The following is a 220,915-nucleotide window of genomic DNA, read 5'->3' as shown; positions in this document are numbered from 1 at the left end:
AAGCCCCGCCATTCTAACAAACCTCCCTGGATTTATTCAGGCAGCGTGTGTGATTAGAGGAGTGTATGGGAGGTCTGCAGTTTGATCCTGGAAGACAGTGGCAGCACAAAAATTAATATCTGTCCTAGGTATCGAGGAGGCGGGAAAGGCTACTGAAAATGGATGGTACTGTGCTCTTTCAACATGAACAGAAGGAAACAGGCATATCAGACACAATCAGGGCCAGTCTATGTGTCGGAACTGTTCCCTTGACAGTGAGAAGTTTCACTGGACCTTGTCACCAGAGAGCAAAGGAAGGGTCATCTGAGGCTCCTGACTGCTGCACGATAGGGATGCCAGCCTCCAGGTGGGTCCTGCGGATTACTTGGAACTGCAGTTCATCTCCAGACTACAGAAATGTTTCCCTGGAGAAAAATGGATGCTTTGGAGGGTGGATTTTATGGCCATGTGCCGTCTTTGAGGTCCCTCTCCTCCCCAGTTTCCACCCCAAATCTCCAGGAGTTTTCCAACCTGGAGCTGACAACCTGTCCCTGTCTCAACCATTGTCCATTGGTGACCAGGGGGATCTTGGCAAGCCTACTCCTCAATGCACTTCATGGCTTGCTTCTGAGTGCTGAAATACAGCCTGTTTGAGCCGTTAACCCTGTTTTGCGCTCTGATCTGTAGGATCAGAGGTTCAGGATTCAAGTCTAGGTCATGCACACCTCACCAGTCACACAGGTCACCCAGGACAATTTCTCAGAGCCACAAGTAAGCTTTGAACCATCCATGTAGCAGTTTCAATGTAATGAGAGCCAGCTTGGTGTACTGGTTAGGAGTGGCAGCTTCTAATCTGCCAAGCTGGGTTTGGTTCCCCACTACTCCACATACAACCAGCTGGGTGACCTTGGACTAGTCACAGCCCTGATGGTGCTGTTCTCTCAGAGGAATACTGTTAGAGCTCTCTTGTAGAGACTATTTGCCAAATTCGGTCTCTGTTGTTGCTATTGGGCACACCCTGGCAGGAGAAGGGTCCGAAAGGTCAGTCTCTGGAAAATCACCAGAACAACCTGTTTTTCTACAATGAGCTGATCTCAAGAAAATTCCATGCAAAGTCCTTTAGTACACAGCATCTTAAAATCTGACAGCAATGGAATGTGTACATAGCTATAAGCTTTGGCAGACTATTATGTCCTTTGACATGTGCGGTAAAGTTTCTATTGATCTGTAAACTGAATAAAATACTAGCTGCTCAAAGAAAGCGAGGGAGAGCTAGCACTGTCTGTCTTTACTTCCCTCTCTCATCCCCACTTACCTCACAGGGTGTCTGATGTAGGAAGAGGAAGGATAGATAATTGTAAGCCACTTTGAAATGCCTTTGGAGAGGGAAAAGCGGGGTATAAAGACAACTGTTCTTCTAAAACAACTGCTTCCAGTTGTAGTTATATCAGCCTCAAGAGACAGTCTATCACCTACCTTTGAGGAACAAGCCATTATCCCTGTTTTGACATCCGGTATGCTGCCAGCACCAGCAGGCATTCTTTACTTTTCAGCCTTCACTCAAGAAAAGTCCTTGGTACTGTTTTATAGTCTGTGTGGGTATATTCCTAAAAGACAGCAAAGCATTGATGTTTGAAAGATGCAGTAATATTCAGTAGCTCAGGAGCCACAGCAACTCTTTGACATGCTACCTGTGGTTCTTCTGAGCATCATTCTCCAAGGTGGCCCTGTTCAGAATACTTGTCAAAGTCATTGTATAGTGGGGCTCCTTGTTGGCAGGTGATTCCCACCTTGAAATAGCCACTGCTGGAAGGACTGGAGTATGGATAACCTATAAACCTTCCTGAGGTGTGGGTCTCATGCCAGGCATGGAAGTTAAGGGCCTGCCCCCTCCAGCCACCACACCTTTCCTCTATGGCCTTTGAAACCTCATTGTAGTAACTGTGCAACTGCCAGGAGAAGAGTAATCTTACCATACAGGAGAATCAAACCACCACCTTCCAGGCCACAGCAGATTGGTGGTAGCTTCACTCTCCTTTCTCCATGGCCAGCTTGGTCTCTTCCAGCATCTTGACCATCTCACTCCATCACCTGAGCTGCTGTGCCTCATGAGTAGACAGTGAGAAGGCAGTGAGGAAGATAAAGGGCACACAAGCTTTTGTGGGGTGGGGTGAGTCATAATATTATCAGCTGGCTCAGGACAGGAGTAGGCTTCTGCAGTTCTTGCTTTCAGTTGTACTGTGAGCCTTGTGTCAGGGAAAGGGAGAGAAAACAGCAAGGTAAGGTGAAAGCACACCAGCTCAACTATGCCGGTGTGCTCTCAGAGACATTCTGGTATGAATTTTGCTAGCGATGGTATCTTTTATATATTTGTATGTGTGCATTTGATGGGCTGCTGTAGAGGTCACACAGTAATCATGGAGCTCTTTTGGTTGATGGTAATCATGAATGTGGCTCTTTCCACAAGCCACTGAGTACAGAACACTGGATTGACCTTCTATGTTTATTTTACTTCATTTATAGCCTGCCTTTCTCACTGAGCAGTCTTGGCCCAAAGAGGAATGTATAGCAGGTAGAGTTCCCAAAACCACACAGAAAGAGACTGCAGGATAATAATACTCGCATGCCTTCCTTAAAACTTTCGCTAGCGTGGGACCCTACTTTAAAGGGGGGAGAAACAACTTATAATAGCTCTCAGCTTTCCGCAAGGCCTGTAAAACAGAGCTCTTCCACCAGGTCTATGGTTGAGGTCAGTGCTCGTGCTAGTAGAAGATCATATGGGCCTCCCCCCTGGAAGACCAGATTCCATGCCAGTCCATTGGTGTGGTTGGTTGTCACACCCCTCTCCTAGCCACCCCGGTTGTTAATGGGGGCTGTCAAGATAGATTGTTACCATTCTGCCATATGATTTTTGTATTTTTCTGTAATTTTACATGTTTTTAGGGGGGGTCATAATTGGGGATTTTATTATTGTTCTGAGTTTTGTATGTAACCTGCCACAAGCCAGCCTCTTTGGGAGTAGCAGGCAATAAATCCAACAACAACAATAATAAATCTGTTAGCAACTAATTATATCAGTGGTATATCCCAGAAAATTTTTTGCAAGTCAGAACTTGCAAAGAGCTTGCATCAAAATGGATACATTAAACATTTTTTGACATTTTTTATACTTCCTCCACAGATTACAATTTGTAGAAGAGTTGGTTTTTATATCCTGCTTTTCACTACCCAAAGGAGTCTCAAAGTGGCTTACAATCACCTTCTCTTCCTCTCCCCACAGCAGTCACCCCATGAGGTAGGTGGGGCTCAGAGAGCTCTGATAGAACTGCTCTGTGATAACAGAACTATCAGGACTGTGAGTAGCTCAAGATCACACTACTAGCTGCGTGTGGAGTGGGGAATCAAACCTAGGGGCTTTTCGCACGCCTTCAAAATCGCACAATGGTTGCCAATTGAAAACGCTACTGATTTGCCGTTATGCACAACGTCGTTGACAATCTGCCACACACCTGAAAACGATCTGCAAAAAGCGCTTCCTTGTAGCGCTTTCAGGGAAATCCCCAAAAGTGGATTCACCCTCCGGAAAGCGATACACTCCTGCAACCAATCTGCAACACTAGCGAAAAAGACCTGTGCGTTAACATTGTTGCGGTTTCTACAAAGTCCCTCCCCCTGGTTCTCTCCTCTGATCTTCCGGCGAAGCGATCGCCATTTTTTTTTCTCCGAGCGAGTGGGGATAAACGCACCAGCGAGCCTCTTTCAGTTTAGAGGCTTCCCCGGCTTCAGTCCCTCCCCTTCAGTCACTAAGCACAAAGAACAGAGAAGCCCGTTTGCTGATGTATTTTCCCTTTATTTTTTACACATTCATTCAGCCGAAAATCGGGCCCGTGAGAGGGGGGGGGGGTTTCACTCGGAGGGAGCGTGGCAACGAATAAATGACAGCTCAAACACACCAGGCAGCTGGATGGGTCTCTCCGTTGCAACTAATCAACACAGATTCGTTGCAATGGGTCTGGTTTTTTTTTAAAAAAACTTTCTTAAAGGGAAAAGGGCTGTTTGGAAGCATGCTAACGGCTGCCCATTGGATTTTCAGCCGAAAATCGGGCCCGTGAGAGGGGGGGGGATTTTTTTTTTTTCACTCGGAGGGAGCGTGGCAACGAATAAATGACAGCTCAAACACACCAGGCAGCTGGATGGGTCTCTCCGTTGCAACGAATCAACACACTAGCGAAACACTAGCGAACAACACTAGCGAAACAACACTAGCGAAAAAGACCTGTGCGTTAACATTGTTGCGGTTTCTACAAAGTCCCTCCCCCTGGTTCTCTCCTCTGATCTTCCGGCGAAGCGATCGCCATTTTTTTTTCTCCGAGCGAGCAGGGATAAACGCACCAGCGAGCCTCTGTTTAGAGGCTTCCCCGGCTTCAGTCCCTCCCCTTCAGTCACTAAGCACAAACAAGAGAAGCCCGTTTGCTGATGTATTTTCCCTTTATTTTTTACACATTCATTCATCCGAAAATCGGGCCCGTGAGAGGGGGGGGTTTCACTCTGAGGGAGCGTGGCAACGAATAAATGACAGCTCAAACACACCAGGCAGCTGGATGGGTCTCTCCGTTGCAACGAATCAACACAGATTCGTTGCAATGGGTCTGGTTTTTTTTTTAAAAAACTTTCTAAAAGGGAAAGGGGCAGTTTGGGAGCATGCTAACGGCTGCCCATTGGCTGCTTGACGGCCAGGGGCGGGACGAGCTTGGCAAGAGCGCTTCCTTTCTAGCGATTTTTGCCGAGACCGGAAGCCTGTGGGAAACGCTACAAAATGCAACTGGATTCCACTACAAAGGCAGGTATGCATAACGACGAATTCCACTATTTTAAATGGCGATTTTTCATTCAGCAACCAATTTGCTACAAAGATCCCGGTGTGAAAAGCCCCCTAGTTTTCTGGATTAGAGGCCACTGCTCTTAACCACTATGCCACACTAGCTTTTGTAAGCAGGGATCCCAGCCTCCAGGTGGGACCTAAGGATCCCTCAGAATTACAACTCATTTGCAGACTAAAGAGATCAGTTATCCTGAAAAAAAAATCATGCTTCAGTAGGTGGACTGTGTGGCAGTGTAACTCACAAAGGTCCCTGTTCTCCTCAATTCCATTCCCAAATCTCCAGGAGTTTCCCAACCTGGACCTGGCAACCCTGTTTCCTGTAGTCCCTGGATACAGGAATGATTATCAGACTAATTTAAATCTGTAATCAAGTTATGTTCTACCTTTCTTTGCTGGGTCCCTGATGCTGGCTGCATCACCTTCGAACTCCTATTGATATGGAACTTTTGTATCACAATAGAACAATCTGATTGATTTTCAAACACCTCTCTTGTTCCCTGTGGTTTTCATAAGTCATACAACCACATCTGTTATCATTCCTGGTTGGTTCATTTCTGTTTTTTTTTTTAACAGTTCTGTGATAAGGTCCTTCCTTATTTCCTATATCCAAAATCAATATTGCAGAATACAATGCAAATGCAAAACAGGAAAGCTTGGGTTCAAATGTTGTTTCCTGCTCTATCCATAAAGCACAGAGGATACTATTTCTAGTTCTTCTTCAAGAAATCTTATATCTTCTGTATTCTACTATGATCAGCAAGTTAGCAGTTTTCACCATTAAGAGAGAGACAATTTGTCTTTTGTTCCCGACTGGGAACTGAAAGATAGAGAAAGGAAATCTTCACAACCTTGAAGAAGGGCAACTTTCTTAATCAATAGCCAACCATGTGCTGAGCTTACTGTTAGACAGATCCCTTACCTGCAGGAGTCAGGCAGAAATGAAACAAGGTAAACAAATACCTTGTACAATGAGGTCCACCAAATTTCTTTAGCATTTTCAAGAAAATGTAAGCAGGAGTAAAGTTCTTAGGAAAGAAGCAGCACCTTGGAAATGGATAATCACTTGGAATATACCTTCTTATTCAACATGGTGCCCAACCTACAAGATATTTTTGGTCAACAGCTTATATGTAGATTTTTAAAACTTCTAAACAGTAGGTATTATATTATTACAGAAGACATGTCCAGAGTATCATTCTCTCAGGCCATTCTGACTAAGGAAGACAAATACCTATCTATCCATCATACAAACGTTGACTGTTTAGACCGTTGATTCATGTGACCCAGTGCTATCTGTTCTGATACGCAAGATCGCTCAAAGATTTCCTGTACAATCTTACTTAACCCTGGTACCTGAGAAGAAGATGCCACAGACTGGACTTGGAAAATAACATGTGCACAATACCACTGGGGTAGTCTTAAATTATAAAATTAATTTGCATAATTTTGTCATATGATAATATACAAAATCTCTAGATGCTTCTTCTTCAACACCACTGAAACATGTTTGAATTCCTCAAGAGGATTTTAATACTTTTAGTTCAACTTCCTTCCCTTTAAACGGCTGGTCAGAACTTCCTGGTAGAGTTATTTGAGACTGGTTGAGTCAATGGATAATTTTTACAGAACTGGATACAAACCAATGAACAAGATAATATATTTCTCCATTTCCCTTAGGTTTCCCCATTTAATGACCCAGGAGTTACGTTTTTTATTTTTCTTGCTTGCTTTTTTCCACAATTATAAATTGCTGAAGAAGATGTACCACATCCTTGAAAGTTCAAGTTTGTGTCAGCAAAGCCAAGTACAATGATAATCACCTTCCAGTACTCCTTTTCAAACAAGTTATTTTCCCCCAGGAGACCCGTCAGTGCTATTTTATACACAAGAAAAGTAATTAGTGGAATGTTTATGCTAACTTTTATTCCTTCAGAAAAGCAAACTCTGCCTTCTGGGTTACCCAAAGCCACATTGTGTCATTTGGCAGCATGCCACAGTGTGCCAACAGCAATCTCATAATTGTTAGTAATTTCCCCCTCCCCTTTGAATCTATTCATTTTATGACACCTTGATGACCTGCAGCATCCTAAGCTTCTTGCAGAAGGAAATAACATTCCTGGCTGTGAATAGGACACACCAGCAACTTCTGAAAATGCAGGCAATGCTTTCACTGGTGGCTGGAATCGGTCGAGTGGACCCCATTTCTTTCAAATTATTGCTCTGAATAAAATACAGTCTCACTTCACTAAAGCAACTTCACATAGTCAGTTTTCAGTCACAGTTATTTATTATGTGCCCCTGCCTATGGGTGGGTGGGGGAGGAGTGGTGGCTAAGGAGGATATCATTTTAACATTTGGCCTGAGCTGCAAATCTATTATGAGTGTATGCTTTGTAGTTCAACCTCTGCTGGTATTAAATCATATTAATAAGGGCTACTAAGTCACATGGCCTCTGTCCTGTTCACTTGGTTGAACAGCAAAATATTCTATTTTGCTCAGAAGGAAAATCTCCCTAACCCAAGTTGGCCATCTGCAAAGTGCAACAGTATGTACTTCAAGAGGTTGACTCATCATGTTGTGTTTTTTTGTCTTATTTCAGGAACATGTTCAATCACCAAGGGTTATCCTCTGAAGTATTACAGGGTATCTGTTGTTGAAAACTGGAAAGAAACATGTTTAGGTTTAATTTTTAGCAACTGTAAGTAGATGTGTCCTTACACAGATGGGAGAATTCCAATGAACCTTTTTAGTTCTTTTAAATAGCACCAACTTTGTTTTCCTTTGGGGCTCTCCAAAGAATCTATTCCAAGAGTTTCCTGAAAGTCCAAACGTTTCTAGACAGCATTGTCCAGTTTACCTCTATGGCTCATTTTATGCTCTGTTTGATTATGATGTCAGGACTAAAGTATAGTTTCCACACTATATTAGTTTTGACCTTTAATATGTTAACACTTGATGTACTCGCTCCTATATTCCCAATAGCTTTCTGGCCTTATGCTCACTGTGACAGTAACCCTGCATCTGTACTGTACTCTACTATTTCAACCTGAAGAGAGGGACAATGTATTTTTTAAATCATGGCACACAGAAGATGTCAGAAAAGGGATGTAACTTAGCATTCAATCATGTGATCTCCACCTGCTGTCTTAAATGCTATGACAAACACACTTCCTCATGAGAAACAGGGTCCTGTGATGGCCCCAAGCCACATGGAGGCAAGAAAGTATAAAATTGGTGGGCGTTTTCTTAAATCCAGGCTTCGGTTATACAGGCATGGAGCAAAATGGCCACAATTCTTGAGGGTCTGTTTTCTAATAAATATTCACCTGAAAGAAAGATTCAAATATGAGAAGACCTCCGTGTATGGAATGACACCATTAATCCAGGAAATACTTTCCTTGGTCACACTCAAGGATGGTAAAGGAGCCTCACGGTGTTAAAATTGAATTCTGGTTCAGCAGCAGTCCAGAACCTGCACAGAGGAAACTACAACACAAACGACACAAAGCAAAAATACACGTTCTCTATTTCTTAAACCACAAACAAACGAGAACATCCTGAGACTGATGCTCTCTTCTGTGCTTTGAAAATGATCAAAGAGACTTTTATGATACTAACTTACCTCTTGGGGAGAAATGTCCTTTTCTGTTGTTTTCCCATAAACAAGCTTTGTGAAAGAAATCTTTTCGTTCCAGTACACACAAAATGAAGCCAGATCTGACTCTGACAAGTTGAGTTACATAACCAAGTCAACAAGGAAGTTTCCAGTTCCTTTGGAAGCAACACTTTGTGCTAGAGGAGTTCTACGACATACTATGCAGCAGAAGTCAAGTTGATGGTAGAAACTGTTTTATGTATGGAAAAAGGCCTTATTTTATGCATCTTCCATTCCCGTGTAATATCCCTCTATATAACTTTGCTGCTATTGGCAAGGAAGGGTCTATTTCAGGGATAGTCAAACTGTGGCCCTCCAGATGTCCATGGACTACAATTCCCGTGAGCCCCTGCCAGCAAATGCCCCTGGTTATTATGTGAAAAGCCCTGTCAGACTGAAGGAGTCCAATACTTTCCTACATTACTGCTTCCCATTGTTCCAGCTCTTCATCCCTGTGTCGCACACACACCTTGGGCTCCCATCATCTCCGAGGAGCTACTTTCTCTCATCCTAATCTCTTCAGACACGATTGGCTTATTGGTTCCAAATGTTATATAACCCTTATTCACAATACAAATGCAGCACTCATTACAAGCAATAACACCATTAAACTAAGAGGCTTTCCGCACTCCTTCAAAATCGCATAATGGTTGCCAATTGAAAACGCTGCTGATTTGCCGTTATGCACAACGTCGTTGACAATCTGCCACACACCTGAAACCGATCCGCAAAAAGCGCTTCCTTGTAGCACTTTCAGGGAAATCCCCAAAAGTGGATTCACACTCCGGAAAGCGCTACACTCCTGCAACCAATCTGCAACACTAGCGGGAAAGTTCTGTGCGTTACCATTGTTGTGGTTTCTACAAAGTCCCTCCTCCTGGCTCTCTCCTCTGATCTTCCGGCGAAGCGATCGCCATATTTTTTTCTCCGAGCGAGCGGAGATCAACGCACCGGCAAGCCTCCGTTTAGCCAGTGAGGCTTCCCCGGCTGCAGTCCCTCCCCAGAGCTGTTTACAGTCACTAAGCACAAACAACAGAGAAGCCCATTTGCTGATTTATTTTCCCTTTATTTTTCACACTGTTTTCGGCCAAAAATCGCGCCCGTGAGGGGGGAGGGAATTTTTTTTTCACTCGGGGGGAGCGTGGCAACGATGAAACGGCAGCTCAAACACACCTGCCAGCTGGATGGGTCTCTCCATTGCAACAAAGCAACGCATATTCGTTGCAACGGGTGTTTTTTTTTTAAACCTTTCTTAAAGGGAAAGGGGCTGTTTGGGAGCATGCTAACGGCCGCCCATTGGCTGCTTGACGGCCAGGGGCGGGACGAGCTCGGCAATAGCGCTTCCTTTCTAGCGATTTTTGCCGAGACTGGAACCCTGTGGGAAACGATAGAAACGCAACTGGATTCCACTACAAAGGCAAGTATGCATAACGACGAATTCCACTATTTTAAATGGCGGTTTTTCGTTCAGCAAACAATTTGCTACAAGGATCCCGGTGCGGAAAGCCCCTAAAAGTTAGAAACCAGCAGTTTAAGAATCAGTGAAAGCAGCTATGAGGTTATTCATAAAAGGAACATTGAGAGAAAGAATAAGAAAAGAGTTAGAGCTAGTTTCTGCTAGTAGTTTAACAAACCCTGGAAATGCTGTTTAACCAATGCAGAATATTACAGCCCTGCTTAAAGCTCAGGGTCAGAGTTTGGGGCTGCTGTGTGGCACTGTTGAGGGATGCACAAACAGCCTACATAGTACCTTTCACCAGCTTTGTTTGGCACATGTTAGCTATTGTTGTTGTTGTTAGTTGCAAAGTCGTGTCTGACCCATCGTGATCCCATGGACAATGATCCTCCAGGCCTTCCTGTCCTCTACCATTCCTCGAAGTCCATTTAAGTTCACACCTACTGCTTTAGTGACTCCATCTAGCCACCTCATTCTCTGTCGCCCCCTTCTTCTTTATGTTAGCTATGGCCTCTCTCAGATAAGGATTCTTTTATCATAGTCTCATTATGACCAGACAAGATTACTTTAATGTGTTATGTATCAAGCTGCCTTTGAAAGTCTTCTGAAACATCAGATCTTCAACTAGACTAGAACATGAAGGCGATTGTTAAAAGGGACTTGGCATTGTGCTCACAGATCTTCACAGGCATTCTGTTTGTTTCTGGACACAGTGTTGCTGCTAAAGGTGTTGTAAAACGGTCTAGGATCAGGCTTGCTAAAGAGTTGTCTTCTCTCATATGAACCTCTGCCCACTGAGACTGCAATCAAAGGCCCCTTTGCTTTCAAATTTAAATGGGTGATTACTCCAGATAGGGCCTTTTCTGCATTTGGATTCTACTTGACATCCCATCCTAATGCAGATCTCCAAGCAGATTTTGAAACAATAAGGTATTTGCCTGTGTTAAATGCTGTCATCACTTTTGACTTAAGGCAAGCCTATAACTTAATGACCTCCAAAACATTCTTTCGTTAGCAGCCTTGCTCAGGTCTTGCAGACTAAGGATTGCAGCTTCTTTGATTGAATCAATCCATTTCTGTTACTTTCAACCTTTCCTAGCATTATTGTATTTTCCAGCAAGTCACATCTTTGCATAATGTGTCCCAAGTATGATAGCCTGTGTTTAGCCATTCTAGGGAGAGTTCAGATTTTGTTTGACCTGGAACCCACTTTGTCAATTGGGCAGTCTACAGTATCTATAAAAATTTCTGCCAACACCATAGGAATCCACTTTCTTCCCGTCCAACTTGGCACAGTGGTCTCAAGGTAAAGTTATTGTAAAGCATTCTACATGGTTCTGCTCTTAAAGTCAGTTCAGAAACACCAGTTAGTACAAAACACCACAACTTGGTTGCTCTGAGGAACTAGGCAGAACATGCATGCACCCATTCTGCAGTCACTCCAGTTGATACTGACCAGTTACTGGGTTCAGTTCAATCCTTGGCCTTGGTGCAGGACCGTGTATGCTACTTGTTCTGCTATATGAGCCTTACTGATCTAAGGAAAACCTTCTGAAGGTACCAGTCTGAAAATGGGTAAGATCATCGTTATACGTGCATTATCTGTAATGGTCCCACCTTGTAGAATGCCTGAGGAGAACAGAATGGCCTTTACACTTCTATCAGATTGCAGAATCTTCAAAACAAAAATGTTCTGGAGGGCATTTTTGAAAAGGATGAGAACTTTAGTATAATGGAGCAGCTCAAGAATGTGCATTCATAAAGCACTGTAGACCAGTGTTTATTGATATCTCCCTTGCTTTTACCTTTTTATCTTTTTCTATCTTTGTAATCCACTTTCAGCATTATGGCATGTAATGCCTTTGACAGTGTTTGTTTGCATTGTTTTGTCATTCTTTAACCCTAGTCCTGTTGCAGTGCTTACTGGATGTTCTACGTGGTTTAAATATTAAAATTAGATTTGTAATCTACTTTCAGTCTCATTGAGAACATTGGCTTTTAAATGAATGAAGAAATAAAGAGCTGTTGTTTTTCCAGGCTGTGAGGTCGTAGTCTGGTAGTTTTAGTCCCTGATGTTTCACCAGTAACCGTGGTAGCATCTTCAGAGGTAGGACATGGCAAGAGGGAATCTCTCCATGCCGCACCAACCAGTTGACTCCAACCAAGAAAGCCTTTGACAATTTAATAAATAAATGCCTCAGTCATGTTCAGCATTCAAGAGAATGCCATTAGGTATGGGAAAATACTGAAGCAGCCTTTTTGGTAGGCACCCACTGTATTTCAGACTGCAGAAACGCATGGAAAAGAACCTGTGGAAATGACTTTAGTAGTCCAGGCAGTTTTGTTTCATTCAGGGATGGGTTTGCCTGAAGACATCTTGGAGGTACCTTATAAAATCTGTTTACTCAAGCTTTTGGTGATGAAGATTTGTTTTCTTTTTATGTGTTGTAAGCAACTATGAATGCTCTTTGGGGCAGAAAGACAGAATACAATTTTAATAAATAAATATAATGATCTATATAATAACTAGGAAGATGCTGAGCAAAACATCTTCAGGTCCTGAAGATGATTGATTTTATACAATTCTTCAAGCAAACAGAACTTCTTGTAATTTATTATTGATAATTTAGCAACATTATTTCCCTTAATTTACAAGAAAGCAGAGTCATTACCTTTCGCCTGCTTTATTAAAATCAAGTATAAATATTAAAGACTTACATGCTTGATGGTGCTTTGTTAAAATCATGAATCCTAATGTTCTGAAGCATGAACATTTCAAACAATAAAAAAATTAAAGTAGTAATAATCTATAGAAAAGAAATAAACAGGGTTTTACTGTAAAAATAGAAGTAACTTGATACTCTATACTCCAGGTTCCCTTAGATTAGCTAAGATGCTATGTCAAGATAAGGTAAATGCATATTATGTACATTCTACAGGAATTAGCTTTAGAAGGGCCTTATGTATTTCAATAAGCCACATTTGAACACAACATCTAATTATGAGTGTTGCTGCCAGTGGAAAGTGGAATGTGAAGAGCATTTGTGAATCAAGCTGCATCCTAAAATATTCAATAGTAAATCAACTATAGCACTGTTCAGATGAAAGTCTGGAGAATGAGACCGTGGAATTTATTCTACATACTGGCCCTGCCTCTCACCAAAGTCCATACACTTATGGGTTCTTCTGTGTAGAATAGGCTTTCTCAACCAGGGTTTTGTGAAACCTTGGGGTTTCTTGACAGCCTTGGAAGGCTTTTCCAAATGAGTGGGAGTTAATTTTATATATTTAAAAAATATATTAAACATTTAGCCGTGACATGGCCATATATGGTCATGTCAACCTGTTTCCCTTCCCCCTCCCAAAATGGCCAGTGATGGGCCTCGAGGGGGTGGGAAGGAGAGAGGCTCCAGGTGGGCGTATACAGAGCTATGCTTCCCAGCAGTATTCTGCACAATCACACCACTTCTGGGATTTCTTGATGGCTGAAGAATGTTTCAGGGGTTTCTCAAAGGTAAAATAATTGAGAAAGACTGGTGTAGAATCTCCATGTGTACATGCTGCACAGTCTTTCTCTATGTGATCTCTACCCTGCATTTTTGCAGAGTAGAGAAAGTACATACAGAGCATGTACGCATCCAACTTGTAGGCATTGTACAGAAGAGGCCATCAGCTAAGGAGATCAGTGGCAAAAGAAGGAGACTAAATTCCATTCTCTTCTCGTCCTCATGCATTAATTGTTGACTGCACTAGTTTTTTTCTACTGGCAAGATATATGCTTAATAGAGATGCCAGCTTCCTCGTGGTAGACCCTGGGGATCTCCCAGAATTACAGCTGATCTCCAGACTACAAAGATCAATAGCACAATGTTTTGTAGGGTGAGCTCCATGGCATTGTATACCATTGAGGTCACTGTCTTCCCCTGGCTCCATCCTCCAAATTTCCAGAAATTTCCTATTGATTTCAGGAAGATATCAGAAAGGATTACAGGCTCAAAGTTCCCTTTGCCAAATCTTCTGTTGTAAGTAGGGTTACTACCTCTGGGATGGAAAATTGGGGGGTGGAGCCTGAGGAGGGTGGGGCTTGGGGATAGGAGGTGCTTCAGTGAAGTCTACCTCTCAAATTTTCTCCTCTGTCACTTGGGGACCAGCTGTAATCCCAAGAGATCTCTAGCTACCACCTGGAAGTTGGCAATCCTAGTTGTAGCCCCCAAGCCATCTCTTAGGCCCATTCCGCACAAGAATCAATGTGGCCAATTGCTTATACTAAGCAATTCCAGAATTTAAAATAGTGGAATTCGGCGTTATGCAGACCTGCCTTTGTAGTTGAATTCAGTAGTGTTGCAATCGTTTCCCACAGGTTTCCGGTCTCGCCAAAAATCACTAGAAAGGAAGCGATTTTTTCTGTGCTTTGTCCCGCCCCTGGCTGTCACTCAAATGAACAGCCAATGGGCGGCCGTTATCATGCTCCCGAAAAGCCCCTTTCTCTTTAAGAAAGGTTTTAAAAAAAACACACACACACATTGCAACGAATCTGCATTGATTTGTTGCAATGGAGAGACCCATCTAGCTGGCAGATGGTGTATTCATCGTTGCCATGCTCCCCCGAGTGAAAAAAAAATCCCTCCCCCCTGGTGCATGGGTGCGATTTTCGGCTGAAAATAAAGGGAACTTGCAAACTGGGCTGTGTTGTGCTTGGTGACTTAAAGCAGCTCTGTGGAGGGACTGCAGCCGGAGAAGCCTCGCTGGGTGAATTAAGGCTCGCCGGTTCGTTGCTCTCGCTCGCTCCGAGAAAGACTCATCTAAAGGGGGCCATTGCTGCTGTGGGGGAGGAACGCCGACAGGGACCTGTGCGGAATGGACCTTAATAAAGTCCACTACCAAATTCAGTGGCATCTGGGTTTGGTCCAAGAGTAGCAGATATATCATGATATGGCAAAACTCCTTTTTACCCCTTCTCTGTAAATGATAGCATCGGGATAACATCATACAATAGAAAGTATGAAATATTAAGTGACTTGCTTCTAAATTACACTAATAAACGTAATGGGCAGTTAAGGTAGGCATAAGAATAAAACTGTGTGAAGAAGAAGAGTTGGTTCTCTACCCAAAGGAGTCTCAAAGCGGCTTACCTTTCCTCTCCCCACAACAGACACCCTGTGAGGTAGGAGAGGCTGAGAGAGCCCTGATATTACTGCTCGGTTAGAACAGCTTTATCAGTGCTGTGGTGAGCTCAAGGTCACCCAGCTGGTTGCATGTCAGGAAGGAGTGGGGAATCAAACCCAGCTCGCCAGATTAGAAGTCCGCGCACTCCTAACCACTATACCAAGCTGGCTCTCTGAAGAGCTGAACTCAAACAGACAGCACATTTCCAACAAATGGTGGCATTTTAGCACAAGGCTGTCATTCAGAAGGCTTTCTCTGGAACTTTTCGTTTCTTGAAACTGCGAAGTTCCTAAGCAGTTCGACTGCAGTAAATGACCCCATTCCATTCTCTGTTTTTTGCCCTCCTTCTAGAAACCAGACTATGCTCCGTACTCTTCATCATGATGAAAAGCATCCAAGAAGCACTCTCTTGATGCTGCCCTCCTCTAAGGAGGGCAAACTTTCCCGTGTTCATTTCCTTTTTGTATCCATCTGTTGTTTTGCTGACAGTTTGTATTCTCTGTTTTTTGCTATTGGTTTTATATATTCATTTGTGCTGTATATGCATACTGTAACATTTTTAAATGCAGTCTGTATAATATGGGTATATCCAATGCACATCATTTAGAGGTATAACATAAATTTGTAGATGTATTTTATAGGGGAAATTGATGCAAGGAAACAACATAGCAAAAACAAGTTTCATGGGTTTAAACAACAGAAGGGAAAAGCAAAATCAGAATAGGCATGATTTAGAATGCAAAACCCTCCATGCCTGTGGTAATCAATTGCCACCACAGAAAAGCTCTGTAATTTATTCAGTATCCATAAACTTCCACACAATCTCATAACAGACAATGTCTCTACATTCACTAGTGATGAATTCAAAATGTTCCTGATAATCCATGGGATCAAACATATGACTTCAGACCCATACCAGACAGGCCCACAAATGAATTAGTGGAATGGCTGGTGCAGGTTATGAAAACCACACTAAAGATCATCGCAGAACAAACCTTATAAACAAAACTATTCCATTTTCTTGCTATATATTGAACAATACCTTATAATACTACTGGAAGATCCTTGTCTGAAATGATGTTTCATATACCTATTCATGCCTAATGGGACTTGCTCACACTCAATATACACAGTTGAATCGTTCAGAAAAGCAATCCATGGTAAAGAGTTATGGCAGAAGCCACCCATCCCGGGCCTTATGTTCAGTTCACCCTGTGTGAGTCAAGAATTTTTTAAAAGGAAAACCAAGTGGCTTACACAATTGCTCTCTTACACAATCTGGTTGGTTGGGATAGTTATAAAGCACTACGTAGACCATCTCTTGTCTCTTGAGGGAGCCAAGAAGACCTAGATACTCTTGTAGTCCTACCAGGACAGCTTGGTTCTTAATGCTGAGGTGACTAGTGGGAGAAATGATGTACCTGAGGTGGAATCTCCTACAACCATCAAAACTTCAACTGTATCAGAGTCATATGATGGGAAAATGAATTACCCATGTGATGGTCCTGTCTATCCTGATTCTGTAACTATTCCAGAATTATTTGAGTCAGTACAAGCCACAGCAGTGCTGAAATCACCTTTCAGATCAAAGAGACTCAGGACATGACCTGTTGGATTGGGCTTGCAGATAGCATCAGCCAAGGAAACCTGGGCAGAGTCTTCCCATCATCTGCTGACTGCTGAGATCAGGTAGTCCATCCCATATCTCAGGTTAATTGTTCATTCTGTTTGTTCAAATTGCTTGATTTATTGTTAGTTTTTTTGGGAAAGTGATGTGGTAACCTAAGGGTTAATCACTTGCTATGTAGGAGATATATCAGACTGTTGGAGGTGAGATTAAAGCATTATTTAATGCTTTGAATTAAATTGTTTCCTACCAGGAGGCTGCATCTGATCTCTGTTCTACCTACCTATTTATGGCCCTGCCAACTCTTCTGTCTATATGTCTATACATTGCTCCACCCCAAATCATCCTGAATTTTTGGGAGAACTCAAATCCCACAATATAGACATTCTATGAATGTATAGCTGCTGTTTTAATCTGTCATTACTTATTTAAATTAATTTTAAGTGTAAGTTTAATCTATTTTATATTTTGATATATGCACCTCTCTGAGCCATCTCCTGGGAGGGTAGTCTAAAAATCTAATCTACGAAAAATCTAATAACTAAACTGTTCTGTTGCAAGCTATACAGTATACAACAGTATACAGTTGCAAGCCAGTAAACAACACTGCCCCATCTTCTGGTTCTTCCACTGGTGCTCTGCATCTAATCTCCTATCTTTCAGTCTGAAATGTTAGTTGTTGAAAGGTTTTGTATCTTCTAAGGCTTTAGATGCCTACCTCCCACCACAGCTTTATGGATATCATCGAATAAAATGCAGAAATATGACTAAAAGGCTGTGTTGTTTAAAATCCTAGCCTAAAATGTGTAATCTAGTCACCATTTGGAAAGGGCTTTGAACCACAGATGTGAAGATCATGTAAAATAATTTTAGAAAGCAATTTCTGTTTCAAAGCAGTCAAGGTTCACAGGGGTCTTTAGGTGAGAAGAGAAGAGAGACAATTAGCCTAACATGAGGCTCAGAACCTTTTCGGATTCCTTTTAATCCCAGATAAAGCTGAACAGTTTTCACTCTCTTTACTTTATAGATGGCTGAGTTTGCTCAGCTGGAGTTTGATTTATATTGGACATTGGGGCACTCTACTCAAGAGCCTGATAATCTTTCAAAAGCGCTTTAGCTTATCAGCTTTGCTGGCAATTACAGATATTTTGCCTTTCAAGAAGCAAATACTCTGGCGTGGTTGGAATGTATGCACAATTATTAAAGTTGACTTCTGTAAGGAAACTAGCAGTGTGGATATCAAAGAATAATATCAAAGTCTGTTCTTTTGAGTTAGACCAACTGAGGCTAATACAAGCTCCTCTACAGGCACAGCCTGCATGCAGACAGTCTGTTGATTCAATGCTCATTGCAAAGCTATATTACTGTTTATTAATTATGAGTTTGGGGTATTATTGTAGTTTGCAATTTACTAGTTAACACAAAGAAGAAGAAAAGCAGTCCATATATCAAGAAGTTTACAATCTAAATTTTGACAAGATGGGTAGGCAACAGCAAAAGGGAAATGAGGAAAGACACTCCGTAGCCAGGGAGAACTAAAATGTATGCAAGCAGTGCTACATAGTTAGGGTCACTCTAGATCAGGGGTAGTCAAACTGCGGCCCTCCAGATGTCCATGGACTACAATTCCCAGGAGCCCCCTGCCAGCATTCGCTGGCAGGGGGCTCCTGGGAATTGTAGTTCATGGACATCTGGAGGGCCGCAGTTTGACTACCCCTGCTCTAGATGTTAAGGAGAGGCCCATATTAATTCCATTCTTTGAAGTAGGTTTCTTCCAGCATGGTTATGTGTGGTAATACTTCAAACAATGAAACACACAGAGGTGTGGTGGGTGAAGGACAGGAATGTATGTTTGCTAAAAAAAACAAAAAACAAAAACTGAAGCACACCTTATTTCCAGTCATTTTGACTAGGGTCTTTAAGTGGCAGAAAAAAATTAAAGATCCTTCTGAAGAACAGCTGAGGATATTTCTGTATCAATATTTACTTGCTTAATAATATTCCTATGACATTGAATGGAAGTAATCAAAGTAAGAATACAGTATTTAATGAAAACAATGTATTACGTAAAAGAAGGGGAACAAAATGTGGTAGAGCCAGTGTGGTGTGGTAGTTAAGAGTTAGTTTGATCCCCCACTCCTCCACATGCAGCCAGCTGGGTGACCTTGGTTGATCACAGTTCTCAGAGCTTTCTCAGCCCCAACTACTTCACAGGGTGTCTGATGTAAAGAGGTGATTGTAAATTACTCCTTTGGGTAGTGAAAAGTGGGACATAAAAACAAATCTTTCCTGTACCATTAATTCCTAAAAGACTACAGAAAATTCCTTGGTAAGGTTAGGGAGGTCTATGATTAGGGTTGAGAACAAACCAGAAAAATGCAGCTTATGCTGGTTTCAGCTGTGGAGGCTACAATCCAAACTGGTTTATGATTCATGGCCCCACAAACCCTGTTGAAAGGGACTGCAGAAAGCCTAAACAATAGTCAGTCATTTTAGGAGTTTTCACATGAAACAGAAAGTAATCCCTTATAGCAGTGGTCCCCAACCTGTGGGCCGCGACCCGGTGCCGGGCCGCGAAGGCCATGGCGCTGGGCCGCGGCTCCCTCTCCCCGCCCCCCCTGCAGTAAAAAACTTCCCAGGCCGCAAGCTTGCGGCCCGGGAAGATTCTTACTGAGGGAGGGCGGGGAGAGGGAATCAGGGCCGCGCCGCGCAATGCGCATGTGCGGCCAGGCCGCGCATGTGCACACGCGCCATGCGCGGGCGAATCGTGCATGTGTGGCACTTTTGCACATGCGCGAAAGTGCCGCGCATGCGCGGTCCACAGATGCGCGATGCGCGGCCATGGCCGCGCGTACGCGATACACGGGCAGGGCAGTTGCCCTGCCGGTCCCCAGCCTCAGAAAGGTTGGGGACCACTGCCTTAGAGTTAACCCCTGCTTTCTGCTCTGTCTATTAACTGTCATGAACTGCTTTAAAAATTCATGGACATTTGTGACAGTAGACCAATCACTAACTTCAGTTCACAAACCACAAACCTGGCCAAATTCATGACAATTTTTTCTTCATGGCATTGTTTGTGCCCACCCCTCTCTATCATCATCATCATCATCATCATCATCATCATCATCATCATCATCATCATCATATTTATTTCCCGCCACTCCCTAACCAGCTTTTGTCTGTCACTGTCAAATAGCTTAATCAGATTGCTGTGTAGCTGATAGTGCTGAGTTCCTACATTTCCCATGCCAAGGTTCTGTCAAGAGCATTGATTCATAATCTTGCAGTATGTTACTTTGATCTAGGTTTAAAGTGTGGCCTAGCACCTTAGCAAGTATGAATCATCTACACTGATTTCAGTGGAGTTATGCCATGTTACACTCACTGGAGTTATGTCTTATATTTTCATTTTACCTTAGAACATCTCTAATTGGGCTTTGATTAATCAGGCACTGTCCCTACTGCTCAGATATTTTAACCAATATATTTGTCCCTAGATAAGCAAAAAAATATTCCTTCAATTCTGCAGAACTTTTGTGTAGAAAATATAAGGAGTGTTATAGATTGCAAGAGTATCTATTGCCAGGTAAAGAAGCTGGTTGCAACCTTGTGCATGGACAGCAAAAATGCCCTGACCTCAGAATATGGAAGTCTAAAAAGGAAGTGCCCATGAGCTTCATGCTTTGGTCTAGTTCAGAGAGTACACAGTTCCCTAATCAGTGGAAACAATATTGTTATTTAGTTGGATAGATGTGTAAATTCTGACAGGATGAACTGTGGTCTAATAAAGATCCTGTTTTGATCTGCCTGGATTTCCATTGGAATTCCATTTTTGTGGTGCCATTTTATGTAGCCTAAATCTCTTTAGACATTGTTTCAAAACAGCATTAGCAATGATTAGCAAATAAAAAAAATGTGATCCAGAGTATGTTCACATCTGTGCTCTGAAATGAAAGTTAACATGGGCATGACAGCACATCATAGTAAATTCTGCCTTTATAATGAGCAGTATATACTGCCCCATTTTGACTCCAAAGAATGACAAGCAACACCAACCTTTCCTTATTGGATCATGTGGGAGCTGGAATCATTAACGGGGATGTAGCCCAAGATGCAGGCACTGAAAGGTAAAGCAGCTCAGATTAATAGCTTGAAAATGACCAGGAACTGATGTGAACACTACTTTAATTAGTGTCACTATTCATATTTGAAGCTGGGATCGATAATAGCACTGCAAATTGTCTTGAGTAATAGGGTGGCTTATGAACCCAGAGCAATAAGGTGTCTACATTTTCTGTCACCTCCCTTATTAATGCAGAAATTCTTAAAAGGCTGCTAGAGAGCCAATGCAAATGCGGATAACCTTCAGCAACCTCTCCCCCCCCCCCCTTGCCTTTTACACTGATTTTCAGTTGTGGAGCACTTTCATACAAATGAAATATAGGCAAGTTGACAGACTTCACTTGTAAAGGCTTAGAAGTGCTATACAGACAAGTGCAGGACTGTGAAGGGTTAATTTTTCATAGAAACAGAGGGCCATTCCGCACCAGGATCCATGTAGCAAATTGTTTGATGAACGAAAAATCGCCATTTTAAATAGTGGAATTCGGCGTAACGCATACCTGCCTTTGTAGTGGAATCCAGTTGCATTTCTATCGTTTCCTACAGGGTTCCGGTCTCGGCAAAAATCGCTAGAAAGGAAGCGCTATTGCTGAGCTGTGTCCCGCCCCTGGCCATCAAGCAGCCAATGGGCGGCCGTTATCATGCTCCCAAACAGCCCCTTTCCCTTTAAGGAAGGTTTAAAAAAAAAAAAAAAACACCGTTGCAACGAATATGCGTTGATTTGTTGCAACGGAGAGACCCATCCAGCTAGCAGGTGATGTTTGAGCTGCCGTTTCATCATTGCCACGCTCCCCCCGAGTGAAAAAAAAATCCCCCCCCCTCACGGGTGCGATTTTCGGCCGAAAACAGTGTGAAAAATAAAGTGAAAATAAACCAGCAAACGGGCCTCTGCGATGCTTGTGCTTGGTGACTTTAAACAGAGGGACTGCAGCCGGGGAAGCCTCACTGGGTAAACGAAGACTTGCCAGTGCGTTGATCTCCACTCGCTCGGAGAAAAAAAAATGGCGATCGCTTCGCCGGAAGATCAGAGGAGAGAGCCAGGGGGAGGGACTTTGCAGAAACCGCAACAATGGTAATGCACAGAACTTTCCCGCTAGTGTTGCAGATTGGTTGCAGGAGTGTAACGCTTTCCGGAGGGTGAATCCACATTTTGGGATTGCCCTGAAAGTGCTACAACGAAGCGCTTTTTGCGGACCGGTTTCAGGAGTGTTGCAGATTTTCAATGACGTTGTGTATAACGGCAAAACTGTAGCGATTTCAATTAGTAACCATTGTGCTATTTTGGACGAATGCGGAACGGCCCAGAGAGATTGACAGGCTGCTCCAAGAACAAAATTTGAGTCCAATGGCGTCTTTAAGACCAACAAAGATTTATTTAAGGCATGAGTTTTTGTGTGTATGCACACTTCCTCAGACAATGGAGCAGGGACAATCAGAGTACAGGTATAAGGACTGATTGGTTACCATCAGCTAAACAGAGAATGGATGCTGAGGAGAATGCAGTTTAATGAAGAAGTATAAAAAGAATTGGGTTTTTTCTACTCAAAGGAATCTCAATCATCTTCCCTTCCTCTTCCCACAACAGACACCCAGTAAGGTAGGTGAGGCTGAGAGAGCTCTGAGAGAAACAAGGGAACCCTGGTGGCTTCATGTGGAGGAGTGGGGAATCATACCTGTTTTGCCAGATTAGAGGCCACCGCTCTTAACTACCACACTATGCTGGCTCTTTCAGCCTTATCTTAGAAGAGTCAAGTACTGACAGTTTTGGAATTCAGCCCCAACTGAGAGTAGTTCAGCACAGACAGGAAAACTGGAGACAGTTGTCAAAGACAAGTGAGTACATAGATGAAGACTCCCATTTGGGACAAGGAAAAGGGATAGATCTTCTAGTTAGAGGAACTTTTCCCTACCAAGACCGTTTATGCACTGGGAACTTCACTGCCCCAGCTCCTGTGCAGGAACATGAATCGGGTGCAGATGAGGCCCACCAGGCCAAATGCTCCCCCGTGTGGGTGTAGGAAGAGGTGGGGCAACCTGCCACGACTAAAACTCCAGCCTGCAGTGCATAAACAATCCAAGTCAGACAGGGAGTTAGCTCAGCAGAGTGCAGAGATCCTTGGACCAGTGTAGTTAGAAACTGGCTTTTGAGATAAGAATCAGTTAAAAACTCAAGCTGAGTACTGGTGTTTCAAGAGGAATGTTTGGGTACTGGAAAGAGTTTACAAGCCTCCTGGAAACCGAAAGGATCAGAGAGTATTCAAAGTGTGCTACATTGTTTGGAAAACATTTAAACAAAGGGCTCTAACACAAAGATTTTAGGTGACTCTGAATAGCATAAGAAACTCTCAGTTTGAAACATAAGTCTGTGCATGTACTGATTTTACCTCAAACTATTGAGTCACCTCCATGATTTCATCTGACTTTTCCCCTCTTGTTGTTGTTGTTGTTAGGTGCGAAGTCATGTCCGACCCATCGTGACCCTATGGACAATGATCCTCCAGGCCTTCCTGTCCTCTACCATTCCCCAGAGTCCATTTAAATTTGTACCAACTGCTTCAGTGACTCCATCTAGCCACCTCATTCTCTGTCGTCCCCTTCTTCTTTTGCCCTCAATTGCTCCCAGCATTAGGCTCTTCTCCAGGGAATCCTTCCTTCTCATAAAGTGGCCAAAGTATTTTAGTTTCATCTTCAGGATCTGGCCTTCTAAAGAGCAGTCAGGGCTGATCTCCTCTAGGACTGACCGGTTTGTTCACCTTGCAGTCCAAGGGACTCGCAAGAGTCTTCTCCAGCACCAGAGTTCAAAAGCCTCAATTCTTTGACGCTCTGCCTTCTTTATGGTCCAACTTTCACAGCCATACATTGCAACTGGGAAGACAATAGCCTTGACTAGACGCACTTTTGTTGGCAGGGTGATGTCTCAGCTTTTTAGGATGCTGTCTAGATTTGCCATACCTTTCCTCCCTAGAAGCAAGTGTCTTTTAATTTCTTTGCTGCAGTCCCCATCTGCAGTGATCTTGGAGCCCAGGAAAATAAAATCTGTCACTACCTCCATTTCTTCCCCATGTATTAGCCAGGATTTGAGACGGCTGGATGCCATGATATTCGTTTTCTTGATGTTGAGTTTCAAGCCAACTTTTGCACTCTCCTCCTTCACCCGCATCAAGAGGCTCTTTAGTTCCTCTTAGCTTTCTGCCATTAGAGTGGTATCATCTGCATATCTGAGGTTGTTGATATTTCTCCCTGCAATCTTGATCCCAATTTGTGACTCATCTAACCTCACCTTTCTCATGATGTGCTCCACATACAAGTTAAATAGGCAAGGCGACAGTATACAGCCTTGCCGAACTCCTTTCTCAATTTTGAACCAATCAGTAATTCCATGCCCGGTTCTCACTGTTGCTTCTTGACCTGCATATAGGTTTCTGAAGAGACAGATAAGATGCTCTGGTATTTAAAGATTAAAGATGCTCTTTAAGAACTTGCCACAATTTGTTGTGTTCCACACAATCAAAGGCTTTAGAATAGTCAATGAAGCAGACGTAAATGTTTTTCTGGAACTCCCTAGCTTTCTCCATGATCCAGCGTATGTTGGCAATTTGATCTCTAGTTCCTCTGCCTCTTCAAAATCCTGCCTGTACTTCTGGAAGTTCTCAGTCCACTTATTGCTGCAGCCTAGCTTGTAGGATTTTGAGCATAACTTTGCTAGCATGAGAAATGAGTGGAATGGTGCGGTAGTTTGAACAATATTTGGCATTGCCCTTCTTTGGGATTGGAATGTAAACTGACCTTTTCCAATCCTGTGGCCACTGTTGAGTTTTCCAAATTTGCTGGAATATTGAGGGCCTTTTCGCACGGGGATCTTTGTTGCAAATTGTTTGCGGAATGAAAAATCGCCATTTAAAATAGTGGAATTCGTCGTTATGCATACCTGCCTTTGTAGTGGAATCAGTTGCGTTTTTTAGCGTTTCCCACAGGCTTCCGGTCTCGGCAGAAATCGCTAGAAAGGAAGCGCTATTCCCAAGCTCGTCCCGCCCCTGGCCGTCAAGCAGCCAATGGGCAGCCGTTAGCATGCTCCCAAACAGCCCCTTTCCCTTTAAGAAAGGTTTTTTTAAAAAAAAACAGACCCATAGCAACGAATCTAGGTAGATTCGTTGCAACGGAGAGACCCATCCAGCTGCCTAATGTGAGCTGTCGTTTGATCGTATGATCGTTGGCACGCTGCCTCGAGTGATAAAAAAAAAATCCCCCCCCCCTCTCACGGGCCCGATTTTCGGCTGAATTAATGTGTAAAAAATAAAGGGACTTTATTTCAGCAAACGGGCTTTTATGTGGTTTGTGCTTAGTGACTAAAGGTAAAGGACTGAATCCAGGGAAGCCTCTAAACAGAAAGAGGCTCGCTGGTGCGTTTATCCCCGCTCGCTCGGAGAAAAAGAAATGGCGATCGCTTCGCCGGAAGTTTGGAGGACAGGCTCAGGAGGAGGGACTTTGAAGAACCCGCAACAATGGTAACGCACAGGTCTTTAGCGCTAGTGTTGCAGATTGGTTGCAGGAGTGTATCGCTATCCGGAGGGTGAATCCACTTTTGGGGATTTCCCTGAAAGCGCTACAACGAAGCGCTTTTTGCTGATTGGTTTCAGGAGTGTTGCAGATTGTGTACGACGTCGTGCGTTATGGCAAATCAATAGCGTTACCAATTGGCATCCATTGTGCGATTTTGAAGCCGTGCAAAAAGCCCCTGAGTGTAGCACTTATACTGCATCGTCTTTTAAGATTTTGAATAGTTCAACTGGAATGTTGTCACCGCCACTAGCTTTATGGTTGCTCAGACTTCTTAAGGCCCATTTGACTTCACATCCCAGGATGTCTGGCTCCAGGTCAGTAACTACCCCATCGTGGTTATCAGGGATGTTAAGCTCACTCTTGTATAGTTCTTCTGTATAATTTTTCCACCTTTTAAAAGTCTCTTCTGCTTCTGTGAGGTCCCTACCATTTCGGTCCTTTATCATGGACATCTTTGCATGAAACGTTCTCTTCATATCTCCAATTTTCTTTAAGAGATCTCTGGTCCTCCCTATTCTATTGTTTTCTTCTATTTGTTTGCACTGTGCATTTAAGAAGGCATTCTTATCTCTTCTAGCTTTTCTCTGGAATTCTGCATTCAATTGGGTGTATCTTTCTATTTCTCCCTTGCCTTTCACTTCCCTTCTCTCCTCAGCTATTTGTAAAGCTTCCTCAGACAGCCATTTTGCTTTCTTGTATTTTGTTTTTCTTTGGGATGGTTTTAGTTGCTACCTCTTGTACAATGTTGCGAACCTCTGTTCAAAGTTATTCAGGCATTCTGTCTATCAGATCTAATTCCTTAAATCTGTTTGTCACCTCTACTGTATATTCGTCAGGGATATGATTTAGTTCATACCTGAGTGGCCTAGTGCTTTTCCCTACTTTCTTCAATTTAAGCCTAAATTTTGCAACAAGAAGCTGATGGTCAGAACCACAATCGGCTCCTGGTCTTGTTTTTACTGACTGTATAGAACTTCTCCATCTTTGGCTGCAGAGCAGATAGTCAATCTGATTTCTGTGTTGACCGTCTGGTATGTCCATGTGTAGAGTCGTCTCTTGGGTTGTTGGAAAAGAGTGTTTGCTATGACCATTGCATTCTCTTGACAAAATTCTACCAGCCTGTGCCCTGCTTCATTTTGTACTCCAAGGCCAAACTTGCCTGTTATCCTGGTTATCTTTTGGCTTCCTACTTTAGCATTCCAATCCCCCATGATGATAAGCGGATCATTTTTTGGTGTTTCCCCTCTGTGTTAAATAAAATATTTTGTCAATTTTCAATAAAAAACATCTTGCATACCATTTGAGTTAAAAGGGGTTTCCAATCCTTCCCTCAGGTTCCTGGGCTTAGAAAACAGCCAAAATATTAAACTGTGACAGGGTGAGATAGCCAGAGTTTTCAGAATATAAGGAAACATATTACTAGGGCAGCTCAGTCAGACAGGGAAATAAAAATGGAGGTAAAATCTTGTCCCTAAGGAAAGGAGAGACATGGGGGGGGGGGATGTCATAGCAAGCTATCATCTTGTCATGGCAGAAACCCTGCTGTGTCACAGAGTGCTGCTTCCCATTATAAACTACTCAGACATGGTGTCAAGAAACATCAGGCCCTTTTAAAGGAATGAATTACACAGCGACTCTCTTAATTTAATATGTTGAACAACATGGTCTCCATTCTGAATTTCTCAGTATACTAACTCAATTGATGGCTGATGAGTGAGGAGAAGAGTTTATGATGACATTTTATTACAGTCACATTTCATCTTTAGTTAGTTAGCTGGTGTTTGATTAAGTGCACCAGTCAATAAAGTCAGCATGTCAGAAAAGTTTCGGGAACACCACTGTTTTCTGAGCAAAGACCGAGATGGGCAGGGCAGTCCTGAGCTGCCATATTCAAGAGAAATCAGTGACTTTAGGGTTGCCAAGTACAGGTTGAGAAATTCCTAGAGATCTTGTGGGTGGAGTCTGGGGAGGGCAGGATTTGAGGTTCGATGCCATAGAGTCCAAAGCCGCCATTTTCTTCAGGGGAACCGATCCGTATTGTCTGGAGATCACTTGTAATTCCTACATGACTTCAAAGAGCTAGGTATGTTGTACAGTCCCCTTTTTGGTCAATTTTTTAAAGGTCACACTATGGCAACCTACAACTAGCAAAGAAAGAATAATTCCTCAATTTTACATACCTGCCAGGCAAACTTTTATTCCAAAAGTTGACTATTAGCTTCCATAACGCCAACATGTCCAAAATGGTCTGCAGAATGCCATACCAAGGGGGTCTTGGGATTTCATTTATGACTGAGATGGTTTTGGGTCTCTGAGGCCCAATTCTGTGTATCAAGGCATCTATGTAGCTGCTCCTACAAAAGAGCTCTCATTATATTTGCAACACTAAATTGGCTTAACGAATAGATTAATCAGCTAACCTGTGGTGCAATACGTTAAAGGAACACACATAATTTGGTACTAGTGATTGTAAAAAAATGAAATCAGATAGAAGACATTAAAGGTTGGCCTCTCTTTCTTCCAGCATTAAAAAAATTAAGTCGAAAGTTACCTTACACTTACTTTGTCTCAAAAAGTAACCTAAATTTACTATTGGTAATATGAAAATGTTTTTGAATTTAATTTGATAAACAAAGACAGATAATGAATAAAGAAAACTTCACTTAATTTATTGAGAGCCAGGATATTAATTACTTTGTTATCTTTGAGCTTCCCTAGATTTTTGCTTCTTTTAATAATCAAAAACACAATCTGCATCTCACTTGTAAGCTCAGTCAAGCCATGTGCAATTAACCAGGTATAGAAATTAGGTAGTGAAGAAGAAGAAGAAGAGTTGGTTCTTATATGCCACTTTTTTTCTACCCAAAGGACTATCAAAGCAGCTTACCCCCCACAACAGACACCCACCTCACAGGACTGAGAGAGCCTTGATGTCACTGCTCAGTCAGAACAGCTTTATCAGTGCTGTGGAGAGCCCAAGGTCACTCAGTTGGCTGCATGTGGGGGAGTACAGAATCAAACCCAACACGCCAGATTAGAAGTCTGCACTCCTAACCACTACACCAAACTGGCACTGCTGTTTGACCACACTTGTAGAGATATAATGTCAAGGCAGGGAGGTGTCAAATCAAGCCTCTGCTCTACATTATATTTCATTTTCTCAGAGGTCTTGAATGTCTAGTATGGACTGGCTGGGGAGAGTTTGGTTAGTATTTGATTTAGGCATACATCCAGAAAAGATACAGGTGACCACATTCTCAGGATGAAGTGTTGCCCTCAGGCCTTTTCTCCACAGCTGAATTCCTCTCCTGAGGTGAGAAGTAGGACCTCATAAGCCAGAATTCTGGCTCCTCCTCACTGTGAAGAGACTCTGAGCCTTCCTTCAAAGGCTAGGAAATGTCAAAAGAAACCAGGTCATTTTTCTCACCTTGGGAAATGTGCCTGTCCCCTGACTTAGACTGCACTGGCCCAGAGCCAAAAGCCTTGCCTCAGCAACCATATGGAAACTACAGAATACCCCAAACAGCTCTGATCTCAGTAATGTAAGGTTGTATCTTGACTTCTTATCAGTCCCTTCCAGAGAGATGGAGATTGAACATATACACACCCCAGCAAGTCTACCTAACCCTCTCATTTAGCCTTCAGTCTACCCTTGTAGAGTTCTACTGCTGTCCTATATCTAGGGTTGTCATGTTCCCTCTGGTCACCAGCAGTACAATGAAATAGAGTCCACCCTCCAAAGCACCCAAGGGAACTGATGTCTGTAGCCTGGAGATAAGCCATTATTTCTGGGCATCCCCTGGTCTTATCTGGAGACTGGCATCCCTACCTATATCTAGCCTAAGCCCTCTTGCTGAAGAGGCCTCATCTTGACTGTCTATGCTGTGGACTTCAGCTTAGAGCATGACAAAGGTGCTCTGGTGAACAAAACCCGGCAGGAGGGAGAACAGCCAATTCCTAGACCCTACGTAATCAAAGGGAGCTTGGACAGGCTGCTGGGAAGATGTGTGACGACCTGCAGCTCTCCAAATCAGCTTTTAGCTTTCAGTCGAGTCTGTTTTGTTAATAGTTTTTGATATTTCCTGGGAAAGCTGATGTGCAACCACAGATAACAGAATAAGGCTCTGAAAAGCTTCTTGCCACTGAAGAATTCTGTTAATGAAAGCATTTGTCTACTGCACACAAAGGCATGCTTCCTCATAGGTTTTCTTGAGAGACTGAAGCTCACACAGTACAATGCGCCTGCCAACAAAGTGAACTCCAGTGGGTTGGTGAACAGTAAAACGAATGGCTTCAGCTCCTTCTGTCTTTATAACGGCTTTTCATATCCCTCTGCCAAAGTAGCAAGCATGGCATGGTTGAGTGAGCAAGTGCATCATATTTTGCCTGGCAAACTGCAGAGCAAAAGACAGCTCAATGTTCCAGATGATGACAAAAATGGGCGCTATAACTCAACTGCCATGAAAGATCAGCCACAAGAATGGAATTGTGTCTGAAGTGCCCACAACAGCAAAGGACAGTTTGTGATACAGGAAATGGACTAGACGTCTGGCCCCAACACCCCTGTTTAGCCAGCCTTGCTTTTCCTTCGTCAGTTGGAATGTGCCATATTTGCCAAATAGATACTTCATTATCATGGACTAAGATTGCCCATCAATTTTATTTGATGCTCCCAAGTTGGTGGAACAGAGGGAAAGCTCCTTTTACACTATTTTTTCCCCATACATAATTTTGCAAACTATTATTATGTAGCTCCTTAGCTATCTTTTTTTCTAAATGGAAAAGTACCAGATTCCTCAGACTAGCCTCATAGGAACGGTGCTCCAAGATTTGGTGATGACTTGAAAAATTCATTTTGTCTGGGCCTCAGTGTAGTTTTAAATAATTTCCTGTCATCTTGGATGGATTTGACTCTCTTCGTTCTCACTTTTAACTTTCTTTGTCTAGCCCCCTCAATTTTGTGAAGTGAAATCTATATCTGACAGCTTCTGTGTGAGCATAAGCAAAAATCCAGCAAGAAAGTCTCAAGGTATAAATTAGTTCAGAGCTCATCCGTAGTCCATCATTGCGTACTGGGCATGTATTTTATTAATATATTTGTACCCTACTTTTTACCCAATGGGACACAAAGCAACTTGCAATTAAAAAGATGAATACAATAGGAAAAAAGCATAACATGGTGGAGGAGAGGAAGCTTCATAGTACACAGTAGAGTCTCTCTCTCAACAGATTTATTTCTCTCTGAGCAGATTTTTCTCCTGGGTCTATGATGCTGCTGAAATATGCAAGATCTTTACCATGCATGATCCAAAAAGATATGAAGAATATCCTACAGGAGGCATCAGAGAAGATGTGTGTTTAGCATAGTTAGATTAGTAACTTTCTGATAATTTTCAAATAGTCTCTTGTGGCGCAGAGTGGTAAGGCAGCCGCCTGAAAGCTTTGCTCATGAGGTTGGGAGTTCGATCCCAGCAGCCAACTTTCTGATAATTTTCAAATAGCCTCTTGTGGCGCAGAGTGGTAAGGCAGCCGCCTGAAAGCTTTGCTCATGAGGTTGGGAGTTCGATCCCAGCAGCCGGCTCAAGGTTGACTCAGCCTTCCATCCTTCCGAGGTCGGTAAAATGAGTACCCAGCTTGCTGCTGGGGGGTAAACGGTCATGACTGGGGAAGGCACTGGCAAACCACCCCGTATTGAGTCTGCCATGTAAACGCTAGAGGGCGTCACCCCAAGGGTCAGACATGACTCGGTGCTTGCACAGGGGATACCTTTACCTTTACCTTTACCTTTATGTCTGGATTAGCTCAATTGGAGACTTCCCACTCCTTTGAGCATATTTCCTCCCTGCTTGCCTCCAGAGCAGACTGAATGAAAACAACTGTCAGCACCCAGTCCCCAATAAATAGACTCTTGTTTGAAGAAATCTCTTTATTGAAAGGTTTAATGGATCAGGAGCATGATATTCTTTGCCAAAACTAAAGTGAACACAGCCCGCCTGCCTATCTGACTGCCCAAGAACCCACTCCCCAGGAACCATTTGATGTACAATATGCCAGGTGCTATAACTCAATGTTTCCATGCTACAAGCCTTCTAACGTGAAGTGATAAAGCTAACTAGCCAAGACATAGGTGCCCCTGCCACCCAAGATAAGGAAATAACCAGGAGAACCAAAGGTGGCTCTTTGCAAATTTGCTGCAAACTTCCCCAGGGCTGAAAAGTTAAAACAACAGAATCCATAAGAAGTTTCCCAACAGACCCCATTCCTTGGTCAAGCACAGCAAAGCACAGCAAAATGATGACAGCAAATAGAAGTCACATGAGCACATGAATAAATCCAATACAGATAGCAGCAACACAGATCATGGCAATATGTGACTATAGGATTTTAACAACAACCAGAACAGTTAAACAAATAGGACTATTTCTCTCCTCTTTCTCTCCAAAGTTTGTTTCTCTTCTTAATAAAACTCTTTTATCCTTTTAAGCAGTCTTGTGTTTTGCCCCTCTGTATATATTTAGATGCTGCCAACAGATACAAGCCACAAGCTGCTAAGATGAGACCTTTGTATTTGGGGTTTGTGATCAAGAACTTCAGTTTCTAGGCCTACCAAGCCAGAAGAAGAAACAAAGCCATTCAGATTTTCCCTAGCTGCTGCTAGAGCTAGCAGGCTCTTCCCCCTCTTTTTCCTAGAGAAATGACCATTTCCAAATAAACTGAATCTAAGTGAGGTTAGAGAGACAGAAATTTTATAGCACTTGAGGGGGGCAACATATCTCTCTCGTATTCCAAGCATTCAGGGCCAAGATGAGTATCCCAATTCACACAGATTTGTTATTTAGATGCAAGTTTTTAGTCTGAAAGCTTTTCTGAGTGTAATTTTGGAGCTCAGCACTATGTATCTTATCCAACTCCCCACCTCAAAGCTGACAAAGTTGGTAGCTACTTTGGCCTATATCTCTGCTAAAATGTTTAAATTAAAATTATCTTCTGTACATTCTCTGCCTCATCTATTTGACTAGCTGAGATTTTTGTGGGTAAACGGAGCCAGAAGGCAGATGCGGGAATCATGGCTTTGGAATTTTCTACTCCCCAGCTACTTGATCTGGGATTTAATAAAGCTTTTGTTCTAATAAAAATGGCCTTAAGATATAAGATTGCCCCAAGGCATGAAGAGAGTTATTTAAACCCAATTTGATTGTTACTCTGCATTTTGTTTGTATGTATTCTTGTATTTATCAAATGGTATAAATATTTTAAATGTTGTTTTAATGTTTAAAATGCTTTTATGCATGGATGTACACTGCCTTGGGGACCCCATGTGGATGGAAAGGCTGCACAGAAATCTTTTAATGAATAAATGCGAGGCTTCTATTTCATTTGAGAATGGCTCATAATCTTTCTGTTAATCTGCTTGTTAATGTAAATTCTGGAGGCTACTGGCTTGTTTAGCATGGAGGATGAATTTTGTATTTTTTTTTAACTCTGTACTTTCTATAACCTCCTATTGTTGAAATGTTAGGTGGGATTTGGGGTTTGTGTGGCTCTTGAAGCTATCCTGTTTCCAGGGGTGGTCTGCAGATTGTAGTCCCACCAGTTAACACGGCATCCCAAGGGGACTGCTGTTGGGGGGGGGCGTCCTCATTCTCAGAAGAAGGCAGGATCATGCTGATTAAGATTCTCACTGGCCCTTTCAGCCCAATCAACCTGCAGACAAATCCACAGCTGAAGCTGAAGACAAAGTACTGCAGCAAATAGGGATGCCAGCCCCAAAGTGGGACCTGGGGATCCCCTGAAATTACAGCTCATCTCCAGATTCCAGTGGTCAGTTCTCCTGGAGCAAATGGATGATTTGGAGGCTGCACTCTGTGGTATTGGACTCCATTGAGGTCCTTGTCCTCTCCAGGCTCCACCTCCAAATCACCAGGAGTTTTCCAGCCTCCATTTGAAACCCTACCCTCTGATTCCTTGCCAGTGGACTGAGGGGATCTGCACACGTGCACAAACACACAAACACAGCAGGGAAGCATCTGCCACAGAGAAACACACACAAAGAAAGCTAGGAGCCCTCCTTGGTTTCCCGGATGTCAGCATTACTCTCCCCTCAGCGTGAAGAGGGTCCTGTGCTGTTCTGAGACTCTGCTTTATATGGGGCCTCCAAACCAACTTCCCTATGCCCTGAACATGCCAAGAACCTGTATGTCTGCATGCTCCCTGTATGTTCACTGTATGTTGCAGATGTTTTGGTAGGATGGACTGGAACAAATCCTTACGAGGTCTGATCTGGACTTCCCTGCTGCTCTGGTGCTAGTTTCTGGATGGTACAGCTCTGTTGAAATGAACTGGTGACCTTCAGGCCCAAACTATCTGCCTATTTATCTCTTGCTTGGCAGTAAGACACTGTACTTTCCAGAAGGTCAAGATGACCCTGTATTGACTTTGTGCTTTAGGAAGCCCAGAAATGCATGAATGTCTCTTAACTCGACTGTGCTTCAAACAATACAGAGGCCCAGCTCAGAAATAGCAAGGAAATGGCTCTATGCTGGGGAAAGGTGGCCCTACACTGCAGGGTTGGTTTTCTCATCTGTCATAAAAGTCTATGAACAGTATATGCACCTGTTACTAAATGGAATAAAAAAGACAGGTGAGAGCAAGGAAGGGGTTGGGAAATGATCTTCTCTAGGACCGATTATGCATGGCAGTGGCTGCACCGGGCTGCTGCTGGTTCCTAGTAGAGAGGCAGCATGCTCCGCTGCTTCCCAAGTATGCACAACTCCGGGGTAGGAAAGGTCCACCGCACCTCACAGTGGCGGCAGCAGCAGGGGGATTAGGGGGGCACAGGGATCCCACCGTGGGATGCAGATGTAGACATGCCCTGTTTGGCTCCACAGCACAGCCAAGCCAAACAGGGTGTTTTGTGTCCTTGCAAGGACACGGTAGGTTCCCTTATGCAGAGGCCTGCCCCAGCTGGGCATCTGCTGGCCACCGTGGCAAGACAGATAACACGGAAGAATCCGCATTCTCTTGCTGCAGGCCATCCCTGATTTGGGCCAGGGCTGGGAGGGGGCCGGGATGGTGGCGATGGCATGCATACACAGGGATTAGCACTGCTGCCCTGTCACCGCCAGCCTGGCCTTTCTGCCCCATGCATAATTGGTCTAGGTGACCTTTTTGTGTAAGGAGAATGGTTTCTGTTTCCATGAGTCATGAAAGTGAATGAAGCTGGGAGACAGGAGGACTTCAGGGTGGGCAGTCTGGCTGGATCTGACATTTGTGAGGAACCAGTCCTCTGAGTCTTCATCACCCAAAGAAAACCGGTGACAGGCTTGGGTCTTTGGCCGACACTCTCAGGTTAAGCCACCCTACACCATGCTAGTACCACCAAGTGATCACACAAGCATCCTAAGCCTTTATTTTGGAAGAGATTCCCTAAAAACCAAATAGTGGTCAGCCTAAGGGACCATAGGGTCTATTGCATGGTTCCCCTCAACTTGTTTAAAGAAGCCATTATTATAAACCTACTTTTGCAGGACTTTTGAGTCATCAGATTATTTGAAATAATAAAACAAAATAAATACTGACAGCCTTCATTTGCTGCACCTTGTCTCCTGTTTGTTTCATACAGTATGTTTTGTCCTGACCAATGCTGGCTTAGAAAACATTACATACCAGTATGAATGCAAGGGAGTGACTGCTAAGGGCCAAGTAACAATACAGGTGAATGAGGAAGATTAGTTGCATAAATGCCCAGCACTGCACACTTAATGTGACTCTCTACAACTTGTTCCAGGGAAATGAACAAAGGGGAGAATAACAAGGTTGGGTACTTTAAAAAAAACCCCAAACAAACCAATACCCATGTTGAATTATAACAGCTCAGTGTCAGAGAGCACAAGGTGTGAAAGTGGGGGTGGGGAATGGAAGGAAATTAAATGCTTGACCCAGAGCTGGATTTTGACCAGAATGTAAAAATGCCTGTTATACAAGCTGCAATTAGGTCCAGGCTGCCACAGAAGTATTACAGGGCTCTGCTATTACTTCCTGCTTGTTGAAGAAAGCCAGAAAATGTAATCATTCCCCGAAGGAACAAAAGAACCATTATATTTTGGGCAGATCCTCCATCTTTTAATGCGCCCTGAGAAATGAAGACTAAGAGAAAAGCCTTTTGCAATCATGAGCTGAGCTGTGCAGTTATGGTTTTTGACTGAGAACATGAACAGTCTTGCTGGATCACACCAATGATCCATCTCATTCAGCATCCTGTCTCACACAGTGGCCAACCAATTTCTCTGGACAGCCAGCAGCAGGGCATAGAGGCCTTCCCTGATGCTTTCTTCTTGCTCTGGGATTCAGAGTTTTAGTGTCTCTGAATATGGAGGTTCCCCTCAGTCACCATAGCTAGTAGCCATTGACAGGCTTATCTCCCATAAATCTATCTAATACCCTTTTAAAGCAGTTTATTCCTGTTGCCATCCCAACATCCTCTGGCAGCAAATTCCATGGGCTTTTCTGCATGGATATAGTGAAATGCTTACCTTGTACAGATGCTATATTCTGGCCGCTCCACATGACGTTGCGAACCTCCCGCATATGGCCAGCAAACTCCTTGCTATATCCGTAAAGTAGATTCACCAAACCTTCCCCCAGCGGTCAACCAGCAGGCCACCAGCAAAAGAAAGGTATGGAGGTGAAAGGTATTGAGTTTCAGGCAGACTCGCCTGAAACTCAACCCCTCCAAGACGGAGGTCCTGTGGCTGGGTAGAAGGGGGCAGGATCAGGAAGCACTTCTCCCATGCCTAGATGGGGTGCAATTAACACCAGCACCAGAAACCAGAAACTTGGGTGTGACCTTTGATGCCTCCCTTTCCATGGAGGCTCGGGTCACGAAAGTAGCCTGAATGGAGTTCTTTCATCTGTGCCAAGCACGGCTACTAGCGTCCTACCTGCCTTCCGAACATTTGGCGACAGTGATCCATGTGATGGTCACTTCCAAACTAGACTACTGTAACTCGCTCTATGCGGGCCTACCCTTGGTTTTGACCCAGAAATCGCAGCTAGTACAGAACGTGGCTGCAAGGGTCCTCACTGGAACATCCTGGGGGGCACATATTCAGCCGGTGCTACACCATCTGCACTGGTTACCAGTCTGCTTCCCGATCAAGTTTAAGGTTCTGGTTTTAACCTTTAAGGTTATATGCGGCCTGGGACCACTTATCTGCTTATGATCCCTACAGGGCTCTTCACTCTGTGGGTATGAATTTACTGGTGGTCCTGGGCCCACCATACCCCTGGCCTCAACCAGGGCCAGGGCTTTTTTAGCCCTGGCCCCAGCCTGGTGGAACGAGCTCCCGGAATAGCTACAGACCCTGCAGGATTTGTCAGCTTTCTGCAGGGCCTGCAAGACAGAGCTCTTCTGCCAGGCATATGGTTGAGGCCAGGGCGACTCCCGGCGCTGTCAGCTGTGGATCTCTAGCTGAAACCAACTAAGTCCCTCACTTCCAGATAGAGAATAATAGATCTTTGCTGGACGGGGGGTGAGGGGAGTGCGTTATATATTTAGGGGCTTTACGCACCGGGATCTTTGTAGCAAATTGGTCACTGAATGAAAAATCGCCATTTAAAATAGTGGAATTCGTCGTTATGCATACCTGCCTTTGTAGTGGAATCTAGTTGCGTTTTGTAGCGTTTCCCACAGGCTTCCGGTCTTGGCAGAAATCGCTAGAAAGGAAGCGCTATTGCCGAGCTCGTCCCGCCCCTGGCCGTCAAGCAGCCAATGGGCAGCCGTTAGCATGCTCCCAAACAGCCCCTTTCCCTTTAAGAAAGGTTTTTTTTTAGAAAATACCGGCCCATTGCAACGAATCTGTGTTAATTCGTTGCAACGGAGAGACCCATCCAGCTGCCTGGTGTGTTTGAGCTGTCGTTTGATCGTTGCCACGCTCCCTCCGAGTGAAAAAAAAATCCCCCCCCCTCTCACGGGCCCGATTTTCGGCTGAATGAATGTGTAAAAAATAAAGGGAAAATACATCAGCAAACGGGCTTCTCTGTTCTTTGTGCTTAGTGACTGAAGGGGAGGGACTGAAGCCGGGGAAGCCTCTAAACTGAAAGAGGCTCGCTGGTGCGTTTATCCCTGCTCGCTCGGAGAAAAAAAAATGGCGATCGCTTCGCCGGAAGATCAGAGAAGAGAGCCAGGGGGAGGGACTTTGTAGAAACCGCAACAATGTTAACGCACAGGTCTTTTTCGCTAGTGTTGCAGATTGGTTGCAGGAGTGTATCGCTTTCCGGAGGGTGAATCCACTTTTGGGGATTTCCCTGAAAGCGCTACAAGGAAGCGCTTTTTGCAGATTGGTTTCAGGTGTGTGGCAGATTGTCGACGACGTTGTGCATAACAGCAAATCAGTAGCGTTTTCAATTGGCAACCAGGTCAGTAGGGCTGCCAAGGGGGGTGAGAACAGAGGCTTGGACAGGCTGTGCCAGCCCTTTTCACCCCAAGGCTCTCCTAACTGCCATGTCCAACTGCAAATGGCCTCAGAACCCTGACAGAGCTGGCCGGAGGCTGCAGAGTGCTCCCCCTCCCACCCTCCAGGCCTGCTGCGAAGGAACCTCTGACAAGCCCTGACTGAGGGAAGGAGGCCTTTCCAAGAGCAACGCAGGGGAGCCTGAGGGCCTTCCTTTTGAGGGGGGGGACTTTCCCCTTCTGCCAAACAGTTGCCTGACAGAGAGGCCACAGAAAAGCCCCTTCTCACTTAAAATACTGCTCTGGCCGGGGGTTAGACACAGCCAAGCCATGTGTCTTTTTCTTTGCAACTCTGCAGATATGAGGCCACTGCACAGCGTTATTCTGCAGAGGAAGCTGTTTTGTCTCCTGTTTCATCTTCACAACAACCCTGTGCAGTAGGCCTCAAGTCTTTCAATTCAACAACAACTTGTGTGGGAAGCCTTAAATGATTCTTCTCTACCACAACCCTGTCCAAAGTAGCCCTTTCTGCCTGGGGAGCTGATCTTTATACTCTGCAGGTGAGCTGTAATTCCAGGAGCTCTCCACGTCCCACGTGGAGGTTGGCTACCCCTGGGTTGGAAATATTCCTGGAGGTTTGTAGGTGGGACTTCAAAATCGTACAATGCCTCAAAGTCTGGCCTTCAAAGGAGCCATTTTTGCCTGCAGTTGGGAGGGAGTGGTGCAGGAGTGTCCCTCCTGGCCTATGGGTTATGGCCAGCCCTTATCAGCAACTGTTTGTATTCTGGGACACAGACAGGCAGACCAGCATCAGTCCTGTGAGTCTGGAAAGTGCAGGAAGATCTAAATAAATATTTACAGCCTGAAACTAAATAGAGAACAAGTAAATGTCTGGAGACACATCATAACTGAAATAGTAACTGGCAAATAACCTTGGCCTGGCAAATAAAAAAACAGTATTAAAAACCATACTAAGGTCAAGACTGCTGTGCACAGACAGTCTTCCTCTTAGGGTTGCCAGCTTCCCTGTGAGGCTCGCTACCCCATCTCCCTCATGGGGAGTCTGCTATGGGGAGAGAAGGGGAAGACGATTGGAAAATGCTTTGAGACACCTGAGGGGTCACTGCGGCCCATTCCCAGTTCTCTCAGATCTCTCACAACCCTACATACCTCACAGGTTGACTATTGTGGAGAGACAAATGGAAAAGGTGTTTGTAAACCGCTTTGAGACTCCTTTGGGTAGTAAGCAATAGGGTACAAAAATCCGTTCTTCTAAGAAGCAACCATGAAAGAAGCATGTGGGCACATAACATTTTACCAACAGTGAAAATATGGGAGACAGAAGGAACAGGGTGGACACCTGTGTACTGTGACTACTCTATGTGTATTAGGGCAGAGGGGCATTTCGGTGAATGTGACCTAATTCACACAAGAAGGGAAATGATGCAGAACTGGGGGGAATTGGTTGCCATGTAATCTTCCCCTAAGAAGAGTCTCCAGTCTGATTTTAACATATCTGAGGACATGGCTCTGGAAAGCTCATCTGTAACCACTATGCAACAATTCCCAAAGGTCGGTCCTCTCCCACACTCAACGAACATTCCACACCACAGGTTCTTGACACCCATATCTCCACATCCATGCCCTCATTTGCCACCATGCCACCACAACCTCCCACACAACACACACATGCCCTTACAGACTGGACAACTCCTCCCCTTCCTCTTACCACTGCCAAGCTCTAGCACCCATTGTCTCCTTGGAGACAATGGGCTTTGCCCCTAGTAATTTTATAAAGCTCTATCACTGTATAAAGCTCTAACAGAGTTTGCCTTTTTCACTGTTGCAGCACACTGAGGTGACACTTTCACTTTCACTATGATGACCATAGGATCTTTTCCCTTCTCAGTCTCAACAAGTTCAGACCCCTTCACTTGAAGTTGGGATTTTTTTTGTCCTGATATGCATCTTACACTTACCAGCATTGAATTTCATTTGCCACATCATCACCTACACATTCAGTTTGTGGAGGTCCTACTGAAGTACTTCACATTTCGCCTTTGATTTTACAATCCTGAATAATTCGGTGTCATCTGCAAACACTACACATTGCTAGTTCTAGATCACTGATGAATACATTAAATAGTACCAATCTAATACTGGGACCCCATTGCTTACTTCCCTCCATTGTGAGAACTGTCCATTGATTCTTACTCTTTGCTTCCTGCCATTGAACCAGTCTTTAATCCATAAAATAATCCATGACTACTAAATTTACTCAGGAGTCTTTGGTGAGGTACCGTGTCAAAAGTCCACTATTTACATGCTTGTTCACTTTCTGAAAGAACTCCAGAAGGTTGGTGAGGAAAGACTTCCTGTTGTAGAAGCCATGCTGATTTTCCTTCAACAAAGGAAAATCCATCCATATGCCTAACAATTCTATCTTTGATAACAATTTCTACTAATTTGTCTAGGGCAGACATTATAGACTGCCTGGCCTGTATAATTTCCTGCATTCCCTCTAGATCCCTCTTTTTAAAAAGTGGTATAACATTTGCTACTCTCCAGTCTTCTGGTACTTTCCAGGCTTCTGGTACAGCAGCTGAATTTAGTGATAGTAAATCAACTATATCATATCTGAAATCAGAGTCCAGAGTCATATCTGAGTTTCTTAAGGACTCTCGTATATGCCATCTAGACCTGGAGGACTATTTCTCTTTATTTCTCCAACAGGTTTAGAACATTATCTGGTCACCTCAATCTGACTCAGTTCTTCAGACTCTGTTCCTGTAAATAGGGGCTGTAGGATGGGTGCTGTTAAATCTGTGGGTTTGAAGGAAGCCAGGACCACTGGAAGTTCAATCAGTTCTTTATTAGGACCTCAACATGGTGGTAAAAGAGGCAGAACTGAACTGAGAATGCTTTGTCTGAATGCTTTTAGCAACCTGCAGAACTCAGAGAGCTCCAACAGGGCCTGCAGCTCTTCAAGGAGCTCATTCCATCAGGTAGGGGCCAGGACCAAAAAGGCCCTGGCCCTGGTTGAGGCCAGCCATGCCTCCTGGGGTCCTGGGATCATCAGCAGATTCTTACCCACTGAGTGAAGTGCCCTGCGGGGGGGCATAAGGAGACAGGCGGTCCCTCAAGTTTGCTGGATGCAGGTGACACCAAATTGGGAGGAGTAGTGAACACCCCGTAAGATAGAAATAGACTTCAACAAGATCTGAACATGTTGGAAAACTGGGGAAATGAGAACAAGATGCAATCCATTAAGGAGAAGTGCAGAGTTCCACATCTGGGTCACAAAAATGAGAAACATGCATACTGGATGGGAGATACACTTCTGGGTAGCAGTGTGTGTGAATGTGATCTTGGGGTACTTGTGGTCTGTAAGCTAAATATGAGCAGACAGAGTGATGCTGCGATAAAGAAGACCATTGCAGTCAGTCTTGGACTGTATCAACAGACGCATCACATCAAAATCACAAGATGTAATATTCCCACTATATTCCACATTGGTCAGACCACACCTGGAGTACTGTGTGCAGTTCTGGGGGCCTCACTTCAAAAAGCATATTGACAAAATTGAGAGGGTGCAGAGGAGAGCAACGATGATCTGGAGCCTGGGGACCAAGCCCACAAGGTAAGGCTGAGGGACTTGGGAATGTTCAGCCTGGAGAGGAGGAGGTTGAGAGGGGATATGATTGCTGCCTTTAAGTATTTGAAAGGTTATCACTTAGGGGAGGACAGGAAATGGTTCCTGTTGGCAGCAGAGGACAGGACCCACAGTAATGGGTGTAAACTATGTGTTGAATGCTATCAGCTAGATATCAGAGGGAAAATTTCACCATCAGATTAGTTCAGCAGTGAAATCGATTGCCTAAGCAGGTGGTTAGCTCCCCCTCACTGACAGTTTTCAAGCAGTGGCTGGTCAGATACTTGTCCTGGGTGCATTCGGCTGATCCTACATTGAGCTGGGGGTTAGACTAGGTGGCCTGTATGGCCTCTTGCAACTCTATGGCTCTATGATTATATTGTTCCAGTCCTGTATATTTTACCTCCCCTTCTGCCTCCCAAAGTCCAACCAGTTTGCTCGTGTTAACTGGGCTTTGTTTATGCATCCTTGCCCCGCTTCAGGGAAGCTGCACTTTTAATCTGGTAAATTCTCAGCATTTGCCAGCATGATAAATGCTGCTGACCGATGAATATGACCAAATGTTCAGGTGCAAATATAGCACACACATTATCAAGCAAGTCAGCAAACTGTGAACATTCATCAACTGTGGCTACTCAGCCAGCAACTATGCAAATGCACCTCATTTTGAATTGCAAACAAATCTTTAAGGTGATTGTATGAGGTGCTCCATCTTGATAGTAAATTGGAATTGCAAACAAGGAAAATCTGAAGTTTTTTATACCACTTCAGGGAATACCAAGGGCCATTCCACACCCGTTAAATGTTGTGAAATGTTTACCTTATGAAACCGCTACATTTTTGGTGTTTTGCATGACGTTGCCAACTTCCAGTGTCCAAGCTGCAAACCAGTAACTACATTCTCCATTTTAAAGCACTAGCTGGGGAATCGCATAAAGTGGATTCCCCCAATTAAAAAGTGCAAGCTAGAGAAGAGCAACCAGCAGGCCACATGCTAAAGAAATGTGTGGAGATGAAGAAGTGTGATCTCTGACTCCAATGTCCCGCCTTTGCACCCTCCTCCCTCTCCCTTCTCCCAGGGACATTTTTTAAATCAAACTGCCTGGAGCAATGAATAGGTATTGAATCATGCAGACAGAGCAAAAAATGTTTAAAAAATCCCCACAGTTTAAAGTTTTCTCTTTAAAGTTTTCTCCCCCCCCCCCAATCAGGAATGATTCTTTCCATGCCCCCCACAAATCAAAGGACTCGAATCACTAGGGACCCAATCCAGCGTCCCGGGCTTCAGCGCCCATGAAAGTCTATGGTTCCATAGACTATAATGGGAATTTTGGCATTCCTGCCTTTCCTGGGCCCTGGGGGGGGGAGGTTGAGGTTTGAGGTAGAACCTCCAAACATCTAAGGTAGCTCTGGGAGGATCTTACCTAACTCCCCCTAAATTTCAGAATTATTGGTCCAAGGAGTCTACTTCTAGAGGCTCCCGAAGAGGGTGCCCCCATCCCACCATTATATCCAATGGAGAGTCTGTCCCATAGCACAGTGGTCCCCAACCTGCGGGCCGCGGCCCGGCGCCGGGCCGCAAAGGCCATGGCGCCGGGCCGCGGCTCCCTCTCCCCGCCCCCCCCCCGCAGTAAAAAACTTCCCAGGCCGCAAGTTTGCGGCCCGGGAAGCTACTTACTGCGGGAGGGCGGGGAGAGGGAATCAGGGCCGGGCCGCGCCCGTGCAGGCCGCGCCCGCTCGGCCCGATCCGCGGGTGCGGCCCGCGGGTGCGGCCGGGCGCGGCTCGCGGGCGCGGCTCGCGGCCGCGGCCCGAAGCATGGCCGTGGCCCGCGCGGGCGCGGTCCCTGCGGGCGCGACCCAATACCCTGCCGGTCCCCAGCCTAATAAAGGTTGGGGACCACTGCCATAGCATACAATGGAGGGATGGGGCACCCTTTTCGGGTGTCCCTAGACGTGGACCCCTTGGACCAATCATTCTGAAATTTGGAGGGGAGTCAGGGAAGAGCCCCCTGCAGCTACCCTGAAGGTTTGAAAGCTCTACCTCAAACCCCAACACCCACAGGGCCTGGGAAAGGTGGGAATGCTGAAATTCCCAGGGCCATTTCGCACTCATCCAAAATAGCACAATGGTTACAAATCGAAATCTCTACAGTTTTGCCATTATGCACAACATCGTTGACAATCTGCAACACTCCTGAGACCGATCCGCAAAAAGCGCTTCATTGTAGCGCTTTCAGGGAAATCCCAAAAAGTGGATTCACCCTCCAGAAAGTGCTACACACTTGCAACCAATCAGCAACACTAGCGAAAAAGTTCTGTGCGTTACCATTGTTGCGGTTTATGCAAAATCCCGCCCCCTAGCTCTCTCCTCTGATCTTCCGGCGAAGCGATTGCCATTTTTTTTTCTCCGAGCAAGGGGAGATAAATGCACCGGCAAGCCTTCGTTTACCCAGCGAGGCTTCCCTGGCTGCAGAGCTGTTTTAAGTCACTAAGCACGAAACAACACACAGCCCCGTTTGCTGGTTTATTTTCCCTTCATTTTTTACTGTATTTTCGGCCGAAAATCACGCCCGTGCCGGGGGGGGGTATATTTTTTTCACTCGGGGGGAGCGTGGCAACGATGAAACGGAAGCTCAAACACCATCTGCTACCTAGATGGGTCTCTCCGTTGCAACGAATCAACGCAGATGCAACGTGTGTGTTTTTTTTAAACTTCCTTAAAGGGAAAGGGGCCTTTTGGGATCATGATAACGGCCGCCCATTGGCTGCTTGACGGCCAGGGGCGGGACGAGCTCGGCAATATTGCTTCCTGGCTAGCGATTTTTGCAGAGACCGGAAACCTGTGGGAAACGATAGAAACGCAACTGGATTCCACTACAAAGCCAGGTATGCATAACGATGAATTCCACTATTTAAAATGGCGTTTTTTCGTCCCACAACCAATTTGCCACATAGATCCTGGTACGGAATGGCCCCCATTATAGAATATGGAAGAAGGGGATTGGCTGCCTGGATTGATTGACAGGTGAAATAGAGTAGTGTATAAGGCACGTGGATCTCTTCTGCCATTTCCAGCAATACATGTGATGGGTAAAGAGCGCGAAACGGGAGCAAATGAGGTGAGACAGCAGAAAATGTGAGGAATGGCTGGGAAGTGAGATAACAACTAGAGCTTTGCCATTCAGCTGGCAAAATGCTGTTTTTACTGATGTGCAGAAATGCCTCAAATCAGTCTTGGTTTCTTGCTGAAACCAATGACATCGATTAGCTTTTTATAGTATGATTAGCTTCCATTCTGATATTAAGGAATCCCGCTCAAGCAGTCCCATTGGAAATTCATGTATATAGGTTTGAGTGTTCTTTTGCTTCTCTCCAGCCAGCCAGACCCCACTAATCCAGGCAATATGTGAAGCAGCTGTAAGTTTTAACTAGTCAGCAAACTGACATACGAACTTACATACGAACACAGCTGACATGGGTGAATTTTAAGATGTGAGTCATTGTTGATGTTATTTTGTAAAAAACTACCTGCAAGGTGATTGCCTCTTCGCTTTGACAGGTTTGGTCCACATTACCTTTGTGACCTAAGAGCCTGGAAAATATGGAATTGTGTAAGAATTTGTTTGAGTCAGGCTGTTTCTGATGCGGTTGCTATTATTTCAGTTAGCCCGGTGTGGGCCTGTCCTTGTCCTTGTCCATGCTGTACATGGCTTGATAACGTACCACTTGCCACTCACTATGTGAGGTCTGATCATCTGAGCTTATTAATGGGGAGGGGGAAACTTGTGCTTGACATGGAGCAAGATGATAAAGCTGTCAGTGGTGTTTGATCGATGCTAGCTTTTCACTCATGCAAATCATCACTTGAGCAATCAGTGTGCATCAGATAATCACAGCACATGAGAATTCCTTCTCAGTTCATATTATCTTTAAAAACAAAGCAAAAGATTGCCTAGTTCAATGCAGCCCTAAACTGGGGGGGGGGGGAGCTATGCTCTAGAATGGGAGAAGCATAATGCAAATAGCCTGAGGTTTTCAGGAAACAAAAAGGGGAAAGATGAGGCGTCTCTGCCCTATTAAAAAAGACGATGAAAAGGACTTCATTAGTATATCAGATTAGGTCAAAGGAACTGGGCAATAGAAATTACAAAACAAATGACAGAGTCAAATTCAGGTTATATCTCGTTACAAAAACTCTAGCTGGATTTTTCTGTATCAGAATTAAAACATGTAGAAAGATGTCGTCCTGAGAGGGTGGCAGGGCATCTGCTCTGCTATCTCTGAAGCCTGACAGGGGTCAATTGTGCAAGCAATTGGCAGAAAAGAGGATGGGTACGCAAACCCCACCTCACCTTTCTACCCAGGAAGTTCTTGGGGCCGTCTCCAATCCTTTAGGGAGTATATCTCCCTGGATTATAGGCTGTCAGCGTTCCAGGTCCAGAGGACGACTGCCATTTTCTACCTCGGACTTTCTTTTCTTTCTTTAATCTTAAAGTATCTGCTTCAACCCTACATGATGATTTACCACAAATGAACGCTTTGAACTGAGGGGAGGACATCGGCTGAGTTCCAAAACATCATTTACTGCAAGTATCTCTCGTTTTTTTTTTCTTCGTCTTTCTTCCTGCATCAAAGCCCTTTGTTTCCCCCCTCCTCTTACTCTGCTCTGCCTGAAGCCACCTCGTTATGAGGCAGGCTAATTCTCCTAACTAAGCAGAAGAAGGACTCAAATCAACTCGAATTAATTGGCAAAAGCTCTTATTGTAATTGTTTTGGTTTTCGAAGATAAGAAGATAAGAGCTGTGAATGGGAAAATCTCACGAGAACTCTGTGCCAGTACGAGAATCTCTGCCTTAACTGAGTTCAATACGTCACATGCCTGTGCCGGAACATTAGAGGATAAAACAGAGGACCTCTACTGGCCACTTGTAAAACTGTTTGAGGCCGGGTTTTTTTAAAGTCAAAATCATGTCTATGTTAAAAAGATTGGCTCATCTAATAGAGATACAAACCCAAGATTACAAAGTATTCTTAGATGGATTGATCAAAAATATCTCCAAGGAGATCCAAGATGGCAAGGAAGAAGTCTTCAATAGGAATGATGGATTAATAACAGTGACTGATGACAGCTTTAAACAAGGTGGAAAACCAACAGCAGAAGAGAAATCTGAAATTCATATCTTCAAGGAGATCCAAGATGCCAAGGAAGACGTCTTTAACAGGAATAATGGATCAATAACAGTGGCTGATGACAGCTCTAAACAAGGTGGAAAACCAACAGTAGAAGAGAAATCTGAAATTCTGGAGACGGAAAATGGGATGCCGGAGTTCTGCAGCCCAGATAAGGACACCCTTTTTAAAAAGACATACAGCCATCTCAAAGCAACAGTGTACAAAAATCAATCAAAAGAAATATGGATCTGCAGTGAAAGTAACCGATTTAAAGGATCTCTCTGGGGAAAAAATTGTATTGATACTGGAGTCCAGGAGGTGCAACGGCCTCAAGATTTATCGATGCATATTCTGCGGGAAAGAGTACAACTGCACTTTCTACGCCAAAGGCCAATGGGACAGAATATAATTTTACGGGAACGACAAGATGTAGCAAGCCTCGAGATGAGACCCCCTTAAGAAGACCGAAAGCTCATATTGTTTTATGTTTAATGTTATACTGTATTCTATATTTCCATTTTTATGAAAAAGGGGAAGCAGTGTCTCTTTCTCTCTTGTTTTTTTTGTCTCTTTTCTTTTGTAGGCATATAGGTAATATAATCATTAGTGCTGAAAATGTAAAATGGGGTTCTCCCCCCTTATTTTTTTTTCTTCTATTAGTGTATTGTCCTAGGACTAAAGCCTACATTGACTTGTAGAAAATGTTTAATGTTAAGCTTTCAACTTAAATCTGAAAATATATCTGTTAGGATGGTTCTTAGAATGGGTCAAGCATAAATTGTTTTGTAGATGTATCAGAACCAAGGATAAGGAGAAGCTATAGAAGACTGAAAGCTTATATTGTTTTATGTTTAATGTTAAGCATCTAATCTAAACCTGGAAATCTTATTATTCTCTGTATTAACAACATATACTGTATTCTACATTGCTATTTTTATGAAAAAGGGGAAGCAGTGCCTTTTTTCTCTCTTGTTACTTTTTCTTAGTAGGCATATAGGTAATATAATCGTTAGCGTTGGAAATATAAAATGGGGCTTTCCCCCCTTATTATTTTTTTTTATTGGTGTATTGTTATAGGGCCAAAGCCCATATTGATCTGTAGAAAATGCAAAGCTCTCAACTTATACCTGTCAGGATGGCTCTTAGAATGGGTCAAGTATAAATGGTTTGTAGATGTATCTGTATTAAGGATAAGGAGAAATTATGAAATACTTTTGTAATTTTTTTTCTTTGTACATCTTTAAGGCAAAGCCCTACTTTCCTCTCCCTTCATCAGGGTATTGATACAGGGCCAAAACTCATACTGTGCTATAAGAAATGTTTAATGTTAAGCATCTAACTCAAACCTAGAAATATCTGCTAGGATAGCTCTTAGATTGTATCAAGCAGTTAATGTGAGGTCTACGATCTCTCAAGTAAGTTGACTAATAATAACTTTTCTTTTGTATATCTAAACAGGCCTTTTTTTTTTTTTAAATGTAGTGGAAATGTGGACGGCTCTTAGACTCATGGCTCTTAGAGTTTTGGGCAAAAGTTTATATCACTGTGGAGTCAATGTGGGGTCGTATATTCTCAAATGATGATTATATTTCTATCTTTATGAAAATAAAAAAAATCATTATATATATATATATAAAAAAAAAGAATTAAAACATGTATATTTGTAATCCTTCACCAAGGCAGCATTTGGTAACAAGCACTTTCAAAGTCTTCATCAGTGGCAAAGACCTCACAAGAACTCTAACAGACCCTGGAGTACATTTCAAACAGTAAACCCAAATTTCTCAAAAGTTGTGTCATAGAAACAATTTGGGATATATGCTTCTACTTAGGCTTTTTGACATAATGAAAGCAGGTCCCCCTTGGGAAAAGAGTTTTGCACAAGTGCAACCAATGGCCTGTAGGTATCTTCTATGACACAGCTTTTGAGAAATTTGGGCTTATTGTTTGAAATGCAGTTTTATGGGAGTGCAGCCAAGATGGCATCAAGGTAAGCTGGGCCAGAGTGAGCTTCTGCACCAGAGGAGGGCTGTTTGCAGCTGCAAGCGGCAGAGCCAGGGGAAATGCGCGAGCCCCCCACATTTCTCTTCCAATAATCTCCCTGGAGACATCAGAGGCTCCAAGACGATCCATGGAGGCTCAGCCTCTGGATCTCAGGCTCCCTGTGTGCCAAGCCCTGTCAATGCCCGCCAAATTTTAAAAAAAATACAGATTTACAGCTAGACATTGGTTTCATTCTGTGTGAGAAAATTAGCAGGTCTTTTCGACAGTACTGTCAGGAAATGTTATTTGAATTCTATCAGTAATGGACGCATTGATTGTTGGCAGTAATCAGACTGAACTTCTCTTAAGTCACAGAGAAGGGGAAGAGATGAAGCCTGGGACCTGATCTTCTGTTAGGTTCTTTGAATGGTGAGGTGTCAAAGAAGAGCAAAGGGCTGATGGAGACTGTTTAGGGCTTTAAAGGTAAGTACCAATATACTGAATCTGATTTAGTCCTCAACTTGGATCCAATGCAGTTGGGACAACATTGTTAGAATATGTTCTCTCTACTTGGTTTCAGTGAAGAGTCAGGCCACTGCATTTTGTATGAATTGGAGTTTCCGGATCAGATACAAGGACAGCCCTGTGTAGAGTGAGTTGCAAAAGTCCAGTCTGAAGGTGACCATTGCATGGATCACTGTGGCTATGTTGGATGCCGATAGATAGGGTGCTAGCTACCTTGCCTGATGTAGATGGTAAAACAGCTGGCAGGCTGTATTCTTGACCTGGCCTCCATAGATAATGAGGAATCCAGGGTCACGCCCAGGCTCTTGATGGTGGTTAAAGTTGTTAGTTGAACCCCATCAAGGGCTGGGTGTTGTAGTGCCTCATCTGGGGCACAAGACCTCCCTGTCAGCTGGATTCAGTTTCAGCCAGCTCTGATTGAACCAGTCCTTCACCACCTCTAGTCAACAGGTCAATACTCTCAGGGATGTTGATGATGGTCATCCATTAATAGATATATCTTGGTGTCACCCGCTTATTGGTGGCACCTAGCCCAAAACTTTGGATTAGCTGGGCAAAGAAGCAGATGTGGATGTTAAAAAACATTGGGGAGGGATTGCTCCCTGTGGGACCCCACAGGTTGGGGCATGCCACTGGGAGATACTCTTCCCTGCCACCACCCTCTGTCCCCAATCTTGGGGGTACACATCAGGAGACACTCAATGTGCCCCTCTTTCTTCTAGACCAAGAATCTCTGGCAAGAAAAAGTTCAGAACAAAGCAAACAGGCAGATTTCTCAAGGAAGACTTTTCCCAGAGCAGAGTACCATAGTTGAGGAGGCCTTCGATCTTCAGAATTGTCCAAATAATGTATTTCTTTAAAACATAATCAAATTTAATCAGATATACTGTTCAGCTGCACCATAAGTCAAAGACAAAAAAGAAAAGAAAATTGAATTTTTAGTTCTTCCCTTCAGATTTGTGTATATGACAGATTAGCAGCCCAGAGACACTAAGACACTTCAAGTGTATTACAGTTAAAGAAATTGGTTCATTATTTCCAGCTTGCTATATTTTGGATCTTTAAGTGTCTGTTCCACTCCAGTTCACTTCTTTGTCAGTTCTGTATGAATTGGAAACGTGACTTCTCTCCTGGGAATTATTTAATGCTTTGTTGGGGGAAAGGGGAATGCAGTTGAAGCAGCATGCCTGAAAAGTTGCAAAGTATCCTTAGTGCCTGATCTTTCATTCCTTTTCCATTGCATTCACTTAATGGGAAAATCATCTGTCCACAGCGCTCCACTTTCTTAATATATACAAATGAGGTAAGGTGTATATTTTGACTTGCAAATAATTATTAAAAAATTCGTTTGGGAAATGGGAAGCTCATTTCTGGAAAATTTGTAGGAAGTCACTTATAAGCTACCTCAAGAGATATAGTCCTTTGTGATGACTGAGGATGACCCACATCCATTATTTCCAATCCTGATATTTGGCCAGCAAGATGATCAGGTTAAAGGGCAGAGCTTAGTAAGCCAAATGGAACAGAACTGATCCTGACCACACCTTTTATCTTCTTTTTCCCTTGTGCTTTCAAAAGTGTATCTTGCTTTCCACTTTCCTCCATTACATTGGCTGTTGTTGGTTTTCTTAAAATACCCAAGTCTTCTAAATATTTAACTAGATAAATGTTTATCAGGGTAGCCAAGGTTTGCTGGGCACATACCATGACTACCCTGCCAAAAAGTAGTGTAAGGAGGACTGGTGAGTCCTTTTCTGCTTGTATCGTAAGCACATGAGAGCATTCAGAATCTATCCTAATCATCATTTTTCTGGTCCCAGTACAGGTATGCTGGATAGACCCCACTTTCACTATCTATCTACACATAAACACACACAGAGCCCCATTAGTGATGAAACTAAAATCTTTATTGCTAATAGCCACATAGGATCTCATGTGCAGATACCTAAATCTGTGAATTGGGCCCACAATAGCAGAAAGACATGGCGGGGGCGGGGGGAGGGGGTTAAATCTCACAAAACTCCAAAGTGTAGACTGAGCATGTGCAGAAAAAGGTACCTTCCTCCTTCAAGCAGTGAGGATACCGGGATTAGCTTGGATCAGTGGTGATCAAAGGAAGAAGCTGTAGTCAGTCCAGTTATGGAAACTGGGTACTAAGCCATATCTGATGCCAATTAGGAGGTGTCTGGCAGCCACAGAAGCCCTGATAATGGCAGCAGCAATTAGTGAAAGTGAATCATGGCAGCCGGACACTGGGAGCTGCTCCAGGCCCAATGCTTATGATGTGCAGGAACCCAGCAATAGCAATGATTGGGGCGGAAGAAACTGCAGCATAACTACCAGAGGCAAAAGCTGGAGAGGGAGAAGGAAGCTAAGCAGGGGAATTCCTAGCAAGTCTTTTTAACTATTCCACACCCCCCCCAAAAAAAGCTGTGTGCCTGTTAAGTTTTTCCTCCCTCTGATCTGCTCCCTCCCTGGATCCATAAGGGGAATCTGATGGGACCTCAGTCATAGGCAGCCAGAGATCACGCCCATATTCTTGTTTCAGAGGATGCATAGGGATGGAGGAGATTTGAAATTAGTTACAAGAAGTTGGGGTGGGGCACTTCTGTGAAATAGTGACAGAAAGAAACAGTGATAAGGTGGGGGGGGCAGGAAGACAAATAGAGAGTAATGGTTTGGGGGCAGAAAGAGAAAAATAGTGATTAGGGGCAGAAAGAGAGAGTGATGGAGTGGAAAGCAGAAAGAGAAAGGAAGTGACAGGTATGGGGGAGAGGTAGACAGAAAAAGAAAAGGGGTGGCAAGAGGGAGAAAGAGGGAGAGACAGGGACATAGGGGGGGACAAAGGTAGGGGTGGGGTGGCCATTCCCTCAAGTTTCTTGCGGGTGACCACTTTTTCTACTATATTTCTGAAAAATAGACCATACGGCAATAAGAGGTTTAAGCCACTATGCCAGTGAAATGAACCCCCTCCCATCTCCATGTCTAGGCCCTGATTTGTGGAACTGCATTTCCAACTGTAGATCATAAGCTGAAAATGTTTCATTAAAAATTTGTAAATGTCCTTTTTGTAATAGTTATAACTGGCATTTAAAGACTGTATTTCTGTTGTTAAGATAGGTGCATCAGCAATCATTCTTACAACAGCCCTGTAAGGTCTTATCAGTGATCTGTCAGTGGAACTAGCCACATTCATGGGCAGTTATATTCTGATTCCCAGAGCCATGAGGCAACATCAGGGGAAGGCCTCAGCCTCTATGTCCTGTTATTGGCCCTCCAGGGGAACTGGTTGGCCACAGTGCGAGAGAGGATGCTGGACTAGATGGACATCTGGTCTGATCCAGCAGGACTTTTATTATGTTGTCATGTGTGGCTTGTGAGTGCTGCCATCGATTTCTCCGGAGCACCTGCTACCTGGGGCCTAAGATGTGCCACAGAACTGTTTCCACTGCACCTTGGAGCCTGGGGGTGGGCAGCAGCAGGAGAGGAAGCATCCTCTGACCTACTCTTGTTTGGGTATAGATGCCCATGCACCCTTGAAAATTAACATCCAAGTAGAGGATTTACGAAGAGCTATTGAAATGCTTGATTTAATGCACATTGTTAATGCGGATTATTACCAAGTAAAATTAATTTTAATAAAACAGCAGGATGAAACATGATAAGGAAAGGCAATGTTCTTGCTTACTGAACCTTTCATATTTGATAGTTATTTGCTAGATAAGGAGTGGGAAACCAAGGCGATAATCTGTTAAATTAGTTACTTGCAAGTAAAAGCATTTAGTAATTCTTGTGAGCAATTCATTGTGATAGAACAGAGATTTCAGAAATCAGACATGGCAAGAAGTATTGGAAAAACCCATCTTGACTTTGTCAAAGCTCAAGGATTTCTTGAGCATTCCGCTAAGTAGTCCAAGGGCTGGCCTCTTGCCTCACAGAAAAGCCATCCCTTTTCTGATATGTGCTAAATCAAAACTTGAAAGGCAGGGCACAGCTTCCAGAAAGGTGCAAAGGTAGGGGTCTAAAATATCACAAACCGCCTAGCAACCACACATTCTAAATACTTTCCGACAATGGTTGAAATTACGATGACAGTACTCTTCACTGCTAATGATATAACAGGACACTTGAATTCTGTACACAATGCAAGTAATATAATATCCCAAACACAATATCTAGCAATGAATGTAAAAAATAATATTAAAGTTCACAAGGCACAAAATGTGATTTAAACAATTCCCGGGTGTCTACGGATGGCAGTCTAAGCAAGTTATACCCTTCCAAACCCATAGACTTCATCAGTAGGTATAAAAGGGCACAGCTGTGCTTCATATTGCACTGTGTGTGGCCAGGATTGGTTTCTGAATAAAATAGAGAGAGAAATGAGACAATCATTAATTTACAACACAATACAAGAAAACTTTTGAGTATTTCATTTTTCAGCATACTTTATATTTATACCTGCTTACGTTCAATATAAATCTTGCTCAGTACCCATGTTTCCTAACCATGGTTACTTGGGAGCTATTTATGTATTTTGCTGGAGCTTACTTTCAAGTAAGCATGCATTCAACGGCAGTCTTAACATTAGGAGACAGTGATGTTTTTCTAGAATGTTTTTATTTGAAATAGATCAGACAGGCTGCCTGCCACATTCTCAGTGGGTTTCCATTTGTAACCAGAGCACTTATGATTTCAATAAGGCTATAACAGATTCTCCCCCCCCTGCACACACACCAATTTATTGCAGCTTGATGAAACAACCTTGAACACCATAGCAAAGCTGGAATGTGGAGAGGTTTGTAGGGTGATTAAAAACAATGTTAAAGCTTCATAAAATGGGTACAATTAGATTTGGCCTGCTTTCCAACTCTGATTATGAAGAGGCCATTTCATTTATTCAGTCCTGCTGAAAATATATGCAACCTCTATTGCATTCAAGATGAGTGCTCCATTAGATGTAAAGTACATGGAGATCCAGCCTTAAAAAATGCAAAATAACGCTTACTGCATTATTGGTGGCAACTGTGTTTTCTTTTTTCTCCTGTTATTTGTACTTATGTTCAGCAGCTCTTAAGGAGAGTTTTCAGGTGGACAACCATGCTTAAAGACACAAGGCATGCATTAGAAACTGCTGTTGTGACTATTTGGTAATTCTAATATGTTATTATTTTATACAGCATTTATTTGACTTATTTAAAATGATGATAGTATATTGGAAAAGCAGTGAACAATGACAAGTTCAGTATATGGGAATCAACAGCAATCTTCTGCCTAAGCCCTAGTTCAACTCAAAAAGTACATTCAATTACATCTTCCTTAAAAATACTAGTCATTTGCCTCTGATTGGTTGCCACACAGAGCACATTGACTGACCTCAGGGGAACTTATTTCCGTGTACAAATACCTAGGATCCAGCTGCATATTCTACAAACTCACTTTAGAACACAGCTGTAGAACCTGAGCGATGGAGGAGCATAAGGAATTTACATTAGGATGCAAACTGACTAATACAATCCAATTTGGACCACCCCATCCTCTCCCAAAAGGCTATCTACACTTTGCCAAACATTGCAAGTCTTGTTGGCTTCAGGGGGAGAAACACAAATGTATTCCAGAAGCAACTTGGATGTTTCCAGATGTTTATGCATAACACTTATTTTGCAATACATCTTTGAATGATACATTAATCCTATCACTTTTCGGGCTTGATTTCAGTCATTGTGACCTCCAAGGTTACAATTCCCCAAGGACTCCTTACTGTTCCAAATAGTCTATACCTTGCTGAATTTAACGGTAGTTTGAAAAACTGCTGAGTCTCACAAGCACCAAAGTTCCCATAATTATCTATTTGCAGCATAGTGGTGCAGCGATGGGAGATAGATTCCAAGTATAGGAACATGATGATTTATCGTTCATTCCCTAGTGAGAGTTATGGCACAGGTCACTGTCAATACAACCAACTATACCAATAAACCACCTTTTCGATCACAGACAGCCTGTTATTTCATTATCCAGCAACATACAGGCCCCGCAGAACAAAGCCAGATTCCAGAACGAGATTACGTTTTGAGGGGAAGCAAAGATATTTGAGTTTATCAAATATGTGAAACCAAAGCTCCCAAATTTAGTATATTAAAAAACAATCTCTCCCTCCTCCTTCCCAGCTATCATATTTTGAAGACAATGTTTTGACAACAGTGGAATGCACCACTGTTTTTTAAAAATATCACAAATTAAAACATGGCATTTTAAAAGACCTATCTGGAACTGAGAGCATAAGAATTGCACTGCAGTCTATAGAGAGTGGCATGTCCATAATGCCGTATCTTGGCTATACATGGAAGGAACCAACTAATGCACACTGACACCACTACGTATCTGTGGTAATACTTTGCATTACCCAGAACACAATAGTAAAAGGAACAAAAGCAACCCAGCATAATTCAGTGATAGTTGGAAGAGCTTTCTCTGCAAATATGTTAGGGGGAGAATGTTTTATGGAGGTGCCCCTCCGTGCAGGAGTAGCCTGCTGTGGGACTAGTGTCCCACTAGTCAACACTGCACCCCAAGGAGAACTCACTTGCGGTTGCCTCTGTTGTGGTCATGGGTTCAGTCTTCACTCACAGGAGAAGGCAGGATCAGGCTCCACTGAAGGGATTCCCAGTGACCCTTGCTGTCCTGTAAACACAGAACCGAATTCACATTGGGACTACAATTCATTGAGCAACAATGGAATAGACAAAGCACTGAAGCAAACCTCCCTTCTCCCTGAGAAACAAGGGATCCCTTCCCAAGAGAGTCCCCTTTATCCCCATTTCCACAGAAGCAGAGAAGCCACAGAGAAACACACACAGACATACACACATGCACGCGCATACACACACACACACAAAGCTGGGTATACCTGTCCTATGGAGTGCTCCTTGGTGACTGAATTTCCCCAGAAGTTTGCTGGAAATGACTCCCCCTGTTCTCCAGGAGAAAGGTTCTTCCATGCCTGCTCTGTCTTTTATGGGAGTTCAGACCAACTTCCGCATACCTTCATTACATTAATGTAGTTTGTTGAGCACGTTTGGGTCTAGATGCTCTATGAGAGTTCCCAGTCTTTTGCAGGTGTTTGGGGGGGGGGATGAAAAGAGTAGAATAGACTCTTTTGGAATCCTGTTTCCTTTAGCACTGCTTGTTCCTCTGGGGGGCTGGTTTCTGGAGGGTCCCATCCATTGTAATGAATGGATAACCTTTGGGCTTGATAAGCCAGTCTACTTGCTATCTCTTGCTCTATCTAAAGGATACAATATGACACTCTTCTTGATAGAGGGCTAGGTTGACACTGCACTGACTTTTGTGCTGATTTGATACTTTGGGAAACCCAGAAAAGTCTGCTTGTTTCTCAGCATTGCTGTGCTTCAGACAGCAGAGGGGCCTAGCTAAGGCCTGGAGAATAGTTCAGAAACAGCAAAGAAATGCCTCTGAGCTTGTGTAAATTGGCCTTACACTGCAGGATTGATTTTAGAATCATAGAGTTGGAAGGGGCCATACATGCCATCTAGTCCAACCTCCTGCTCAGTGTAGGATCAACTTAAAGCATCCATGAAAAATATCTGTCCAGCTGCTGCTTGAAGACTGTCAATGAGGGAAAGCTGACCACCTTAGGCAGCTGATTCCACTGCTGAACTACTCTGACCTTTTTTTGTGTGATATCTAACTGGTGTCATTCTGCATGTAGTTTAAACCCATCACTGCAGGTCCTATCCTCTGCTGCCAACAGGAACTGTTCTCTGCCCTTTTCTGACAACTTTTCAAATACTTAGACAGCAATCAGGTTCCCTTTCAACCTCCTGTTTTCCAAGCTGAACATTCCCAAGTCTCTCAGCCTTTCCTCATAGAGCTTGGTCCCCTGGCCTCAGATCATCCTTGTTGCTCTCCTTTGCACCCTCTTAATTTTGTCGATGTCCTTTTTGAAATGAGGCCTCCAAAACTGCAAACACTACTCCAGGTGTGATCTGACCAGTGTGGTACACAGTCGGACGATGACATCTTGTGATTTTGTTGTGATGCCTCTATTGATACAGCCCAAGCTGCATTCTCCTTCTTTATAGCTGCATCACACTGTTTACTCATATTTAGCTTACAGTCCACAAGTACCCCAAGATCACGTTCACGAAAACACTGCTACCCAGAAGTGTATCTCATATCCAGTATGCTTCTCATTTTTTTTTTGACCCAGATGTAGAACTTATTGAATTGCACCTTGGTCTCATTTTGGAACTGTCCATAGAATTTGGACAACGCCAGACAGTCAACACAGAAATCAGATTGACTATGTGCTCTGCAGCCAAAAATGGAGAAGTTCTATAGAGTCAAGGCCAGGAGCCAATTTTGGTTCAGATCATTAGCTTTTTGTTGCAAAATGTAGGCTTAAATTGAAGAAAGTAGGGAAAAGCACTAGGCCACTCAAGTATGAACTAAATTATATCCCTGACGAATATACAGTAGAGGTGACAAATAGATTTAAGGAATTAGATCTGATAGACAGAGTGCCAGAAGAACTATGGATGGAGGTTTGCAACATTGTACAAGAGGTAGCAACTAAAACCACCCCAAAGAAAAAGAAATGCAAGAAAGCAAAATGGCTGTCTGATAAAGCTTTACAAATAGCTGAGGAGAGAAGGGAAGTGAAAAGCAAGGGAGAAAGTGAAAGTTACACCCAACTGAATGCAGAACTCCAGAGAATAACTAGAAGAGATAAGAATGTCTTCTTAAATGAAAAGTGAAAACAAATAGAAGAAAACAACAGAATAGGAAGGACCAGAGATCTCTTCAAGAAAATTGGAGATATAAAGAGAACATTTCATGCAAAGATGGTTAGGATAAAGGACCAAAATGGTAGGGACCTCACAGAAGCAGAAGAGATTTTAAAAAGGTGGCAAAATTATGCAGAAGGACTAAACGAGAGTGAGCTTAACATCCCTGATAACCACAGTGGGGTAGTCACTGAACTGGAGCCAGACATCCTGGAGTGTGAAGTCAAATGGGCCTTAGGAAGTCTGAGCAACAATAAAGCTAGTGGAGGTGACAACATTCCAGTTGAACTATTGAAAATCTTAAAAGACGATGCAGTAAAAGTGCTACACTCAATATGCCAGCAAATTTGGAAAACTCAGCAGTGGCCACAGGATTGGAAAAGGTCAGTTTACATTCCAATCCCAAAGAAGGGCAACGCCAAAGAATTTTCAAGCTACCGCATCATTCCACTCATTTCTTATGCTAGCAAAGTTGTTCAAAATCCTACAAGCTAGGCTCCAGCAAGACTGTGGACTGAGAACTTCCAGAAGCACAGGCAGGATTTCGAAGAGGCAGAGGAACTAGAGATCAAATTGCCAACATACACTGGATCATGGAGAAAGCTAGGGAGTTCCAGAAGAACATCTACTTCTGCTTCATTGACTCTGCTAAAGCCTTTGATTGTGTGGAACACAACAAACTGTGGCAAGTTCTTAAAGAGGTGGGAATACCAGAGTATCTTATCTGTCTCTTGAGAAACCTATATGCAGGTCAAGAAGCAACCATGAGAACCGGGCATGGAATCACTGATTGGTTCAAAATTGAGAAAGGAGTTCGGCAAGGATGTATACTGTCGCCTTGCCTATTTTACTTGTATGCGGAGCACATCATGAGAAAGGCGTGGTTAGATGAGTCACAAATTGGAATTAAGATTGCAGGGAGAAATATCAACAACCTCAGATATGCAGATGATACCACTCTAATGGCAGAAAGCGAAGAGGAACTAAAGAGCCTCTTGATGCAGGTGAAGAAAGAGAGTACAAAAGTTGGCTTGAAACTAGAGGATATCATGCCTGACTGCTCCTTAGAAGGACAGATCCTGAAGATGAAACTCAAATACTTTGGCCACCTCATGAGAAGGAAAGACTCCCTGGAGATGAGCCTAATGCTGGGAGCGCTTGAGGGCAAAAGAAGAAGGGGAAGACACAGAATGAGGTGGCTGGATGGAGTCACTGAAGCAGCCAGTGCGAACTTAAATGGACTCCGGGGAATGGTAGAGGACAGGAAGGCCTGGAGGATCATTGTCCATGGGGTTGTGATGGGTCAGACACGACTTCATACCTAACAACAACCACAACTCGTTTGTCCACTTTTCCAGATCTCATTGAACTCTGTCCCTATTTTCTTGTCTGTCATAATGTATGGGGAATTGTACATTGCCCAAATAGCAATCAGATGAGATTTCTGTTGATGGGGTAGGGGGGTGATCAAATATACTTCTGCAAACATGTACTCATTTGACAGGAAAACTCACAGGGCCAATACAAGAATACCAACTAGTCTGGTCCAAAGATCCCGGGCAAGAGGAAGCCACCAGAGAAAATCCATGGCCACAGAAGGATAGGAAGGTCTGAGGAATCATATCTCAGGAGAAACATTTTTAAACAAGATGTCAATCAGAGAAGATACAGCCGCATATTTACAGACGTTGTGGGAGGTTACATATTAAAGCTTACACATATGAAATCAGCTTCCCCACTGAATAGGGAATATCAAATACGTATGAGTTTATTGCTTATGCTTTTAGCTCCTTTTCAACTGTTGTTTCTTTATTTTGAAGAAGCATTAGGTAAGATTGTATTTTCACATTGCAACCTCGGCTACAACGGTTATTAAAAATACTGTGTACCGGTGAACGTTAAAGCACGGAGGCCAAGTCATTGCCACAATATTGCTGAAGCACAGCAAGCAAATGTTCAGGAAGCAGGTTGCATTTGGGAGCATGTCCTATTGACATGAATTGGTTATTTCTGAGCACTTGTAAAGGTTCCAGAGAGTGTTGTGGTTAGCCTAAAGGAACCTGGAGAGATTCTTGGATCATTATTTATTTACTTGTTATTGATTGATAGCATTTATAAGTCCCTTTTCTTCTAAAATAGGACTCAATAATTTGTAATTTATAAAAGCCACAAGATGCAGTACGTAAATAAAATCTCCAGGTCCCTGGCCACAGGTTCATAAAAAATGAGACAAAAATAATGGGAAGCCAGAGCAGAGATTCTAAAACTTGCTTATTGTACCTAACAATAAGTAAAAAAACCAAAGGAATTAAAATAACTTCATTACATGTTTTTTTTTTTCACTTCTCAAAACAATCTATATTCCCATCAGGTGATAAATGACTGGTCCCATGACAGGAGGGCTCATGTAGATGGATAGCCAGGAAAAGAGGCATCTCCCCTATCTTTTGCATAGCTGTGTTAGATGCTTGCAAAATGAAAACCGATACTGCCAGAGGATTTCTTAGCTAGCTCAAAATATATACCAATGTTATGGTGAGTTTGTAAGGAATGATGAAAGAGCACTTAATAGTGAGGTCATGAGCACACGCACATTTAAAGGAAGATGGCTTCTTTAGTGCTTGCCAGCTGCCTACTCCAAACTGTCAGACAGGAGCATTTTTGGCTAAATGTTGTTGTCTGTTGCTGTCCTGCTTGTCACTGGAACATGGCTCAGGTGGGGAGGGTTCAAAAGGCAGTTTGAGAACCGCCTCAGAAGAAGCAGAGCTGTTTTTTTGTACCCCGCTTGTTATTACTCAAAGGAGTCTCAAATCTCCTTGCAATCCTTCCTCTCCCCACAACAGACATCCTGTGAGGTAGGTGAGACAGAGAGCTCTGAGAGAACTGGGGCTAGCCCAAAGTCACCCAGGGGGCTGCATGTGGAAGAGGGGGGAATCAAACCCAGTTCTCCATATTAGAGGATGCCAGTTTGGTGTAATGGTTAGAGTGTGGACTTCTAATCTGCACTCCCCCACATGCAGCAGCCACTCCCCCACATGCAGCCTTGGGCTTGCCACAGCACTGATAAAGCTGTTCTGACCGAGCAGTGATATCAGGGCTCTCTGACCCTCACCCACCTCACAGGGTGTCTCTTGTGGGCAGAGGAAAGGGAAGGCGACTGTTAGCTGCTTTGAGCCTCCTTTGGGTAGAGAAAAGCGGCATATAAGAACCAACTCTTCTTCTTCATCTTTGCCATTACACCACGCTGACTGGGAGGTGAACAATTTTTATGCTTCTGGATTTTTTTCTTCCATTCTTTTAAAATATTGATTTCATTTTCACTGGTTTTAAGTGGGAACTGCCTGGTTTTGCTTGTAACATTGTTTCTTCCACTTAACTGGGGTGGAATCATCACTTTGTACCTCAGGTGCAAAGGATCCTACTGGCTGAAATTCAGTCATCCTTCATAGACCACCCAATTTGACAACCCAAGAAGCAAATAGTATATGCAAATAATATTTAGTACTAAATAGGTAAATGCTTATGTATTTATATCTGCTTATGTCTGTGGAAAGGAAATAGGGGTTCTGTTATTAATCCATAATGGAGCTTGTGTGAGGGAGACATAATTCTGGGCTCTCCCACACTGTATCTTTCTCCATTCTGGTGTTTCAGCATTTTCCCCCTAGCCTGGTTCTGGTAATAGATGTGAACTTGTTAAGCGAAATGCTCTGTCATCCCAAATTGCTCTAATTAAAAACTGGGGGAATCAGCTATGTGAAAAAGGGGGATAACTAGCAGGATCTGCTTTGCACAGTTTACGGGGTGATTAAGCCCTTCTGGAATCCAAGGCTGACAACAAATACTGTTTAAATTAATATTGTAGCTTTATTTACAGAATAAGACTTAGCAATTACACAAACACCTACAGCAGAAAGGAATAAGATAGGAAATGGCTAAGTTTGGGGAAGAGAACAGCAAGGTTCATACGATTATCTGTCTTGCACAGATGGAGAGTTGGGTGCGTTGAGAGAGGGGGTCAGCAACATGAATGAAACCAGCATCTGAGTCAGACGTCGCCAGAGGGGAGTAAGCACACTGGGAGCTCCAAGGAAAGATTTTGATACCCTTTCCTCAGCCAGATACGTGGTAAAAAGTCACATAGATAAAGTGGGCTTTGGACAAAGGATGTAGATGCCCCCTTTGATGTGGGTCCAAAAGATTGATTTATTTAGGATGTCCAGGATCAAAGTGATCAAAGAGAATGATCTGGGAAACTTGGGACCTGGTTTGATCTGGGTGACTATATAGAGCAATAAGGCTCTTGGCAAACTGCCATTAGGTTGGGTGGATAGGAAGGGGATTTCAGAGGTAAATTTCTTCTGAGATCTGCCAGTTTATTAGGAGGGGGAGTCAGGAAGGAGGATGCTTTTTGAAGTTGCCAGCACTGTACAAGTGTTTCCCACGGATGCAGGGATTCTGGGTTCATGAGGTCAGTTAGTCTTTACTTTACTGATGCTCTGCAGAGAAAGGTTGGCCTGACTTTCCTTATGTCTAGGCCAGAGCAACTGTCTAAAGTCCAGAGTCCAGAACCTTGACTGAAGAAGCACACAAGTGCTATTCTTGTCCCACAATGAGTCTGTTGTTACAGGGGCTGATCCAGGGTTTCTGGCACCATGGAATACAATCTAGAGGGTCTGGTTTTTACTTGTTATAATCCAGAGTCTGAAAGCACTGGTTACATTTCAGGGGGATGGTTGCACAGGTTACCAACTGATTTAGGAGAAAAATACTGAAAGCAATGGAGCAAGGTGAGGCAAGGTACAGGGGATGGCAAGATTTAGTTACTTTGACCTTATTTTGGTTAAAACAATAGGCAATCTCTTTACAGTTGAACAGTTGGCCTCTTCTAGTTTATTAACTACATTTTATTGTGGAAATGGCCTAGGGGAGTGGTAAAGGATTACAAGCCTCAAACCAGCTTCCTCCTCTGCTCAAATGACAAATGGAAGAAGGTTGCAAATGCTTGTTGAGATTTTTTTCACATCAAGCCATGTATCAAAGTTTGGTGACCAAAGGGAATAGTGTCTGGTGGGGAAGGGGGCTGTAGTGCTGAAACTGGTATAAATTGGCCCTTGTGCAATAACTTTTTAACAAACCAATAGAGTTTGTGTAGCAAATGGGGAAGAAGTGATTTTTACAGATTCCAATTGCAGACCTCCCATATCATGTTTCAGAGCCATTCAACGGTTCCTTTGACCTTTGAGGGTTGTTGGCAGGCTTAGGGGTCTGGAGGAAGTGGGGAAAGTCAGCAAATGTCTGCAAGATTCACTTAACATGCAAACTTTTAAATCCAACTCAGTTGCATATCCCAGTCTTTCACTTGCTGAGAAGCATGGGGTAGGCAAGTCAAGTTTTTATTTCTCTGAGGATTCTTTGGGCAACAAGAATGAACTATTGTAAATAGCAATAATCTCTATCCTGACATGGCACCTTTTAAAGTTTGATTCACTTTGTTGAGGCACTTTACTGTTGAACTCTTGATCACTTTGGTCTCTTACACCAGTGGTCCCCAACCTTTTTGAGGCTGGGGACCGGCAGGGCAACTGCCTGCCCGCGCATGCCATGCATGCGTGCCCGTGCCCACGCCTTGCGCATGTGTGCCCGGGCCGTGCACACGCACATGCGGCACGCGTGGCCGAAATCGTGCATGCGCGGCACTTTCGCGCATGCGCGATTTCAGCCATGCATGCGCAATGCGCGGGCACGGCCCTGATTCCCTCTCCCCCCCTCCCGCAGTAAGAAGCTTCCCAGGCCACAAGCTTGCGGCCTGGGAAGTTTTTTACTGTGGGGGGGCGGGGAGAGGGAGCCACGGCCCGGCGCCAAGGCCTTCGCGGCCCGACACCGGGCCGCAGCCCGCGGGTTGGGGACCACTGTCTTACACAGTAGATATTCTCAAAAGACATTTCATTTGGGGATCTGACACCAATGTAGGTAGAGAGAAATTTTCTTTCCAGATGTTTGATGGCTTTCTGTTCTCAACTGACATTATACAATCTAGTCATCTTTAATGTCGAAACCAGAAGTGCGGGTAGGTGTTTACATGAGGAGAAAGGGAGATATTCTCTGTTTATGTCTTCATCATGATCATGATGATTCTTTTCACTAAAATGATACTGCTGTAGTCCTCCTTGAAACATGCTAACAGGAGCCAGTTCTAGGAACAAATTAATTGGGTGAGTGGAAGTACCTTGTAATCAGACTTGCCAGCCAGCACACCCCATTCTGTTTTATACCATCTCAGTGGCCAAGCCTATTGCATTCAGGAAGACAAAAGGGGCCAGATTAGGGGGGTGCAATGGAAGAACTCTGCAGATGGCCTCCCCCTCCCCTAGGACCTGGAAAGGCTGCAGGGAGCTGTTATGGAACTCACCGGCAGGGGCAGCTCTCACGCAGCAGGGATCTGCAGCCTCCAAGCCTCAGAGGGAAGTGGGAGGAGGAGGGCTGGTCAGGGGTGGGGGACAGAAGGTGATTGGCTGGCTGCTGAACAGACAGGCAAGCTGGCTGGAGGAGGAGGAGGCACTCAGGGGTGGGACAGCAGGTGTTAAGTACACTTAAACCATGAGTCACGCTCCTCCTCCAAGGCCTTACCAGAAATATTAAGTGGAACAGATAAGATGCTCCTTCCTTAACATACCATGTTGAGAGGATAAGATGCTGCTCACCATTCTTTGGAGGAAAGGCTAATAATAATAAATGAAGAAGTCCTGTGTATAAATGATAGCTGCTGCATAGGTAGTCCTGCAAGAAAATGAAGTGGAGAATTTTTAAAAAATGTTTTGTGGATATCAGATAAGAGGAAGAAATCTACATTTCCATGCCACTAAAACTTTCGATAAAATCATTTCTAAAATATGAAATATGGAAACAGATAATGCTGCCGGATGTTTGAAAAGTTTTTTAGGTTAACAAAAGTCTTTGCAAATGAAAATCCTAAACTTCTTCATCTCAAAGCTGCTACCTTTATCCACAATGGGCATTTCTTGATATGAGGAAGCATTCCAGTACATCATGAAATAATATAGGAGAAATACCCCTGACCTGGATGGTCCAGGCTAACCTAATCCAATCAGATCTCAGAAGCTAAACAAGGTCAGTCCTGGTTAGCATTTAGATGGAAGATTACCAAAGAAGTCTTGGTTGCTACCCAGAGACCTTTTCCGCACTCAGGCTAGTGTGCTAGGCTGCTGCCAAGCGCTTGATCTGGGGAAGATTGTCACGGTTCTTCCCATTCACACATGGGGGAGCATTCTGGCCACTGCACCTCATCCGCCCCGGATTTGTGCAGCCTCACAGGAGTCAGGGTGGCAGGGGCACTTTTTTAAACGAACACAATACCATGTTCCTAAACAAGAAAATTGCCCCAGATGACTCCACCATGCTGCACAGTGTGGTGGAGCCACTTGGGGGCATTTCTTGTCCCTTCTGGAACACTGTGGGTGGGAGGGGCTGAGCTAGGACGGCCCGACTCTTCCCTTCCCCACAGCCCAGGGGGAACATAGGCCCCATCAGTGCCCAGGGCAAAAAAGGGAATGTGGAATTATTCATGTTCCTTTGCTGTGAGACAAACGAGGGCCTGAGTCAGGCCAGGCCTGGGATGGCGCCAACCTGGTGATGTCATATGGAACTGGAAATGTGCCCTGCCACTGGGTAAGCGATGAGTCATGGCAAATTCCTGGTGCGGAAATGGTTAGAGGTAGGCAACAGCAAACCACTTCTGAATGTCTCTTGCCTTGAAAACCCTACATGGTCACCATAAATTGGCTGTAACTTGATGGCACTTTCTGCCGGTGTAGAAGTATATGCTTTTGCAACAGAAAATATAAGCTCTCATAAACAGCGACAGTATTTTTGTCATACTGCTTCACTGCAATACAATCAGGCCACCAATTCCTATTGGAAATATCTAGGCTAGGACAATTTCAGTTTCACTGTAAGGGGCAGCATTTCACGAACATAGAACTACAGCGTCCAGTCACATGGGGAAGACATATTTTTACTTAGCTATGCTGTGAACTTTCACAAGAACAGGATCATCAGAGAAACTTACCTTTCACAATTAGATGTGAAGTGAGCTCCTGATCAGATCGGCTTCATGTTGGGCAGCTTCGTTTCCCCACAGCAGTCACTTATTCCACAAATCCGGTTGTTTCATTATCCACTGTTGTATTTCCAGCCTCTAAACCTCAAGACTGTATGCCCTGGCCATTAATTCTTTTGAAATAGGTGCTTTATCCTTATCCATTGTTGCTCCTCTTCTATATATTTATGAAACAGCCTAGGGGGTGGGACGTGTCCAGCTGTCCAAGTTGGAATAAAGCCAATCGGTGCAGCCAGCTTTGCCCTGATTGGACCTGCCCCTGCAGCTCCCACCTTCTGTCCCTGGAATCTAGCCTCTTTGCTCTCAGATGCCTCTGTGCCTGGAGCCAGCAGCAGGTAAGGGGAGAGGCTCTGGGCAAAGGATCATGGTGGAGGGCCTCCTAACAAGGGCCTCTTGGCCGGCTAGGCTGGGCTTGCTGATGAGGGCCTACCAGCCTGCTGACTGCTCATTAAGGACTGCTAAGGAGCTGCCCAGCCCCCACCTGCCTCATTTGATCTGGCTGCAGGCTGCCTCCCAAGGCCACCTTTAGCTGCCTGGCCAGGGACAGGGGAGGGGACCCTTTCAAGGCCTGTTCTTAGGAACAGGCTTTGAAGCTAGTGCTATAATGTTATTCTTACCATTACCATAATCCTGGATTCACTGTGGGCTAAAAAAATATGGATGTGTACTTCTGCTGAAATCTATAAATGTAGGTGCAGGCATTGGTGTGAAAAGACTGCGAAGGCACAGAGACACCCACTTCATAACAAGTCTCATAACAGATTGCCCTTTTAGCTATATCTTTTACAATTGCACTTGGCAATGGATGAATAGCAGTGGAAAGTGGCTGTTGCAAAAAGCATTACAGTCATGCAGCATAATTATGCAAAACGCATTACAGTCATGCAGCATAATTATGCAAAACATTCAAATTTGTCTGGGCACATCCCAGCAGCTTGCTGAATGATGGGATCCCTGCTCACAATCAGCAGGTTGAAAGCCTAGAGGAGGAGTGTTAAACATGCTCCCATTTTACATCAGGGGGAATCGTGGAACAGTGGGGAACTTTGGCTTGACTGTCCTGCCCATGTGCCTTTAACAACTTTATGAGTATAAACGAAGCAAGTGATACTTTACCTTTCAGCCAGTGATACAAGTGACTGCTTGACCTCCAAGCCATAAAAAGCTTTCCATGGCTGAGCTTCCAGCTGCTATGAGAGGAGCAAGGCTACTTAAAATGTTAAGAACTCTTGGGACAGGATAAAATTTATCCCATCTTCTCATTACATGGTAGTTGTGAGAAGAAGTCACAGGAAGACAACAAAAGGTAAGAATGTGAGCTATGAAAAGGCATAAGATCTGGGGGGAGGGGGAATTACATGCAGGGAGGGAATAGCCCCGTGTAGGCAACCCATCTGTGCTGTGACCACAAAGGGAGGAAGACCAGGCAGGAGTGGGATGGCCTAACCCACTACTGCCATCCCATTGCCAGGCCATATGCATAGGGCAAATCCCCACTGCTCAACCCTCATCTACCTTGGTATAGTGGTTAGGAGTGCGGAGTTCTAATCTGGCAAGCCGGGTTTGATTCCCCACTCCCCCACGTGCAGCCAGCTGGGTGATCTTGGGTTTGCCACAGCACTGATAAAGCTGTTCTGACCGAGCAGTAATATCAGGTCTCTCTCAGCCTCACCTACCTCACAAAATATCTGTTATGGGGAGAGGAAAGGGAAGGGGAATATAAGCTGCTTTGAGACTCCTTCAGGTAGAGAAAAGTAGCATATAAGAACCAACTCTTCTTCTTCTTCCACGTTACCAGCTGTATTCAGAAAGCAGCATTGCTGAGGACAGGGAGACACTTCCTTTGTGCATTTGTACTGTGCAGGGGGCATGGCAATTATATGAGGGGGGGGAGGCAGGGCCAGCATACTTGTGCCTATTCTCTTTACCTGTGCTGTGAGCCTACATGCAGAGGTCTCATCTGCACAGGAGTAGTGTGATGAACTTAATCTATCCTCTTTAGAAAGGAAGGAAGGATTGTAGGAAACTGCTTTCACTCTCCATAAGGAGCATTGGCTTATGTGCCTCCAGCACTCTTGTGGTTTAAAAGGAGTCTCCACCTACCATTTGTTTCACTTCAAGGGGAGTACAATGACAGAAATGCCTTTTAATCCAGTGATGGCCCCTGAGGAGGTTGGAAGGAGCAGGGAAAGAGTGATCCCACCACTAATCCAACCTAAAATAACTCTGCTCTACTCATAATCTGTTTCAATCAGAAAGGCAGCGTAATTCCCTGCGGGCAAAATCTTCAACCATCTGCAGGAAATGTCCATGGTTCTCTAATGACATCCACAAAAGGTCTCCCTTTCTCTTCAACCTCCCCATGCTGCAAGAAAGGCCTACCTGGCAGACCCTACTGTCCTGATCCTACATTTTGGTCCTACAAAAGCCACAATATGAGACTCTTGATCAAGAATCAATGGCATGGATTTTTATTTGCATACATAAATACTTCTGCAAAACAAGATACACAAGAAACAGGTTACAAATTGTACAAGTGTCTTAATCTGAGGTCTAAGTCTCAATCAGATCAGTTTTGTAAAAAATTCTTAATGTGTGATATTTACAAATTATATAAATAAATCCTTGGTTAATCCAAAAAGTTAACAGTTCTAAAAAAAGTCACCTTACTGGGTATACTAAAAATGCTCATTTATTGGTAACATCCCAGATCGACGTATAAAACATTTGCTTGAATACATTAAAAAGGAGATCATATAAAGAAATAACAAAATTATCGGTAAAAGTATAAACAAAAAAAACCCAAAATATATTTCTATATAAGTGTGTGTGTCTATATCTATGTAGAAATGCTTGATATTTGAGACTTTTAAAGGTATCTTCTGCAATGGATTTCAGAAGACTTTAGAAATATGTTCTACAGTATTTGTCTTGTGGAAAAAAGAAAGGACAGACAGCTTTAACCAGAAGAAAGAAATCCATGATGTTGCTCACAAATCACAGAGGAGCCCTTTTTCTTTTTAAAAAGAAAAAACAATCCCACAAGGTAGGACAGCACAAGAGTGTCCGTGGCGTGGCCAGCCACAAGCCTTGAACAACATTTAACTTCTGTAACTTACACACTATACACATCCTGCACTGGAACAACAACGGAAAAGAATAAAAATAAGGGGGGGGGGGGGAGGGGAGCAGAGAGGAGGGAGGGTGCAGATGGTTTTCCAATGACCTTGGACAAAATTAATGCTTTTCTCCATTTGTCTTCAATTTCAACATAAACACCATTAACAACTACACTTACTTATTCCATCAAATAACATATATGCCAGACAATCAGTACTGTATGTGGTGAATGTACAAGAAGAAGGAAACTATTCAATTTCCTAAACAGGCATACAGAAATATAAAGCCATATGGATTTTAAAAGTGCCAAGAATAACAGTTCAAGTTATTTTCCCTCTCCATCCCAAGTATAGCTTGGGCCTTAGAAGATATTAGATCTAGGGATTGTTGGCTCTATCACTGGGATCATGAGTCTCCCCTTTCGATGCTTTGGTGAGAATATCCATCCATTTCATTTGCTGCTCTTCATCCTCTGCACTGAAAAACATAGTTTGTTGGGAATGGCAGAGTTTGAAAACATACTTTGAGTCAAACTTCTCGCCAGAATGTGGAAAATCAACTTCATATCCTGGTAAGGGTATGCTGCGTGAAATTGGTCCATCCTGATAACCACCAAAAAGACAAAAAAGTAGAAATGAAAACAGAAGCATTCAAGAAACAAACCCATTTCAAAAGGAGAGTAACTATTTCACATCAATAGCAGTTCAATTCTTGAGGCCAATCAGGATACAAGTGATAATCCAAGAGCCAAATCCTGAGGTTACAAACTATGAAATTAGGATACAACTGGAGTTGGGGTATGTAAGCCTTGGGGAAGGCGTGATTTCTTTAAAGAGTAGTAACGTTCCCTTGCTAACTTCACCCCTCCCCCACCTCCCAGAAAATGAAAAGGGGGAGCATTTCAAAGAAAGCATAGCAATAGTAGCCAAACTGTGCCTTAGTTGACGTGTTCTGCAGTACTTCAGATTCTGTAGAGATTAAAAAAGAGCAACTAGTACTTGACACAAGAGAAGAAGTATCAACAGTTGGGCTCACAAAGCAACCTATTGTGTGCCGCCTGCAACATTATTAGCAGCTTTCTCCGCATCACTGCCATCACAGTGTGTCTCCTATGCATTTATTGGCTTCCCCCAAATGGTGATTTTCACCCCAGTCAGGGTAGCAAAGCCATTTTTCTGTATATCCTGTCAGTCAACATATTGCTCCTCTTTATCATTCCAGTATAAATGGCTATGACCTGACAACTGCTTTTATTTTGGTATTAATCATATCTGTTTCCAGTGAATGTGATGCAGCTCCAAAACTTTCTCAGCTTTTTTGCAAATTATACAGGTTTAATTAGAATTTCATGTTGTTTATATCTGCAAATGCTTTGTGGTATTTTTTGCTTTGGGGAGTGAATGTTTTCAAGATCAATAAGCCTTCTGAAATATTCATTTTGAAATCATGGCACTCTTAATATCTAGGCAAACAAATAATTACCATACCTTTATCCAGTTCAGAAGGAAGCAAGAAGCTTGCAAAGCATTTTCCAAAAAACAATACTGTTGAAGACTCTGGCAGCCTTTGCTAATTTTGGAAGATAGTAAGGACATTCTATTGTTGAAAGCAAACTTCTGATACCAAGACACACTGAGCACATGCACACCAAGTCAGACAATGAACCTGTCAAGGTCAGCATTGGCTAGTGTGTATGGAAGCAGCTCTCCAAGCTCTCAGGTAGAAGTCCTTCACTTTGCCTACTATCTGATCCTGGGGATGCCAGGAACTGAACCTGAGACCTTCTGCATGCAAAGCCAATGTTCTGCCTCTGAGCCATGGCTAATACATTCCCCTTAAATCTAGCAGCACCCTTCTCTCTTACAGCTGGAAAGAGTTCCTTATAGAATGAACTCAGAGGAGGCCACTCCACTGCTTCTGTATGAAGTATGAATTATAACGGATGCCGAGGGTACAGAAGAGCTTTTATGTGTGGCCTTGCACCACCCAGCTTCTAATTTAAACTCAGAAACTATGCTAGCATACCAGAGATCCACGTCCCATGCAGCACTGCAATCGTTAGCTAATGCTGCATAAGTAATGAAATTGCACATACAAAGGCTCAGCTTAAATGATGTTCTGCGTGTCTGGCCAAGTGGCACAGCTCAGTTTTACTGCCTGCAAGCAGGTGGGTTGAGTGAAATCTGAGTCACTGATCAGAAGACGTTCACAGCGGTGACTCAAGTGACGTACAGTGGGAAGCCTCTGCTAAGAGGAGGTCCTTGTGCCATGTCTCTGTATCCTGTGAATGACGGAGTGCTTCAATCACATATCAGGAGGAGATGGGAAGAATTACCAGCCCCCAGCAAAAGCTGATGGAAGGAGGAAAGGCTGCAGCAGTGATTCAGGCAGAAATGCAGGCAGCTTCCCTCTTGAGCTCACAGGAACCTCCAATGATTTAGTGGAACGGTAGCCATCCTCTCCGTACATTACTGCGCCCTGACACAGAATTGGGGGATTACTGTTCTAGCCCATTTCTCAACATGATCCATTTTTTATTGCCGTTTTATAGCCTGAGATTTTACCTGACTTCTTCCTTCAACGTATAAGACAAGTGGCTCAGACTTGGGAATGACGAGCCACACTTTACTCCACGCTTTCCCTTTTTCTTGGAAGAGGAACTGGCTGCTGAAGAGACTGTTCTCTGCTCCCAAAATGCTTTGTTTCTATTTTTTTTGTAAAAAACAAACAAACAAACAGATTCTGCTCATCATCCGCTACTGAAAGCACTCATACCTGTGTTATAGGTTCATGTCCCAGTCTTTTTTTCATGCACATTCCATGTACAAAAGTGTAATTACCAAAGCACACCGGAGATTTAATTATTAAATACTATGCAGATGATGCAACTAAATGCAAGTGCTGTGCTGCTGTCTTGTGGAGAATGTTTAGCTGGAATTCATCTCCCACAGTGTAAGCTGAGAATAGCAATTAAGATGACACAGCTTCTTTCACACTTAAAATAGGTTGAGAGGAGACTGAAAATTAACAAGGAAGCTGCTTCAGCACAAGTGAAAGGAGTCAGGGTGCAATGCTGCAAAGATAAGAGAAAATCTCTGGTTGTGGAGGGCAGAAGGGGGGGGTTGTGACACACACACATGCACAAATCAAAGTTAAACACAGCCAAAGCATGGTTCAAGGGGCCTGGCACAAACTGATTATGTCAGAATCCATACACTGACATGCTGGCATTGCCATCAATACTTTCTCTTTGTAAGCATATTACTATCATTAATTTTTAAGCAGACTCAAAATAATGGGGTCGTAGAAACTGAACACCTTCCTAGAAGCTGCCGATTCCTCTGTTTAGCTCAGCCTAGCATCCTGTGGGGAGCTAATACAGCCAACAACATAGTGGGAAGGAGTCCGCTCTTCTTTAGCTAATTAGCGGTGTCCTTTCAAACAGCTAATTCTCTACAGCAACTAGTTCTGTCCTTCCTCTTTTATGAAACTGACAGCCAGTAAAAGTAACAGAGGAATCCACAACAATTTCCTTTTTAAAATTTTCTGGATCTTGTTAATGTTTTAAAGCAAAAGGGAGGGAGAACGAATTTGTAGCTTTGGCATTCACATGGGCTGACACAATGTAGTTCTATCTGAACATAACAATGAGAAATAAATGAGAGGAGGGTCTGGTGGTGTTCTTGCTTCAATAATGACATCCACATGGAAGGAAGTAAATCTCATTGCCATTATATTGTTTCTTTCAACATTTTCCTCCCAACCCAGGTGATGACTCATGTCAGAGCCTAGGTGAGAGAATATACAATGTAAAGAAGAAAGTGGGGAGGGAACAGAGTTAGCTCACTGCTTTGAGTGTTCCCTTCTTTTTAAACAAAAAGACACATGAACTCAACTTACAGATGGTGTAATTCTTGAGCCTTTCTCTCTCCTATTGTGTGAGCATGCATATGTGTTAAAGTATCATGGAGATGGAGGACTTTAAACCTTTGCCTCTGTTTCATCATTCAGCATGAAAGGCATCCCTATCACCATAAGGCCTCCATAACACTCTCTGAAATGTCAGACAAGTGCAAAGTCTTTCTTCCTTGATAACCAGTAGATTTCCTATTGCTGGAGGAACAGAAATGAAATCTGAAGCTAAGCATCTGTCTCTCTTCCTCCCTCTGCCTTACATTACAATGTATTCAATACCTAGTAGAGAGTAAATCAGAAAATGAAATGGCTACTGTAAATTGGTCTTTTGCTTATACAAATCAGAAAGACTATTGAAAGCCACCAACAGAGTATAATGTTAGGCAGAAATTCAATCTTGTAATATACAGAAATGCCAACAAAACTGTTTGGCTGGAAGTTTGTTTGTTTGTTTGTTTATTTTGATTTCTATACTGCCCTCCCCTACGGCTCTGCTGAGTTAATTGTTTTGGCCGTGTCAGGCACTTACTGAGGGTAGTGTTCCTCTTGTTGCTCCTATGTGGAAAGCTGAAAGCATAATGTAAGCCACCAGAAGAACTGTCAGACTAGAGTTTTTCAGCAGCTCCCAATTGTCAAAATTAATTCTGTTCAGATTCAGAAACACAGTATTTACAAATGGGTGAAATATAGGTCAGATCTTGAGGAGTAAATTTAATACATAAATTTCATCCCTAGTTGAGGTGGGTGAGGCTGAGAGAGCCCTGATATCACTGCTCGGTCAGAACAGCTTTATCAGTGCTGTGGGGAGCCCATGGTCACCCAGCTGGTTGCATGTGGGGGAGTGCAGAATCAAACCCGGCATGCCAGATTAGAAGTCCGCACTCTTAACCACTACACCAAACTGGCTCTCTAGTAATAAAATAATTTTAGTAATTAAAAAATTTATTTTATTACTAAAATAAATACAAAATTAGATATACAATGTATGGTGTGTTGTAGAGTTAAGGAATGCTAGGTATCAATGCTTCCCCAGTAATTTAAAAGCTGTACAGTAAAAGAATGTAACACATTTTGCCATTAAAAATTCCACATGACCATCATAATAAAATCAAGAGGTTTTGAATGAGAGACAACTGTTACTCATAGATTCCATAAGAACAATTCTTGCAAACAGTACAATTCTTCAAGATCACACAGAGATCTTCTGCAAGCCCAAGTGTCTTATCTTAACATGAATCAGGGTGAGAACTGTATACCGCTCAGGAGAAAAGTTGTCATAGCCAAATTATCACTTATATAATATGAACGTATATATACCTTGCAGTCCCTTGCATCTGTTTTGTGGACAGGAGTGATATCTGTAGAGCTGACTAAATGCATCTGAGATGCTTTCTGCAGAAATGCCCTTATAATTATTAGAGGTTTCATGTATACTTCATTAAAATTAGTCTTCATTTGTCTTTGATGGAGTCAAGATTTCACTACCAGTGTTTAAATATAACAGTGAAAAAAATCCTTTTTGATAATATGCAACTAAGAAGGAAGGGTACTAAATCAATAATTTCCAAGAAAAATGGAACCAAAATTAAGAAAAGCTACAGTAAATTAAAATACTGGCCCTATTTGCATTAGGCTTTTGAATGACCTATCTCTAGAGATTCCATAGTCTCTAGTAGATTAGGAAAGTGGCAGACCCCTGAATATTTTTGAGTTCATAGAAATTAATTTCAGGAAAACATTACAAAAAGTAACCTTCTACCCTTCATCCTGGAGACATTTGCTTGGATGTAAATCCATAAGATTCAAATCAATTACCTCTTAGAACAGTGCCCATATCCCGATAAGACTTCATTTGTAAAACTCCCATGTACATTTTATATGAAACTCAAAGAGTTTAAAAAAGCTAACCCTATTAAAGATAAGTATTCCCCTTCTCTTGAATTTGAACAGCATGTAATCTATTCTCTGAAGTAAAGCCCTGGGTCACATTTCACTGCAAAGCTAAGCACTTAGGCTTTTAGGATTATTAAAAAAAAATCCTCCTGGTTTTTGACAATGGATTTCACAGTTACAGAAGTTAAATTTCACTATGCTGGTTTTCTGTAGATTATGATAGAACTGTACTAGAGCTATCTGTAGAATTATAAGAAGCGTGTTTCAGAAGAGAAAAGATCAGCAAAGCCTGATAAAAGCCATTTACTGATCCAACTAACCCAAGCATTTTGTTCATAGATATTCCATTCTAGGTGATTGTGGCCTCCACACTTTTTCCATTATAGGTAAGTCATTTTAGAAGAAGAAGAAGAAGAGTTGGTTCTTATATGCCACTTTTCTCTACCTGAAGGAGTCTCAAAGTGGCTTACAGTCGCCTTCCCTTTCCTGTCCCCACAACAGACACCCTGTGAGGTAGGTGAAGCTGAGAGAACCCTGATATTACTGCTCAGTCAGAACGGCTTTATCAGTGCTGTGGCAAGCCCAAGGTCACCCAGCCGGTTGCATTTGGGAGAACATGGAATCAAACTCAGCTCACCAGATTAGAAGTCCGTGCTCCTAACCACTACACCAAGCTGGCCACTTTTTGTCCCTATACCTCAGTTCCTCAGGAGCACGAAAGGGGCTGGAAATCCCCTACAAAAATGGCCTCCATATACCATATACTTCCCATCATTTCTCTAGAGACCCAGTTTGGTGTAGTGGTTAGGACTGCGGACTTCTAATGATGGATACTACTAATGTGAGAGATTGAGAAGAAACAGGAAATCAGTAGTGGCAGATGGTTACATAGCCACATTTGGAATGGGAAACAAAAGGTTTTTTCATGGTATTATAGAAAATCTGTACCACTGGGCTGCAGCTTTGACTCTGGAGGGAAAGTAAGAGAAGGAACTAAAAAGAAGGCTATCTGATGGCCAAGTAATCAAATGGTAATGCTACATGGGTTTGTGCAGCTAAATAAAAAGTATCTCTTTGTACTGTAGATTTATGTACTGTAGACTTGGAGATTTCTGAACAGGATTCAATTCCCATGAACTGCATGGGGTATTTACATTCACATATGGTCCCGGACATTACTATTAATAGTTTATTTATATTCTAGGCCATATGGAGATGGCTGTCACATGGACCACTGTGGCCAAGTGCTCTGGGACCAGGTAAGGCACTAGCAGCTTCACTTGGCAAGGGTGGAAAAACACCTATTGTGTCTACTCTAATGATCTGCATTTCCTTTGTAAGAGAGGCATCGAGGAACACTCCCAGAGTCCTGACAGTGGGTGCAGCTTTCAGTTACACACTGTCTGGGCTGAGTAATCTGGACCCTTCCTACCCAGCCACAGGATCTCCATCTTTGCAAGGTTCAGCTTCAGGCAGATTTGCTGGAGCCAATCTGTCACAGTTCCCAAACACCTGGCCAAAGATTCAGGTGAAGTAATTTGCAGGCTGTTCATTAACAGATAAACCTGGATATCATCCACATATTGATGACACCATAGCCCAGGGGTAGTCAACCTGTGGTCCTCCAGATGTTCATGGACTACAATTCCCATGAGCTATTAGAGCTAAGGGACCTCTAATTCATGGCAGTACAGGCAACTGATGCATAAAAAAAGGATCGTGAGAACTGGCTTTGAGTGGCCTTGGAAATAGTCCAGCAATCTCCGCACATCCTAGACCTTGAAGACTGTCTGGAAGTCAAAGCTGATACAGAAGGCTGCAACCAGAGTATTGACTGGAGGGGTTGTAGGGACCCTCTCACTCTGCCCTTGTTTATCTGACACTGGCTTCCAATTTATTTCTGGGCTCAATTCAAGGGGATGGTATTGACCTTTAAAGCTCTGTATGGCATAGGACCAACACACCTAAAAGAATTGTCTTCTCCTATACAAACCTACCTGCTCATTCTGGTTATCCTCAGAGGCCCTGTTTTGGTTGTATAGATCCAAGAAAAAGCCTTCTCTGTCGTGGCACCAAATTTGTTGTCTCCTTCTATTGTGTCTTTCACCAGAAGGTAAAGATATCTTCTTTTCCGCATCTGGCATATGCCAAATAATGAGTTTGGTCCCTCCTTCTAATTTTGTTTATTTGTTTTTAATTAAATTTTATGTTTTAATTCTATTTTAATTATCAAATGTTTTAATATCTTTATGTTTGCTCTCTTATGGACCCTGATTGGGTGGAAAGGAGGCATAAAACCCAACAGTGCCAATTGGGTCAAAATGGCTCTTAAAACAGACTGGCTATGGCCTCTTTTAATGGCTCACAGAGAAATAGTTCAATGCATGCCACCCTTTGGTAGATAACTTAATAAGTGATGAGGTACAAAAATACTAATATACATGAAATAAGAATTTCAAGTAGCCTTTAACCATGATTTTGCAAAGGCAGCCAACATGTGTGAAGTTGACTGACAAGACAGATATACCTCTATGTTCTTTTTCTTTTGCTCCCCTGCAGCTTCGCTGCCCAAGTTGTATGGGGTTGCTGACAGCAGCTGAAAGCAGTCTTTACACACCCGGTTGTGACGGCTATTATCAGCAAGTGGCTTAAACTCTGAGCACTTTGCACAGATAACCTGCATAAAAAGAGAGAATTGCTCATTCTTAAGTCAAAACTGAAACCTAAATCCCCTGATTGTTATAATATCTGCTTTACTGATTCATGGCAGGATGGAACTGAACAGAAGTATAAGAACTGCAGGACTAGTACCAAAGACATTTTTCCCTCCTCCTTTCACTAAATGGATCCACTTTTCTGTTCAGTTATGAAAGGCTTTGTGATTACAGTGGATTAAATATTTATTAAGTTTCCTGACCCATCGCAACCCCATGGGGTTGCGATGGGTCGGACATACTTCGCACCTAACAACAACAACAAGTTTCCTGAAAGCTCATTCAAAGCTAAATTTAAAATAGTCCCGTTTATGAAATGGTGTCTTTTGATGCTTTGTAAATATGAAATCACGTTTCTGTCAATCATAGTCATATATTCATCATCTCACAGACATACATGCACAGAGCCAGTCTGGCACTTCGGTCACTTGATTATGCTGACCCTTTTCCTATAAAGACATCAATACATATTTGCTGGTTTCAATGGGTAGCTGTGTTGGTCTGCAGTAAAACAATTAGATTCAGCTCCAATGGCACCTTAGAGGCAAATAAGATTTTGGGGGTATAAACTATTGAGAGTCGATGCTCCCTTCATCATACATGCAGCCAATAGAGCTGCAGTTGTTCATGGCAGATCATTTTATTCAAAGGAACAAAGATCCACCAGTGAATAAAACAGAGGTGAATGAATGTATGTATACGTAAAGAATTCCATGTGCACACTGGCAGGTGAACAACACTTCAGAATCAGAAGCATTTCCACTAAGGCATCCTGTTTTGTCATGATGCTAAGAATAGCAATCATGCTGATCCTGCTAGTTGGATTGCACTAGTAGCATGAAGGCAAGAAATAAAATTTGAATACAAATGCAAAGACACCAGCTGAATATTACTATTGTGCAAAAATAAAGGAATGCAAATACTGGCATTAAGCATGCTTGTTCACTGGTAAATATCTCTATATACTTAGATGACATGACACATATACAAGTGAAGCGCACAGGGCTGTCATTTAGCCATCTTTATCAACTCATTGGAGAACTGGCAGAAAGAAATGTCATTAACTGGGAGGCTAAAGAAGATAACTCAAGGGTAAGTAATCTACTGTCTTTCAAGTGCAGGAAATAAGGGAAGATATCCAGCAACATGATCAAAATAGAATAGGAGGGGAGTTTGTGGGCACATAGACACCAACCGAATTCTCTACTCATTCTGAGCCACTGGTATATATTTTTTTCCTTCCTTAGGGATTAAGTTAATTTAACTCTGTTCTCTGCTTGTTACTGGAGGCTGTGTGTCAGTCAAGGTAAAGGAATGGGGGAAAACTTGAGCATCAGGGAAAAGATGCTTAGAAAAAATGGGGAGTTTTGCTCATACCAAGCAAGAAAACCCTTCCTATGCCTTCACTGATGGTTGGTGGAAACTATGTGGAGAGAAAGACATCCTTTATTCTGCCTTGAGTCTCATTGACAAAGTTGGGCCATAAAGGAAGCAAATAATTAAAGCCCATCAAGAAAATGCACTTTTGCTGGAATATCAGTTTGACTATGCTACTTGGAATGATTTCCTGACAATATATTTATTTACTGTCTATCCCTCAAAATCTGGCCTCAGTCTAAACTACCAGATAGCTATGTAGCAACATAATGAATAGGAATTTTTGTTTCATTTTGTCATTTGTTAATAAATGAAAGAAACAACTGGTTGATTCTGACATAATGGCAAGCTATGGTTTGCTGGAAATCAAGAAGCAAATAACTGGCATATGACTTGGAGGGGAAGGGCATGAGAATATGAGGACTCCCCAGGTTTGTTCATGTAGCACCAAAGGGCAGTAGATGGGGAAATACACTGATACAGAATCATAGAGTTGGAAGGGGCCACACAGGCCATCTAGTCCAACCTCCTGCTCAGTGCAGAATCAGCCTAAAGCATCCAGGATAAGTATCTGTCCAGCCACTGCTATTGGAGCTATTGAAGATTGCTCCTGAAGGGGAGCTTGCCACCTCTTTATCCCCTGCTGCCAACATGAACCACTCCCTGCCCTCCTCTTAAACCATTTATGCACTGGGAACTTCACTGCCCAGCTCCCATGCAGGAGAACAAATTGGGGGCAGATGAAGCACACCAGGCCAAATGCTCCCCTGTGTGGGTGCAGGAAGTGGTGGGGCAACCTGCTACAACTAAAACTCCAGCCTACAGCCTGGCATGAAACTTCCAGTGCGTAAATGGTCTTAGTGACAACCTTCCAAATACTTTAAGAGAGCAATCATGACCCCTCTCAATCTCCTCTTCTTCAGGCTGAACATTTCCAAGTCCCTAAGCCTTTCCTCACAGGGCTTGGTTCCCTTGCCCCAAATTATTCCCATCATTCTCCTCTGCCCTCTCCACTTAGCCCATATCCTTTATATATACACATTGGGACCCTCATCTGTCTTACGCAAACAGGTAACATCTTCTTCTTGGCAGAAGTAAGCAGAGGATCCCTAGTTTGTTCCAAGTATAGTAACAACAATTCAGAAAAGACTGAGCTTTCGCCCCGATACTCACCGCCCCACATTGTTTGCAATGGTGACGCCTTTTGGTAATCGAATGAAAGCTTTCACTGCAGCTTTTACAAGCTTGCTTCTCCTTGTCTCTCTTTGATTTGGAAGATTTCCTGCAACATTCAGGCTGGAATTTTTAAAAAGTAAGCTGAGGTTAGACCAGATTACTGCAAATCAGTAAAGGGCAACTCGGGCCTTTTAAAAAAAGGAAATTTGGCCTCTGGGTGGCAGAGGTCTAACAAGTGCAAATGGTAGAGGTTCATGAAGATTACCAGAGGTACCTTGACCCAAGCTCTGCTAATAAACTTTGGCCCATAAAACTTTCATAGCCAAATGATCCTTGACACTTGGAAGGGAAGCTAGACAGCTATTAAATGCCCCTTAAGAATCGCTGAACTTGCTAAAACACTGCCTGGTAGCACAGACATTTTTAAAAGTCAATTTACATTCTCAACGTGTTCCTGCTATTCCAGATATGTGAGCTGCCTCCTCTACCTGAAGGCACCACCTTCTGTCCTAAACAGAGGTGGTTAGGAACCTAAAAAGTTGAGCAGCAGCGGGATAGGTATAAGTACAAAAAATTAAAATGCAAATATTTATTGCAATATATGTGCACATATAAAACTTACAAACATCACCGTGTGACTCTTTTGCACAAATCCAGACCAAATAAGCAAATGCATTTCAAACACCCCCAGGTCTTCTTCAGTAGTCTAATATTTCAATGCACTCATGTGATGTAATCGTAAGGTAGTAAACAGTATGAATGGAGTCTCCCATATTTGGATACTTTTTCATAATCCACACACACACACACACACACACACACACACATATATATATATATATACATATATATATATATATACCGTATTTGCCAGCGTATAAGGCGACTGGGCGTATAAGACGACCCCCCAACATTTTCACTCAAAATATGGACTTTGCCGCCGCCGTGAGCCCAGTGGGGAGGGGAGCTGCCGCCGCTCGCCGCCATGAGCCCAGTGAGGGGGGGCTGGCGCTGCCCGCCGCCCGCCGCCCGCAGCCTGCCGTGAGCCCAGTGGGGGGGAGCCGCTCGCCGCCGCTCGCCGCCGCTCGCCGCCGCTCGCCGCTCGCCGCTCGCCGCCGCTCGCCGCTCGCCGCCGCCGCTTGCCCAGTGGGGGGGGAGCTACCGCTGCCGCGGCTCGCCGCCGCTGCTCGCCGCCGCGGCTCGCCGCCGCTGCTCGCCCAGCTCGCCCAGCTCGCCGCCGCTCGCCGCCACTGTGAGCCCAGTGGGGGAGAGCTGCCGCCGCCTGCCGCCGCCGTGAGCTCAGTGTCGGGGGGGGAGCCGCCCGCCGCCCGCCGCCCGCCGCCGCATCCAGACTGAAGTGCACCCGGCGTATAAGACGGCCCCCCCACTTGGAGGCATGTTTTTGAGAGGGAAAAAGCCGTCTTATACGCCGGCAAATACGGTATGTGTGTGTGTGTGTATGTATATGTATATATGTGTATGTGTGTGTATATATTCGGGAAAGCCTTCAGGGCCATCAAGAAACCCCAGGGTTTCACAAAACCCTGGTTGAGAAAGCCTAATATAGCATGATGCGAGATGGGGCTCAGCATGGCAATGCAGTGGCGGACTGCAAAGAAGTGTATAAACACTTTGGCACAATTGGGGAGCCTTGTGATTCATCCAGTGTTGGGCCATCTGAACCTCTACCATACTCTGCAGGTGGTATAGAATTGTGTTTCTACCCTACCTTTCTCTATTCAAAGTGGCTTACAATCACATTTCCTTCCTCTTCATACAGGTGGCTCCTTGTAAGATAATTGGGGCTGAGAGAGATCTGAGAGAATTGTAACCATCCCAAGGTCACCTACTAGGCTTTATGTGGAGGAGTGGAGAGCTGCAGTTTAGAGGCTGCAGTTCTTAACCATTACACCAAGCTGGGTCTCTGTACCACATTGGTGAACCTCCCTCATACATCATGAAGGCTTGGCAAGGAGCAGCCTGGGCTGTGTGCCCGTGATGTCTCCAGGCTTGGAGCAAGGATAGTCTTGCCTGTAAAGTCAGGCATGTGCTAACAGAAGAGACCAATTGCCCACAGTATGTATGAGTTTGGACTGGGAGTTGGCCTGCAGGTCTCCTTTTGGATTGATGTAAAAAAAGCTGGCCTTTTATTATCTCAACTAAAGTTGTCAGCTCTCTTTATTCTGCATCTGCATGTAAAGAACAAACTGGTATTCCATTGACAGAAGTCCCTTGTGTGAGTGGGAAACTTCACCTGGATCTAACTCCATTACGAGCAAAGCAGCAATCTATAGCACTACTCAGATCTAAGCACTAAGCTCACTTGAGAAAGCAGCATCCATTCACATTAACATTTTTTCCTGCCCACCATGAGTGCGATAATTCTTCCCCCACTTCCATCCTCTGTGTTCAGTTCCAGAGAAAGGAGCACAGCCATTGAAGGGCTGTAACCCAGATCCTGGCCCCAGCAAGGTGGTGGGCCAGCAACTCATGGTCAACCATGTCAAATGCGGCCAACAGGTCAAGTATTATGAGGATGGTCAAACCATCCCGATCCAACTGGCACTGGAGATCATCCACCAAGGTTACCAGCACCATCTCCACCCCATTGCCAGGACGGAAGCCCGACTGGTCTGGATTAAGTGCCGTTAAGGAAAACAATCTAGCACAATGTAGGATTTTGCTGCTGGATCACTTAGGAAAAGTCAGAAACCACAATTGTGCCAGCAGTTTGCAATTTTACTTCTTCAGTGTTCCAAAAAGAGTGCTACGGTAGCTGTCACTAGTTTACTGCAAAATTACCTAAGCTGCCGTACAAGTCCTCTGCAGTGCCTGAAGTGCCTGAAAAGAACAGGGCAGAAAACCTGACAATGTTTCCCTATTAGTGATGAAATAAGATAATCTAAAAACAAGAGCAGAAGTTTGTGCACATTTCCCAGAAATGCATAGACATTCTCTCTAAGATGCTTCCAGTATTCAAAAGGCAGCTCATTAAATGGTGGTGGGACTTCCCAGGCATGCAGAAAAATAGTTAAATAGTAACTTTTAAAAACATAGGGCCCACAATGATGAGCAAACAAGCTCATTTCCCTCAGGGAATGTTGGCAGGATGCATAGAATCCAACATCTGAACACTGTGGGCCCTATGTTTTTAGAAGTTACCATTTAACTATTTTTCTGCATGCCTGGGAAGTCCCCCCACCATTTAATGAGCTGCCCCCCACAATTCCCATGACCCCCTGCCAGATGCTGAAGATGGGCAGTTGTACTAATAGTCGCCTAGCAACAGGGTAGCAACAGGGTACACCGTTTTTCCAGCTAAAGTTATATATATATATATCCCAATTTGTTAGCTATTTATTTAGTACCTTGGCGAGAAAGAGGAAGTCAGTCAGTTTCTACGAAGTGGCTTAGCTGCAGAAGTTTTAAGCAGAAGGGGCTACACTTTAACAGAATTCATAGTTGCCATTTAAGGGCTCTTGTCCAACATGTTAAAATAAATTATGCGGAAATACAGACCTTGATTTCAATTTCATTTGATATTTTTACTGTAATGTTCAAGAAGCATTATTTTCAACAGACAGACTGCAACTAAAGACACGAGCAATATTCGTTGTAATAGATGCACATAGTACTGGGAGGTTTTTTTTAAAGAAATGTTAATGAAGTCATACAACTGTAATGAAGGTTTTTCTTTGAACTGAAACTGTAAAAAAAGCTGCTGTTCTATTTAATGCTAGATTTTAAAGTCAACAAAACAGCCTCCCAAAAAGTGCTTCTTAAACACAAGATCTTAACAATTGTTGAAGCCATAGCCTGTGTGCTCAGCAAACTTTCCTCATTGCATCTAACGCAGTTCTGGCGCTTCTCCACATCAGCACAAGTAGTCACGTCTTAGTAAATCCCAAATGCGTAGATGGCTGAGAAAGAGCACAGACTAGTTCCCTTGTAAATGGATGGATCATTTGAAGTTGTTGCAAGAACTCTTGGTCAGGTGCCACAGTCCTGCCATCCCTCAGCTTGGGGCTGTCATGACTTTGAAGAAGAAGAAGAGTTGGTTCTTATATGCCGCTTTTCTCTGGAAGAGGCTCAAAGCGGCTTACAATCTCCGTCCCTTTCCTCTCCCCACAACAGACACCCTGTGAGGTGGGTGAGGCTGAGAGAGCCCTGATATCACTGCTCAGTTAGAACAGTTTTATCAGTGCCGTGGTGAGCCCAAGTTCACTCAGCTGGCTGCATGTAGGGGAGTGCAGAATCGAACCTGGCATGCCAGATTAGAAGTCCGCACTCCTAACCACTACACCAAACTGGCTTTCCCAAGGCAGCTGCAGTAGCAGCTCCAATTGCTTCTTGGCAGCTGAGTCATGCTCAGATTTGCCCAGAGCTTGCTAAGGGGCTAAAGGGAAATGGAGAATCCCAGAGAACCACACTCCATAATAGGATAGTACAGTGTGCTCTAAAACCAGACTTCAGAGGACAGGTTTGTTTCGTTTTGTACTGATTTTACATGTGAGCTCAATATTGAGGCCTTTTAGTGCTTTTAACCTTTAACCATAATTACATGAATTTTCATCTGTTATTATATTATTTCCAATTCTTCTAGGTAAAATACTTATAATCTGTTTATATTCATTTACCCTTTTGGGTCTGTGAGCTATATGTGCATCAGTAAGACTCATGCATATAGGCATACAGTGACAGCAGTTAATTCTTTTTTTAAAACAGCTTCCAAACATTTTCTGATGAAGTATTTATTCATTCACATTTGGTAATGTAGGAGTTTTCATTCATTGTTGACACTTTATCTGCATTTCTCTAGGTACATCTATATATGTTTAGATTTTTTTTAAAGCTTTAACTATGCAGCTTCCTCCTGCCTTCCCAGTCCCCTAAGGAATCATTCTGGCAGCATGCCCTGCAGATAACATACAGCATGGCTTATTTTCTCAAACTCTGTGCATAGGTTTTATTAAAATTATGACCTGTAAGGACCCCTGGAGTACATGCAAGTTGCTTGCTGAAGCCTGAAGCTTTCATATGCTATACTGTGAACAACATGCGCTAAATTGTATATAGGGCTGAAATGTCCAGTTAACTGTTTTGAAACCATCTGATTTGCTAAAAGATTTCCCTCAATTAATGAGGAAGCAGTTTTCAAAAAAATTCCTAGCTATCAAATCATAAATGCCATTCTTCCACACTGATATAGAAGTACTGTCCCTTCCAACATGGCACCTGCTGCAACAACAACAAAAAGCATCCTCTATTCTTCAGAAGGGTTGTTTTCATTCATATGAAAATATATGCAGGTTTAAGTAGTTGATAAAGTAACTGATTAACATTCGTATGCTTAATTGACCAACAGTTCATTAATCGAGTGGCAGCTCTGATCAACAGGATTATCAGGGATGGTAGAGCTGAAATAAATAAAAAGAGGTGCTTATCCTGTACTGACACGTGTTAAAACCAGCACTGCCTGCTCTGTCAGTCAGTCTCAAGAGTCTGAATAGACAAAGAAGAAATATGGATTGACATAGTTCTGAATTAAGATTTGCATGGCTTATGCTGGAAAATTCCATAGGGGAAAATATTGTGATTCCCTGCTACTAGTCAGAAAACCCATAGCACTTCTGATAATGCAAAGATTTCTAGTCAACTAGTGCAAGCAAGCTTATTTTCTTGTCTAGTCCTAAACTCAGTCCTGTGCAGGTTCAAATATACCCAGCAGTAACTGTTCACTTTTGCATTGGCTTTTAGGGACCTGCGTCCTTAAATGGCCAACATTTCATTCTTATTATTTACATATGCAACCTTGTTTCTCTGATGTTCTAGACAATTTTTGTTTTAGTACTTCTATGTACAAGACTCTTTTTTTGCTCTTTATCATCCCATACTATATCTATATACCTGTCCTGGTAAGTTCTCCCCTCCCCCTTTTCTTCCCTCCCCCTTTTCTTCAGTGAGGTGAGATGGCTGTGTGAGCTGTCTCTACTGTTATTTAGAAGTTTGTACTTTTAATATACCAATTTAAAAAAATCTTTAAAATACTTTCTTTTTCTGAGAGCAATATAGCCTGCACCAGTTCTAATATTCACAAAGGAAATATTAAAAATGTTATGTTAGGAAGGATCGCTTTCACTAACAGTTACAGGGCACAGCTCAAAGACAGAATGTCTGCTATAATACTTTAGTCTACAAATATAAGCCAATAGAATCAAGAATAGCTTAAAAACACTGATATTAAGTGGTGAGGTAGCCAAACATGACTCTCTGGCGTGACACCAAAGGCTCGAGAGCCCCACTGCCCAGTTTGGAACCCATTCTTTGTTCCAGGAAAGCGAGTAAGACTACTGACTGCTGAGGCTCATGGCTGCTACCTTGAAACATTGAAGGAGCTGGAGGACAGGTAAGTTGCAAAGCTAAAGATTCATCCTGTCCAACAATCTCCCACTATTCTCCACAGCTTCCATAGCCTCATATCAGCACCCAGGCAGCTGGCCAATCAGGAGAGCAAAACCATTACCACCAACACAGCCCTCCCAGGAAAAGAAAACAACAGAAAAAAAACCCACAATAGTGAGATGGTGTTGATTTTGTTCTTCTTTCTCTACAGCCAGTTCTTCTTTTCCAGGTGCCTTGACAACTTCACAGTCCCAGCAGAGTGACTATGCCCCTCACTCAAGATACACAAGGACCAGCTAAAGTGCAACAATTGTGGGGAGAGGCAAGCCTATGTTTTCAAATGTACTCTGGTAATTTAAAAGGTTACAGTTATATATTGCATATTAATATCTGTATTTTATATTGTATGTCTGTGCTTGGTGGAGGGACAGACAGGATACTTCCACAAACTGCCAATCCCTTAACATTGTAATATATGAAGGAACGCCTCTGAACTGTACATTCTATCACAAAGTAGTCTAGCATATGACATGGTCTGCAACAATGTTTTTCTCTCCTTAAAATGAAGCATTTCTGCATTTGTTTTAATGAGGCAATGATCTCGCAGCTACTTACCCCTCCAGATGTGCTGCTGCTACCATCTGTCCCTGGCATCGATTCCACTGAACTGGTGCTTGCTATCTAGGGGAAAGAGCCATAAGGAAACACTTCAGTATCGAGACAAGGAATTCCCTATCATATTAATTCAAGAAGAGAGCATTTTAATGGCACTCTTGAGATCATAGCTACGGTTTCTTGATGGCTGAGTCTTATGAGCCTTTGCCTTTCACAATTGCTGTGTCAGTAGAAAATGAAAACCCCTTGTCCAGCCCTGGCACACATAAGATATAATTAGCGTGGCCAGATCTGGGCTGAGAAATACCTGGGGGGCAGGGAGGAGCCTGGGAATAGTGGGGTTTAGGAAGGGGAGGGACCTCTGCAGGGTGTAATGTCACAGAGCCCACTGTTGCATAATCCTGAGTACACAACTGGCCAGCGTGTGGTCAGATCCCATCTGCTGGATCTGGTCAGTTTAATGGAAAACCGACCAGTAGCAATCACTGGTGGGAAGATCTTTTTTTCTTGTTTGTATATAAGTTGGGGTGTTGTAGGATTACCCTAGTTCAGTTTTGCCTCTCGTACCATCTGGAAGATACACAGGGCCCACAGTGTTCATATATTGGATTCTTCGTTACTCTTGTACCATCTAGCAGGAGTCATGATAAAGAGCTGAAATGAACTCCCGGGGCCCTGGTCTCTGAAACCCACCCTCCAAAGCAGCCATTTTCTCAAGAGGAACTGATTTTGTTTGGAGATCACTTTTAATAACAGGAGGTCTCCAGGCTGCACCTGGAAGTTGGCAATCATGTATATCAGTCAACTGGTATTACTATGACTGAACTAGTCACCACCTTATGTAGGTGCCATCAAATCACAGCCGATCTAAGGCAACCCCATCAACGGACTTTCAAAGCAAGTGAAAAGTAGAGGAGATTTGCCGTTGTCTTCTTCTGCGTTCCTTGATGGTCTCCTATCCAAATACTAACCATGCTTAACTTCCAAGATCTGCCAGGATTGGGCCATATCATGCCACCTTCCCTCCCAATCACTAATTAGTGCTCACAGTAACAGCAGACAGCTGGCATATATCATAGAATTGGCAGATATAACACATGGTAAACCAAATTTTCAAAAGACATTTAATTTACCATGGATGCTATCCTACACATCTAATATTTGCTAGTAACTTCATATTAGAAATTTAAGCAATAATATAGTCATTCCAAGTAGTTTACAGAAGACACACTGTAAACTGAACATTATTACATTGTTTGCCATCTTTCTACTAAGGAACCTGCTCCAGCATTTATCCCAACAAGCCCTCTCTAACAGATGTCTAGTCCTTTTCCTGCCTTTCCTTTATTATTAAGTTTGTATGACCAAAGGTCTTGAGCATATAGAGGCCTAGTTAAAAGATAATTTATCCAAGAATAAAATGAACATTAGAATTAAGGGAGGATTTGAACCTGGGTTAAAACAACCTTAGCAGACATATAACCTACAACCCAATATCATACCAATCACTGCTTATCTGCCAAAAGTTTTTAAACACTTGAAAATTAGTAATCATTTCTTTATAACACAACACCACAGCTGTCTCTCAGCAGCTCTCAAAATTAGAGATTGTGACCAAGATCTGTGCTTGATTACCCAATTTATCAGCAAAACAAGATAGCACAGTTCAAGTACAATTTAAACCCAAATTGAAAATGTGGATTTAAACAGAGGTGTTTAACCATAGAAATAATGATTAGTCAACACTTACCGATGAATCTGGGAGATGTTCATCTTCTTGAGAAAAAGAATTATTAAAAGCTCTAAATGTTTCACTATTCTGTTTATGTTTTTCAATTGTTGCTTGAAAGACCTGGAATGTAACATCGAGAGAGAGAGACATGTGTACATATACAATGTTTAACCAAAGCTAATTTAGAAGAAAGATCTATACTTGTCAAAAGTATCGATGGCAGAAAACATTCTTCAAGAGTGTTGTTTCTACAATATTAAGAATTTTTAAGAAAGGCTCACACTAGGTGAGTCTGTAAAACCAGTATCTTCTGCTGTAAATGAAGGCACACAGGGCCGAACCACACATGTTTGTCTTTTGACATGGTCAGACTGGATTCCCTGGAGCCAACCTATTTTCCCTGTAGTCATACAGCAACCTCAGAAAATGGCATTTTAAAGTCCCCAGGAACCCAATTAAGCTTGGGATGATGACATGAGAGGAGAGGAAGCTCCCGCATTCCCCTTCACCATTTCCCAGAGCCAAAATGCTTGGAGGTTGAATAATCTGCCTGTCTGCAACTCAAAGAGGACCCAGTTATCCCTCCCCAGTCATTCTGGCCCCGGAAAATGGTGTGAGAGAGAAAGCAGGAGTTCTCCTTCCTCCAGGTCAATGTTCTAAACCCAATCATGGTTTTGGGAACCTTAAAAATGCCATGTGAAAATCGTAAGGAGAGTCTGTTACCAGAGGGGAACATGTGGCATTTTTCTTCACTACCTTCCTTCAGTCTCCAGTGCTGCCTATATTGATGACAATGTATTCAAGATAAAATTAGCCATTGCCTGGCTAATGATTCTGTGATCTAGAAGAAGAGTTGGTTTTCATACGCCGCTTTTCACTGCATGAAGGAGTTCCAGAATGGCTTACAATCATCTTCCCTTCCTCTCCCCACAAGAGGTACCCTGTGAAGTAGGTGGGGCTGAGAGAGCCCTGACAGGACTGCTTGGTCAGAACAGCATTATCAGGGCTGTGATGAACCCAAAGTCATCCAGCTGGCTTCATGTGGAGGAGGAACAGGGAATCAAACCTGGCTCACCAGATTAGAAGCCGCCACTCTTAACTAAGGTGGCTCCCAACCTGGGAATATTTTCCCTGCTATATTTATTATTTATTTTTTACTTCATTTTATTATTTATCTACTTCCATTTATACCCCATTTTTTCTCCCCAAAACAGCTTACATCAATCTGTGAAGTCAGTGAGTAACATAGTTACTATATAATTATACTAACCTGAATCCATTCTTTCTTTTCATCTTCTGTCCTGTGAAGTCAAAATACACAGAGATAAATTTGCTTTGCTTTGCTTTCTTCAGCAAATCAACACACAGACATTATCATTTTTATGGTACTATATGACAAGTTGATATCTGCAATCTTATACAAAAACTTATACTCATTACATTGATTTCCACAATAAATTCAGAAATTAGTGGCTTGGTGTGCAAATTATTTTTAAAAACTGTATATAACGATTATTTTTACCTTAATAATATAAAATAATAAAATATAGCACAACAGATTCCTGTATCTACTGCTTATAAGTTACTTTATTAAAAATATATACACATATGTAGAATAAACTCTTTTTATACCTTGCTTGGAGTTCCAATGACCTCTTTTTCCCTGATATTGAAAATGTATGAGCCACATTTTGCTTGACAATTTCTTGAACCTGAAAAACCATTTCAATATTTTAGTTTGTAGGAAAAATTAATGTAAGTTATTTTTATGACTCCCACACAAGCTTAACACTCTCTAAATGAAGAATATTACAAAAATAATAATATGGTTACATGAAACAAGAAAAAAATTCAGAGCCTATATTTAAGGTACTGGGAGTAAAACATTTTTGCTACCTGCTGAACAACAGTTTTACTTACATTTCAGCCACAAAGTTCTTTGCAGTATAATATTACATACTCTTACCTGAAACTAATCCATTCTGAAATTGGTGGGACATCTCTAAGAACTGGGCTGCAGATCTCAAAAACACAGGCAAGAGCCATGCATATTCTCTATTTTTGTTCTAGATTATATCTACAGTAGGCTATGTTGAAGTCAGTTCAAAAATTTCACTTAGTTCAGAATTCAGTGCCAAAATTGCTTGTTAGGAAGAACTAAAGGCAGCAATATTACACTAGGTCTGAAAGTCCTTTACTCTCTACCTGTTTCCATTCTGAATCTGAGGTGCTGGTTTTCACCCATAAAGCCCTATATGGGTACTCCAACTAGCACCTACCCAATATACCCTGCCCAGAAACCACAATCGTAGTTTCAGGCCTGTTTTTCATTTGCCCCTGCCATAGCTACCTTCCAGCATGAGAGAGACAGCTATGAGTAACTGGGCTTTTTCAGTCGCAGCCTCATGATGATGGAATATCCTCTGTCATCCCATAGATCTGCTGCCAACAATGGCTTTCTTGGCACCATGACTAGACTTCAGATTTCAGCTGGTTTTTAATTGAGCAGTTGTCCCCATTTGCTGTTTGCTTTCTGCTGACACTATTAATTTGATTGCTGACTCTTTTCTGCTTTATGCTATGAATGTTCTTAATTTGTTCTTAATTTTTAGAATCTGGTTTTACTGGCTTTAATATGGGACAAAGGGATTGGCATAAACATAAAAATATCCAGTTCAGAGCTTGGGGAAGGCCCCAAACCAAACCCTGAACCAAGATAAAAGGCCCCCACCTGAAACAAGCCAGTCCACAAGTTCAGTTCCCCCTTTTCTCATGGCTGTGGCGAGCTGTGGTTGGGAGAAAGAAGGGGAAATCACCCAGAAGGGTTAAATGGGTGGTAGCCATTTAGCCTATCAATTTTGCTTCCCCCTCTTGTGTGTGTGTGTGTGGGGGGAGAGATGAAACCACCATGTTTAATGGCTTGCAGCCATTTTAAACTAACAGGTGGTGGGTCTGCTCATCAGCTGTGAGGATCAACCATTTCAACCTAACAGTGAGGCAGGTGTAATCATAAACTGTTCGGCTGAAATGTCTGGTGGCCAATTCACTAGTTTGTTTTGTTTCCCTCTGCTCCGAAGCAGGGGGAAGCAAAATTGATCAGTGAAATGGCTGCCAAACATTTTAGCCTTACATGTCAGCTGTGAACTCACACTGCTAAGCAATTCAGTTTAAATAGCACAAAACAGCTGAACTGGACAAAAGTCTGGTAAATGTTTTGGGAAGATGCCTTCCTTGAATATTGGTTGGGCATTCAGAACAAGCCCAAGTTGGTGCCAAATTTTGGCTCATGAGCCAGTTCATGTCCATGCCTATATGGGATTGTATTGTTAACTGAGTTTTTTCATTAGACTATCTTGTGAACTGCCTTGGACACTTTTGTTGAGAGGCAGTCTCCACATGTTTTAAATATATAAGAATTAAATGAAATGGTTTATGTCTTGCCTATGCCTGGAGAAGACTGTCCCAAGTCAGCACTAACATCTCTGCACCTTCCCACTGGCATCAAAGGTGTTTCAATGTCAATAAAGCAATTCACTGACTTGATTTTGCTGCTGTTATTTTTTTAAAACTGTTGACTGGGCATGTCAAACCCCCTCCCTTTCCTACAGTTCTGCCTACAACAGCAGTTCATTCTGCTTACTAGGTTGCCTTTGTTTTACCTTGTTCACATACTTAAGAGTGCTTGCTGTTCATCTGGGAAGGCTTCTGTGATAAAATCCATGGCGTAAACACCCATGAGCAAAAAAAAAAAAAAGAAAAAAAAAGGAGATCAAGTAACAAACCTGTAATCCTGCAATATCAATCTTCTCTCGAACACTGAACTTCTGGCCTATCAAACGCAGCTTGGGCACACAGTACAACACCATGCTGTTAAACTGTAATAGAAAATGCTAGTCATAAGAGGTATTCAGAAAATATATTAAATATTTAACCACAAAGCAGTATGACTTACAAGCATGCCAGGAATATAAAATCCAGTTACACTGATCTGTTCAATATGATTCTTTTTTAAAAGTACTCTACAAATCTGATAGAAGTTGAAAGTCATAGGTACTATTCTTTAAAAAAAATAATGTAGAGGGAAATTTACCAGGATCAGAATTGCTCTAAAATTATGGGGCAACTGGAGAAAAACCATACTGTCATCCTAAATCTTTTGCCCTTCTATGAACTGCAACTTCTCTCTGGACCTCAGCATATACAGAATAATTTTACATGTTTATCTAACACCCTAGCGTATTCTCTACTGCAGGTCTTGGCTGCTTCCACATAGAGAGCATTCTCACTGTCGTTTGCATTGCCATTATGAAGGTACACGTGGGCTTTTATCACCTTTTAACACTACTGCAAATTTCAAATTTCAAAAACCTTTAATGGCATAGGAACGATGATCCAAGTGCATAATAATAATCAGATATATTCAGACTACATGGAATAAATAGATATTTGTGATATAGTAATACGAAAACCTAAACATAGAAGAATGGATATTACAAGATAGTGTTAGAATATGAATTATAAATTAAATAAAACATTTATAAAATATGTAAAATAAAAATTAAAAGTTAGTTGCTAATAAAATCTACTAGAGGGAAAATCATTATACAGACACCATCCTAAAGGAAAATAGAAGTCAAGTTATTTCTTGGAGGTGTGAGTTTTGTCTTGCAGAACTGGGGCCAAAAATTCAGCAACTTCTCTGTTACAATGGGAAGCTTGTCTTTTGGTAAAAATTGAATATCCCTACCAGAAAAATGCACAGAATTAGTCAAGATTGGGTCAGTCAGTGACCGAACTCAGAAAATGATGGCAGTGCAATAAAATGTGCGGTACAGAATCAGACTCAGATGAGGAGAACTAGCACAATCTGTCCTCTAGATGAACACCTTTATATCTCCCTGATAGCACCACAGATGGACAAAATATTTAAACTGGCAAACATAAATGCCAGACAAAGATGGAGCTACTACAGCTTTCTATGCTCCTCCCCTCCAGCCCTGGAAGCTTAAAGGAAGCTGGCTTCAGGAAGTCAGTCCTTGGGGAAAGAATGGTACCACTGAGAGTGGAGCTTCTAGCATCTGCTGCTCCTCTCCTTCCCTTCAGATGACAGGGAGCCTTGTTCTGTTTGATAAGCTATTAAATTTGTTGAGTGGAGAAAGCAGGATAAAAGTACCCAAAATAATTATCTATTCTAGTTGTATCTTCAGAATTATTGTAAGGCATTCAGAAAATCCCATGAGTTGATAGGCTGGATATGAACATTTAAAATATATACATTGACCTTAAAACAACAGATATTCAGCCTAGGCAGCTATAATTTAATTCATATAATTTAGCCACTATAATTTAGATAATATCTGGTTAACAGAGGTTGTTTAGTACTTGGTACCATAAACACCAAGGGAAGAATAATTTAAAAATACCAACTTTGCTTTACTGCCCCCACCCCCAATGTCAAAGAACAGCAAGGTGACTGGGAGAACATGAAAAAGCTGCTTGATGAGAAGAATGTAGGTGAACTGGTCTTTGCCCGAGAGAACTCTGACCAGCAGGAAAACAAGTCTCTATGCCTTATTCCAAAGAAATCAAATGACTCACCAGAAATAGATATCTATCTTGAGCTGTGCCATTCTTTGCTGATAATTTCTGAATATGCCCCTCTTTAATCAATTCATTGGCTGGATTCACAATATCCTCTTCTCCTCCGAGCCGTTCATACACTTCTAACAGCTTATGCATCTTTTCCTGCAAACATAAAAGAAAATAATTCAGCTACCAGGTAGCCCCTGTCTCTTACAAAATAATCCAGTTAGTTCTTTTCTATTACACAGCACGCAAAGGCGGGGGGATGGGACATGAAGACAAATAAGCTTTAGTTATATAAAATGTTTCCAGCACTGTGCCTTCCAATTAGATAGGCAAGCAACCTTATTCCTAGGAATCAAAGAAGAGAGAGTGATCATTCGGCACTCCTAGCTATTGCAATAAAAGCAAAGTGCCTTACACTTCATGGAGATCTGATGCCCACACTTTGGGCCCAGCTTGGTGTAGTGACTAGGTGTGCTTACTTCTAATCTGGGGAGCTGGGTTTGATTCCCAGCTCCTCCTCCACATGCAGCGAGATGGGTGACCTTGGGCTTGCCAAGCACTGATAAAGCTGTTCTGATCAAGCAGTAATATAAGGGCTCTCTCAGGCCTATTATGCACGGCCACTGAAATGGCGGCATGGAGAACGCGGAGGAGGAAGAAGCAAAGCAAACCGCTTACGCACGGGATGGAATGCAACGGCGGCAAAACCCAGAGTATCCGATTATGCATGCGGCTACTCCAGAGTCGCTTCTGGTTGCACCCTGGTCCCGGGAAGCTCCATGTTCTTCCGCATCTCGCTAACACAGCTTTTTCGGCGGCATGCGTTAACTCTGCACCCGGTTGCCGCCTGCAACGTGCATAATTGGTGATTTTAGCTGCTGCCATTCCACCCCGAATGTGGACCTTCCACTCCGTGCATAATGGGCCTCAGCCTCACCCACCTCACAGGGTGTCTGTTGTGGGGAGAGGAAAGGGAAGGCAATTGTAAGTCACTCTGAGACTCCTTCGGGTAGAGAAAAGCAGCATATAAGAACCAACTTTTCTTTTTGTTCTGAATAAACAGAAGTCGCCCTATGAACAGCTGAACTCTGTGAATTTGTTCCACTGATAGTCGTGAAAACTCCCCTGGCACATGAGATGGCACAGAGATGGTTCAAGGTAATTTATCTTCTAAAGCAGGTCCAGTTGGATCCATGTGGTGATGATCCAGGTCAAGAAAATGAATGTGGAAGTTTATGTCCAAATTATGAAACTTATAATGTCACAGTATTGTATAATCATTAATGAGGGAATGTATGATAATCAGTGCATGAAATCCTTGGGCCCTTTGCTTCTGAATCATTCAGCTTTTTGTTTTCTCCCTTACTCCACGGAAATGACAATCTATAGTAACGACATGATGCCTAACTAATTTCAACTAAGGTATCAGGACTATTGTGCAAAATATAGATATTCCACTAAAGCAAACCAAAATGAACTCTGATACATATTTATCAAAAAACTCAATTCTGTTCAGCTTTATACACAATAAAATGTAGTTTATAATTCATTCTAACCTAAGGTATTTTCTCAGCACTAACCATTATTTCTTATTTTCTGTTTGTCAACAGATTTCATGTGTACAGGTACATTGTCTAGAATTTTGACGAATATGCAGGAATTGCTTTCCCCCAATTCTATATTATCTATCTAGCCCTTATCTAAATCTAAAGCATTAATAAAAGACAGAAAAACCAAACTTATAAAATGTCCCCTCAAAATTTTACTGATAACTTTAACCAACTTGATTTTGTGTATTAATAATGAATTACTCTGGCTGCTTAACCAACTGAGAGGCAGCCCTCTCAGATATATACTTATCAAAAAACTCTATTCTGTTCAGCTTTATACACAAATACATTACTTCTGGAATAACATGTATAAACATATTTCACTATCAGCTGATACCTGTACATTCAAAAAAGAAAAAAAGAACCTGTCACATGGGATCTCAGTACGGATAATCAAATCAGCTTTGAAATGTGGTAATGAGCCAAGCCGACAAAGGGAAAAAATCACAACTATTTCCCATAAAGAGCACTCACGAAATACATGGCTTGATTTTAAAATGCTTCCTTTATAATTTTCTTTAAAACCATAGAAACATTTTAAGAAGCAGAGGGGACTGTTACCAGATCGATAAGTCAGATTTAAACAAATAGATGAGGTGAAATTTGGCTTTGACCCGGAAACTACAACTGGTCCAAAATGCAACAGCCAGAGTCCTCACAGCAACACCATGGAGGGCTCACATCCGGCCTATTTTCTACCAGCGTCAATCGTTGACAGTTGAATTCCAGATCAGGCTAAAGGTTCTGGTAATTACCTTCAAGGCCATAGGCGGTCAGGGCCCAGTGTACCTGAAGGACCACCTCCCTGCCTATGCCTGCCAAAGAGCACTATGCTCTGCTGCCACCTAATGGGCTAATGATCCCTGTCCCAAAAGAAGCCCACCTGGCCTCAACCAGGGCCAGAGCCTTCTCTGTTCTGGCCCCCACCTGGTGGAATGAGCTCCCAGAGGAGATCAGGGCCCTGATGGAGCTAAAACAGTTCCACAATGCCTGCAAAAGGGAACTCTTCCACCAGGCATTTGGTTGATACCAGGCACAATGAACAACATTTACAGGGCTCCTGCCCCCCTCCCACTCCCCACCCCCCAGAAATCCATCAAAGCATTCTGTTGCTGGACATGTTGTATTATTACTGTTTAACTAGAAGATAAGCCCGCTGTAGGCTAAATACAGCGGGCGCTAGCAGCCTCTCCCCCCCGCCCCCCCGGAGGGCCATGTTCCCAGCTTCACCTGTTGGACTGCTGGACAAAGAGAAGGAGGCCTGCAGGAAGGAGGAGGAGCTGTGCAAGGGAGTGCGCATACGAATGCGAAGCAGGCGGCTTGATAGAAGCAGAAGGATTGCATGGGACGCGCAGCCGACTCACCCCCGTACCTCCGGGCCACTCGCACTGCCTGCCCTGACTCCCTCCTGCTCCCCGCCCCCCCCACACTGGTCCCAACATGCAGCACTCCGGGGCGCAATGCATGCTGGGGGTTGTAGTCACAATACTGCCAGCGGAGCCGAACAGGTGACTTGCGGAGGCAGGAGCAAAAGCCTTTGGGGGCCATGTCCGAGGCTGTGGGGAAGGCAAAGAAGCACAGCCGCCACGCTCCTGTGCCGTCCGTGAAGGCTTTGGGCGCCGGCTGACTTCTGGCTGTGTTGCAGACTTCGGGGAAGGGAAATGAGCATGGCCGCCATGCTCCTTTGCTGTTCCTGAAGGCTTTGGGCCCCGGCTGCCTTCCAGCCACACGGCAGGCTTCGGGCAAGGCAAAGAAGCACGGCTAGTGTGCTCCTGAGCCTTCCCCGAAGCCATGGGGCTCCAGCCACCTCCCAGGCTCGTTGCAAGGTTCAGGGAAGGCAAATGAGCACGGCCACCGCTCTCCTTTGCCATCCCTGAATGGCTTGGGCCCCGGCTGTCTCGCGGACGCATTCCTTTGCCCTTCCTGAAGCACGGTGGCCGCATTCCTTTGCCCTCCCTGAAGCCTTTGGCCCCTGCCCACCTCCCGGCCATAGCGAAAGCAAAGTAGCATGGGCGCCGCGCGGCAGCAAGTTGCAAGGGGGGATAGGCTCCCTGCCTGGCTCCGTCATCATTGGGGCCGTGGCCCAGCCAAAGGGGCAGTTCCTTTGGTTGGGGTGAGGCCTCTCCACCAGCCTAGCTCCCGCGCATCACCAGGGCTACCTTGCCCGTTGGCGGCCAGCACAAGGATGGCAGGTGTGGGACGACAGGGGATTACTTTGGAGGGTGGGCAGGTTAGGAGCCAGGCCTGGGGGGCGCAATCAGGGTGATGGCTGGGGGAATCGGCACTCCGCGGCGATGGCAAGTGGAAGGGGGGTTCGGGCGGCACGCCTTGCGCGCCATCCGATAAGGCAGCAAGGGGCAGACTGACACGCAGAGAGGGCAATTGGGAGGCATTTCAGTCGGGGGGTAAGGGCCAAAACCGTGAGTTTTGATCACGTACTCAGCCCACCCCAACTCCTCTTACCGCTTTATTAATAGGGAAAGATGTTGTTCTGTTACCCTGTGATCAGTTAGTATTATTAATGTTACAGTTATTCATATGTATGATTCTATGTAAAGTCCTCAGTTCTATGTAAACCGCCCTGAGCCTTCGGGGAGGGCGGTATATAAATATGTATGAACGAACGAACGAAAATTAAACACATTAATTTGTAACAAATAAAGCTGGACACGGATAGTGGGAAGAGTTGGAACTCATCACCTACCTGATTGGCCTTCCATCCAATGAATGACCAATCAGGTAGGCTGTCACATTCCTGGCTGCATCCCCCTCCAATGTCTCTACTGGGCTGATGGTGACTGGTAAGGGTGGCCAGCTGGCAGGCAGGATTTGGTGGGAATGAGCTTGACCTACAAACCACGGGGGTGGAGGTGAGAACACCCCTCCAGCGCTCCCTGCCCCAGCCCCAAGCAGCCCCACCACAGCCTTGCAAGGCCTCCCTGGGTAGGTTTTTTTTTTTTTTTTTTTTTGCAACGGGCTTCTCTGTTAGTATTAATATAAGATAAGATGATGAACTCTGATTTTCTGTAGAATGCTGTCTAAGGGGATAAAATGTCTTTTACAATTTCAAATACTTTCTTGATGAAAATTTGTGCATAATCCTTTTCAGGTACTGCATACATTCAAAATGTCATCTCCCATTGACTCAAGAAATCTGTCAACAAAATGGCTCCCTGATATTTCTGAGGTTCTCTCTTCTGAACCATGTTAAAGAGAACAGTATTCAAATTACCTGAAATGTTCTTTATTGCTGTCTTTCAACATTTGGTGCCAGCTTCTCTATTCATATTTCTAAGCTATTAACAAAATACACTTATAGATGCTTCCTTGATAATACAAATATTCAGCTCACATTTTGGGACACTAAAACCTTTAGTATAACACCAATTTATTCAATTCCCCTGATTTTAAGTACATACACATGGAAAGGAATGGAGTCACCCCTCAAAAACATGTCCCGTTGTCATGGTGCATGTAAGTTATTGTGTGAAACTACATTCAGACATACAAATATATTATGGGTGTGATGCACATAATGACCCTTTATGCACGGCGGCAGCTACTCCGTGCTGCTGCTGTGCCATTGCAGTGGGGTAGGATGCTGTTCCCTGTGTACTCACGAGGGTGGGGCATGCAGAGCTTCCCTGGTGTAGTGTGCGCGTTTTGAGCTGGGGCCAGGAGGCCCGGGACGCTGCCAGCCAAGGTAAGCAGCAGCGGCTGGGGGGGAGGTGGGGAAGGGCCAGGGGGAGTGGGGGGGCCACATGCTCTGGCAGGGCAGGGGGCTGCCCCTGCCAGCTCTGTGGCTCCGCAGAGCCCACAGGGTCGTGCGGTGTCCCTACAGGGACACTGTAGGTCGGGGCAAGGCGGGCCGAAAGACCCGGCACTTTCAATTATGCACATTGCTGGCCCACCCCAGCCCCTGCCGCCACCCGGCATAAACAGGAAGCTGCGGAAGTTCCTCTGTTTGCTTAACACGGGCCTTCTGTAGCCCTGGGCTGGGACACACCTGCACTGGCGGTTGCGAGCGTTATCAGGGATTTTCTCCGAAGCCCTGCTGCCACCAGTGCAGGCATTCTGGCCCGTGCATAATGGGTCAATCCTTCCCAAACAGAGGTGGGTGGTAGTCTGATGTCTTGCAAAGGAGATTTGGTGGGCACTGTACTGTCAGTTTGTGTAGGTGCATGGCATGACAGACAGGCAGACGAATGCTTATGTAAAACACTGGCCCACAAGCATTTTTACATTTTATACAAGCATTTTAAGAATATGTAGAAAATGCTCATAAAAAGCAAAACGAGTTCTTCAACACAAGGCAATGTGATAATTAATGGCAAGAAGAACAGGACAATATTTATATTATCCTGAACTAAACTTTCAGATATTGGTAAAGCTAAAATATACCATCACACACACACACACACACACTTCTGCTTTATCAATATCTGAAAGTTTAGTTCAGCATGAATACCATCGTTAAGGCACTATATGGTAATGAGACAACCATTTCTCCAAATAAGGATCTCAGTTAATGGCTTAGATGATAATTCTGTTGAACATTTTCTACTCACCATCTTTCGGATGGCTGCATTTGAATGGTTTGCTGCCGTCGAAATGAGTTCCAGAGATTCTGCAATAAAGAGGCAGTGGCAGTTATATATTCTTAAGATTGTTATCATTTAATAGAGTAGTTTTTATGTCCCTGATGCGTACAACTTGACAGCAGAAATGCTGCTTCACGCAAGTGGTACATTTGTAAGCAGAGCACCCCTGCACAACATTCCTGTGTTTGCCAAGATTAAGCATGCATGTCATAGTGTTCCCTTTAATATTGCCCAGAACAGAACTCAGATAAGTAATGCATACTGGGGCGAAAGGTCAAGGAGAAGGAAGCTGAAATTAATTCAGCTAGCAAGGTCCAGTAACTAAAGTAAATGCAACATAACATCTTAGATAGCTCAGGTCAGGTCCCTGCATGTATGTTTATGAACTCCTCTTCATGCTTGCAGACCGGGGAATTTCTATTCCTTAATTTTGAAAGGGCTGTTCCATGTCCAACTCCAACTTCACTCTTGGAATCATAGAATCATAGAATCATAGAATACTATAGTTGGAAGGGACCTCATGGGTCATCTAGTCTAACCCCCTGAACTATGCAGGACACTCACAACCCTATCGCTCATCCACTTATTAGTTTCCTTTCATTTTTGAAGCATTCTTTCTCAACTAGTGTGCTTTTTATGAATGTACACTTCTGTGAACATCACTGGCACACACGTTTTTATAGAATGAGCCAGGCTCCAGCCACTGTTTCCCTTCACTTGATCAACAATGAAATTCTCTCACCATTCTCCTTCTCTCCATCCTCATTATCAGGGATGAAGAACTGAAAGGGAGCTGTATTTCAGTCCGTGTAAACCAGATCTGTGAAAATGCCATTCCCTCAAATGTGTTTGGAGAGACACCTAAACATTTAATACAGCAACTTCACTGACCTCCCTGCATGTGACAAAAGGCCAATGGAGACAGGTACTCTCCAAAATTCATTTTCTCTACGCAGAATAATACATCTTTAAACCTCCCCCCCCCCCCGCTCCGGAGGAGCGGGAGGAATAAAGGAGTAAGGGCAGGTGGGGAGGAGTTAGGGCGGGCCCTGTCCGTGATAAAAACTCGGAGGGCCAAGCAGCCAATGGGGAGCTGCGCTTTGTGCGGCTCCCCATTGGCTGGTTGGCCCAGCCTCGCCTGGCCCGGCCGGAGAGTCACCGCTCAGAAGAAGAAGCCTTCCCCAGCGGTAAGTCGTCCGGCTGGCTTCCCCTCGCCCACGGAGCCTTCTGCTGGGCCCTGAGGCAGGCTCGCCTGCCCTTGGACCCGCCAGAAGGCCACAAAGCCCACTCCCGCTGTCCTGAGCCTTCTGCCAGGCCCTGGAGCAGCCGAGACTGCTCCTCGGCCCCAGCAGAAGGTCCCAAGGCCACCTACCTTCCTCTGTTCCTCCCTTCCTCCCAGCATTCCCTTTGTCCTTCCCTTCTTCCCAGCATTCCCTTTGTCCTTCCCTTCCTCCCAGCATTCCCTTTGTCCCTCCATGCCTCCCAACATTCCCTTTGTCCCTCCCTGCCTCCCTCTCTTCCATCTGCCTCTTTCTGCCTACCTGTTTCTCTCCCTCTTCTTCTGTCTCTATCTTCCTCCCTTTCTTTCTGTCTTTCTGTTTCTTTCTCCTTTTCCTCCTTCCTTTGCCCCATCCCTTCACCCACCCATCATCCTAGGGCCCGCTGTATTTTGGCCACAGCGGGCTTAATGTCTAGTTCATCAAATAATGCAAGTATAAGAAAGGGGGAGGGGAAGTCTAAAAATGTAACTGACGATTAAAACAACAACCCTATTTATTCCTTATATGAAACATGTCCTCCAGAACAATTCTGTTTTACACATTCCAAGGAACAATAGAAGCATAGGAGCCTTTCCGATCTCATCAAGCAGTCAGGACATTTCACCAGGTAGGAGTTACAACAGAAAATGCTCAGGTATAGGCAGCTATTGTTCTTGCCCCTTTGCAGGGATCATCTTTAGAATGTGTTGCTCAAATTAAAACAGTTTCAACAGAGAAAACAAAAGTGAGAGTTCATAGGTAATGACCAGCACCCAGTGAACCCCAAAATTAATCAGTAACCAATGATGTAATATGCATAGTCTGTAAAGCCCCTGATAGTAAATGAGTTGTGGTATTTTGTATCTCATTTGTATTTGCCTTCACGGATAAAGCCACGTACATTATAAGAGGCTATTCCTTAGGTGCCATAGATTGGATCCACATGGCCAGATTGACCCGGTCAAGATAAGGTGCTTTCCTCAGGGCTGAATGAAGCAATTTTTTAAACATATGAATTATCTCACTTCTCCAGCAATAATGCTAGGTCTAGTAATATCTGCAGACTGAGTCACCAGGGGTGAGCTGAACCCCCAAGACCTCAACTTTCCCAAGGAGCCCACCATCTTGTTGGGATTCATTCATTCATCTAGCCCTGCCGTGGCCTCCACAGTTGTCGTCGGCCCTCTGGGAGGGAGAGGCAACGGGGTTCCTGCGCGAACCAGCGAGGGAGTGGGGAATGCCCGCCACCTCCCTTTGTGCCACACCAAGGCCTCCACAGCCATCAGCAGGGCTTGAAGGGATGGCACAGAGAAGCACCGGAGCTCCTGTGGGGGCTGGGGAGGGAGGAGGAATGCCCGCCACCTCCCCCAACCCTTCAAGCCCACAGCAGCCTCCACGGCTGTCGCCAAGGCTCTGGGGGATGGCAGGGAGAGGCACTGGGGCTCCTGCAAGGGCTGGGGAGGAGGGAATGTCCACTGCCTCCCCCCAACCCCTCAAGCCCCATCACGGCCTCCACAGCTGTCAGCAAGGCTCGTGAAGACAGGCTGCACGACTTCTGGGGGTGCTGGGGAGGGAGGGGGAATGCCTGCCTCCTCCCCCCACCCCTAAAGCCCTGCCTCGCTCTCCACAGCCCTCGGAGGGGCTTCTGGGGATGGCGGGGAGAGCAGCTGGAGAGTTCTCTCACTTCCTGTCTTCCTATCTCTCTCTCTTTCACTCTCTCTTTCTTTATCTCTCCATTTGTTTATTCCTCCCCAAAGTGAGGGGAAGATTAATGATCTGTCAAGAGGAACTCCCACCTTCCTATTGGCTGTTTTTAAAAGGTATGCATAGCAGGGATCCAATGGGCATGTGGTTTGCCTCACTGTAGCTAGCAACCTATCCACTTTGTCCTGGGAGAGGCACCTGAAGCTATCAAAAGACAACCTCAAAGGTGTCCAAGGGGCCTCCACTTTCTGTATTAATCATTGGTGGCAGACTGACAAGATTTTATCTGCAAAAGGGCTCACAAAATCTTCACAGCTAATATCCAGTTCCCTTACCTTTGAACTTGTTGACCCTTTGCCATTTAACCACAGTGGCCAGACACTAGCTCAACACAGCTATAGGCATGTCAGGGGTCCATACAATCAAACATAGAGCTGAGGGCCATCAGCATATTGTTGATCTCTTCTATGGGCTTTACATTAATATGAAACAGTTGGGGAAACAAACGGGATGTTGTGGAACACAACAGGGCAAATCCCACACATCATACCAATTTAGTTAATTGGTGGCAAGGCATAAAACAGTGAATAAAACAGTGCAGATGTTTGTGCCTGACACGAACATATACTAGAAATGTACTGGATGCTGCAAATTAAAGGTAATTTACAAAACTCTATCCACAGGCTTGCAAGCTGAATGGAATGATACTGAGTCATTAGATATGATTTTATCAATTTGTAACAGGGGAAAATGTATTTTAAAAAGCTTTAAAATTTGTGATCCATTTCTTGGGCACTCTCTCTTCATTTTTGAATACCATTTAAAAAATAAGCTACCATGAGAATAAAGCTTGTACTTACTTTCAGCATCTTTCCTATCTGGTGACTCCTCAGGAAGTTTTTTAAGGTAATCTTTCAAGAGAAGCTCATAGCGGGGAATTCGTTGTACAGGTTCTAGCATGTGGTGCTGTAATGTCAGATTTCCACATATTTCTTGCTTCTGAATATCATTGTGAAGGGGAGTAAAACAAAGTAAAGGTTACATCCGTGTACTCAAACCATTTAATGATGTAAACACCTGCTTTAAAATTTGCAAAACAGATTATATTTTAAATAAATTATTTTGGGAGATCAACACATATCAATAACAAATTGAACTATATTGATGAGGCAACTGCATTGTAAAAAGATCAACAAATGGGGAACAGAATCAAGCAGAACATTCTATAGAACTGTACAGGCATATATGCTGCCACTGAGGAACAACCACATACATTGGAGGAAATGTCCTTACTCTGATTTCTGGAGGCATTCTCCTTCCTCTGTTGGCAGAAGAGTCACTTAAGTTGGAGAAAGTCTCCCTTAAACGGAAGATTAGAAGCCATTTCCCTTCCTTCATTAGAGGAAAGACACTTAATTTGGACGAAGGCTGCAGGAAGACTTCAAACTTTGCTCAGTGGATGGATATATGTCATTATGTAACAGTGCCCATTTACGCACTGCCTCAGCTCCCGTGCAGTTATACAAATCGGGGGTGGATGAGGTACACTGGGCCAAATGCTCCCCTGTGTGGGTGGCAGGAAGAGGTGGAGTAACCTGCCATGACTAAAACTCCAGCCTGCAGCCCAGCATGAAACTTCCAGTGTGTAAACGGTCAATGAGATGCAGTCCAAAATTATTATTATTGACCCTTAAATTCAATCCTCATTGCATATGCTTTGAGAGCCTCCAACAATCGACTCACTACCTTTTCAATATCTCTTGTTACTTGAAATTACCCTCAATTAAAGTACAAAAAACATTTTAGCCACACGAATTATAAATTAATCAAAATAAGCAGACATCAGTCAATGCAGTGGATATGCCCAAGCAGAAACCCTAGTAACAGAAACCCTGGCTAATCATTATTGAGGAACAAACAGTTTTGAAAAATTCAACAACCAATAATTATGTTACACATTTATAAAAACTCTCTGTTGACAATACATAATGTTTTATATTAAATCAAATGCAAACTTTAATTGTCTCATGTCAATATAATCTTACACAACCATCTAATAATCAGTCCTGCTACAAAGAGCATCTGACAACCCAAGAGCCAAAAACTGACATACTGTTATCAGGTAAGGTGGCAAAACATCTTTATATCTTTCTGGAAAGTATCTATGTGTTACGTTTAGACAAGATAACTCATCCTGATCGGTAGCTTAAGCTTTTAGATACCATTGTGGTTAATAATAACAAAAAAGTATTTGTTACCATACATTCTATGCTTTCTTGCAATATTTTTAATGAGGAAAGGAAGGGAATAATTTTTTGGTCTCATTGTTTCCTCAAGTGTAATGGAAACTGGCTATGATCGGCAAGAATTTCGGGATCTTTGTACCTGAATATTTTGAGTAACTTCTTTAAATGGAGAGGATCTCTGCATCCATGTATTCACCATGTCCATTGCTCGGTCAAAATTCTTTACATATTCTCCATACATCTTTAGAAATGGAGCAAGTTTCTGAAGGATATCTCCTAGACGTGGGTTTGTATTCCTGTAGAACAACAACAACAAAAAGAATTTAAAATACAAATATATGATAATAGATATTAATTAGAAACTAAAGAACACATCGGGATTTTCGTGCTGGTATAATTTCTTGTCATGTTCTTTAAAAAATTTATGCAATGTATATAGATACAATTTTGTTTATTCTCTTGCATCACATTAAGAATTTGAAAATAGTCTGTGATTTATATGTATAATTTCAATTATTAATTTGTTTAGAACAGCTGTAATATAATTTCCAGGAGGGAAAGTGTCATGGTATAGCCTTATCTTCTAGCTCAAAGATAGGAAGCAGGGTTGGTATTTGGAAGGGAAACTACCAAGGAAGGTTCTGCAGAAGGCTGCATTGGCCCCTTACTGAGGTCTCCATAAGTTGGTTGCTTGTGACCTGATGGTACACACAATTTAATTTCCAGCACAATACTAATTGTGTCTACTCAGAAGTAAGTTACATTGGGTTTAATGCGGCTTGCTACTAGGCAGAGGTGTGAGGCAGAAAATTTCCAAAATGTTAAATTTTTCCAATACCATATGTAAATACAGCCTTTCTAGAATTGTTGTGCTGCAAAACCAGCTTGTCAGAAGGGCTAAATATGGATATGAAGCATGGAGAAACCATAGTGCTTGTACATGGTCCAGTTTGTACAACGTACCATGTTAACTCAAAAGGAAGGAGATACTAAATGAAAGATGACCCCATTAACAATTATATGATTTTTTGACTCAACATAACTGTAAGTGAATGTAAGAAGACCTCACTCCTTTTTAATGACATACCTGGGGGGGGGGGGAATTAGTCTTGCATTGGGGTAAATATGGGCCTTCTTTGCAAAGATTATTTAAATTTTACTAACATTATTTAAATTATATATATATTTATTTAAATTTGATCGGAAAACTTCCCAGGAAAACCCACATTTATGTTTCTAGGTAAGTTAACATTTCCATTTTGGTGTGATCTGCAATCTTTACTACTGCTTTGATAACCTCTTAGGAACAATAGTAATAAGCATTATTGTGGGAGAAGTATTGTGGACATCTGCACCTTGCCATTGTCTGTTTATTCCCATTATCCCCATTTGCACTTCCTTTATCAGGTCCTCTTATCCTCTGAAAACTATGTTTTCTTAACAATCTTTGGAGAGGAGCTTTGACCAGTGGGGTTTTTTTTAATTGAAAAAGCCCTAGAGGAGACAGAGGGGAAATGCCTACAGGTAGGAGGCTGAAGATGGAAAACAACAAAGACACCTTCCTTTTGGAAGTCATGTTCCTGCTGTTATGTCTTGGCAGCTGCAACAGGGAAACTATACAAATCTGTTCCCATGTGGAAACCATCATGGTTTAAATCCAAAGCTGTGCATGTAACAATGGGTAACAGAAGGCCTCACCACTGAATTCTGTGTTGGGAAAGTCCACGGTTGCAGGCATAAGAGAAAGGTGCCCTGCACTGAGGACAACAGGGAGCACACTGCTCCCATACAATTAACTGGCCCCAGCCTCTGTTCAAAGACAAAGCACAGCAACATAAGGTGTTCGTTATCCTGCTGGGGGAGGGGCTTTTCAGATCCCAAATGTGCCATGAGAAATTGTTAAAAAGCAAAAGTGCCCATACTGATACCTAGGCCAGAAGATAGATGCATCGTACTGTGCAATTAAGATTACATCTGTCATACTACAGACATTTATAATAATTATAATTGCTATTGCATGCTTAAAAGAAATGGTTTACCCACCATTCATCTATAATCCTTGTTTTGAGCTCAGGCAGGAGAAATTGTTCATGGAAACGATAGATGGAAGAAATGTTCGAAAAGATGCCTGTGACCACTTCAGGCGGAATCCCCGCTTCATACAATTTAGTGCAAAAAACCTGCACGCATACAAAGAAAAAAAAGTAAAAAACCCAAAGTATATTTTTGATACAAACCTAGCTAGATGGTATTTCAAGATTTTATATTTCCCAAGATGTACTCAAGAATATATTCAACTTGTTCAAAACATAATGCCTTAGACCAGGGGTAGTCAACCTGTGGTCCTCCAGATGTCCGTGGACTACAATTCCCATGAGCCCCTGCCAGCGTTTGCTGGCAGGGGCTCATGGGAATTGTAGTCCATGGACATCTGGAGGACCACAGGTTGACTACCCCTGCCTTAGACAAACAAAAAAATACAAAACTTTGCAAGTAATGTGCCGCCTACTTAATTCTGAAGCTCAGTGTGTATGCATGTGTAGAAAGAAAAAATCATGTACAAATATTTAGTGTTTAATACCGAAGCAGCATCTCAAAAAATAAATAAAAATGAAAGGTAATGGTCTCTAGATATGTGTGAACACCTTTCCTAAAGAACTTTCTACTAGTTAACAAATTGATTTCTGTAAAATATGTATCAATTTCCTCCTACTTCCACATTAGGCATTGCGCAACATCTGACTCTGCTACTAGCTGACTTTGACCTCAGAACGTTCAACAGACAAGAGGAAGTCATTTGTCCCAAAATAACTTCCATTAGTTCTACTCAGACTGTCAATTCAAAACAAAGACACCGAGTGTAGAAACACTGAAGAATCCACAGTAACAAAAGCATCTGAGAATATTTCATGATTATTCTTTTCTTGCAGGCTATGTTGGAATTAACAATTATTCAGCCATATTTTATACAGCTTTTAAACAGCATATCATACTCTCTTAATAATCTTAAGAACGTCTCATTAAGGTAGATCAGTTTTATCCCCATTCTAGAAATAGAAAGGTTGAGGATGAGAAGGAAAGAAATGAGCCATGAAAATGTTGAAAAAAGAAACTCTTGACAGGTTTGATACTTTATATTTGATCATATAATTAATAATTTAGAATCTATCTGTGGGGGCTGCTCTGCTCTCAGCATTTCCCCCCAATGCAGTTTAAAAAACATGAAAGTAAATGGGGTGTGAATTAAAGGAACGGTAAAGCCATATCAAGTGTTGTGAAGATGGATAACCATAGTTTGAAAGATTCCGAACAACTGGGGGGTGGAGAATTTCACAGAGGATTATAAAGCAGTGGTCCCCAACCTTTTTATCACCGGGGACCGGTCAATGCTTGACAATTTTACTGAGGCCTGGGGAGGTAGTCTTTTGCTGAAGGACGCCTCCGCCTGAGCCCCTGCTCCACTTGCACCTGACTTCCCACCGCCCTTTGGGGGGCGCTGCCAGCAGCAGCTGCACAGTGCCATGCCGAGGGGGAGCCCCAGCCATGGGGGCCACTGGAGAGCACCAAAGGTGAGCTGGTGGCAGAGTGGCAGGGCAGCCCCCGAGGCAGCAGCTTGGGAGGAGGTCAAGGAGGAGCCGCAGCCCAGTACTGACTGGTCCCAGTCCCTGGACTGAGGGTTGGGGACCACTGTTATAAAGGTCTTGAGAATTTTTGCTCAGTATGGCAGTACCACTTTAACTTAGAATATTTTAATTATAAAGAAAAGGGGAAAATGCCAGGTCTATTACAAGGAACAAACCATTTTCATGTCATACACACAGGAGCAGGAAAAGACTGGAATGCATGGCTTGATAGTTATCTTATAACATGCACGGGAAAAAAACTATCCTAGAGCGTGTTGGTTCAATAAATGTGACAACTTGTTACAATTCAGATCATTGTGAAGGTCTGTCCTGCTAGATAATCAATGCATCTGATTCTCTTGATTATGTCAAAAAGATACTTTCTTAGGAATATCCCGTCTGAGGTAAAACGATGCCACATTTTGTTCAAAACCTTTAATTATTGTCATGACTACAATGTATTTATTACTTAGAAAATCCATACCCATTCTCATCAGCTAACAGGTAAAAAAATCTTTAAAACTTTTCCCAATATGAAAAAAAAAATTCAATGAGGGTGTTAGAAGACTCATTTTAACACTAGCAATCCTACCCATCCAAGATCAAAGAAATGTTCTGCAAAAATTTTAATTACTCCTTCATCCAAAGGAAATTTTTGTGACCATTACATGCTAGTAAAAATTCTACAGTTCATTGAACCAAGACATCAAGATATTTAACATGGCTAGACCCTACCTGCTTTTTAGCTTGTGAAAGAGAGAAGACCTGGAGTTTGCGGTGAGGATGGGATGTGGGTCAGATCATATAGAAGTGCTGGTAGAATCCAACACTCCAAGTCTTGTGGGGGGGGGGAGATGTCATGCAATCCCTGAATTGTCTGAGCAAATCCAGGTAACTTCTAATTCCAACAATTGGACCTATGATCTTTAAGGTGTTTTATGTTAAGTTTCACCTAGACAATGTTCCCAGTCCTTTTAGCATGGTGAAATCAGAACCATTCATTTAATACTGGGCTTTAGAGATGAAAATGTAGGGCCTCACCACAAAGATTTTTAAAAACCCCGGAGGACTAGGGAAGAACTACCAGAAAGTATATTTTTAAAAGCCTTTTCATAAACTCAGGGATTGCATGGTGCCTTTCCCTCACAGCTCTTTAGCTTACCTGGGCTTATCCTAAGGCCTCAAAAACATCTGAGGGCATTTGTATAGCCTTTTCTATGTTGCAAACTGTATCTATGCCTCTGACAAATGCTAGAACTCTTTGAAAACACTAGGTTTTTTTAAAAAAGAAAAACATTCCCAGTGATGGTTGTAATTCCTGGCCCAATTCTTAACCATGATGAGTGTGGTAAACTCATCATCATTGGCAGTACTTGTGTATAATAAGATGAAAGTTTCTGCCAGAAAATGTACATATCTCCCAGAGCTACTCATAATTCTAGGAGAGAATAAATCTGTGAATTTGTAACCCTGCTGCAGAAAGACTGAAGGCAGGACAGTCTCTCATACACTGCTCATTATGTGGCATAACCCACTTTCAAAAGCTACTTGCACTGTGTCACTCTTGAGAAGACCTACATTCTTTGTGGTTGTGGAAGTTCAGCAAACCACTGAAGACACATTCATTCGATAATGGATGAATTTATGCTGGCCATTGTGGCAGGTAGCATAACTTAACACCTCGGCTAGCAGAGAGGGGTGTCTATAAAACTAGTAACAGTAGTAGTAGTAGTAGTAGTAGTAGTAGTAGTAGTAGTAGTAGTAGTAGTAGTAGTAGTAGTAGTAGTAGTAGTACTGATTATATAATCCACTGATATGGCAAGAATGCAGTTGTAAAAAGTTATGTATGTGGCTATGATAAAGTGGATCTCATGAAGAGGTGAGTAATGTGATAATTTTTGACAAAGGCAACAATTCTGTATAAGAAAACAACAGCCAATATGGTGGAAATTGGCCTGAGAGAATGCTAAGAATGAGAATTTAGAAATAAGGCAGGCTATCAAAGTGGGGGGGAGGGGCAAAATGTAGTAGAGGCACACTTACCTGATCTAGAAGATGAAGTCTTTTAACATAAGCTTCTTCGGTATTAAGAAGTTCATTTGCAATATTAAATAGCTGTTGTGGCTCAGAACACTGGGATGAAAAAAGACAAAGCCCACTTTTAATAAATCTTCTGAAGACCAAATGGGAAAAGAGTGCTTTTTGTACATGCTTAAGGTTATTTAAGGACATGATTGGGAGAAACCTACAATTTTTAGGCACTTGTCCATCCATCCAAATCTGAGGTGGCGTGGGGCAATTTTTAAAACAAAAATGGAACACATGATGACAAAGTGTGTCCTGACCTCCTCCTTAGCATCTGTGGTAAGTAGCTTTAAGACCCCCCCCCCTTGCCCAGCTACATTATAATAGAAATAAGTTGGACTAAAAGAAAAGTGCTGAAAGCAACAGAGGACAGCCAGATAAGGTACAGGCAAGATATAAACATGATAAACAAAACGAACTCTACTTTCTCAGTGCACTTTATCTGTACACCGAAGTAGACTGTTGCCTACAAAAGCTATTGCCATAATTTTCAGCTAGTCTTTATGATACCATGGCTCTGTTTCACTTTTGCTTTAACAGAGTAGTCTTTGTCAACTTTTTTTTGTCCCCTGCAAGGCAGTGGAAATTTATTCTACAACAATTTATCCAACATTGGCTTCCACAGTCTTGCTTGTTCAGAGAAATTCAATTCTTTCACCAAAATATTTAAAGATATATATAAATAGCAGTTGCTTTTCCAAAAACCTTCAGACTTTTTAAAAACAGCTAGTAATTTTAGACTGGTAAAATAAATTGAGAAAAGGCAACTTTTGCCATCGGGCAGAAACAAGATGTCACTGTCTATCACTATGAAATATCTTCCCCTAATCCCAAAGAAGAAAGTATTTGCTATAAGTCAAAAACAAAACATTAAGTCTTTGTCTGTTTTTTTAGTCACTGCAAAATTACTTCTTTGTTGTTTTCCAGCCTCAGTAAAGCTGATGGTAAGACCTACATTGTTGCCCCTGAAACTAAATCCAAATCTATGCTAAGTCAATTTGAGATACCCTGTGCTTCCTAAATACTGTCTGACATACCAAATTCACTTGGCACAAAGACTGCTAATCATACTTGATCGGAACCTGGATGCAAGTGCTATGCAGGTCATAAATCAGGATTTATTTAGCCACTAGTAGCTTAAGACCATTGTAGCAGGAAATACAACAGGCACTAGCATGGTTTGATAGTAGAGTGTATTGCTTAGAAGTCCTGGGTTTGGAGGGAGGGGGGGAGAGGGAGGGAGGGAGGGAGGGAGGGAGGAGAAAGATGCAGTGGCCAGAACGCTGGAGGGAGGGAGGGAAGGCAGGCAGGCAGGCATAGAGAAAGGGAGAAAGAGAGGGGGGGAAGAGAGAGAAAGTGAGAAAGAGAGAGAGAGAGAGAACGGGAGAAAGGAAATAAAGTGATGGAAGGAAGAAAGAAAGGCAGAAGAGAAAGGGATGGATGGGAGCAAGAAAGGAGATAAAGGGATGGATGGATGGATGGATGGATGGATGGATGGAAGGAAGGAAGGAAGGAAGGAAGGAAGGAAGGAAGGAAGGAAGGAAGGAAGGAAGGAAGAAAGAAAGAAAGAAAGAAAGAAAGAAAGAAAGAAAGAAAGAAAGAAAGAAAGAAAGAAAAAGAAAGAAAGAAAGAAAGAAAGAAAGAAAGAAAGAAAGAAAGAAAGAAAGAAAGAAAGAAAGAAAGAAAGAAAGGGGGAGGTGAAGGGTCCGCTGGGTGGGTGAGGGGGGGCGAGTTGTGAGGTGGCGGCAGGGGAAGAGTCTGGCATAGAGATGGGTGGGTGTTTGGGGGGAGTGACAGCAGAATGACGGCAGAGTGACGGCAGAGCGTGGGCACTGCGCGGGGCAGACAGAGAGAGAGAGAGGAAGGAAGGAAGGAAGGAAGGAAGGAAGGAAGGAAGGAAGGAAGGAGGGAAGGAAGGAAGCCAAAGGGAAGAGAACGGGGCGGGGGGGGAGGGAGGTGAAGGGTACACTGGCTGGGTGTGGGGGGGCACCTTTCCCCCCGCCCTCCTCCGGGCAACTCAGCGGTTTTCCAGTCAGAACTAAAGGAGTTAGTTCCCAAGTCTTTCTGCTCAACTGATGCTAATTAATTATCCTGTTATTCAAGGCTCTGTGGGGCATTAACCCTTCATAGTCCTTCACATATTTACACAGCAATCAATGTAGAGAGGGAAAGGTGAAATCAGGGGTAAAATAACTCAGAAGTAATTTATTATAATCATAAACTCAAGTTCATATGTTTCCAGCACAGGAAAGTTTTAAAGCTTTTCACAAAGTTTTAGAAACTTTGGTTCCAGTATTTTTTAGATACTTCAGTTCACTTTCTTATGTTTAACCGACTCTTCAAATTTCAAAAGGCAGGAATATACTACCAAATACTCAAATTACTTCTTCAAACTTACCAGGGATCACTTCATTCTTTAGTGCTATCTCCCTTATCAAATAGCCAGGGAATTCCCACTCTTCCTTGCCAACCTTCCCCGTCCTCAGTCAATATGAAACTGTTTTCAGTCAGAGAAACTCTCCTCAGGAAGAGTTAAACTTTCCAGTCAGAACTAAAGGAGTTAGTTCCCAAGTCTTTCTGCTCAACTGATGCTAATCAATCATCCTGTTATTCAAGGCTCTGTGGGGCATTAAACCTTCATAGTCCTTCACATATTTACACAGCATTTATGAGCTTTTACAGCACAGTCTATCGCAGGTGCATATGATTAATAATGTGAAAATGTGTTTTCTTCTCACAAATTACTAGCATGTTGTACTTCAAATGTTGGTTTTTATTTGTGTTCATAGTTAAAATAAAAAGCTATGCTGTTGCCTAGTCTAAGGCAGAAAAGACAAAGGAACAGACAAACCATATTGCTATTACTATGTTGGCTGTAGTATGTCATGGAGTCTTTATCTCCTGAGAGTAATGTGAGAACTATCATGTAACAAGCTTATCTACTTATATATCCCTCAAGTTTGGGTTGACCATTTTACTGCCTTATTTAATGCCACAGCAGTATCAGGAAATCTGCAAAATTATTCCATTTCAGCCTTTGAAAAGATAAATAGGGACATGCTTTGGAATAAATTGTGCTCAATGGGTAGGGAACCTAGACTTGCATTACTTATCTAAAAACTTTACATGTTTACCTCTTGTCAAGTCCAACAAAATTTGAGCCCAATAACCCCTTTAAGACGAACAAAAATGTATTCAAGGCGTGAGCTTTCGCATGCATGCACGCTTCCTCTATCTTGCCAAATCTGATACTTTTTGAAGAGAGACTTAACTTCTAAGATCATGATGACCACCGGAGTTAGGCAAGGTTGTATCTAGGGTTGTACGATGCAGCCGTCAAAGCGGCTGTTCCCACCCATCGCAACATTCATTAAAATATACAACAAATGAATAAGACATACAATTAAGATCCTCCAACCACCCTCCAAAACCCACCCCCCTGCCAGGTCACCAATTTGTTGTACTATGTTCCTGGGAAAGATATAACTAAGAAGCATGGTGAACTGGAGGAAATTGTGATCCAGACTGGATCTATTGTGATCTGGATCGGGACAATGGAGCCAGCCTTGTTGAAGGAGCCTAAGGAAGCCAAGTTGGCTCCATAGGTAGTTGTCAAAAGATTTGAGGACTAAAAAAGAGTCATTTAGGAAATGGAAGTAAAGCCTTATTACCAAGGATGAGTATAAACAAATAACCAATAATTGTGGGGGGAGTGTCAGAAAAGCTAAAGCTCAATCTGAGCTTAGGCTAGCAAGAAATGCTAAACATAACTAAAAAGGCTTCTTTAGTTATATTTCAAGCAAGAAAAAGAATAGAGACACCATAGGACCACTGCGAGGACAAGAAAGTGAAATTATAACAGATGATCAAGAGAGGGCTGAACTGCTTAACTCCTATTTCTCCTCGGTCTTCTCTTTTGAGGGAAATAGTGATCAATGTGGCAAAAACGTAACACAACACGGGAGTCGGGAATGGTGGTCTAGGATCACTGTTGGAACAGTCCACAAAGACCTAGTTTCTTTAAATGAAACAAAGTCTTCTGAGCCAGATGAATTGCATCTAAAGGTACTAAAAGAACTTGCAGATGTCATCTCTGAACCTCTGTCCATTATTTTTGACACTTCTTAGAGAACAGGTGAGGTGCCAGATGATTGGAGGTGGGCAAATGTTGTCCCCATCTTCAAGAAAGGGAAAAAGCAGGATCCGGGTAATTATTGACCCGTCAGCTTGACATCTGTAGCTGGCAAAATTTTGGAACAAATAATCAAACACTCGGTCCTTGAGCAGCTGGAACTGAGAGCTGTGATTTCTAAGACTCAGCAGGGGTTTCGCAAGAACAAGTCATGTCCAGCCTTATCTCTTTTTTTTAGAAAGTGACTACCTTGCTGGATCAGGGGAATGCCATGGACATAGTTTATCTGGATTTCAGTAAAGCTTTTGATAAGATTCCGCATGATATTCTTGTTGACAAGCTGGTAAAATGCGGTATGGATCCTAATTCTGTCAGGTTGATCAATAACTGGTTGAGAAATCATACCCAGAGGGTACTTGATAATGGTTCAGCATCTTCTTGGAAAAGAGTGACAAGTGGAGTACCCCAAGGATCTGTCCTGGGGCCTGTGTTGTTCAACATATTTATACATGATTGGGATGAGGGATTAGAGGGGATACTTATTAAATTTGCGGATGATTCTAAACTGGGAGGGGTAGCAAACACAACTGAAGACAACAGCAGAATACAGGATGATCTTGATAGGCTCGAGAAGTGGGCTAAACTGAATAAAATGAAGTTCAGTAGGGACAAATGTAAAGTTCTGCATTTACGTAGGAAAAACCAAATACACCAATATGAGATGGGGGAGACTTGTCTTGGCAGTAGCATGTGCGAAAAGGATCTAGGAGTCTTAGTAGACCATACATTGAACATGAACCAGCAGTGTGACTCAGTGGCTAAAAAGGCAAATGGAATTTTGGGCTGTATCAAACGGAGTGTCGTGTCCAGATCACAGGAGGTGATGGTACCACTTTACTCTGCTCTGGTTCGGCCTCACTTGCAGTACTGTGTTCAGTCTTGAGCACCCCAATTGAAGAAGGATGTTGACAAACTGGAACATGTCCAGAGGAGGGCAACAAAGATGGTGACGGGTTTGGAGACCAAGACATATGAAGAAAGGTTGGGGGAGCTTTGTCTGTTTAGCCTAGAGAGGAGATGACTGAGAGGGGATCTGATAACCATCTTCAAGTATTTAAAAGAGTGCCATATGGAGGATGGAGCAGAATTGTTCTCTTTTGCCCCAGAGGAACAGACCAGAACGAATGGGATGGAATTAATTCAAAAGAAATTACATCTAAATATCCGGAACAAGTTCCTGAAAGTTAAAGCAGTTTCTCAGTGGAACAGGCTTCCTTGGGAGGTGGTGGTTTCTCCATGTTTGGAAATTTTTAATCAGAGGCTAGACAGCCATCTGACAGAGAGGCTGATTCTGTGAAGGCAAAGGGGTGGCAGGTTACAGTAGATGACCCAGGAGGTACCTTCCAACTCTATGATTCTATGATTCTATTAATCCAAGGACATAATATTAGATTGCTTTTCTATAGCTGATTTGGATGCAGAGTCTGAGGCTTTGGATGCAGAGTCTGAGGCTTTTTCTCCCACAACACTGTCTTTAATTTTGATGCCTAATCCACTTGGGAGTGAAGCATTGGCAAGGTTTACATATTGGAGATGTTTTGCCCTTCACCCAAACAGAACAAGCTGTACAGACATATCCAGTGATAGGCCTGCTCATGCACAGTCCCCATGTGAGATTGCACAAAAGATTACTTATCAATTTAATTTCATTAAATTGGCTGGAAAGATTAATTTTTTGAAAAAGGTTACTGGCAAATTCACTATATTATTTTAATTCTTGTATATATGTATACAAAAGAAGTCCTGATTACCTTATTTAGTAAAATAAAATCCCACTAACATGCTAATTTTATGTCTCATAATCAAGACAACCAGAACTGAATCAAGAAAGGTAGGGAATATCATGGTTTCATAATGCAAACCTTTGCATAGTAATCTGAAGGATGTGTGCTATTATTATTATTATTATTATTATTCAATTTATTTCCCACCTCTCCCAGAAGGCTCGAGGCGGGTAATAGTAATCTCAACCCCATTAAAACCCATTATACCCCCATTAATTATACAGTAATTAAAGGAATGGACCATAATCAAGTGATATATAATTTGGAGAAGATTCCTGATTCAGCTCTTGGCTCCTTAAGGTTAATAGATTTTAAAAGTTTCTACCCAAGACCTCAGAATGGAGCTGATCAACAGACTAGACTGTATTGGGTTACATGGATCAATAGTCTGGCTCCCTAGAAGGAAGCTCTTTATGATCCCAGTAGCTACTGTACCACTTAACAACATGCAGATTCGTCTATTGCAAGACTACAGAGACATGCTTATTATGAACAAAATATAATTAATATAAAAACATGCCAGACATCATGGCATAAGTTATATTTTTTCCAATATAATTAAAAAAAACACTATTATTCCCAGTAAAAAAGAAACAAATTCAGGAGCTGATATGGTATGCTGATCAATGACTAAGGAATTTTTCAAGAGGCTTCAAGTCATAATTACACAGAGAAGTTTACTCCTCTGAGAGGCTTCTTCAAACTTGTCATTATGTATTTTTCTGCATAATCTTAGTGAAATTCCTCCACGAACCCATCCTTAAGAACCCTATTTTCTCTTGGTCTAAAAAGGAGGAAAGAAAATGAGGAAGGGTAGAGTGCCTTCTCAGGTCCTTCCTCTTGCACTCTCTGTTTGATATCGCTTGTCCTCTTTTATTTCCCAAATATAATCATATTAATTGAAAGCCAGTTTGGTGTAGTGGTTAGGAGTACCGACTTCTAATCTGGCATTCCGGGTTTGATTCTGCACTCCCCTACATGCAGCCAGCTGGGTGACCTTGGGCTCGCCATGGCACTGACAAAGCTGTTCTGACTGAGCAGTGATATCAGGGCTCTCTCGGACTCACCCACCCCACAGGGTGTCTGTTGTGGGGAGAGGAATGGGAAGGCGACTGTAAGCCGCTTTGAGCCTCCTTCGGGTAGAGAAAAGCGGCATATAAGAACCAACTCTTCTTCTTCTTCCAATTGTGATCTCTCTCAAAAACACACTTGTCTTGTTCAGGTAGGTCATGTCATAAGACCACAGCCCCATGAGCCAGCCAAGTTGTTGGATGCATCAGTGACTCCCATGCTCTTTTAGCAGACAGACCCTGAAGTGTGGTAAACAGCAGGTATGTGGAAAATGTGATGCAGCATTTTGCCATAACCATTGGTCTTTCCCTGCAGACTGGGAAGCCATATTTGAGCCTCTACACAGTGGATGTGAAGAGCTGAGAAACAGTGGGAATGGAATCTTTCAGGACCATATACAGGAAATGTGTGGTTGACATGAGCTAAATGTGATCCCTCATATTTAAAAAAATCACAATATATAGAAATCTGCTTGCAGATGTGTCCTGAATCGAATGTCGTTTTTTTTCTCTAAATAAAATCTCTTGGGTCTCCCCACTGGTATCCAGTCAAAGAAAATGAAATCAGAGAACTCATTTCCAAACTCCGATGTCCGCCCTTGATGATCTCCCACCAGAAATCTTTCAAAAATGTCCTAACTATTGGCCCCTCTCCTTGCTTCTCTTTTCCCCAAAATAAATTCCAGTGGTTCCTTCCCTCCCTCCTGGAAAGAAGCGGTAGTCATCCCGATTTTCAAAAAAAGGCGACCCAAACCTCCCAGGTAACTACAGACCTATCAGTCTTCTTTCTGTCCCTGGCAAAATCTGCTATCCATCTTAGATCCAGATTAGTGGAGTGGTCAGCTACCAAGGTGGGGCCAGAACAGATCGGGAAAGTCCACGCTCGATCATGCCCTGAGCCTCTACCATCTAGTGGCTAAATACACCCAGGCCAAACAGGGCAAGCTCTATGCCGCCTTTCTCGACCTGCAAGCTGCCTTCAATTCCATCCCTAGAACTCGACTTTGGAAAAAGCTATCAGGCATGGGAATGGATTAGAGACTTCTGTACCTCATTTGTAACCTCCACACAAATACTGGCTGCCAAATCCGCAATGTCAGGGATGGAAAACTTTCCGATAGAATACCTGCCAACAAAGGTGTTAAACAGGACTGCGTTTTAGCCCCATATCTATTCAACCTTTATGTATCCAATCTGGCTGAAAATTTTACGGGAATTTGTTGCCACGCCCCAATGCTGGGAAGCTCTCTAGTCGTTCTCCTTTTGTATGTGGACGACGCAGTCCTCCTTTCTTGTATTAAAGCTGGCCTAAAAACCCTTCTTCAAGTTTTCGCAAGCTATTGCAATTAAAATCAACTCTGGATCAACTTCACCAAATCTAAAATAGTTGTATTTTCTAAATCTAGAAAGCTCACCAAGTGGAAAATAAATGAATACTCCATCGAGCAAGTGCACCATTTTAAATACTAAGGAGTCCATTTCCACCACTCTTTGAAATGGACTCTACATTCGAACCAAACACCAACCTGCACAAATCTCAAGGCAAATGCAATAGCGAGATTTTACTTCTCTAAGACTGTTTATGCACTGGGAACTTAACTGCCCCAGCTTCTATGCAGGAGCACAAATCAGGAGCGGATGAGGCACACTGGGCCGAATGCTCCTCCGTGTGGGTGCAGGAAGAGGTGGAACAACCTGCTACAACTAAAACTCCAGCCTGCAGCCCGGCATGAAACCTCCAGAGTGTAAACCGTCTAAGGAGGCCAAAACCTCCCTGCCACTATTAAGATTTTCCAAACTATGCTGATCCCTAAACCTTTTTATGGCATACCAGTATGGGGTATAGACCTTCCTGTAGGAGTAGAGAGGCTGCAATCTGCCTTTCTTCATCAATTATCAAATGTATTTCTACCTCCCTAATATACTTGGAGATTGGCATCACCCAATTGGCCTCTCTAACCTGGCTCCATATCTTTAAATACTGGCTCCACCATTTTAGAGCCCAAGCTGGGAGCTTAGTCTATCTTATGCTGTTTGATAAGTTTCTATCACCCTGTTTCGTGAAGATTAACATCAAACTACAGTCTTCAGGCTTGTCTATTGAACTCTTGGAAAACCATGAAGAGAACCAAGCTTACAACACCATCAGCTAACAAATCTTGGATATTGAAGAAGAAGAAGAGTTGGTTCTTATATGCCACTTTTCCCTACCTGAAGGAGGCTCAAAGCGGCTTACAGTCACCTTCCCATTCCTCTCCCCACAACAGACACCCTGTGGGGTGGGTGAGGCTGAGAGAGCCCTGATATCACTGCTTAGTTTTATCAGTGCTGTGGCGAGCCCAAGGTCACCCAGCTGGTTACATGTGGGGGAGCGCAGAATCGAACCCGGCATGCCTGATTAGAAGTCCGCACTCCTAACCACTACACCAAACTGGTTCTCCACTATTGCTGGAGCACGCAGAACATGCTCTCCCATATTTTTTTATATCTATCCTCCAGCAAGAAGGATCCCGGAATACTTTACATCTTTAAAATCGTCTTCCCTGAAGCATTTTTTTATGCTAGCAAGACTAAACCTTCTACCAATGGCAGTGACATGAGGTCGATATGCTAAAATCCGATATGCCAACAGACTCTGCTCATGTCCCGCCAAGAAACCTGAGTCAGTGGAGCACATTCTCCTCCTTTGTGAGCAACACAACCATCTTAGAGAATGCTACATGCATCCTCTCTTGCGGGTGAGCAAGATCCATGGTCCCTCGACAGTAGTGCACTCTCTTTTACTGGATCACAATCCTCAAGTAACCGAAGGCATTGCAAAATTCCTCCATGGGATATTCTGCAAGTGGTCTGGGATGTGAATTGCTTTGTCTTTTATATCCATGTTTTGCTATTATGCCAATAAAGGTATTTGACTTTGAAAATCTCAGGTTCAGCAAGTCAAATCTCTTATCTTCACAATTTATAACCTCACACATGGTATGAGAGACATGGGTCACTTGTAGTGAGATTTGCAATCTGATTATTACCAAGATCACTGTCTACTTATCTACTCTCTTACTTTAAATAGGATTCAGAAATATAAGCAAGGTCTCTCATTTTAAAATAATGTAAGCTATCCAGAGATCAGCATATAAAAGAAGACTAACATTTCAAATTTTTAACTGAAGTCAGATGTGTTTTAAGCCAACCTATTGTTCCAGTTCCAGTTGTCCAAACATAGTACCCATAAGATTCCAAGAGTGAACCAAGCCTGTGAACAGCTCCCTTCCTATCTGTTTGTGCCCCCCCGCAGGAGAACTCCAATTTAGGATCGGCATGAACAACACATTAAGTGATGCAAGTTCAACTAAATTAAAATCCATCCCAGCTATGTTCCCATTTCAAATGCAAACACTCAGGCTAATAATGAAAGATATGGTGCTTGTTTTTGCATATAAATACTTCAAATTCCTAGAATCATAGAATCATAGAATCATAGAGTTGGAAGGGGCCATACAGGCCATCTAGTCCAACCCCCTGCTCAACGCAGGATTAGCCCTAAGCATCCTAAAGCAGAAGAAGAAGATCTTGATTGAATTTTATTCTGTGCAACTCAAACTGGCAGAAAATGTGCAAAGAAAAACCTCAGAAAAAATGTTTCATATGAATGAAACTATAAAGTCACCAAGCTTTGCAAAGCCAAATAACTGCTAGCAAAGCTGATCCTGAATATATTGATCTGTATTTAAAAAGTGATTTAATTCTGCAGTGTAATCTCTCAGTAAATATGCATTACTAGCTTCATAGTTATAGAAGAGATTTGCCACCATAGGTTTCTTTATGTCACAGATGTAGTTATTCATTTTGTTTGTTCTGTGCAAGGCAGCTGCATGTACTTTGAGAATTGCTATTTCTCATGAGATAATTCCAGGTTCTGCCTTAATGTCCACTATCACTCTACCAATAATGATTGCAATGACACCAAAATCAATTATTCTTGCCACTTTGCTCCCTTGATTCATATGAGTAAACTGTTAGTCTCAGGCATAATGTTCATCATGCATATGGATGCAGGAAAATTATTTGTGCACTTATTCCCACAAATCAGTTGTAGGATTACCACACTAAGGAAGAAAGGTAACAAGTTATGCCGTTCTCAACAGTTCAGCTCTCTGCGTACCTATGTTACTTATGATTCTGTTATTTCTGTAGCTTATGAGCTAGCTATACAAGCCAAGTACCTTATCAGTATAATAGTCTGAGAATGCGTGAATCCTCAGTCCTGTCAGTCCACCACATCTTCTCATGCCATCTGCCAACCGTAACAAGACTTCTGTGCACATTCAATTGTTTCAGTATATTTGATGAGTTCTGAAATTGTAGTAAAACTGAATTTTCTGAACACTCACAATCCCTATAGTTGTCATTGACTCACTGTGTTTAGAACAATGCAATTTGAATTCTGACATCCACGAGAGATCTATATGCCAATGAGATATTTTATTTATAATTAAATTTCTATACCATCCCTCTCGATATTACTGGCTTGACACTGTTCACATTATTCCAACACAAAATAGTAAATGCCTTATCAATGTGCTGAACAGTTTTCTCCTTTGAAAATTTTTAGTTATGCCTAATAAGAGTATGATTACCCAACTGTGATTTTTGGATCTGTTTTGAATGGTGGCTGCCTACAATTTTTGTTAATTTCCTACTTATATATGTGATGTACCTCACAGTGAAACAACTAGGTTAGAGAGAGCTGATTGTCTACTGGCCCAAACTTATGTACAAATAGTTCCTGATAGAAGAAGAGGAGGAGCTGTTTTTCATAACCTGCTTTTCTCTACCTCCTCTTCCAACCAACTTGGCTGTCTGTCCAGCAGCCAGCCAATCCTCTTCCATCCCCCACCCCTGAACACCGCCCCCTCCCTGCCTCATGAGAGCTGCCCCTGCTGATGAGTTCCCTGCAGTCCGGAGGGGGGGGGGAGGACAGGCCATCCGCAGATTTTTTTCCATCCTACCCCCCCAATCTAGCACCTGTTGCATTCCTTAATGTTATAAAATTATGGATTTGAATTATTTAATACTACAGGAAAAGCCCATTTTATCCAAGAATACAACAGGCGCTAGAGCTTGGCAGTGGGAAGAGGAAGGGGAGGAGTTGTCCAGTCTGTAAGCGCATGGGGTTGAATGTGTGTGTTGTGTGGTAGGTTATAGTGGCATGGTGGCAAATGAGGGCATGTGTGTGGAAATATGGGTGTCAAGAACCTGTGGTTTGGAATGTTCGTTGAGTATGGGAGAGGACTGACCTTTGGGAATTGTGGCATAGTTGTTACAGATGAGCTTTCCAGAGCCATGTCCTCAGATATGCGAAGGGAAAATCAGACTGGATACTCTTCTTCGGGGAAGATTTCATGGCAACCAATTCCCCCCAGTTCTGCGTCATTTCCCTTCTTGTATGAATTAGGCCACAGACACCGAAATGCCCCTCTGCCCTAATACACATGGGGTATCACAGTAAACAGGTGTCCACCCAGTTCCTTCTTCTCCATTTTTTCACTGTTGATAAAATGTTATGTGCCCACATGCTTCTTTCATGGTTGCTCCTTAGAAGAAGAATGGATTTTTGTACCCTGTTGTTTACTACCACAATAGTCAACCTAAGGTATGTGGGGCTGTGAGAGGTCCGAGAGAACTGGGAATGTGTCGCAGTGACCAAGCAGGCCTCATGTGTCTCAAAGCAGTCTCCAATCGTCTTCCCTTCCTCTCCCTATAGCAAACTCCCGATGAGGGAGGTGGGGTAGAGAGCCTCACATGGAAGCTGGCAACCCTAAGAGGAAGACTCTCTGGGCACAGCAGTCTTGACCTTAGTAAGGTTTTTTAATACTGTTTTTTTTATTTGCCAGGCCGAAAAAGTCAAGTCAGTTCCCATGTGTCTCCAGCCATTTACTTGTTCACTATTTATAGTTTCAGGATGTAAATACCGTATTTGCCGGCGTATAAGACGACTGGGCGTATAAGACAACCCCGCAACATTTCCATTCAAAATATAGTTTGTTAAATTACATTACAGTACTATGGGCCACTATGGGCCATATGTCTATCCCAACTGAAGTGCACCCGGCATATAGGATGACCCCCCCACTTGGAGGCATGTTTTTCAGGGGGGGAAAGTAGTCTTATACACCAGCAAATACTGTATTTATTTAGATCTTCCTGCACTTTCCAGACTCACAGGACTGATGCTGGTCTGCCTGTCTGTGTCCCAGAATACAAACAGTTGCTGGTAAGGGCTGGCCATAGCCCATAGTCCAGGAGGGACACACCTGCACCCCTCCCTCCCAACTGCAGGCAAAAAATGGCTCCTTTGAAGGCTGGACTCTGAGGCATTGTACGATTTTGAAGTCCCACCTCCAAACTTCCAGGAATATTTCCAACCCAGGGGTAGCCAACCTCCAGGTGGGGCCTGGAGTGCTCCTATAATTACAGCTCATCTGCAGAGTTTAAAGATCAGCTCCCCAGGAAGAAAGGGCTATTTTGGACAGGGTTGTGGTATAGAAGAAACATTTAAGGCCTCCGACACTGGTTGTTGTTGATTTGAAAGACTTGAGGCCTACTGCACAGGGTTGTTGTGCAGATGAAACAGGAGACAAAAGAACCAGTTTCGTTTGCAGAATAATGCTGTGCAGTGGCCTCAAATCTGCAGAGATGAAGGATGAAAGACACATGGCTTGGCTGTGTCTAACCCCTGGCCACAGCAGTATTTTAAGTGAGAAGGGGATTTTCTGTGGCCCCCCTGTTAGCCAACTGTTTGGCAGAAGGGGAAATTTCCCCACTCTCAAAAGGAAGGCCCTCAGGCTCCCCTGCATTGCTCTTGGAAACGCCTCCTTCCCCTCAGTCAGGGCCTGTCAGAGGTTCCTTCGCGGCAGGCCTAAAGGGAGGGGGAGGGGGAGGGAGAGTACTCACCAGCCTCCTGCCAGCTCTGTCAGGGTTCTGAGGCAAAGTTAAAGTTGGACATGACAGTTAGGACAGACTTGAGGTGAAAAGGGCTGGCGCAGCCTATCCAAGCCTCTATTCTCATTTCCCTTGGAAGCCCTACTGACCACCTCTCCCTTTGGTGGTCAGGAGCAGACTGGCAGCCATGTCTCCAGATTGCCCCTGGCTGGGCTGACTGGATGGAACTCTGGTCTGACCTGGTGAGGGCCCAATCGGAAGGCGCTTTGTGCCTTCCGACTGGCCCCTTCCACTTGTCAGTCCGGGGCCAAGGGGCCAATCCGGGAGTTCTGATCCTGAACTCAGCCCATCCCAACACCCCTTGCTGTTTTATTAAGAAGGACAGATTTGTTTATGTTCTGGTTGCCTGGAAACTCAAACATTTATTGTGATGATTATATATTAACTATTTTTTGCTTTTCATACATTTTTCTCTACTTTTATAATTTTGTTTTAAAGACTTAATAAAACTTTTTTTACAAAAGAGGAAATTGAAATGTGATGCATTTTAAGTTCCTTCGTACTATTATATGCTTCATCATTCCTTCAATCCTAGAAAGTGTGCTCAATAGCATTCTTTAAAATTCTCCATAGATTTAAGAACTGAATGTGAGAAAGCTTTATAAATGCAAAAAAAAAAAATTTTTTAAACTTTCACAATAGCTCTCTATGCTTATGCAGAAAAGGTGTGATTTGACTTAAGGTCTGCCATAGCATATTTTTGGTACAGCAATATGGAAGAGGTGCTTTCCCTTCCTATATTGCCTTGGTACATACAGTTCTCATGATTCACCAGTAAGCTGGTACAAATGAAAGATAAAAGTTCTTTTGCTGTAGCAAGACAAGAAATGTTCGGGGAACAAAGAGAAATGAAAAGAAATCGCTGATTTTAAATGTGGGAGTCACCATTAGTATCTATTATAATCTGTCACTAACTCGGGGCACCTTCCCTCAGCCACTCAAAAAGGAAATTATTTATCCACTACTTTAAAAAAAATCCCTATAGAAAAAGGACATGGACCAAACTGAGAGGATTTAGAGCAGTGGTCCCCAACCTTTTTATTACTGGGGACCGGTCAACACTTGACAATTTAACTGAGGCCCTTTTGCTGAGGGACGTTGCTGCCGCCACCAGAGCCCCTACTCCACTTGATTTCCCCGCTGCGCCCCTGACTTCCCGCCGCCCGCTGGGGGGCGCTGCCAGCAGCAGCTGCGAAGTGCCATGCCAAGGGGGAGCCCCAGCCATGTCAGCTGCTGGAGAGCACCAAAGGTGAGCCGGCATCAGAGTGGCAGGGCAGCCCCCAAGAAAGCAGCTAGGGAGAATGAGGAGGAGCCGCGGCCCAGTACCGACTGGTCCACGTACCAGTACCAGTCACCAGACCAGGGGTTGGGGACCACTGGTGTAGAGGACAGTGATGACGATGATACAGGGCCTGGGGACCAAGCTCTGTGAGGAAACGCTGATGGACTTGGGAATGTTCAATTAAATATTTGAAAGATTGTCAGAGGAGTGCAGGGAGTGGTTCCTGTTGGCAGCAGAGGATAGGACCTACAGTAATGGCTTTAAACTACTTATAGAACGGCAACAGCTAGATATTAGGTTAAAAAATTCACAAAGTAATTCAGCAGTGGAATCCGCTACCTAAGGAGGTGGCAACACCCCCCCCCCTCACTGACAGTCTTCAAGCAGCAGCTGGACAGCTACTTATCCTGGATGCTTTAGGCTGATCCTGCATTGGGCAGGGGGTTGGACTAGATGGCCCTTCCAACTATGAAACTATGAGTCTATGATGTGGCCAGTTCCCTCCAAATCTCTAACCTTCCTCTTCTTAACAGCATGACTGACAGAGCAGTAGAGGACCAATACCAGCTGGTCTTAGAACTCCTCTGGTCTAGACTCGCGATCCCCAATCTGCGGGTCGTGGACCACATGTGGTCTTTTGACTAATTGGAGGTGGGCCTCGAAGGACGCCTTCTCTCCCCCCCCCAGCCCTTTACTTCATCCCCCCCTTTACAACACACTTTGGGTGTCATTGTCTCCCATCACTCCCAGATGGGACTATCTCGTTGCAGAGAAACAAGCTCAGGGTTCCCATTGATTTGTCATTGCCATGAGTTAAAATTTCCATGAAAATAAAATGTTCCTTATGTTCATTGTTGTGCCGTGTCTGTATCTTATTTTGAAGGGATGTTTAAACATTACCATAGCGATCAGAGAGCGTTAGGGCAGTGGTTGAGAGTAGAAGAGTAAACTACCCCCCCCCACCGGGCCTCAGTAAAAGGCGTTGAGTGGTCCCCGGTGAGTGGTCCCCAGCGTTGAGGGGTCCCCAGTGATAAAAAGGTTGGGGACCACTGGTCTAGACTGAGATATGAGACAGAAGCAACTCTGCTATCTTTAGCTGATGACTTCCATCTGAGTGTAAAGTCCCTGCCTCTTTGTGGGCTATTGTCGGATTTATCTGCAGCCTTTGATACAATCTATCATACCACTTTGTAGAGGCACTAGAACACTGAGCAGATATCGGGTGATATGCACTGAAATGGTTCAAAACTTTTTCACAGATAGGACTCATAAGAACATAAGAGAAGTCACGTTGGATCAGGTCAGTGGCCCATCCAGTCCAGCAGACCATGTCACACAGTGGTCAAAACACAGGTTTCATTAACAGTAGGGGTGAGCATAGACAAGAAAATTCCAGTTTAGTTTGGAGTTTGGTGTGTTCTTGAACTCCCAACCCCCTATGATCCAACACCCCCCTCCAATGAATTGGTCTAGTTCATGCCAGTCTGTTTTGTTTCTCCCCATTTAAAAGCAAGGAGAAGCCAAATGGCAGACTAAAATGGCTTCTTGCCCAACAGCTGATTGATCAGGGTTTGCTGAATTGTCTGGTATGGGCCAGACAACCAAGCAAATTCCACCGAACAACTGACCACAAGCTCTCTGCACAACCAGTTTGGGGGCTGCTGGGTACTGTGGCAGCCATTTTAGGCTGACAGCAGGTTATTCACACCTGTCTCCTATCAGCCTAAAATGGTTGCCAACTAAACCCTGAACGGACCTGGACAAAAGTTTGAGAAAGGTTGAGGGGAGGCACTTCCTGGACCTCAGTTTGGGGAGCACTAACTGGGGTAATTTTATGGGGAATTTTGGTTCATGCCCCAGTTTGTGCCCATCACTAATCAGAAGGTCCACCAGCAGGACCAGGACTCCAGAAGCTTTGCTCTGTATTCTTTGTACTTGGGGCAGAGGAGTTCTAAGACCAGCTGGTGTTGGTCCTCTACTGCTCTGTCAGTCATGCTGTCAAAAAGGGGAAGGTTAGAGATTTGGAGGGAACTGGCCACATCATAGACTCATAGTATCATAGTTGGAAGGGGTCATACAGGCCATCTAGTCCAACCCCCTGCCCAATGCAGGATCAGCCTAAAGCAGTGGTCTGCAACGTTTTTTGGGTTGCGGACCGGTGGGGGGGATGGCGATCTGGGGGCTGCGTATGCATGGCCGCCCCTGCACAAACGCGCATGCGGGCAGGTCCACAAATGTGCATTTGCACCCGGTGGGGCCGCAAACGCACATGCACAGCAGTTTCACGCATGCGTGCATACGCGCAACTGCAATGAATGCGCATTTGTGGCCCCACCAGGAGCACAAACACACATGTGCGGAAGTTCCACGCATGTGTGCATGCACGGAACTGCTGCGCATGCACGTTTGCGGCCCTACCATGTGCAAACGTGCATGCGCTGACCTGCGGCGCATGCTCGTTTGCACCGCTGGCCGTGCTTCTCTCTCCCCCCCTCCTGCAGAAAAAAGCTTGCCGGGCCACAAGCTAATCGGCCGATTTGGCGTCCGATTTGCTTGCAGCCTGGGAAGTTTCTTGCTACGAGGGGGCGGGGAGAGGGAGCCGCGGCCCGGTGGTTGGGGACCACTGGCCTAAAGGATAAGTAGCCGTCCAGGATAAGTAGCCGTCCAGCTGCTGCTTGAAGACTGTCAGTGAGGGGGGGGTTGCCACCTCCTTAGGCAGCGGATTCCACTGCTGAATTACTTTGACTGTGAATTTTTTAACCTAATATCTAGCTGTTGCCATTCTATAAGTAGTTTAAACCCAATACGGCAGGTCCTATCCTCTGCTGCCAACTGGAACCACTCCCTGCACTCCTCTGACAATCTTTCATATATTTAATTGAACATTCCTAGTGGTGCACATTCACTTGTAAACCTCTGTTCCATATGTTTATCCAATCCTTTCTTGAAGCTATCAATGATTGTAGCCACCTCCACTTCCCACAGCAGGGAATTCCATGTGTTAGTTCCTCTTTGGTGAAGGACTACTTCCTTTTATTTGTTCTGAACCTATTGCCCATTAATAAAACAGTTCCTATTGGAGACCAGTTTTCATTAGTATGGGACCTATCCTGTGGAGTTCCACAGGGTACAATTCTATCCCCAAACATTTTCCATCTGTATGTAAAACTCTTAAGACAAATCATTCATAGCTTTCGGGTTAGATGTCATCAACATGCAGATGATGCCCAGATCTATATATTCTTATTCAAATCCCCTAGTGATGTATTAAAGGTAAAGGTATCCCCTGTGCAAGCACCGAGTCATGTCTGACCCTTGGTGTGACGCCCTCTAGCGTTTTCGTGGCAGACTCAATATGGGGTGGTTTGCCAGTGCCTTCCCCAGTCATTACCGTTTAACCCCCCAGCAAGCTGGGTACTCATTTTATCAACCTCGGAAGGATGGAAGGCTGAGTCAACCTTGAGCTGGCTGCTGGGATCAAACTCCCAACCTCATGGGCAGAGCTTTCAGGCTGCATGTCTGCTGCCTTACCACTCTGTGCCACAAGAGGCTCTTAGTGATGTATTAGAGGTCCTGAATTACAGTCTGGTTGCTGTGGCAAATTAGATAAGAGGAATAAATTGATACTAGGCCCTGAAAAGGTACAAGCAGTGCTGGGAAGGTGGGAATCTTATGAGATATTGTTCTCCCCCCCCCCTTTTTTTTTTTTTTTGAATTCACCTTATCCATTGTGACTCAGATAAGAGCCTTGGAGTTATATTGAACCCAACATTATTACTGGAGAAGCAAGTTAATGCAGCTGCAAATAAGGCTTCTAATAGCCCAGCATAGCCTGAAAGTTGGTTCCTTATCTTCATATAGCTGATCTGGCCACACTAGCTGATCTGGATCCACACTACAGTAACACTGAGACTAGACTGCTATAATGCACTAAACATTGGTCTCTTGTTAAAACCAATTTGGAAACTCCAGTTAGTGCAGCATGCTACAGTTTGGATATTATTAGGAGCTAGACTAGATGAAGGAAGTATAATACTACTGTCCTGCAGACAATTCATTGGCTGCCCATCAGTCACTGCGCTCAATTTAAAATGTCAGCTAGGACACACAATGTTCTTCATGGCCTTAAACCCTCATATCTGCTAGACTGCCTCCCCAATCCCACCCCCTACACTCAGCCAAGAGAGCTTCATCATCTTCTGCAGGCGCCAAGTTGTAAATGGGCAAAAATAACAACTGCCCATATATGTTGTGTCCAACCCCATGTTGTGGCTTCTACCTCATGAAATGGTCCACCTGAGGTCAGAAAGGCTCCCACTCTGCTGGCTTTCCACAAACAGGCTTTCCACAAAACGGAATTATTCAAGAAGGCTTTTCTATGCAGACAATACAGTCACACTATACTAAATGTTTTACAAAGTTATTTGGACAAATTATTAGAGTCTGTGGACTATAATGCTGCATATAGCTTCCTGAAACTGGGATCTACTTTGTAATTTTTGCATCATTTGATATGTCATGTTAATACTTATGCTTTCCTTCAGTTCTGGTTTTAGAATTCTGATTGGTTCCATAACCCTAATCCCTATTGCTTTATTCACTGACTGTTCCATTCTGTTAATTGTATTGACTCACTCTGTATAATTCACCTGCAGTACAAGTGAAAAAAGTGGACAATAGATAATGCAAATATAAATAAATAAATAAATAAGGAGACAGCTATGGGGAAGTCTTGAAAGATCCAAGGGCTAAAACTCTCTGAGAGATAAGGAAATGATAGGACAGCCCAACAAACAGGTAAATTCAGAAAGCCATGAGGGAAAGGATGTATTGGGGGGAACCACTGGACTGTGTGTGGAACAAATACTAAAAGAAAATGCTACAAGAAATACACCTAGCAAAGACCTCTCATTTCCTCAAAAACATGAGGAGGCTGTAACAAAATGCGAGAGGCAGTTGTGACATCACCAGTCAGTGCAATAATTCATCAGCCCTCTTCCCTTTTTTGCATGTCTTGAAGCTCTGCGTAACATCTGCCAAGCTGTAATGTGCTACAGACGTTAAAATGGCAGTCACATTTGAGCTTTTCAAGAAGGTCTAAAAGGCCTAAGGCACCTCCCAGAGAAAGTTGATAAAGCCAGAAAAGGCAAATTGGCCAAAACCAATAAAAATGAGGATATTAGACATATTGAGGGAGGATACGTTCATCAGTAGCCACATCCAGAGGCAGTAAACTTCTGAAAAGCAGCATTATTTGACAACATCAAGAAAAAGACTGGGCCTCTATCACCTATTTGTCAGCTCTTCTGTGAAGCAGAATGTTGAATTTGATGGACCCCTGGTCTTATACATAGGGGTACCTAAAGGGCCAAAGGGGGAAGATCTGTGGCTCAATGGTAGCGCATCCCCATGCTCAGTCTCTGGCATCCTCAGGTAAAAGGACCAGTAATAGGCAATATGAAAGACCTAAGACCCTGGGACTGCTGCCAGTCTGAGTAGACTACTCTGCTCTTGACAGACCAATGTTCTTGGGGAAATGGAAAGGAGCCTCACAAGATGGGAGAAGAGAGTGTGAAGAACATCTAAAAAGGAACAGAAGGAGAACATAAGGCAAGAAAGGCAGAGTAAAATTCTATGATCTGTGGGACATAAGAGTATGGATGAGGCAGAAAATTAGTACAATGTAGCACAGTGGCTTAAGCTTTAAAAACACATTTTGTGATAATATTCTTAGTAGTATTTTATTAATCAGACACTGAGGTGAATGACAAGCTTTAAAAGCCCTATAGAATTGATTACAAGGTTTACTTGACTCATGGCTGTTTGCATGCTAAACAATACCTGTAGGCTGCTCTTGTAAAAGGTTATTTATGCAAAACATTTCAAATGACTACAAACCAGAAACAAAAGACAAGGAAGGGGGCATAGCTGACTGGTGAAATAATGTCTTGCATACACAGAAATTATCTCTGTGCCCGAGGGCTCTTGAAAAGTAACTGCTAGTCTGAACAGAAAGAACCAGGTGTACAAATGTTTTGATTCAGTATGCGGAAACATGAAAATATTATGAAGAATGTTTTTGAAAATATGCTTCTACATTATGTGCTGCAATGAAGGTAACAAGTAAGTTATTGTTTTACCTTGTTTATGTCCACACACTCTAGCTTTGGCATCTCTGCTGTTTCCTGCTCTTCACTGCTCCCCTCATCAATATCACTGTCTTCATCCTGAGCAGAATCTCTCTTTTGTGCACCAGCAGAAAAAATGATGCTTTTTTTATTGGTTTCCATTTCTGCTGGATTAGCAGACGCAGTCGGTTTCTTCTGTTCTGCAGCATCTTCATTCAGAAAAGTCTCTCCTGCCACACTACAAGAAGGGCTGTCAATGCCACTATCCCTATTGGGAATTTTACCATTGCCATTTAGCTCCACAGTAGAGTCCTTAGGACCAGGATCTTCTGTAGATGCTTGGCTGATGCTCACGTCAACAGAGTCTTCAGCATTTGTGGTATCCTCTATATGTAGTTCTTTAATTTTCATAATGTCTGCATTAGATATTTCAGTGCTAGACAACGAGCTGGTCTCTGTGTCATCAATTTCTTTATTTTCATTTGTAGGAGAGGCACTGGAAGTTACTGCATCACAGAGGCTGGGGCAACACTGCTTAGACAAATCCATTCCAGGTTCCATTTTAAAAGTTAAATGTAACTGATTTCTGTAAACATGAACAGGCTGCCTGCAAATAAAAACAAAAAGACTCTAGACTATTTTCATCCCTTGCCAATTCTTGAACAACTACCCAAAACAATCTATTTCAGCAAGTGCCATTAAGTTCAATAACATTTCTGGACCAAGATGTCAGAAATACATGCTTTAGTTATGGTACGCCTGAGCATCAGCATGGGTGAGAAAAAGCATGCCTCAGCGTGGTTAATTCTGGGGGAGCCATTTAAGCATTGAAAACTGCTTATCATCAACAGCACTAAATTTATGCCACAAACATCAACAAGTCTTCACTGGCCCTGTAACCTCCTAGCTTTTGCTTAATTACAGCAGCACCCTGGATTTTCTGAAAATTTTTGGAAAACACAGTCATGGCTACAAACATTCATATTGCACTATGTAACCAAGCATAGCGGAATCCAGTGATTTAAAGAAATAAAAAAAAATGAAAACCACTAATGTGAGCCAAAAATATATTCACTGCACTTTACAAGATTAATCCAAAATAGAAGCAATTCATACTAAGCTCATTAAAAGACCAGGGAAGTACATTTATATTAATATCAAAATGATAACACCCAAGGAGGGCAAAGTCATAAGACCCCTTTTAATATTCTTCAATGCAACAACACACAGAAGTACATTTTTCTTGAAATCAACCATCTCTTCAGAACCAGCCAAACTGTTCCCCAAAGATATTTATTCCCAAAACAAAAAGCAAAGAGCTTTATAGTATAAAGCAACATATTTGTGCTCATTCCTAATGACCATCACCATCCTTGCATATACTGGATGTCATTAAAATTGGAAGTCTGAATCCATTAATTTTTAATGAGGTGTAAAAAAAACGCCCCCACCAATAAACGTACTTTCAATCATTCACCAACAAACAATCAGCCATTGTTGGGAAGATTTTAAAACTGCCTCTGAATGTTAAGATATATTTAATATAAGTAGCATTAAAATAGATCAATATGCAGTGCAATGTATCACTTATGAGCTGCTACATTATTTTTAGTTTTAATTTGTTTTTCAAGAAATGCAAGGCCAGTAGAGAATAGCAACACTGAATAGCAACATTTACCTGATACTTTCAAATTTTTTGATGAGCTTACTGATGTCTGCTGATGTTTGTGTTGCTTCTTCTTCAGCCACAAGACTTTTTGATAGCTTGGGATCTGCTGGCAAAGGTCGAGATGGTGCTGGGGGTATTTTCTGCTGCCCAGCTGGCTGGAGATGCACAGGTTTAGGAGGTACTTAAAAAAAAAGAATATTCTGGTTCAACAGCAACAAACTCAATAATTCTGATGATAAATTAGAACGATCATTACTTTACTGTCCTGGAAGCGATGTCACACCAGACTGTCTTTGTATATAAAACATAACAATTTGTCTTGAAGCCCAATGTAGTCGCCATCTCTTTTACATTTTGGTAGCTCTGTCAAAGGTTGACAGAATGTGACCGCTTCCTTGTTGCTAAACAGGATGCACAGCACCCAGAGCCTGGGTTTTGCAAACTCAACCACCCTCAACACTGAACTGAATGTCTCTTAAAATTAACCCAGAGAACGCCAAGTTCTGCCAGAGTAAATCCCAAACTAAGTCTTTAGAGATAAAGATATAGATATAGATATATATCTTATAGATGTACAGAAAGCAAATTAAGAACAGACCATGTTTCTTTTCTTTCCCTTCCTCCACCTCTTTGTGGCATCATCTGCATAAATTTCCTTCCTCTTTTGCTGCGACACTGAACGCATTGCTGGATAACAAAGTACCTAAGACCATGTGCTGTGTCTGCTTTTTCATAAAAAAAAAAAAAAACAGGGCATTCACCCAACTGTGATAGGCTTTTTTGAAAATGCTGCAAACCATACGCATGGGAGTAAATCATTTTTGTTTGTGTGTTTTATTTTCCAGAAAACAAGCAGTAACTTATAGCAACAGGTTCATGTATTCATTTTGCTTGTACAGCCTATAGGAACTTAATTTAACTGGCCTATACCCTAGTTACTGAGAAACTGAATAAAGGCAAATAACCTCAGTTGTTCATATCCATGCTTATTCAGATTTCTGTAATCCTTGTCCTGGCTCATTGCTTATTAGTCTGTTAATATTGATGGTATCAATTTATACTTTCATATCAATTCTATGAACTGTACTGAATCTCGATGAGGAAAGTAGACTATAAATATAGTAATTATGTACATATGTGCAATCAAGTCACAATTAACTTATGGACCTTTCCTGCACCAGGAATTTGGCACGACTCACTGCTCATCTGGTTGTGAGGCTAATTCCTGCTCCCATATGACATCAGTGTGGCCCAACTAAGGAACCTCATTTGGCCTGTGGCAAAGTAACGTGGACAAATCAGCATTTCCTCCTTAGCTGCTCATCAGGGCATCAGGGCCTCTGTCGGGGCAGGGCCATTTTGCAGTGGATCAGACCATCCTGGCCCAGCTCCTTCCCACCTCACCCAAAGTATGGCGCCCCGTACGATGAGGAAAATAAGAACATGATATTGCGTTCTTAAGCAATACCATATTCTTCGAAATTAAAAAAGGCCACCCTGGCTACCTCATACAGGAGCACAAATCTGGGGCGGATGAAATGCAGCAGGTCAAATGCTCCCCCATGCGTGAGCAGGAAGAGGTGGGGCAATCTGCCCTGAAGTAAACACCAGTCAGCAGCCTGGTGCAACATTATTCATGTAGTAATTGCCATGGTGACTCAAACAAGGGACTTTCAAGGCCAGTGAGAAACAGAGGTGATTTGCCATTGTCATCCTCAGCAGAACCTTCCTTGGTGGTTTCCTATTCAAATGCCAACCCTGCTTAGCTATTGAATCTGATGAAATCAGGCTATACCATCCACCTTGCCTCCCAAATATAGTAAGTAAATACATTTGCATGTCAGAAATTCACCCAGATTCAGGCGGTTTAATAAGAAAGAAGCTATAGGTTCAATAAGTTCAGTCTATGGCATTTTACAAAATAATGTAAGAAGAAAAGTCAGGTTCCAGTCTCAAGACATGTACAATCTAAATCAGACCTGGCTTAAATCAGACCTAGGTTCCAGGAGCTATGTTTTTACATGGAGATGCTGCTGAAAAGGAAACCATCTGCTGAGGCAACAAACAGAAGACCAAAAAAAGCAGGCAATGTACCCAAGACAGATAAATGGAAAAGCTTTGACAACAGAAACTGAGGATCAGGAGGGCCAGAAACAGACAGCAAAAGCACAGATGGGTAACAGGTTACGTTCCAAAAGCAAAAATATATATAGGAATTAGGGAGGAGTTGAGCCTAACTCTCCATAGAAATATATTGCTTAGTCTGACAAGCAAACTATGAATATGAGATTTTCTAAGGTGAGATAGACCTTATCTGAAGACAGCTAACAGAATGCTAACTCAGGTAGTAGGTCTTGTATTGCATAACAAATGATCCCCTTGAAGCATACAGTTCACCCACGGACTTTATAGAAATTTAATTGAGTAAATAGCAAGTAAGCTACTTACCTAGACCACTCATATTATTTTTAGAAATAATAATGAGAGGTCTCAGTAAGGGGAGGGCAGTATTCATTCATTCATTCATTCATTCATTCATTCATTCATTCGATTTTTATACCGCTCTCATATGGCTCAGGGTGGTTCACATACAACGTTGTAGGGTAATTTATATTATATATGGTAATTTATATTATATTATATATAAATTATATAATTATATTTATATAATTATATTATATAATATTATATATATATATTATATATAACATGGTAATTTATATTATATATAAATATAAATTCACATACAACCAACACAAAGTGCTTCAAAGCAAAATTTATACGTCCTTCTTGTGAATACTGGATGCATTCATGTAGTCTAGTCACCAACACTCAGCCACACAGGCCATCATGATCATGAACCTCGTCAAAAGAATTACATGATTGCTAGAGCAGGGTAAATACAAAAACTGTGAATATAGAAAGAGGTAAAGTACAAACCTTGGGGTTTTGGTAGAGGATATTTTTTAGCCAGATGTGATTTGGTTTTGGGTTTTCTTCCAGCTTGGAACATACATTGTAAAGGCTCAATGCACTGCAGGTCTCCACATGTTTCTAAGACAGGTCCTGAGTCAATATGACATTTAATTTGAAAAGAAGAATGGGAACAACCTGGAAAAAGGAATTGACTAATATTAATATTGCTAAAGAATAATACTGGAAGATGAACCTGTATGTACGATTTACTGCAACAAAAGAGTGACACACTAGCGTAAAAAAATTATCCAATGGATTGTTGAAAAGAGAATGCTAGCCTAATGAAATTCACCGTTAATTATTTACAAAGCTATTATAGTCTCTGAAATACTGTAATGCTGAATGAACAAAATTCATAAGTATGTATAATACATTTTGGTGATAGTGAACAAAAGAAGCTGAGCCAAGATGTTTTCTTCCACAAATGAGTGGTCAATTAATAATCCAAACTAGGTAACCAAGGTGATAAATATTCCAGAGGTAATTGTTCTTACCAATAAATGACATATCATGGTGATGTTTATTGTTTATGTATGTACATGATCCTGCTATAAAACATTTCAAAGGGGAGCTCAGAGAGACTTTATAATCTTACCATTTTCAGGCACTATTTAGAGTCATGCTTCTTTCCTTTAGGCCCTCAGTTGCCTGGGGTTAGGGTACTTTTCCCCTTACCATCCAGTCTACCAGTTACCCTGTTCACAAGCCCTGCTCTCTGTGTCCTGTCTACAGAAGTGAGGTGGTTAGCAATATGAAACAGTCACTTGTAGAAGAGCCTTTCCCTAGTATTGGCCTAGTGCCAAACCTGCTTTTGTTTAAGTGCTAGGTCAAACATTTATTTTTATCCAGGGTTTTAATTAAGATGTTGATGTTTTTAAATTGTTTTATATACTTCTTCCAGCTGGAAACTGGTTTATGGGGCAGAAGGTATTGTTATACATTTTGTTGTTGTTTTTGAGGGGGTTAACAGTTTGTTAATTGTTAATTTTTAAATATTTTTATATTTTTAATGTTTTACTGTGAAAGATGTCACAGGTTCTCTGAAGAAGTAGCACTAATATCATCATCATACCACATAAAAAGTGACTGGTAATCCAACAACATGCTGGCCTTATGAATGGCCCTTGGGAGATGGTCCTCCCTACTGAGGGCCACTCAGAGAGGCCCCATTCCTAGCCATCTGGGAAGGGAGTAGAAAGCAGAGTATGCACTCCAACCTGGCCCCACTGCTCTTACAGTTTTCCTGGCCTCCAGGACTGCCTCTCTTGTGGGTGTCTCACCACTGTTCACCTTCTCACTGCTGGCAGGAGTGGGGGGCCACCACATCCTCTATCCCAGTGGTCCCCAACCCCCGGTCCGGGGACCGGTACCGGTCAGTGTATCAGTCGGTACCGGGCTGCAGCTCCTCATCCTCCTCCCCGGCTGCTGCCTCAGGGGCTGCCCTGCCACTCTGCCACCGGCTCACCTTTGGTGCTCTCCAGTGGCCACCATGGCTGGGGCTCCCCCTCGATGTGGCACTGCGCAGCTGATACTGTCAGCGTCCCAAAGCGGGTGGCGGGAAGTCAGGGGCACCAGTTGGAAAGCAAGTGGAGCAGGGGCTCAGGTGGCAGCGGCAACATCCCTCAGCAAAAGAATACCCCCCCCGGGCCTGAGTAAAATTGTCAAGCATTGACCGGTCCCCGGTGATAAAAAGGTTGGGGACTACTGCCCTACCCCACTCTCGCCATTGCCCAAAGCCTCATGTGGCAAGAGCTGGCAGGGAGGCAAGTTTTCCCCTAGTTTTCTGAATAATAAAATATAAGTAAATCAATTCATTTCTTGATATGAACATTCAAAAATCCACATAACACACTGAGAGGTTGAGGTGGTTGGGGTGAAAGCAGGCACTGTTGTCTTGTTGGTGGGGAAAGCTCTCATTCAATACCATGCCACTGTCTTGTTGACAGTGTCATTTCCAATAGAAATCCACTGGATAGTTTTGTGGGACTTTTCAAACTCTTCCACAAAAGTTGGGTAACTTCTGTATCAGGAAAGATTATGGCATGCCTTTTTAATAACATTTCAATATCAAGGTAAAACAATAGTTTATTTTGGACCCATCACTTCAAAGGTCTCTTAGCTATTTGATCTTTCTTTTAGTGTTGTTTCTTGCAAAATTTTATATTGGCTTTTGATTCCATTTGCTGTTACTTGTTTTTGCTACATTATTGGCTTTTGTAATACTTTTTAAACTGTTAGCTTAAAATTCGTCTGTTATTTCCTTTTGTTATTACATAAGTCAAAAGGTAGAATAATATATTTCATTTAAATTGATGTAAATTATGTCAGAGAGACAGCCAACATCATTACAATTTACATGTAACATTTGGTGATAATGCTTATGACCAAAAGGGACATGGACTAAAAGAAAAGTGCGTGGCATAAACACTATACTAATTGGGTTGGATCCAAACTAAATTTTCTGCTAATGAAAAGGGAAATATAACTTCATCCAATTCCTCTTTCCTGCTTCAGACTCCTAATTTGTCCCTCGTGCTATTACTGAGAGTCCCCTGTCCTTCTTGTAGTAGTATTTTGGGACAAAAATAGCTATAGCAGGTGGAGAAGCAGGAAAATTCTGTTGACTGAAGGTCCTTTTCATCACTGAAAAATTTAGTCTAAATTAAACTCATTATTTTCAAGGTTTTGTGGAATAATGGGTGTTTTAATAGAGGCAAATTAATTCTTACTGCCTTCTGTCAAAATATATGTTCTTCCCCTCCATTTGCTCTGAATAATAAACTGGTAAAGCAGCATATTTTGAGTGAGTAAAAGAAAATATCACCATTATCTTATGTTCCTCAATTAACTCACACCAGCTAATGAAATCTTTCTCAAAAATTTAATAACTTGTCTGTGAAGAACACCGTTCAGTGAACTTCTACTTAATGATTAAAAAACCACTTCCTTTTTTAAAAGCCGCCACTTACATCATAAGTGAAAACAAGAAACATACACTAACTTTTTAAAAAAAATCAAACATCCTGTCACACATACAAGTTAAATGATATAACATATTCTTCCATCAACTCTTTCCTTACACGCATACTAATAGCAACAAACTAGGTATAGAAAACAAATGGCAATTCAAAATAACTTACAAGAATGGTATACTTATAACCCCAACTGAATTTTAAAACCAGACACTGGCTCAGTACAGATGTGATATGAAACAATAACTTCAAGTATAACCACATTTTGTTGACCATATAAGCCTGTGCCATCACACCATGGCTAGTTTGGATACCTTAAACCAGGATCAGCACCAAGCCAGCCAGCTTGAGGCGGTTCACATCAGAACTTGGCATTATGTACAAAGGCTTAATCCTGCTTTGTTTTCCCACCAGTGCTCTGCATTCACCCTGCCTAATAGCCACCTCAGAACTGAAACTGATCTTGTGTTCATCTGGCTCTATAACATTTCTGCACTAGAGGCTTTGTGCTGGCTGCAGGCTGGAGTTTGAACCAGGGCAGGTTGACCCACCTCTTCCTGCTCCCACATGGGGAGCATTTGGCCCGGTTCACCTCATCTGCCCCAGATTTGTGCTCCCTCATGGGAGCTGGGGCAACAAAGCTCCCAGTGCAGAAATGGTCTATACCGGTGCTTCCTTCCCTCAGCAATGACTCCAACTAGCAACAGGCTGTTTTATACATACTCTTAAAGACACAGCAACATGGTACACTCCTCATCTGTATCCCTGAGAGGAGAAAAGTTACAATAATGAAGCCCTAATGCTCATTGTCCAACCGGAATGGGTTATACAAGGATCTTATTTATATCTATTATTATAAAAGAATTGACTGGGGAGGGGCTGGGTGGAGGTAAGATTAACTCCTTGCCCCAGCATTCCTTTCCACCCTTTTACAGTCAACCTAAGTTAGCAGTTACATCTGTTCCTGTTTGGTAGTTGCTTTCTCTGTTTAATACTGTGCATGTATTTCCAAGAGTTTGGTTATGAAAAGGGTTATCATGAAAGCCTTGCAGCTTGCTTCACTAACATCCAAGAAGTGAGGCCTCTCTCAGCAGCTGGTTGCCACAACCATTTAAATCCTGGTTTGCGTTGGCACAGCTGTCTCATGACGGTGTACAACAATTTACAACCAATAATAAAATAAGAACATAAGAACAATAAATATAAATCACTTAAAATCCATCAAAGAGCAGGAATTGGCATCCTTTTATTCCCAGGCCCAATCAGAAATACTCATCTCATCTAGAGTGCTACAAAGGAGAGGGGTGTCCTAGATGTGCCTTGTGGCCTGCCATCAACCAAATGCCTGGCAGAAGAACTCCAACTTGCAGGCCCTGTGGAATTCAATGAGCTTTGACAGGGCTAGCATCTCTTCTGGGAGCTTGTTCTACCAGGTGGGAGCCAGGAATGAAAAGCCCTAGCCCTGGTCGAGGCCAGGCAAACCTCTCTTGGGCCAGGGACCCAAGACAGAGTGTTAGAACAGACAGAGTGTAATGTTCCTGGGGGGGGGGGTTTACAACCCCTCTGTTCTCCCCCACCTCCCAAGGAAGCCTGTTTCACTGAGAAACCACTCTAACTGTCAGGAACTTCTTCTGGATGTTTAGACAGAATTTATTTTGAATCAGTATCATCCCATTGGTTCTGGTCCGTCCCTCTGGGGCAAGAAAGAACAACTCTGCTCCATCCTCTATATCAATGGTCCCCAACCCCCGGTCTGGCGACCAGTACCGGTCCGTGGATCATTTGATACCGGGCTGCGGCTCCTCCTCATCCTCCTCCATGGATGCTGCCTCAGGGGCTGCCCTGCCACTCTGCTGCCAGCTCACCTTTGGTGCTCTCTAGTGGCCGCCATGGCTGGGGCTCCCCCTCGGTGTGACACTGTGCAGCTGCTGCTGGCACCCCCCAGTGGGTGGCAGGAAGTCAGGGGCACCGGTGGGAAAGCAAGCAGAGCAGGGGCTCAGGGGCCAGCAATGTCCCTCAGCAAAAGACTACCCCCCTGGGCCTCAGTAAAATTGTCAAGCGTTGACCAGACCCCAGTGATAAAAACGTTGGGGACCACTGCTCTATATGGCAGCCTTTTAAATACTTGAAGATGGTTATCAGATCCCCTCTCAGTCATCTCCTCTCCAGGCTAAACAGACCAAGCTCCTCCATCCAATCTTTCCACACCAGTCGGTGCCTAGTACACAATGCTAGATTCCCAGATTTAAAAGAAATTGCTATCACAGTAGCAAAGTATCCAGTTATGAGGAAGAAGTAGCTACCCCACAGAAGTAACATAAAAATGTCTCTAAAATCGAACTGGCCTTAGTAAAACAAAACAACATTGTAGCAAAACAGCAAGCAGTCACACACTTAGAAACACATTGTTGTAGCCTGCCTAAGCTACAGTAATATTCTCCTCCATGGTTCAGGGTTTCATATCCTTATTTGGCATATTATCCATGAAGGAGGGATGGCACACTGCTTTTCTATTCAGCTGACTTGGCTGCCTACACAAAGACCACACATCTGCATATTTAAAAGAGAGTCATCTGGAGCATTAATAATTTCCCCAAACAGAGACAACTTGTTTAAACCTGGTTACCACTTTAATGAAAGCCATTAATCTTTTTATTATTCCAGTTCAAACAAGGTAATTTAAAAGGAAAATATGGCAATGGAAATTCACTTAATTTAGAAATGAACTTTAAGGGAAGAATTCTGTCCCATGAACATTCTATTCTTCCTTTTGAATACTCAGAGGAATTTACATGAGGCTCCTAAGCAGTATTATTATTATTATTATTATTATTATTATTATTATTATTACTACTACTACTATTATTATTATTAGATTTCTAGCCCGCCGCTCCCCTGAGGCTCACTGCGGGTAACAACATGTCAAAGCCCCATAAAACCCCTAATACATAAAACACCTAAAAACAATCCCCAGTCCACCCAACCCACCCTATCTGATAGCTGCAGAACTATCTGGGAAACCAGGGGGCACTGCTTATTATGTACCTGGTGTGTAGGTTTCTACAACTTAACAATATCATATGCCCTGCAAACATTCTGTGAAGTCAGCTATGATAATCCAGCCATTCAATTAGACACCCATTATTGGCATAGATCTAACAGCTGTTTTTCACAGCCAGGACAACACTTTCCTCAGGGGAGTAGGGTATAATTGCCACTCTCTCCCTGCAGACCCACACACACTATTGCCCAGTGGTATTCCTGAGTTTCCTTAACTGCAGGAGCAGGGTGTGAAGAGACACTGTGGTTTATAGACAGAGAGAGAGTAAGTTCAGTTCTGTGAACTCAACTAGTATAAAATTAACTTCATATCTACCAAAATATTCTTCGTGCTATTTGGAAACAGCCAATGGTTATTCAGTAAGCTGATCAGAAGAGAAAGGAATGTTTGCCCAGAATATGAAGTGAGGTTACAGTTGCAAGAAGGAGAATCTTTTCATTCAGCCATCAGCTAAAAGGAAGGGAGAGAGGTACACCAAGGCATATTAACCCTACTCAAAGAGCTTGCCCAGCCCCAAATCATACAAGTATGCTGTGCACTAACAACACCTGCTGCATTGGGGCTCCATACTATATTGCACTTTATATTGCTTAGAATCTTAAAGACTGTTTTCTCAAAGTACAATGTGTAGCTGAATTTTTATTTAATCATTTTAATATTACTATTTGGTTCACACAAGGAATGTCTTTTTAAAAATGAATTGCTACAGTTGCAAAATATCACTGAAACATACATGAGGAATCCTATGCTCCACTTCAAGAATCAGCAAAGCCTGAAAGAGGAAATTGTCAAGAGTTGTTACAGCTAATTTCTCCATTACCAACAAGTATTTTGTACCATAAAAACACTTACAAACACCACCTACAAACAATTACAACTGCTAGTGTCTAATAAACTTGGTCAAGATTAGATTAACAGGACTTGTTTTTCAAGTGCTTGCAACATTTACTAATAGAGTAAAAAATAATTTTTACCAAAATGCTATGAAGATGCTATGTCTTACTGAGGTCAAAAATAAAGCATTTCAGGACAACCTGCAGTTGTATCTTTAATACTGAAAAGGGGGGGAGGATCAATACTTACTTGTTCTTTAGTTCTTTCCAAAAATAAAATGCTTTTTCCAGCTCGGAGTGCTCTCTCACTTCGCCAGTCTCAAAATGACACTTCATTTATAGTTCTGCTTAGTTATGTGTACTACCTTCTTCATAACAGGAACTCAGTTTTCATAAAAACATGCCAAGCAAGATTGTCAGAGCAAAGGCTGATAGAAATCTACCTACCTTAAAAAAAACTTTGCTTAATAAAGCAAAGAATGTCATTTCCAGTTAAGCAGTGGCAAACACCATTTAAAAGCTAGCTCTTCTAAAATGAAGGATTGCCTTCTAAGAGACACAAAAATAAGGAGCTACTCATTTTGCAAGGAAAGGAGTGCAACTTTCAAATTCAGTAGGACAGAAAAAAAGGACTTCAGGCAGGCTTTATTGATTCTTCTCGTAGGATCTGACCTGAGTTTCCAAGCTGTAGCTACCAGTACATCAGGAGCAGGAGAAAGGTGAGGAGAAATGGAGGCAACAGCAGTCAGAGCTTACCTGCTCACTACTCTGTCTTTCCCTCCCCAACCCATTATATGCAAGACAAGTGATCTGTTTTTCAAGTTGCTTGAAGATCACTGGGGCCTTGCATATTGGAGAATGCCACCAATTTCACCTATACAGAGAAGACATTTAAATCAGTGGTTCTCAACCTTGGGGACGCGACCCCATTTGGGGTTATTTGCCCCCTTCCGCGGGGTCGTCCCGTTGCTGGGTGGAGGCAGGTGGTGGCGGCAGCGTGCGGAAGCAGCCGGCAGAGCCATGGCACTGGCTGCCTCGATTATTGTGAGCATGTGTACGTGCACCCGCACGCACGCACACGTCACTGCTGCCTCCACTGGAGTTGGGGTCATGGCGCTGAAAATGTTGAGAACCGCTGATTTAAATGATCCTGACAAAGAAAAATATTCCTGCTTTATTTAAGAACTTGTGGCCAAGCCTGTTGCTAGATTGGGGGGGGGGGGGTAGAGTGGAAGAACTCTGTTGCCAGCCTCCCCCCCCCCCCGACAGGGACCGGAAAGGCTGCAGGCAGCTGTTATGGTAATCACCGGCAGGGGCAGCTCTCACGCAGCAGGGATCAGTCTACTCTGAGCCTCGGCGGGAAGGGGAAGGGCTGGCCACTGGACAGACAGGCAAGCCAGCTGGAGAAGGAGGCACTCGGGTGGGACAACCGCTCCGAGCGGGTGTTAAGCACTGAGTGGCACTTAAGATATTAGACACACGCCTCCTCCAAGGCCTTACCAGAAATATTAAGTGGAACAGATTTGTACCCAGCACTTTCTTCCCAAAGAGGACTCAGCGTGACAAATTATATATTCTACTGTTGCAAGCATAAGGGCGAGTATGATAACGTGTGCACAGTACACATACACACACACTTCACATTTAATTCATTCTCCTTTTAAATTCTCTATATCTTTCATAAATCTAGCAGCTACTCTGGATTTCAAAAAAGGGTTTTAACATTCCAATTTTCTGACTGCGGAATTTCTTTGTTGTGACATTAAATAGATGTTTAGAGAACCAGCCTGTGATGCATAGTATCTTAGGCACTCTGGAATCATATCTGTAGTTAATTAAGTACAGTTTCATTTTGTATGAATGTCCATGAAAGTTCCCAAAAGATCTGACTATCAAACCAAAATATAGATGCTTCTCAAGTGGAATCATTTTACAGATCTTGTCCTCTAATATCAACACTCCAAGGTACTGCATATTCATCACCATATTTGGGAGGCAGCACTGATGGAGATTTATTAAAGGGAAGCAACTGAGTTGGTTATGACAAATATATTCAGTCTCTGGAATACATTACCTGACAGTTATTTTAAAGGGCAATTATTTTTCTTCAGTCAAAAACAAAGCAGCACAATAATTAAGCAAATAACTAGCAAGATTTTTTCCCATTCCCTGAGTGAAAACAAGAAGAGAGATTTTAAGATAAAAGTAGCTAAGAATAAGAATCCACAGATTATGTTAGCCCTGTGGGACATCATGTGCAATAAAGGAAGCCTAGAAGTGCAACTGGCCATGTTCTTCCTCATATATGTCTACACACCACCCCAAGACATCACAGTGAGGGCGGGATATAAATCAAATGAATAAAAATAACCTAGAATGCAAACCAAAATGGTACATAAAATGGACCACTAAAATTAAAATAAATACAATAAAAGCAAATTTGCAACTGACCTAAAGCCTCCAAAGTAACACACATTCAGTTTGTTGTCAATTAAATACTCACAATGGCTGTTTATGCACTGGGAACTTCACTGTCGGGGGCAAATGAGGGGGCAGATGAGGCGCACTGGGCCAAATGCTCCCTCATGTGGGTGCAGGAAGAGGTGGGGCCACCTGCCACGACTAAAACTCCAGCCTGCAGCCCAGCCTGAAACCTCCAGTGCATAAACGGTCAATGCCAGGCACTTGTTTCCAGTGACCAGTGTTTGACGGTTTATTTTTTTTGACCATTTGATCAACTGCCATGTTACCATCCTTATGGCTGCTCAAGACCTGTCCTTTGAAGCTTGTGGCTTACTAAAGGAAGTTTCCAAGAGGTGGACATATGTTGCGGTGTACATGTTGTCCTAGACTTGTAAAAGAGTTAGACCCTGCCTCATCCCAGATGTCATGACACTGGGATCAGCAATAGATCAGGTTTAATTCTCAGTAGCTATGAGTATAGTATGAGTATGGTACAATTAATGCAGGAAACATCTGCCCCAACCAGAACAAAAGTTTCATGATTATAAAGACACTGGGATTTACAGCACAAATTAGAGGACCATACTGACATATGTAAGCTGGGACTACGCTTCACAATACATAATGAATACAGAATAATAAAAATGCTTCTCTGGAAGACATGCAGTTCCAACAACTCTGAAAGAAGTGGCTGTGAGACCCCTACAGGAGAAAGCGTCCTTGGACCCAAGCAACAAGCAAAAATACCCAGTGGCCAAGACTGCATTCTTGGACAAGATGCTTCAGTGAGAGCTTCCGGAAGTTTTGAAGGAGAAAGATTTTGGTCTGAATTGAAATAGAAACTTAAGTCACTCTGACCGATGACTTCCAATAGGAGAGCAAGGGGGACGTGAATCCCTGTTGATTCTCCTGGTCCTCTCAGTGGCTTTCAGTATTATCAACTATTGTATGCCTCCAGAGAGACTCATGTGGAGTGGGAGACAATATGCTTTGGCGGGTCTAATCTTACTTGGACCCGTGGCATTTATGCTACAGAGTCCTGCAGGGTTACATCCCCCCCCTCCCCAATGCTATTTAATATTCACGTGAAACCACAGGGAGAGATCATCCAGGTATTTGAAATGAGTGGTCACCAATATGGAGATTATATCGAGTCCCGTTTCTCCTTAACAGCTAAACCATGTACGTCTGTGGAAGTCCTGAATAGATATCTGGAGAAAGTAATGGCGTGCATGAGTGGCAGTTAACCGAAGCTCAGCGCAGACAAGACTGAAGTGCTGTTGGTCAATGGATAAATTGTTCAGAGACTACGGTCAGCCTATCCTGGAGGGGGTTGCACTCCCCCTAAAGGTAGCTTGGGGCTGCAGCTGAATCCTGGCATGCAGTAGCAGTTCAGGTCTCCTTTGTGGCAAATAACCAGTTTATCAGCTCTGGTTGGCCACCAGCTATAACCATTCCTCAAAAAATATGATCTGGCCACACACACAGCAGTCCACTCTGTGAGCACATTCAAGTCAGATGACTGTAATATCTTCTGTGTAGAGCTGCTAAAAATGGTCCAGGAATTTTAAACAGTCCAAAATTTGGCAGACAGGCTATTGTCAGGGATTGTTATTGTTATCACCTCATTTCTGAAAGATCTGCACTATTTATTCATGTTGCTCCAAGCATAACAGTACTAGTCCTTATCTTTAAGGCAGCCTTTCTCATTTTACCATTGAGACACTCCTGAAACATTCTTCAGGCTTCAGAAAACTCCAGAGGTAGTGCAATCATGCTGAATATGGTTGGGAAGCAAAGCTAAAATACACACCCAGCCGGGGTTCTCCTCTTTCCCACCCCCTCCAAGCCCAGCAATTGTCCATTTGGGAGGGAGGGTCAACATGATTCTATATGGTCCAATCACCTGATTAATATTTAACAAATTTTAAAAATATATTAAAATTAATTAACTCCCACTCATTTGTAAAACTCTTCCTTCCAGGGCCGTCGAAAACCCCCAAGGTTTCACAAAACCCTGGCTGAGAAAGCCTGCCTGGAAGGGTTTCCTGAATGGGAGTGAGTTAATTAATTTTAATATATATATTTTAAAATTGTTAAACATTTATCAGGTGATAGAACCATATATGGTCATGTTAACTTGCTACCACCTTCCAAAATGGTCTATGATGGGCCTGGAGGGGGTGGGGAGGGGAGAGGACCCAGTTGGGTGTGCAGTGTACCATATTCTGCACAATCATTCCCCTTCTGGGGTTTCTCGAAGTCTGAAGAATGTTTCAGGGGTTTCTCAATGGTAAAAAAGTTAAGAGAGACTGGCTTAAAGTCAGGGTCCCTGGAGGACAGCCTCCTCCTGTTCTCTCCAGCCCCCATTTCAAAATTTTCTTTCTGTGTCCTCATCTGCAGAGGTAAGGCATGTGGTGACTAGAGACATGGCATTTTCTGTGGTGACATCTTTCCTCTGGAATTCCCTCCCCCTTGAGCCTCACCTGGCACCTGCTTTACTTTCTTTTAGTTGCCAGATTTTTTTAAAACCCAGGCTTTTAATTAGAAATTCTATCTTACCAGCTTTTTAAAATTATTTGCTTCTGTTTTATGGATAGTTTTCATGTCATTTATACCCAATGGCTTGTGTTTAATAATTTGTTTTTATATTCCACATTAATTGTAGAGGTTGCTTAGAAATATCCTAAATAAATTAACAGCAAAAATGAATATCCTCTTAGGTCTTTTGTTCTCAGCAGAACAAGTTTGTTTATTGTGTTGTGACTGTTTAACATTAGAGATATAATAGAAGTGCATACTTCAGATCAGCATTACCTTTAAGAGATTATATCTGTGCCAGTTTCACAACAAACCAGGTACTTCCAGCCTAAGATTTTCAGACAAAAACACCTAACTACATTAAAATGGTGCACCTACCAATCCATGTTTACTGTACTGTCATCTAGATTTAACTGTCTTTCCTTTCAGATAGGCAGCAGCAGTAATAGCACAAAATCAGGATCCTGTTCACAAGCTTCAAAAAGGCATGTGAGTAACCTCTTAAGCCTGAATTGCTATGATAAACTAGGAGATAGCAAAGATTAAAGGGGAGGTGTAGCAAAACCACATAACTTTGGATGTTTGCAGATGGTGCTGCATTAATTACAGTGGTGCAAACCTCTGGTCTACAGTGAATACAGAAGATAGGATACGGACAAAAAGTAGACGACAAGGAGCTGGTTGTTATACCCCATTTTTCTCTGCCTTTTAAGGAATCTCAAGGCAACATATAACCATCTTCCCTTCCTTGCCCAACAACAGGCATCTTGCGAGGTAGGTGGAGCTGAGTGAGGTCTAAAGGAACTGTGATTGGCTCAAGGTCACCCAGTAGGCTTCATGTGGAATAGTCAGGAATCAAATCAAGTTCTCCAGATTAGAGTCTGCAACTCCAGATTAGAGTCCATCATGATGTCTCTCAAATAAAAAGTCATTTTTTACAGTGAGCAGGAATGTTTCAAAACAAGTGGCCTTGAAATTGCTCTCCTATGTTATACATAAGAAATTTGGTATCATTCAGAAAAAGCATATGTGGGCTAAGTTGTATCAGGCAAGTTTTTATGAAAATGTCACATCTCTCCAAACTGATCTAATAAGCACCCTGTGGATGGTACCACTCCTGTAGCGGATCTAGATGAAAAACTGACTATGCCTCAACCGATGCTTTGTACCAGAGAGCCCTAAGCCCTCACCTCAATAATGGTCAGGCAACGAACCCTTACCAACTGCTGCCACTTTTGCATCTAAATCAGCAGTCCACAACCTTTCGGCTGCCGCGGACCGCTGCCCCAGAGTGGGGGGAGAGGGCAGCCTGGGGGCCCGTGCACGCGCGGCAGCCCCAGCGCAAATGCACATGCGCGGACTGCCACGCACGCGCGTTTGCGCCCGGTGGCCGCGGCTCCCCCTCCCAGCCACTCTGGGCCGCCAGCAAATCGGCTGCCAAAGCGGCCGATTAGCTTGCGGCTCGGCAAGCTTCTCTTCCCCCCCCTCCTGAAACAAGAAGCTTGCCGGGCTGTGAGCTAATCGGCTGCTTTGGCGGCCGATTTGCTCGCGGCCTGGCGAGCTTCTCGCTTCGGGGGGGAGGGAAGAAGGAGCCGAGGCCCGGCGTCATGGCCTTCACGGCCCGGCACCGGGCCGCGGCCTGCGGGTTGGGGACCACTGATCTAAATTATTAGGACTAAAAATTAATCTGGAAACTAATTCAGGCTGGGCTATAATTTTCCTATGAGAAGATAGCAAACTCTTTAATCTCCACCGTATCACCACAAAGAAAACTCTTAAAAGACAAAACAAGTTTACAACCAATTCAGAAAATGATTCAGGGAGTCTCCTTGACTCTGATAGGCAGGAAGTTTCCATGCTGGCTTTCATCTTATAAGGACCTGATAACCATTGCTTTAAACTTCAAATAATGCAGAATAAGGCTGCTTACTTTCTTACAGGACAAAGTTGCAATTTGAATACTGCACTAGCTTTAAAGGAGCCCCACTGGTAGCTACTTGTTTGGGGTTTAATTTTTTAATGCCTCTGGTCATCCCACTACTCACAGAGTGTTCCTTCTAATACAGACTTGCCCAGTAAACTAATTATCCTTTCAGGCAGCAGAATAACTGCAAATACAGGTTACAAAAATAAATTATTATTACCTAGTAGTTATCTATTTGTTCCTTTGCTCACTTTCTTCATTACCCCAAAGCAAGGGGAAATATACGGACTATTCTACATGTTAGGAACAGGTAATATTCAGTCAGCTGTTTCATTCACTTTCAACCCACCCCACTATTCTCCTATACTCCTTCCATTCCACATGGCTTTTTACTCATAGATCCCATTATAAGCAGCAGAGCTTTTATTTTATGCTGCTCATGGTGAACCTCTCCTTTGCTTTTCAGCAGCAGAAAAACTCTTTGGAACAAATCCATTGGGTTGTCTCCAAATGGCCCTTTCTATCATTTTTTTCTATTGGAGGAAGTCCCAATAGAAGGGGATCACTGATTCCAAGTGGCTGCAGTGCCCTCAGCATTACTATTTGGAATCTTTCCTGTCATTTCTCTCACAGAAGTTTGTTTTATTTATTTACTAGATTTAAAGCCCATTTCACCTTCAAATGAAATGGGCGCTAGCAGGCATATCGGAACCCCGCTCCCAACCCCCAAAGGCTCCTGCGGGGTGGTCCGTGTGGGCGGGGAGACAGGCAGAAGACGGGGACGGACCGGGCTGGTGGGGCAGCGTAGTGGGGGCGAACTCACCCTGGGAAGGCTCCTCGCATGTTTTCGGCGGCGGCAGCAGCTTGAAGGAGGAGAGCAGTGGATCGGGCAGCGGTTTGTTTCCGGGCTGGCAGCGAGGGCTGCGTGCCCCACTGGGGCCAGCGCGGCAGGGTAGCGGCAGTGTGGGGCTATTGTGTCGTTGGGCGGCGGCCTGACGCAGCGAGAGGCGCGAAGCAGGGCCGCCGGGCTCTGCGCGACTGCCGGGGGCTCCCTCGGGTGGCGGCCTGACACCCACCGCCCGAGGGAAGTCTGTGGCGGTGGGGGTGGCGAAGTGCGTGGCCAGTGTCGTCCGAAGGTAGGGAGTTAGCAGCCTTCTCCCTGCCGCTGGAGTGGCCTCGCCATGTCTGCAACGCGGCACGGCCACTCCAGCGGCCGGGAGAAGTCAGAGTTGGCCCGGTGTGTGGGTGGAAAGGAGCAGGGCCGCTGCGTCGAAGATGCGGCGGCCCTGCTCCTATCCCCGTATCGAGGTTGAGGCAATGGCGGCCAAGGAGGCAATGGGGAGGCACGCTTCGCACACCTCCCCATTGCCTCCTTGGTCCAGGATTGACACTCGGAGGAGCGAATCAGGAGCCGCTTTGTGGCTCTTGATTCGCTCCTCCTAGTTTTTATCCCGAACACAGCCCGCCCTAACTCCTCCCCACCACTGCTTACTGCTTTATTTAGTCCACACCGCCCGCGGCGCCGTGGGTGGTTTTAAGATATTCACATTTATTTACAAGAAAAATCTTAAAAACGCACATCCTTAACACTAGAAACATAGAATCATAGAGTTGGAAGGGGCCATACAGGCCATCTAGTCCAACCCCCTGCTCAACGCAGGATCAGCCCTAAGCATCCTAAAGCATCCAAGAAAAGTGTGTATTCAACCTTTGCTTGAAGACTGCCTGTGAGGGGGAGCTCACAACTATTACTCTCCCTTATATATTTGGAAAACAGCCTCCTGGGAGGAGACTGTCCAGGGCCCTGTCTGTCCAGGTCCACCCTGATTGGCCCTCCTCCTCCAGCTCCCACCCTCCCTCCTTGCCTGCTAGAAGCCTTGTGGCTGCGGCCTTCATTGTCACCTACGAGGAGAGAGGCAATGACACGGCTTTGTGGCCCGCAGGTATGCTCCTGCAGGGAGGGGCTGGGGGGGGGGAGTTTGCAGCCACCCTGTGGGCCGCAAAGCCCTATCACCACCGCCGGGGGGGGGAGCTTCCCACTCCCTTTAGCCTGCTTTGCGGGCCAAAGGGAGCTGCGGCGACCCTCTCACACCCTCCTGCCCACCACTCCTTTCAAAGCCCATTTTTAAAATGGGCTTTGATACTAGTAATACATAAAACAACAGTCCAATATTGGCGGCAAAACCCAATCGATAGTCCTCCCCTTTCCTGCCCGTCCTTGCCCTACCACAGATGTTAAACACAAGCACCTTTCATTCCCTCAAAAAGGGGAATCCCTTTATTCTGTCTATCTGAAATCTGGCAATGTAGGTATTCTTAGAGAATACAACAAATCTGCTGAGTTTTGTCCAATTTGTAAGGAAAACCAGGAAAGTACAGACCTGGGGAAGGTGGAAAGTTCTTCTACTGAAATTAACAGGAAATAATATAGAATTATAAAAATGAAATGAAATAATAATGAACCAAAACCATATAAAACAGCCCAATACTGAAACAGACCCTTTGTAATTGAAAGATGAATGAAAGAAACAAAACAATCTCCCATCACAAGACTATTGATTTCTAAGCAACTGCTTAGTCTCCTTGAGTCTCCTTGAGCAGCCCCCATAAAATCTAGCCAAATGAAGAAGCCCCCCCCAAATAAGGTTAGTTGAAATGGAAGCCCTTTAAAAGGAGCCCCTTTTAGCCATCATAGGGGGCCACTCACACAGATGTAAGAGTATTGTTTGGTAAGGACAGAAGAAAATAAATTCATTCCTTCAGCAAACATGTTCCTGAAATATTTCTGTATAATCCAGAATCAATCAAACACATTACTTAGTGACCCATAAACTATACCTCCAGGCCCAGAGAATGCAGTATTATGGCAAATGCCCACTGAGCCATTGTCAAGATTTAATCCCAAATGACCTGCAGGACTTTTCATTGGTTATTCTGCACTGAAGGTTTTCTCTTGCTGAAGAATGGTAGGCATCTCATCTGAAAAGCACAGAAGCCGAGATGGTTGGCATATCCATGCTCTGGTTCTCTGGTATGTATTAGTTTTGAAGACCTAGGCAGGGATGGATGACACCTGAGGCCTCTGCCCAACATACTGAATCCTGGGTTCATCTTGAGCTATAAGGTTATATTTGCAACAATACAGTTAAAGTGTCTTCAAAAAATCATGGTTCACAACAGTTTATATCCAGTTTGCAGATTTCAGCCCTTATGTATTGTATTTTAGCTTTTAAGAGACCCCTAGCAATATCATCTTTTAAATGCTGTATTTACATATTTCTCTTATAGAACCATAGAATAATAGAGTTGGAAGGGATCTCCTGGGTCATCTAGTCCAACCCCCTGCACTATGCAGGACACTCACAACCCTATCGCTCATCCACTGTAACCTGCCACCCCCGTGAACCTTCACAGAATCAGTCTCCGTCAGATGGCTATCCAGCCTCTGTTGAAAAATTTCCAAAGATGGAGAACCCACCACCTCCCGAGGAAGCCTGTTCCACTAAGAAACCACTCTAACTCTCTTATGTTTTCCTAGAAAGCAACAAGGAATTGCAAGACAGTCCCTTTCTAATAACGATTCCAAGGTAAAACTCGCTGTCCTTTCAACACATTCTTTTCATTATTGTTCCATGGTAATAAATTAACCTCCTGCTATAGTTCTTTAGTGCCTCAAGAGCAGTATGTTAAGCTATACAAGAATTCCTGAAGTATAGCACAGTGATGACAAGAGAAGATTCTCAATCATTTTAATAACATATCCATCACAAATCCAAATAATATAACTTTGTGTTAGCAAATTACAGTTTCACGTACAGGCAGGCATAAGCATTTTACTTTTCTAACCCACATTCACATCTGGAAACATTTCTGACACCCTGATTCCAAACACTCATCGAAGCAATCTGTCTCCAATGCCATTACAACACTGATGCAAAAGCCATGCAGCATTATGCTTTCAAATATCTCATTGGTGCTGCTGTTGATACACCTTTAGCTTAAACACCTATGTCTTATTCCCATGGGTCTTACGACCTGGATGATAGGCATGCATCATATAGATCAACAGTACAAAACAGGTGCTTAATACTTCAATAGCTACATATGAAAAATTCAGCTTTTTGATACTAACACCATCTATAATTTCCAAACGGAACAAGTATACAATGTTGAATTCTTTCATACTAAATGCACATAAATTTATAAATAAATATATTTTAAAAGATGGCTCTAATTCCATCACAGGAAGCCATGCTGAATGGAATTGGGGGATGTGGAGAGGGAGAGGTCATGCTACAAGGATACAGAAAAGAAGAAATGTTTGCAGTATATGCCTCTGGCAGATTTTGAACAGCTCCACAAGGACCACTTTGCACAGGGGGTCCATATTAAGTGAAAGGGGTATATTGGAGGAAGTATACTCAAGCATATCATTTTCAATACCCCCATAATTAGAGTCATATTATGTCTGGAATCGTCTTCATAGAGTTCCTTTAACATGTGTGTGTGTATGTGTGCATGCGCGTGCGCATGGATATACTACCTTGATTCAACAACAAAAATACCTGCATACAACCAGTTAAAATCCATGTGCGCATACACACCTACTATAATAGAACAATTAAACTGTACAAAGGGGAAGAACTGAAGAGGACACAAAAGGTGAATGAGCAAATAATGTATGGAGAATGATATATCTTAAGGTTCCATATGGAGCTTATAAGAATAATTTAAAGAATAAAACAGTATTCCTTTGTTACAAATTGATGTGTTGACTATTTTATCTGTACAAATACCTGTGTAAATTGTAAGATTCCCACAACATATTAATGGAAATGTGAAATGGATGCCGTGTTGTCATGGTGATTCTCCAATCATTATGTACTTCAGATTTTTTTTTAATCCACACACAGTAGCTAGGGATTTACTGCCATAAAATGTCTACAGTTATTTGTCCTACTGTAATTTTTTAAAGCTCTCATGTTATACACTCTTAATAGAATAAATTACAGCCTGTATATGCTTTCCAACAAACAAAGGCACAAAATTTTTAAAAGTTTCTGACATATCTGCTTAAAATGAGCAAAGGTTATAATAAGGTCACTTTAACAAGTAATCTAATATAGATTTATACACAGTTAAACTCCATTAATAAAACATACATTTCACACTCAGAATGTAATATGCCTAGACTCATTAGGTGTCCCTGAAATACCAATTTTATTTTTAAAAAATCATAAAGTCATTCCAGGTCATTAAAGCAGGGAAGGCACCAAAAGGATATGGAATGCCAAATGTCATTCTGAACACGGACAATCTGAGACACCAAATGTAGCTAAATAATATTTTAAATGTTTTTGGGAAAATATCCAAATTCATAAGTTAAAATCAGATGTCTATTAAGACTCCGTTTTTTAAAATGAAACCTGTACTGACATCAAATAATCTATAACAGGAGAAAAAAAGAGATTTGCAATAGATCACAGCATGAGAGCTTACCCGCAATTTACCAGCAAAGTCTAGCTAGCCATCTGCCCATTTTTTCTCCTTTGGATTCAGGGAAATTGCCCTGTTGACTTCACAGAATGATCGCTCTTGATAATGCCTACCCACAAAGTTAATCAATTAATGAAGATTGCCTTCCTTCTGCAAGCAATGTCCTGGCACTAGGTTGCATGAAGGGTGCCTCCATCAGGGCTTCTTCTTGGGGGAAACTCCCATCCCCCAAATAAAAATAAACTGTGCATCCCAAATGCCGGTTGTTTCAATATTCATTCAGAAGCTGTAGAAATGCACTGAGCTCTTCACAATGCCAGTTTGCATGATGAAAGAGCAAAAGTAGTTTTCAGGCTGCAGAATGCCTTTAAAGGGTTACCATGGAAATAAATGTGGAAGGGGAGGGGGCTAGCCTGATGACAAATGCTGCTTGTGAACAGAGACAAGCTTTGAAGGAAGGCTGAATGGGGGGCTGTGCAAGAAAGAAAGAAAATGTATTTCACTATTACTACAAAGATCAGGGCTGCGTTTACTTTAGTGTTCAATTGTTTCACTGTGAGGCTGAACTGGTGTGCCTCTTTTTTAAATACATAGAAGTTGCCATAGAATCACAGGATGGAGGTGGTAAAAAGCAGATGCTGCTATCTCACACCATCAAGAGCTGGGACACCTGAAAAGTGCTTTATTTGCATTTCCACAGAGAAGTCTTTGTGCCTGCTTATCATGTTTGAAATAACCGTGCTGGACAGGAGAGGATTTATTGAAGAATTAGATCAAATAAAAATGGTGAATTAAACTGAGAGTCATAAACTGCCACGTGATTTAGCATTAAAATACTGCTACTGGTCATTGCAAACATGTTCCAGAAATCTTGCTTGGTGGTTGTTGTTTTCTAAGGCATAAAATCAGTTCAGACTTCATAAGGAAAAAAATAGCAAGTGGTAAAGCCTTAGGAAATAACAGCAGGTCATATCCCACCGCTGGCTTCTAATTCTGCATGGGGTTTCTACTTAAAATGCTCTAACCCTGCCAGCCCAGGTCAGTGCTTCCATTAAAAGCCAGCACCAACCATTCATGGTAGATTGAAAAACTTGCACTCACGACCCCCAGACACCAAGGGGCTGTTTGTTTCTTTCTTGTGGTTTGCAGGCACTGCCTAAACTCCCCACTTGGAGTAAGAAAATGTTAACATGGAGAGTCCTAAGATTCCAGGTGGAATAAAATATACCCACACACTTTTGAAATTCCAAATGGAAAAGTGTTGGATGCAATCTCAAAAAACTACCAGGTCAGAGCTTTGGCATGTGTCCTTATATAACTGCTTATCTGGTGGGCCCAGGCTAGCCCAATCTCAGAAGCTAAGCAGGGACAGTGTGGGTTACTACTTGGATGGGAGACCAAGGGCCATTTCGCACGGCTTCAAAATAGCACAATGGTTGCTAATTGGAAACGCTACTAATTTGCCATAACCCACGACGTCGTAGACAATCTGCAACAATCCTGAAACCAACCCGCAAAAAGCGCTTCGTTGTAGCGCTTTCAGGGGAATCCAGAAAAGTGGATTCACCCTGCGGATAGCGATACACTCCTGCAACCAATCTGCAACAGTAGCGCTAAAGACCTGTGCGTTACCATTGTTGCTGGTTCTTCAAAGTCCCTCCCCCTGGCTCTCTCCTCCAAACTTCCGGCGAAGCAATCGCCATTTTTTTTTCTCCGAGCGAGCGGGGATAAACGCACCAGCGAGCCTCTTTCTGTTTAGAGGCTTCCCTGGCTTCAGTCCTTCACCTTTAGTCACTAAGCACAAACCACATAAAAGCCCGTTTGCTGAAATAAAGTCCCTTTATTTTTTACACATAAATTCAGCCGAAAATCGGGCCCGTGAGAGGGGGGGGATTTTTTTTTTATCACTCGAGGCAGCGTGCCAACGATCATACAATCAAACGACAGCTCACATTAGGAAGCTGGATGGGTCTCTCCGTAGCAACGAATCTACCTAGATTCGTTGCTATGGGTCGGTTTTTTTTTTTTAAAAACTTTCTTAAAGGGAAAGGGGCTGTTTGGGAGCATGCTAACGGCTGCCCATTGGCTGCTTGACGGCCAGGGGCGGGACGAGCTTGGCAATAGCGCTTCCTTTCTAGCGATTTCTGCCGAGACCGGAAGCCTGTGGGAAACGCTAAAAAACGCAACTGATTCCACTACAAAGGCAGGTATGCATAACGACGAATTCCACTATTTTAAATGGCGATTTTTCATTCCGCAAACAATTTGCAACAAAGATCCCCGTGCGAAAAGGCCCCAAGAAACACTATGATCACAATGTAAGAGGCAAACCACCTCTCAATGTCTTTTGTCTTGAAAACCCTATAGTGTCACCATAAATTGGCTGCAACTTCGCTGCACTTTCCACCACCCCCTGGACTGGACTTTCTAGAAGCTCCATTTAAGGTTTAGAGTCTTCTCAGCAACTTACAAAACTTCCTTCTACAGAGACCAATTCACTGGAAGAAATACCAGCTATGTATTGTCCTCTGAGGACTGATTCAAATGTTATTGGCTCCACAAAAGTACCACCAGAAAGTCCCTTCCCTCATCTGTGCTCCCAATGGAAGAGTCCCAGGTCTAAAACCTTCTTACCTTATGCATGGTATAAAATCCATGCCAGTGGAGGACTATACAACACTAGCAGGGTACATTACATCCACTCAGGTAGACATTTGGAAAGAAGGTTTTAGATGCTACCATTTCTACCACATGGATTGAAATATTGCAAAACTCTTATCCCTTTTTCAAAGAGCAAGCAACATTTAAAATCACTCTACCCAGAGCAGGTGCATTATAGAGCCTGACTCCTGACCTGAGCAATCCTGAAGGAAACCTTTCTCATATCCTTTGACAACACTTACATAAGCTTGTCACATCAGTAACATCCTCTGGGACCGCACTGAAGATTGATTATTTCACTACAAGGGATGTGGGAATCAGCACCATTATTAGTTGCAGCTGTGGCACTCAGCACCAAGAGGGCCCGGACCTTCATCAGATATTAAAACTATGTACAGAGGAGACCATTCCAGAAAATGAAGATGGTGCTGTAGACCCAAAGTTGCCTAGAGAAGATGTTTTAATATGTCATTTAATGTTTTTCATGTTTCACCATGGTCGGTGTTCAAATTGGCCTTGTACGTTTCTGTATTACCACAATAGGTGTCCATGCATTTTGGTATGATTGTCCTCCCAACAAATATGATTCCTTTTACACACACAAACACACATGAGTGCTCAGAGCAGTTCTATCGGCTTATCAGTCTATCAGTTTCAAAGTTCTTTAAAAGAAACAGTATACTATTACCACTGCATTTGGATGCCAAGAAAAACAGTAGTTTATCAAGTGTTGTTTGATAAATTTGATTTAGTTGTAATATTGGGATGCAGATGGTCCAACAAACCAGTAGTTTTAAGGTTTCTAGTTGAAGTGTTGTTGCAGCATTTGAATTCACAGACAAATTTGTTGGGTAGTACCACTTTTTATGCTTGCCTAGCCACAAAGAAAGCAGTACAAAGAAGATGCAATTTGGGAAAAGCATACAAACCAGGCTTTAACTAACTAAAAATGTATTCCTGTGAAGCTCAGGGCGGGTAACAATACAATAATATAACAGTAAAAACATAACATCTAAAACAGTCATTTCCATGTCCCCGACCAAAAAGTACAGTCAAATTGGGGGGGCGGGGGGGGCGGTTTCCACAGTTTCTAACTTTCCTCAGTTCCCAGCAGCAAGGCCAGAATTTTTTGTTGGTCTTTCCAGGTCCTGACTATATGTCTGATGGAACAGCTCTATCTTACAGCCCCTTGGAACTGATTTAAGTCTCACAGGGCCCTGATGTCTTTTGGCAGAGTGTTCCACCAGGCTGGGGCCAAAGCCAAAAAGACCCTGGTCAAGGCCAATTTCACTTCCTTAAGCACAAACCAGAATTTGTTACTTATATCTGGTAAAATAAACTATTGGACAAACCATGGTTTATTTTGATGCATAGAAGGGAATTTGCAAAGGAATTAAACAGAGCTGAGTAAAATCTATTCACAGATTTCAATGAGTGTTTTCAGTAGTGTAAAAAGAAAACTACCATGATTTTCAATTATTTTAGCTCTAATATTGCTGTAATCTATTTCACAATATTTCTGGTAAGGCCTAGGAGGAGGAGCATGTCTCATGGCTTAAGTGCCACTCAGTGCTTAACACCCACTCAGGGCAGCTCTCCCACCCCTGAGTGCCTCCTCCTCCAACCAGCTTGCCTGTCTGTCCAGCAGCCGGCCAATTGCCTTCTGTCCCCCACCCTTGATCACCCCCTCCTCCTTCCACTTCCCTCTGAGGCTTGGAGGTTGCAGATCCCTGCTGCATGAGAGCTGCCCCTGAATTCCATAACAGCTACCTGCAGCCTTTCCAGGTCCTGGGGGGAGGGGGGGGCTGTCCGCAGAGTTCTTCCACTCCACCCCCCTAATCTGACACTCTTTGTATTCCAGAATGCAATGGACTTGGCCCCTAGTTTACAATAATTCTCAACTGATTTCAACTATCTACAATGACATCATCTTATATACTGGCAAAGGAAAAGGACCCCAAATGATAGACCAGAGCAGGGAGCTGGAATCGGCTGTGGCAGCAGTTGCAGTTGAGGTGGTGATCCTGGGATCAGAGGTGGTCGGGGCAGCTGAGTTGGCCAATCTTGGAGGAGGAGCAGCAATGACACGTGTGGGAATTACCATCCCCTGAATAGCAGCAAAAAGGGCACAGGTGCCTGGCTCCTGACACAATCTCCGGCTGGACAGAAGTGAAAGGCAAGGTGCACAGTGTCTTCTCAGCTGAACTAGAGTATGGGTAGTTAGCATAGTTGGCAAGTGCAGGAAGTTCTCCAGTGGCCCTAATGTTCCACTGGCGGCCAGTGCCTCACCCCAACTCATCAGTGTAGAGGCCTGCAGTGAAACCTGCACTGCTCTGCCATCCACAGGTCTGATGTTGACCACAGCCGCCCATCCACTGGTGGCTGGGACTTCTCCTGGCTGTGCCCAAGAAACCCCAGCCAAGGAATTGCTGACCTGACCCAAATATCTGTTGGATTTGCTAATAATAAAGGTTGTGTTACTGGCTAGAATAAGAGCATTATCATAATACTAGAAAGTAAGCCTGCTTCCGTTTGAATGCAGCAGGCGCTAGGGAGGCAATGGAGTAGGGCAGGGTGGGTGTGCGAGCTGGGGGTGGCGAGGGTGCGCACTGGAGGCCGGGGATGGGGTGGCCTGTGTAGCTCCCGCGGCGTAGTCCTATCGGAGTCATTCGTGTTGTGAAGGAGAGGAGAGTGTTGTTGGGGGGGCCAGGGCCGGGGCAGCGGCGGCGCTACTGGGGCGGCGTCTGGTGGGAGCATTCCCTCAGGCTAGGGTCATCGTGGGCGCAGCTGGAGGGTGTTGTGGCTCCGTGGCTGGCGGGTAGCAGGTGATGTTTTTTGGAGTTGCGGTCGCGGCTTGGGCTGGCGGCGGGCGCTCCTGGGCGCGGGGTCAGTGGCAGACCGTCGCTTCGTGGGGGAAGGTCGGAGCGGCTCGGGCTTTTTTGGCGGGGTGGCCGCGGGGTCGCGGGAGCCGTGTGGGGTGGCCGGGCAGAGTTGCGGTCGCAGCTGGGGCTGGCGGCGGGCGCTCCTGGGCGCGGGGTCAGTAGCGGACCGTCGGTGTTGGGGGCTGGGGTGGTAATGGCGGGCAGGTGCATGGTCGCGAGTTGGTGGAGCGGATCTGGAGGCGCTTTGCGCCTCCCAATTCGTCAGTCCGTCGGCAATGGCCCAATCCGATTGTCAGTCATGAGGAAGGGGCCTATCGGCACCCTTCCTCATCATGGACAGGGCCCGCCTTGAGTGCACTTAGCCAATTATTTAATCCGCTCCGCAGGAGCGGTTAAAGATAACTGGCTGCACAGAGAGAATGTATAACTTTTTTCCTTGGAAGGTTAAGAAATGTTTGTACAAGAAAAGAAAAATCACCAATTTTTGATGAACCTGTTACATGTAGAAGGAAAATGGAACAAAGTAAATTCAGACAATAACTTTTCTGCCAAAGAAGGAGAGTTGGTTTTATACCTTGTATTTCACTACTCAATGGAATCTCAAGATGGCTTACAATCACCTTCCATTCTTCTCCCCATGACACACACCCTGTGAGGTAGGTGAGGCTGAGAGAGCTCTGACAAGACTGCTCTGTGAGAACAGCACTATCAGAGCCATGATGAGCCCAAGGTCACCCAGCTGGCTGCATGTGGAGGAGGAGTAGGGAATCAAACCCAGCTCATCAGATTAAAGGCCGCCACTCTACACCACTATACCAAGCTGGCTCTCAAGATCATTTTCTTTCCCACATGCTTTTATCTACCCAAAACATTTGGTCTAATTTCCTTCACTTTTACAAAGGCTTTTAACAGCATCCCATTTGTGACATACTTGTGACAAATTATTATTTCCTTGCCCTCATCTTCTCTGCTATTAGACAGGAATTACCTGGGACAAGAATATGAAATTTTTCATCAATCTTCAGATCCAGTTAGAAAGTAAGTATGCTGCATATCAGTACAGGCATGTCTACTGTGCAGGCCCCATCTATATACCTAGCAGTGACATGTAACCCCATCTGAAGGTATCTTAATCCATAGATCAGGGCCACAACATGTTGGGCTTTTTGCTGGTGCCAGTGATGAGGAGGTTTCAGGTAAGACAGCAACAATTGGGGGACGCAAAGTATTTTCAGTGGGTTGGGGACAAGGCTAAGAGTCATGGTGAGCTCGGTGGCACTGTTGTCAGTAATGGGAGAAATCTGAAGCAGCCCTGGGGAGAGTGGCAGAAGAAGCCGAGAGGAAGCCTGGAGGCATGCCGGGCCTGTGAATGGAGCCAGCGACTGAGGAAGGCCAGCAGCTATAGCAGCCCTGGGAATGGCAGCAGTGTTGGGGGAAAGAGGTTGTGGTGGGTCTAACTGCAAAGGGAACAGGTCCATAAACAATGGGGGGAAGTTGCATCAGACCAAGCAGCAGCAGAAGTCAGAAAGGGTAAAATGATTTCTCCCTGCCAAGTCTCATGGCCCCACACTGGTAGTCTACAAATCTCAAATTCCATTGGGTCAATAGATTACTTCAACAAATTCTAAAAAAAAAAATTCTTCCACAGCCCTCCATTTTTCTCCCATAGTATCAACATTTCCAGAAATTGTCTCTCTAAATATTATTATTATATATTATAAAGTTACAATTATTTTGGAATTTTGCACAGACACAAATCAAAGACCCAGCATTCACTCTTTTTGTGTGCTTTCCTCTGTTGCTTATTGAGAATTAACTTTATGCATCCGACAGGCCCCCAGTTGACGTAATGCTTGCTGACAGATAACTTGTCTTCACACCACTAGAGGGAACCATATCCATGTACCATTAGCCGATGCCAGCATTACAGACCCGAATCACGCTACACAGAACAAGACAAGCAGTAAGTAGAATACTATTCACACTACAAGCTCATTAGCTGTCTGTTCCTTTAAAAAAAATAAGTCTAAATACACTCTGAAATTAAGCATTAAATATACTTTCCCAACAAGATTTATTTGGCCAGCCTTGCTGCTGCAAACCAAACTGATGTGAGCATTCCCCATCTACTTTCAAGCCAAGTAAAGACTGTACAAACTGATTATACTGATCACGCACAGCAACCTCTGGAGCAAATACAATGGAGAATAAAGAAATGCTACTTAAAGAGATAATCAACAAGGACAAGAGAGGAAGTAATATTAGCAAAAGGTACATCACTTTTGTTGGAATGATTGACAGAAATAGATAATGGTGCCTTCTGCTCTTGCAGTCCAATCATTTCAGCACACAAGAGAATCCACGCTGTGATTACTATGCTCTGACTACTTGTACATTCTCTCCGACTACTGAGGAGTGTGTGATCCAGAAAAGAAAATGGGTAAAACGAACCAGCAGCATGCAGAGTAGGCTGTGAAGAAATGTCAAAGCACAACCACCGAGCAGACTCCTCTTTCCCCTCCATACTTAAAATGAACATTGCTTTAACTTTACTAGTATATGAAATGACATCATTATAACAACGAATTCAAATTCAAAGTATCTTTAATGGCATCATAAAAACAATTTAAATCAAGATAATCTATTATTAGCATCTCTGCTTCAAGGACCACCTAATTCCAGCACCTACCAGAAACCTCACCTGATGATTCATCTCGCCTGTTTCAAAGAAGCCACATAGAGGGATACTAATCCTTGGATGAGAAGCCTCAGAAATGGTGTGTGAGCAGCTATGTCTGCTCTATTGGCCCTGGCGGGGAACATCACTAACTTATTGCTCTCTCTCTCTCTCTCTCATAGACTCCGCTCATTCACTACCAATTACAACAAAGACATCTGGACATTGTTCAGCTTCTACCACTGAGTGTTCCTATTAAATAGTAGTAAACACATAGCAGATTTTCTCTTTTAAAATTAGTGACATAGAAGGAGGGTAAAAATGTAAAACATCTGCATTTTGCAGGGCACATGTTTAGAATTGAAGAGGCAATGTGAAAAATGTATGCGAGGGAGTTGGTAGAAATTTATTACATTTTGAACCATAATCATCAAGTGTCATCTGGTGGATTGATACAGAATTGCATTTACTACACAGTTCCAGCATTCAAAAAGGAACTGGGGGGGGGGGGGAGACTGAGCACATTCCAAAGATTCTAAAATCAATGGGAAACTTTATTTGGGATGTATATTGCACCTATAGACAGATGCATTTAAATCTGATCTGTTTTGCCTGTATGCTTGGATCCTAAGCCTTGGTTCTTCATGCAAAGCTCTTGGCCCAGGGTGAAGTGGTCTTCTAGCGTAGCGTGTTTGTCTTTGAGTAGGAGCCTCTGGCACCAGCACCCTCCAGGACTGCAAACAGAAAATGGCACCACACAAGAGGAAACAAGGCTCAGAATCCAGGCTTACAGGAGAGAATATCAACCTATCATTGGCATGTTAAATCACTATTGCTGAATCACCTTATACTTGCCTTCTTGATGGATAAGAAATGCTTATTGTTCTAACTCAAAAAATGTGCAGAGAAGAATCATCCAGGGGCACAGTCACTCTCTTCTAAATGTTCTTTTTTGGGAGACAATGGAACAATAGAGTGGTAGAGCTGCACTCATAAAAGAGTAAGGAGGGATTTTGTCCCTTGTGCCCTCATCTTGCAACCCACATACGACATGCCAAGTGGGAATGGTTTTGCCTTATTCTTTATTACCTCCTCTCACAGCAGCCCCCAGAGCCTTTTGGCCTGGGAGTGGGGGATGTGCTCTGGGATGAGGAAGAAAGAAAAATATCCCCCTTTATGAACACATTCCCCTTATGTGGACAGGCTTTCCGCAGGGCCTGTAAGACAGAGCTCTTCCGCCAGGCATATGGTTGAAGCCAGGGCAACTCTCCCACAAATCCATCAGAGGATCCCCTCCAATATTGAGATCTCTAACATCGAGATCATTGTTAGATCTATTGTATTGGTGCCAACCTCTTCTGAATATTAAACTCCCCACCAGGCTGAACTTGGGGGGAACTCAGGTAACTAAGATCAGAATTGTGACCACCGCCGCAATATGTTATATGTAACTTTTGTTGATGTTAATTGGGGTTTTTATGGGGATTTTATGGTGTTTTAACTATTTATGTTGTAAACCGCCCTGAGACCTATTTGGAGAAGGGTGGTCTAAAGATTAAATAATAATAATTATTATTATTATGTAGCCATAGGATCCTTTGCCTACTAACAGGACTATGTTCTAATTATGAGTATGATTCTGTATATGCTTACATTGTTGAAGGAGAGTTACAAGGCTGCATTTGGGATCCCAAAAATATAGTGTAGGGCCCTAGATCATCTGTTGGGACTAACAGGTTCCTAACCTGTTTACAGCTGTACGCCTCAACTGGTATCATATATAAGACATTGCTACGGTCCGTTTTGGATACAGTCATTATTTGTTAAAATGATATATGTTACAGGGTCATCATAAGATCCATTAACATGAGTACAATGGGATCAGAATGATATAGCTCTGCTTAAGAAGGCCCTACCAGTCGCCCTCTTCGGTGGAACATTACTGTATGAAAAAGAGGCTGGTCTCCTCCACATTAATTAAACCACATAATAAATCAAGTGTCTATTAAATATTCAGTTGTACTAATTAAGTTAGCATTTTGTATATTAAATGATATATAACTGATTGTAAATTAAAAGAACTCAATAATTCTCCCAATTCTAAACATGTGTTTTGTACACACGCGCACACACAAAACCTCAAGGCTTTTAAAGGCTCCATGTGGAAGACATTGCATTAAATGTCATACAAGTAGTCAATATTTTATAACTTCCTTGACAAGTGAAAGATGTTTACAAATTCTCCAGAAACTATTTTGATGTTTGCACATTAGAAAAATTCTGTAAAAGGTTGTGAATGTGAAGTGCTACTATAAGAAAAGGGGAGCGGACTTAACAAAGGCCCCTTGCTGAACATCTGCAGGCAGACAGATTCTACTGAAGTCATAAAAATAATGAGAAATGCTCCACCAGGCTTCTCACCAACTCCCAGCTCTGTTCACTACTTACGTAGGAACAAATCAATGCTTTCCCCAAGTGCATTTCTTAGAGAACAATCTCAGCTTCTTGGCCAATCTATTTGTATAATTTACACATTCAGCAGAGTGATGTGTTACATGTTTCAAGCTTACATGTAAAATATCAAGCGTGATGTGCTGCTGTGACTTAAATTAAGAGCCAAACTAGGCATTATGTTTGTTTTGTTTTTAAATTGCTGGATAACTCCAGCCCTTATTTTATTTAAGAGACAGAGTAATAGAAATAATAAAGAACAAAATATTATAGTTCCATAATAAGTCAGTTCACCCTACTAACATATTTGTTAATACCTATACCTATCTATATAAATATTAATACATATTTAGTTAATAAATATATACCTATCTGGCTAAATATTGTGAGAAATACCCCCATTGTTCTTCAAATTCCTCTGCTGGTCTTCCATTAACTAGATTAGTAAGCTTTGCCATTTTGGTCAGTTCTCCCAACTTTTCTATCCAATCTGTTATTTTTGGTATATCTTCTTGTCTCCATCTTCTTGCAAGTACCATCCTTGCTGTAGTTGTCGCATGAAAAAAAAACACCTGCTTTACAAGGAAGATTGTCCGGGGGCACACTCAACAACATATATTCAGGACGTAATGTGCATTTTATATTTAACATTTTTTCTAATACATCATGTACTTTCGCCCAGGATCGTTTCGTATTTTTACATAACCACCACATATGAAAAAAGGAGCCTACTTTATCTTTACATTTCCAGCATTTGATATCATAATTTTTTGAAATATGACCCAATAACTTAGGTGTTACATACCACCTATAAAACATTTTGAACCAATTCTCTTTTAATTGCTGACTCTTTGTACGTTTTGCCGTATTTTTCCACATTCCCACTCCTCCATTGAAATATTTCAGCCCAGATTTAACATCCATTTCACCATACAATTTTTAACCTATTCAGACTCAGTGTCAAATTTCAACAATAACCTATATATCTGGCCTTGTAAGTGCGGTTTCATTGAGGACAGAATTTTTTCAGATTCTGACAAAGTCGGGCCAGTACCAATCTGATACTAAAATTCAGATTTGTATCTAGACAAAAGTTGCTGAAGTTCCATCCAGTCTATGTTCAGACAGAAGTTGCTGAAGTTCCATCCAGTCTACACTTGTTTGCTAAGTGTGTCCAAGTCCTTAAATTTCCATGCAGTGGTTAACACATCTTTATATCTAAGGCATCCTATATGTGATTGTCGAAGTTTGTCAAAGTATGCCTCTACTGGGGACTTTAGCAATGAAGATTTTGAGGTTATTTTTGATTTATATTTCTTCCATATATTCATTAGATTTTTGGCCCAGAAATTTAATTCAGTCTTTTGTTGTGCTTTTCCAATTGGCCAAAGTAAACCATGAAGTCCTTCATTTAGGCCATGTTTTTCAAACACCCAATCTTGTTTATTGGGATCAACGATCCAATCTGCAATCCATACTAAGGCTGCAGCATGTAGATAGAGCTTGACATTAGGCACATTCTGACCTCCTCTAGTTTTCTCATCTTGAAGTATTCTGAAAGCGATTCTGGGTCTATTGTTGTCCATATAAATTTATTTAGGACAGATTGCCATTTATGTAAAGTCTTGTCTTTCAGTGGCAATGGTACCACCTGAAACAAAAAGTTTAGCTTTGGTAAGACAGTCATTTTTATTATTGCCATACAGGCAGACCAAAAGAGGTTAAACTTAGACCAGTCTGATAGTTTGGCTTGAATTTTATTCCAAGTAGAAATATAGTTATTGTCAAACAGATTTGTTAATTCTTGGTCCAATACCACACCAAGATATTTAGGATTGACCTCACAGCCACTTTCTTCCTTTATATATTCCTCCAATTGTTCTGAGACGCCATAGAGCCAAATTTTAGTTTTCGATCTATTAATTTTAAATCCAACGTGTTTACCAAAGTCAGTTAACAAGTTAAATAAAGAAGGAATTGACAAGCCCAGATTAGAAACCATTAAAACCACATCATCTGCATAACTCCTTGTCTTGAAAACTTGACCTCCCAAGGGTACTAAAAGAACTTGCAGATATCATCTCTGAACCTCTGTCCATTATTTTTGACACTTCTTGGAGAACAGGTGAGGTGCCAGATGATTGGAGGCGGGCAAATGTTGTCCCCAAGAAAGGGAAAAAGCAGGATCCGGGTAATTATCGACCCGTCAGCTTGACATCTGTAGCTGGCAAAATTTTGGAACAAATAATCAAACACTCAGTCCTTGAGCAGCTGGAACTGAGAGCTGTGATTTCTAAGACTCAGCATGGGTTTCGCAAGAACAAGTCATGTCAGATCAGCCTTATCTCTTTTTCCGTGAAAGTGACTACCTTGTGATCAAGGGAATGCCATGGACATAGTTTATCTGGATTTCAGTAAAGCTTTTGATAAGGTTCCGCATGATATTCTTGTTGACAAGTAGGTAAAATGCAGTATGGATCCTAATTCTGTCAGGTGGATCAATAATTTGTTGACAAAAAGGGCTGTATGACCCCTCTCAATTCTATGACTCTATTATTAACAGCACTTTCACTCCTTAGAAGTTAACACTGACAAAATGATAAGTCATCTGTGATCCAGTCTGATCTGTTTCAGCAATTGTCTATTTGAATGGGAAGACAGAATGTGGCTGCAATTAAAAGAACAGGGAGAATTAAACAGGTGTAATTAAGCTTTCCTCCCAATACTACCATACTACCAACATGCGAGAATCACAAATGCAACTGCTTGCAGTAATTGCGTATGCTTCTTGTGTCAGTCATTTTTAAACTGTAAACCAGGAAAATCTAAAGCTGCATTCAGACACAATGGCATAGTGAAAATAAAAAGTGGACTGCCAGCCCTGGACACAAATCCAGGCTGTTCACTACACTTGCATATGTCCAACTTCCACCTTTTCCCATATGCACAGTTTGATTGACAGCTTCCTGGATCTATCATGGGATCTAAATAATGTGATCTGAATACAGGTGCCTGGGTGAACTGAATTGTACATACTGCCCACAAACCATGATTTTTCACTGGTATTACACCACTGTTTGGAATAGGGAATAAACTGACATCAATACATCCAATTGCCCGGTCAGGAAATTAAAACCAGGATTTTTTCAATTCACCTCTATGTACAAGAGGTGAGAGGAGCAAGAAGAGCGAGCAAGTACAGCAAACAAGCTGTGTTCATGCTTTGTTGCGTCTGTATTTCTGCAGAGGACCGAGCTGGATTGTAGCCTGCACTATAACTTACAAATACACGGCTAGATCCCGTCTGCCAGATCCCGTCAGTTTAAAATGAAATGGACCAATAGTGCACACTGGCGAGAAGATCTATTGTGGCGATTTTGCATACATGTTGGGTTGGTTGTGGATTTCTGTGGTTCAGTTTTGGTTCTTGTTCTTGCTAAAAAGCTAAAATGAACTCCCAGTGTCCTGGGCAGAGTCTGCACTTACTTTGTTTATTCCATTGTCAATCCTGTTGAATTCAGATCACTTTGAACTCGGATCTTCCTCTCCCCCCCTCCCCATTGAAACAGGAAAGCGTTCTGCACGTGGTTAGGGTAGTTCAGAAGGGGGGGAAGCCAAGCCTCTCTTTCTTTTCTTGAAGGGTGGGGGGAGAGGACCCAAGCAGGGAGCCTCTTTCTTTTCTTGGAGGGGGGGGAGATGATCAAAAAAGACAGAGAAGGGAGAAAAAATCCAGGACCGACAGAAGTTAAGAGAAATTAGTGGCTTCTCCTTTAAGGCAAGTTTGTCACATGACCACCTGTGGCCAATCATGGGTCCTCTACCACAGAGGAGAGCCCAGATTCAAAACAGCCTTTAAATATTGAGCATTAAAAGCATTCCAAGATATCGCACAATAAAGGTAGGGTCACTCCGGATTAATCCTTCTTGCTGCAGAAGGAAATTTTAAATTGCCCCAAATCCAAACGGAAAACACATTCTGTGTAGAGGGCAGGGACTGAATCGATGTGGGGTTGGAATAAAAGCTCTGTGCAGTTTACACCCTGGTCTCTGCACCCATGCAGATCTAACATGCTCAACACCACCAAGCATCTGTTTTATCTCAATTTGTTGCAACGTCTAGTACAACTTATGCTGCCCACTAAAAACATCTTTATTTTGTGCAGCTACAAAGTGCTGGGTGTGTACTAGGGTACAGTCAGTTTACACAAACACAGCAATGAGGCCTACTAGCCAGTGCCTTGTATAGAGTGTATGTCCTAAAACATGGTTCTTTATTTTCAAAACCTGACAAAATTTAATGGCAGACAATTCAGTGTAGGAAACATTCCCTGTAGGTAAAAAAAATATGATAGCCATGAGTTTATGAAGAAGAGTTGAAAATTTGGTTTTTATATGCCTCTTTTCTCTAGCTGAAGGAGTCTCAAAGCAGCTTACAATCGCCTTCCCTTTCTTCTCCCCACAACAGACACCCTGTGAGGCAGGTGAGGCTGAGAGAGCCCTGATATTACTGCTCCATCAGAACAGCTTTATCAGTGCTGTGGCAAGCCCAAGGTCACCCATCTGGCAGCATGTGGGGGAGCAAGGAATCAAATCCAGCTCGCCAGATTAGAAGTCTGCACTCCTAACCACTACACCAAGTACATAGATTCACAGAATACACTGTCACATGACTAATAAGCCCAACATTTAATGGGCCCAACCATCAGAAAAGCATGCCTCCCTACTGCTAATGCCAGTTAAGGCAGAATTGCAAGTTCCAAACACAGCGACTGCTTTCACGTCCTGCCAGGGGAAAAGCTCCATTTCCCCTCAACCCTGTCTGAAAAGTGGGAATTCTAATGAAGTAGAACCTTTAGAAGCTGTGTTTAAAGATTAAAATATATGGCAAGAACATTTATACAGACATTCACTAAATCCCTTCTTAACCACTTTTTAATGGACACAGAAAAATGCATAGACTTCAAGCAAGAGGAAAATGTAAGATTAACACAAGTTGAAATCTGGGCAGGAGAAATACCTCCTTCTTCTCTGCATGCATTATCTTTTCTTACTTTTCTTGGCTGCCTCAGTGCCTACAGCAAATCTTGTCAACCCTAATGTAAGTCAAATTGGCAGTGTAAAAAAAATCCCAAGAAAAATTAACAATTAGGAATTTCCTGCAGAGCACCAGCTGGCAGTACATGATGATTATCAAAAATGACAGACACGTTTTTCATCTAGCAAGCTGACCAAACCACTGCAAGAGCCAGAGCCAAAGCAAACCTCTCTCCCACCTGGACTAGCTAAAAATACTTCGGCAATCAGGACTAGTAAGTGCCTAGAGTACAAATGAGTCGGGTTTAATAACAACACTGAAACATAGTGTAGTAAAACTGGAATTCCATTCTCCCTTCACCCCCAAATCACTATATATCCTATTGTCTTCCCATGACATTCTTACCGGCCAGAGCCCTATGGATCAGTTGCCAAAAAGGGAAACATCCTGTTGGTATTCCAAATTGAAGAAATATAGCAAAGCTGCAGTTTTCCATTAAGATCTTCTTATCAGCCAGGCTAAATTACATTTTCACATTGCTGAACATCAGTTCTTCCAGTTCCAGAATTGCTGTTCATTAGCAGCACTGCACTCTCTTGTTAACTTCGCTCTGTGAAAAAGTGAAGCTCTGATCTTCGCACACAAGATTTTTTAAAAAGTCTGCCACTATCTTTTTTCCAAGGGGAACACCCGGGTGTAGGCACACAGAAAATACAGCTCTTTATCATTTCCTGCCTTAAAAAAAATAAATCCAAATTCTACTACACCAGTAATAGTGTGAGGCCCACATCAAAGCTATAATTAAAGACCAAGTGGAAAAAAGAACAGAAAAACAGGTTCCTGATCCTGCTTTTCCTAACAGTACCAGTAGGTAGTTACAGAAAAATTATTAGCTCCTCCTTGTCCTTTAAGAATACAGAAAAGTGTGCACCAGGACACAAGAGCATACATATACTGCTGAGTTTTCAGAAATTTAGCATTCTTGAATATCTCAAAGCTGTTCATTAACTCTTGCAATCCGGCAAGTATAAAAAACGAGAACAAGAGCTTCTCAAGAAGAAAATCCCAGTTGTGTGTATACAAATTTCCTCCTCTCCCGCCTACTACCACATCCCATATTTACCCTTTTAAAGTGCTTCAAACAAAATCAGAAAACTATTTTTGGTAGAGGAGAAATTTAATTTAGCGGTTTTCAGGTATCTACTGACAGAAAACACAGAACCTCTTACGTTTCTGGTTATATCTAACTACTTTTTTTTAAAAAAAGCTAACTGATCCAAAGAGACAGTAGAGCTATTATATATGTAGATGTTTCTTGACCCTCCCCACCCAAAGAGATGGGAAACTTCATTTGTGTGAAAGGATACTTTCAGATCAGTGTCCCTGAAGTTTTCCTACTCACAAGAATAGAAAGCCAACAGAGAGCAGAGCATGGCATAATAGTAAGTATTTCAGGCTAATACTGTAAGTCTGAATGCAACCTTATGGCCTCACTACAAGAACTGTTCTCCCTTGGTGTATAACTCTGAGGAACTGCCCATGAATTAATGTTTACATTTTAATAAAATACTTTGAAATACAATTGCTAATTTTGTATTTTGGTTCTTCAATTACTTTGTATCTGACTTTCAGTTATCAGTAAATAAAAACAGACATTACTTTTGTCTAGAACTCCACAGTTATTTAGTTATTTCCATGAATACAACTGAAGTTCAGTCCTAGGCCATCCCTGGATGACCACCATGAGAGGACAAAATAGGCAGGAGCTTTGGAAGCCAAATAACTGGCCACAAGGGGACACAGCTTTGCTATATTGAAATGCTTCTCTGTTGTAACTTGAACTACTGTTTAGAAGGCAAAATTCCTGCAGTCAGAGCTTCTCCCATAGCTGCAATGCTAGCCAGAACAGGCAAATGTTTTGCTTCCATCTAACTCTTACAAGGACTTTGAATTCCTAAGGAGGCAGTGTTGTCCAACAATTGCTGAAAATGGGAAGATGCAGGAAGAACAGGGAAGCCGTGGACTAGGTTGGTCCAGGGATGCTGTATGCCTTTGCATTAGCCCATGACACCTTGAAACTCAGACTTTCCTCTCCACCAGTCCTTCCATGGCAAAAGCTCTGTGCCAGGAGAGGCACAGATGCCAACAATGCTGCAAAAGACTGGCAAGGTGGGAGGAATCCTAGCTTTGGTCAGACCTTGTCTTGACTTTCTCTTCCTTTTTTCTGGGCTGTAGTTCATGGAGAGGCATAAGGGCGCAACATTCCTAACTTGGAATCAGACAGTTTATCAAACAGACCTGTATGGTCAACAGCCTTATATTGTATGCCAGCTATATCACTGTATTAGATACTCTTTTCAGTATTTTCCAATCCACTGCAAGCACATTGTGGAAAGTATTGTCTATCCCAGTAGTTCAGATAACGTTTTATCTCCCTCTGTTCCCTGCTAATCTATTTAAGTGTGACCTTTCCTTGTTGTTTGGCACCAGAACAAGCAGAGTGAAACCCACGGAGAAAATGTATTAATCCTATAGGAAATCTCTTTTGACATCCCACACAGTAGAATAAGGGGAAAACAACAACAAATCTCTATACATTTTGCTCAATGTTTCTGTACTTAAAAATAATGTTATAAGTGTTATCAGGCTTTGTGCGTCAGTAGATCTGAGTGAAAACCATTTTACAGAAATTTAACTTTACATATACTCCTGCATTTCAAAGCTAGCTGAGATAGAACTCAAGTTTATATTGGCTGAGCGAACAGTACTGATAAAGTATGATAATGGGAGCCAGTATTCATACATGACAGAAAGGCTGGAGGGCATGTGATCCCATTCCTTAAGGGCCAGCATTTCCCCATCTGCCCTAGGCCAGACAGTAAAGTTCTAGCTCTCCACACTACTGTGTATAGAACATCCTAAAACAATAATTTGTTACCAGAGTTTTTGGACTTCTGCACTAGTGCTTTGTCAGGCATTTAACCATTCAGATGTTACTCTATAAAATTTCTCACAGAAAAATTGTATATCAGATTGATACAAACTGCAGTCCTTTGCAGGTTACTCAGAAGTTCCCTGGAGCTTACTCTAATAAATAAGGTTGCCGGATCTCCCCTGGCCACCAGAAAGGGGTGGGAAGTAGGGATGTCAGCACCGGGTTGAGAAACTCCTAGAGATTTGGGGATGCAGCATGGGGAAGACAGGGACCACAGTGAGCTAGAGCAAGCTCTCTCAACCAGGGTCTCGCAAAACTCTGGGGTTTCTTCACAGCCCTGGAAGGGTTTCCTGAATGGGTGAGAATTAATTAATTTTTACTATAGTTTTAAAATTTGTTAAACATTCATCAGGTGATATGACAATATATGGTCATGTTGACTCTGCATGATCACACCATTTCTGGAGTTTCTCGAAGCCTGAATAACATTTTAGGGAGTTCTCAGTGGTAAAAAAGTTGAGAAAGGCTGCTATAGAAAAACAGTTTGTTCTTATATGCCGCTTTTCTCTACCTGAAGAAGTGTCAAAGTGGCTTACATTCGCCTTCCCTTTCCTCTCCCCACAACAGACACCCTGTGAAGTAGGTGAGGCTGAGAGAGCCCTGATATTACTGCTTGGTCAAAACAGCTTTATCGGTGCTGTGGCAAGCCCAAGGTCACCCAGTTGGCTGCATGTGTAGGAGGAGCAGGGAATCATACCTGGCTTGCCAGATTAGAAGTCCACACTCCTAACCTCTACACCAATCTGGCTCTACTTTCCAAAGTCTACCTTCCCAAGTATCCATTTTCTCCAGGGAAACTGATCTCTATAGTCTGAAAATAAGGTGTAATTCCAGTGGATCCTTCCTAGAGTTGGCACCCCTACCTCTGAACAAGTATAGGACTGATGCCTTATTATGTGAAAAGATTGCAGCCGGAGTAAATGCTTAGTCTAATACTCTGAAATATTACATAAGGAAAGCATAATGCAGTCCGCCCACCTTGTTTTTAGTCAAACAAACCAAGTAATCAAAAGGACAAAAAAATGTATACATAGTTTAGAAAGTCATTCTTTCCCTAAATGAATTTATATGGTTGGCTACATCCGTGGTTGCTGGGCTCATTTATCAGATTGTGAACAGGCAAGGAGACAGAGAGAATGTACATGAGACACAAGACCTCAAAAAAACTCAGTACAAAAAAATAAGAAGAAAACACCAACCCAAAGGAAAAAAATCAGGATGTCCTAAGAATTGTCAATAACAAAGTAAAATAATTCATGGCAAGTAGAAATGGAGTGCCTGGCTAATTCATGAGTTCAGAAAGGAACAGGAACAGCCACGCAGGAAATGAGTCTTTTTTTATATCCCCAAATGAATTTCATGTAAAACACTTTTCCCAAGGAAAAATGTTATTACAATCCCTAGAAGTTTAAATTATTTTACTAGCCAAAAATAATAAATGTCGCTTTCAATAGCATATTGTGGATTAGTGGCAGAACAGGTGGTTAGTCCGTCACTCATCACTACCATGCTGGCCCATCATCACGGCCTAACGTCTGCATCACTATCCTGTACTTCTTTGGTTCCGATGATTGATTTAAGTAACACCAAACAGGAGGTTGGGGAAGGGGGATCGTGTAACATGAGGCACATCTGTGGGCTGTTACTGCTGCTCGTATGGTAAACCTCGTAACTTTCTTGGTGTGGCATATGGCTGCCACATGCAGAATTCCTATGTTCTAAACTTTGAAATCACACCCTGCATAGCCAAGTATTAGGAAAAAGACCTTCATTCCAAAGCAGCAGTAGCGTAAGTTAATGATAGAAATACCAGCATAGCTTTCAGCAGACTATGCTCAGCATTTTAAGATTATACAATATACTGGGAGAACTATGTGAACATTGCTATTTGTATTAGAAGCAATAGGAATTTGACTAATGAATGGAAATAACTTGTAAAAACCTTCCCATTTTCCTTGTTAACGACAGCTCTTAGGACTGTCCTGCTTTTTCTAACTGAATTGGCTTTCATCTTATTTCTTTTGATTTACATTTGTCCCAGCTCAAGGAGTAGAACAATATTCCAACATTGAAGAAAAGCAAGAAGTCCCTGACTTCACTGTAACAACCTTCCTGAGATCCAGGGATTGTGTCTTTCCTACAGGAACTGATCTTATCTGAGGTATAAGGTTTGCTGAGATAAATAGGAGTTTTCAAGGACACAGTGTCAGAACAGCTGAACGTAAGAGCCAAAGGAACTGAAGAGACAGTGAGAAATAAGGTCTAGAACAGCAGTGGGGATTCAAAATCCAGAGCAACTTGAGGACATCAAATGGAATACTGGAAATGGAACGTGACAGCAGTTCTTATGAGCGCAATTAATTCACAGCAGCTTGGAAGTGAAGCCTGCTAGTCTGAAACTTTTTGAAAATATTGCAATCAAGTCCTTACATACCAAGCAAGCAACAGCTTTGGTTTTATGAATGCTGCTTCCTTCTCTTGTTTCAAAGAAGAACCAAAGGGTTTCCATAGCAGTTAGAAAGTGAGAGTAAAACATGGCTTGATTGGTTGTACTGCATGGGAAACTTTGGTCCAGGGCATCAATTACTTTTCTATAGGACAAAACAAAAATTTGTCCAAAATTGATTTGCAATCTGAAAGGGTTGAGGTTTCTTGTTAGGTGGTCTAGTAACTGAGATTTTTAAAGTATTAGGAAAGTATTTCTACTAATTTGTTGACCTGAATGAGTGTTTGAATCTAGCAATGAAGTAGATGTGAGAGAAACCAGATAAAAAAAGAAGTGATGCTGGCTGGAAATACTAATATTCTGGGCACACTTGTCTAACCTTGCTTCTAAGCTCTTTTCTGATCAATTAAAGAGGTTAGGGATGCTTTTAGATCCTCTGGTGGAGGCTCCTGTTGTCGAGCGGATCTACCATGATTAAACCTTAGGATATTCTAGTTCCACTTTGGGAAGGATTTTATTATTACTTAAGTCACCAAGTTTCATTGGCTCTGTACTTTATATATATATATATGAATTATTTTTTCTTTTATGTTGTTATAATTATAAACTGCTTTTAAAACACTTCCTTTTGAAAAGCAGCATATATATATGTTTAATAAATTAAGAACGGTGGCTCTTAGCCCATATATCTGATATTTGCCTAAGTGAAAGTCAACTATGAGAGCTCTCTGAAGACAGGTCCCTCCCCAGTACTACCAGGCAGAAATATTGTATAGATTGCTTTGACTGTCCCTCCCATCTCTGAGGTCAACCTCCTTGCTCTTGTACCAGGTTTAGTTGGGGAAGAGAAGGCAGGATTTGTAGTGTTCCTGGTCTGGGGTGTGGAGGGAGATCTGGCTGCCTACTGAAGTTGTTTTTTTCAACGTATGCCTGTTTCTCAGGAGCAAACAAGTGGATCCACACAAACTGACAGGAATTTTCTAAGATCAGTCTTTTAAGATTTGAAGTTTTAGACATCATGCACTCTAAATCTCCAGAATGCATTCCCCCCCCCCAAGCATTACACAAATGCCATCCATTCACCAAGTGAGATACAAAGGACAGCATGAAACTGCAGTGGCATCACACCCCAGAGGTCACTCTTCAGCAGAGATGATTCAGCTACACGATGCTGATGAAAGGTTGTGAGATAGCAAAATTACAAGCACTTGATTCATACTTTCTGTAACTAAAAAGTCATCCATCTAAGGAGAAGCCATCAAAGCGGTATTAAATATCTCACAATGCAATAAAGTGTTTTAAAAGAGAATAAAACATGGCCTGAAAGTATCAAGTTGTTCATTTTAACATTAAAAAAAAATCATGAGGCCTTAAAATATTTAACAGTGCTTTTTTACAATACAACTTCCTGTAGCTGGTTTTAGCTCAAATCTTTTAATGCCTTTGAAATTGTGTCATCAAAAGATATGCCTCTGCAAACCTATGAAAGAACTCAGATTGAACAAAATATTTTCCATCCTCTTCTAAGTATACTGAGGTTGTTTCAAAACAGTAACTCATAAGAAAACTACAAAATCTTGGGCTACTATTAATACTAAAAATCTGCTGAGTTGTATTCTAATTTTCATGGTAAACCAAAAAAAATTCCAAAAATAAGGAATTACTCTCGTCTGTGTACCTTAATATTCCAGAAAAAAGCTTTTAAAAAAGGCAAAATCTCCATAAGATTTCTTTAACCACTAGTGAGTTTACTTTCTTGCATGTCTAGCCCAAATTTGCTTGCTTAAAAAATGCACCCTGACATCAGCCACATGCCACCAAGAGCTCATTCACCTGCACATAACAAATATGGAACAGCTCCACAAAGCACCTGGAACTTCACAGATTACCACAAACATTTAGGAAAGAAATTTTTAATCAAATTTCCTTTCTTAAGGTAAAAATTTTGTTTTCAGATAACTTTTTAGAAACATTGCAGGGAGGTGTGAATGCTCTGATTTTCCAGTCAAATATGACCAGTCTAGGAAGGAACGTGCCTTTCCATGCTGATGTTATAAATATAAACGAACTGAGCTATGAGTTGAGAGGCACTTTCACTAGAGACAACACCATCAGCCATATACCATCATCTTTCAAAATAATCTATGATACTAATGCACTTCTGTCTTTTACACAGGCTACAATGCCACTAGACAAGACAATAAATGGGCACAAATTGGACATGAGAAATGAAAACTCAGAAACTAGTGAAGTGAGAATTTCAAAGTTGACACGCAAACTAACAAACAAAAACGAATAGAGAGAATCCATTGTGAGTCACCAGGGTGATAAATGGAAGAAGGGAGAATCGGATGGAATTTTTAAAAGATATATATCTTTATTTATCTATATCAGTATCTGTTTCTATATCTATCTATATCCAACAATAACTCTGTAAATTATAGATCACTTTATTCTACAATGACTGATCTGAAAACAAGAAGCTATATTTCAGCTTCATTTGATTGATGAAAACTATTTTAAGGTTGTGTCCATCAAGTAGGATGATAATGTTTAAACATATTTCAGTATTTTCTTAAAGGCAAACACTGAGCATGGTACAGTAATATAAACATTAGTTAAATGATAATGATGCATTAATTTTAAAAATCTACAGTGGAACATTAGTTTTCACATTTAGGTAACCTCTGCAATGAAAACGAATAAGTGTTACATCAAAAATTCAGTTTACTTAACTCAGCAAAAAGTAGTGTAAGGCTGAACTAAATGTTAACCCTTTTTTTTAGCAATCTGTTTAAGAGTATAATATTATTGACAAACTTCATTTGTATTACCATCTAACATCCTAATACAGATATCAGTCTGTATCTTGGATGAGACATAACACAGCCTAGCAAGTAGCTCTTATGTAAAGAGTTCTTTTTTATTGCTGTTGTTTATAAGTTCAGATACTAGAAATGTCTTAACAATTGCCCTGTTTCTTGGCTGAAAAACCTTAAACTGACCTCCTTTCAAAGACATTCACAAGCTTCAAGGTACTGTCTCTAAACCCATTCCTTAGAGCCTAAGAACAGCAGATGAGAATGCATGTTTTATCTGCATTACGAGATAGGTAAATGCATGCTCTCAACCATATGGTACACAATAGAAAAAGAATGCACAGGGATAGAGGATACACATTCACATCAGTTTTGTGCACAGTATATCATGGCATGTGATTTGTGTGAGTTTACAGCCCACCATTAAATTCAATGAATGTATAAGGGTGTAATTCTGCTTAGTACTGCACTATGAGTCCCATGGCAAACAGTTATTCGTAGCTTTCGGTTTTCAGAATAATGTTTCTAAACCAAAATCTAATTACATTATTTAGGAATGAAGTACAATCACTGAGCCTCACTTCCATATTGTATCAGCTTCTTTACCCCCCAAAATGTACAAGTTAAAAAAGTGACATATTTTATGTATAACTTGGCCACTTAATCTTAACTTTTTACTATTAGCGGACCAGTTCAAATCAAACCTGTACAAAAATCTAATTTAAGCCATCTGCATAATTTCTATTCTATTAATATTATCTTCAAAAGGTATTATTTGCAGGGATTTGTAAATGGATCCTAAAAATGCACTGTAAATGGGAATGTTGCCTTTACAAGAGCAGCTGCTCTAGATGCCATTTTATTACTTCTTTTAAAATTAACTTTTTACCTCTTTTATACTCAGAAGATTGTTACAAGATACATGGATTGTTATTATGCATATGGAATTAGTGTCTGTTTGCCAGGAATATGACATAGCTGAATACCCTGGTATTCTATCAGCAACACAGTCTTAAGTTTCTTCTTTTTAAAAATAAAATGTTTCCATTCTTCATGGTTGTGGAAACAGTGAGAAAACTGAGTTTTAAGTTAAAAATCCAAAGAAATACCAATGTCAAATGCATTATCTTTATACGAATAGAAACATGTGTCCCCCCCCCCTCTGTGGACATCTAAATCCACAGATCAAGGCCATACAGACACTAAACAGATTTTCCCGTAAATTTGGAGGATTTTAAGTTTGCAGAAAAAACTTCTTATATCTTAAATAAAACATCAAATACATAGGGGGTTTAAATATCACCAAAATATAATTAGGGAGCTGCTCCAGCTCTGCAGCAGTGGATGTTAGCAGCTACTTCCCAGCAATCACTCCCAGTGCAGCAAGCGCGCATCGCGGGGGGGAGGGAGGTACAGGAGCTGGCACACCAGCAGGTGCACCTTCCCCCAGTACCGGGCCGCAGCCTGGTGGTTGGGGAACACCGATCTAAGGAACCAAATTTGAAGTGATTTCATATCCCAATGTATGTGAGGCATAATGGCTGTTGTTGATGCCACAAGCCTTAAAAGACACTGTACTGAACGTTGCCATCAGTTCCTAAGGAATAGACAGATCATACTTTCAATCACTAAGTAATGAGACTGGGGTAAAAATGCCAAATTTTGCATTAATTCAGTATGGCACCAATGAACTCAGCTATCTGCAGTGGTATCAATTTGCATTTTGATTAATTAACAATGAGGCCCAGTTTTCTATATAACGACAGTGTTCAACTTATAGAGAAAGGTCGTGGGGGGAGGACCCTACCAGAAGCCATTAATCAAGATATAAGGGCAGACTATTATATCTTGTAAACTGAGGTGCACTATTACCACAGCCATACAGTTCGTAAAAACACAGGGTGCCATAGCAAGCCCGAACAGAAGAAATGTATATTGAAAAATCTGGGAACCCCAGCAGAACTGTAAGTATTTCAGGTATTTTTAATGGATCACAATATGGAAGTAAGCGTCCTTAAAGTCTAGGACTGCAGAGATAAGAGATTCAACTCCCAGAGATAAGAGATTCAATAGCTAACGGAAGGGAGATCATCCAAAACTTGGAAACAAACAAGAATTCATTCAACTGGCATAAATCCAAGATTGGGTGGGAACCCCCATCCTTCTTATCAACAGTAAAAGACCTTAAATAGAACCCAAATGAGTCAAGCCCATCCATGCAGATGACCCCAACTGCACCTTTGGACAACAAGTCATAAAGGTGAATTGTCATTTATGGAAACAGGTTGTCCAATGCCCTTGAAACGAAGCTGGGATTCCCCTAAAATGGAGATGGTAGCCACAAGATACAATGGAATGGGCCCAGGAGTCTGATGTTATCTGGTACCAAGCGGTACTGAACCTGGCAAGCTTATTCTGAAATGGTTGGCTGCAAATACAGCTTAGATCCAAGAGTCAGGCCCATTCCGCACAAGGACCAATGTTGCCAATTGGTTCCTGATAGCGGAAACGCTATTTTTAATACTGCAATCTCTGAGTTATGCATACCTACCTTTGTAGTGGAATCCAGTAGCATTTCAATCGTTTCCCACAGGTTTCTGGTCTCGCCAAAAATCGCTAGAAAGGAAGCGATTTTTTGTGTGCTTTGTCCCGCCCCTGGCCGTCAATCAAACGAACAGCCAATGGGCGGCCATTATCATGCTCCTGAAAAGCCCCTTTCCCTTTAAGAACAATTTAAGAAAGAAAGAAAGAAAGAAAGAAAGAAAGAAAGAAAGAAAGAAAGAAAGAAAGAAAGAAAGAAAGAAAGAAAGAAAGACACATGTTGCAACGAATATGCCTTGATTCCTTGATTCCTCCTAACGTAGAGACCCATCTAGCTGGCAGCTGGCGTGTGAGCTGGCGATGCATCGTTACCATGCTCCCCTGAGTGAAAAGAAAAATCCTCCCCCATGCACGGGCACGATTTTCAGCCGAAAATAAAGGGAACTTGCAAACGGGGCTGTGTTGTGCTTAGTGACTTAGGGGAGCTTTAAAGCAGTTCTGTGGAGGGACTGTAGCTGGAGAAGCCTTGCTGGGTGAATGAAGGCTCGCCGGTTCATTGCTTTCTGTTCGCTCCGAGAAAAAAAAATGGCGATCGCTTCACCGGAAGTTTGGAGGAGAGAGCCAGGGGGAGGGACTTGGCTGGAACCGCAACAATGGGAATGCACAGGTCTTTTTTGCTACTGTTGCAGATTGTTTGCAAGAGTGTAGCGCTTTTCGGAGGGTGAATCCACTTTTCTGGATTTCCCTTTAAGCGCTACAACGAATCGCTTTTTGCGGGACTGTTTCAGGAGTGTGGCAGATTGTGTACGACGTCGTGCATAACTGCAAATTAGTAACGTTTACAATTTGGAAGCCTTTTGCAACATTGAAGGGGTGCAGAATGGACCTCAGAATCTTTGGGGAGCTGACTGCTGGTCTCTACTGGAAGCCTGCAGGATAGGCTCATGGCACTGCTGTTTTCTCCTTTGAAAGGAGCCATGTTGGAACCAGGAAGGATACTGGTAAGATGCAGAATATAACAACAAATAAGGAAAACAAAACAAAGACTGTAGATGATCAGTTTACATCCCAATTTTAAAAAAGTGACATCAAAGATTGCAGCAACAATTGGTTCATCACATTCATTTCACATACAAGTAACTTGATGCTCAAAATCTTACGACAAAGATTATTAACATATATGGAACCTCAAATATAGATATTTAAGCTGGATTCAGAAAAGGATGAGGCACCACAGATCATATTAAAAATTTACATTGAGAGAATTTCAGAAGAAAATCAGCTTGTGTTTCATAGATTACAGCAAAACTGCATGTGGATTTTAAAGGAAACGTGTGGGTCACAGCATCTGATTGTTTTGATGCACAACCTGTACTCTAGTCAAGAGGCCACTGTTGGGACATAATATGGAGAAACCAAATGGTTTCCAATTGGTAAAAGTGTCAGACAACAATGTATTTTACCTCCCTAGGACCCTTTATGCATGGCGGCAGCTACTCCGCGTTGCCGCCGTGCCGTTCCCCGTGTACGCACGGGGCGGGGCATGCAGGGCTGCCCCGGCATAGCACATGCACATGCATTTTAAGCTGGGGTCAGAAGGCCCGGAACACTGCCGGCCAAGGTAAGCGGCAGCGGCCGGGAGGAGGAGGTGGGGATGGGCCGGGGCGGGCGGGAGGCCAGGCCTGCTCCACAAGCTCTGGCAGAGGCAGGGGCTCCACAGAGCCTGCAGGGGCATGCGATGTCCCTACAGGGACACCGTAGGTCGGGGCCAGGTGGGCCAAAAGGCCTGGCGGTGTCAATTATGCACAGCGCTGGCCTGCCTCAGCCCCTGCTGCCTCCCGGTGTAACCAGGAAGCTGTGGATGTTCCCAAGTTTGCTTAACGCGGGTCTTCTGTAGCCATGGGCTGGGACACGTCCGCGGTGGCGGCAATCATTATTTTCTCTGACGTCCTGCAACTGCCAGCGCGAGCGTTATGGCCCTTGCATAATGGGCCAATCTCTTCAATCTATATGCAGAACATATCATAAGGAAAACTGAATTAGATTTAGATGATGGTGGAATGAAAAGTGATGAAAGGAAGAAGTAGAAGTAGAAGTAGAAGAAGAAGAAGAAGAAGAAGAAGAAGAAGAAGAAGAAGCAGCAGCAGCAGCAGCAGCAGCAGCGTTGGTTTTTATATGCCACTTTGTTCTACCAGGAGTCTCAAAGCGGCTTACAACCCTTTCATCTCCCCACAACAGACACACTGTGAGGTAGGTGAGGCTGGGAGAGCCCTGATATTATTGCTTGGTCATGACAGCTTTATCAGTGACAGTGGTGAGCCCAAGGTCACCCAGCTGGCTGCATGTAGGGGAGCGGGGAATCAAACCCAGCTCACCAGATTATGAGCCTATGCTCTTAACCACTACACCAACAACTACACCTTCAGCCATTGTCATTTTAACTCTTCAATGTTGTTAAGAGTTAAAATTATAATGTCTGAAGGTTAAAGCATGATTACAGCAGAACATCAAGAAGACTTCTATTTCTTGGTTCCATCATTAATCAAAAGGGAGAATGAAACCAAGAAATCTATAGGAGATTGAGACTGGGAAGGCAAACCATGAAGGAGTAAGAAAAGATTCTTTACTGTAGGGGTATGTTGCTGGTAACCAAGTTCAAGTTAATTTATAACATAGTATTTATGCATTACTATGTATGGATGTGAAAACCAAACAATCAAGAAAGCTAATATGAAAAAAGTTGATTATTCTGTAATCTGGGGTTGGACGAGAGTTTAATTGATACCATGGACCACCAATTGATACCAATGACCAATTTGAGGCTATTGTACAGTCACTTATGAGAAGACAAGAGTCAGTGGTAAAATAATAAATCTTTAAAAAGTGGAAGGCAGCAGGAAAAGAGGAAGACCAAGGAAGTCAAGGAAGGCATGGCCCTCAATTTGCAAGACCTAAACAAGGCTGTTAATGACAGGACGTTTAGGTCACCATAAGTCAGCATAAGCCTTGAGCTGCATGTTCAATCAACTCTGCTTTTTTTAAATTCCTTCTGAATGGGATCTCCTTGATGGTAGTTAACACACATATTCTTTGGAAGACAATAGAACATCAGTACAAATGCCAGAGCTCCAATATAACATGCTGTCAGCATCCAGTGCTTTCAGAAGGCAGCTCCCATGTACCCTTCTCTTACCCAATCACTGGTGAATGCTTCACCACCAGGGGCTCTCAACTGAACATGCTTCCCAGCACTGCTGACGGGGCATTCAGGTGGTGCACTGTGTGAATGCTCCTGGGCTTGGTAGTAACCAGAGGGGAACCCAAGGCTCTCTCTGCCCAGCCTCCCCCTCAAAAAACCCTAGAAGTGTTCCTGAATTCAGTACTCTCAGATGGAATGCCCACCCACCACAACTTTTGGTTTCTCACTACCAACAATGAATTGAATTGCTCAAGAACAGTCACATTAATACATTACGTGTCCTGCAACCATATCTCTAGCATCTTGTATTTTGCAGAACTGATACACAGTGAGAATTAACATGTGCCTGCCTAGACTATCATTCTCATGCAGAATATCACAAATCAGTGACTCAGTGCCACTGACGGCAAATGCCAGGCTGGCAGGAATGGTATCTAGGTGTCAATAAATGGATTAGGTCATTATCCATCCAGAGCACATCTCCTGTATTGCACTTTGCAGGCAAAATGACAGCAGAACGGGAAAATACTTCTTTGCTGCTGGATCTGTCACAGCCCTGTCTTTATGACCTAGCTGGCTTCAGCACAAGTCAATTTAGTAAGTTCCCTTCTGCTTCACATTCCTCAGATGCTCTGTAATCCTGTAGTAGGAGAGGATGCTCAGTAATCATTGCACCACTGGCTGCCAGCCTCCAGTTCAACTTCACCAGTAGTGTTAATCTAACCATCTCCATGTCTCTACAGCTACAGTAACACGTTCACCACAATGTCAGTCCTCCTGCATTTGTTTCTTCGATTCCCTGACACATAGCAACATAGTCAACAGATGAACATACTTGCTTCCACTGCTTCTTAACACAGCAAAATTCATCAGCAGAGCACCCTGGGAGAGCAGTTTTATACAGTTCTGAGCCTCCATGGAATATTGCTTCAGAATTATTTTTGGGGGGGGGGAATAGCTGGGCCATTGTATTTTACACAAGAAACAATGACATCTGTTTCCCTTCCACACTCTGAGGAAGCAAGTGGGATGGCTCAGCAGCAGCATGGAATATGAACACCTGCTTTTAGCCAAAGCACTAGCAGGCAGGCAGAAAAAGAGTTGGTTTTTTATACACTGCTTTTCACTACACAAAGACGTCACAAAGCGGCTTACAAACAGCTTTCCCTTTCCTCTCCCCTGTGAGGTAGATGGGGCTGAGAGAGCTCTAAGAAAACTGTGACTGCCCCAGGTCACCCAGCTGGCTGCATTTGGATGAGTGCGGGATCAAATCCAGTTCTCCAGATTCTGCCACTCTTTAACCACTGCACCATGCTGGCTCTCAATCTTAGTGATTCTGAGCCCCCTTTATTTCCACCCATCCACTCTGAACAAGAATAGGGCATCCAATTTTCACAGCATATACCCTGGTCATCACAAGCATTAAGCATGGGGCCCTGGCCAATTGCTTAGGCTGCCCCATAGGTAAGCCTGCCCCTCCCCCGCCCACTGGCAAATGAACACAACAGCTCACAGAGCTTGAGCGAGCAACTGCATTTTTATAAAGTTTTAAAGGGACACAGAACTTCAACTTATATTTGGCCATCTTTATTCAAGGAAATGGAAAATGTAACCAATAATGAGGTTTATATATAGGCTTTCACATGTCCTAAAAATGAAACTCGGGCTTTGTTTGTTTGTTTTTAAATAGCTCTTGCTGAGACAAGCAAGCATATACTATTGACCACAATGGGTCAAAGGATCAAATGGAAAAGATGAAAGTACAACATATGTATTAATAGCTCAAACTGGTTCCTGAAAAGCATCTAAATATATAGATGTGCAGGTTCTATTCTTGTATGTGTAATTATTTATACATGGCAATAAGGTTTAACTCCAGAAAACCTTCTGGTTACATCTTTAAAAGACAGCAAAACAATAATATTCCAATTCAACATGGATTCAGTATGTCAAGATCTTCTCCACTATCATTAATTTTTAAGTGATATAATTCAACCTTATGGTCTGATCTCTTGCACCTGATCTTAATTTGTACCTAATATGCTTTTATTCCCTGACCAAAACAAACAGGAGCAAAGAACAGAATCCAACCACAGTTTTTTTATGTTAACGATTTGGGCCCTATTAGAAGAGCTTATTCTAGTTCATGTGAACATGGAAATTGGCAAATCAGGTCAGGAGAGAAGGTAAAGGCCCAGTTCAAGTTTAAACTCTTTCTGGAGAAGTAAACAAATACCAGGTAACTTTAACCTCATGGCTCTGGAGAGATCTTCAGGACTTGGTTCAAGCTTCAAACACGCCTGGGATGCCTCCCAGTAAAAGATGCAATATGCACTTGGTGTCCATTCCCACTGAACAATAATTGAACACAGCAGCTGCTTCAGTCTGCCAAATCCACGGCACAATGAACTTGGCAGTCGACCAGCCGTAATCAGAGGTTGCCTGTTGTTAAGCAGGACTCTTCCACAGGTCAGGGCTGAAGCGGTTATGTATGCGTGTAAAAGAGGGAGAGCGAATAACATTTGTGCACAGCGCCGAAGAAACCAAACAGGTGATAAGCCAATTAAAGAAGCCATACAAAAATGATCAAGCAAGAAAATCAACATCAGGGCAAACCTGGCTTTAACCGTGTCTCATGTCTCATACTTTGCACAGGTCTGGCTGCTGCCTCCCAAGGTGGATACGTCAGAGCTGAGAATGGAGGCCAGTGACCAGCAAGGAAAATTGGTCTCCAGTACAGTTTGCTCTAGACGTCCAAAGTTATCTCTGCCAGCCACTAGGAGAGACTAATAGAGACCCTGGACTGGGTAGCTCTTGATGTGAGCCAGCATGACAATTCTGAACTATTCCCTGAATACAGCCCTCTGCAAAATGCTCTGAATCAAATTTCTAGCAGAATCGTTATTAACACACATGCAGATGCCATTCGGCTCAGAACACAGCACAAAGTCAGCACACTGGGGATATTCAGTGCCAATGTATAAATCCCAAACCTTTCTAATTCAGCATTTCAAAACAAGGTGTTCCCTTCCTAAACCCAGCCACAATAAACTCATTTTTTTTGGCCTTCATTAAGTGAAGTGTGGGTCTCTGCATTTATTAGCTGACAAGGCAGGCTAGTTTCAAACCCTGAAGCAAAAGTTCTGGGGAGCAAGTTTACATGAACACTTCCACTCACTCGGCGAAGCTTTTATGCTGAAGCTGAGGAAAACTAATCTTCCCCCACCGGCGCTCACACACGTGTGTACACGTACACCCACACAAAGCCCAGCTTTTTAAGAAAAGAATGGGAAAGGGGGAGACACAGAAGAACTTGACTCCTGCGCGGAGAAATCTGGCAGTCAAGTCCCAACTCGCAGGGAAAGTGTTCCTGAGACGCAGGGAGATGCGACGCACATGCAAGCCGCCGTCTTGGAGCAGACCGGGAAAACGGCCACTCGCAATGGGAAGAAATCGAATTTTCGCGTCTCTCTCTCTGTCTGCAGAGACAGCCTTCTGCCAAACGACGAAGCCTGCCCCCGCTGCCAAACTTACCCTCCGACTCCATCTCGGTCCCGCTCTCCTCGCGGCCACTCTCTGGCAAAGCTGCGTCTTCTGCAGAGCGCTGGGGAGCGCGGCCGGCCGCTGCAGAGGAGGCGGCAGCCTCAGGAGGCGCGGAGGAGGAGGAGGAGGAGGAGGAGGAGGAGGGGCAGGCGGCCAGTCGCTCCCGGTCTGGCTCGCGCGCGCTTTCTCCCCAGCGGCTGCATCTTGCCCTGAAGCACCGGCCGGGGTGGGGACACGACGCCTCCCCGCTCCCACCGGCCCCGCAGCAGCCAGGGCCCGCAGACGAAGGCGGCCGACCTGGCACGAAGGAACGCGCGCGGCCTGCCAAGGCGCCAGGTGCAGCCTCCGCGGAGGGGCTCGGGAGCGGGAGGATGGGGAGGAAGGGGGGCGCCTCGGCTTCAGGTTTCCTCCCAGCCCACAGTCAAGAGCGAAAAGCTCTTCGGGCCTCGCTCAAGGCCGCTGGGATTGTGGGTAAGAAGACTGGGCCTGCCCGGCACACGAGAGGGAGGGGGTCCGAGCCGGCTAGGCCACCTCAAAGTGTGAAGAAGGTGGTGGCGCTTTGTCCAGCTCCGCTGGGCGCCAGGCTCAGGTCGCCCGCGAAATAATCGCCACCGAGCTGGGAAAAAGAAAGGCTTTGGCTGCGAAAGGAGCAGAAGGCGGATGTGAAACCTCCCAATGGCTGTAGCCCGAAAAGCGGTGGCCTCAACTTCTCTGGGCCTGGGCTTGTTTAGGGGCTTTCCCCCCGCCCTCCGGGATTGCATGGCAGTAGCACTTCTGAGGAGGCTTCTCAGGGGACTCCACGCATGAAACTCCACAAGATCTTGACCCTGCTGCATCTTAGGAGGAGGAAGGATGACTTTGCTTAGAGCACAGATCCTAAGACTGGACCCAAGTGGCTGATGAACGGACCGTGAGACCAACTTCAGAGGCGCTGCTCTCATTGCTACTGGTTTTGCCCCACACTTCTTAAAACATCATTACTGTTTAGAAGGGAAACTTCCAGTCCAACGTTGGTGGGAAGTTGATGTAAAGGGATGACCAAATCTGATGTAAAGGAAAGTTCCAAATCTAAAAGCTCATCTAAACCTTTGCTACAGAAGGTAAACATGTACTGAAGCAGTGCTACCACCATGTCTGTTTCACTGATAGTATCACTGCACACTGTGTCTACTTAGTTACCCAGTTTGCACGGGGTACTATGCAATGATCAGCCTCCTCAGTACCAGGCTCGACTAGTATCTCCCTACCTGTCCCCTGATCACTTGGCCACAATGATCCATGCAATGGTCACCTCCAGAATAGATTTCTGTAACTCACTCTATGTGGGCCTACCCTTGTCCCTGATCTGGAAACTCCAACTAGTGCAAAATGCAGCTGCTAGGGTCCTCACTGGCACACCTTGGAGGGCTCTGCGGGTGAGAATCTATTAGTCGTTCCCGGCCCTAGGGAAGTATGCCTAGCCTCAACCAGGGCCGGGGCCTTTTCGGTCCTGGCCCCTGCCTTGTGGAATGAGCTCCCGGGAGAGCTGTGGGCCCTGCGGGATCTTCCAGCATTCCGCAGGGCCTGCAAAACGGAGCTCTTCCTCCAGGTCTATGGTGTCGGCGAGGTAAATCTACTGCCCCCCCCCCGGGCTTTTGAAGTGAACATCGTTGGACCTCCTTCTCTACCCCTTTAGTAATAGGGGGTAGGAATGGGAATTTTTCCTGCTATGTTGGGAAGATTTTAAAGTCTTTTAATGGGAGTTTTAATGGGGTTTTAAGACACTGGGACCCACCACAAGCCGTCTAGGGAGTGGCAGGAAATAAATAAAATAAATAAATAAATACTGCTACTGATATGCAGTCCTAAGGGCAAGAGGAGGAGGGGGAGACCAAAAACAAACCCATGCAAAGACAAGGTAGAGTAAAACAGGACACAGCTTTACTGGCTGCAGCCATTGGAGCATTGGGCAAGATTCCAGGCATCAGGCAACTGCCTGCAGCTAATGGAGCCCCTGCCCCAGTCACTTTACTATGGGGAACCTGGGATGACAAGCCTTGTGTTCCCACCTGTGCTCTCTCTGGTACCCATGCCCTCTGGGAATGGAGCAGGGTGATGGTGTCATGCCCACACAGGCTGTGCCACCAGAGCTGCCATGAGTGGGCACTGGTTCAGAGTTGCCACTTGACCCGCTCCTGGAACTGTCAGACTTGGACTTGCTAGATGACAAGCAGCCCTTTGTGCCAGCTTACATCAAACCCTGGGATAAGACCCCTCTGAGCCCCGGGTACTCACCAGAAAAGCAGCATCACCAGCATCAGACCAAGACCTCTGCAAGCCCTGGGCATTTGCCAGAGTGGCAGCAATGGCAAAGGCGATCTACCTTGACAGCTGTCAGAAGATCAGCACAATTGACAGCTCGCCATCAAGGTAGATGGGGTCCAGCTGCAGCTCCTTCCTCTGATGTGGATTAGCTCAAGGTACTCACCCTTTGGCTGAGGGCTGCTCCATCCGACTCTAGCTATTTCAAGGTCCTTGTGGGGCAAGGTCCTTCGTGGTGACAACACATGTTCCTGATCTTCAACCCTTAACTTGTCTTCCAACCACATTCCAGCTCCTCAACTGTTGGCTTGTTTTTGACTCTGCTCCTGAATCAGGTCTATGTTTTGACTCTACCTCTCTCTGGTTTTCGACCCCAGCTCAGCTTGACTTTGCTCCCCACCCTATTTGCTGTGAACTCTGACTCCCTTGGCTCCTGACCTCCCGAACTGGACTTTGGCAAGCTCTCTGCCCTGGCACAGTCATGTGGCCATGTTGGTGCAGCCCAGCAGGGTAGCACAGGTAGTGTCTGAGCTGAGCATGAAGTAAGAAAAAATGGATGAGGTGGACATGCTGGCATGGCTTTCTACCCCTCAATAGATCTGGCCCAATGCACAGACTGCTCCAGAACCAAGCAGAAAACATCCACCAACAGCAAGGAAAGCCAGCTGCAGCAACAGCTTGTAAAGAGGATGCTCAGACCAGGGAGAAGCCTATGCTTCCCCAGTCCTCCAAGGCCCTGCCTCCTCTGGCAGCCCGTTGCAGGCTGGATGGTTATGGCAAGGAAACAAAAAACTCCCCCTCAAGCATATGATGCTGGGACTGTGGAGTTAGGAAATAACTCTGCAAGCCCCAGACATTTGCCTGAGCAGCAGCAATAGCAAAGGCAATCTACCTTGACAGCTGTCAGAAGATCAACACACTTAAACCCCTGCTCAGATGACCAAGTTCTAGACATCCTCTCAGAACAAACCCAGTTTGCAACAACTTGCTCAACAAATAGTTCCTGAGCAATCCAAAGAGGCACACATACCAGTTATTAGAAGTGGGGACAGTACTTGAATAATGAGGAGCCTGCAGTTAAGGAAATCAAGGATGATTGTTCAGTAGTATCCTATGTAAACTCATCAATCCTCTCCCAGGAGTGTTCTGTGCTGAACTCTGTGGAGAATGGCTGGGAGGAGAAAGACTGGCACTTGAAGGCTTGGTCACCCGAGGGAATGCTTATTGTATACAAGTTAAAATTGAAGTGTTCAAACACCAAGTCTTGAGAGGTAGTGCTCTTTGCCACTGATTAAAGTGCAAGTGAAAATGACTTGTATCCAGATGTCGTTCTGGCAGAGAATGAAATAAAAGGAAAACAGAAAAAAGAGCCGTGAAATAGTTTGTCTTTCACTGAGGATTGTTAATTTGCCTTTGTTCAGTTTTTGGTGTGAATTGCCTGGTCTTTACTGTACAGCTGTTTTTGGTTTGCATCTTGGAAAAGGGCAGCTACAGGAAAAGTCCCCAAACTGAAATATCTGCACAAAAAAGTGTTCAAGCACTAATGCCCTGGAACACACACAAGCAATAAAATTCCCTGTAAATACATTTTTGTGAGGGATATATGGTGGATCCAGGACTAATTAATGAAGTACATAAATACATTTGATAGTCTGTTTCTTAATTGATCCCATCTCACAACATAGCAGTCTTGCCCATTGTACTATGGAGGCTTGCCTTACAGCCATATGTACAGCCTTAAAGCCAACTGAAGTGTAAGGAGAATGTCATGTGCCAAAAAGATGGGTTATGGTAGACATTGCCTGCTATAATTAATCTTCGTACACATTGCAAAGCCAGTATGGTTGAGTTGAGTAGTTAGACTAGACTAGAGGCAGACTAGAGTCTACTGGGAGACTCAGACGTGAATCCCCACTATGCCATAAAAGTTTGCTGTCCATGGATTTTTTTGTCTTGTCTGGTTTGACCAACTCGGCAGTCTTTGTTGTAGTTCTCACTGTGTTTACAGCATCATATTATTGAACAGAATTGCATGCTGGGCATAAGCACTTGCTTACTACATGAAACTGCCCAAACAAAATATAGTTTCTGCTATAAAAATTGGTTAATGATATCCAAAATTCTAAAATAATGGGCCAATCAGTAGTTGCAATATTGAGCTAAACAGAATTATTTAGAGATGCTTAAATTATTAGGGAAAGATATAGTTCTGGGTGAAGACATAAATCAGGAGTAGTTCTGGGTATATAAATCTGTAAATCATAACATAAATCAATTCATGGCTGGACCATGAATTGAACCACAATCCAATATGAGCCAGAATGCTGGTTCATGAACCAACTTGGTTCATATTGGTATTTGAACCATTTAAGTTTAAACCACTGCTTTCTGCTTCCTGCAGCTTTTTAAAAGGATTTCCAAACAGATGAGTGGCCAGGATTGCCACTGAGCTGTTTGGTTTAAATGGCTCAGAAGCCCTGCTTTCAACTCCCTACAAAAAGCCAAGGAGAGCAGAAAGTAGGGTTTTCAAAACACTTAAGTGGTGGGGACCACCAGTCAGCTATTTGAAAAACCCTGTTTTCTGTTCCCTGTGGCTTTTCGGGGAGAGAAGAAAGCAGTGTTTAAATGCTCCAAGCCATTTAAACCAAAAGCAGAGCAGCAGGAAGCTTTCCCCACTCAACTGTTTTTCTTCAGGAACTACCAGGAACTGCTTCAAAATTCATGGAAGTGTGTGCTGGTTCTTCCATTCATGAACATCACAAACCAGCCATGATGAACTTTAGTACATTAGCTAGTTCGTGCCCATTCCTTGTCCAGAGTTTTGAAACAAACTCCAAGTCTCCAAGGCAAACTCCTAGATTAAAACTTGTGTTTAGCCTAGCCTTGGCCCAGTTACATGGAACCATAATAGATCTAAATGTGTTGCCCTTTTTGCTTAAAAACTGCTGAAGAGAATACGTCAGGAGTTTTGTTTACATTTTTCTAGAGGAACATGCTCCCATGGTTATCCAAAACAATCTTAAGACCGAGAGAAAACTGAAAACTAACAAAATGGAATATAATAAAGCCATAGCTACAAACTACAGGTTTGTTGAACTGACACAAGTATGTAAGAAGATCAAGCAGCTACAGAAAGGTGCCACATCTGTAAAGGTATTGAGCAAGTAAAGTGATTCAAATGAAGATAGGTGCTGGTCCAGCGATGGTTTCTTCAATAAGGAATGAACCACAGCCACCTAAAGCCCCCGAGGGAATTCACCCAATAAAATGGAGAGGTTTACAATCTCCTTCAGGGGACCTCCTGTTCACCTATCGCTACCCTTAAGCAGCCATGATGGCCAGGGATCTAAGGGGCAAGTGGTCGCCCTCACTAACAATTTTTTCACTTCAGTTGAAGAGAGCCGTCTGAAGCCCTCAAAACCGTATCCCTCGCGGCAGCCACAGAACTCCAAGTTCATGTTCTGTATCATTACAAAGTATGTATATTGACCATCCAAATTAATACAGGCTAAGTATATTTACATCACAAATATCATAGCTTCACAACACAGCATTCTGTGCATTAGTCATACAACTACTTTATGTCTTATGTTTTGGAGTATCGTATGCCTGGCCAGTTTATATAATTCAGTCACTTTTCCCAACTAATCTTTCTCTTGGGGCAGTCCAGTACCTATGAAAGGCTAGGTGGGCTGCAGTTATTGAATTAAGACAAAAGATATGGCTGACAAAATGTATTAACAGTAGTCATAATGGATTTCTTATCACTAAAGGAGATTTAAACTACCATTTGAATAGCATATTCATGGAGCTGCAAGTTAAATAAAAAGGTATGGTTCTTAGAAAAAATTCCAAACATCTGTATCAACTGCACTGGCCAAATCTCTATTCCATCTGTTCATGAAACTTTTTGAGTTTGACTTTGTACTAGCATAAAATAGATCTTAGACAAAATTCCTTTACTGCCTTTTTTCGTAATAGATTTTTCAAAGGGAGAAGTCTCTCTTAAAATTTCACATCCTTAGATTGATTGATTGATTTTTGCTTTCATTTTCATCTGTAAAAGGGTGTCCTATATTCTGTATGATGAATAGCCAAATCATCATACTTCGCCCAATTTATTACACTTCACCCACTAACATTTGAGGATTGAGATTCCCAGCCCACAATTTGATCATTTATCCTGTGCAGTGTTTAATTTAACTTTTCCCCCTTGTGCTTATGACATAGAATCATAGAGTTGGAAGGGACATCCAGGGTCATCTAGTCTAATCCCCTGCTCAGCACAGTTACTCACAACTACCTGCCCATCCATGGTGACCCCAATTTCATGCTCAAGTGATCCCTCCATCAAAAATCTCCAGAATCCATCCTGGCCTGGAGGCAATTCAACTACCATCCCACAGCAGCAATTAGCAATTCCCTGGACATGCAAGGAAAGGCCACAAGAGACAAATACTGGCATTTCCTTTCTTGCCCACCCACTCACAATCTGCCTAAGTTCATAAAATCAGCATTTCTGTCAGATGACTATCTAGCCTCTACTTAAAAACTTCCAAAGAAGGTGAACTAACCACCTTCTGATGAAGCCTATTCCACTGAAAAACAGCTCTGTCAGGAACGTCTTCTGGATGTTTAGTTGAACATTCTTTTATATTAATTTCAACTTATTAGGTCTGGTGCGACCCCCTGGGGCAGCAGAAAACAACTCTGCTCCATCTTCTATATGACCGTTTATGCACTGGAGGTTTCATGCCAGGCTGCAGGCTGGAGTTTTAGTCGTGTCGGGTTGCCCCACCTCTTCCTGCACCTACACTGGGGAGCATTTGGCCCAGTGAACCTCATCTGTCCCCAATTTGTGCTCCTGCACAGGAGCTGGGGCAGTGAAGTTCCCAGTGCATAAATGGTCTATGGCAGTTCCTCAAGTATTTGAAGATGGTTATCAAATCACCTCTTAGTCATCTTCTCTCCCGGCTAAACAGACCAAGCTCCCTCAAACTCTTCTCATATGACTTGATCCCCAAACTCCTCACCATCTTCATAGACCTCCTTTGGATACACTCCAGTTTCTCTACATCTTTCTTCAGTTGTGGTGCCCGAAACTGAGGTCTCACCAGATTGGAGTAAAGTGGTAACATCACCTCACGTGATCCAGACACTATACTTCTTTTAATACAGCCCAAAATTCTGCTTGCCTTTTTAGCTACCAAGTCACACTGCTGACTCATGTTCAGTGTATGGTCCTTTTCATACGTACTAATGCCAAGATGAGTCTTACCGATCCTATAGTGACGCATGTGATTTTGCCTATCTAAATGAACTTTACATTTATCACTATTGAAATTCATTGTGGCCCAGTTTTCCAGCCTGTATCCTGATTCTGTCTTCTGGTGTGTTTGCTACCCCTCCCAGTTTAGTATAATCTGCAGATTTAATAAGCACCCCCTATATTCATTCATCCAAATCATTTTTGAATATGTTGAACAACACAGGGCCCAGGACAGATCCCTGAGGCACTCCACTTGTCACTCCTCTCTAAGAAGATGACGAACCATTTACAAACACACTTTGGGTGTGATCTGTCAACCAGTTCTCAATCCACCTAACAGGATTGGATACATACTTCATTTTACCAACTTGTCAATAAGAATATAATGTGTAACCTTAGCAAAAGCCTTACTGAAATCAAGGCAAGCAATGTCCACAGCATTCCCCTGATCTAGCAAGGTAGTAACATTTTCAAAAAAAAAGAGACAATGTTAGTCTGACTTGACTTGTTCTTGAGAAAATCATGCTGACACTTAGTAATTATAGCCATCCTCTCTAGCTGCTCAAGGATTGACTGATGATTTGTTCCAAAATTTTGTCAGCTATAGATATCAAGCTGACGGGTCGGTAGTTACCGGGATCCTCCTTTTCCCCCCTCTTAAAGATGTGGACATATTTTCCCACTTCCAGTCTTCTAGCACTTCACCTGTTCTCTGAGAATTGTCAAAAATAATGGACAGAGGCTCATAAATTACTTCTTTAGATAATTTGGTTTCATTTAAAGAAACTAGGTGTTTATGAATTAATCCTACAGTGATCCTAGGCCACAACTCCCATCCCTCATCGCGTGAAATAATTTTGCCATGCTGAGCACAATTCCCCTTGCAAGAGAAGCCTGAGGAGAAGTAGGAATTGAGTAATTCAGTCCTTCCTTCATCACCTTTTACAATGTCACTTTCTGGTCCCCGCAATGGTCCTACCATGTCCCTATTCTTTTTCTTACTTTGAATATAACTAAATAACCCTTTTTAGCATCTCTTGCTAGCCTAAGCTCATACTGAGCTTTAGGTTTTCCAACATTCTCCCTACAAGCATTGGTGATCCTTATCCATGATTCCTCTATATATTTGTGAAACAGCCTGGGGGGGGGGGTACGTGTCTGGCAGTCCAAGTTAGAATAGGGCCAATCAGGGTGCAGCAAAGCTGGCTGCACCCTGATTGGCCCTGCCCCTGCAGCTCCCACCCGCCGTCCCTGGACTCTAGCCTCTTTGCTCTCAGATGCATTTCAGTGCCTGGAGCTAGCAGCAAGTAAGGGGAGAGGACCTTGGCCACAGGGTCCTGGTGGAGGGCCTGCTAATGAGGGCCTCTTGGCCTGCTGACTGCCTGCTAAGGACTGCCAGCTCCCGCCCACCACACTTGATCCGGCTGCGAGCTGTGGCCCAAAGCCACCTTGAGCTGCCTGGCCAGGGGAGGGGTCCCTTTTTCAAGGCCTGTTCTTAGGAACAGGCTTTGAAGCTAGTTTGTTTATATTCTTCCTTGGTTATAAGGTCCTCCTTCCATTTCCTTTTATTATTCAATTCTTTTGAAAGCTGTTTATGGAGCCATCCTGGTTTCTTTAGGTTCCTCCCAACTTTTCTTCTCAAAGGAATTGTCTGCGATCGTGTCTTCAGTATTTCACTTTTGAGAAACTCCCAACCCTCTTGGACTTCCATCTCCTTAAGTTTTTCTGACCATGGAATTCTACCCAATATAACTTTACATTTGTTTAAATTTGCTATCCTGAAGTCCAGTATGTATCTGTGACTACATATAGTTTCAAGTCAGATTTTATTGCATGTAGCCATAGGCCATTACAATACAAAAGGAAAATATAAAAGGATTTAAAACATTTCAAATCAGTAATAAAAAGAATGTGCAATCTCAGACAACAATCACTTAACATCATAAAAACATTTCCAGACTACATATGTCCACCTATCCTAAAGCTCCTCTGGGTACTTGCTCTCTGCAGCACCACTCTGGCCCTTATTTTCTTTGCTGCAAGGGCAAATAATGACATTTTGTTAGAAACAAATGAATTAGTATCTGCTAACAAAAACACAAGTTTTTCCTGGTCAGATTTATCATTTAGCGCATCTAGTAGGCCAGCTAGAAATTTGGCCCTAGGATCTGTATACAATGGGCAAGTGAGAATGTAATGTGGGAGATCCTCCAGGACTAAAGCTCCACAAATACAGAAGCATTGATCTTTTGGTGTTTTATGGTATCACCCACTCAGTACACCCACTCAGCTGAAATCACATGGAGGTAAAAGCTACTCTGAGACTATGAGTTGAAAGATAGACTAGATAGGAAGATCTCAAATGGTTTGTTTTGAATAATTTGTACCAGGGTGAACTTTTAGATTGCAGGATTAATGATCTATCAATCAAGGCATCTGAGATAAATACCCAGTCTCTGAGTTGGTTATTATCTCCTGAAGAGTTTAACAGGTCATCTGGGATGGAATAACATGACAAAATGTTATTTAAAAGTCTGGAGCGAGAAGAATCTTTGGCCAACAAAAGCTTAAAAGATTGTTCACTGTGAATTTGAACTTGATGTTCCATGCTTCCATTTCTTCCATACTTTTACAATGGCCAAATGTATGCGAGCCCTAATTGAGGGCAGGCCAGTTTCTGCTCTGATAAGAGCTGCTGATGTCCCCTTTGGAAGGACTAAGATGCACCTGAGAAAAAGATTTTGAATAGTTTCTAAGCTGGTAATAATATCTTCCTTCCAACCCCAGATTTCAGCAGCATACAAGAGGTGAGGGATGACAAGAGGTGAGGGATGACCTTGCTAGTTTCAAGGCTGGGTCTATAAGATGTCCTCCCTTTGTGTAGTAGAATCTCAGAATAGACCCAACTAACCTCAGTGCAGAGGACTTGATGGTTTCTAGGTATGCATTCCAATTCAGGGTCTCTTTAAATGTGACTCCCAGATATTTGAAAGAGCTACACTGTACAATAGGGTGCCCATGTATACTCCAGTGTGATTTTTTGGGTCTTTTTCTAAATACAATTACTTTTGTCTTCTCATAATTAATGTTGAGTGACTCCTCCTTGCAGTATGCACCTAGTTCTTGCAACAGCCTTCTTAGTCCTATTTTAGTAAAAGAAATTAGGGCCATGTCATCAGCATACAATAAAATGGAGATTTTTTGTTGGCCAAGAGATGGTGGAAAAAAATGGGGACCGGAAAGCCTCTTAACTATGTTGTTGATATACAGATTGAATAGGAGGGGAGCCAATACACAACCCTGTTTGACTCCTTTATTTGTTGGAATTCTGTTAGTTAAAGATCCTGATGTTCCTACCCTGATTTGGGCATGTGTGTCTGTATGTAACTCACGTAATAAAGAGAGTAGCCGTCTGTCAATGTTTGTTCCTGCTAACGTTGACCATAAGCGGTTTCTATCAATGGAATCAAAAGCTGCCACCAGGTCAACGAATGCTACATATAATGATTTTGTTGGGCCATTTATACCAGAAAAGGCTAGTTGATATAAGGTTTGGCAGTGATTAACTGTACTAAGACCTTTTCTAAAACCTGCTTGTTGGGGATGTATAACCTGATTTTCATTCACCCAGTCTTCCAGTTTATGTAGCAAAAACTTGCTATACAATTTTGCTGATATATCCAACAGGTTTATTGGTCTGTAATTTTGTGGATCCGTTCTGTCACCTTTCTTAAAAATAGGGACAATAATACTCAACTTCCATCTAGATGGCATTAGACCCGATTCATTTATTTGTGTAAAAACTTTGGCTAGCATAGGTGCCCACCATTCTGAATTAATTGCTAAAGTTAGTGCTTCACTGTATCTGTTCCTTTTATGCATATTGCAGATAGTTCTTCAGGTAGCCATTCCTGCTTTATTCCTCTTGAGGACTCAAACTGATCAGAAAGAAGTTCATAAATTCTGATTCTGGCTAAAACTCATGCAGTGTAGAAAATGTTACCAAAGGAAAATACTTGTAGACAATTTATTAAGAATCATTTGTTCTAAACTAATCAGGAAACAGGAACCCTCTTTTTTTTCTTTACATATTCAATTGAGTTAACACATCTTTCATGTATTTGTATGCTTGCCTAGCACCTAGTATATAGATAAATTGCTTTGCTATATCTTGAGACTTCTACCTTTTGCCTTAGTATTTATAGTTGCAAGGTACTTATTGGGAGATATCTTTTTCTGTTATGGCTAAATTTTACTTTGTTGCCCTGTCTGAGGAGATCACTTGTGAAGAACCAGTGTAATCATTTGATTGTCTTATCTCCCTGTGTTAATTTAAGGTTGTTTTTTAAAATGTTGATAAAAACATTTTGGGTTATATTTTCTGTTGGTATTGTGACTAATATAACCTTTCATGAGAATTAAATACATTAATAATTTGGACAGCACTCACATGCATGGATCTATCACTTTTTCAAATGTTCATTTTATTTATTATCACTTCAAGGAGCTTTCCTGAGTTTTCTTTTAACTCAAAGAAATCTCTGTTTAACAAAGAATATTTTCAATTGCTTCTAATTTTTTTGTCTGTTTCTCCACTTTTAATATGAATTAAGTATGTTTGCAATAGAGTCTTTTAATAGTTATCTGCTAATCACCTGCTAGCTCTATGAGATAAATAAGACAACAGGAAAGATGGTGATGTTTGCAGGTCCAAAAAGGGTTAACCCATCCAAGGTTGTATAATCATTAATTTAATGCTGACATTTTATGAGACAACTGAGACTATCAACAAATAAAAATAGTTTCTCCTGACAATTTTCATATGGCTTATATGTGTTTTTACCCTCTGCTGAATGACGTTATCCTCAGAGTGACCCTCATGTGCTTTAACCATCAAATGATCCTCTGTTGAACATACAAAGTTCCTTTGTGCGAAAGCTTCCTATTTATAAATTGAATCATTTAAAATTAGAACTCATATTCATAAACAGCAAGTTTCACATGAACACACAAATGGCTTGTACCTGCTTGAACGCAGCTGCTCCCTGACACCCAGTGACAGCCGTATGTAGTGGTTCATGTTGAAATGGGATCTGGGAGACCCAGGTTTGAATTCCAATCCTGCCATGGAAACTGTTTGGGTCCAGTCATACTCTCTCAGACCAAATAACCTCACAGCATTGTGAGAAAATAGATGAGGGAAGAACAGAGGTGAGAGACAGCAGGGCATTGTGGTTAAGAAAGGCAGCCTTTAATTTGGAGGACCAGGGTTGATTTCCCCACTCCTTCACTTGAGGCCTGCTAAGAGACCTTAGGCTAGTCACAATTCTTTCAGAACTTTCTCAGACCCTTTTATTGGAGGGGCAAATGAGTACATAGGTGATCAGCCATCGTTGTGTATTTTCTCTGCTTCAGCATGATTTTGCACACACACCCCTTTGCAGGCTTTCTTTTATAAGCAGGAACTCTTCGTCCCTGCTAACTGCTAATTCTGCTCTAGCACAGAGAATTCACACTTGGAAGATTTATGGAAGATTTCACACCATTTTACCTCAACCCTGGGCTACCAGTATGGCCCTGAGCCTCAGGGGAGGGCGGTATATAAATGTAATAAATAATAGATAAATAGATACATTAAAACCTTTTCCTTTATCACACAGCGACTTGTGACAGATTTCACACCAACCACCCAAGAGCTGATTTTAGGGCCATGACAAATGATTGATGGGGCCTGGACCCTTTCCTGCCATTGTGACTAAGGTCCTGCATAAGGTTCCTGTTGTGGAGAGAGGAAGAGAAAGAGAATTGTAAGCCACTTTGACATTCTTCAGGGAAGAGAAAACCAACCTACAGTTCTGCTGCTGCTGCTCTTCTAAGCTACTTTAGATTCCCGTTGAGTAGAAAAGTAGGCATGAAAAAATAAATCAAAATACTTCCTCTTCTGGAATTGTACAGGAAGGTCCCCTCCTGGCAAACCTTTCTCTCCTTTCAGGGTTGCCCCTGCCCTATAATTCCTGGGGTTAAGGGAAGGTTTGAACAATGTCTAACTGAGAAGTTTGAGCTTCATCTTATCAGCAACTTCCTCGCCAAACACCTTGTGGGGAGTAGAGCTATTCCATGGAATCCACTAGGCATATGCCATGATGATTTAAACAAGTGTGCTATCTATTCTACAAAAATGATATAGCCATAAATTGGAAGAAATATACCTTGGAAACATTAGAGACTAAGAACAATATTGTCACAAAAAAGACCGAGACAAGTTTTAGCTGATACATCATTTGTGTACAATGTAGCTGTTTGTATAACTACTGCTGTAAGCAACGTACATTGACGTAAAGTCTAGAAAGAATCACCATGTGCTCAAAAAGGTGAACATCAACTTATGTCAATAAGGTGGAGGTCACAGTCACAAAATGGCCATGAGGAGAGGCGGAGCCACACACAAAGGAAATACAAAGTACAAGAGGAGTAATTTTTAAAAGTGCATTGGGAAAGAGGTGTGCGAAAGAGAACAAAGCCAGCACTGTGGTGGCAGCTGCCATTGAAACAACATTAAATTTGAACAAAATATCAGATCTCCAGTGGCCAATCAGAAGTCCTTCTGGACAGCGGCCCTTCCTGACCCCCATTTTCTGAAAACAATGGGCAGGTACCAAGAAATGAACCTGCAGGTGCCATGCCCTTGCCTTAGGCAATCCTTAGTGGCATTTTACTTCAGTTTGTTTTCAAATCATTGCACCCCCAAAACATCTTGCCATCAAGATGCTGTGTGGTGTAAAGCTAATTAAATAATATGAAGACTTTGTGGACAGCTCAGCTACCCTTGGCCAATTCAATCTAGACTTTTAGGAGAATGATTATTGTGCATTGGTACACTGGCTGCTTCTCTTATGAAAACTCTGCTGTGTAATTAACTAAAGCTTTTATATTTTTCACCACACCAGCATAGGCAAAGTAATACAAAAGGAGATCAGTATTTCCAAACACTTTGATATTCTTTTTCAAGAGTAAAAATAATCCTCAAGTCAAAAACGATGTCAAGTGGGAACCTGCAAGGACTTGCAGGAGGCATTTTATTTCTCCCTCCCTCACTAGTTCCTCTTAATCTTCCTGCAAGCACCATAGTCTCTACCATTTTTGTTCTCCCTTTCTCACCCAAAATCCAGCCTACATTTACCTGCCCCTTTGTTTTCCCTTCAACAGCCTCTACCTAGGAAAAATTGTGGTTCTGGCCAGTGGGCCAGGCCCATTTGCCTGTAGAGAATCCCCAAAGATTTGTGAAATAGGACCTTACAGTTTGTAGCTCTAACTACTACACCACACTGGCTTTCATAAGGTGGCTGGTGTTGAACAGTAGCAAGCAGCCAAGCCTAGCTGTGTCATGCAAATCAGGTGGTATCAAGTTGACCAGAGGCTGCTGTCAAGCCTCAGGTTGCCAATCTCAAAGTGGGACCTGGAGAGCTCCCAGAATTAAAACTCCAGATGACAGAGGGTGGTTTCTATGGCATTAGATCCAGGTAGTGCTTCTCTGCTCTTCAAGCCCTAGCCTTTTCAGACTCTACCAGAAAATCTCTACAAATTTCCCAACCAGAACCTGACAGCCCTAGTCAGGCCTGGCTTCAGCCTGCCTTCAAAGGCCAAAATAGGCATGGAAAGAAGAAGAAGAAGAAGTGTTGGTTCTTATATGCCTCTTTTCCCTACCCGAAGGAGGCTCGAGGTGGCTTACAGTTGCCTTCCCATTCCTCTCCCCACAACAGACACCCTGTGAGGTGGGTGAGACTGAGAGAGCCCTGATAGTGCTGCTCGGTCTACAGCTTTTATCAGTGCCATGGCGAGCCCAAGGTCACCACTACACCAAACTGGCTTTCCCTCCCTGCCTCTTCCCCCTGACTTTTACAGACAGAGCCAAGCCTGGAATAGTGTGGTTGTCTAACTATACTCACCCGGGAGAATCTGTTGCTAAAATCTACAGGGATTTCTTTTATCATTTTCAATTTTTTTTAAACCACCCAAATGTTTTTTTTTTAATTTCATATTTTTCTGCAAATCTTTCCGGTTTGCCCATTCACAGCTACAATCACTGTATTTAAGTAACCAAAGATGGAATGACTTTGCTATTAGACTACAATATTACCTGCTTAATTGTTTTTATGTTTTCATCTTGTGCAGCCTCAGCATATGCATGTCCAATTCTTTCATTGCAGCTTACACTCAAGTAAACATGTATGGGGTGGCAGCCTAACACTGATACATATGTTCCTTACACATCTGAAACAGAAAGTAACCAAAATTAACTAAACATTTTGCGTGCCAACTCTTTTGTTTTTAAATGATTGCCATTTAAAGAGCTGTCTATATGTCCACACACACACACACACATAATGCAAGCATGTGCACTAAGGTGCCATACATGATGTTTTTTACTGTTTAAAATGTGCCTTTTGTCACAAAATAATTATCCTTATGACACATTTCAGAGGTGGCAAGGAAAGAACTTTCACGGAATGCCCTTCTTATTCTTTGTGTGTGTGCAGCTGATGCCATTTTAATATGTTGATGTCTTTTCATTCAAAGGATACAAATTCATGGTGATACTTAAGAGGCAAACTTAAGAGGCAAACTAGGCCGAGAGTGGACAACCTGGCAAAGGCTGCCTGAGGAGATGAGCCATGGGAAAAGGTATATGGAAAGTTGACTTTCCACATCCAGGCTCAATGCTCCATGTTGCACCCTGCCACCTCTCCCAAGAACCTGTTCATCATCTGCTCATAAGAGACTATCAGTGAAGCCAAGACATAACTCTCCCAGAGGTATTTGAAAAAGGGTACATGTGCAAGAAAGCTCATACCTTGAACAAAACTTTGTTGGTCTTAAATGTGCCACTGGACTCAAACTTTTTTCTACCAGAAGAGTTACACTTGACATCCAGTGCCTACTTGCAAGTAAGGCCCACTAGATTCAAAGACGTGTGCACTAGTAAGATTTGCATCAATGGAGTGCTGGCATGAGAAGGTTGTATAAACAGTCAATAGCAATAATGGTACAATAACATTGATTGTGAAGGTAGCACTGTTCCCTCTCCAGCATTGGCTTGGGAACATTTCCAGTCATGAGCAAGCTCCCTTGTGCATTACACTAGTTCTGTTGTGAACAACTGTGGTGGCTCTTACTTGTGAAGAACTTGTGTTTTGAGCTGGCCTCTGAAGAGGCAGCACAGAAATAGTCTAAATGAATTTAATAGGCATTTCTTTTTATTCGTCCCCATCAAAGCAAATATTTGGCCATCTGGCACATCTATTTGGCTCTCGTCTTCTTGAAAGATGGGGATGAACCAAGTGTCCTGTTGCTCCTGACTGGAGGCAGGTGGTCAGACCAGTTCATTTAATGGTGAGCATGTATGAAAGACCATGTGGGTGACAGCTGGTATTTCCCTCAGGTAGAAGGGAACTACTGAAATAAATGGGGGAAGAGAAAGATCCAGATGGGCTGTCATCATTTTTGGCACTGTTCAAAGCAGCAGATCACATTTTGAGATGTCGTAATGCTCCTAACTTGTTGCTCTCCCTGAAAGATAAATATCTTTAAATCTCTATCAGCTATTACATTTCCTAGAAGAAACAGAGTGTAAGTCATTTAAAGGAAGGGCTCTGGTGGTTGTATTGAATTACAAGAGCCAGTTTGGTGTAGTGGTTAGGAGTGCGGACTTCTAATCTGGCAAGCCAGGTTCGATTCTGCGCTCCCCCACATGCAGCCAGCTGGGTGACCTTGGGCTTGCCACGGCACTGATAAAACTGTTCTGACCGGGCAGTGATATCAGGGCTCTCTCAGCCTCACCCACCCCACAGGGTGTCTGTTGTGGGGGGAGGAATGGGAAGGCGACTGTAAGCCGCTTTGAGCCTCCTTCGGGTAGGGAAAAGCGGCATATAAGAACCAACTCTTCTTCTTCTTCTTCTTAAATTTTAAAATAAACTTTCTAGGCTTTGCAGGCTATTTCCATCCCCAATGAATCACAACTCCAGGTCTTCTACTCTTAAGGCTGAATTACCAATGTCACCAGCAACCTAGAGAAACAGGTTAGCAAGGCAGTTCACAGAAAATGTGCAAGGAGCTCAGGAGACATCTCCTCCATTGTATTCTCATGACCATCCCGGGGGAGTAAGCAAGGTCCAAGGTCACCAAGTGAGTTTCAAGACTGAGCAGGGATTTGCACTTGCCCCCCTCCAGTATGGCTCTTTTAAGGTGAAATTATTCAAAAGTAAATGTAAAACAATCCTATGGTTGGTGGATACAAAACTGGTTCATCGCTTCCTTTTGGGGAACAAAAACTGCTTAATATTGTTGTTTTTGTTTAATTGGTTATTGTAATTTTATGTGATTGTTATGGATTTTAGGGGAGGGGTTTTTATGTGAGCCGCCTTGAGCCTTTGGGGGAGGCGGGATATAAATAAAATAATAATAATAGTAGTAGTAGTAGTAGTAGTAGTAGTATTTGTGTGCAATCTCTCTCCCACTGACAAAGAGCATCACTGGTTATAAACCAATGGGGGGGGGGGAAGTCAGATTGTGAATTCTACCCAAAACAGAAGGCCATGCATTTTTGCAGTCCAAACCTGAGCTTAGAAAACTAGATGAAATTGTGTGGGATGCCTAAATGCTCCAAACACAAGCCTTAATCTTTGTTGTGTCTGTTATTCGCGAAGTACAGGCGTTAGACCTTTTTGTATTGCAGCACCATCTAGTGGTTGCTTTGTTGCATAGCTCCCGGCTGTAGGACTAATTTTTAATGCGCAGATGTCCTCCTGATCGTTTCCCCTTTGTACTGCAGTAGTTCTAAACATAAGTTCATTTAATATAGGGAGGTAATTGAAATCTTTGTTTTCTGAGGGGGGTGGAATGAGCTCCCGGAAGAATTGCAGGCCATGCGAGAGCTTTCAGTGTTCCGCAGGGCCTGCAAGACGGAGCTCTTCCGCCAGGTCTATGGTTGAGGCATGCTAAGGAAGATCTGTTTGACCCCTCTCAGGACAAAGACATCGCTATTTGAATGACGGACTTGGAGTAATCTGCCTTCCTGGCCTTCTCTATGGGACAGAATGGGGGAATTAATGGCTTTGCCGCATCTTGTTGTTCTTATCTTGTTGTTCTTATCTGATGTATTTTTTGTCTATGGTTTTAAGGAGTATTTTATTGGGGGTTTTATACGGACATTTGTAACCCACCACAAGCTGCTTGGGAGTGGTTGGTAAGAAGTCTAAATAATAATAATAATAATAATAATAATAATAATAATAATAATAATAATAATAATAATTAACAAGTGCAGGAGAGACAAAATCCGACAAGTGCAGGCTCCCCCACATTGCAGGAAGCTGTATTGATTGAATGTCTGCCTGATGCAGAATGCCCTGGGGCAATGGTAGATAAAGGAGGTCACTATGAATGGAAACATGAATGGCACTATGAGAGTCACCCTCGTTACTGTGTGTGGATACAGTCTGTTGTATTGAGCTAATCACATGGCTGCTTCCTCCTTTTGTTCCCTGAAGTCTAAAAGAATGTCTCAAACAATTTATGAATTGCACACTCATGTTCAAAACCCAGGTAAGCCTCCCTTCCATATTTTGTTTCATGTTTTCCAACTGGCAGGAATTTCCATTGCAACTTTAGTTGGTCAGATTCTTTGGGACATGCATGCACGTGTGGCTTCTGATACTTTTGTAGTATCTATTTTGTTTCGACTTGCACAGACTGGCAGAAGGAAAAGAAACAGGCTGCACTAACCCTAAAAGTAGCATTGAAATGTCAAAGCTGAACTCTCGGGCCATTGATGGCTGCTTGGCACCAAGGAATTGAATAAAACCCAACTTTCCTGTCTGTCAGTTCAATTTTTGAGTGCTTTAAAGTATGCTGGAGCAACTAAATAAGTGTTCCAAAGAGTCCTTCATAGCTTCTTATGCTTCCCTAGATAATAGAATAATAGAGTTGGAAGGTACCTCCTGGGTCATCTAGTCCAACCCCCTGCACTATGCAGGACACTCACAACCTTATCGCTCATCCACTGTAACCTGCCACCCCCTTGAACCTTCACAGAATCAGTCTCTCCGTCAGATGGCTATCCAGCCTCTGTTACAGATGGAGAACCCACCACCTCCCGAGGAAGCCTGTTCAACTGAGAAACCGCTCTAACTGTCAGGAACTTCTTCCGGATGTTTAGACAGAATTTATTTTGAATTAATTTCATCCCATTGGCTCTGGTCTGTCCCTCTGGGGTAAGAGAGAACAACTCTGCTCCATCCTTTATGGCACCCTTTTAAATACTTGAAGATGGTTTCTTATACGAGAGACAATCCTATGGTACTTTTCTTAGCAATGGAATTTGGATTTTACCCTGCTTGTAACGAGCTTCGCAGCAAATTTTGCATATCCCATGTTGAAAAACAGAATCATTATGCAAGGTGAGTAGAACAGCATTCTCAGTTGTCCTGTCTCAGAAGAGCTTCGTAGTCACTAATTTAAGGCTCTGAAACAGGCAAGGGCAGATTCATATATCTTGCTACTGTTTTGCATTGGTTGTGAAATTGTTTTTCATGTGTTCAGTTGTTCAGTCAATAGAAAACAGAGTTCATTTATACCCCACCTTTCTCCCTGGTGGGGACCCTCGTCCCCCTTGTACCCTCACAACTACCCTGTAAGGTAAGTTAGGCTGAGAGCAAGTGACTGGCCAAGCTCACCCATTGAGTTTCCATGGCACAGTGCGGATTTGGCACACTGGGACCTCCCAGGTCATATTCTAACCACTGACCCACATTGCCTGTCTGCATCTAAGCAGTGCTCAGAAACAAGAATCGCTCGTGGAAAAATAGCACTGTCCCAACACTGATCAAATACAAATACCTCCATTACACTGCTTTCCAATTGCTACCCACTATTACTTCATGGGTAAGTGGGCAGTGCTTCATGATTGTGCAGAAAAACACTAGCCGGAGGTATTGGTTAATAAACCTGTCTCTATTCTAAATAACATGTGAAGCAGTTTGAAAACTGTTCTTCAGACTCCAGCCACCGGGTGGCACTGCTGAGGATTTGGCTGCTTTTCTGAGGTCTCCTGGCTTGGGGTGTGTGTGTGTGCAAAGGGTCTATTTAACCATCTCGCATCTTGTGATTTTATGGGAGATAAATTCATTGAGAAGAAACTGGCAGAAAAGCTCTGCTGGATCTTCCCCAGCTATTTTCCAGGTGGGACCATGACCCCAGTGCCTTTTCATCTGCTGAGGAAAACTTATGGATGCCTGTATTTTTTTTTCCTCCACAGTGTGAGGGGGGGGGGGATAAAAAAGGAACCAGCTAGGGGGAGCGATTCCATACCCTCACCATATCCACCCTCCTCTTTTATAAAGCAACCCTTGGAAGCAAAATTTGAAAAATCAGATAAAATGAATGATAAGGCAAAATTTGTAATTTAGATATTTACACTCTACTTTTAGCCCCACTGGGGATCCAAAGAGAGGGCATGGTGTAGTGGTTCAGAGCGGCAGCCTCTAATCTGGAGAGCTGAGTTTCATTTCCCCACTCCTCATGCAGCCAGCTGGGTGCCCTTGGGCCAGTGAATTCCCTCAGAATTCAAAGGGAGAAGGGAAAGGTGATTGCAAGCCCCTTTGAGACTCCTTTGGGTAGAGAAAAGCAGGGTATAAAAACCAGCTCCTCTTCTTATAATGTACTGCCATGCTCTATTTTCCTTGCATGACAACCCTGTGAGACAGATTAGAATGAGAGAGACTAACCCCAAATCACCTAGTGAGCTGCTACCTAGTGAGCTTCCAGGGTTTTGAATAGATACGCACGATCCTGCTCAAAAACTGATTCACAAACCTCATTCATTTAAATGGGCTAAATCAGGGAAGCCCCGGTCAATTTAAAACCAAAGAGTGTGACTGGCCCTCTGATCAGCTGTACAGTTTAAATAGCCATCAGCCATTTAAACCCGCACTGTCACTTCTCTCTCTTCCAAGGAGGTAAATGAAAGTCACTGCTGGATCAGCTGTTTTGGTCGAAGGGTCATTAGCCATTTACACCCGAACCCAGCTGTGAATATCACTAGGTAACATTGGGCTAGCTTAACCTTACAGGGTTCTTGTGAGTACTAGAATCATATAATCAAGAGTTGGAAGGGGCCGTACATGCCATCTAGTCCAACTTTAACATCTTTATGCGCTCTGTTGCCCAGCTGGTTTGACGGTTTGGGTTTAGGTGTCTTCAATATGCCAATTACACCCAGCTCTACCACCTAATGGATGGCCATGCCCAGACAACTTTGTCAGATGCCTGGAAGCAGTGACAGGGTAGCTCAAGAAGCAGTGCCATCTGAAACGCAACTCTTCAGATGGAGGTCCTGTGGCTAGGCAAGAAAGGACCTATTTGGATGGGGTCCACCTTTCAGTTGCCTCCTCACCAGAAATCTGGGCGTGATTCCTATTTATGGAGGCATATGTTTCAAGAGTAGCAGAGCTGGCATCCCCCCCCCCCCATGCCAAGCCAAGCCAAGCTACTAGTGCCCTACTTGGCTCTGGAACACCTAGCCAGTTATCCATGTGATGGTCACCTCTAGACTGGACTTCTGTAATTTGCTCTACATGGGTCTGCCCTTATCCTTGCTTCAGAAACTAGAGCAACTGGTCCAGAATGCGGCAGCCAGGGTCCTTAGTGGTACACCCTGGAGAGCATATATTCAACCCGTGTTCCAAGAGCTGCACTGGTTGCCAGTTGAATTCTGGGTCAAGCTTAAGGTACTGGCATTAGTCCACAAGGCCATCCATGGTCTGGGTACCACATATCTGAAAGACCGCCCCTCTACCTACACCCTCCAAGAATGCTTTGTTCTTTGAATACCAACTGATTGCTTGTTCCTGGCCCCAAGGAGGTACGTCCAGCCACTGCTGAAAGACCACCAGTGAGGGAGAGCACCTCCTTAGGCGACTAATTCCACTGCTGAATTACTCTGAGAATTTCCTCGATACTTGTCAATACTGTTCAACGTGTAGTTTAAATTCATTACTGCAGGCCCTATCCTATTGCCAACAGGAATCGCTCCCTGCCCTGCTCTAGGTGACAACCTTTCAAATATTTAGCCCCCTCTAAACCTCCTCTTCTCCAGGCTAAACATTACCAGTTTCCTCAGCCTTTCCTCATAGGGCTTGGTCCCCATACCCCAGATAATGCTCGTTGCTCTCCTCTGCACGCTCTCAATTTTGTCCATGTCTTTTTGAAGTGATCCCTCTAGAACTGCACACACTGCTCCAGTCTGACCTATGTGGTATACAGCAGGACTATGACATCTTGTGATTTTGATGTGAGGCCTCTGTTGATTCAGCCCAAGACTGCATTTGCCTTTACTGCAGCATCTTCCTGTATGCTCATATTTACCTTACAGTCCATAAGTACCCCAAAATCTCATTCACATACACTGCTATCCAGAAGTGTGTCTCCCATCCAGTATGCATGCTTCTCATTTTTGCAACCCAGATGTAGAACTCTGTATTTCTCCTTATTGAATTGCATCTTCATTTGCCCACTTTTTCAGTATGTTCAGATCTCGTTGAACTTTATCTTCTTGGGTGTTCGCTATTCCTCCCAATTTGGTGTTATCTGCAAATGTAATGAATAGTCGCTCCACCCCTTCATCCAGATCATTGATAAAATGTTAAAAAGTACCAGACCCAGTACCTAGCCCTGTGGCACCCCACTGCTCACCTCTTTCCAAGCTGATGAAATACCATTGAGAACTACTCTTTGGGTGCGGTTTTCTAACAAGTTCCCTATCCACCTAACCATCCTAAACTGCATCTTCTAGTTTACTCATCAGAACATCATGGGGAACCTTGTCAAAAGTCTTACTGAAATCCAGGTAAACAACATCAATGGAATTTCTACGATTTAGTAAGCCTGTCACTTTGTCAAAGAAGGAAACCAGGTTGGTCTGACAGAAACAGTTGGGAGACAAATCCATGCTGCCTTCCCCTGATGAACAAATGGTCCTTCAAATGTTTGCAGATCACTTCCTTTAAAATCTGCTCCATTATTTTACCTGCAACTGAGGATGGCTCTTATCATGTTTCTGAGTTTATTAAAGTCTGCCCTATGTAAGTCTAACATACGTATCTAACATACTCTAATATGGATGAGGAAGAGAACAATGTTTACCTTCCAGAATTCCTTGAAGGATGGGTGGGAGACAAATAGATAATTTTTTTTCTGGTAACCTTACTTCCTGTTTCCCAAATGCTGCAATATTACAATTATTTCTCATTCTGATCTTGAAATGACAGAATGTAAAAATGAATACTCAAATTAGTTGCTATATTGAACAAGGTTGTCAACATGCATTACCAGAATCTAGCACCATATCCACGACAGTAATGAAAAGAAAAATGAAACACCTTCAAAAGAAATCACTGAACATGAAAACTCCTCCACTTGTTTCACTTTGGGATCTGTGTGTGTATGCATGCATTCAGCCTTAAATTATCTTTCCAAAAGCCAGCCAGATGTGACATCTGAGTAAGCTGCAAACAAGATCCACAGGAAAGGCAACTTAGGAGGAAGCAGCTCAAGGTATCATATTGCCTGTCCAAATGACAGTCAGGCTGTCGTTGCCACTAACAAATTGCTACTGCAGACGGAGACGGCAGGAAGAGGCCTTGTCAGATTGCCCAGAATAGCCAATACATTTGCGGAGGGTGAGAGTTCCTTGTTTTCCTTTGCCATGTGATTTTAGAGTGGTGCATTACCTATAGAGAAAACTGTGTATTGTTCAAATAATAAATTCTACATATTTTACAAAGTTTGTTTTCTGGTGTGAACTAGCTCTGGGAACCCACAGGGTTCAGGCTGGGACTTGACAGCATATCTAGGCTGCACAGAATTAAACCATTTGTTGCATCAGAATAGTTATGGCACTACTGGTAGCTTTATGGCACAAAGGCAGTTTAGGCAAGTATACCAGGGTGGGCAGGGGGGTGGCTTAGTGGAGCCAACATCAGAAGCAAGGATCCTACAACAAAATTTGAGTCCAATAGCACCTTTAAAACCAACAAAGATTTATTCAAGGCGATAAAGGTAAAGGTATCCCCCTGTGCAAGCACCGAGTCATGTCTGACCCTTGGGGTGGCGCCCTCCAGCGTTTTCATGGCAGACTCAATACGGGGTGGTTTGCCAGTGCCTTCCCCAGTCATTACCATTTACCCCCCAGCAGCAAGCTGGGTACTCATTTTACTGACCTTGGAAGGATGGAAGGCTGAGTCAACCTTGAGCCGGCTGCTGGGATCAAACTCCCAGCCTCATGGACAGAAAGCTTCAGACAGCATTTCTGCCGCTTACCACTCTGCGCCACATCTCTCTCTCTCTCTCTCTCTCTCTCTCTCTCTCTCTCTCTCTCTCTCTATCTATCTATCTATCTATCTATCTATCTATCTATCTCTATATATATATATATATATATATATGTATAAAGAGAGAGAGCAAAGGTAAATGAGTGGCAAATTAGTAAACTGTGTCATAATATCCAAATTATGCCATATGATAATTCTTTGCTAAAGCAGCTAATTGGGTGAAGACAGATGGGCCAAACAATCAGTCTTTTTTGCACAACTGGAAAAGTGTCTGCCATTAATTACTAACATTGACAGTTTTATTTCTCCAATGCTTTTGTGAACTACAACTGAACTCAAAAGGACTGATTGGCTGTTTTAGCAAAGAATTATCATATGGCATCATATGGCTTAATTTGGATATTATGATACATTTACTAATTTGCCACTAATTTACCTTTGCTCTATACTCTCATGATCTTTGTTCCATTTTGTGTGAGTAAGAGTGCATGCACACAAAAGCTCACACCTTGAATAAATCTTTGTTGGTCTTAAAGGTGCTACTGGACTCTGATTTTGTTGTGCTGCTTCAGACCAACACGGCTACCCACTTGAAAGGATCCTACAAGGTCTTCTATTTGTGTTTTATGCCTTTGTGTTCACAATGCTTATACTGACTGGGATCAGTTAGGGAGACAAGTCAATTAGTAAATTTTGTAAATGAGATGGAATAAAACAAGGGGAGAGATATTAAAATCTGTACTTCATACCGTCTCAGACTTGGTCCCACTAACTGGCCGTGGCCTTTCAGAACCTACATCAAAGCCTCTCCGAGGCTTTAATATCATATCCTTTATAAAGACCAGTACTGTTAATTGAGTCTGCAGCCTTCTAGCTACTAGAAAGTTCTGCTGCTCCCTTTGACTCTTAGCTCAGCCATCATAGCCCAGCAGCCCCCACCCCAAAATGAGAGGGGAACACAATTATAATCTTCCTTGCAGGTGTGCGGTGAAGAATGCAGCAGCATTAACGTGAGGCAATTTAAGATACTAGCAAATGCTTATTATTCTGCTGCCAGGTATACCTTTCCAATTTGAAGGAGAAAAATAAAGTGCAATTGGAAATGATTTAAAGATTTTGAAATATCCATAAAACAAAAAGCTAGGATGTTTCGACACAGGAGGCCTGAGAATTTGTGTTTCAGTTCTTGCGTAAATATGCAAACATGCATTTTTCACTGTTCTGTGAGTTTTCAGCCTTAAAGGATAACGTGAATAAATGGCTTTAAGCCCAGAATCCACCTTCCTGACAGCGAGGATGAGCCAAAGGACTTGCAGCCCAAGGCAGCTGGCCCCTCTGCTCTCAACTTCAGTAGGGGTGGTGAAACATCAGGTGCCAATTCACAGGTGAGCGTTTCTCTATGGAAGCCCCCACCCATCTGCTTGCCTAAGCCACATAAAGGGTAGGCATGCCACTGCTCAGCATTAACTTGCAGATTGGTCATGACAGGCAGGAATAAGGGAAGGTTCTGTCCTCCCAAGATTAAGAAGAGCAACACCTGTCATTCTAGACAGAGCTTCTGCCCTGTGCTAACGTTACAAGCTTATGCTCCCATTTTACAACCATCACCTGAAATGTGGAATTCTAACAGTTCTCACAGGAACCAGATCAGAGGAATGAGGAAACATGTAGCTTTGTTAAAACTGATGTATCTAATTAGATGTAGAAAAGGGTGATTTGTTAAAAAAAAATTAAGCAGGCATTTCAAGGCAATTGCTATTTAAAATCATTAGAACAGTAGCCATGGACTAAACATTTCACTGAACGTATCATTTAACCGATGCAATGCGTTGCTATTGTAAAATAAGATTTGTGATTATTAAACCGTAGCACTGCAGCCCAAAATACATTGAGATGGGAATAAAACCAGAAATTTTGTATGTGCTGCATTCCAAGATGAGAGATTTTTAAATCTTTCATTTATCAAACAGTAGAGTTAAAAAAAATACAGCTAATATTATCCTAGAAATATTTTACCTGTTTTCCCTGTTCATATATAAAGTATTATAGACAACTGGTAATTTATAATTTCATTAGGCATGTAGCACAGCAAATCCTACGAAGAACTTATAAACTGCAGATTTGCAAGAATAACAAAAGCAGAATCTAAAGAGATGATTGTATAGAACGTAAGCTCAATGAAACATTGTGGTGCAATGAATACAGTCACAGGCTAGGAAGGCTAGAGTTAAAGTTCCATACTGGGATCACACACACACACACACACACCCATGCCACAAACCGTGGAGGTACTTTTAACTGACAAGGTATCTTCCTTAAGCTACAACTTTTAAAATATAAGACTTCCAAGGAATAGGGTTTCTCCAACAATAGGAAAGATTGTTTCAGTATTTATTACTTGCATTTTTGTTAAACACAATATATATACAAATACAAGTCTCAAAGTGACTTATAAGTGCCTTCCCTTCTGCCCTCCACAAAAGGCACTTTGTGAGGTAGGTGTGTTGAGAGTATTATGGGATAACTGTGAATGAGCCATGGTCACCCAGCAGATCTCACATAGAGGAGTGGGACATCCAACCCAGTTCTCTAGATTAGCGATCCCCAACCTGTGGGCCGCAGACCACATGTGGTCCGTCAACTAATTGGAGGTGGGCCGCAAAAGACGCCTTCTCCCCCCCCCCGGCCCTTTACAACACACTTCGGGTGTCATTGTCTCCCATCACTCCCATCACTCGTTGCAGAGAAACAAGCTCAGGGTTCCCATTGATTTGTATCTTATTTTGAAGGGATGTTTAAACATTACCATAGCGATCAGAGAGCATTAGGGCAGTGAGAGTAGAAGAGTAAACTACCCCCCCCCACCGGGCCTCAATAAAATTGTCAAGTGTTGAGTGATCCCCGGTGATAAAAAGGTTGGGGACCACTGCTCTAGATTACAGTCCTCTGCTCTTAACCGCTACACTAACCTGCCATGTCACCATAGTTTTTCAAGGTCTACTCAAGCTATAGTTTTTGGTAATCTACTCAGATACTTGTGAAGTATTATCATATGTGCATGTATACAGAAGCATTATAAAGAAAAGTATTTAGAACTCAGTGCATTTGCAGTGTGTTGAAGGGCATTGATAATGTACTCAACCTTTATTCTAGCCATGAACCTAGTTAAATTACCCACTTTCCCCTCATCTTGCATTGTGGCTCTCTCTAACAACCCTTTGCACAACAGTACTCCCAGGATTACCATGGAGTATCTTTAACCGCTCCTGCGGACCGGATAAAATAAAACAGTAAGGGCCCCGAGGGTGGAGCCTATGGGATGAGGAAGGGTGCCGATAGGCCCCTTCCCCCGAACTGATGAATCGGGAGGCGCAAAGCGCCTCCCAATCTGCCCGCCTCCGACGTTGCCCGCATGCAGCCGACCGCTGCCATTACCTGCCTCACCACGGAAAGGGCAGGTTACCGCCTGGCCGCGTGTCCAGGAGGACCCGATGTTGGCGGTCCCGATGCTGGCGGCCATGGCGACAGCTATGGCCGCGGCCCCCAACAGGATGCCTCGCCACCAGCCCCCACAGCCAGCGCCGCACCCCACCACAACTCGTTGCCTGCCGGCCCATGCACCCAGGAGCGGAACCCGCCGCTATGGCGGAGACGCTGGCCGCAGAAGATCACTTCCATCGGCTGTGTCCCGGCCTCCAGCCCGCCGCCATCTGCTGCCTCACACATACCAACTGAGGTAGGCAGCGGCGCGGGGGGGGGCAAGGAGGCGGCAGCAGCAGCTTACAGGCCTGCACATGGCTGGCCTCGGGAGTGGGGATGGGGCCCGGGAACTCACGAGCCCCGCTAGCACCCGCTGTATTTACAGTACAGCAGGCTTAGTTTCTAGTTCACATATAATGCAAAACAAGGGTTCATTTGTAAAAAACAGGATTTGGTTCACAAATGATCATTAATTTCCTGTTTCCTTTGAAAAAGCTGATTCCATTGCCTTTACTCTTTCTCCCACAGAAACCTGATTTGTTCCTTGACCTGTAAAGGATACAAAACAGCCCCGACCCTGGATGTCTGTGTTTGTACAGCACGAAGAACCATACCTAAGGCTAACTGTGGATTGGCCTGACCTGGGTAGTGCCAGGCTAGCCTGATCTTATCAGAAGCCAAGCAGCATTTACCCTGGCAAGTATTTGGAAGGAATACCAGGGTCATGATGTGGAGACAGGCAATGGCAAACCACCTATGCCTTGAAAACCACATAGGGTCGCCATAAGTCCAGCTGTGACTTCACAGAAAAACAAAAACACCCTGTGGGTTATAAACAAAGTTTTATTTGCTGAGCCCCAAATTACTCTCGCTAATGAAGTGGCCCAAACATGGATGATGTCTGAACCTACAATTAGTTTAATTGCACAATAGCTGATGTCATGTTGCATCTTCTAGAGCCCTGGTGAGGTTCCTTTCTTTTTGGTTCCTTGTTTTGAATGGGTGGTTTACCCATTTAAAATTACAAATGGTCTAAATAAACAATGCAATTACAAATGTGGTACATGTGGGGTTTGTAAGTATTTGTTACCTATCAAGGAATACAGAGCAACAGGTAATGGCTTCTATGTGAGGATCAATCGTTTTATTAACTGTTCAAGTAAAAACTTGGTATACTGTATTATATGTCCATGTGCGCAATTGTACATTGGTATTACCAGCCGTCCAATTAGGGTCCGGATCCAGGAACACCAGTCCAGACTTAGACACCGGATAACAGATGCTCCGATGGTGACTCACTTCATGGAAAAAGGACACAAACCAGAAGATTTACTATTCTTTGGACTTGAACAAATCTCAACTGTTGGACACCACAAGATGGACATCAATAAGATCTTGAGACAACGTGAAAGTTTTTACATTTACTCACTGGAAACTATGAGCCCTAAAGGCTTAAACACAAATTTGGAACTTTCTTGCTTCCTGTGAGATAGCACATGCAAACACAAGGACTGCAAAATGATGCTGTAATTTCTTAAACTCAAGATCAATAGCCTCTATAGGGGTACCTTGGAAGAAAGTTTATTATAATTTAAATCCTAACTGATAGGCTTCATGGCCAATTGGGAGAATTTAGAGCCCTTAAAATATATTTTTTACATATGTTTGGAACTCTTCGCTTTTAGATGAGACTGCAGCTTTAATTGGTATAGGTGTGGCATGGAGTAAGTTTCTCAGCTAGAGTATAATTACCAGAGGCAGTCTACAACCCAGTGGGATGAGTCTTTTGAACAGACCTCCCCAAACCTGAGAGCCAAAGGCCACATATATATAATATAATTTAAAGGTAAGACTTGGCCCTTTAGTATAATTTTTATAAGTTTTACGATAATAGCCAAAAAGCTGGCTTTTGATTTATATATATATTAAAGAAACAATGACTGTATGTCTATAAAAATTATAGGAGGTATGTACTATTGTAGACTAGAATAATGACTATGT

General features: G+C 42.9%; 1 protein-coding gene across 5 annotated transcripts; it reads right to left on the bottom strand.

Annotated features, from left to right (window-relative positions):
- Window positions 1–68,625: 68,625 nt before the first annotated feature.
- Window positions 68,626–190,880, bottom strand: FGD3 (FYVE, RhoGEF and PH domain containing 3). Of its 5 annotated transcripts, none has more exons than XM_077325555.1 (19): window positions 190,472–190,880; window positions 137,906–138,076; window positions 134,975–135,146; window positions 133,309–133,903; window positions 111,797–111,886; window positions 108,174–108,310; window positions 106,270–106,426; window positions 104,745–104,883; window positions 100,889–100,947; window positions 94,720–94,866; window positions 92,904–92,996; window positions 90,754–90,833; window positions 90,392–90,422; window positions 89,140–89,241; window positions 87,390–87,455; window positions 80,370–80,492; window positions 77,633–77,782; window positions 71,862–72,002; window positions 68,626–69,899 (listed from the first exon to the last, which is right to left on the bottom strand). In XM_077325555.1, exons 1-19 carry the CDS (start codon window positions 190,482–190,484, stop codon window positions 69,675–69,677), a joined length of 2,691 nt encoding a protein of 896 aa, XP_077181670.1. In that variant the 5' UTR covers window positions 190,485–190,880; the 3' UTR covers window positions 68,626–69,674. The 5 variants fall into 5 exon arrangements, with proteins under 5 accessions (XP_077181670.1, XP_077181667.1, XP_077181669.1 ...); XM_077325552.1 differs by lacking the exon at window positions 190,472–190,880 and adding an exon at window positions 173,343–173,652; XM_077325554.1 differs by lacking the exon at window positions 190,472–190,880 and adding an exon at window positions 157,235–157,596.
- Window positions 190,881–220,915: the final 30,035 nt, after the last annotated feature.

The sequence above is a fragment of the Paroedura picta genome, chromosome 3 (genome assembly GCF_049243985.1).
Source record: "Paroedura picta isolate Pp20150507F chromosome 3, Ppicta_v3.0, whole genome shotgun sequence".
Lineage (NCBI taxonomy): Eukaryota > Metazoa > Chordata > Lepidosauria > Squamata > Gekkonidae > Paroedura > Paroedura picta.
This window is presented reverse-complemented; position numbering and strand designations above follow the sequence as displayed.

Coding starts and splice junctions, on each gene's coding strand:
- FGD3 (XM_077325552.1), bottom strand. CDS start 173,433: ATGGAAAACTGCAGCTTTGCTATATTTCTTCAATTTGGAATACCAACA. Junction 135,147..137,905: donor TCCTCTACCAAAACCCCAAG/GTTTGTACTTTA, acceptor TTTTTTTTTAAG/TACCTCCTAAACCTGTGCAT. Junction 133,904..134,974: donor AAAAAATTTGAAAGTATCAG/GTAAATGTTGCT, acceptor TTTTATTTGCAG/GCAGCCTGTTCATGTTTACA.